Source organism: Dromaius novaehollandiae, chromosome 17, assembly GCF_036370855.1.
Source record: "Dromaius novaehollandiae isolate bDroNov1 chromosome 17, bDroNov1.hap1, whole genome shotgun sequence".
NCBI lineage: Eukaryota > Metazoa > Chordata > Aves > Casuariiformes > Dromaiidae > Dromaius > Dromaius novaehollandiae.
In genome coordinates this window covers 299,454-503,914 of record NC_088114.1, presented here as the reverse complement: position 1 = coordinate 503,914, position 204,461 = coordinate 299,454, and the positions used below count along the sequence as shown (strand labels likewise).

General features: G+C 44.7%; 3 protein-coding genes and 5 long non-coding RNA genes across 15 annotated transcripts; 6 read left to right on the top strand and 2 right to left on the bottom strand.

The window, feature by feature from the left end:
* The first annotated feature begins 670 nt into the window (after window positions 1–670).
* ZNRF3 (zinc and ring finger 3) lies at window positions 671–105,393 on the top strand. 2 transcript variants are annotated; one of them, XM_064521833.1, is made up of 10 exons: window positions 671–1,081; window positions 39,581–39,702; window positions 63,682–63,807; window positions 90,272–90,346; window positions 93,985–94,116; window positions 95,054–95,164; window positions 96,425–96,592; window positions 98,697–98,799; window positions 99,614–101,359; window positions 102,485–105,393. In XM_064521833.1, exons 2-10 carry the CDS (start codon window positions 39,685–39,687, stop codon window positions 102,526–102,528), a joined length of 2,523 nt encoding a protein of 840 aa, XP_064377903.1. In that variant the 5' UTR covers window positions 671–1,081; window positions 39,581–39,684; the 3' UTR covers window positions 102,529–105,393. The 2 variants fall into 2 exon arrangements, with proteins under 2 accessions (XP_064377903.1, XP_064377902.1); XM_064521832.1 differs by lacking the exon at window positions 39,581–39,702.
* Window positions 105,365–144,533, bottom strand: KREMEN1 (kringle containing transmembrane protein 1). Of its 2 annotated transcripts, XM_064521835.1 has the most exons (9): window positions 144,289–144,479; window positions 133,537–133,699; window positions 130,478–130,569; window positions 124,279–124,403; window positions 123,687–123,840; window positions 119,379–119,711; window positions 118,607–118,765; window positions 116,611–116,695; window positions 105,365–115,592 (listed from the first exon to the last, which is right to left on the bottom strand). In XM_064521835.1, the coding sequence occupies exons 1-9, from the start codon at window positions 144,365–144,367 to the stop codon at window positions 115,430–115,432; spliced, it is 1,353 nt and encodes a 450-aa protein (XP_064377905.1). In that variant the 5' UTR covers window positions 144,368–144,479; the 3' UTR covers window positions 105,365–115,429. The 2 variants fall into 2 exon arrangements, with proteins under 2 accessions (XP_064377905.1, XP_064377906.1); XM_064521836.1 differs by lacking the exon at window positions 133,537–133,699 and having other exon boundaries at window positions 144,289–144,533.
* LOC135330185 (uncharacterized) lies at window positions 120,911–136,057 on the top strand. Its single transcript, XR_010392000.1, has 6 exons — window positions 120,911–122,856; window positions 125,600–125,737; window positions 128,918–129,075; window positions 130,265–130,301; window positions 132,337–132,524; window positions 134,880–136,057. It is a non-coding gene; the product is annotated as an uncharacterized LOC135330185 (long non-coding RNA).
* Window positions 142,703–167,181, top strand: LOC112990123 (uncharacterized). Its single transcript, XR_010391999.1, has 10 exons — window positions 142,703–145,307; window positions 145,881–146,913; window positions 148,375–148,609; window positions 149,197–149,253; window positions 151,435–151,571; window positions 152,103–152,182; window positions 152,977–153,085; window positions 157,575–161,708; window positions 163,076–163,212; window positions 166,633–167,181. It is a non-coding gene; the product is annotated as an uncharacterized LOC112990123 (long non-coding RNA).
* SUSD2 (sushi domain containing 2) lies at window positions 146,910–173,511 on the bottom strand. Of its 3 annotated transcripts, none has more exons than XM_026111650.2 (15): window positions 173,377–173,511; window positions 170,814–171,018; window positions 169,249–169,400; window positions 168,572–168,739; window positions 168,149–168,323; window positions 167,175–167,376; window positions 165,843–165,928; window positions 164,971–165,239; window positions 162,439–162,582; window positions 159,707–159,862; window positions 159,206–159,454; window positions 157,839–158,111; window positions 156,661–156,843; window positions 151,452–151,542; window positions 146,910–148,217 (listed from the first exon to the last, which is right to left on the bottom strand). In XM_026111650.2, the coding sequence occupies exons 1-15, from the start codon at window positions 173,441–173,443 to the stop codon at window positions 148,106–148,108; spliced, it is 2,532 nt and encodes an 843-aa protein (XP_025967435.1). In that variant the 5' UTR covers window positions 173,444–173,511; the 3' UTR covers window positions 146,910–148,105. The 3 variants fall into 3 exon arrangements, with proteins under 3 accessions (XP_025967435.1, XP_025967436.1, XP_064377904.1); XM_026111651.2 differs by having other exon boundaries at window positions 159,707–159,856; XM_064521834.1 differs by lacking the exons at window positions 146,910–148,217; window positions 151,452–151,542 and adding an exon at window positions 154,110–154,918.
* LOC135330186 (uncharacterized) lies at window positions 171,261–178,781 on the top strand. Its single transcript, XR_010392001.1, has 2 exons — window positions 171,261–171,505; window positions 174,631–178,781. It is a non-coding gene; the product is annotated as an uncharacterized LOC135330186 (long non-coding RNA).
* Window positions 178,782–182,154: 3,373 nt separating this feature from the next.
* LOC135330184 (uncharacterized) lies at window positions 182,155–196,742 on the top strand. 3 transcript variants are annotated; one of them, XR_010391997.1, is made up of 7 exons: window positions 182,155–182,369; window positions 186,163–186,290; window positions 186,701–186,867; window positions 193,600–193,727; window positions 194,138–194,304; window positions 194,497–194,660; window positions 195,071–196,742. It is a non-coding gene; the product is annotated as an uncharacterized LOC135330184 (long non-coding RNA). The 3 variants fall into 3 exon arrangements; XR_010391998.1 differs by lacking the exon at window positions 182,155–182,369 and adding an exon at window positions 183,106–183,293; XR_010391996.1 differs by lacking the exon at window positions 182,155–182,369 and adding an exon at window positions 184,642–184,731 and having other exon boundaries at window positions 195,071–196,741.
* A 1,435-nt stretch (window positions 196,743–198,177) lies between these two features.
* On the top strand, window positions 198,178–203,849 carry LOC135330183 (uncharacterized). Of its 2 annotated transcripts, none has more exons than XR_010391994.1 (3): window positions 198,178–198,379; window positions 201,633–201,760; window positions 202,171–203,849. It is a non-coding gene; the product is annotated as an uncharacterized LOC135330183 (long non-coding RNA). The 2 variants fall into 2 exon arrangements; XR_010391995.1 differs by lacking the exon at window positions 198,178–198,379 and adding an exon at window positions 199,099–199,303.
* Window positions 203,850–204,461: the final 612 nt, after the last annotated feature.

Here is a 204,461-nt window from a genome sequence, read left to right as displayed (position 1 = left end):
GCGGGGCGTAGCGCGGTGGGGCGGGGCTAGGCCGGTGGTGGCCGTCACGTGGAGCACATGAAAGCGGAGTGGTAGGGTGGGGGGGGCTAACCCCATGGTGGCTGTCACGTGGAGCACATGAAAGGGGAGCGGCAGGGTGGGGCGGGGCGCAGCTGGGCGGGGCGGGGTAACCCCGCGGCGGCCGTCACGTGGTGCACATGAAAGGGGAGCGGCGGGGCGGGGCGGGGCTAACCCCGCGCGGCCGTCACGTGGTGCACATGAAAGGGGAGCGCGGGCCAGGGCGGGGCGTAGCGCGGAGAGGCGGGGCGGGGCTAACCCCGCGGCGGCCGTCACGTGGTGCACATGAAAGGGGAGCGCGGGCCAGGGCGGGGCGTAGCGCGGAGAGGCGGGGCGGGGCTAACCCCGCGGCGGCCGTCACGTGGTGCACATGAAAGGGGAGCGCGGGCCAGGGCGGGGCGTGGCGCGGAGAGGCGGGGCGGGGCTAACCCCGCGGCGGCCGTCACGTGGAGCACATGAAAGGGGAGCGCGGGCCAGGGCGGGGCGTGGCGCGGAGAGGCGGGGCGGGGCTAACCCCGCGGCGGCCGTCACGTGGAGCACATGAAAGGGGAGCGCGGGCCAGGGCGGGGCGTGGCGCGGAGAGGCGGGGCGGGGCTAACCCCGCGGCGGCCGTCACGTGGAGCACATGAAAGGGGAGCGGCGCGGCGGGGCGGGGCGGCGCCGCGGCGAGGGACGGGAGCGCGGGCGGCGGCTGCCATGGGGCTCTGAGGCGCGGCGGTGCCCGGCCCCGGAGCTGGAGCCGCTGGGGAGCGATGCGCGGCGGCGGCGGGGCGCCGCTCCCCCCCGCCGCGCGATGAGGGGCCGCGGGGCCGGCGCGGGGCCGGCCGTGCCGCCGCCGCTGGTGCTGCTGGGGCTGCTGCTGGCCGCGGCGCCGGGCGCGGCGCTGGGCAAGGAGACGGCGTTCGTGGAGGTGGTGCTCTTCGAGTCCAGCCCCAGCGGCGACTACACCACCTACACCACGGGGCTGCAGGGCCGCTTCTCCCGCGCGGGGGCCACGCTGAGCGCCGAGGGCGAGATCGTGCAGGTGAGCGCCGGCCGCAGCGCCCGCCAAGATGGCTCCGCGGCGCGGGCGCGGGCACCTGGCGGCACAAAGCGGCCCGCGCCGCCGCCCCACGTGCGCCCCGGGGGCGGGGGGGGGGTGGGGAGCGCCGCGCCGCCCCGCGCGCACAAAGGCCCCGCGCCGGCCCGCCCGGCCGCCCCTGGCCGCCCCTGGCCGCCTGACAGCCGCGCGTGCCCGCCGGGTCCCGCGGCTCCCGCGCCCCGGGGCCGCAGCCCGTGCGAGACCCGCCGGGAACGCGGCGGCTCCGGATCGCGCTTGGCCTCGCCCCGGCTTCCCGGGCCCCCCGCGCCAGCGGACCTGCCGCTCCCGCCCCGGCGGCTGGTCACAAGCGCCCTCACGGCGGAAAGCCCCGCGTTGCCGGTGCTGCCCTCCCGGCCGCGGAGAGGGCGTCCCGTTCGCCGGGCGCAGCCGCGCTCTGCTGCCGCAGCTCCCGAAGCGCTTATCTGGCTCCTTTGTAGTCACTCGTCATTGCGGACTTTCTTCCCCTTTGGCCAAGTAAAGAAAAACGATGTGAATGGTGCTTTAACAAGTCTGATTGTTAAGCAATTGCCAGTAGTAGTCCTTATTTCTCATTAACAGCTGTGGAGCTTGTTTGCTCGAGTTCTGTGTGTGGGTATATACATATATAATGTAGGTGTATTAAAAAAACAAGCAGTGAGGTAAAACTCTAAAAGCGGTTATATGACTGTCAGTAACTGTTTTTCTGCTCCTGTACACGCAAGAATGCTGCTGCCTTTCTCGTGCTTTTTGTTTTAAAAGTGTGTCCCAGGGAGAACTTCTTACAAAAGCTTCCGTGTAGGCAGAAGAGTTGTGAGGACAAGTTGCTGATAAGGGTTTTTATTTATTTCTCCAGAGAAAGGAGGGGTGGAGCAATTAATTTATATTTTTGATGTTTTTAAAAAAGAGGGTGTTAGTAGGGGCTGAAACAGGCATTGACATCTTATAACCTTTTGGTACGTTATCAAACTACGTGTAAGATTCAACACTATAAATCTTGGGGGAAAACAAGAGACTCTGAAGGTTCATTTTGTCAGGTGCTAGTGTTAAGAATAGAACAGAGGCCATTTGCTGATAATGTGCTTTTCTTGTGATTTTAAGTGAAAGTGGATGAAAAAATGAACTCTTTTTTTAAGACTCAGATTTGCTATGTGAGAACTTGAAGTAAATGTATTAGTTGAAGTTTTGTAGGCCTTTCACTTATAACATCAACCATCTGTGTCCTCAAAATAGGAAAGATTATAGTGAAAGCCAAATCATGTGGCAAACCTTTTGCAGGTTTATTTATCTCTCAGAACTGTTTTGCTTGTGAACTTGTGCATATGCTGGATAATATCCTCAGTTTATGCTTGAATGGGCTATTTTCTTTCCTAAGCCACGGAGCATTATATTTTTTTCAGAGTAAAATATGGCAGGCATCGCTCCAAAACAGCTAGATTGAATACTAGCAGTCACACCTTCACCATTGACACTTTAGATTACATATCGGATATCTTGTCTGAATGGTGCTTCCTTCATCTCCTCCTGAAAATGACTTTGTTAGAGCCTAAATTTATAAACACTTTCACAATGTCGTCTTGTCTCTATTTTTGACATAAGCCCTATGTTTATGAAAAAACTTCATATGAATCTGCCATTTGGGATCATTATTTCAAGCTCATGTTGAGATTTAGAAACGCATCATGTGGCTAATGATACTGAAAACCTGTTTAACGTTAGCTGGTAGTACATCAGTCAGGTGAGAAAGCTGCTCTTAGCCCCAGCCATCTTGTCAGTGTACACAGCTCCCTAGAAATTACAGTGCATTTTTCATTAAAGTGAAATATCAGAAATTCTTGAAAATTGGGTGCACATTAAAGAATGAATCAAAGTGTGGTTTTTTGAGGCTACGCGAAGACTTGCTTTTGTGTAATAGCATCAGTTACTCATTGGTCTTGAAAGTCTCTGGAAAAACTTAAATGATGCACTTTTAGCCTTTGATTGGTCATATGTTCACTCTTAAACTGGCTGTTGGTCAGATTCCTATCCAGTAGTGGTATGCTGTTATATCGTTTATCATGTTATTGTGACCAAGTCTTAGGGTTAGGTGCCTACCAGAGTAACTCTTCAGAAAGCTGAAACGTTCACGTGCCGCCTTTCATGTGGCCGCAGTATGTATTCAACAAGCTCAGCCTAGGTTGCTGTGTCAGCTGGTCCTTAAATCACTCGAAGGTCTAACTGCCACAGAACATCCCAGCATGCCTGTACACCGTGGTGTTTTGGGGGGCAATATCCTGGCATTAGTATGGTTGAGACTGTAAATTGAGAATTTCTGATTAAAGAGTCATTGTGAAAATAAGATTTTATGAAAAGCTCTAGAATGATAGTTTACTTTAAAACAAATTATGACCGTGAACAACTTGTGGTTGGGGCTTCTTGGGCCAAAGGCTCAGATATACTTCCGTGTCAGATTGTATACTCCATGACCGCAGACGTACGCTGCAACGATAATAAGCATCACTGAGTTGATCAGCAGTGGCTCTTTTGCTCGAAGGAGGGTTACCCGTCTTAATTCTGTCTGCATTTGGCAAAACTGTTTCAGTTGCTGTTTCTGCTGATAGCTAAGGTGCAGTGCACTAACAGCTGTTTCTTGTAAAATTGTGGTGATGATTCTGGTCAGGTGAAGTGTGGGGAAAAGAGGATTGAACTTAATGTTGATTCTGGTCAGGTGAAGTGTGGGGAAAAGAGGATTGAACTTAATGTTGATTCTGGTCAGGTGAAGTGTGGGGAAAAGAGGATTGAACTTAGTGTCTGTTTTAGATTGTAATAAAAAACTGGCATGTCAAAAACTTTAAAGGAGGGTATGCATCCATAGTTGTTAATTCTCCAAGTCTTTATTTTGCTAGCCCTGCCTTAGATACACTGCTGAATACAGTTGTATTGAGAGGTTGCTTATATATATATATATTTTTATATATATTTTATTTTTTATTTTTTTTAACAGCATGGAGAAAAGGTTTAGGAATGTCAGTGTTTTCATCATGTGATACAAGTTTGTTTTTTGATTGATCTCTTTCTGTTTGGAAGGTCCAGCAGGAGAATAATGTACTTTATGTAGCCATCAAACATGAGTGAAATACATAGGTTAAGTAATACTCTCTAGTTGCATTTATCTTTTTTGTGCTCAAAAGGTAGAGTTTGGGGAGAACAAATGTAACTCGGAGCTTTAAGCTGGAGGAGGAAAACAAAGTGGGGCACTTCTCAACTCCTTGCACTCCAGTTCCTTGCAGTAGTGCCACTGCCCATCTTCCTCTAGCAGGAGGTGGAGAGGCTTTGAATTGTACCGCAAAACTGTGTTCGTGTTCCTTCCCTCCGCTTCCCTCCCACCCCTTTTTCACTTGAATAACTTTGAACGTTCCCTCTGTTTTCTCAAAAAGCAGAAATGGTTAAATGCTATAAACGCCTCGCAGGTAGGCTTCATACTTGGAAGTATTAAGAGTTTTCAGCAGGGTTGAAATCAGTGACTTGAAATAACTGTGCATACATATGGATGTTCGGCAGTGATCAGAGGAGGCTGAGTCAAGGCAATGTTTGTCCTTTGAGAATAGAGAGGGGGGAAAAATTCAACAATCAACAAGATGGTGACTCAAAGCCACAAATAATTCCACTTCCTTAATCTGAATGGCCTTCAGGCACTCAAGTCAAGCAAGAAGAAACTTAACCTGCCTGTTCACCTAAAAACCCAAAAATCTTGAGTCACCATCTTGTTGGAAGTTTTCTTTGTTAGTTATCCTGTTAGAATATGAAGACACCTGTGACTGCTTTTATGTTAGTTCCTGTACCTTAACTGTAAAGCTCTGGCTTACAGTAATGGTCCTGAAGACATCAGGGTAGTATGTTCTTCTGGTAAAACTCAATTTCTAGTATCAGCTCTGGGGCCTCTGGTTTGCAGTGTCGTCTTGTCCGTGGAGCGGAGCGTCTGGCGCTGAGCGCCTTGGGCCGCGGCAGCTCGTTCACAGCAGAGGCAGGGCTGACATGCCAGGGATGCCAGGAGCGGCGCGGGGGAAAGGCGGCTTGGGATTTACTGTGTCTATCGTGGCATGAAGACAGGAGGAGACCTGGTATGTGTATGGTCTGTATTACATGGGAAGCCGGACTAGGTTACAGATGTTATCCGCTCTGATCTTGGTCTTCGGCGTTAGGAACAGATATTCTGATCTGGCAAACATTGCGAGGCAAGTGAGAAAGCTCATCTTCGAGATGTCCCTTTCCAGCCACTGAATCCAAACGTTGCCATACAGCAGAACCTCTCCTCTGGACCTGCTTCTGACAGGACTGGATGGAGTCCCATCCCTGTCTGGAAGGCATGCCTAATGTTAACGAGCTGACCTTAACCTGTTAAGAAGGCTGTCATGAATAGAAGGGACTTTAATTGCTGCTGTTGTGTGTGGGGGTTTTTTTTGGTTTTTTTTTTTTTTTTTTTTTTAAAAGACCTCTGGGCTTCCATGGTTCTTGAGTTCTTGTTTCCTTTTCTTTTTTAAGAAAGATAAGATAGTGACAGCTCCTTTTTGGTTATAGCAGTATCAGATGTATATTTGTTGCTATTCAGTCAGAGCAGTGAGTAATTTCTGTAGTTGTTGATTTTTATTGGCTTGTGGATCAGAAACCTTGTCTAATCTAAGCTTCTATTTTTCTTTTATTTTCTTGTTCCCATTGTACTGAGACTTGAGTGTCCAGCTGAAAGGAGCAAGACTCTGCCATGCTACAGCATTGCTACATGTGTAGAAGAGCAAAACATGTTAAAATGTTTGAGCATTTTATTTCTTTAAAACCTAAGTTCAGGTTTTGAGGCCTGAACTGGTGGCTTCTATGAGTTGGCAGGCCTCATCATCCTTCTTGGGTACTGGAGTGATTTGAGAGGCGAATGAAAGATTAGAATTGCAGGTTGGTCCTTCTAACAGCAAGGTGCTCCGCTAGTTACTGCTGCGTGCCGTGCCTGATGTGAGCTCGACGGGTGCTCATCCCTTGGGGTTGCCTGGCCGCTGGCAGGGCTGGGGTCCGAGACCCTGTTGCTACTCTCCAGTCCTGCCTACTGTGAGAGGAAGGCAGCGTCCATGTGAGCAGTGCTGGTGGTTACGGGTCCTGGGTCTGCTTCGGGAGACGGCCAAGATGATAGAGGAATTGTAATTGCATTTAAAATGAGGCTTTTTGAGGTAAAGATGTACACAGTTAAGGCACCTAGACAGCCTTTACAGTGAATAATGCAACAGCAGTTTGCTGTTAAGAAAGGTATTGTAGTGTGCCTGATTCCAGATTAGTCTGGCTGTTTCCCTCCCCCTGTTTTCTGAAGTTTCAGTCAGTCTGTCAAGTGCAGCGGTACATGGGGAGAGCTGGAGATAGCTCATCAAAGTATTTGTGCGTCGGTTGTTCGTCCTCCTGCACAGTTGTGTCCTCGCTGTGGGCTGCAGCTATGCTGCAGCTACAGCATTGCTGCTTAGTGTGCAAGAGATTGGCTTTTCTCATCAGCTTCTTAGTGTACTACTGTAATTAAGGTTTTCTAATTAATTCTTCAATATTGTGATATCCAAGATGTCTCTTAGAATGGTGGTGAAAAGACTTGATAGCTCCTTCTGCGATAGCTGGCTGCTGCTGGGTCATGCCTGCTTACAGGTATTGTGCTCTGCTTTGAGGATCCTCTACCTATGATATCCTACACTTATGACATCCTACTAAGCTGTACTGCAGCACTGTGAGAGGAAGTAAGAGGGGAACCCTGGAGATCATGGTGAAAAGAGATGCTTGGCTGCTTAAACCTTCTGTGGGCACGTCACTGTCCCTCCTTCCGTTGGACAGTTTGATGTTGCCTTTGAAATATTTTGTATGGTAATGGAGAAAAACACCTAGTGAAAACAGTTAAAACTCTGATAATTTTGTTTTATATTAAGGACTGATAAACCATATTTACCTAGTTAAAAACTTTGAACTTTTAAGCTTTAGACTAGTGTATGTTAAGCCTTGGGGAATAAGGGTACCAATGAAAACTGTTTCGAAGTAAGTCTAAGGTGGTAATAAATGTTTCTAGCCATTACTACAGGGAGAAGGCAGTCCTAAAAGATAAGGTACCAAATTCAGACATGAACTGCTGATTTTGGACGAAGCTCCAATGTGCATAGTATTTGCTGACAGTTGTGGCAATACTAGAATGCTTTTCACCAGAGCCTCGTCAGCCCTTGTGGGTGAGACGGTCCCTGGAGGAGAAGGTAGGAGGCACGGTATAAGAGAATGAGGTAGAAGGTATCCAAGTATGGAGGAAAAGTTGCACTGGAAGGAGGAAAAAACAGTAATGTGACCTGTTTACAGGAATTAGAATAAAATAGTTAAAGTAAATAGAAGTGGAAAGCTTATGGCACTGTGTCTTGTACTTGGCCTCTAACCAGTACAATTTCTGTTCTCTGCTAAATAAAGGTGGGGAAGAAAGTGGGAAAACAGTTTGAGGAAGTTCAGGTAAGTTTTTCAGCATAGTGTGAGTCTAGTTCAAGCGCCACACAGACATTTAACATCTGTACTGTTGTTAACATCTGTACTGTTGAAATCCTTGCCCTTGTTGGCAGGGTGCTGACCACTTCCTCTTTCAGGTACTCAAATTGCTTGTTTGGGAGATGGAATTAAGAAAAATCCCAGAGAGGAGAGAGACTCAAATTGTTAAACATGGAGCCGTTTGGAGAGCCTTTTTCATTTATATGTGTTTATGTTGAGACTGGATCTACGCGAGTATGATGGTTTAGATGTAATTACAGCCTGCTTGGTGGTATTACCAAGTGCTCGTGGCTGGCCGTGCCCCATGGGTAGAGCTGGCACACGCTCTTCTGTGCACGCCACTGGTGGACGTGATTACGGGCCAGGGCAACTTTGCTTTAATTGCTTTGTCTAGCGAAGGACTTCTGAAATGGCTCCAGGTGAAGCATGAAGTCATGATTTGGTGTGGCATAACTTGGTAAGAAAGAAATGCAGGCAGCTTTGCTGCAAGCAGATCTTATAGGAAAGTCTTGAGTAGTCGTATAAAACCATTGATTAGCATACGTAGTAATTTTCTTTCAGTTTATATCATCTTGTGGTGTAGTGTGCATTTAAAAATGCTCCTTTTTTATTACAGTCTTCTAGACTTTGTTTTGGAATTTCAAAGTGAGGCCCTCCTGGCCTGAAATAGCTTTCATAAACATAGTTTTTCAAAGTGTGAATACTTTTGAGAGGCCAGCATCTTATTGGTTAAGGAAAGGTAAAATTTGGCAGCAGTAAATCTGCATAACTGGGTAAAAAAAGTCTCCCAGAATATACAGCAAGCGGTACATATGTCTGCATCAATACACTTAGAGTACATTAGAAGTGCTTAATTTAGGAAGTGTTAAATATTAGCTCAAACTCTCTCTCCTTCTGGGCATCTGCACTTCTGTATTCACATGTGGTCAGACCAGAGTTTGTGGTGCCTACGTATGAAAACAGAATGTGTGTTGAATGCTTGGCCTCGTTTCTCATGTTGCCTGACTTGAAGGGAGAACCCCTCACAGTAGAGGAGACTGGCAAAGGAAAGGAATTTCTGTTTTAAAGACATGCTTTGAAATTGTTACAACAGTGGCAGAAGAATCCCATAAAAATCAAAAAAAATGAAATTTTTTGCATTTTTCTTGACTGCTTGACACTTGAACCTGAGGTGAACAGAGAAGTGTGGTCTTTTTAGATACCCAGCAGAGACTATCAAAAATTGCACTTCATTGCAGTTACCCCATTCATGGAGCTATACTTACGTTAGGATTGAGTATTAGTTCTCGAGGTTTCTGGTGGCTTAGGGTGTCATCTTCAGTGATGAATTGCTTTTATTCATTTTTATCTTCTCTTCATGCTGCTTTAAAAGACTTTTGTTATTGCACTTGGCTTTAAGATGAAAAGCCAGTTTACAAAGGTTGATTAGGTGTCTGTTATGATCCAGACACAAGTACACCCTTAAATATGTGGCTTAATATACGCAAACTCTCTAGACTTCCCAGACCCACGTTACTCTGTGCATTAATGTAAGATGGCCAACAGCTTCGGAAAACGGCAAGAATCCTTAAGCTTTTTGTTGGTGGGTTTTTTTTGTTTTTTTTTTTTTTTTCCCACTTAAGCTGTTTTATCACCTTGTATCACTTTCAGTAGTAAAGCAAGCTGAAGAATCAGTAAGGAGGTGACTGGCCTGACAAGGTACTAAGGGGCATGTTTTAGAGACTGCAGTTGTGGTTTGAGTACAGCTGTTTAATTAGTTGTACAGGCATGCACAAGTACGTGCCTCCTACTGTGAATTTATTGCATGTGCTTAGTAAGCAACTTTTAAATGCTTCTGATTGTGGTGTTTGAAAAATTACTTTTAATCCAGGAAAGACCCTAGTTTGTGCCAAGATCTGGTTTCCTAATTTGAGCCTTTTGATGCTGGTCTGCTTAAAAAAAAAAAAAAAGAAAAAAAAAAAAAAAAAGAAAAAAAGGTGGATCAAGTGTGGGGGGGAAATCCTTTTCCTCCTCTATTTCTCACCTCCTCTCCCCTTCCCCCCCCCCCCCCCTTCCTAAACATAGAGGAGACTCTCACCAAACTTTTCAGTGAATTCCCCTTTGGAACTGAGTTTCCAGCCTTAAACAATCCACTTTGACAGATTAAGAAAAGTGCAGAGTTGGGGACTGTCTGTTTATTTTGGAATTGTGGAAAGTATTCTGTTCTACTTTGTACCCTGATGCATCGATTCTCCTGGAACTTGGTCTTCTCTGTGAATGAGCATCTCCCAGGCTGAGATTCTCTTTTGCAAAGAGTGCCCTTGAAGACTTACAGATTTTTTTTTTGTGGTGTAGGCTTCGCTAAATGGTGGCAGTCACAGTTGAGCCCTGATAGGTTTTACTTAATAATATCATCTGTATCTCATAGCTAAAACATATACATACATATATACACACATTCATGCATGTGAACGCACATGCACAGCGTGCCAGTTGTGCACACTGTTATCTGTCCCGGCTGCGCTCCAGGTCTGCCTCTCCATGCTGATTTTGGAGATACGGATGACACATTTGGTGTAGCTTTTGCTGCCTCCCTCTAGGCAGACGGGTTTCTCGGAAGAGTCTCTGATGCCTGCGGCGTGTGCAGTAACAGGAAGGTCTGTTGGTTCCCACCGCGGTGTTTTACTTTACAGGGGTCCAACATGCTGTCTCCGACCTGTCCGGTATTAATTCAGGGGCCCTTTGGAGCAGGTACCGTCTTGCCCCCTTTGAGGGTAAGGGGGAGCTGGCCGGCGCTGGGTGCCAAGGTGTCCGGCTCCTCGTGCGCCGGGTGCTGAGCCGGCCAGCCTCCGGGACGGCGTGCCGCGAGGCTGGGAGCGGAGCAGGGAGCCTGTGGAGCAGCGGCTGGGCAGAGCTGCCGCGCGCAGGACTCGGGGGAGCCAAGGGCTGGAGACCTCCTGGTGCTTGGAGGCAAGGTGCCCCCGATCTGTCTCTGGCACGGTTTTGCCTGTTTGAAAGATAGCATCTCTTGCATCCCGAAACTGTCTGAGGAAAAGACATTACAAAGTAGGTAATGCAGAAAATTGTCAAGGTATGATCTTATTTGTCTTTCATTACTTGAGAAAGCTGCACTGCCATAGCTCCTCCTCCCTCGCTGCATTTGTAACTTTTGGTGCTAGTCTTTAAGTTTTGGTACTCAGAATTTGCAGAGACTTTTTCATTAGTAGAAATGCAGGGTGGTTGTGGCAGATTGGAATAAATTTCTCAGTGTGCATTTTGTGTATATGTAGTTGCCACTGGGAGCTGAATCTCCCCAAATAACAGAAGTCAAAGTGGTCTGGTCTCCTTTCTTCTCCCCCTCTTATCTTCAGTCAGCTAATGGGAAAATGCAGAAGGCTTCTGAAATCTTTCAGACAGCTTGAGTATTAAACATAGGCCACTGATGTGTAATAGCCAGGCAATATGCCTGTATAAGTGTGTGCCTGTGTGTGTGATGCATGCAGTATGATTAATTTAAAGTTATACCAAGACTAATCCAACAAAATATCTCCGTTTCTGAAGTCTCTTTCAGTATTTGCATTGGGGGCTTGGATACCAGTGTCCCAGGAACCTAGAGACATGCCAACGGTGAAAATAATATGGGAAGAAACTACTGTCCTTGTCAGTAAAAGATCTGAAGAGCTGTGGTAGTATCCTGAAAGAGTTAAGCTCTAATTAGCTCACTCATAAGATATTTAATATCCTTATTAAACTCAACTGCTGGTTCACTTTTTTCTCCTCCTTATGGTGAATAAAATTTCTCAAGGAGCGGAGCCTCTGCCTCTCAGATCAGAGGCTCACATGTTGAAGCTGGTAGTGCTAGAGGCTAGTTCCTATCTGTGTGACAGCATTTTTAATTTAACAGGACCGGCTTTGATGTTCTCAAATATTTATAGGCAGCTTCAGATCACTCCAGTATGTATTCTTTTTAACTGGAGCAGAAGTTCCTCCTCACACAACAAACTTTCTTTCCTTCTGTTTACTCTTGGGTCCATTTTGGATTTGCTGTCATCTGAGTGGTTTTATGTTGCAAAAATACTGTTTCTGTGGGGGAGGAACCACTTGATTTCCCTTCTAGTTTCTGCAGCGTAGGGTTAGTCTGGCTAATAAATCTTAGCTCCTTGTTTGAGCCTCACTGAAGATACCTATATTGTAGAAGAGAGATCTAGTGAAATGGAATTTAACCAAAATGTAGCTATGGTGAAAATGTCTGTTTTCTCTGGGAACTCGGCTACTCGTGTCCACGTGGGATCGGATCTGGATCGGTTTCGTTCGGCAGACTGTTACGGGCTCGGCAGCGGGCCCGCCCTCGGGAAAAGGCAGAAGGATCTCTCGGATGTCTTGGAGAAGGAGTTTCTCTCTTAAATCAGGCTATAATCATGGTTTGTAGTTTAAAGAGGAACTGAAAACTTGAGGTTAGGCTCTCAGCGGGAGCTGGTCAGAAATTATGGAAAAACATTTTAGTTGGAATTTGCCGATTTATTAAAATGAGCCGTTCCACTCGGATGGTCTGACTTACATGAAACTGATCAAACTCAGGCAAGAATTTTAAAGATAGCAGATGGGTCAGCTACCAGCTAAATCTTTTCTTCTTCCCAGTTTTTTTGCCCAAGCAGCTTGTCAGAGACTGTCTCTGACTTTGAGGCTGTCTAGCACCTGTGCAGCCAGGGGCTGGGCTGAGAGCCGGGACCCTCTTTCCTTTCAAAAACAGAAATGCGTGTTTCTTTCTTTGCCACTTTAACTCTGCTAGTTTTGGTATCCTGGAAAGGCCTGGTTGTGATGTGAATCTTTGCCTTGGTGGTGCCACATCAGGAAGTGTCTATGTCGTATGAAAGTGTTTCTTCAAATTAGCTTTGGTAAACTTCCAGTTTCCTCCTTTTCCTGACGTTTTTCTTTACTGCTTTATCCCCTCAGCTCTCTGTTTTGGATCTCATGTGGGCTACCTGGTCCCAGAGAAAATGTCATGGTCAACTGAGATGGCAAAACTGTGTGGCTTTTTTTTCCTAGAACTTTTCCATGTGGATGCCAGTAGTACAGGCTAACTTCTACATGCTGTTTTACTGAGCTTCGCTTTTGTTGTAAAGTTGTGCTTGTTTCACTTCAGGAGATACAGGAGGAGATAATCACATAACTAGCCTCTTCTCTTGTCTGGACTTCAGTTTCCCAAGTAGCAGACTTTTCATGTATTAACTTGGATGGCTTCACTTTGTAAAAATTCTGTCTTTGAGTGATGATAATGTCTTTTTTACTGTAGGCCATGCATTAAAACGTTTGTGGGCTTTGACATTCCTGCTAAAGGTGCACTGCTTTGCTGGTGCAGCCTATTCTAGTGCAGCAAGTGAAATCAGTTATGTCACTGCCTACATAACTAAGCAGTGCCAGGAAGCAACCGCAGGAGAAGAGCACTCGATCATCCATACTGCCTGTATGTCTATTTGATCCAAATAGCTGGCTCAACAACGAATCCTATGTTGTCACGTACATTCTTATGCTGTAAAATAATATTACTAGTAAGATTGGTTATCAAATTCTGTAGGGGGAAAAAAGGACCTGTAACTATTTAATGTAGCAATGAGAATTTCTAAATGAACGGAGCTTTATTAACATACAAAACTAAACAAATATCTTAACTTTGTTTTAGAAAAAGCAGTACTATGCCCACAGCATCTAAAAATCACTTTCAGCCAATTTGGAGAGAAGACATGTAGAAAGTAAAACAGCAGTGTCATATCTCCAGGAGGCCAATGCAGGTTGTAGGCATTCTGCTAATGCCAATGTGAAGTCCTTGCCTAAATTGTGTGGCTGCTGCACCACAGTGAGCACTTGCTTCTAGAGATGGTGGGTTTGATTGTGGCTTCATTTTTCCTCCACTTCCTTCTCCCAATAATTTTTAATGTAGATTGTTTTCCTTCTCCCCTCATACCCTACAACATCCTTGTGAGGTAGGGAAATTCTTGAAGTATGAAAATATTCAATACTTCTGTCTCTGGGAAGGATTTCCCCAAAGATCAAGAGCTTTCTTTTTTTGTTTGGTTTTTGGTAGGAGCTGTAATAGAAAGCTGGTCCTGCTGGTGTAAGGCTGAGCTTTACTAAACTTCCCTCTTTCCCTCCCCCTCCATTCCCCATCAGGATATGGTACTATTGCTAGTGCAAAAGAATTATAGAAATGTAAAGAAGCTGCAAGGGGTGTGAGATACATGTGTGGACTTTTTAACCAGCTCTGCAACATCTTCCTGAGAAAATAAAAAATACCCCAGGGTGGGTTTTCCCTGTTTGGAAGGGGGGGGAGGTGTTACAGTTCATGGAAAAATTTGCAAGTTACTTTGAGTCTAGACTCAGTAACTTAAAACATTTGGGATGTTTGTGCAGCCTAGATAAAAAGCATACTTGCATCTGCAAAACCACTCACTAAAACTGAAGAACCAGTTCTAAACTTCTGTCACTTAGGAATGAGCAGCACCAAACCTGTGGCTCAAACAAGAACTTCACTGCAGCTGTAACTTTCAGACATCTTAAGGTCAATAGAAAATGTGTTGTAATTTGAAAACTGGTATGCCTCTTCAAGCTGTGAGTAGAGTTTCTTTGAAATAAATTCCTCAAGGGGTTTTGAAGTATGGCTTTTCCTGTCCCTTCCCACTCCAAATTGTCCTGTACTAAAACTTGTGAAAACAGGGTAGACGGAAGGGAGAAGGGCATTTTGCCCCTTGTTGCCGCTCAGCATGAAAATTAATAGCAATCGGTATTCAATACAAAGGTCAAGCTGCAATTCAAAAAGGAAACTTTCTGATTTTTGGCTATGTAGAGCAATGTTTTCAATTTATGTGACTTCACTGTTACTGGTTTAAGATCAGTTTTCCAGACCTGCTAGCTGCCATGTTCACTTCTATGAACTTGACAACTGGCTCCACTTTGCAGCCTTCCGCATGGACTAACTATTGCACAAACTGTTGCAGTATGACCACTCAAATGAAGGGTGCTGAGCTGCTGTGCAAAGCTGCTGTCCATAAGCAGAGAAGTGAGAACATCGTATGCACTCTTACCCTTCCCCAGCTGTAAAGTAAAATGTCAGCTTGAAGCCATTGCATTGCTTTTTCTAGTGTTTATTTGGTTATTTGTGCTCTCCTATTTGGAAAGGGCTTTGGGAGTATAAAACCTGGTTTTGCGGTAGTAACTGGTTATGCTAACAACTCTTGCAAATGAGTGAACTCCTTTTTATAGAGCTTGCTTCCTCTACGTGTGGTCATCTGTCCCAGCAGCATCATTGTTAATGTTGTGTAGACTGAGACAGATGTCTCTTTGTACTTGCTTAAGTGCTTGCTGGTTCCTCCTCCTGCTGAACAGTCTTGCCTGAAGTCATCAAGACCAAAGGGAAAGCTACTGAAAAGGCCCAAATGCTGTTAGGGTTTCTGGCAGGTGATATTCCATGATACAAAAGAAGAGAGGAATGGGTGTTTGTGTGCAGAAAATCAAGTTTTCCTTGCTCCTTTCCTGCCCTTTTCAAAACTAGTTTGAAATAGTATCAAATATTCAGGTGTTGGATGGGCTTTTATAGACTCATGCAGTAGCAGGATGTTCTGGAGAGGACTGTGATTGACCATATAGTCTCAAGGTACAGCTTTTGTAGTACAGAGTTATGTTGGGGAAGAATCCTTACTGTGCTAGTGGAGAGCTTGATCCACTCGCCATACGCATTTAGTGAGGACTTCACGTTTGTCTGTTAATTGTTTCCCTGTTTTTTCCCTAATCTGTTTTTTTAGAGAAAATACTTTTTCAGTGGCATTTAGTGTTCTGGAGTGATTGATAAACATATATGGAAACAGTAGCTGTAGCCACTGTGGTCGAGTCTGCAGCTTTATAGTCTTCCTCCTCACCCCACCCTACTTGAGTTGCTGGACCCTTTAAGAGAACTAAACAACATGTACTGTGGCTGGCAAATGTTATTCTGCCTTATGTTTAGAGAAAGAATGGTCTCTGGAAAAGGTTCTGCTTTGGAGAGGGTTACTTCCATCTGATGAAGGCTACTGAATATGTTCTACTATTGGAGAAAAGTCTAGTTGGAAAGCATAATGTTTACATGTAGAAAACAAGTTTTTTGACAAATGTGTTGCTGGACTTTAGACTTCTTAAACACTAAACTTTTTTAGCTATGATTGTACCAACCTTGTGACTTTTTAGGTAGAAATGTTTTTTCTGACTCAATATATCTGGTCTGCTCTGCTTAGATTGTTTACTTAATATTTAGCATGATTCTGCATTTCTAGGGTTTTATTTTCACATAACATTATCTCCTTCCCTTTTTCTCCCTACCCTGTTGTTGTCACAGGTAGGCTATCAAACACTTGCTGCCTATATCTTCTAACTTGTTACCTTAGATTACAGACACAAAACTTTTTCTTTTTAACTGACAGAATTTACTTCCCTAATATTTTTCCCAGAAAAGCTGTGGGCCTGAAGCTGACTTAAAATAGGTCTTTTAATAATTAATTTTTCTATGTCTGTTTTAAGTAAGCCACAGGCTGCAGGTTCAGCTCTTCCCTTGGGATGTCCTGTGCCACCTCTGTGAGGGGACAACACTGGCCATTCTGGGATCTGGCTAGGATCTTGGACAGGCTTATGGCAGCGCTGAAACGCGTTGCTGTGGCTCCATGGGGACCCAGAGCTAGAGTATTTTGAGATGCTGCGGGACATGACTGATGGTGGGGATCCCAGCGTTCTCCAGCAACTTTAAGCAGGCTCTGCTGGTGCTGTTTCCATCTCTCACCGGATGCTGTTGTGCCAGCGCTTGTTACAAGGAAGCGGCAGACAGTAACATACATCTAGGTCAGTCCTACTGCAAAGAGAACTTTTGGAAATCAAATACAAATGACTTTCAACCCTAAACTAATTTCTGACTGGTGTCTCTGAACTTGAATTGTGATTGGTGAAGCTAGGAAAGCATTTGCTCCCTGTGTATGTGATATGACATGTGGCTGCTGATGAGGATGCTGATAGTGAATAACTTCTTAGATAAAGATCTTTGCTGGACTAGATTGCATTGCCCAGGAAGCTGGAGTGTATTTTTAGTAGTTTTACTATCCAAGTGATGCTGAATCTTGAAATCTAATCTTTAGAAACATATTTCAGATAAAATGGATACTGCAGTCCTCAAAACAGAATACACGCTAATACTGTATGTTTTGGAGATGAATGTCAAACATAGAAGGCAGATTTTGACCTAGATTAGGACTTGCAGTTCAGTTAGAAAAGGTTGAGAAGGTAATAGGAGTCTTGAATATCTGCCAAGGCAAGGTTGCGGATAGGGGACTTCACTCTTTAATAGCATTCTCACCAGAAAGAAAATGATAAAATTAAGCTCAAGAGAACAGAGAGCTTGAGCAAGCCTTAAGCAGTTGCTGGTCAAACTGTAAAAACTGAACAGCTGGAGGATACCCTTCAGCACTTTCTGCCTTCAGAAGCATGGTAGTTATGGCTCCTCTGCTTCAAGGAACAGCTCATGAACTGGGTGATAGAGGAATTTAATCTTTCTATCAATATGATAATGCAGTTTATCTATGCTAAACTACAGTGCTGCATTCCTGACCCCAGTAGTATTTCTTGGTTTGAGAGAGACTCTCCAAGTGAATTCATGGGTTTTTGCTGTTAGTAGTATATGGAATTAACACCACAAATTGTGCATCAGGGGAGGGGATGGTTTTGTTTACCTTGTCAAACTCAATTTAGAGATTGCTAAACAGAATATGATCAATTAAAGAAAAGCTTTTGAGAAACAAAAGTCATTTTTATATTTGCATAAATAATACTTTTTTTTAAAGTGCAGCCATTTTCAGTGTTTTTCCTGGTCAGTTTCTTTCTTAGGAAGACTTGCATGCAGTCATTTTGAAAGCAATTAAGAATGTGCCACTTGATCAGGACTTCATAGGTTCCTGGGCGGGGGGGCCTTAATGCCCATTTAGAAACTTTTCAGTGAAATGCTCTTGCAGTGCTGTGGGGTGGTGTTGGCAGTGAACTAGGTGAATTATTAGAAGGTGGAAAAAATGGATTAGAACAGAACATATGCTTTGCTTTGTAAGGGGGAAGCATATGCTGCAAATCTGAAGTGCTAGAAAGCGGAGCTTTTAAATCAGGCATGTTTTAGGAAGATATAGTGTGTTTTCTGACACTGGCTTGTTCCTGTCTCTTATTAGCTGGTAAGGAATTGCATCTCTGATGTTAAAGCTTTAGGATCATATTTCTATTCTTCTTGAGGTAGGTAGTGGGTGAATAAGCTTCATTCAGGCTGTTTAAAACTTGGCAGCTAATCCTGGCAGAGCAGCAGTGCTCCCCTGCTGTCCTCCAGAGATCCAGACTGCTTTCCCAGGCCACCTTCTCAGAGGTGGAAGTGGCCGGCACTGCCTGGGGCTGCTGAAGAGGGACTCTTCTGCTGATTATAGGTTGAGATGTGCTTCTGGGGGCGAAGGATGGTTACGTGAGCCCTGATGGATGAGGAGAGTATGATATTAAACGAGGATGTGTGTATGAAAGATAACAGGTCAAACCTAGATGTTTTTATTTCTTTCCAGAAGTCTTGCTCTTATTTTGTCCTTGCCTGTCAGACTCCAGTTATAAATAGACTATTTTGAATAATTTCAATTGTCTTGTACAAGAAAGGTTGCATCTATAACTTGTCTCTAGCAAAACTGTTTCTTTCCCATGCTTTTGATGTCTTGCCTTCTGATCCCTCCTGATTTCTGTGTAAACTCTCACTGCATTAGCATGGACACCCTCCAGCGCCTTTGACTTTTCGGAACTCTCGGGTGAAACTGATTTGTGAGCTAGAAAATTAAAAGGTCATGATGCTAACCTTCTGGCTCTTCTCTGAATATTGCCCTGTGCTTCTATAACACAGATTGCTATTCTGCCATGGCACTAGTTTGAGTGAGTTGAATAACTAAATGAGGGAGGATATTACAATGAAAATCAGCCATTACAAGGAATGAGGTAAAGGGGAAGAGGATGATCAGCTAGTGTCTGTGGGGTGAGCTCTGCCATAGCATGATTCCTAGCATTTCTTATCCTGTGTCTGACTTGGACATTGCTGAAGAACTGGAAACATGGTCTTCAGCCATGCAAATAAAGGTGTGGAAATTGGCACTGCTGTGCATTGAAAATAGGCTGAGAAATCATGGTATTTTTGAGATTAAATGGGTATCATTTCATGCTATTTAGCAAGAATGATAATACTAAATTTGGAATAATGGAGAATAGTTAAGAGGAACAAATGGGAAAATACAAATGTCCGTATCTGAGGTGAAAGTATTAAGATCAACGTTTTCTTCCAGGTTACATGTTGGAAAGGGATACGAGATTGACTCTGACATGGGAACTGCTGAATGTCAATAGACCATTGGATATGACGCCACATGGGGAAATGATTAGCTTTGTGGGGCTAGTACAAGAACTGTGCAGTGAGGTATCTTCTTTCAGCCATGCTTTTTGTTATACTCTGTGGTGTGTGTTTGTTATACTGTGTGGTGTGGGGTTTTTATTTAACCAGTAGAATTCCTTCAGGACTAGTCTTGGGATCAGTTCTTAATCTTGGAGTAAAACGGGCAGTGTACTTCCAATTTGCTGAGGGTGCAACTTTGTACTTGCCCCTCTGCACAGTTAATTGCACAGCTCCCTGATAAAAGGTTGCTATCTAATGTGCAAAATAACAGAGAATGTGAACAGGCAGAGAGCATAATTGTGATGGCCAAATAGCTCAGCAAATAGTGTTGTGTACCACTCTTCAGTGTGTGAGGTAGATATCTTAAGGCCCACGCTTGCCAAGGTGATAATGTGACTTGATGGGTCATTGGGCTGTATTCTATGAACTATATATACATGCATGGCTAGCAGTTTGAAGGGAACCAGGGGAAAACAGATCGCTGGGAAACTAAAGGGTGCTGAAGAATGAGCAGAAGGACTCTGGAATTTGATGGCTGGGTAGCATCTAAAGTGAGGTTTGTCTAGCTCTTCTAAAGCTCCTCTAGCTTTAATCTGGGAAAGCAGTCTTCCATCTTTCAGATTTCATACATGGGGAGAGACCAGCAAGAGATTGTAATGGTAGCGTGTTTGCTTGGGGTGGACTGAAGCATAGAGAAAAGCTAGAATAGAAGTTGAAGCAAGTTTTGGTAGTGTTAGTGGTGCTTTGAAGTATTTGGCAGTGCAATGCCAGGGCTGTTGGACCAGCTTTTTTTAAACTGCTAACAGGGTCCTGAATGAAGAGGGAGAACAAGGGTTTTTGAGGCAATGCTAAATGGTGAGAAGACAAATGCTCTCCCCTGTGGAATCCCAGAGCTGTAGACTAGTGCCATTAAGAAATAATGGTAGACTTTTAGGAGAAGGGGTGGGCATGGAGTGGGAAAAGTGCACGTAAAGTCCTGCCTTTCCTGCTTCTGGTAGTGGGGTGAACCTGTAGTTAACAAGGTGGACTTGGAACAGGTGAGGTTCAGAAGGGATGTGATCACAGAGCATGGATCAGAGAAGCAGTGACTTTGGATACAACACAAAGTGGAGGAGAGGGTTGCAAAGAAAGGAAAACTGAAAAACTGGAGGTTGTTCAGGATGAGAGAAGGGAGATGGGAAGCTTGTGATGGTGATGAGGATCTAGGGAGGAAGAAATCGGAATGAACTAAGCTCCTGCTGTAGCCTTCAGCTTTAGAGCTGTGCCTTGGTTTGCTCTTCAGAGCTACATTTGGGCCTCTGCAGGGCATGCTCAGGTAAGAGGAGACTGTTGCCACTCTTGAAAAACTAGCTAAACTTCAGTGAGGTGTTTCTGGAACGATTTCTCTACAGCGCAGCAAACGGTGGTGTGTCCTCAAAGCTATCTTAATTTTTCTTCTTGAGGGACTGTTGGAGTGTGAATAAGAGAGAAACAACAAGCTTGATACAACAGCAGTATGCAAACCTAAATCCTGTTACGTGAGAGAAGAACATATTTTTTTAAATAAAGTTTCTGCCCCATATATACTGAGTCCATTCTGTTTGTTTAGATTGTGGGAGTACTCCAACCTTAGGCTTCTTGTGATTACGATGTGAGATGAAAATAAACTTTATATTAATAAATGAAAACAAAACCCTTCCAAAAAATTTGGCTTACTGTCTGCACTGCTGTGGAAAACTGCAGAAGACAGAAACTTGGAGTACTCAGTCAGTCTCCTTTTAAAAATACACTTTAAAAGGGACTATACAAAAGTTCATGGCAGGGGTCTTTCTCAGACAGGCCTGTAGCAGAACTCTGTGCCCTAATTTAGATAGGATTCCGTAGTTTCCATGTCTGTTGTGCAGTAATACGTACAAAGTAGTAAGTGCTGCAGCACCTAGGGGAATGTTCTGATGGAATGGATGGTCAGGTGCCTGGCTTTGCAGAGGGTGAGTGAATACCAGGTGTCTGCCTCCCTTTGGAGGGTGTAGCACTGAAATAGCACATCAAACGTGTGTAGAAGTTCAGAGAGAGAATTTCTTTTTGAGGTAAGATGACAGTTTTTGATTCACCTGTGAAAGAGACTAAACAGCCAGTGTAAATGTAGTATTTCTTCAGTGTTGACAGCCTTCAATATACCTGTAGACACTTTTATACAAAAGGTTCTGTTTACTGAAAGAATCTAAGCTGTAAATCACTTACGTTCTTGATACAGAGCTGTGTTAGAGCAGGGAATAGTATGTTTGGGAAAGAGTGTCTAGGAATTGGATACCTTACACTCTTAATTTAAATCTGTGGCTCTCTAGAAAGTTTCAAATGTTTTACTTGAACAGTTGAGTAGAAAATGGGGGGGGGGGGGGGGAACCTCTAGTGCAGAGATGAATTCTGAGTTGTTGAACTTCATTTGCAAATGGAGAGAAGGAAATTTTGGGTTATTTTGAAATGTGATACTTCTAGCTTTGTGCAGTCAGGATGTGTCTGGTATAAGCTAGTTGCCTTCATTATACCTAGGCACAGAAGTGCGGTGAGACAATTAAGAGGAGGGAGAACTTCTTATGGGATCCTCTTTAAATGGCTTTAAGATAATATCTTATCTGTAGCCCTTTGACATGGACCAGATCTAAAAGGATGCTGAAGGGAAATGACAAGTTACTTTAAAATCTTGGCATTCTTGGCCCAACCCTATTGTGCATGTCATGCATGGAATAATTACTGATGGCTGAGTCATGGTTTTCCTTCATGATGATATTGTAGGTGATTTCTGTCGTGTTTCTGTATTTCACAGGTAAGTTGTATTCCAGATGGAGTGCAGACAGAGAAACCAGGGTGGGTGGTTCTTGTATCAAGAAACCTTACCTTTTTTGATTAGTGCTGCTTTGGAAATCAGTTCTGTGCTCTTCATAAAGGTTTACAGTCACACTGAGGAGTTCGACAAGGGGAATTAAAAATCAAATAAAGCAGATGAAAAAGCTAACCCTTTGGATACGTGTATCTCAAAGTTACAGCAGGAATTACTTTTTGCTATATTATTGCACAAAGAATGGGTCTCCTCCTACATAGACAGCTGTAGTGTTTTAGACTGTTAGCAGAACAGACTTCTTCCCATCCGGTGGTCTTGTAGACCATGTCATAGAATCCTATGCTGAAATTATGTCATCAACTTCCATTTTATTGCAAATCTCGTGATACGCAGCATTTGCCTGCCCCTTCTCCATGCCCAAACCATGTTTCTGAAATTGTAATATGAGATTTTCAGCTGCCACTTGGATGAAAGAAATTTCTGAAAAGAAATTTCTGGTGAAGACAGAGCTTCATTTTCCCCTCAATAAATATAAAACCATCTTTTAACTTTCAAAATATGATTAAATGGCTTTTGGGAGCCCGACTCATCCCCTTGCCTCAGTAACCCATGGCAAACTGTTTATCTTGAATGCTTTTTTTGCATCCATAAAAATCAGTCCATTCATAAATACTGCCCATGTAAACTTAATGCTGCTTCTAGGTAATGATGATATCTTGTTGTCTTATCAAGTATTTTGGATTCTGCCTTGTCTGCCAATTCAGAACTGATAAGGCTTGGAACATGAGGATTCTTCTTCAGCATGGTGCTGGGCATTACTGCGGGATGTCTGAATTCCCTGGGGCTTTTTCTTGTAGCTCTTGGTTGTAACATCATGTCTCAAACTGCAAGAAATGTGTTTTTGTGGTCCTGCTCCACTTGGTTATCTCTGGTTTATCTGCTGAGGAAACCTGCTGTAGGGGCTTGGCCAAAGTTGTCCAGGTGGTCTCTGGAAAAAATTTGAATTTTAAGGTCTTCTAGCTGTTGAGTTTATGCTTGTTCTTCAAATGCTGCCAGTGAGTGAATCTTGCAGCTTTTACGTACTTCAGGTTGTTAGAAACTGTAGCATTAAACATTTTAAGCTGGGATTCAAAAACCTGAATAATGTGGAATTGACTGTTACCTCCTTGTGTTCCAGTGCAAGTTGCTTTTTAAGATAAACTGCCTTTTGTAGAGGAAATCTAAGAAGGAGCTATTTAGACAGCCTTATGATTCAGATGAACTGAGGATGGTCTTCAGCTGATTTCATGTTTGTATAGAATTGTTTGATGTGTAAATTTCCAACTTACAGTTAAATAAGGAGGAGTTCTTATAGGCAGAAACTGCGGTAAATATGTAACTGACTTAATTCCTTTGTCCGTCTGTCTTGTGCACCAATATAGGTTTTTTAGAAAAATATTATAATGAAATTGATTTCATCACAGGAAGTGTTCAGAGGGTCAGAATTGTATGGGTTTTCTTCAGTTGTGACAATTTTTAACTTTGAAACATTTTTTTTCTTTATAATAAAATCCACATTGGTATGGATCTAGCACCTATCCTGTCATGCAGTCTCTTGCTTCTCAGTAGGCTGTATGCTAAATGTATGGACAATTTAAAAAAAAAACACAAAAAAATGATTATTTTTTAACTTTGACTACCATACTGATCACAAGTCCTAAACTGGCCAAAAGGTTATTTTGGCCAAGTTCCTCAAGAAAAATGTAAGATTCTCCTCTTTGGATTGTCTTTAGTTAAAAGAAGAAACAAGGTGTTGGTCTGTTTGTCAAATACCTCTGGTTTTGCAGGTGAATTTCTCATTTTTCTGAAGTTACCAATTGCAAAGTTATTGCAAAATTGTGACTCAGTTGCAAAGCAAAATGTTCTGAAATAAATTTTCTCACTCCTACCCCTATACTCCTCATGCAGGATGTATATTAGATATTGGAGATTAGAGACAGCTGTTTTTACAGGTCTTACAAGTTTGCAATTTTTAAGCAAATATCTTTGTCTCTTGCAGTCTATACCTTAGAGACAAATATAAAAATGAGGAGAATACAAAGTGGGAATTTTGGAATTGCTCAAACATGCTGATTTGGATTCTGGAGCTTAAACTGGTATGTTCACAGCTGAAGATTGAAGGCTGATGCATCTATAATAGGCTTGCCACTGTATTTCTCCATACCCGAGAATTTGGCGAGAGGCCCTCTCACTGGACAGTGGAAGCACGTTAGGATAGTCTCCTCATTTGCTTCCCCCCTACATAAGTCATCTGCTGAGCACCAAACCGATGGGGCTGTTACGCTTGCACCAAAGACTTGCATTTGTAAAGAGCAGAAGTATCTGCGGAGAAGGGCGGTTCTCATCCCAGACTGAAGCGTGCTGGGTCTGGCCTCTTTCTCCAGCTGGGCCCCTTCTCTTTGCTAATAGGGCTGTGCGATGGCTGTCTGGCATTCAGGTTGCCGTTTGGGGGCTTTGACAGCACCGTGGATGTGATTGTGACCTCCTTCCTCGCCTTCCTGATTAGATGAAGTTTAAAGGTACATCTGTAAAACCGTTGCTAGACTTATGTAGTATCATCACACTAGTTGGTTTTCATTTTTCTGGGTGAAGGGATAGTGTCTTCCCTAAAACATTATGGAATATGATGAATAAAACTGAAGATCAGTCTATACCAGTGCACTTTCTGACGACTAGCCAACAATGTGCTTGCTTGGGAAAGGTATTTAAGTCAGTATTCTGGAAATTTGAACTAGTTGCTGCATCCTGCCACAGTTCTACCTGTGTTTAATAACTTTGCATTGTCCCCTTCTCCATGGATCTGTCTAACACCTTTTGAAACCACTTGTACTTTTGTCTGCCACAATAACTACAGCAGTGAGTGCTAGGGTTTGATTATCCATTATGCAGAGAAGTATTGCCTAGGTTTGTCTTTCAAATGTATTAAAAATAAAAAGTGGCGATCTTTTAGGATGTGTAACCAACTTATACAAGTCTTGAATAATAATTTTTTTACTTGCACAACACTTTTTTGGAAAGGAGTAAAAGTGACAGGAGAAAAGAGAAATGGGAGAAAATCTGTTCAGAGTGAAAAATGTATATAGTACAGCATGAACCCTTCACCTGAAGGCCTTTGCATGTAAAACTTCTTGCCAAGGTCTAAGAAGCAACCGAGCAGACTTTCTTCCAACAGTCCAAAGACTTTCACCCAAAGAAGTCTCAAATAAATATTTAGGTCACCTTCACCACTTTTATTGCAAATGCAAGCAGTTTTGTCCTTAAAGCAGCTAACACAGAATCCAAATCCCTAGAACTAATGTGTGCTAACTGTTAGCACAAAAATTCAGTATAGTTGGGCTTATTAAATTGATGTAACTTCACCTAAGGTTAGCTGTGTCTCATTCTGGCTGTAACTGAATACGTTACTCACAACAGTCTGCATACTTATGCCAGCTTTATGTATTGAAAAGCTTACACAGGTCAAATCTCACTCAATTTTTCTGGTCAGAACAGAGACATAAAGAACAAATTCTGAGATGGAGAGAATTTTTAGAGTTGATCTCTGGGGAGCAGTCTTTTTGAGTGGGAGAGAGAAAGTACATAGCCACACAAATAGGTTAAGCATATTCTAATATTAAACCTATGGCCAGACCTGTGCTTAGCATTTCAGTTGGCTTAAACAGAAACATGTCTAAATGTGTGGTGAAATGGGGCTGGGGGGGAGGATGCAATTCATTTGAAGGGTAAACTTTTCAGTTCACAACCAGTGAATGCATATCTGGACGATAAAGCTGCACCTATGCAGAAATGGATGCTACTGGCAGAAAACCTGTAATTCCCTGTCTTTATATGGAAGAAGAGTGGGAGTGGTCCCACTCACAAACACCCTGCATGGGAGGAAAGGAGGAGCTGGAAAATGGCAGCATCAGATATTGTCGCTTATCTCTGTGCTGTTACACTGGGAATAAAAAGGAATAGTGGCTCTGCAAACAGAGAACAGGTTCTTAGATTTGATTATTGGGGTAAGTTGTCTGCTTTCTAGCTTTCCTGCCTTGTTCTTGCTTGCTCCCCCTGTACCTATAGCTTTAGAAAAGCAGCCTACCTCTTGCACTGCTTGGTTCCTCTGACTAGTTGCAAGTCGCTGAGTTTGAGTGCTGTGTGCCCTCAGCAAGCTCCTGGGGAAGCAGGAGAGATGGGGGTGTTGCGCTGTGTTCCCCAGCGAGTCTTGCTGCTTGTGCCTCTGGAGCATGGGGAGGAGAGCGATAACCTACCGGGAGGGGAATCAAAGGGCATCCTCTGAACTCGGCAGCGCACAAGGACCCCCACGAAGAACAGTGCTAGAACATCAGCCTCCCTACCGCAGTCACCCAGCTGCTGAAGTGTTACTGGAGAAACGATTCTGCACCTAGAGAAATGGGAAGGTGCAGCAAGTCGGCTGAATGTTTAAGGTTCTAATAGTTTCAGAAACAGAACCTGACACTGCTGCCCTTCAGCAAATGCAGGTCTGGGGCAAAGGCACTCTGCTATGCTTCATTCCTTAGCACACCCAAGGTGTGTGCATTTAACATGCACACACCCCTTGCTGTTTTATTGCTTATGCTTTCCACACGTACACCCCTGACTTCCCCAGTCATCACTGTCCTGCTGTCAAAGCTTTGGGACTATATTCCAAGGAGGTGAAGAGGAAAGGAATTTTTTTTAATATCACCAGGTAGAGGGCAGTATGGGAAGCAAATGGCATGTAATTATTTACTGTGGCAAATTCTACATTCTTATTATTAGAACTATTCATAACACATTCTGAATAGCTAGCATTCAGTCTGGAGGACCTTAAGCAATGAATGCTGTGCTCAGAGTCTTGTTCCGTGCCTCCCCTGGAAACTGCGCTGCCACCACAGTGCAGCAATGCACAGATGCAGTGATGCACCACTGGGCTTTGTGCTGTAGCACCTGCTTTTCTCTTGCCCTTCGCAGGAAGGGACCTACCTGGTTACGTACCTGCAGCACCATGCAGAGGAACCCCTTTGCCATACTGCAGATCTGGCAGAACACCTGACAAAGTAAGGGGAGTTAAAGTTATCCCAAGCAACCCCTAGCTTTAATTCCAAGTGTTGTAACAGAGATACCTAGCTGATAATTCAAGCAACTGCATAGGAGAGAAACAAACTGGTTTCAAAAGTAAAATGTCCAGACTCAAAATGCAGAGATATCTTGCCCTGTGGTGCAATCTGGTTGTAGGCTTTGACAGCTGATCCACCTGTGTTTTGAGAGTTTCGAATACAGGTGTGCGTTAGTAAAGAAGACACTGCTTTAGTTTGCTTGTAACATTATACAAAAACACAGCTCAAGCTCCTGTACAAAAAAGTGTAAAATAAAAGCATGACTTTAAAAAACAAAACAAAAAAACCCAAAACACAGAGTGGACAGCCTCAACATAAGCAAGATTCTTGTCTATAGGTAATACACAACCTCTGTTTAATAACTAGGCAAAAAGAAGTTTGGATCCCATAAATCCTAGTGGCTTTTACAAGAGTCTCTAACTGAAATACCTGAGTAAATATACTAATGTCAGACAAAAGCAAGTGGCCTGTTTGAGATCAAGGCTTACCCATCACCAGCTAACACACAGAAGAGTGCCTTTTTGGGGTCTGTGTTGATTGAAGGCTGGTTATCTGCGTTCGTATAGAGTTGGTTGCGAACCATTTTGGCCTGAAACAAAACTGAGAGCCAGGGGACCACAAGCAGCAGTGGTCTGCCCATCATTGGCTCTGAGTGGGGGGAAATGGCTGCAGAGCACAAACCTCAGGGGAACCCCAAGCAGCAGAGGGGTGCACTCGCACGTCCACAGAGCTGACAAAGAAGAAATACTCTATTGATCCCATTTTTCAGAGAGAAGAGCTTCATTTAGTATCTTTACTTCTCTGGTTGTCTCCCAGCATGAAGATGGCCAGGCCATTTTCGTATTTGCTGCGGAGTTACTTGAGTTCGTTTTTGTGATGCAGCTTCCTTTCCTGCCTCTCACTGCTGTGAGAGGACGTGGGAGGTCAAGGGGGTATTTAATTCTCAGGAGTTTGCATTGAAGTGCTGAATTTCTGGGATCCTTTCAGGGTCCAGCTTGAGATGGTATTGGGATATTTATGGCTGACTGTTTGCATTATTGGGAGAAGGGAGGGTCTTGGTAGCCGTTTAAGCTGAAGTCAGAAGCTTTACAGAAAGTATTCGTGTACATATCACAAACTTGTTTTAGATGTTGAAGTCCGTCTGTCCCCGTTTCCCCCCCCCCAAAAAAAAAAAAAGAAAAGAGAAGGAAAAAAGAATGAGGAGAGATGGGAAGGTGACTATAGGTATGCCACTTTTCAGATGGGTCATTAACTTTTGTAGCACAACAGACTTGACTTTTAGGCCCCCAGTGAAACTTTTCCCCCCTCTGCTCACATGCAGCCCCTGCTGGGGGTGTAGCGTGTTGGTTACTGAGGGGTTAAATCATCTCGCTTTGGAAGCAGCTGGGCAGTTTACACTCCTTGCTGGGCTGTACAAAAATACTTTTCCTTTGAAGTCCTGGGAGGAGCGGCTAAGCATAAAACCTGGAATGGGGCTGCAGCGGTTCGCAGTGGGCTTAGCTAGGGAGCGGGTGGCTGCCTGCAGCAGCAGCGCGAGACAGAGCGGGTCGGCGCTTCTGTCGTGCCAGCTGTTGCTGTCTTGGTGCAAAGTCTTTGTTTTTGAAATTCTTTAAATGCTAGTTAATTCTTGGCAAAATCTTGGCTTTGGACAGGTTGCAGGAATTGCAGATTAAAATATCCTTTCCCATGAAGACAGGCCAGAGTTGGGGCTCCTGGCGAAGGTGCTGGGCTGCCTCTGTCAGTGAGGTGCACGCGGCTGCAGTCCTGGTAGGAAGATTTGTCTCCGAGTGGTGGAAGGCGTCAAATGCTTGTGAGCAGCGTATGTTCCTAGAGCTTTCAGATGCCTCTCTTTCCAGTTTGGTAGAGCCTGCAAAATCCCCAGCCTGGCACCGTGTGCCTTGGAGACAGTGAACTCTCAGCTTAGCTGTGAGGTTGCACCAGCCTGGACCGCTCAAACCAAGCTGGGGAACATCACGTTGCTACCTGCAGGGTTACAGTGCTGTGCAAGGCAGGAAGCCCTTTCCTCTGCTGCGTACAGCATGCTGCACAGCTATGAATGAAATGGCTTTATATGGCTTCTTAAAAGTAGATCTCTTCATAGGTGAAACCTGATGCAGCCTGGGCTCCAGCGCACTTGCTGTGTCCTGCCCCTGCCAGCAGCAGAATTAGACTAATTGAAGCTGCTGTCTGGTTTTCTGGGGTAACAGTGTGCCTTCTAAGTAAGTTCTTGAAATTATTAGTATGCCTTTTGGGGGAAGGTCTGAATCTGAGATACGCCATTTTTCACTACCGTATGAAATTGCGGAAAAGAAATTCTTTATTTTAGCAATCAGTGCCATTAAAGGGACAATCGAAAGCAGTTTACCCGCCAGCTAGTGAGGAGGTGACGTTAAAACGCCTGGCTGTATCTGTCTGTCCTGTGCTGGAAAACCTTCTCTCTGCTTCTTACTTCAGGAAAGAACTTATTTTCCTTGGTTCTCAGCCAGAGCTCTGTCAAATCCTAATCTGCCTCAAAAACTGAGGGGAATTTGAATGGTGCTGTCTTTGGGTGGGGTCTCTTGGGAAAATGAGGAAAGCTGCTTTACATCTAATTCCTACCTGAACTTATTTAACTTGTCCCTGCCCTTCGCACAAGTGGGTCTGTAAGCTCCGCGTGGGCAGTGCCTACCACCATCTCCGGGTATGGTTCGTACCTGTCCCTGCTGGGCAGATGACGATAGCGCTGCATGTCAGATCATCAAATTCCTTCTTAAACTTCTTTTAACTCTCCGCAATAATCCTGTACCTTTATGTTTACTCATTTCAGGATCTGACACTTGGCTGCAAGTAGGATTTCCAGATTGATTTCCCACTGCTTAGCGCTTCACTGTTTTGCTTCCTACCTCTGTCTTTTTTCTGAACCCGCAAATGTCAAGAATTCAGTTGCTAAAATTGGCAGAATTTTCCTCTAGGTTTTATGCTGACTTATGAATTGTATGGAGGGTGCTGTCAAAATGTTTGCATATTAATACCTGAAATTCCTTGCTTTCATATTTAACGTTTTCAGTGCCAGGGAAAGTGTGTAGTAAGATAAGCCTAAGAATCTCAGAAAAGACCATCTGGCTTCATCCCAAAGCGGTCACTGAAAATATTCACATACAATCTACACTTGGCACATCTGTTTTCTAGAAAGGTGAGGAGTAGTGCCTTGGCAAAAGTAAACGTAAAGGGCCCCAAAGCAGCATTTTGGGGACTTCATTTTATTTTACATTTTCAAGATTCTGTGCCTGTCTTAGATCCTTGGTTGGAAAGGGGAGCTGCCTGGCTGCTCACGTGCAGTGGAGGTCTTTCTGCACGGCTTTGCAAGGAAAAGAATTTAAAAAACCCTCCAGTCCCTTTGCCCTGTAGGACGAGTTGTGATAGTTGACACACTTTGATGCTGGGGATGTTCCCCACCTCTATGTAAATAGAGAGAATTTGATGGGTTTCAGTATTATTATTAAATATCCTGAACCAAATGGAGTTTGGAGCAACAGGAATGTGGAAATCTGCGTTTCTGGGTTCTGTAGCTGGTATACAGTGACTTTGCTTTATGTAGCTGAGAGACTAACAATAAATTGTCACACTCAACTACTTCCTAACAGGAAGAAAAACGTAGTTTGTCCAAATGTCGTTATGGTAGTGTACGTGCATTGAGCGTGTGTGGGTTTTTGTCGGTCTCGATGGGGTCACAGGGCCGCACATGCTGTTTCAGTGTGTTAACAAAGCTGCTCTTGGGCAGGAATGGGTGCTACTGCATTGCCCAAAACTGTGCAGGCAAAGCAGATATTATCAGCGCTGGCCCTGGGGCATAAAATGGAAAGATCAAAGCGCATGGCAGCAGCACACAGAGGCTCTTCAAAGCCTGAGTAAGGCAGGATTGATAGAGAAAATGAGAAAGCTCTTGCTGATGTAATCATAGCCTGTGAGACAGGTTGTTGGTTTTGGTGTGTTTTTTAATTTTTTTTATTTTTTTTATTAGACAAAGACAGTCCTTGTTTGTTTAGATAGATGAAGCGTGTGCCATGGAGGTAGGGCGAGGATACCAGAGTATTTAGAAGACTTCTGTGGATATCAGGCAGCCCAAGCATTTGGAAATAACTGCAAACTTGCAGTTTTCCTTATTTTACTCTGCACAACTTCTGCATGTGGTATTCTCACACTTGTGGTGTCCATGTGGGATGAAGTAGGAAAATGGCAAAGGAAGGAATGCTTGTTTTGAGGCTTCCTTCCTTATTAAAATGGAAACTTTTTTGTTTGCTCTTGAGAACTCCAGTTAAGGATTTCTGGGATTTGTATGAAAAGAAGTTGAGCACAGGCAAGGTACGCTTAGAGGGGAAGGTGATAAGCCCGTTCATCTTCAGGAAGCACGGACTTGTTCAGGCACAAACTGAGTGGGAAAGAAACAGTGAATCGTTGTCATCCCCATCCCACTCCCCACCCCATATGTAGAAGGGAGGAAGGAGAGGTGCGACTTTTCTGGAACAGACGTGGGGATGGAAGGACTTTTTGGTCTTTTCATTTAGCAACTTCAGTTCTCTTTATATGCTGCAGCTGCAAAACTGCCACAGAACTGTTTCTGAACCTTTATTCTGATTATAATGGTGAAGGATAAAAAACAGCTTTTCAAAGGGGAACCTTGTGAAATTGCGAGGAAGAGCACAGTAATACAGCTTTCTCTCCCCAAATGTGTATCTCTGCGATGCATTGCGGATGACCGGAGCTAGCAGAGTCTGATCTCCAAAAGCTGTGTGACTATGTAGATGTGATACTAAGCCTGAATGAATAAGTATTAATAGAGAGGCAACATATATTAGTTAATGTAGTTGCATTGATTTTTTAACACGCTCGGAACTCGGGCAGAACAAACTCGTCTGCTTGGATCATGGTTAAAGTCTGCGTGCATCTGCTCCTGCTGCAGACTTAGGTCTGTCTGTGCGGCAGCCTGCCCCAGTCCCTGTGAGGGGGAGAGCTGCTCCCATCGGTCCCTGAGCCGGTAACTCTGGAGCTGAAAACTGACTGTTCACCGTCCTGCGTTGGTTCGCTTACTGGTTGGTTTAGAAGAGAGAGCTAATGGGATTGTCCCAGTCCCAAAATGTACTTCAGGATGCTAGAAACCGCAGTGGTTGTTTCTAGCTGTCAAAGTCTCCAGCTTTGCTTCCCCCATTGCCATGAGACTCTACAGTGTAGTTTAGTACCCAATATTATGATACTGTAAAATCTGAAAATCTGTCATGATAGAGAGGAGGCTGTGCGTATTGTTGGCTTTCATGCTTTGTTCCAAGGTTGAAGCTATATTTATAGTCTGCTAAATCAGTTTATTACCTCAATAAGAAGTGTTGGCTCAAAAAGGGCTGGATCTGCTTTATTGTAGAGTATCTGGGATGATACTGGGGTTCCTGTGTCTCCCCACTTTGCTGCTTGGCATCAAAACTTTTTCCCTCTCCCCCACCCCTTTGAACCTCTCTTCTGCCCTGCTCCCTCTACAGATGTGACTGGTTTGATCTTTGACACTAGTGGAATGAGCTTCAATACAATTGAAATATGCTGATTTTGGTTTCTAGTTACCAAACCTTGAGGCTTCAGGAAATTTGCACATCTTACAGAGCTCTGAGATGGGCTCTGACATGTACTTTTGTTACTGCTTTAGGCTTTTTCCCCTCCTGATATGGAGAGGCTAGAGAGAAATTCTGGGATGGCAATCCTAGCAGTTACCATGACTTTCTGGGAGCTTGCGCATCCACTTTAAAATATTTTCATTTTGGGGAATCCCACCAGATGTATGGGGTGTGGGCTGCTCCAGTCTGTTGTAGACAGTAGTTGATAAATCAGAGGTCTCTCCAGCCAGAGAAAAGATTCTGGCCATTAATGCAGCTTCCCCATACTTCTGCTTCTAGTGAGGAATAGAATGAAAAAGTGCTTTTATCTGATTTCCTGAATTTGTGCTGCCACTTTCATCAGCAGCATCCATGACCTTTTGATGCATGCAACCAAATGAATTGACACTGCTGTCATACCAAGTCAACCTAAAAATTCATCTGCTCTGTTGACTATCTCTGGCAAAAGCCAGTAGCAGATACCTGTGAAAGAATGTAAGATTAGAGCAAACACATGGTGAGAGTTCTGCAGTGTACGTGTCCAGCTTTATGGCTTAGGACTTCCTATTAGCATATACTAATATGAGTCTTACATGGCTTTTTCTTCCACAGGCTTTTCAGTCTGATACTTAGTTCACAGATTGCTTGTCTGGGTTTGAAAGAGCAAGAGGAAGATCTGTGCTGGTTTTGATGGCCTCGTGGGGTTTGTTGCATACTACGACACTCTACTTATCCTTATTTTTGGGAGAGCAAGAGTCAGAGTTGGTGCATCTCAAGGCAAGAGCAATGTGCTCTCCTCTGAGCTCTAGAACAGCAGTTTAAGTTGGCATATCTGGCAGGTGCCTAGCTAAATTGCTAACTAACGTGAATGGAAGGAAGAAGAGTAAATTTCCAGAATTTCATCTCATTCCTTAATTGTTCAGCTCAAGTCCTGCTGATCTTTTTTTGAGCTGTAGGAAAAAATGTTGCCAGGAAGTAATTGTTCTTTCTGTCTCTTTTTAATTCTGTGCAGCAGCTGCATCGTCTTTAGTTGCTATTAATGTTCAGAGCTCTTTGAACAAAGGAGCGTTGGGGTGATGTAACTTCCCTCTGTAAGATGTTCCCTGTGAAGCCATCTTTTGTCTTGATGGTCGTGTTGTAGCCATTGCTGTACTTGTGAATGAAAAGGAAGCTGATCAGATGATAGTGAGCAGATGAGTTTGACCTCGAACAGGTTTTACTCTGACTCCAGCTTGAGAGAACTTTATCTAAGAATTGAGCTGTACCACTGCCAAGTATAGTGCCTGATTTGTTTATTTCAATTAGGGCGGTTGTTTAAAGAAACTGGAAGAGGTTATTGATCAGAGAGAAAATGCAGTAATTTTTTTTTATTGAACAGTGATATTGAAGCTACAAATCAAGGAATTGCCTCCTCGTGCAAACAGAAGTTTTCTTAAACGTCTCTATTTTTATTTTCAGGATCACGAATTCTGTCCGGTTTCACTAGAGGCGATGCTCGCTCATTTATTGTCCTGTTTGTGATGGACCAGATTCAAGTGTGGTTAAGAAACACTGGGGAAGCTGATGTCCTTTGTGAGGCATTGCTGCTGACTTCCTTGTGCTGGAAGTAATAACTGAGTTGGATCATACAGCGTACAGGTGTCTACAGTGCACGATATAAACTGTTTGATTGTGCAGGGACTTAATCAAGTTGGTAACTCAGTGGTGGGATCTTGTTAGTGTGGTGAATGTGTTAAGTGGAGAGGCGAACACCAGGACTGGGCTGGCAGCGTTCGAAGGATGGTGGCAGTAAGATGCTGAGTCCTTAACGTCAGGAAAACTTTACTCACTGGAGGCTGAAATTACTCCTCCCGTCAGAAAGAGGCAGGTTTGACATCAGTAATACTTTGTTTTAGTACTGTAGTAACTGTGATGATTTGAAAGTCACTGAACGAAAGGCAGTGCTGTCTTGTGATGTTAGGTACTAATAAGAAACTAAAATACTTCATAGGATGTTTGAACTACGTGATCCATTTGAAGATTGATGGTAAATAGTTTTGTCGACTATTAATAAAGTGACAGAGGCTGTATGTGACATGACAGTCACCAGAGCATCCTAACCCTAGCTTTTCTCACACAGCTCTTTCTTTTTTTTTGGGGGGGGGGCTTTTCTTTGCATGGTTCCAATGTATTTTATCTTTCTATAGACATTTAACTAACCTATTTTCAAAATGTCTGATCAGGGACTCTTATTTGCATTTTTTTTAAATTGAGTGTCAACATTTATTTAAGTATTAAGGACAAAATTAGCAGTTCCCTAGCTACAGTACAAAGACGTATTTTTGAGCATGGTTGTTCTTTTCAGAATGGCTAATGCTTTTTGTTTGTCCTAAGTTTATGCACAGATTCCTATTGACCTTGTTTGTATTTTGGCATGTCTCAAATCTTCTGCAGACCCTGCTCTGTCTGTTTCTGTGGATGAATGTGCCATGTAAGGACCTTAGTTGAAGGAAATCTCCCCAACAAGTCACAACTGTATATACAGTGGGTTTTGCATCAGTGCTGATCCTTGTGGAAGGATCTTGGTTTAACTACAGTGCAAGCCAGAAGCGTGCACCAGTGGGAGCCAGGAGGCTTCTCAAAGTTGTGGCTGAGATTCCTTTCCTTCCTATGAATACAGTGTTTCTGAAAATGCTAATTTTGGTGGAAGCAGCACTGAAAGCTTCATGAGAATGTTGGAATTACCAGGAAAGGAGTAGATAGCAGAGCAGAAAACCTCCTAGGCACCACTTGTCTCCAAAAGCTTGAATGTTGTGTGCAGTTCTAGTCACTGTGGTGTAAAACTGGGGAGACTAGAGGAAGAAGACACTAGAGAAAGAACAGGAAGATAAGTTCAGCCTCACCGTGTAGTGGAATGACACCCACTGAAAAAGACTGAATTGTATCAGCTGGGAAAGGAGGCTGCTGGAGAATGTGCATGGCAGAGAGAATATGCCTGAAGTCTGGTGTGGAGACAGTGATTAAGGAACAATTATTGGCTATTCTTTGCAATATAGGAGCTATCAAAGTGTACTCAGTGAAATTCATGGAAGAGTTTTAAAGCTAACAAAAGAAAGCACATTTTTTACGTGGTAACTTGTAGAACTCTTGCCATAGGATATTGTAAAAACGAAAAGAATGAGAATCCTCCAAAAGGGATTAGGCAGAATTGTGGAACATAGATGCATTGCTTACTGTTAACTGTAATGGTCTGGGTGAAGGCTCAGCTCTGGAAGTCTTTTAATCCCTGATAGCCCTGCTTCGGAGGCTGTACCAGAGAAGGGTCGCTGTCTGTCTGTTCTGCTTCTCCTGTTCTCCTCTGAGCTGCTGCAGTTGGCCACTGTGGGAGACAGGATACTGCGCTGGTTGGATTTTTGGTCACACCCTGTATGGCTGTTTTTATGACTTGCCCAACATCACTTAGGAACTCTGTGGCAGGGGAAGCAATCCAATATCTTGGGAAGTGTTCAGCTGCTTTAACCGCAAGACTATATTTTCTTTTCTCATAGTATCTTACCTCATTCACTGCACACTGTCCAATTTCTGTAACGTGCGAGGGAGAAGCTCTGCAGGCAGCGCTCATTCGCCCCCCATTGCTGCGTTCTTGGAGTATAGTTTACACCACCGATTTCCCAATCGGTGAGGCATACCTCCACGGTGAGGTGTGCCAGCGGGAGACGCACAGCGCTAACCCTAGCCACTAAGCTCTGCTGGGCTCACTGTCAGGGGCTGCGTGCCAGTGCTACAGGAGCTGGTTTAAGAAAAGGGAGTGGGGAGAGGAAGGAGAGAGTGAATCTCAGGGAGAGATCAGGCCGTAGAAAGGAGGAATCCAGAAAAAGGTAGGGAAAGGATGGAGGAAAAACTGTCTTTTTATGCTGAAATACAGAAGCACAAGTATTTAAATTAAGACTGAATGGGCTACCTTAAATTTGGTACTTAAACTATGAAACACTTGATAGAGCAGCCTTAACATAAGTTTTAGATAAAATTACATAAGCTTTTTATTTTTTGTCCAAATAGTTTTCTCTGACATTGCTGTTCCAAATGTTGAAGTTTTAAAAGCTACTGGTAATTTTGCTGCTTTTTTTCCCCCCATGCCTAGAGATGCAGTAATATGATAAGCATGTTTATTAATAAAACGTTCAAAAAGCAGCTCAGGAAAGCTGTATTACTTTGTAAGCTGTATTTTAAGTTAAGTTGAATTTTGCTCTTAGATCAGGGGTTAACCTCTTTGTAATGAAGGGGAAATGCATCAGGTATTTCCAGACTTTCAGAAACTTCCATTATGGATAGTTTGACTTCAGGTGATATAAAATGAGTCCTTTAGGCAGCAGGTGTTCAGTTTCTATAAATGACTTTGAAAGATAGGAAAGAGAGAGGGGTCAGTAATTTCTTGAGTACAGAATAGCATTTTTCTTCAAGATGTCAAAGTATGGACCGTGAACAGTGGGCAAAACTGCACGCGAGCCTTGTGTGCTGGCGAGGGGTTTTGAATGGTGCCCTGGGCCGAGCTGTGGAGACCTGTTTTACATCTGACTTGGTTATTGGCTTGCTGTGCAAAATACAGCAAACTGAGGCTGAAAGACGGAGGAAGAATTTCAGTGTGCCAGATGGGGATATTGGCAGTGACTTTTCGTGATGTGCTACGTTAGAATTAAGGATGGCTTTTTATTTTAAAGTCATTCTTTCTCCCTACTACAGAGCATTCTTCAGCGGTGACTCAGCCGGGAGCTGATCCCCTCCAAAATGGTTGCCAGTTGCCACTGGGAACAATAGGACCGAAGCCGCAGGCTGCCACCAGGTGGCTGTTCTTAAGAAGGGCATTTATTTTTGTTTTCAGTGAGTTTGAATGTTTCTTTCCGTGTAAAGATATAGCATGTTTCAATATTCACTAAATCCGTGAAGTGGAAGACCTTGGAAACGGTGCACTTACTTGTGACTTTATTTGAAGCGGAGAATGTAGTGTACCAAATATTTTCTATTATGAAAGGACAATCACTAATCCTTAATCTGTTTTCAGGAACAACTCTTTGCACCAAATCTGTATGACCCCATACTGGCCACTACGTTTTTCTGAAGCACCGAATTGCTCTGTGGGCAGGGGCACGTTTTCCCTGTGTCGTGAACGAGGAACTAGAGCAGAAGGAGAAGGGCATGACTTCCATACAGTCCTAATGGGCGAAGGCTTAGTTGCAGCAGAAATCCAGCCACCGCCATCCCCTGTTAGGGTTAAATCCAGTCACTCGACCGTCGGTTCTCCCCGCGCGGAGCGTGGCAGCAGCGTGACAAAAGCGTGCGTGTTCCCGGGTGCACGCGATCTCGAGGGCAGCGTCTGGTGAAAGGAGAGGATGTGACGGAGCGGCCGGCCGCTTCCTGAAAGCTGCGTTGCTGGCGCCGGGGGCTCCCAAGCGGAGAGGCCTTGGGAGAGTCCGAGGTGCAGGGCTGGAGGGGCCGGCGGTGGGAGCTGGGGGTGCATCCGCTTCCTGCTGTGAAATAAGCTGGTCTGTCATGATAGAGGTGCCTGACCCTCCCTGAAGGAGATTCTGTTCCTTTCTGTGCGGCCTGTTCTAGAGTTTCTTCTCATTTAATTGCAGCAGAGCCTTTGGCTTAACCTGCGTTTCCATTTCATATAGATTGAAGGGACTGTGCTGGTATCGGCTGTGATACTGGATCTGACAGAGGAACTGTATTTAAAACTGATGCTTGGACTTTGCCCAGTGAATGTGGGTGCAAAGCAGGGGCAGGGCACGAAGGAGGCCTTTTTCTTGAGGATTTGATGATGTTGGTCGAAGAGCAGACACTCTTGAAATAGGAGGCTGTGCCCGTCTGGAGACCTGTGCTTCCAGAACTAGCTGGCTCCTCTCCCTCTGAAGTGCAGTTTTCCTTACACATTAAAATGATTTCAAATGGACAGAGGTAATAAATTAAAAACAAATCCAGTGAAGTGTATGGGACTGTCAAAACTGAAAATGAGGTCAAGTGATAGGTCTAGGGGAGGAGAGTTGAGGAGGATTTGGAGCACAGTGACGTGGGGAACTGGGATATGGAGAGGCACGTGACGGCTGCAGTTTGAAACAGAACTTCCGTAAACTTGAGGTGACCTGTGTGCTCCCCCCGTCTGTGCGTTATTCCAGGATGGCTTAAAGCCAATAAAATGTAAACACAAATCTGACCAAAAGGTAAAATTGGGAAAATGATTTAAGATTGAACTCTATTTTCAGATTCTTTAAAATGTCATAGATACGGTTCTTGAGCATTTTTTGTTTGCCTCAATATAAGCTAAAGTAAAACGTGGCGGGGGGAGGCACTTTGTGGTTTATGATAAAATACAGTACAAGAATATGATCGTTATCCTTAAGTCACCTACTTATAGGCCTAGAAAACTTAAGCTTCAGAGAAATGCATGCAAAGGTAAGAAACGTCGGGGAGGATGCATCCAAAACTTTAACCTTGTAGCAACATAATGAAGGAAAATGTGTGGTTAGGAATAAAACCCATAGTTGATTTCAATATTTTTCTTCCTCTTATTTCACAAGAGATATGTGTGACAGGATGTACAATAGACTGAGTCTGAACAGAGGGCTAGGGAGTTTCTTGTGGGAGTAGATTGGGGAAAGACTGGAAAGAGTACACAGAGTTCGTAGTTCTTAATCAAGACAGAGGAACAGATAAGATTCCTTAGAAATAATGCAGCGTAGGGTGGGCAAGTGGGAGAGAATGTGGAGGGGAGACTGGATATTGGAACATCTTCCCTGGGTAGTGGCTAGCCTGGGCAGACCCGAGAACCTGAACTCTTTTGGGCCTGTGGTTTGGGGACATACGACTTGTTCTGGGAATGGAGAAATCATTATTTCTATCACCAGAGCTGAAATGCATCTCTGAAGCACAGTCTCAAAGAGATGGCAATTTTTTTTTCAGAGAATAAGCCGTACTATGAATGTTCACAGAAAGAAGCAGAGCTGGTATAGAGTGTTTCAATTCCCAAAGAAGTTCTTCTCTGGGGTACTCGGTATATCGAAGACATGATAACAAATATCCAGGTAAGCACTGCAACTCCACAGATGTTTGGTCATCGTGTTGTGTGGGCCAGCTGGAGGTTGGTTCAGCTGCGAGTGCAGGCACAAACTCCCTGCTCTGTGCACTGCTCTTGCAGATCTAAAATTCTGAATTAAATGCCTGATACTTAGGTTTTTCAATATTTCCTTGGTTTTCCATCTCCTAAAACAGGCTCTCATGTACTGAATTTAAGACTGCTGACAAGGCTTGCTTGTTTTAGTTAACTTTTGCCAACACCTTAGCAATATGGAAAATCAGTATTCTGTATTAGGTTGTCTAGTGTGCGTTGCCGTAATAGAGGGCGTCGGTACTTCCATCGTATTCAAAAACTTAGGAGAGCATCTTCTGAGGCACAGACTGAAGGAAAGTTTATTACCTGTAGATTGTACGGTTTGTAGAATCTTGAAGGAGCCTTTATGCAAGTATTCAAAGATTCATTCACATGCTGACCTAAGACATAGAGTACATCTTTAGGCATATGAAATGCTATGTTTTGGACTTGAAAACCTTTTTTTCATGTTGGCTAACAGGAATGCAGGTCTAATGGGTCTTTTGCTTCCTCGGTGATGCTTCCAGACTGACTTTCGGTCAAGCTGGTGATCAAGAACTTTCTAAATATTAAAACATTCCTTCCCATCAACCTTTGTATTGCAAGCCAGGCTGTTTGTTCAGGCCGTGTAACTCTGTGCCTGTTGCATTTTTGCTCAAGCTACTATTGCATGCTAAAGTCAGCTGAAGCTCTGTGCTGCGCTCTGTCCAAAATGCATACTCTAGAAGTGTGTCTGTTAGTCCTTAGGAAGTGCCAGCTGCCTCTCGTGTGTGTGTGTTTTGGGGAGTTCTGTGCATGAGGTGGGAGGTAAATATAATGAAATTATTTCTGTTCTACCATTACCTGATAATTCAACAACTGTATTTTAAAATTCTGTAGGCTACTTAAATCACTTGCCTGGGGAAGTTGACAGGCGATTTATCTGGAACAGAGTGGCCGTTGTCTTCTGAGAATTACAAAAGTCAGAATTCTGGTTTGTGATATTTTGCATAATAGAACAATGTTGAATTCATATTTACTCTCTGATTTTACTTAATCTGTTAGACTTCACTGCTTGCATTTGCAACTTCTTTCCCTATACTTGAGGACTAGGAATTTATTTTTTACATTACAGTCTTATGTGCTCCTTTAATCCAAAGAGCTAAAGCTCTAAGAAATATACCAAAGATCAAAAGACTTGTGGTAAAATGACAGTTTTAAAATACTACGTCCCCATCTCTGTGGGATTGCTGCTGAGATCCCATTTGTGCTGTCTTCCTGACCCAGAATATTTCAGAGCAGGGTGTCATCTCTGCATTTCTGCAGCGTTCTCTCTTCCTTTTTGCTTCTAGTTGTTAACTATCTTGAATTATTATATACAAAATTGTATAAAGGAAAAATTAAAACTGCTGGGCTGTTCTGTGCCAGCATTCTATTAAGCTTAAAAGGGAAGGCTACCAGACCCCAGTGTAGTGACGAGCTCAGTAATACGGGCGTGGAGAAGGTCCAGCCTTCCGCTGGAGGCATGTGGCAGTGTGGAGCGTGCGCTGGCTCACAAGCACTGACCAGCTTCTCGAATAGGTTTCCACTGAACGGTATGCTGGCAGGGCTTGATAAAACCCAAGTCTGTGGTTGTTTGTAAGCTGACCTCTAACTCTTTTATGCAAATGGTGCAGGTAGGCTAGGAGTCTCTATTATTAGCTCTTGCTTTGTCCAGGAAAAATGATATATGCTTTGCGGGATAATATTTATAATATTTGCAAGCTGTTTTTATTGTGGGGCAGTCTCCCAAGCTCTGACTGTGAAGGTGTGTGTGTTTTCTGTGAGAAGTAACCACTGTGCATTATCTGCTGTATCTTTCCCATCTCTGTTCCACTTGCAATTGCTGAGCCAAAGTTTTAATTTTGAACTTAGTGCAAAGTCCATCTTTGGTTCTGCCTCCTGTCGTCTTCTGCAGCGGTTCAGCAGGATGCGTCTCGGTGAGTCTAAACAATAGTTCAAGTATCTGAAATGCAAAAGTGGGTGGAGAGAAGGATTAAAATATCACAGCCCTTCTCTCTTGTTCTTCTTTCCTACTGCAAAACGCAAAGCCACCTTTTTCATATTGCCAGCTAGGGCAGCTCCGGCGCTATCCTCCATCTCTGAATTTCACTGCAGCCCGGAGGAAGCTGCACCTCTGCGGCTCTCGCAGCTGCTGGACTTTGATGGGGACATGCCTGCTCTCTTTGCACTGGCCTCCCTTGGCAACCAGCCCTTTGAAGATGACCTCTTGCTGTTTGTCTGTTGTCTCTCTTGTGTTGGATTATAGATGAGAGGTTGACACGAGGAGGGGGATGGGATGGAGTGTTGTGGGTTTTTAACCTCATTTCTTTTGGTGTTCTTAGCTTTTTTTTTTTCTCTCTCTGTGGCTTTTACCTCTGTATATGTCTGTACATATGGAAAATGGTTTCTGGCAAAAATGCACAGTTTCTGCTTGGCATTTGTATATAAGACAGAGGAAGTTTGATTTAGTTTTGTGGTGAGGACATTGCATTCTTGTAACAACCTACTCCTGTTAGTTTCTCCCCCCCCCCCCCCCGATGATGATGATCTTAGTTATAGGGCTGCCTTCCTCTGTGTACATGTTCTGTGCCCCCCCTTCACCCCCCCGGCTCAGTGGGTGCACCTCTCGGAGACAGCACAGCACATCTCACCTGGTTAGCGAAGGTCGCGGTGGGAAACGGGCACATTGGAGCCCTGTGCCTCGGTTGTATTTTGCACAGATGTTGAATCCCTCTGGAAGTCCAAATGACCAGGCTTCATTAAATACTGACAGAATCTTTCCTGATAGGCTTTTAGGGAAGCTGAGTAGCTATGAGGTTAGAAATAACGTACTATCATGGACCAAACAAAGCATAGGAATAAATGGCTGATTTTCCGTACAGTAAAAGGTTGATAAGTGAGTTGGTCTAGTACAGGGCGTTGTGACTAATGGTGTTTACTTACTTATACAAATGTTACCTTCTCCCTTCTCACTTTTTTCCCTCAACGATCAAATTGCTCTAATTTACCTGTGTCAACACTAGATCTATCCGAGATGTCTTCAGTCTTGTTAAAGTTTGGGCATGGAGAGCAGGAGGGCAAGTGTCATCTGCTAGTTGAATGCTGATGAATAAAGACAGGAGTTGCACATGCTGGGGGGTATTTTGCTGTAACCGTGAGGAGGATACCTTGGATGTGCCTGTGAATGCGGCTAGAATGCCTCAGTGCAGTGTAGCCCCAACTTAAAACAGTAGGATACGGCAGGCATATATTTGATCTCTGCACGTAACTAGTTCATCCGTATCTGGAATGTTGCTTTTGAACTGGGCCTCCCAGTCTCCTCTTTGGAAAACAACCAACAAACCCAACCTCTTTCCTTTCTCTTCAGCTAGAAATAATAAGTGGAAAAATTAGACTAGTAAAAGTAACAAATTACTCCTTTGAGAAGGGCTGCCTTCAGGACACGGGTGCAGAGATAATTCTGTGCTCTCTCTCCTGCTTCTCCGATGGAAATCAGAACATTGGTGCATCTTTTCTGTACCTACTTGCTTCATATACTTTGTTTATCCTTATATTACATGCGCATAAGACATACATGAGACATTTAGACTGTAACTCTGTGCTTTATGTCCTAGGGACTGCTAATGTAGATGGTGTAGTCTAATTGATCTTGGCAGTTGTTGTATACCTACAGTTTTCCTCTGAAATTGAAATCCAGTGAATATTGTATTTTTTTCTGTTGCATTCAGTCAGCCCCTGCGGGAACTCTTTTCCCCCTCCTTGTGTGGACAAGTTTTGCCCTTACTGTAGCTGTATCTGTTGCGTCGGGACTAGTGGTTAGGTTTGTCTCTGTCGGGGCAGATGCTCTTGGGCGCTGGGCAGCAGGTAGTGGTAGCTGGTCTGGGGTGTCAGCAGGGTAGTAAGGGAGACTGTGATACTTGCGAGCCTTCCAAGGGTTTTGACCAGAATGTAGATCAATAAGCGGAAGGATTTTGCTCCTGGGTGGCCAGTTAGAATATGCAGGTGGATAACTAGGTATGATGCTGTTAGGGTATAACTAAATAATGAATTTTTGAATTTTGAAACTAGCCAGCATGCTTACTGCAGAAAGACAGGACTGCCTGAATAATCATGTCTAGCTTTAGCTTCTCTGGTCATATGGCCAGACTTGTAAAGGGAGAGAGAAGGAAAGGGACTACTGTGCTGATTGAAATAGTTATTGTGGTTCGTTATGGAGTAAGTGAGCTCCTACGCTCTGTTTTAGAGGAAGGTTATGGCCATATTCTGTTGTCTTAGACATCACCACGATCAATCTGGAGTTTATGTAGTAACCTTTTTTCTAGTGCATTTTTAGATGTAAAGTGATAGGCAGATTATTCCTCTGGAGCAGTTTCTTCACTGCTATAATGGAGACTTTGAAGCAGCTCTCCATGTATGAAGGACACTTAAACTGCTGCTATAAATCTAATGAAATGTTAGCAACAAGTGACACAGCATACCCTTATGTTCCAGTTACCTTTCTAGACCGAAAAGCCTCCCCTGAATCAAACCCTTAGCTTCTAAATAAATTCTGTGCATCTTTAGATCGAATCATCAAGTGTCTTTTCCACAAGTTCCTCCTTCCAGGCAATTAACATCCCTATTCCACGTATCTGGAGGCAGTCTGTTTCTTGGAGCTGACTTCAGTGTTTACTTCTGTTAGCACATACTAGCAGAAACAGCAGTTATGGAAGATGGGATTGATCGATAACACAAGATTTCGCCAGCAAACAGTGCAGCTCACAGATGGATGCAATAAATATGTATAAGAGATTTCTTCTTAGATTTGAGCCCCCCCAACTCCCCATTTCATCTTTCCCTGTTCCCCAGAAGTCTGGCTGGCAAAAACTGAAAACTACTGATTGAAATTTCACACAAATCGTTTTCCTTCATTTCCTAGTATAACTTGTCTATTTTAAGTGAACTGATTTTTTTTTTTTTTTTGTCTAGGCCTGTAATAGTTCTGCAAGTCGTGTTGGCTGATACTGTGCATGTTGTTGCATGACCTCTATTGAGGCTGCTTTGATTCTGTCTTTGAAACTTAATGCTTCCAAACTATTTTTAACTCTTTCTTTTCTTCACTTCCCTTCTCCATTAATCTAGCAAAGCTGCCCACAACTCTGAGCCCAAGCAAACCAGCTATGCTTGTTAACAGCTTACTGCAAAATGCACAGAGTAATACTCTCTTCTCTTTCCAGGGGTCATAGAGGCCTCTAGAAGAGCAAGTCATCCCTTAAACTCCACATAACATCAAGAACTTCATGGAAAGTCAGGGTCTAGGCCAGATTACATCTCAGAAAAATGAACTGTACTGAGTTTGGAAAATCAGTCACAAATCGCTTCATTGTTTGTATATAAAGAACAGTCACTATCTGTCTGGAGACTTAAGTTACCATGAAATTTTGGATTAGCATGTGATCTGTCAATCTACTTCCGAAGTTTTTTTTGCTGAAATATGGTCTCCAAATGGGTAGCTCAGAGATGGGCAAAATAAATTTGATTTTTGGAGGAACTGTTGCAGTAACTGTGCTTCTGAAAAATAAAATATTACCTTCTCGTGTGTGTGTGTGTGTGTGCACGTGCATGTGGCTTTTTAATTCCCTCCTAACACTCTTGGAATTTTTATCTCAGCCAAGTTCCTTCCTTTTCTAAGTGCATATCCTCTGTGCTTTTGGCAAGGAAAAGCAAATGCAGATTTATTTTCAAATTAAAAGCTTTAATCAACTGGTTGTTTTTGTTATTGAATGGTGACATTCATTCTTTCTGGGCCCCAAACACTCCTTGGGGTTGAACAAATAGACTCCTTTATGTTGTACAGTACTTGTTAGATCTCTTCCTACTTCCCTTTTCTGCTGGAAAACTTGCTTGCGAAGTATTTCTAATTCCATGTGAGGCTTTTAACTGAAGCCCAGGTGACCATGTGGCACTGACCCGATACTTGCAGTTTAAGCCCCCACTGAGTGCTATAGGACAAATCTAGCTGTTCAATGAGATGTAATCTAATGCTATTTTTCCCATCCAATTATGGCTGCATCTAATGTTCTGGCCAGGCCACTAGCATATTTTCGGTCCAGTCTTGTTCTGTATAGTGCCAGAACCCTTAGATTTTACTGTATAGCTGCTGGCAGCCCTCTTCTGTCAAAATAGTCTATGAATGTACCATTTTGCTCTTCATTTTCCCTCCAGTTTTCCCCTTCCTTAATGGCATTGTACCTATATCTTTTGCCAGCATCTTTCCACCTGTTAAAAGAGGAAAAAATGTAACTATAAACATGACTTTGTTTCTTCTTTGCTCTGTTGATATTGAGGTAGGAGAACCGAGGAGGATTTTTTCAGGATAACTGAAGCACTTAAGTTATTGAGAGAAGAAATCTGCCCTCAGATTAATCTTGAATATTCACGTTGCTCATGGACCTGTGCATTTGCTCATGGACCCGTGCATCTGAGACCCCGCGACGGGAGGAGAGGCCGGGGCTGGTTGCGAGCGGGCTGGGACCTTCCCTCGCAGAGGGCCGTCTGCAGTTGTTAGTGCTCACCGTGGTGCTGCAGCAGGTCGCTGAGCTGCGTGGCGCGGGCAGCACACCTGATCTGTGCCTGTGCAGTAAATCTGCTGCAGATATGCTGAATTTGTGTTGTACACGTTTGTTACTATGCATGTGCTGTGGCGTCTGCTGTGCTGCTCTGACTTGGGGCGGTCCCAGCAAGGAAAGGAGAGCAGGCGGCTGCTGCCGCTGGGTACATCTTTCAGCTGGCAGTTTGCTCCCTCTCCTGAGGGATTTGCAGCTGAGCTGTGGCACGGGGGAGTTGCTCACAGGCGCTTTGCATATTCTGAGAGCCGCAGGTTGGGTATCCCTGTGTTGGAGGAATACAGGAATGATGCTTCTCGCTTCAGGTGGTAAATGTGCTGCTGTTTGGCCAGTTACACCGCTCAGTGAGCGTGACTTGTGGGAGGACGCCCGTCTAGGTTGCATCAGATCACTTCCAAGGTCTGGCTCCCTAGTTAACGAACTCGCTCTGATTGCTCCTCAGAGTTTTCTACTACTGTTCGCAGGATCTGATGGAGTGTGTATAGTACTGGCCCATCAACACTGTACGGTTTTACTGGGCTTTTTGCATGGGGGATGTATTCAACTGTCCATCTCTGTTTTTACATTTAATTACAGCATAGCCTGGGTTTCTCATCCTCCCTCCAGGCATACTTCCTTGAGTGATGTGGACTGTGAGAGGATTTCGGGAGCGCCTGATGCTCTCACTGCAGAGAAGGTTCAGCGGAACCCGCTTGCGGGTTCTGTGCTGACCGCTGGGTCGAACCACATAGTGACAGCCGATAGCCAAGAAAAGCACACTGCTGGTCTGATCAGGTCCCGTAATGGTACATTTTGTGGCAGTCTGGTTTTTGGAAGGATGATGTTCTTCAAAACAAAACCCTCTGAAAACCAAAACAAACTGCGTTTTAATGGAGAAGTTTTGTAGTTGCACTGGAGGCTCAGTGTTCCTCTCTGCGTAGCTAAGTGCTATGTTCCAGTGGAGCACCAGGTGATGGGGAAACGCTTCAGGCTTTCACCTTTTTAGAAAAGCTGCTATGTTCCAGCTCCTGCCAGTATAAAAACCTCATGTCTTATCAGGCTGCGGAGACAACAGCAACTTTTTTCTTTTTTTTTCTTTAAACTGCTCTTCAGTTCTTGAAAATTTTTGTTTCCCTTTGTACAGTTCTGGATTGCCCTTCTTTAGTGACACTTTCTATTGATGCCTTTTTTTAATCACAGATACAAAGAAGCTGCAGCCTGAGCCTTTTCTTCCCAGTGGGGAGTTAGTGCTACTGAGTTGGAATCTTGCAGTCAAAGATCTTAAAGCATTTTTTTGGCAACAGGTTGCTCTGCTGTACAGAAGAGTAAACTGAGATGCAAAAGTAATGTTCTTCATTCCTCTGTATTCCTAAGTAGCAGAGGAAGCGATACAGTTTTGTGGTGCTGGAGTTGTATTAGTAGCTGCCTTATGTTCAAGATCAAAACCGATTCAGTGGCAAAAATCTCTCCCAGCTGAGATGAGTCAAAACTATTCTGAAGAATGAGTCCAGTCTTTTTTGTAGTTCTTAAGAAATAATTTTCCTTTTGAGAGGTAAGAAGTTAAATTGTGAACAAATTCAGAGGAAATTAAAAAAATGAGTGTTGGTAACGCTAACTTGACTGTTTTGCAGCATCGTGTGCCTCATAGTGAATATTTTAATATATAAGCTGTACTAGAATACATTACACAGTTACTCTGTTCACTGTACTCACTGGATTGTTTTAGCAAGCTTGCTTTTTAGCTCTAAAAAGGCTTACTTTGTGCCCTGATGAAAACCTCTCTAGATTGCCACTGTTTTCCTCTCTACCCAGTGCCCCTTTTTGGTCCTGTGCTCTGTGCCTTGTCACAGTTGAATTTCTTTGCCCATGATGGAAGTGGAGAAATTACTTGTTTTTAATAATGGCAGCAGGTAGCAAAGGGATCGGTTAGGTTCGACCTTGTCGCTGAAGTGGATGGAAGGGAGGAGCAGTTTTGCTAGTGAGCTCTAGTTCTGTCTTCCTTTAGGTGCTCGTCTTCAGTGACCTCAGCTCCGCTGGGTAAACTCAAAGTTCCTACATCCTTTCTGTATGCTGGCGTTGGCGGAGAGTATGTTTGAGACATGCAGACAAGTTTGGAGTTTTTTCAGTGGACTTAATTAATATGTGAGTAATTGTTCTGTGTCACAGAGCTGTCAAATCTGAAATTTCTGCTGGGATAAATCACAGGCTCTATTACACTGCCTTGCACCAAGACAGCCTAGAAATTGGCCCAATCCTGTATATGTGATGGGCTGAGCTCTCATCAGCCTTCTGTTTCTGACAGGAGTTTTCCACATTTCTGTTAACATTAGATATTGCTCACTTGGGGGTTTAGGGGGCAGTGGGTAAGATGTGGGAAAGACGAGGAATTTTTGGCAGCCTCTGTGGGGCAGCCAGGGTTTGCTGATTCTGTTTCCGCAAGCAAATCTAGTAAGAATAATTCCCCAACAATGAAAGCTGCAGACAAGGTTTGTATGATGTTTTTGTGTTTTGTTACACACAACTTTCAGGTGGGAAAATGACGGTGATAGAATTTTGCCTGAAAAATACATGAATGTGAAGATTTATTTACACTACAGAAGGATACAAATCTTGGGAGTAGTAGAATACAGAGAAAACAAAAATTTAAAGACCTAAAATTGCTGAGTGTGTGCATGCATGTGCATATATTTAAATTTTAACCACACTCACATGTCATTCATGACTCCCCCCACCCCCCTTTGTTAGATGCTGAGATTTGCTGGCTCTTCACTGTTACAGATTGATGAGTGGTAAGCCTTGCACTTCAGTCCCCCAAATGCAAATAGTTGCAGTAGCAACTATTCCATTAATTTTTAAAGCACCTTCATGCCTGCCTGAGCAAAACCTGTTTTAGACAGCTTCCATTCTTCATCATTAATAGGTTAATGACCTTTGCTTTAAAGAGTGCAGTGCTGTTTAAGACTGTTTCTGGAAGCTCTGCTTGTCGGCTTTTGTGGGGTTTCTCTCACCTAGCAGCCTCTTTCCTTTCCACACCGAGAATATTACGGCTTTTAGGGGAGCTTGACATTCCTGCGAAGGCTTCTTCCAGCCTGCAGTGCAGTGGGATTTTGCCTGCCTTCTGGATGGAGAACCCCTGTTTTGCCAGGGAGGGAGGTGCTACGTCCAAAGAGGGAGTAAAGTCTGTCTCTTGGCCTCCTCTCTCTTCCACTCTGCTCTAAAACATGAGGTGCTTTTCACATCAGGTTGGAGAAAGGTGTCTTCGCTTGCTGTTAGGAACACATACTAGTCTGGTGTTCACAGATGTGTTTTCTACCGGTGCCTTTTGTCGGCATGGAGATAGTGCATCATTTGTTCTGGCCTGTACAGTTACGTTAGAAATATGTCTCTCAACTTTATCCACTGGTGCTCCAGTGTTTCTGGAATGGGAAACCAATAACTTGCAGCAAGTTCATTGATCTCAATAAACCATTTCATATTAGAAGCATAACCAGATGCATGGTGTCCCACAGATTCTACATCTGAGGGCACTGAAAGTTTGAGATTAGAGCCAAGTACTATACAAAAATATTACGTAAAAACAAGCAATTTCAAGAAACCTGATTTGGATTTTTCTTTTCTTTCATAGGTGGAAGCAACTTCTTTAGAAGAAGTGGCTTCTTCAGAAAAGTCTTATTCTATGGGGATATGAACAAGGACAAAGTGAATTCATTGTCATAGCTTTATTTGCTTAGGCAATTGTTTTTCATATACTTAAAGAAAAGGCTGCTTGTTTTGGCAAGCCAGCATTCCAGAGTATGTGTATATTAGCCTTTATCGATATGTCTGGTTCTGTTAAGGTCAGACCTTGCTATTCAACAGGGGCTACCAGAAAATTTTTTGATGCCAGCAAATAACCGTTAAGAATTTTAAACACGCATCGTGTGCTTCAGACTATAAACACGGAAAATCAGAGCAGAGACATTAGCTTCTCCATTAGGTGTAGAGAGAAGCTGTCTTAGCTGTATTACGCACAATACAATCATTTGCTGTTGATGCTAAGAAAAGATTATCACCCCGGCAAAATCTAGAACAGAATCCTCCAGGGAAACTTGAAATCCTCGACTTTCGTTCCAGAGTTCTTGTATGTGTCCTGAGAGGTAAGCCTTGCAGATAAACTTTGAAAATCTGAGTATATGTCATTCTAGTTCATTGTTACAGCTTCTCAGTGTGAATGAATCAGCTCTTCTCCCTTCCCCCACCTGTAATACATGCAAACAGCTGTACAGGGTTAGAAAATGAGTTTGCAATTCAGTATGTGGTCTGAAAGTGGCTAGTACCAGCTGCTTTAGAAGAAGGTGCAGGCACCAAATAGTGGCAATTCTGTGTTCCAAGATTCTTTTCCTTCCTATTACAATTTGATCATTGAAGCTGAATTTAAAACTTTCTTACTCAGTCTCACTCTTGGCCCTCTCTCTTCTATAGTTTTTTATTTGCTCCTTTCCATTAACAATAAATGAGGATTGAAGCTATGAAGAGAATTGGAAACTTCCTCTACTGAATTTTCCTTCTATTGGCAGCTTCTCATTATTCAGTCCGGTAGTCCAACAGATCACCTTAATAGAAATAAAGTTTTCTGTACTGGAATGCTCATCCATAAAATGGTTGTATTTCTAACGTGTTATGTCTGCTAAATTGTTTTAGGTTCTAATATTAGCTTGCTGAAGTGTTTCTGCCACTTTTGAAAATGATTTTTTGCCTTGATTTGGAGGACAGAACTTAGAATCAAAGAGTGATAGAAAAGCCTGGGTTGGAAAGGATTTCTGGAGATCGTCTGATCCAGCCTTGCAGTGTGGCCTAACAAGTGCCAAAATAATCACATCCCTTGATCTGCTGGCTGTACTCTTGCTGATGCAACCTCATTATCTTGTAGCTGCTGATGCAGCCTCAACTGCTGAGCAGCATTCAGCTCTCTGTCCACCAGGACCCCCATGTCCTTATCAGCAGAGCTATGCTGCAGCCAGTTAGACCGCAACCTGTTCTGCTGCTCAGGATTTTTCTGTCCCACATTCAGGACTTTGCATTTATCTTCATTAAACCTCATGCAATTCTTGATGGCCCAGACTTCCAGCCTCTCAAGGTGCCTCTGTCTGGTGGCCCTTCCTTCCAGGGTATCTCTCTCTCCTCCCAGTTTGCTGTCACCTGCAGATGTCAGTGAGGGTGCGTTCAATCCTGCCATCTGGACTGATTATAAAGGTATTGAGTAGTGTGAGAGCTCGTATTGACCCCTCCAGAACTCCACTCGTGGCCAGCTGCCAGTTCGACTTTGAGCCATTAGCCACCATCCTTTGAGCTAACTGCTGACTTTGAGTCATTTTAACCAGTTTTCCACCCATCTTGTGGTCCATCTGTCCAGTCCATATCCTAGCAGCTTGTCAACAGGGATGTTGGAGGAGACCCATGTCACACTCTTTGCTAAAATCAAGATAGATGACATCCACAGCTGTCTTCTCATCCACAGAGCAAGTTGCTTCATCATAGAAGGCATTCAGGTTGGTCAAGAATAGTTCACCCTTGGTAAATCCAAACTGGCTTTTTCAGTCACCTTCTTGTCCTTTGTGCACCAGGAAATAGCTTCCATGAGGACCTGCTCCATAATTTTTTCCAGGGACTGAAATGAGGCAGACTGCTCTGTAGTTTTCTAGATCTTCTTTTTGTCCTTTTGTAGATGGATTTAGTATTTGCCTTTTTCCAGTCATCCGGAACCTTCCCCTGATCGCCGTGACCTTTGTGGGATGATAGCAGCTGGCTTTGCAATGATGTCAGCCGACTCTTAGCACCATTGGGTGCATCCTCTCAGGTCCAATAGACTGCCATGTGTCTGGTTTGTACAGAGGTTTCCTAACTCAGCCCTCTTGTACTACCAGTGGCTTGCTGTTTGCTTCAGTGTTGCTTTATGCCCAGCCCCATTCAGTGGCAGATCTACATCTTGTACCTCCTCTTGCTATTAATATACTTACTATTCTTGACATCTCTTGACAGTTTGAGCTCCAGCTGAGCTTTTGCCTTCCTAACTGCATCTCTGCATGCCTGAGCAATGTTTCTATATTTGTCTTTGGGAATCTGCCCCCTTTTCCATCTCTCCTTTCCATCCAATTTCTGGAGGTTCTAGCAACAAAATACTGGATTGTCCCTGAATCACACACTGTGTGTGTGCATTAAACCTCTAAAGGTGAACGAGGAAGTTCTTGATTACTAGAAAGCTGGTAAGAACTCTTCGCTGCGTTTTGAAGGAAAGAAGTACACTCAGTCAGACCACTTTTTGTGTATAATAAGACTTGCTTGGCAGAAGGAAAGTTTACTAGAGAAGTGGTCCCTGAAAAAGTGTACTAACAATTTTCCTCCTCCATGTAAATATTTAAGTCATTTGGTTGCCTTATTTCGCTTGAGCCATGGTGTACTCCAGGCTTTGGTTCAATTCCTTAGGAAAAGCCTCCATGGGGGATGGAGTTTGAGGTAGGGAATGAGACCTCGAGCTTGGAAGTGATAAGTGGAAGCCGAGGGGCTGGGTAACTAAAGGTCCCTGAAGTCTACCTTGAGTTACCTACACTGCTTCTGTTCACCTGTGCAAAGCTAAGGAAGGAGGCTCACTTCCCCTCAGTTACCAGATGCTGCTTCCGCATACACCTGGTATTTGGGCAAGTTTTGGGAAGAAATTTAATTTCCCTGGTGATAGGCCTTCAGTTATTTTTATTTTACTTTTTTACACTGAAAACCTCATAAATTTTATTTCAAAAGCCTGTCTGGTGAAGGAATGTGAATTCATGTGGAGGGAGTCAAATCCATGCCAAGTGCATTCCGGGGGGGAAAGCTATGGTGTTTCTGTTGTTTCGGGCCCCAGAGCAGTAAGGAATTCGAGTCTTCACAAAAAGACTCAACAGTTCTGCTGTGCTTTAGAGGCTTATGCAGTGTAATTTTTTGAATTTGTTTTTTTACTGCAACTATTTGAAACTACTGATCTTTTTTCCCCTCACAGAAAATAATTACTTGGTTTTATTGTTGCCTTGGTAGTTTGTCCTTCGTGTTGTGGTTAGTGTGTTAGAGCTCTGCAGCGGCGAGTGGTAAATACGGACTTGCTGTGCTGTTCTGAATTTAAGCTGGGATACCGGTCAGAGCCGATGTCTAAAGTGCACGTTTGTGATCCAGAAACACTCTGGACCCTCCCCGAGACTGGATTTTTGTCTGTATATCCTCATTCATCCTTACCCTTTTGTGTCCTGTGATCTCCGCAGGCTTTGAAGTGCAATGATTCCTTAGTCTGTGTCACATTGTGTTTTCCCTGCCAAGTTCCCCCGACTTTCCCTTACAAAAGGCAAAGCAAGGTGTCCGCAGTATGGAACCAGGGTGGTTCAGCCAAGATGATTTTGGGGCCATATGTGAGTGTAGGATGGGGAGGTGCTTTCTCAGCTTTTTGGAGAAAGTCAGCGTACCTTCACTTCGCTCGTCTTCCAAAAGAAAAGATGAAATCGGTATTTTCTCTTTCAAATTTATTTTGGTGTGTCAAGTAATGCCTCCAGCACGTATCTGCTGCAGAGGTTCAGAGAAGGTGCTGTCCTGTTTCTCTGTAGCAGGTTTCTGCCTCGAGAAGGAGGGTCTTGTCTGTGTTGCATTTCTGGTATGAGAGGCAGAGATGGGGGATTCTTTGACTCTTGTTTGTGGGGGGGTGGGGAGGGAGGAATTTTTAGTAATTTCTTCTAGCAAGATTGACCTTGGAACTGGCAGTAAAGTTGGCACTGGCAGAACTCCATTATCCAGCTGCCTGAAGTGACTTAACCAAGGGAAGGGGTTATTTGCAAGGTAGGAATCTGGGATGCTTTTAATCTTTTTAAAGTTTCTCCTGGGGTGTAGAAAGGCTCCTCTTTCTCTACTCAGCTCCTTCCTAACCTTTTCTTCAAGTAGTGCAGTGTTGCCTTTAAAACAGAATAAGCAAACAAATGGATTGCGTCTGTAGGTTGGTGAGGGTGAAAGTGAGCTTTGATATTCTAACGATGTTGGAGAGGATTGGGCAGAATTGCAGGGTTTCTATTTGAAAATTGCCCCAACCTGTAACTTTTGGCATATATTTCAGGGAATGCTTAAATATAACGTGTGTTTCTGTATGCAGCTACAGTTTAGGAATACAGTCATTACAGAGTAAATACCTAGTATCTTCAAATGCCATTTTTATGAGAGGCCAGAAGTGTGCCTATAGAGCATACAAGCCCTTGAGTGAGGTCTCAATTTCCTCTTTTCTTTGTGCACTAGTGGACTGGGCATGTCTTCTGTCCACGGGAGAACTTGCTACAGAATTGTATGTGCTGCATGGGCAAGGTGCAGTTAATGTTAGAGCTGCATGGTATTTTATTGTTGTTAAAACAAACAAAAAGACCACCTTCCATCAAGCTTGAAAAACTCCATTCAAACATTCAAATTCCACACTATTATTCCAGTGTTAGATGCTGCTTTTTGGAAGTTCATGCTGGAAGAAATCTTTAATGTTTCACCCTTGGTTTCATTTCTGTTTTAGGCTGGCCTAAGTCCTCACATTGCACTACCTTCTTCCTTTCTATCATTTTCTAGCCATGCAGTGAAGTCTGGTCAGACAGCTGATCTTATTGGTCTTTTTGTGCAAACATCTCTCCAAAATGGAGGGTAAGAAAACCACTCCTTTGTCAGAGAATCAGTGTTAGCTCGCTTGGAAACCAGAGATGAGAACATGGCAGGCGTTTTCATTGAATGTGTCCTGTTGTAAGCACCGTCCACCGTGGTGGGTGGTGCATTGTAGCATCTAGACACCTAGTCAGTAGAGGTAACACTAGTATTTTAAGCTTCTATTCTTAAACTAATTCAGACTGGCATTGCATATCTAGTTGTTATCCCTGTTTTGGAAAATTGCAGCACTTTCTTGATCTACTGAGACTAGAGCTCTTCTGCATTTTTTTGTGGTCTTAGCTGGTCTTGCAGTTGTACCACGGTCACCACTACAAAAACATACCTCAGTCTTCTGCTCCTGGCAGGTATTTGTGAGCCGTTCTTAAAGCCCTTTTTTGTTGCTTTTGCCATTTCTTGTCCTGCCTGGTAAATTTTCACTTTTTTTGAATAAATCAGTTCTGTGTGCTTGCGGGGATGGGAGTTACCCAGAGGATAGGAAATGCGTGCTAGAAGTAATGTCACCTACCCACAGCCCTTATCCCCCTACTGCACCAATCCCCAAACAAAACAAAAAGTGGTGTTCGTTCTGGTTACTGTTGCAAAATCATGAGCATCTCGTATAGGTAGGTTATGCAAATCTTTCTGTCAAATACATAGCTAAATGAAGAGAAAATACTTTAATTTTGTATTTTAAAATATTCTGGTATGTCAGAGGCAAGTGAGAACCTTAAAAGGGTGGAGATGCTTACCTTTGTGGGGTGTAACTCCCTGTATGTTGAAGTGGAAATGAAGTAGTTACATCTTCCGTCTCTAATCTTGGCACAACAGCAGTTGGGGAAGCGGAGTAATTTGAGAGGCTGGATAATTCAGATTCCAATTCTGCTGACAGTGCCCGAATTCAATTTCCTTTTCACATCTCTGGAGACATTTTTCACAGGGGAATATATTTCTTCATAATGGCTATGAAACTTTAGGTTGGACAGGCAATATCAAATGTGGTTTTGCTAGCCTATAATTTGGGGTTTTGTAGCAAATATTCCTTCATGGCCGTGAGGAAGTCATTCTTAGATATTTGGGAAAAGGATGCCTTCTTCCTTAAAGGAAGCAGGGTGATGTGTTGATACCCCGGCCTTTGTTTCATGAACTGCGGATGGTACTTAATACTTTTCTTAACATTAATCCTCTTCCACAGGATGTATGAAAGTCCTTATGGCAGTGTTATCAACAGAGGTTCCAGATCAATGCAGATAGGCACTTAAGTCCCTGTGACATATATGTACATCATTTCTTAGCTTCACAGAGCTACAATTACTGATTATATGCTGAATTACCAATAAAAATCAGCCATAGATTCTGTTGGTGCACAGTGCACACAGGCAGATATGACTACCTTTTACCATGCACAAAAGGTGAACAGGTATCTAGGAGACTTACTCAAACTGAGAGATTAAAAAAAAAAAAAAAACTCAAATGTGGGGTCAAACCCCCAAAACAACTGAAAAAAAGCCTATGTTTTGCATTTTTTCCCTTGTTATTTCTTGACACCTGATCAGTAGTAGAGGACTAAGCATGGGAGGAGATATTGGCAGCACTATCTGGAGGAAGACCAAAACTTAAAATGGGGAGAATAAATAGGTAATCTTACTGGAAGGGTTCTTGTTTAATTTGGTTGTTATTGATCTCATGTTGCTGTGACCCAGAGAGCGCACATTTAAACTTTGTATGTGCCTTGTTAATGTTTCCATACTGCCATATCTCAGGAAGCCTTTCAAGAGGGGAGCAGAGGTCATATCACTAAGGCTACACAGCTGCTCAGTGAAGGCATTAATAGCATGGGCTATCTTTTGGCTGTTTCTTGCCAAAGAGTGGAGGGGAAAGAGTGATGTTCTGCAGCTTGTGGGATTTACAGAAGTGAACGTACAATGAAGAATTCAACAAGAAGAAAGTTTGGGAACGTAGTGCTGTGTCTCAAAGGCATGTTACTAAAGTCTGTAAGACTCTCCAGATCCCGTTTTTCAGACCTGCCTTGTATTCCCCCACCGAGACTTCCATATTAAAGAAGGGAAGAATTGGGAACTGGTAGTGTTGTGCTTTCGCTTTAAGTGGATCTGAAATTAGGGAATCTGCATTTATAGTGTTGACATTCTCTGTCTGACTAACTACTGGAACTGTATGCAATGTACAGAAATGTCAGCTTGTTTTACCTGAGTGAGCGTAGGCCCGAAAGCAACATAACTGAATCTCCATGATGTGTATAAACATTACTATCCTGCTTCTGCACCCTAACCAATAAATGTGTTTGGTGGCACAGTGTACTATACGATCTTTGCATGGTGTGAATATACCCTTTTGCTCTTTTTCACTCTTTTGGCCCTCTGGGATCCTTACTTTAGTTGGGGGGGGGGGGGGGAAGCTGTGAATGGACTATTGGGGCTGGCTTTCCTGTTGGGCATTGGGGTCTCAATGTGAAGTGTGAATGAAATATGGTTGGCCGGGATGTGAAGCTGGAGACAGTTTTATGCAGATAAGAGATTTGTGGGTGGAAACTGCATTCTCAGGGCAATGAAACCATGAACATGATTCTAACAGTGCAGATCAGAAAGGTTGCTATATGGCTTGGTGTGTTCAGATAAAAGAAAGTTGCTGTAGATAAGGTGGGAATTGGTGGTTATATGAAGAGGTGTGCATTACATGCAGAAGCAAACAGAACAACAGATCTTTGGAAACGTAAAAATGTTATTAAAGAACTCATGTTTTTTGAGGTGGGGGAATCAAGTGTCTTCTCTTGTCAGGTGAGATGGGGATAGAATTTTTGAGGAAGGTGATCGGTTTGTCATTGGTAACTTACCTGCAAGGCGTGAGATCTGGACAAGGTTGATGGAGAAGCTGTTTTGAGTTGAGGTTTAAATAGTCTGCATTAAAAAATAGTTCATATAATTCCCATTGAAGTATGCTAACAGGTGAGAGCACCCAGAGAGAAGGTGTAAGGAGTGCCTGCACAGAAAATCACGAATAGCCCAGAGGAAGAGGAGACAAATGGTGCTGGAGAGTGAGAACAGAGATCATGGTCCAAGTTCTGGTCAGGACAAAATTAGAAAATTGGTAAATTGTACAATCTGTAGTTGACTTCATAATGCCACTTGATTAAAAGAGCTGACAGTCAATAGTTGAATGTGATTTCCCTAGGTGTCTTAATGATTGCATAGAGCTGATGACTAATGTGTCTGACTTATCTCTCAGCTGAGTATTGGTGTTTGTCCTGTAAATCTCCACATTCATTCACATTCAAATAGTCCAGCAACAGTTTGGCTTTACAATGCATATGATTTTAATTGAACAATACAATGTTGTTGTCAGTTGTCCCTTCCTGAAACATACTGACTTTGAGTATTGCTAACGTAATATAATTTGTTTCATTAATTACTCCGGTGAGATTCCAGTGTGTTGCAACAAAATCCTTGGAAACTTGTAGCCTGCAGACGTACCTAGTAAGTCCTCTGCATTTGCCAGCACAGAGCCTGAGGCACCCTATTACTGTTTTGCTTGCTGCTTACACTCGGTTTTGCGTTTAGGTTTGATGCTTCTCATGTGTAGGCTTATTTTGCCAATGTGTGGTGGTTTAGTAAATGTCAGTCTTCAGTCTTTTATGCTCTCCTAAGAGATGTAAGGTAGAAAACGTTTTGTGCCTGGGTTCTTGGGCTGTATGATGGAATTCCCTTGCTCTGGGCGATGATTGTCCCTAAGTAGCAGTGGTAGCAGGCAGCACTGCCATGTTGGGGTAGAATTCTTCCTTTCTGACACCTGCTTGTTTTCATTTGCTAGCCACAGCCCAGCTTTCCTCTAGGTAAGTAGCTCACAGTACAGCCTTGCCATGGCTTGTGAGTAAACGGGTGTGTTCTAGGTGGGCTCAATTCAGGGGTTTGAATGAGAGTTTGAAACTGTCTTCCCCTCGACATGAATGCAACTGTGTGAATGGTATGAGTCCTGTACTAAGGAGATGAGTTCCTCCTTCATTTTTTTCCTCTTCATTGACAAACTTGCCAGGACTTCCTTCCTTAGCTTCTTGCATCAGAACAGACTCCAGGAACTTTCTAGGAAACCTAGTTCTGAGGACAAGGTTCAAGGCGCAGGGACTGCGCTATTTGGAAAAGGAGTTTCAGAATGCAGCACAATGGTCAGGAAGTGCTGAACTGAAGTCACTTCTTGTTGGAAAAAGCGTGATATTTCCCAGGTCTCATGCAGTTCTTTGTTACATATTTTCTAGTCCAGCTTTTTACTCCATGTAATATTTGAAGTCTTGTGCAGCTTTTCAAAGACAGCTCAGTTATACGTATTGGCCTTAGTTTTACTGTATATTCCACAATTCAGTCTTTGGATTTCAGACTTAATGCCTGGTACCTTCTGTGCGATACACATGCCTCAGCCAATATTAGCCAGGATTGTCATGCATATTTTGTTTGAGGCAGCTGTAAGCACATGGTGCTCTCCCCATCCTGCTCAATGCATGCAGTTTTCTTGGAGTCGTCTTTCTTGTGATCTCGGAAAGTCAGATAAGAAGATTCTTCTCAAAGATTTTCTGCTAGTCTCTGGACAACATGTACCTGCTGAAGTACCTCTGCTGGAAGGGAGAACCTATTGGATAACTTTCTTCTGACTGGAAGGCAGGAGGCATGTAAAATAACACTTACAGGAATGGCTAATCTTTATAATACTGGAATCTGCATATCATATTTTTCATATGACAGGAGATACAGTGCTACGGTTTTATCTTGGAGAATCGAGAGAGAGTGAATGTGGGTAGTGGTTTGCCAGAAAGTGATGAGCGGCTTTCTAGGGGTCTCATTATTCCAGTTGGAGTGGGGCATGGTCGACATGAACCTAGAGTCAGTGATCCAGCTGCGTCAGCCTCAGCAGCTTCTGCTGGCTTACGGCCTGCTAGAATCAAGGATCAAATGATGTGACAGCCCCCATTTCAGCAGAGCTTTGCTGTTGGTGCATGATACAAACCTGACTTTCAGGAGTCTCAGGTTGGTACCTGACTGTGCCCCAGAGTGCTCCATATGCTTGCTGCTGTTCATCTTCCTCTCTGACTAGTCTCGTGTTTGTCTCTTCTGGTCATGCCTCTTATTATGTCAAGGTAGGGTGAAACAGAACTTATTCTGGACAGTTTCACCCTTTCCCTGGGATTGTAACCATGAAGCTCACCTGAGCCCTACCAACATTAGTTTACTGTTACTATTTTCAGAGTCTGCCAAGTTCTGTGCCCTGTCTTCCGCCTGAACTGCAGCAAAATATTCGTATCATGGTTTAAAAGCTTTCTTCTATTTAGTAAAAGTCTGAAGTCACGAGAAATTGTTAGCTATGACACCCAGAAAGTCTAGCAAGGCTTTCTGTTTAAGTGGATTCGTCAGTTCTTGATGCAGATACGGAGGCGGTTTGCATCATGAAGGCTCTACTGCTTTCAGGTCTGTTCCCCCCCCGTCCACTAAACTGTACGTAGGTCTTCTTCCAGGTCATCTAGCTTTTTGAAGAAGGCAGGGGGAGTGTTCAGAGATACAACTTTGATTTTGCTAAATGCCTGGGAGCCCTGTCCCACATGACATATGTGACCTGTGCATGAAGGTGAGATGCATGAGCTGGGATACACTGAGTGCGAATCGACTGACATTGCAAATTCCTGGCTGTCCAGAAAACTCTACTCAGAGGACTTCAGTGTTATGCACTGCACACGTTTTCCTCTCTTTGGAATTTAGTATAATTTGCCTCTGAATAGGAAGACTTCTTCTCAGGTGTTTGGGGCATGTTCGTGGAAACAAGGTGTTGGCCAATATAGTCATTCAGAATTGGACAAAATTACTAATTTCATCCTTAGGGTAAGGAAGTTCAGGCTTTGTAAGAGGAAGCGAAGAGGCTCTTAACTTCATCTGGTTTCTCCTGATTTCCTGGGGTATAACTGCAGAATGTGCTTTGTGGCTATGATCTAAAGGCCTGTGCACACTTGGAAGCTGTTACGGAATAACAATTCTAGAGGAAAGAAGCTGGTACATAAACGGAAAGAGTATTCTGTTCCTCTTGGCCTTCTTCCAACACGTTTTCTGGAGTAAAGTGGGTAGAGACTATTTTTTATATGGTTGGGAAAAAAAGACCAAGACTTTTAACCTTCATGACAGTGCATAGAAAGATTCTGAGCTGTTCGTATAGTGGTTTGTAACACTATGATGTCCTATCCTGGCAGACAAAAAAAGGACAAAAGGGTGGAAGTTTTCTTTTAGGCATCAGGACTTTTTCTGAGATGATAGAGTAAAATGTTCCTCCTCCCTTGTTCCTTTACTGTTTGTCTGATCTGTAACAGTAACCCACTTAAAATTTGTGCGGCTCTTTTTGAAGTTATTTTAAACCCTCAGCAGTGTATACAGATATTGTAACCTTGGATAAAAGCACCTCCCAGTCGTGGTTTCAGTTTTGCCCTTTCAGGCATGTGGAAAGTGCCCCAGTACATTTCAAGGATTTTAAACTAGCAACTTCTTAGATATGGGTTATGGTTTCACAGCTTGATTGATATAGTGTACGTCAAGGGACTGGTTCTCTGTGCCTTTAGATATTTAACACTGATTAATGCTTTCTGTTGACTTAAAAGAGTGCATAGACCCTTTACCACTCATTGGACAAAGTATTTGTTTACAGTCTAACTTTATAGATTTGGAGCAGTTAGCAAACTCCGTTTTTATTTGTACTGAAAAAGAAATCAAATGTACGTTTGGGGGGTTAATTGTATTGGAGTATGTGCACTGGCAGTTTTGGAGAGAGCCCTCTCTGTCTACCTGACTTCTTTCCCTGTTTTTGTGCGTATGAAAGGTTTATCTGTCAGGTGCTGAGTTTAAGGAGTGTTTTATCTTCTAGTGGTAGTTAAGATATCCCACACTTTTAAACATAGTAAGTTGAACTGCTGATCCATGTGATAATGCAGACAGCTCAGTAACACTTCCAATAGTGCATAGTAGTAAGTCATAATAAAAGATAGAGGTAAGGTGAATTAAGAGTTCAACAGAGGCTCCTGCTGCCTGCCTAGTACTGTGGTGGGGTTTTTTTCCTCTAAATGCAGATGAATTGGTGATGGATCCTGAAAAATGGGATGTAGGAAAACCTCTTGTTTGTATTGTGTCAAATCACCAGCATATTTCCTGTATTTAGCAGTAATAGCTGAAGTCTTTCAGAAAGTCAGGGGCCCCCCAAGACAATATAAATAGCTATCCTTGGACTGAATAGCTTGCAAAATGAAAGAAAAGGTACAACACAAAGAAGAAAAGGACAAGATGACAAAGTAGTGATGGAGAAGAGGTGGCAGGATTACTGTGTTACATGGTGCTACTTCGCATGGGTTACTGAGGGGTGTGTGTGTACATATGAGATGCATGTATGTGTGTGTGAAATTTTGTGCAGTATAGTCTTCTATTATAATCAAGTAGCAGAAAACAACGGTCATATTGCTGATACCAGTTTGCGGGGGGGTTTTACCTAGTTTGGCAAAGGTGAGATTTAAGGAAAGACATCAAGCTGGATAAAGTACAGTCTTTTCTCTTTTGCTATGAACCTTTTACTTGTGTGTGTGTTTGCATACATACATATACATACACACACATACAGGCACAGATATACATACGTTTATACATATGTAAACACATATGTGTTTGTGTGTGTGTGTATGTGTGTGTGTATATATATGTTACACCCTGGGCAACTCTTGGGTGAGAATCTCTGAAAAATCTTAGATTTTAGTTGAGGAAACAAGAGAACAAGCAGAGCATAGTAAATGGTGTAAGAAGTTAAATGTTTGATATCCTGCTTTATACAAGAATATATTATGCTAATGAGAGATAGCAAGCTTGGAACAGATGAAGGAGATTTGAAAAATCCATGCATAGGAAGTTCCTTGCAATAATAAAACTAGACACTAACTACATAGCATTGGAAGGAGGGAAGAGGAGGAAGAAACTGAATGTCTGAAAGTAGCACAAGTATGTATGGTTGCCCTGTGTAAGAAATATAAATATTTATAAGAAAACTAATGTCTCTTGCTTCATGCTACCTCTCACTCAGTCTCTAGCTTCTTCTGAACCCAAATAATATCTCACAGTAGTTAGGGCAGTTTCTTGTTCCTTACTTTGAACTAGATGACAAGGATATTCTAAGGGATGACAGGCAGTTAATATTGTGCAAGTATATAAAAAGATTGGTAATGCCTCTCAAACATTGCTTTTGGATCTTAGATACTTAAGTTTTTGTCAGTGACTCCACAAAAGGTTTTGTATTTCTATCAGTTTGCAAGGAAAGGCCCAAGTGTAATGTTATATTTAATTCCTTTATATCTGGTATGAGGACTTATAATCACATTTAATTGGGGGCCTTAAATGATTACTCATAAACAAGGTAACTGTGTTCACATAACACTGCAAGATTTAGAACTGAAAGCATGCTTCAGAAATGTACTGAGTTCTTAACATATGCAGCTTTATACTTCAGTTTTTCTGATGTTGCTTAGTTTAAAAACAAAAGTGTATTTGTTATAACCATTCAAAAGCAAGCTATGTGCATTTTGTGAATTCTACTGATCTGCTAAAGATTTCTTTCTGATTCTGTTTCAGATGCATCCACTTGGACTGTGTAATAGCAACGATGAAGAAGACCTATATGAATACGGCTGGGTAGGAGTGGTGAAGCTGGAACAGCCAGAGTTGGAACCTAAACCATGCCTCACAGTACTAGGAAAGGTAAGGGAGTAAGAGGGCTATATAGTTTGAATAATTTGGGGTAAATGCTGCATATAACTGTTTCTTGGAAAGATTAGTTCCTTTCAGAGAAATATCAGCAAGAAATAAAACAAGAGTAAAACCTTTTAACTCCATGAAATATTCCCCTTTTGCCTATTTTCACACTAGGTGCTTCAGGGAGAGCTAATACCATAAACTGATTGATAAAGATGGTGACAGGGAACTGAGTGCATACATTCTCTTTTCAGTTCTGTAGGAGCCTAACAAAGATTTTGGCAAATAAAGCTGTTTAACAGAAGCAGTAATTGAGCAGAAATAGGGTAGACGGCCAGTGTGATGCTGAACTTGATCAAAGGAAGCTTCTCATCAAAAGCAGTTAATATAAAAGCATTTTATTGTTCTTTTTTTAGGTACAATTGTCTCAGAAGACATCTATTAATTTTTTTTTTTTTTTTTTGAGGAAGAGTCTTCAGTCCTAGAAGAGATTTCTTTGCTGTGACTGCATGATAAATGTCACTGAATAACAAGTGAATCTTGTTGTACTGGACAAAGAAATACAAATTTCCATCTTGCTGGAGTCTGTGCAGAATAGGGCCCCTAGCATCTAAATTCCTTGCAAGATATGAGTTGAAGTCAGTAAAGATAGCATTACCTCTGCCAGGTATCTCAAAAGAGAAAGCAGAAAGTTGTCCTCTTCTGTTCTCTGCTTGGAATTTTGAGGACTGAGGTTATTATATGTTGACGTTTGAGGTCTGGAGTAGTTTGATATGCAGGAAAGGGCATAAGCCACAAGTAGCTGAGTAGGTGAAAAAATGCAGCTGGCCCAGTTCGCTCAGACTTTGGTAGGGTGCTGTTGGTGACTTCAGGTGAGCAGTGAAAATGTATTGCATCAGGCAGAAAATAAAATCCTAGACTGAAGTTTTGTAGGCAAAATTTGGCTTTGAGTACTTACAAACTGTATAAAACTTCTGGAAAAAGAGGTGTTTCTAGGGGATTGGGAAACCATCTGCTTATCTAAAATTTGTTGCAGGTTTAGCTTGGGATACCTGGTGACAAATATCTCTCTTAAGAAGTGACTGCCCTTCCTTTGCCAGTACAGAAACTACACTGTTTTTGTTTCACAGAAATACTAGCTGATGCTTCTTTGATCTTGGGAGGATAAAAATTGAGGATAAGGTTTGAGGATGGTAATTAGGGAAGATTGAGTACTGAAAGATGCATAGTAAACCATCAGTAATCTCCAGGAGTGGTGTTGAGTCTTGGAAGACCTTTTGAGGAAGGCATCTGTTCAGTCACAGCTGTCGGGCTCTTGAAAACCTTTGAGGAAGCAGAGATAAGAAATAGAGGAAGAAAAAGTGAAAAACAGGGATATCCTGCACAGATAATATCGTAAATATTTTCTGAAATATTTACTTGCCTGCTTGCTCCACAACTTTATACTCCATTTCCCCTGCTATACTCCCCATATCTCCACAGCCAAACTGACCTCCGGAGCGACTGCCCCTCACTATCTGCTGACCCTCGCTTCTCGGAGCTTGGCATGCTGAACAGCAGACACTGCCTTTGCTTTAGGAGCCCTGTAGCATCCACTTTGGAATGACAGATGCATAATGACTGTAGTGTGACTCCTGCATCCTCCACATAATGTGCCAGGGCAGTTTGGACACATCTCCTGTGTGTCAGTTTATGTGCAGTAGTAATTCAGCGGGTGAAAAAGGCTGGCAGGGTACTTACCAAGGCAAAAAATTTTTTCGGTAACCATGATGCAGCTCCCCGTCCTGTATTTCCCTGTCACCATCTACCCTTCTCTTCCTGAAATATCTTTGTTCCCTATTTTCTGCTTGCTGCTGCTGCAACTTCTCTCCATCTTTTCTCTCCAGCCCTTCTGCTCAGTCCTCCCTATGCTCAAGTTATGCCCTTATTTAGAAGGACTTCTCAGACTTCCTTTGCACATCGCTGCGTGCACAGACCAGCAGGAGCGTCAGCCATGAGCTTCCTGCAGCTCTGTCAAGCAAGTCAGCCCTGGGTATCTTAGCAGTGGGAACAAATTGCACTGTGATCGGCCGAGTCTTTGAAAAATTCAGTTTCCATGCAACTTGGTGCAAATGGCTACATGAGCAATCAGTTCAGCTGGTAAACTGTTTTGCCTGGCTGGTGCTACCTGCTGCATGTGTATATGGGTCGTCATCTGGTTGTCCCCAGGATTTGGTAGCTGTTTGACTTAAATTGGAAAACAAAATAGTGTATGTGTAGGGAAAGATCTTAAACAGGAGAGAGCAGGCATTTTGTTGAGGGAGGGGAAAAAGGAAAGAAACTTCTTATTCAATTTAAAAAAGAAGGGGAAAATCAAAGAACCTACTATTGTTGGGGTTTTTTTGTTCCTCATTTACTTTGATTTGTCCTGCCCCCAAAGTGGCTTTTCCTGCAGTATTGGATCTTACAGGCAGTTACTGCATTTGCCTTTGAGTACAGTGATGGTAAGCTCTTGGTATTCTGAAGTTCTGCACGTAGGCCTGCCCAACTGCAACATCTCTCGCAGAGATAATTTGGATATTACAAGACGCAGAACAGATGACACATCTGAAAATGTATTGGTATATGCACTGTTGCACTTCAGCTTTGCTGGCATTGCAGATATCCAGATATTATGTAAGTGAGATAGATGGCAAAGCTACCCCTCAATGCACGCACATCTCCATTAATGACTCAGGTGGGTAAAGGTAAGACTTCCTCAAATGCAAATACTCTTAGCTCCTTGAAAGATGTAGTAGTGTGCGTCGAACTGAGGATGTAGAGCTTTTCAGCTGAGAGGCCACAGAGATTCTGCTTTGTCCAGTGCAGTCTGTGCGATCAATACCTGCTGCTGAGAACAGATGCATCTCCCATCTGGAGTTCTCCGCCCCCGTTGTTTCTTACTGCTGGAATTAGGGTTGGGATCTTCTAGTATCTTTTCATTGGTCTTGATTCCATTAGAAGCCATTCTGTGAAATGAAAGCCTACGTGTGCAAAAAGTTATGTGACTGGATCAGTCTGATCTATTGATTTCATGATAGGAATAAAGTTGGTGCCATGAAGGTGGGAAAAGTTAAGGACTTGCTTTCTTTCGAAACTGTCATGGGCATAATTGAATGGTTAAATACCCCAACAATTTATAGCAAAGTGTCCCTTTCCAACTTAGAGCAAATATGGGCAGTTCTGTTTGATTAGAAACTTTTAATTGAGAAAGCTAGTTTGAACGGAGAGTTACCCTGGCTCAGCTGACAAAAACTCTCCGTCGCTCTTACGTGCATAAGGAATGGACATTCTTGTGAGTTTATGCCTGTCTTAATTGGATTTGTTTAAAAGTTCAGACTAACTCGAATCGGTTTTGCAATACAAACTGTAAAAGAATGCGAAGCTCCCGTTAGTTTAAGGGAGCTGGTTTAAACCCTTTTTGTTAAAACTTCGGAAGTCTTGAGTTGAACAACATGCTAGTAGAAGCAAAAAAGGCTATTCTGTTTTTGTGTCTGTGTGGTGGAATGCATGCGTATGTGAAGGAATAAATGACAAGTTTTTCTTCAAATTGCAATGGTAAAGGATAAAAACTGATGATGTGTTTAAGAGATTGTGGAAAGTTTGGAATGTGTTGGAGTAAGATGTAGAGAATATTTAAAAGCTGTTTGTAGTGCTGGATTCCATGAGGTACAAATTGGTACAAAGATATATGGTTTTTGTCTCGTTGTTTTTGTTTTTAGTAAAACCATGGTGTGTGTTTCCAGTAGCTTCATTCTAATTGTTTATCCAGCTGCCAAATAGGATCAGAAGATGTATAGAATTTAATGTGTCCATTTTCATACACTTTTTTGAATTGCTCAATCTTTTTAGTCAGATTTATGTGGCGTAATAGAAGTGAAAGCACAAGGGTTAAAAAAAAAAATGAAAAAATCTCCTATTAGGTGGCCCGTAAAAACTGGATGCCCGTTGGGAAAGGGGTGTGTGTGGCAGCCGTGATTTAACACCGCCTTTGATCAGCGGCAGCCCTGTTTGAGGCAATGCTGCCTGCGAGCGAAGCAAAGGCCTGGGCTTTACTGATCTCATGAGCTCCTGAATAGGGCTCGAAGGGGAATGACAGAGGAAGAAGAAAGCTTTGGAAATGAAAAGGAAACCCTGTGAACCCGACCGGCATTATTGGCTGGATTTGCCTGCCAGGGCGCCGCTCGGTTTCTGCCAGGCTAATTCTGCCCCGACTTCTCCCTCCCCGGCCCCGACCCTGCCTCCCCCCCTTCCCCCCCTTCCTTCTTTCAGAGGTTTTTTGTGTTTGAGGCATGGCGGCAGCAGCTTGGTTCTCAGGCTGGGAACCCACTGAGCCCGTTGCCATGGTCGCTGGGAAGCTCCTGGTGCCATGTGCTTCAAAGGGAACCTTTCCCCTGCGGGGCTGCTGCCTCCCCGGCGCCGCCCGCCCAGCGCAGCGCGGCCCTCGCTCCCCGCTGCCGCAGCATGGCCGCCCCGCGGGCCGGGACCGCCGCGCCCGGCCTGGCCTGGCCTGGCCTGGCCTGGCCTGGGCCGCTGCCACAGCGCTGGCGCGTCCGGCGCGTCCCCCGCCCCGCTGCGTCTGGAGCGATGACTGCTGCAAGGTGGTGAAATGTAACCCACTGCGGGCCTTGCTTTTTACTTTAATACAGATACCGGGAAGACATTGAAGATTTGCTTAAAACTGGAACTTCTCCCCTCTTCCACAGGCTGGAAAGCCCACAGGGAGGGATTTCGTTCCTTGCTTTTTTTCCAGGGACTGCTAAAGAGGAACTTTTTGGTATTAATAGGATGTGTGAAATTTGAGGACGTGCTTCTGGGTAGACCCTAACAAAGAGAGGATGTCCCTGCTACTACAGCTTCCTGTTTTCTTCAGATCAAAGGAATCTGTGAATATGAGGAAATTCCTGACGGCTCTTCCAGTATCCATTCACCTCTTTTCTCTGTTTTGAGAGTTTGTTAACAAAACATTTACACAGATATTGACTAGAAGAATCCCCTGTTTACCGCATCGTCACTATGACTATACTACTTAGGTTGGAGCCAAAATCATCATAACTTGAGGCTTCATTAAACAGTCTAGTTGTAATTCCTAATCGTTTGTCTAACAATTAGTTTAAATGTAAAGATTCTTGTAATCAAACGTGAAATCACAGGATTGTGTCGGTAGTTTAGTTCCCACAAAAAGAGTGGTCTGTTGTAAGACTCGAGGAACCAAGGCAGGAGGGCCTGTGGGGAGGTTTTTTGGACTTTGTGAACATACATAAACTCATTGGCTTCTATTTAACTTCCATAATACTTTTATCCAAGAATATTGAAAGCCACTGTGAGCCTGGTCACTACTGCACAAACTGTGGGAGCATAGGTGATTTTTATTGTCCAGTTTAAGGCCTTGTTCTGCATTTTTTGTTCCCTGTCCTAACAATTATATTTCTTAATGAAGCTTTTGGTGGCTATCTGTGGGGCAAGAGGGAGAGATACTCTGAAATGTATTTGCAAATCACACTTTTATGAGAATCATAAAAATGCTCTATAGATTGAGATCTGCTGATTGAATTAATATGTATGGGTGAACAGGTAATCAACTGATGCACTTGCTAATTTACTACCTGTGAAAATCTTTCTTAAAAAGTGTTTTCAAAACCAAATCCTTCTGTGGCAGTAATGATTAGTCACACAAAATAAAGTCTAAGAAGTGCAATCTGTTTGATTTCTTTCCACCCTGCTTTTCTGTTGCTTGCAAATAATGGTTTGAGAGTTTCCTGGTTGTGAGAGAGGCCCTTTTCAGATAAGGAAATACGGTTCTTGGATATGGTACAGTTTGTGCTCTATATAGAGTAACACTTTCCATGAGTTTTGAAAGTAGTTTTATGTGCAGTTACTACTTTTTCTGTATATGTCTCTTGATTGCCTGCAAGTCCATTGCAAAAAAATTGGACAGATTCTTTTTACAAGAACAGCTAGACTATTCTTGATTCCTTCTTACCAGCACTGAACTCGGTCTCTTAATTAAAAATAGCTTTGAATTATGTCTTGCTCATGCATAAAGAGCTGGTGGCATCTTTGCTTGGGAGAAAAAAAAAAGTGTTTTTGATCCTTTCAGTTTTGAGTTGCTGAAGAAAAGCAAATTAAACAAAATCAACTTATAGTTTGATATTCACACCCTAAATTAAGTATGTAGTTATGTGTACAAATTAGAATTGCAGTGACTGATAAGCATATCTTTTATTTATGTATAACATCAATAATTTGATGTACAGTGTGGATAGTTGCATGTACAAACGGATTTAGTTCAGTTGCAGAAATGTATATGAAATTTAGGCAAACGCTTTTCCATGCTGAACTTGCTCAGAAATTAGGACTGAACTATGCAGTAGATTAAGATCTAAAATTAATGAGACATGTCTAAAATCCTTGATCAGTGTTTCTAAAACATTGATTATTCAGACACTTTAGCTGGTACTGGCAGCTGTGTCATGACACCCAATGACGAGTCCCGTGCACGTGCAGTAGAAGATGCTGTCACTTCAGGAAAACTTCTTGCATCCCTTGAAGTAGCTGACATTCCATTTGTGGTACTTATTTCACAGTATGGGGACGTTGGCTGCCTTCTGTTTGTCAACCTATGTTTCTTATTTGTAAATGCTATCTAAAAAAGTGTTTGGAATTCATTTGGAAGCAGTAGTTTCAATATTTAAGCTAGATAATTGGTCTGGCTGAAAAGTAACTAATATATAGGTGATTTTAAGCTGGTTTTTTTCATTTGTTTCACTGTGTGTCTGCAAGATGATTTGTGTTGGCATAGCGTAGAGTCCAGTGGAGGTAGGAACCTGTAAGAGGAGGAGGAGGGTACAGGAACTGCTCTTTCTGATGGTAGTGCGGGCCTAAATGCATGTCAAACTACAGCCTAAGAAAAGCAGTTCAGCAGCAGAAACTTAACATGCAATATCTGATAGTTCAAAATAACAAATATTAACAAGCGAGCTGTTACGAACTAAAACAAAGGTTTCTTGAATGAGATTAGGTTTTTCTCTGGCTATTTGCTAGCTGGTAGACTTAAACTGCAAAAGTGCTAACGTGCTGTATTCTGACCAAAACACAAACTACATTGTTTATCAATCCCAATAGTTTTGGATGAAAAAAGAGTACATGTTTTGAGGGGAAAAACAGTATCCTGGCTTTCCTGTGTCACAGTAAAGCCTGTAAGCTGCTGAATCAGTCATGTTCTTTAAGAGACTCCATTAATTTTGTATTTTAGTTTTTTGTTTCTGTGGTCTGTTGTCTTAGCATTACCTAAAATTAGAGTTAACTGTAAAAAGGAGTAGTACATGTAATTATAACCCCTGCTGTGTGTGTGTTTTTCTTACCTGTATTTCTTCTAAAGAATATATTGAGAATTGGAAAGAGAATGACCGTTTTCCTGGCCAGCACTGAAGAAGAACATAAGCGCTCCAATGTACTGAATGTTTCTTGGTCTTCCCCATCTGATTGTTTTTTTATAACGTCCGGGACATCTGAAATGTTAACATCCACTTCAAACAACTGTAAAACATCTTTCAAAATTGGTATTTGAAGTGATAATGTTATTTGTGCAAATATTTTTGATGTCATTTCTCTTTTGACATTCTAGTTTCTTACTTCTCCAGTGTTAGCAGCGTGGCCAGACCTGTACAACATATAGAAATAATGATCTGTGGAGTTCTAACAAAACTGCATAGATGAGGTCAGAAGATGGGATAGTATATGGTTACTCAGGAAGAATCAGCATTTTCATAATGACAGAGGAAGAAATAGTCAGCCCTCATAATCTTCCTGATATGGACAAGTGTGTATTTTGGAACAAAAATAATGACATATGTGTAAAAATGAAATGCATTTGCCAAAAGCTCGATGAGTTTCTGCTTCCCATCTTGCCTCTTCCTCTGTCCCCCACAGACCACGTTCTAACACAAAGCCTATTTTAACACATCAAAAAGAGATTTGAATGAGAAAGAAAAAGGAAGAAATGTTATACCAGATGCTTTCAGCAGCGTTTGGCAGCAGAGAACATGCAGAAATGCGTGGAAGCAAGCATGGGGATGCAGTGTGAAACAGCAGTCTCATCACTGCAGCTGAAGCCTTGAGTTCATATGTATCTTTCTCATGTTTTTTTCTCTAAACCCTCTCATTCCATGATTGCTTTCTACCTTAATTTCAGCAGTCCCTTTGAGGAGAGGAGGTAAAAGATTTGAGAAGAGGTAAGAGGACTGACAAGCAAGCGAATTAAAATCTGGAAACAGGAAAAGTTAGTGTTGTGTATGGATCGTGTGATGAAAGAAGTAAAAAGAAAGAAAAGAGCTGGATCAAAGCCAAAGAGGGGAGCGCTTAAAGGAGTGGGCTCACGGGCTGGATCAGGTCACGCAGTTAGGAAGTAGCAGATTTGTCAGTTTTTAATTCATGGGTGGGGGGAAAGCAGGGCCTTTCCATTCCCAACTAGAGCCAGCGATCTGTTACTAGGTTATTTTACTAACTCCCTCTTTCTGTTCTCTGTGTTGCAGTAGCAACCCATGAAGAAAGGCTGTCTCCTATGTGTGTGCCCCCCCCACCCCCGCCCGGCACTCCTTAGGCTTGCCGTTGTTGGATTGATTGCTTTAAATGTCCACTTTTAGCATTGAGTCCTTCACAGTCCCTGCCACCATCTTTGCTCCTTTGCAACCAACTGTGGAACACAGCTGCTTCTCTGTTAATTTAAAGAAACAGCTGTTCTTGTACAACATGTGTTACTGGAGTCTTTGCTCAGTCAGAACTCCCAGTGAAATTAATGGAAACCCAGGCTGAGTAAAGACTGAGGAATGATTTTGTCAGATATGCCCCACTTTCTAATAATAATAATGATATGTAAATATTTTATGTCTCTGAAGTTTTCGAACCCTAATTGTTTCTGTGTGATTTGTGAGCCTCTTAAACACTGAGAGAGACTTTCTGGGCTAGCTAATTGACAGGCAGAATACACCCATGGAAGAAGAGGAGAAATGCACAATGCCAGACATGCTGGAAGAACTACAGAAATACAGTTTGAAGGAGAGAAGTGAGTGGGCAAGAAAGTGAGGTGGTTCTGGAATATAGATATGAGCAGACAAGGAGGTTGGACAGCAGAATGAGGTAGATGGATCAGGAGGTAAAGAAACAGGCAGCAGATACGGAACCAGGGAATGGAATTATTTAGGACTTTACAGATGAGTGACACGCCTAATTTCAGTGTGCTGAGAGACAGAAGGGCTTGAAAGAAATTGGAGAACTGGGGAATGTAACTAGAGCTGCATCAGAGGGATTCGGATGTTCAAAGGCATGCTCAAATGGAGAGATTTAATCAGGAGTGGTAGAAAACAAACAGTAGATTGTAGAGAAATTGCAGGCAAAGTGGGAATGTTTTGCAGTCATTTTCATGGGATTGAAAGGAAGGAAAGAAAAGCTTAATGTAACACAAGGCATGTTTCATATCTTACTCATCCAAGAATTTGTCAGAAGCTATTGCTTGCTCTAAACATTGTCTTCACAATGTCCAGGTGGATATTATATAGAAGTGCCTACTTGGCTGACATGATGATTTAATGTTTGTACTGAGTTCCAGGAATCAACTCCAAATGAGTCAAGTGTTCATTCTGCAAACTCACTGCTGAAATGTGTAGGAAGTGGGCTTTTTGACTGACACAGGGAGCCCTGAGCAAGCCATCTGCAATTCTGGCAGGTTATCTCTTGAAGATTAGAGCCTCATGTATTTGTGGTATGAACTCTCTAAACAGGTTAGGGGTGTGTGTGTGTATGTATGTGTGTATATATATATCTCAACACTTGCATAGCTATTGCCTTAGAAATGCTCATTATAGATATGAAACTCTCACCAAAACTATTAAAGATCTCAAAAGCATGTATATGTTCTAGCGCATTAACACCTGAATTGTGGGCCTATCAGTGTTTTGTTTAATTGGTAAACCTAGAGAGTATTTCACAGATACTTAATTTTTCAAAATGTTCCAAGAACTTCACCAGCTTTGGATGGGAAAAAGATGGACCCTAGCCCTGGGGATCCAAGTAGTGAGATGTGCTTGGCAGTGGGAACTATTGATGCTCTTTAATGCTTTTCAGGGAGAAAAAAATAAGCTATTTTGCTAGGGGCCCAGACTGCCTAGCTACATAGACTCGAGCCCATGAACAGTGGTGAAGCTCCCAGAGGGTCCCTTCGGCTGACTGTAAGGGACTAATGAGCTGGCCTGGCTGTTTATGGGCTGTGGTTAACCTCTTGCAAGTCAGGATTTCCTGTCGCCAGCAATGGGCTGTGACCGCCAGCACCACAGTGTTAATGATGAGGTAGGGGCTGATGAATGGCTGGACTCCAGACAGCAGCCTTCACTGGCAAGGAATCAAGTGGCTAGAGGGGGAAAAACACTGATGTCTACAAGAGAAATAATGCAAACTCCAGAACCTATAATTCCCATGTTTAAAAAAAGAAAGGGAGAAAGAAACTGGGGACAAATTCAAACCAAATGAAGCTTTTATCTCTGCATTCTGAATAGAAGATTGTTCTTCGGCAAAACTGGCTGCAAAAGCCAGGCCAGTTAAAACAATATGCAGGCAGCTTGCCTCCAAGTAACCAGAAATTGTTGGCTCAGTGTAGCCTGCTTTGAGGAGCCAACCTGCTGGGAGACGTTATCCAAGCAACAGGCTGAATGTAATTCCTCCTGCTGTGGAATGGCTCTTTGGCAAATGAAGACCCTAATTAGAGATGGAAGGGTTTCTATTTTGTTTTTCTTTAATCCTTACCCTGAGGCCATTGCAATACAGCCATGTCTCTGCTTGTGTGGAGAGAAGTTTCCAGTTTCCCTTTGTGACAAGAATCCCCCCTCTTTTTCTTTTCTTCTTTTTTTCTTTTTTTGAAAGAAGAAACAATCTAACAACATGGGCCCACCACAGTTTGGGACCTTGAAACTAATCTAATCCAAACCCAAGGACCACTGTTTGAAAGAATGGCCATGTCATCTTTTATAAGCCAACCCACGCAAAGTTGCTAGATAAATTAGAGTACTAGGGTGGGCCATGCGTGCTTTTACTGCTGCATTTATTATCCAGGCTGATTCTTCTAGTAGATAATTTGACAAATCTGAAAGAAAAATGAGAAGGCACAAGTCTGAAGCTTGCACTGAAGCACCAGTAGTATTATAGCGTATACCGAGGGAATTTTGCCAGCTTTGTTCATTTGGAAAGATTCAAATTGCTTACCGTGGGTTACATGCGTATTCTGTAGTGTTCGATACAGATGTTCTCCTACCTGACAGAGGGGACAGAAGCTCCAGGGGAATGTGCTGCAGCAGCTTAACTAATATGTGTCAAAACGAAAATACTTTTGCTGCTTGACAGCTCGCCTTGGCACATGTGAGGTCGGTCTGACCATGCTTTCACTGACTGCATGCAGATGCTTAAAAACTCTGCAAAGAGCATTGCCTTTTCTGTCACTATCGAGACTTGGATCTACACTATTTTTTACCTCAGATGACGATAGTGTTATCTCCAAATGTCCTTCCTCATTTACAGTAGATATCAACCTGTGAATGGAGGCAGGCTGGTTGAAGATGAGCCCAAGTAAGACAGGTGACACTAAGCAGAAGCAGCACCATGAATTTTCAGTCCCATCAGTGCCTTGCATTTGAAGATAGGTATATACCTAAAAGTGGCATTAATCAGCCTGTAGTTTTGGAGTAATTTTTTTGGTTCCTCACCTGCTAATTTTTCATACTTATGCATTCTTTCATTTCTTTTCAGCACTTTTGGTGGTTTGAGTTCATATTCGTATCTTGTCTTGCCTTCCAGATAGAGGATAGCACTGTGATATTAATGAGCACAAAGCTGTTCAGCCTTTAGGATAATTTTTAGTAATTGTAGATGTGTCGGTATATTTTGGATAGACTGCTGTAAATGCCTCAGACCTGTCCTATACTCTTTGCATCAATTTTTCACAGACTGAGTCTGTTCAAAGTCTTGCTTTGCACTCTGCCTAAAATACTTACCTATTTGCCTAAAGCTGTTTGGTGAAAAGAACTTTCTGCAATAAGGTGAAGCTTGTTTCTCAGGAGGGCTGATGGACTTCCTCATTGACTTGACTGTGACTGGTTGGAATTCCTGTAGGACTGAAAAATTTCAAAAGCTATACTTCTTTTTTTTTCCCCTTTTGATGTATATAAATACCAGGGTATAGATTTAAGGTAATACTCTATTATATATAGCATGTACTTATGTCTCTGGGGATAGGAGGAGAGAACACACATAATAGGCAAGTAAAATAGTAAATATAGTACAGGAAGGCAGTCCAACAGCTGTAGAGATGAATGAAATAAAAGAATCTAGCTTGTTTCCCCAAGCAGCAGTTAATAGGTGCTGTGTGCTTGATGAGTGTCTAGTGCTCTAGTATACAAACTCAAGTTAGTGGCAGAATTGCAGTCTGTTTTTTACTGGTTTTCTGAAGTCTGATTCTATTTCTGTTTCAGAAAGGAGCAGTATATGTCTTTGTAAGGCTAGTGTCTTCTTGTAGTACTAACGTGAGTGATTTCAATATGATAAGCATTTGTTACCTGGTTCCTTTTCTCCCTCCTTAATGAGGGATAGGATTAGGGTTACCCTTAGGGGTAAATAGCATGTTTGTGATACGTTACAGAGTTTGTTATCTCTAGAAGTGGCTCTGTTTTTATTGTTGGTACTTGAACTCATGTCTTTTTTTACCTGGTTAATGAACAAGCATGAATTGCCTGACGTGATATCAGTAAGGAGTTCCACAAATGAAAATAATAGCTATCAAGGGACAATTTTCTGTTATTTCTCATCTTCCAGGAAGGACTTCACTAAAAGGGTTTATCTTCATGAAATTCTGTCACCTTTTTCAGAAAACAGCAGTTAGCTTATCACCAGAAATCAGTTGTGTTGTAGATAAACCCCAAACTATCGGAATACATATGCTTCTGAGCAAGAGATCATCCATGCATGCCCAAAGAATTGCTTTGGTCCTAGTTAAAACCAGTGTTCAGACTCTGGTGTTTTTAAAATATTAACTCGTGCAGTTGCAGTCGACCCTGTTAGTTCCTTGGAGCTAGTTTAGAGTGGGAAGCAGCTGAAACTGGCGTATGTGCAATGGAGGCTTCTGCATCATGACACAGGAAGAGTTTCTTTTGGTTTGCTGGCTATTGTGATTAAAAAAAAGATAGCACTAATTCCTCATAGATTTGGAAAAAGAAAGAGCTATTATAATCATTTCATCCAGCTCCTGTATCAATCAGACCATAGAAAGTCTTTGATAAGCTAACTTATGTTTAACATTAAAATGCATTTGTTTTGCTTTATAAGCTGCAAGTGGACAGTCTGGTGCTTTACCAGTTATCTGTCCTGTCCTCTGGAGAAGCTGCTGTTCCCCAAATCTTTTTTTGTTAGCAAAATTTACCGGTATTGGACTTGATTGTTTTCTTTCAAGTAATGGAAAATATGTTAGCCTAAGTGTTGAGATGCCGTTTGCACATTTTGAAGATCTTTATTGTGTATATCAGTTTGTCAGCTTCTAAATTCACTTAGTGCACCATGTGTTTGCATCATTCTAGTTCTTTGTAAAAAACTAGTGGTGCTTATTCATGTGCCCTAGGAAAGCACAGCTGTATTCATCCAGCTCCTCCCTAGATCAAGTAAAGAGACAATCCTCCTTTTCCAGAGAAAAGACATTAAACTGATGGGTAAGTACTTGGTGGTCATGGTGGGGGTCCTAAGAGAAGCTTGGGTCTTCGTGTTTCCAGGGTATTGGAAAACCTGAAATCTTTGTGCATAGTGGAGAGGAAGAGGCTTGGAGAAATCAGTGTGTCGACTGTGGAGAGAAGTACACAATGAATCCCAAGGCCCTGGATTCCTTGTACTGTAGATGACTTCTTGTCCTCTGCTATCAAAAATTGACCTATAACTCCTCACAGGTTCACCTTTCATTTTCAAATGAAGCAAACTTCTATGCACACCGTATAGTTTATCACACTCCTCTTTTCAGCATAATGTGAGTTTTCTAGTGCTAGTGATGATTTTGTATCCAGCTGACATGCTTGGTGCATGCTATACTAAGCTTGGCTGATCGACATTTTCCTGCCATGTGCTTAAAAAAAAAAAAAAAAAAAAAGTGTCTCCATTGTTCTTAGACCCCATCTGTTTGCTTAAACACTTCAAACAGTTAATTTTGAGAATTTTCTGACAAGTTACATAACGTTGTATCCTACCTTCCTATTTTGTGTAACACTTTGTGGTCTCACTAGTAGCTTACATATTTTAGAAAGACCTCTGGGCCAAGGCAGCATGGGAAGACTGGAGACACTGAGTTCCCTGCATTCATATTAAGTTCCCCTGCTAGTGTAAAGACGATAATGATGAAATGCTGTTCTTCATCGGATCTACTAGAGGTCTGTCTGTAAAAGAGAGGGTTGTGGAAAGCAGTAACATCTGGATGTTAGATGCTGCTTCAAACATATTTAAGGAGAAAATACAGATCAGAAGATAGAAAAGAAATTGATAGCATTATCAAAAACTTCTGGAAGTGAAAATGAGAAATTGACTTACCTGTACTGTTGCACAAGGGAATTAGGGCATAGTTCTTTTACATGAGCTTGTCTTTGGGGACTGTTTCACTTGATTGTGGCTTGATCAGGAAATGACTTCTTGTGAGCTTGAGTTCTGACAACTCAAATCCACTTATTACTAAGTGTGCAAGGAGTCTGTGCCCATGTTTTTGATGGACCAGAACTCAACCCCTAGAGTGTTAGTTTTAAGGGAGTTAGAAATACGTCCAGATGCAAGGCATATGAAGACAGTTTTAGGAAGCTGATCATGAGCTAAGGTGACAGTATTAGCATTTTGCTAGTTGACTTCAAAATTTGCAGGAACCTCTGTCTCAATAGTTGAATCGAGATTGTTAGGTAGTGTAGCCTTGCAGCCAGAAAGTCTCCTCCTCCTCCTCCCCCTCCTTTTTTTTTTTTTTTTTTTTTTTCCTTAGTGAAATCTTCAAGGTAATTGCTAAATTATGATCTCCAACTTGACTTTTAGGTTGAAGATTGAGTCCAGGGTGAAAAAGCTGCATAGGTATAGCCAACGGGGGTATGAAGAAACCAAAAATCCTCAAAATCCAGGGAACGGTACTGGACTGTTGTGTATTTCTTCCCATAGCAAAAGAGGCGAGTATCTAGTGTCTTTACACTCCTAGGAAATGCTTTAGGTAGTTTTTGCTTTGCTTGTTTGTTTCTGAAACACAAAGAGATTGGGTTTTCTTTTTTCATTGTCTTGTGTATCTGAACAGGAAGAATTTGGGTATGTTCCAACTATAGTCATAGCTTAGGTGCTGTAGGAATAGCTTCTTACATTGCTGTAGGTTAATAGTTGCCTTAATTTATAACTCTACCAACATCTTCCCATGCTTCTGTTTCTTAATGATTTCTCTCAGCACTGCAGCATGCTTATATGTATGCTTTACTTAATTGCCCTAGTCCAAGTTTTCTATTTCTAGTTTATCTACTTTCTGTACGCCTTCAATGAAAAGATAAAATTAAGAATTATTTGGTTTGGCTGCAGTGGTATTTTATAATAGATTATTCTTTAGTAAATAATTGCCAAAATAAATGCATCTCGTGACCACTATATTTTGGAGGTAACTGTATATAGGAATTCTGAAGTCCTAAGAAAGCTTGAAGGGGTTTAAAATGTAGCAGCACTTGTGTTACACCATCAATTGTCATAAATGCATCTGACCGCTTCTTGCTGAGCACGCTAACCCCTTTGGTGTATGCCATCCAGTTCCAGACCTCGGCCCCCTCCTGTGCTGTCCTCCGGAGCTCCCCGTTCTCCCGGCGCTGTGCCCCCTCGCAGCGCACAGCCCGTTGCTCTGCGGAGCGGGCCGGGATAGCAGAGGGCAGGCTTTGGGGAGTGGAGTCCCGTGGCTCCAAAATCTATCACAGGAGACTTGCAGCCAGAAGGCTTCGCTGTATTCAGGATGAAATAGAAACAACATGAAAAAATACATTTATGTGCTCTAGGCTATGAACTAATCGAGCTGTTTCTACATAACCTGAGAAGCGAGTGATGCTCTCCTCCCTCCCCCCCCCCCCCGATTTTAACTATCTGAGAGCCACTCAGTACTGTGCAATACAGAAAACCTTGGTGTCTGTTGGTGTGATTATGTAGTAAGACAGGAATCAACACAAGGTGATCTTTTTCATAAAGTAGAAAATCTTAAGTGTCGCTCTTTTGAAGTTGGATGTTCCTAAGTGATGTCCGTAGTATTGTTTTCTTAGTTATGATTATACTTTTAGATTTAAGACTACTGCTTTGAATTTTCCAGTTCTACACTGCTGCATTGATAAAGCAATCGTCATAATGCCATGTAATGCAGTATCTATAGGATACACCTATAAAAGGAAAGTGCCGGAGGAGCAGAGCTGAGGATTCCAGTCAGGACGGGGTTTTATGGTAGTGTGATACTTCGGGGATTTGACTCTTGTGATACTGTCTGCCTTGGCTTCGAGAGTGAAATCTGTAGGTCCTTTTTCTGTATTTCAGAAAAGGTTTGAAATGGTGTCCTGCTTACGTTTCGCCTAACTCGGTGTTTCTGGAATTACTGGGAAATTGTACATTAACAGGGCGAAGACATCGGTTGGTTAATTTGTAACTTTTGCCATTAGCAGGGCAGGTGTTGTCCTTTCCCCCTTCCTTCTCCGTCCTGCAGAGCTGGCCTGCGGCCTGGCTTTCCGGCTCCGCTGCGGTTCAAGGGCCAAGGCCTTTTTGATGGTGAAGCCCGATGTCAGTATAGGAGAGATACAGGGGACGCCTGTACCGTTTAGGTGTTGTTAGTCTGTATTCTCTGCAGCTCTGAGAGAAAAGGCATTTAGCGGGTTGTCTGTTGTAGCAGAACAGTGCATTTGCCACAGTGCCGAGGGGTTCGTGCAGGGCGCTCGGCGGTGAGCAGAGTGCGGTGGGGTGTTGCGCTGGGATGTCTTTGGCTGTGCCTGACGCGCCATGTTTTTGCAAGTGCAGTTGTGAGTCTGGGGCTGGAAATGGGTTTTCTTCTGCTAATTAAATAAACATTGCATATTCTTTTCCCCAGCAGTAGCTGCTGCTGCTGAGTATGTTATGGATAGTCCGAGGTCAATACGGAACACACGTCCTTGTTTGCTTTAACAGATAGATTTCCAGATGTATTTTAAAATTGACCTCAGTAGTCATATCCACCTTGGCTTTGTAGCAGCCAGTCCAGTGCAGTTCTTAAATGCATCGACAGATTTTGCTGAGCTGTTTTATTTCCTCCCCCCTTAACGGGATGACTCAGTTATGAGGAGAAGCATGTAAGGTGTTCCAGCGAAGAGCACTTTTCTTTTTGCAGTAATAAGTATCGTGCTGTAAAGGTAGCTGTACTGTGCTGTAGAATCAGGGTGGAAAGAACTTTCTGAAATCCACGTGCATCTTGGTCCTGACGGGAGATGACACCTGGCTTGTAATAAGGAGAATCTTTATTGCAAGCAGAAGTCTGAATCGTGTCACAAAACTATTTTGGGTTTTATTGCCTACTTTTAAGTGATATCGTTTTTATCATATTGAAAATGTACAGTTGTCTGTGTGAGCCTTTTGCAGCATGCTTATGGCTGCCATCCATAGGATGGGGGTGTGGTTTGTACTCACTGCTCAGTTTAATAGGATTTTTTGAGTCATACCTCTCTTCTGAAGAAATTAAGGGCTTTCACAGCATCAGAGTCTCAATGCCACTTGGCTGATAGAAATTGCAAACTGGTGGTGGCAAAACCTGCTTGTCAGCCCTGGAGATTCATGTCCTATATCATGCATTTCATATAAGGACCACACTTTAGCCACCTAGATGATCTGTTTTTCACATGTAGACCTTCCTGGGTTTGTCCACACTTAACCAAAGACTCCTTAAAACTTAGAGCCTCTGCAGAAGTCAAACCCTGATAATAAAAGCTCATGAATGTTTACTTCAGTACCAAAGCTGCCCTCTGCTAATGGAACAAAATCAAATGAGGACAAGTCTGCACAAGGTGACTAGAAAAGCTGATATTCTGGAGCCTAGCACAGCATTTTCTGTATCTTAGCTCTGGTAATACTGACTACGTCTTCGTGGTCTCGCTTGTTGTTGATAGGGAGAAAACGTGCAAATCAGTTGCTTTGTGAGTGCTGAAGGCTATTGGAACAGATTTTGCTACTTTTTGCTACATCATTTCTTTTGATGAAATACTGCAAAAGAAAACCTGCTGCCTTTCCGGTTGTATCCCCTAGCAATCAAGATTGTCAAAAGCCTTGACCTGACTTTCCAAAGGAATAAAGTGAGATATTGGACCTTTTCATCAAAAATCATGTTCCTTTAAGTCACAGAGTATGCAAACTGCTTGCTATTGAGTGGTGATTGCATATTACCAACATGCTATGTGAGAGGCTTTTTGCCTATTTCAGAGGACCAAAGACGCTGACAGAAGAATTAGCTATAGAAAAGGGATTCCATCTCATGCAGTTTACATAATCCCACTCTTTTGGAAGATTAGTGACCCCTAACCCTGCAATGTGGAGAGTTCTGACGTGGCGTATTGGGTCTCATGTGCTGGGTTAAACAGAGAATATGCCTCAATTTCCATGGTTATTAATTCATAGAGAAATTGAAGGGGAAAAACCTCAAAAATGGACAAAAGGAGTGCAAATTTGAGGCTGGCTCAATTCTCAACTAAATAAGGATGCATAAACCAATCTTGATTGTTCTACTCAGCTGTCTCTGCACAGAGTTTGGGCAAACCATTTTCCAGTTTTTCTGCCTAAAACAGCAATAGCAGTGGTTTAAAAAAAAAAAAAATCTCAGTTATACCTGTTGCAGCTGTGCTGCTTCCCTCAGTTCTGACCAAAAGTAGTGTTTTGCTTTTGGGATCTCTAGGACTCTCTCCTGTCTCCTTGCTCTTCTGCCTCCTGCCTCATTCATTTTGGAGGACCAGCTAATAGTACGTGCTGACACCTGATGAAATGAAATTAGTTTGCTAAAAACAGTTCACTGGCATCTGTGCTGTTTGCCACCTAAACCATGGCCCAGTTCTCCCCCACCCCCATCTTCAACACTTTCTTAACTCAGAGGAAGATCAGTTCTGTCATGTACTATATACTGTATTTATAATTAACGTTTGTTGTTTACAGTGTACTGAGTTCCAGGAAGAAAATTTCTAGAGTAGGAAGGTCTGTAGAGGCTAATCTAGGAAAACAGATATGTGGTTCTCAATGTAAATAGCATTTGTGAGGACATAGTGTTAAAACAGCAGGATATATCTGCAGTTTCACATAGGCAGCCAATACTTTTAAAGCATATTTTTCTCCCTTCAGCCTGTCAATTGTGCCTAGAATGTTTATTAAAAAAATAGAGCACTTTGTTTATATATAGTAATCTGGCTTTACTAATAGCCATTTTCAACAAAGGGTTTAAGTTACTGTTTTATTTAAGTGGCAGACCTAAAAGTGCTTAATGAACTTTGCTTTCCTCACCTATGGTTCCAAGCCTCATTCCCTCTCTCGTTTGTAATTTGTTCATTCCCTGCAACCCATCAGATTAGAGTGTTCTGCGCTCGCATGTAAATACAGCTGTATATTGTGAGGGAATTCTGACTCTGGCAAAGGAAGTAAATGTAGTGAATAAAGGCTGATGAGGTTGGTATGATTTTTTTGCTTAAATGGGGACCTTGTTGAGCAGCTTTTCTTCTTATGTTGATTTCATGAGTGTTGCATAAGAACTGACATTTATTGGAATGAGGTCGTACTGGAAAGTAGAGCAGGGGATGCTTGCTTCTGAGATCAAGTGTTCATATCAGCAAGCATTTAGGGTCCTTGTGTCAGTAAGTGGCAGACTTTCTTGCTGCTCTGGCTGTTGCTGTCCTCCTACCTGTTTGGAATGAATGGGAGGAAAGGGTCCACCTGTTTAATAATCATCTGTCCACATGGGTGGAAAGTTTGTCTCGTTAAGCAAGTGGCTGCTTCCTTATTCCATTAGTCTGGCCCACAGGAAGGGAGTGCAGAGTTCTTCCAATCTTTCTGTAGTCTTCTGAGGTAATAACTAGAATTTCCCCAGGCCTGGAGATGTGAAGAGGTGCTTTCCTCATACTTCTGTCATGTGCTTTGTCTCTCGTGCTCTCTAGATTGCAAGGTCTAGTAAATTCTTCCACATTTTCATCTCAGGCTGTATTTAATGTTCATCTTATTGATAATGATTAACAGTAAGTTCATAACGAATGGGTTTCTGTGACCCAACACTCCTCAAGTAACTTTTCAGCTTTCTTGTGAACCGTGATAGGAGAATCTCTATGTAAATTGAAACACTACAGAAACATAGATGAAATCAATATAATGTATTTGCAATAAAAATAAAAGACCTATAAAAATGTGTAACAAATGCATTGTATCCTACTGTTTACATCTTTCTTTGAGTATGAAGTAGGCAAATGTTTTCTTCAGCAAAGGGATTCTGATAAAGTAGGAGGCTTACAATGCTTCAGGAATTGAGGAAGGACAGATTCAGAGGCGAGTCTCATATCTCTGATCAGTTTAGTTGCTTTAGAGGCACCTACATCCAACGCTGAATTAGGAAAGATATTCGAACATCTACCTGGTGTTTGAATAAATTGTAGCAAATGGCAGATCTCTTTTTAATGCTCATTTACAAAGAAGAATTCAAGGAGTCATTTGAAAAGATTCCTAAACTGTCTGAAACTCTAATAAGGGTTACAGTCAAGGTGCATATTCTCTATATTTTATGCTACAGATAAGTATAAATGTTTGCTGTTTATTTTAACAGCGTTCTTAGTTCACGAGCTTGATTGCCTTTGCTGCTGTCATCTTCTTCCATAGAGAACAGATGATATCCAAATGATAATCTCAAATTAAAAGTTTAAAGTTGAACCCAAACCCTATAGTTTTATAGTATTGCTGATACACAAGACAGGGGATTTTGACAGCTTGTTTTCTTTTTGGTTTTTAAGGGGAAAACACTACTAACCTGCATGATTGTTCCATGCCTGGCTTATGATTAATCGAAATAGTCTAGAAGCACCTTTAGCTGCTGTATGCTGCATCAAAGACACATAAAAAAAAGAAACTTTTGAAGATTTGAAAATGCTAATTTTAAATGGCACTAATATTAAAAATAGTCATCTACTTTTAACTCTGTTATCAAGAAGAAATACAAATATTTCCTTTTACAGAAGAAGAGAAATTCATATGCTGTTCTGAGATGAGTTGATTTTGCATTCACTTTCAGGGGAAAACATCACAGAACTTGGAAACAACACAGAAAAACATTAGTGGAAGTAGAATTTGAATCTGTATTTAAGTAACAAAAAAAAGGTTAGAATGGATATGTTGGAATACAGCCTACAGTATTTGCTGCTGTTATAGTTGCAATACATTGCAGCAAATGCTCATTGCACTTATAGACTAAGCTCTCTGTTTTCTATGCTGCTTCTGTTACTCCAGATTGCTAGGATAAATTTTAAATATTACTTTCCTCATCTGCTGTGGGGTTGTTGGTTTTTTTTCCCTTCTCCTCTGTCTGTATCATGACTCAATGATGTTATCATGCTGTAAATGGACCCCTTCCTGTTCCTTTGCCCTTCAGCAAGTCTAAAGATTTGTTCCTCCCCTCTAGCAAGATTACGCAGCGTAGACTACTTCTGCATGGCCCATCTGTTATCTGTATCCACTAAAAGTGCTGGTGTTGCTCTCTTCTCTTTGGCCTGTATGACTCTGGCTGTATTGCAGTTGTACTTACTGGGGCACTTTGAAACCTGTGGAAGGAATCTGTGAAAGTTATCAGTGCTCAGAAGATCCGAAAAACAAAATGGGAGGTTTTTTTGCGGCTTATGCAAGTGTCCAGACCTGTGAGGACCTACCCAGTGGATTGTAATTGAAACTGAGGAAGCTTGAAAGTGGGACTGAGGTAAGGAAAAGAAGACCTAATGTATCCATAGCTATCTCCAAGTTCACCCAATGAGCAATATGAGATTTCAAGCTGTAATTTGCCTTATGCAGTACCCTTATCTGGGCAGCAGGAATCAGGGAGCTGTGTCAGAGCTCACTTAGGAAAGGAGGGCCTCCCTGTGAGCAGCCATGAGCCTTCTTCATATCCCAGGGACTACCAGCTGTGGTCAGGATAAGAGATGCATACCAGAGGACTCCTCGTTGGAAGAGATGTTCCGCATTTGGAACTTTATTCCTAAAAATGAAAGTAGAAAATGAGACGACTTCTCTTTCATCTGTATGCACCCAGATTTTTGTCAGCTCTCCCTTGTTGACCATCTGTGCTCTACCAGAAATGGTTTGAGAGGTTTTTTGTTTGTTTTTAAGTAAGGCAGTTCCCAACCATAACACCTAGATATAGTGGAATAGGTTGCAAGTACAAGCCATAATTCGTGCAACATCGTTATATATAAACACAGAAAGGGGGAAATGCTGCAACAGTCAGTTGCCCCTGTAGAAAACGTAATTCCTTCCACAAAACTTACTGTGATTCCAGACAGTAAATTAGGGCTGTGCTTGTCAAGTAAGACAACAGATTACTTGTCTCTACCCTGTAGAGAGCTACTTATATCTAACCTGCTTGTTGTGGCTTGTTATTTTTATACTTAAGGACGAAAGAATTTGTAAATAGCCAATACAGGGCTTGCTAAAGATGTCATTTCCAGTCCTGCTGCTAGGAAAAAGGAGCACTTAAACCTCTGATCAGTCTTTTTGCACGATTAAGCCCTATATACCGCTGATGTATACAGAGCATATATAACCTCCCTACTGATCCAATCCGGATGTGGGAGCACTTTACATAAAGGGTAAAAGTTACGATGGTGACACTCGCTTTTAGCAGCCACGTAGAGCAAACAGGTCAGAGTCCGTTGTTCTGTAGTGTAGGCTTTCGAACTCTGCTTGCAAGCAGGGAAAGACTGGGACGTTGTAGGCTTTATCAACAAAGAATGATCATTTGAATTACTAAAAGTGCAGTTACAATTTTTTGCACTGTTCTTTGAGAAAGGAAAGAGGAAAAAATAATGGGGGGGTGTAGTGACAGTAGGTTTTTTTTAACCACTGAAGGGAAATAATCACAGCGAGTGATGGGCCAGCACCTTTACTGCTCTGTCAATTGCGTGGGAATTGAATTGAGGAAATGCCTTTGTTTGTTTGACATTAGATATTATGAAGGTAAAGAATGTATCTATATAACTTTTTTTTCCTCCCTCTCTTCCAACTTGGGTCTTTCTTTTTGATTTAGGTTTTGGCCACTTTGCTTAAAAAAATGCTTTTTAGGGACAGTCTTTAAAGGTTGAACAGCCTAAAATAATAAATCACGTAGCCCGGGATCATCTTAGGCGGGACTTGTATTGCTGCGTTCTTTTGCGCCGGCCTGGTTCCCGAGCGCTGCGTAGGGAGTTTTCAAACCCGGGCTGGCTTGGGCTGGCCCAGGAGCTCCTCCCGCGGGCGGGCGAGGCGGGGCGCAGCGGCCGCGGGGCTTCCCGATGCGGCGGGCGCCGGAGGCAGGCCGCGGGGCAGGCCTGGGCCCGGGCCGCCGGCCCGAGCAGCAGGGAGGGAGGCGAGGAGCGGGCGGAGAGTCCGCGCCCAGGCCCAGCCTGCTCGTAGGCGTCTGCCGCTCGCCCGGGGCTGTGGCTCAAGGCGGCGGCGCTGGGGAGGAGCCGGGCCGCGCTCGCTGCCCCCTGGAGCCGCCCCCGGGCCCGGCCGGGCCGCTTCGCAGCTTGGCGCTGGGCGGGGACGCGGCTGGCGGGGAGCGGGAAAGCGTGACGGGGAGCGTCGCCGGCGAGAGGCCGCGGGGCGCCCTAGCCCTGCGCCGTTCCTTGGGGCCTGGCAAAAGTTGCTGGGCGCAGCTGGCGGGAGCTGGCCTAGCTCAGCGCGTCCCGTCCGGCGGCGAGGGGGGAGCGGCCCGGCTGGCACGCCGCCCCCGCCCCGAGCCGCGGGAGCGCGGGGCTGTCCGCCCGCTGTCAGCGCAGCGGCTGCTCCGGGGCGTGCGCGGGCACCGTGCCCCCCGCGTTACTGCTGGGGTTGGGGTTGGGGTCGGGGTTGGGGCACCTCAGCGTGTCCGAGCCCGTCTTCATCCGGAGGCTGAGCGCGGTGACGTTTCTGCGGAGGCGCAGGTATCGGCACTTGGCCCAGAGGTGCAGCTCTCCGCAGAGCTGTGGGACGGGGCTGCGGTCGTAGTTTGTTGCGCTCATAAACGCAGTGCTTTATGCGGTTCAGAGGTACTTAACTTCCATTTTAGAATGACATTCACTGGTTTTAGAACATGAAGACACATGTCTGTTGCCTGTTTCACCTATTCATCTGCCAAAAGAGACCCTCCTCCCCCAAGGCCCCCATAAATGTACACAGCGCTGATACTGCGCTCATCCCGGTGGAGTGGAATTTGGTAATTTTACAGCAAAGGGAGCAGTGTGGTAATGATGAATGATACTATTTGTGTCTTTCAAAATGCTGGTACCAAAAAATACCATGCTACTAAAGATGACATATGGTCATTTTTTTTTCTTCTGAGTATTGGCTTGTCACTCAGTTGCTAGTGGGCATAAATAAAACTTACTATGACTAAATGATATGCGGGAGGAAAAATTCAGGCAGAACAGTAAGGGAAATCTTCCTGACAGGTGTGATACTATTGTTGAAGAGTCTTATGGAAAGTGTTTCAGGCTATTTTACTTGGAATTCTTTCCTGTTGTTTTATGCAGCTTAATTTTAAGTTCGATAAATGGGGAAAAAGAAAAAAAACTTCTTCAGTACAGTTTTTGAAGTCAATAGGTACTTTTCATCTCTAACCTATGATTCTGTAATACAGAGTAGGGGAATACAGATTGCGTTTTGTTGGTGGAAATGTAATGATGAACTGCTATGCTGTAAACTGCTCATTCACTGTGTTTGCAGAAGAAAGGCTTTTTTCTGAACCAAGCTACAAATTCTCTTCAAAGATATCTTCAGAGATCAAAAGTGCCTTGCTTGTCAACTGACCAGCCTGGAAGAACAATCTAAATGTCCTGAACAGTTCTGCAAGCACTGGGTGTCTGTAAAAAGTGCCTTCTAGGGAAACTTGGGTGAGCTTTCACCTCAGGGCCATGTCTCTGCAATGGAGAACGTGTACTAGATTCCTTTTAACTCTTCCTCCCCAGCAGCTATTAGTGATTAGCCAGGTGTGCTGACTTCAAAGGGGACGAATATTTGCTGGGCTGAGACAGAGACCCCGTTTGGGAGTTGGTTTCCCTCAGGTGCTGTCTGATATGCTTTATTAGATTTAAAATGAAAACAAAATCCAGGAATAGAGCAAAGAGAATGTCCTGTAGATGTTGGCCAGGGACAGGGCTGTTAGTTTGAACGTTCTTTTTACGAGAACAGAGTGGTATTTCATAATTCATCGCTTTTATGTTTCTCCCATGTCTCAATTTAAGTTCAGGGTCTGCTTGTCTCTGTGAAGAGCCACAGTGCTCTTGTTAGTCTGTGATGGTGATAACTGTCATTGCCTGGAGAAATAGCTGTTTGCATTCTGCATCCAACGGGACTGGTGACAGTTCTGAAAAGATACTGAGAATGTTTGCTTTATGGAGCCGCCGAGCGACGCTTCGGCAGATGTAGAGGCACGCTTGCGGAAACTGGTAACAATGCCGTGCCTTCGCCTAGGAGGTTAAAATATTGCATTCTGTATCCCAGAGGATTTTAGTGTGTTCTAATACCTCCTCTGTGCTGTTGGTGACTCCAGTTTTGAACTGTGTATATGTAGAAAAGCCTTACACTTAAATAGGTTTGATTTTATTTGCATAAAAAGAGTCGCACGCAAGACTTCTGACCTCTAATGGTCAGAAAGAGAAATATCCTCTGAGGACAAAAAAACAGGCACTTTACACAAGGATTACGGTGTTCTAGATTTTGTCCTGAGTGTGAGAGAGTATGACTCAGGAGACTTAAAAGGTGTAATGAACCTGGTCCACCTTTATTTCCTACAATAATGAGCTTGGCTCTCTACCCCAAATGACAGGAAAGGTGTTGTTTTATGGAGCTTTTAGTGTGATCTTCAAAGTAACATAGGGAAAAAGCATAATTAAGATATATTATATTTAAAATCTTTAGAGGGTCTAAATCTCATTTGAATTCCTTTAAAAGCTTAGTGAAGAAGTGTGTGTAGGAAGGAGCAGAGAGACTGTAGGAGCTATACTAAAATTTAACTGCATTCCATAGAGGTTCAGTAACTCCTGTATTTGTAATTATTCTGTGTGTTGCTGTTGTTGTTGTGTTTTTAACCACACACTGTGAAGTTTGGTGTCTGGAGACAAGGAGAAGGAGTCATTTTTGAGGTAAGAAGTGGACTTTTGGGGTGAAACTGAGGATGCTGTCTTTCCTGTTGCAGGCAAAACGAGCAGTGCAGCGAGGAGCCACAGCAGTCATCTTTGATGTTTCTGAAAACCCAGATGCCATTGATCAGGTATGGAGAAGGGCCTAGCCTTATTCAGCCTTTGGGCTTGCTGTTCTTCTTAGGGCTGCTGAGGTAAGACTTGAGAGCGTGCAGCATCTCGCAGCACACCTACCTGAAGACATACTGCTTCTGACCCTGGGTAACATGGCGCTGCGGTTTTCCTATTCCTCTTTTGGCAGGCAAGAAGCAAGGGAGGCATTGAGAATGTGAAAGAAAGAGGGAAGTTTGAGAGCTGTTTTTTTTAGCCTGCTGCTAGAACAGAGAATCCAGGATTAGGAGTGGGGTTTTGAGAAAGGATGGAGGCAGATTTTTGTGGCCCATTATCTAGTTAAGGAAGTTCTCTTTGCCCAGCTCTGTGTACAAAATACTGCCTGTTTGGACCTACCCAGCTTGTGACTGATAATACTCACTAGAAGCAGCCACTATGAAGTAACCACTATTTTTGAGGTTGCAAAATGGCTTCCAAACCTTGTTCTAAAGAAGATTCTTTGAAAAGTTCTAAACGTGTTTTTTCTCTCAGCTGATGATTTCTGGGCTACGTCTTTGGTAAACAAGTAGGGTGTGTTTAAGTTAAAGCTGAAACGAGCATCTGTTGGACAAATGAATGCAGACCCTGTGCAATGGATGCTTTGAGAACTGTGCTTTGCATCAAGGCTACAGCCTTGATCTGGCAAACGTTCTCAGGGATAACTTTTTCTCTTTTGTACACAGAAAATTTATCTGCATAAAGCTGGAATCTGTTCCTCCCCCCCCACCCCCAAAGTATTTTCTCTGTATTACGTTTTGCGGTTACTTTCAGTAGCTCTGCTCTGAACTTCTGAAGCTGAGTCAGTGATTCCTTCTCCCTTCCCTCTACTGGTAGCAGCTGTCCTTCCTTGATTCTTGATAGTAACCTGGGTGCAACTGTCCCCAAAATTAGAGAAACTGGTCTAGTGGACAGCTGAAAATGGGGGTACTGGTAAATGGGGAAGAGGCTAGTGGCTCAGTGTAGCAGCTGAAGACGTTGGCTCTGTTAGAGGACAGAGGAGCAGCTTATGCAAACATACACAAATGGGAGGTGAATGGCTACCTAGCTATCTAGCTTTCGTGCTCTTAAGTGTTAGGAGTTTGGCTCATTTCTTATGCTGCTCTGGACACTTGTTTCATGCATTTTAATTCTCAGCCAAAGTCTGCAGAATCCTTGATGTGAGGGGACAGTAATTAATTTGTCTTTAAAATAAGTATGATTTGGCACTCTGAGAAAGAGTTCAACTAGTAACGACCTCTCGGCAGTCATTCCTTCTAAGAAATGGTTAAAAAAAAAAAAGTTTACTTTTTGTGCTAGGGTGCTTGAAAGCATGTAAAACCTATTACTTAAAGCATTTTTTCAACATCAGAGTTTGTGCTGAATTGTCTTGTTGCTTAAATCTCTAAAGAAAAGTGAGATCAAGTTAGCTCTGCCTGCCAAATGGACTGAGAGATCTGCAAAGAGCTTTCCCTGAAAAAGGTACTGATTCCACTGCAGCTAATTTTAACATGATTTTTAAGAGATTCTGAGACAGTCTGTGCATTGTGAGGATTATACCATCTTCACACCCAAAACCTCCTTTGCTGACCATTTTCAGAATCCAAGACTGCAATGCTGACAAAAATTGAAAACATTTTTTTTAACCTCCATCTTGGAATAGAATTGTGGAAAGCAGTGGCAGATGGATAACAGTGGAGGAAAAAGTGACATGAGTTGATCTGAAGTATCCTTCATTCAAATGGAAGTATCCTAGCACAGTGAGGGGAGCTGCTGCTTTAGGAAGCTCTCCCAGGTCTGCTTGTAACCAATCAATGGAACAACTAAGGGAGAGTACTCTGAAAGGGAGGACTGGAAGATTGTAAAGATGATCCTGCCTGCCAGCCATTAAACAGAAATGTGAAGCAGGACTGACCAGGAAGTTTGTTCTTAGATAGTTTGGCAGCAATATTGCTGCCAAATGAAAGGGCTCTGAATGTTGAAGAATTAAGTGCAAGGCTTTATATGCAGATTTTTTTGTTTTGTTTTGTTTTCCCATTGATCTGAATATCTTTTGCTGTAGACTAGGAATGAAGCTTCATTTTTAGAAGCTGCTCTGTGAAGTCTGATTTGTCTCTTGGTTTTACTTTCACGTAGTTTGAAGAGGAGTAACAGTACCCAGAACATCATGTTTAGCAAAAGTCTAGCGGTGTGTAAAAGCTACTGGGGAAGCAAATGAATTATTTCCTAGACAAGAAGTCAAGAGAGAGAGTGAGTGTGTCTGGGAACCTAAGGATAGTGATTGGATTTGGCCTTAGCCAGCAGGCCTTGTAGATGCATAGGATCCCTGGGTTGGATTCTAGTATGCAAGCTAGCTTTTAGTCCTTCAGAGGCTCTCTCTCTCAAAACAATTTGATCTGTTTTTCAGAAGCCCAGTTAAATACTGGAAAGGTTCTGCTTTAAAGTCTCAATGAAATCTACCAGCATTATCTGGATGTATTAAGCAGAGTATTTTGTAAGCCGAGTGGTAGACCAACCAATTTGTAATTTCTACGCGTTTTAGCTATGCTTTAGCCATAGGTGCAGTATCTCTGCCATATGCTACTCTTGTTCAATCTGCTGAAACTCCTGTCATTTCATTCCTTTCCCCTGTACTATCTTCATTTGTTTGTCAGTGGATTGCTTATTTCGTATCAGTCAGTCTCTGTGTTAGGATTTCTCTTTTGGGTCAGAATAGGCTCTTTTGAATTTACTATGTGTGTGCCGTTTGGTAGCAGAACAGTTCTCTTGTCTTGCTCTTCCTCACTCTGGTACATAGTTCAGCAGATTGGTTGCCCAGAGAAGTTTTGTAGTCTCTATCTGGTTTTTAAGACCTGACTGGATAAAGCTCTGAGCAACCTGGTCTGATCTCAGGGCTGGCCGGGAGGGTCTTTGAGCAGGAGGCTGGACTCCAGAGGTCCCTTTCAACCTGAATTATTCTCGGATTCTATGGTTTGGCTTTTCGAGAGAGCTCAGCTGGACCTGGAAGGCTGCTCCAGGGCAAATTAAGCTATCTACTTTTATGCCTCAGTAGCTCTAGAAAGTGCTACAACCCAGATAACTGCTTGAATGAGTTTGTGGAATTAAGCACCAGAAATTATAGACCTGAATAAATGGGCAAGGTACAATGAACCTAAGAGGTAAGAATTCACACTCTTGACGTGAGATTGTTCAGAAAGCCTAAGAAATCTGTATATAAATAATATAACTTTAAAGTTGAAATAACAAAAGGTTCAGATAATTATGAAGTTACAGGGCCAATTTTTATTGGAATAGTGCAGATTTTTATTCTTCTCTTCATAATGAAGTTTAATTTATTACTGTATTAAAATATGCACTGGCACATAATGCACTTAAGTTAAAGCTGCTGTTCAGAAGTAACATATGCTTGTACTCACATTTTAGTTTTGGTTAGTAAAATAAATAAATAAATAAAAAATCAGGTTAATTCAAAAGTTAAATTCAGGCTTGAATGTGTGAACACTTAAGTGAAGGGCTGTGCTAGAAAAGAACAACTGGTGTTTGAATCACTTCCATCTTCATTCTCCTTTCCTTTTCTCTTCTTTCTCCAAAAGAGTTTTGTCCGGAAACGTGCCTTTGAGTAGGTTATTTCTTTGTATTCTAGCTGAACCAGGGCTCAGAAGACCCCCTGAAGAGACCGGTGGTGTACGTGAAAGGTGCTGATGCTGTTAAGCTAATGAACATAGTTAACAAGCAGAAAGTGGCACGAGCAAGGATTCAGCATCGCGCCCCACGGGTGAGACTTTAAGAAACTTTATCTAGGTATTACATGTATTATGCTGCTGCTTTTTGCTGCAGTGCTTATTAACTGCACTGATTGGGAAGATGTTGTTTGATGCATCCTGTGAGCACTAATAGATGCAAAATTCTATTCTACATTCTAAAGAGGATTAAGTAACTACATCAGGCAAGTAACTACATCCTCAGTGTGACCCCTGATGTCTTTCATAAGGTTCCCCCTTAATTTGTAAATGGCCAACTATTTTATATAATAATTTTCCTTTTTCTTTAATTAATTATTGCATGCTCCTGGGAGTTCAGATTTGTAAGACAGTCTTCCCAGTGTTGACTAATAATTCTTACATAGTATTTTAAATGTGAGTTAATTATTTGGTATCTGAAAACTGTGTTTATAATATAAAATAGTTTTCTTGAGATTTTTTTCTTGGGAACACTTCCTACATGTAGTTTACATGAGCAGAACAAACCTAAAGATCAGCCATTACCCAGTTTCCATTTCATTTTTGTTGTATTCTTATGGAATTCTTTTGTTAAGAAATACAAAGTATATGAGAAGTGGGCAATTTGAAGATTCACATTTTGATTTTTGCTTCTATATGTATGCAAGCAAACCAGTAACCCATGAAAATTTGTATTAGTGTGATTCACTTGGGGAAAAATGACTTTTTTGTATGATCAGTTTAGAGATGCTATAAAAATGACATCCCATGACTGGCAATCTCTCTATTTCACTCACTTGCAATAAAGTATGAATACCTGGTGTTGTCTCATAGAATCAGAGTGAACGAGCAAGACAGTGTGTACTTCGGCTCTTGCCATTGGCACTGTGTACATGTAAACTGACCGCTAAGAGAGTAGAGAAAAGAAAGGAACAAAAAATTTGAATGTGATCCAAGGAGAGGAAAAATAATATTTTTGTTTTAATTTTTAAGCAACCCACCGAGTACTTTGATATGGGAATTTTCCTGGCCTTTTTTGTGGTTGTGTCTCTTGTTTGCCTCATTCTTCTTGTCAAGATCAAACTGAAACAGCGACGTAGTCAGGTAGGACCAGTAACAATATAATCATTGAATGCTGAAAGTTTGCTGTCTCTAACTTTTTTTTCATAGAACTTGGTCACTACTTCTGAAATGCAGGGCATTGATTTACAGTAACCATCTGTGTGGAAAGGGGTTTATCCATGGATGCAGACAGAGCTTTTGAAAAGATTTGGAAATGTCTTTAAAGGAGATCTGCATTGACCTGTGATGTCTGTTCAGTTAATTCTTGAAATGAAAAGGATATGGAAGCAGTGGATTTAGAAATGTCTTTGGAAGGGAAGAGTGCTTCTGGTTGTTCAGAGGTTGATTATCAGTAGCACTGGCATACTTCAAAAGAAATCCACAGTCTTGTTGCTATATCGTAGAAGGAATATCAGGGTTACAAAGAAATTGCAACTCTTGTCGATAGAATGACATCCTTTGATTCTTAATGGGAGAAGGCTGCAAGGTAAAAAGTTTGGTTAGGAATAATTCTAGATGAGATATTTTCAGTTTTTCCCGTCAGATATAAAAGGGAAAGCCAATGGAAGCTAATGGACTTTGCAGCTTGTAGTTGTAGGCTGTCCAGTGTACATACATACATGCATATATAAAAGGAATGCAAAGCACTGTTAGATGCTTAGAGCTCTTCATTTGCACATCTTGCATAGTAATCCAAGATATTATGGGCCAACAGCATATAGTAGGAGTGTTGGAAAGGGAGATGATGCATTCTACAGTAAAACGAAAACAATTCACTGTCTTTCCAGACTTCCATTGTTGATGTTTATAAACTAAATTTTGAGGGGGGAAGGAACTGAAATGATACAGCTAATTTAGTAACATTTTATTTTAATTCCTGTCTGAAATACTGCCTCTACTAATATGGTGGTAATACTATAATGGGGCATTACAGTCAATATTGACAGATTAAAAAAAAGTTCCTCCACAAGTTCTATACAATGCCTTAAATAGTTGCTGCTTATCAGTTAAGCAGTTGTAGCGTCTTCCAATTGTGTGTACCTTTACACTGTTTCAATTCGATTTAGCTCATCATTCTCACTCATGTAGGTGGCATACATTCTTTTCATGAAGCTTCTGATCTAAATTCTAGTTAGCCTTCTCTCTGCTTAATTTATGAAATTGTACATCAGTCTGAACCTGATGTGATTTGGTGAGATGTGTTAATTTGATATGGGGTCATGTTTCTCTGCTCCTACAATCCTTTATGCCCCAGTGTTGCCTTCCTTTTTTCTCCTTTTTTTTTTTTTCCCCCTTTTGTAGAATTCTATGAACAGGCTTGCAGTGCAAGCATTGGAAAAAATGGAAACCAGGAAGTTTAAGTCCAAAAGTAAGGGACACCGGGAAGGTAGCTGTGGAGCACTGGACACATTGAGTAGCAGCTCTACCTCTGACTGTGCCATCTGCTTGGAGAAGTACATTGATGGGGAGGTAAAGGATAAATAGTTTCTTCAACGTGGCTGAGAGTATGGCTGAATTATTTTTAGCACTGTGGCAAACAGCTGACTGTTGGGTACATTGTGCGTTGAGGCTGAGGGCTGCCAGGCTGGTTGCATCGAGTAGCCCACTCGGAGACAGCCTCAACCGCATTCTGCAGCTCCCAAAGGAAATCTCAAGGGCTTTCCCATGCTGCAGAGCTAGAGTTGAGGGATCTCATTCTGCAAGTCGATACCTCCCTCACATTTGTTTTCTGAGGAGGTCCTTGTAAAAAAGTCAGGGCTTCCTAAACATTTAGAGATCTCATTATTTTTAACAAATGCTGTGCTATCCAAGGTGATGGTGCATGCAAACAGTCATGGACATAAGGGATACATTTTGTCCTTTGCTTCTCAGGCTCTGATTGTACCTTTTAAAGTGTCAGGTACACAGCAGTGCTGGGAGTGCTGGGAAACCAGAGGAGGAGGAGACTCGAAAAGGTCTTTTAGCTCCTCAGTTACCATCTCTGTGTTGATGTTGGTGATTGCTTTCTTTGGCACAATGCCACTGAGAGGAAGCAATGAAAGGTATGAAATAGAAAGTAGGCCCCCTAGAACAAAGGCAGTCAACATTTACAGCTTTAAACTTCCATATATAAAAATAATTTGAGGGCATATCCTTTTGAAGTGGTTCTTAAAAGATTCATTCTTTTTCAGGCAATAGAAAATATCAGTTGTGTCAGTATCTGAGGACTACAAGCTCTGAGCAGAGAGTTAATGAAGTTGGCTGCTGGGAAGTTATTTAGAGGAGCAAGAATGAGGGCAGACAAAAATTTCAGGACAGTGCAAAGCTGACTGGACAATAAACTTGTGCACAAACTTCAATGGGAAGTGATGCACATAGAGAAGAACGTGTGGTAGTTTCACATGTATAAGGTGATCCATTCTGAGCTGAGCATTATGACTCAGCAACAAGATCTTGAGGTTGTTGTAGGGACCTCTGTGAAAAAGTTCAATGCTTTGTAGCAGTCAAAAAGGCAAATCGAGTATTAGGAATGAGAAGGGAAAGTCTAGAGGACAGAACAGAAGACACAGTTATGCCACTTCATAAGTTCAGGGTGGTTGTTCTCATTGAATACTATGTGCACTGCTGATCCCCTCATTTCAGGAAAGATATGCTGGAAATGAAGGTGCTTCAGAAAAGGGCAGTCACAAAGTGATCAAAGATTTGGAATGGTTTCTTTGAAAGGAATGACTAAGCGGGCTAGGACTATTTAGTCCTGATCTGGAAAGAAAAATGATGTGGAGGAGAGGGCGTATGACAGAGAATCATGAATGGAGAGCATGAACAAGAATCAGATGTTCATTGTTTTCAGTACAAGATTGGGGGCAATTAAATGAAGCTGGCAGGACCCAATCTGAAACAAAATGTGGTGGTTCTCTTCCAGCAGGTAATGGTCCTTTGGAACTCCTTTGCCAAAGCATGTTACAGATGGCAACCCCCTAGTCAAGGGGAGACTTGAGCAGTGCTTGGAAGAAAGATTTGTTGAGAGTTTCTGAAAAGGCAGATACTCAGCAGACTCAGGAAATACCATAAACAGATAATAGCTGCAGGATGAGAGTGCTGGGCAAGGGATGAAGTATCATATATGCTGTCTTGTTCTTTCTTTTCCATGGCATTTGCCATGGCTGCTAGTTGGAGATAAGATACAGCATTATTGACTGTCTGCATTAAATGGTTGGTCGGTCGGTCTGTCTCTTTGTGTGTGTGTGTGTGTTTGTGTGTGTTTGTGGATTGTATTAAGGAAAACCTTGATGGTCTTCTCCAAAGTGTTAGGGCCGGGGTACATAGCAAAAAGTGTCCTAAAGACATGTAGTGTAGAATGGCTGTATGGAGTTCTAACATGTCTGCAGACCATTCTCTTAGTGACTACTGAATGACTTGTCATTGTGTTCCTGGCTGTATTGAAACAGATGACATTTCTTCCTCCTTAATCACTTTTTTTGAGACTAGGAATTGATCTGTTTAGTAGCTAGGTTGAAAAAACTAGGAATAAGCTGTGAGGATTCACTCCTTAGGAAGCAGCATTTTTTTCATGTCCCCCCTTTTGTTCCTGTAGGAGCTGCGTGTCATTCCTTGCACTCACCGATTTCACAAGAAATGCGTGGATCCGTGGCTACTACAGCATCATACCTGCCCTCACTGCCGCCATAACATTATAGGTAAGTGCTGACACCCACTTGTGAGCACAGATGCTCAGTTGTGTGGCCCATTTCGGACTTTGGACAGCTTACAAGATGAAACAGAAATTGTGCCAGTGTGTAAATCTCCATGGAGCCCATAGTCTTTGTTGTAATGCAAACCCCACCCCCTAGTTAGGGATGGTAAGCTCTTTAAAAATGACTGCACGCCCTGAAAAAATGGGTCACGTTTCTGATTTTTCCTTTGCTCTGGGCCCTGTGCCCTGCAGAGGGCAGCATTGGTCAGCCTCTGAATGACAGAAGGACAAATAAACTTAATAGACGTGTATTTTCTCTTCATAAGCATGAAGAAAAGGAAATGCATTGGTTTTGATCTCTTCTTTGTGTTTTAACTTGGAATGTGGTTTTCCTTACTTGCCTTCTCCTTCTTCCAATTCCTGTGGCTTGAAAATGTTTTCTGTTAATATACATTTATGTAAAGTAACATGTAAGGTGAAAACTTAAGCCATGATTCTGAGCCTTGCTCTTAACCTGCAAGATTGGAAATGCTGTGTAAGTAGCAGTCTTTGCATGTAGAAGAACAGTATCTGCAGTCACTTCACTGCTATTTCTTTCCTAGCAAATACATTTGTGTTTCAGAAGCTTTCCAGCAGAGGCATTTGACTGATTTCGTTTTGAGTTGTTTCTTTTTCTCTTTAACAAGCTGATGCTTTTTTTTCTTTAACTCTGTGCCCCAAATGTAACTAAATTTAGAACCAAGTATCTGTCATTCCTACATATTTTCCTTTTTCCTCCCTCCTATCCCCACTTCTCCATCCTTATTTCTCCCATTCAGAACAGAAGAAGGGAAGCGCAGGTCCAGTCTGCCTGGAACCCACCCACCCAGCACGCAGCCGGCAGCAGAGGGTGATTCTGCCTGTACATTACCCAGGCCGAGTGCACAGAGCAAACCAGATTACAGCATATCCCACCCGTACAAGCATGGACCCTCATGGAAACCCTATCACGGTACTTACAGTTGACCGGCACGGTGAACAGAGCCTCTACCCAGCCCAGTCCTCAGCCTATATCCGAAGTTATCAGCCAATTCGTTTGGACCATGCTTTAAATACACATCACTGTAGCCTGGAACATAGCGCTTACTCTCCAGCTCACACCTTCCGAAGACCTAAATTCAGTGGACGCAACTTTTCCAAAGCAGCGTGCTTTTCCCAGTATGAGACCATGTATCAGCACTACTACTTCCAAGGCCTTAGTTACCCTGAGCAAGATGGACAGCCTCCAGCTGGCGTTTCCTCAAAGGGTCCCTCCCGTGCCTTCCAGCCTGGTAGCAGCATGCTTTTCCCTCCTGTGGTACATGTAGTGCCCTCGTCCCGTTTGGAGAGTGGCAGTACCTCCAGCTTTAGCTGCTATCATGGTCATCGTTCAGTGTGCAGTGGATATTTGGCTGACTGCCCTGGGAGTGACAGCAGCAGCAGCAGTTCTGGTCAGTGCCACTGCTCCTCTAGTGATTCTATGGTTGACTGCACTGAGGTCAGCAACCAGGGGGTTTATGGGAGCTGCTCCACCTTCCGCAGCTCTTTGAGCAGTGACTATGACCCTTACATTTACCGCAGTAAGAGCCCTTGCCGAGCGGGTGAGGTCGGTGGTGCAAACAGGGGTGCAATTGTTCTCTTGGAGGGCCCCTGTCAGGACGAGCTTCCAGCTCATGGTCACAGCGTGGTGGGTGCTGACTGCCGGCCTGTGCCAGCTTCTTCCTCAGGGGACCAACTGTCTAATTGCAGCATGGATATGAACTATAGCAGTAATTCCTCGCTAGAGCACAGGGATCCAAATGGCACTACCTCAGAGGGAGGACCTGAGGCCACTCCTGGTGCTGCCTTGGATGTTAAAAGGAACTGGAAGAATCCAGAGTTAGCAGGGCCACTTATGGAGCAAGCATGCACCTGCTGCTTTGAACTCCAGCACTCTGCCCTGGAGCCTAGCAATGGGGCAGCTGACTGCAGTGCACTCTTCCTTAGCTCTCCGCTGTGGGGAGCATGTGGCCCGGGGATGGAGCCACAGTCAGGGAGCACGCAGGGCTTGTACAGTATTAACTCAGACCACTTGCATAGGACAGATGGGGTAAAATATGAGGGGTTGCCCTGCTGCTTCTATGAAGAGAAACAGGTAGCCTGTAGTAGCAACAGTGGCAGTGGAGGCGGTGGCTGCTATACAGAAGACTATGCAGTGAATGTGCAGTACACACTTCCTGATGAGCCCTTGCCAAGCTGCTGTAAGGGTGTATGTGATCTGGGTCAGCGCATTCCCATCATTCCTGAAGACAGAGACTGTGAGCTGATCCTACCTACAGAGTGCCAAGGGACCTACACAGGAGGCTGTAGTTCCTGGGATGGGACGCCTGAGCTAGATACTTATCTGCACTGCCAGGGTTTAGGAGAGGTACAGGACGAGAGGGAGGTGTGTTATGAGGCATCGTCTTTCCTGCGGCAGAACTTCTCTCAGGAGGAGGAAGCCAGAATGCTCTTTCCCAGTCTCACTTTGAACTCCCAGAAGCTGATGGTGACCACAACGGCCACAGGTAATACATGTGCTTTTTTTGATTACTCACTAACTTTCTGTTCTAGCATATCAAATGTGAGATCCTTGCCAGCTGCCCAGGTATGTGCACCCATAGAGGTTACTGCCATCCTTTACCTAAGAGCAGGTTACTGACTAATCCTCCACCCAAGAGTGTTTCTTTATTCTCTTGTTACCATTGCTCCTTTGGTTACAGCTAGATGGATAGATGATAGTTTACTGCCTAACCCTGTTCAGAGCTTTCATATTCATCCTTTCAGGGGGTGGAGAGGTGGCGGGGAAAGGTGTCTGCTAATACCAGGCCCCCATTAAAGTTCTCACAGCCAGGGACAGGGAAACAGTCCTTGCAGCTATGGTGAGTTTGAATGGAAAGTGCCAGAGGAGGCAAGGGCAGAGCGCTAGGAGGGAACTGACAAGCTGGAGGATAAAATTAGAATGAGAAACTTGAGACTGCTGTAGAAGAATATGTGGAAAGATCTCTGCCATGGGCTTACATAAGTGGAAAAAAAAGACAAAAACAAAAACACACAAAAGGAATGAAGTATTACTTATATGCCTTGCCAGGTTTTTATAAGGGTATTCATAGGAAACCTCAGATTTGAAGAGACCTCAGAAGGTCATCTAGTCCAACCTCCTGCTCAGAGCTGGGCTCTGGGGTCAGACCAGGTTACTCAAGGCTATATCTAGTCAGGTCTTGACAACCTCCAAGGATGTAGACTGCACGGCCTCTCTGGGCCTCGGTTCCAGGGCTCAACTGTCCTCATGGTGAAAAGATTTTCCATATATCCAGTCTGAACAACCCTTGTTCCAATGTGTGCCTGTTGCCTCTAATCCACCGTGCACCAGAGAGCATGGTTCCTTCTTGTCAGCCTCCATGCAGGTACTGGGAGGCTGCTGTGGGGTCCCCCCTGAAGCCTGCTCTTCTCCAGGCTGAACAAGCCCTGTTCCCTCAGTGTGTTCTTACAGGGCAAGCGCTCCAGCCCTCTGAGCATCTTGGTGGCTTTCTGCTGAACGTGCTCTGGTTGATCAGCATCTTTCACATACTAGGAGTCCCAAAACTGGATGCAGTATTCTAAATGCAATCTTCCTTAGTTGTAACCAGTAATGTTCTTCTTTTATCTTTCAGGTGCTGGATCTCATCCCTTGGAGAGAAGCCAGATCAGTGACTAGATCTGTCCAGACTGCCACAGGTGGAGAAGCGGAGCTTATCAGAGACTCCACATTCTCTTGGACTTCAAAATCTTTTAAGCTTTGACAAACACAAAAGTGGTAATGTGGAGAAGTCCCTCCCCCACTTTCTGTTCCTCTGCATCCACATCAGCCTGATTGTCTCCTTTCTCCCTCTTGCCTGAAACCTTCAGGCCTCCATTGGTGTGCAAAGCCCATGTGGGGCATGGTGTAGAGCATCTCTGAGCTCTAGTGCCGTATCTATATTAATGACAAAGTGTTATTTATATTTTCTTTTTAGAAGTGACCATGTTAGCTCTTGCTGAGAGGTAACATGGTGTATTAAATAAGCCAGGCTATGTGTAGATGCTGTTATCTCCTACTTAAAGGAGTCCAGCCTTTGATAAGCTCAGGGCTACACCTGCCTTAGAAACCAGATAGCACCTTGAAGTAAAGTAGTCCAGAGGGATACAGCTGCTGAACAGATGCTCAGATACTGACTATTCCTAGTAGCAAATCCTAGTAGCCAGCAAATTATATGAGAGATTTGGAGGGAGATGAAGCATTGGACTGTATCCTTCCTTCCCTGCCTCTACCAACCTCCTTTCATGCTGCTCTGATGATTTGGCTAGGAAGGGTCTCCTGCCATTATGATTAGTTTTAACAGAGTGGGGGTAGGGAAACTGGTAGCTCAGAATGTTCTCATTCCCACTTCCTGCTAAAGCATGGACCTCTCTGTACCTTCTGACTGGTGAAGAATGCTGGGGACCACTCAAGTGGATATTAGAAGGAAATGCTTAGAAAGGGTAATAGCTTTGTACGTAATGAATCTTGCCTTCCATAGGCAACTTTTCAGGCACTCATAGCCCTTGTTATCGTTATTCCCTGGTGAGAAATGCTGGCATATGCAGGAAAATGGAGCTCGCAGGGGGCCTATAGCTTACCTGGCTCTTTTTTGAAATAGGTCAGGTGGTAGACTGCACACATGCCTAATGAAACTAGTGCTTTTCACCTGTTGTGCATGTGGGAAAGTGAGGACTTGCTTTAGTCATTGTTTCCTTCTTTGCTGTGGTTGATGTAGCTTCCATAGATCGATCTGTTTTAAAGGTTTCTTGGGCCCAGCCAGTTGCGCTTCATTTGTGACTTGCGTACAGAGTGCTTTCTGTATCCCGTTAGTCTGGGCACATACTTCTTTTCTTGTTCTTGTACTAGTGGGGACGTTTGTTATCATGGGATAATGTACGTCGTCACTTCTGATAGCAATTGTTTCCTGTGGAAACAGCGGCTTCTGAGTAAGAGGCTACCATAGCATGGTTTAAATTGCCTGTCATGCTGCATGTGCCTGAGGACACAGTGTCATCCTGTCTGGTGTATTCACAGCAGGAATTCTCCTAAAGGGAAACTAATTAGTTAATACCCACAGTGTCAGTCTTATGAAAAGATTTTTCCAAAAAATTTTCCAAGAAAGTTCAGTACACTTTGAAGATATTTAAAAGATATTAAGAAGAGATGTATACTTCCCATTACATCTTCTACAAAAACAAAGTCCTTGATAGCACTGGACTAATTGTGAGACCCAGTTATCTTGTTTGCTTTATAGTCCCAAATGAAATACTTCAAAAGAATTAAACACCTAAGAAATAACAACAAAAAAAAGCTGTTTCCTTTTACTTTCAGTACTCAATAGCTAAGAGAAATATAAAACTATTCAAAGGAACCCACATTAGAACTTTCTAAATTAATTACCACCTCAGCTATTCTGAGAATTAATGCAAGATAATACCTGGGTATAAAATTAAAAGAAAAATTACAATAAACACATTTTCTGTGTATAAACCTAAAGAAAAGCTATTCATTCACTTAATGACTATAGTAAGTGGTATGTTTTGGGAGAATAAACCCTAAAGTGTGCGTCCTTTTTTAAATTTTTTAATTTTTTTATTATTTTTTTTTTTAGTCTTGCATTACTCCTCCCTCTCCTCAAAAGAAATGCATTGTAGAAGCTATGGTATATTACCTTGGTTATCCTATTTGGTATATTGTGAGGCACTGTCTAAGGCCACTAAGATGCATTGTGCTCTATAACTACACAGCATGTTGTGGTAAAATGCAGTTATAGAAAAGCTATTTGAATGTTCTGGCTTATGATGTTCCTGGACATGCTGGTCTCATTCACATGTCATGGAAATCTCTGCCAGTACAGTAATCTCTACAGGCCTTACTATAAAGATACCCTACACTTGGTTTCTATGTTTGGTTTTATATTCAGTGTTTAGTTAATTCTCTGCTACCTATATGTCCATACAGACTTATAGGCCAGCTGGCCTTGATAGATGTTTTTATAACAAAATGCCTTTCTACTACTTATATGAACAGTTGTCATTGTGTTTGGTTCATGAGGCACTATTTAAAATGTTCTTAATTAAAGTTATCTTATAGCACTTAAAATTGTTTTGTATAAAATTTGCTGTAAAATTTGTAATATGGTCAAAGGGCTCTTTCTCCTTCATTACCATTTTTTAAAATGTTTTAAAAGCTAGAAAACATCTTGTATATATTCTGTATATGTATAGCAGCACATTTCATTTATGGAAATATGTTCTCAGAATATTTATTTACTAATATATTTATCTTAAGCCATGTCCTATGTTGAGAGTGTGTGACATTATTGTAATAATCATTGAAAATCACTAACATGAGGCCCTGTAAATACATGATAATTGCACACAAAGATTTTACAGTACTTGCCGACCAAAAATGATTTAAGAAAAGTTGTAGTTACCTGCAGTTTTGTAAGAAAGTGTACAAATATCTGTATTAAAAAAAAAAAAAGCAAAAACACACAAAAATACAGTTTTATTGCATATACATGTGGAAGTTGTCCTTCTTGTTGGTGGGGAAAGGACACAGATAGCTGTGTTTCTCAACATACAGTCCTAGATGCACTGAAATGAGCTGTTATCAGCAATAATCATTTGTGTTAAAAAAAAAAAAATCTATGCATGTACACACACATACAGATCCTAGCAAAAATGATTGTGATAGAAAGTTTAGAAGCGCTTTTTTTGGAGCCAACCCATAATGTTCTGTCTTAGGACCATTCAATTTTCAGGCAACTGATTCCTTTAAAATTCACTTTTTACGACATCAACAGGCAATGGGATATCAGTCAATAAATATTAAAATACAAAGATCTATACATAATTAAGAAAACCCAACATTAGCTAGCTGTTCCACACTAACCTGTTCCTTACCTATTCATACCTCACTTCGAATATATCAGACTTAGGCAATTTTTGCCCCAGGGAGGCTCTGTCTTTAGAGCAAATGTGCCACATTTGGATACCAAGCAGATTTTTTCTTTTTTTCTTTTTTTTTTAACCTGGTATATTTTGCTTAGGGTAAAGCCATTACTTGAAAATTTTAGCTGCTTTCCTAATAGTCTCCAGTTATTTGAGGCTGCCTGTTGCTTCAGGGTCCGTGTTCTCACCTGGCGGATATTGCTGTTGAGGGGGAGGAAGTTAGATATTTTCATTGCAAGAAAACAAAAATTAAACTGGGAAGGCAAAGAAGATGTGGGGTAGAGAAGGAAAAGAAAAGCGTTGGGAAAGTAGTGCACCAAAGAGTATGCTGTGGAAAAAGTGGAATGAAGAGCTCTGCTAGGCAGAACAGGGAAGGAAAAGCGGTGATGTTGAGACTGAAGTGTGTCAGTCCATAACAAATAGGACAACGCTTGGGTCTTTGTATAGTATGCAAGCCACTTGAAGGGGTCTTTTAAGCCCCTGAGGTTTCACTCCAAGCACAGGATGAGTGGCACATACCTGTTGGCAGGCATCCTCATGTATGTTTGGAACCTGCATGTTGCCTGTAGCAGGGCAGCTGATTTCTGCTTCAATTTCAGCAAAGAATAATTTATTGTCCTTTACTAAAAGTGTTTCAAAACCTGAACCAGCATGATGCAGATGGACGTAACTGGGGGATTCATGTTGAGTAGTCAAGCTAGACCCCAGTCTGGAGGATGAAATCCCTGGTCCCACGGAAGTTAAAATCAGTATTGTGCTACTCTCTCTTTTTGTCAGCAGAGTTCATAATTTGACCAGAGATGTTCATGAAGGCTGGACAACAAAAGAGTGTGTCTTGGAGATATGTGGTAGCTAGTGGACTGCTACCTCTGTGTGAGTGTATAGGTATGTATGTACATATAAATAATATATGTATATATGTTACTGCTTAAATAGCTTGTCTCCACATGTTACTTACTTCCCATCCAGCAATACAGGAAAAAAAATAAATCCCTTGCAGTCTCCTCCTCCAGGTTTTTCCTTCTCCCATACATTTTTACCTGGTAATCCCCTGGATTTTTTTTTCCTCTCTTATCTAAGCCTGTTCAAGTGTACTGCAGTTCAGTCACCTCTCAGAATTCACCCAAGAAATCAGCCTTCCTTCGCTTCAACCACCTCCATCTTTGGGATGTCAGGCTGTTGTGCTAAAGTGTGTCATTTTTGAACAGGACTTTCCTGAATCACTTGGGAATCCACTTGGCATCCTCATCTCAGGTGCTATGGGGAAGCTTGGTCTGTATGAGAAGACAGTCACAGTAATGGAAGAGCAACTGGCAGGAGGGAGTTAACCAGCATTGGCAGGTAATGTATGCTTCCCAGTCATTGTACACTTCCTTTTTTGCTTGGAGAACAGGAATCTTGGCAATTGTTGATGTTTATAGTGAAATGCGTCTTATTTGCAAATAAGACACATTTTGCAAATTGCTCATTGAGTACTCTTTTAAAAATAATAATAACAACAACAACTCATGAAACTTGGGGTATATGTGTTTGGCTGCCATGCCTATGTTGACAGGTCAATTCTGAATCTCTTTCCTCTTCTATCCATCTGCCCCCCACAATTTATTATTGCTGAGTAGTGTTTTGTCTTCTCATGTCTTGCTGTGAAGAAAACCATGAGATTGATCGTGAAGAGGATTGTGCTTTTAGGAACATGACATGCCTTTACCCTTGCTGAGCTACAAAATCAGTGAACACCTACTGTGTCTCCAGGAGAAAGGTGGTTTTGGACTGTTGGCCGAACTATAGTTAGTTTGCCTGAACTTGAGTGCAGTGCTTATTTAAGGGGTGGGTGGTAGGTGGATGGGTTCTATTTCTTTTTTGCTGTGTTTTTTTTAAATGACTTTGTAAGCAGTTGCTGTCAAAAAACTGAGTATTTTGATATTCTGGGGAGTTTCCTTTCATTATTGAGGTTCAATGTTTAAGGAATAACTTGGTGGCAAAATTAAAGTCTTGTGGGCACCATAAACCCACATGGAACCTTCATGTTGTAAAACAAGAAGAGCAGGAGCAGAAGCTTCTTAATGAGATAATATGCTGTGTAATGGTGTTTTTGTATGCTCTTTTTTGCTGCAGCTATATCAGGTGCATCTGTCAAATCCTATTACTGCTGTTAGAAAACATTGGTTGTTACCTAAGTTTTGCACAGTTGCATCTACAGAACTTGGTGCTCAGCATTTAAGAGTTTTCTTTATGCCTACAGGCCCTGTTTAGTAGTGTCAAGGGAGGAGTGCCTTTTAAAAAGACAGCTGTGTTCATACTGTGTGGCGTCAGCCTGGCCCAAGTCTTTGTCTGGGGAGACAACAGAATACCTGAAATGAGATATTTTATCTGGAAGTAGCAGCTCTGTGCTTCTGGGCCTTAAACACTTCATAGAAAAGCGTCTCTTTCAGAATAAAAAAAAAAAAGTTTCCTCCATGGGGAATGAACCTGATGCTTAGGAAACAACAACAAAAAAGCAACAGCTCCCAGAATAGACAGAAGCATAAGAGGAGTCTTATAACCTGAATAGTAAGAAAAGAGAGCAAAGTGATCCCCCCTGTGTAAGAGGAAGCCAATACCTGTTTGCCACTATTGTTTCTAAAAGAAAATGAGAAAAAAGGAATTAGTCCTGACAAATGAAAAGCTGGAGGCAATTTCAGTATCTGACACTGGTATTCAGACATCTACGTAAATGCAGTTGAAGATTTCTGAGTGAAGCATTATTTTGGTCAGAAGGAAGAATTACTGAAAGGACAGATCAATTTCACAAGTGGAAACAGCTTTACCTCTAGCTAGTAAAATGAGTGTTACAGTTGTAGAGAAAACCTTGGAACAGTTGTTACAGCTAGTTCTGATAGATGATGAAGCTGCCTAAACACTAAGCTAAAAAAGCCAAGTAGTTTATAAACTGAACACTTTCAATTAGCCATTACCTTAGAAAATGCTTTTCAGAGCAATTTTTGTATATGTAATGATTCTCAGTGTTTTCAGCTCAAATTTTCTTTCTTAACCTCCACAGAAAATAATCCTGCTGTGATCTGCTGATGAACCTGCAGCAGTTTCTGCCTCCATCATGCAGTATTTTGCTACCCTTTAGTAATGGTAACTGAGCTCCTCCTGCAGAAATTCACAACATTTAATTTTTTGTAATTATTACTTACAGCTATTTGCTGAATGCAGGATGACCGCATATAGACATAGCACGTATTTCAGTGGTGAGTCATTTCAAGTTTGATTTGTTCTGTTTTCTTGTCAGTCTTATTTGGTTCATGCGATATCGTCTGGATTTACAGTAAATTGTCTTGAGACTGAAATTCAGAATGCCAGACTGCATCCCAAAACACAATTGCTCAGTAAAGTTGAGAAAGTATGAGTTGCATTAATTCGGGGGGGCGCTCATAGAAAAATGGCACAATCGGAAGGCAATTATATTTTTCCTTCTCAGAATCTCAAGGTAGCAGAATGATAAGCTTGCTCAAAAATATCTAAATTAATATTCAGATGAAACCATATCATGGGGATATATTGCATGGGAAGAAATACCATTGCTGCAAGTTATTAAGAACTAGTTGATCAAGTATTTGTCAGAAACTATTATTTTTGTAATTGACCTTGTCTTGAGGCAAAGCGGTGTGCTAGAAAATCTGTTGGGAGTCCTTTCCACTGCCTGAGAAGGTTTATTAAGCAGAAGATGAAACTGGAATAGCTAGTCATTCGCGTCCAGTGGCAGCCAAGTGTCTGCTGATGCGTTTCGCCTACAGTCATACAGGATTAAGATTCAGTACAGACATTGTTTCCGGGACTATCAGTAAAAACCTCCCATTTATATTATTGCCAAGGAAGCTTTGGAACACAGTGACTATAATTCTGCAAGACCGTTGGGTTGTCTGGATGAGCAATGTGATAAAGTCCCTTAGCTAGCTACAGAAACTAGCCCTAACTAAGATGTTGTTAATTCTTGATTGAAAAAGGTGATGAAGTGTTTGAAGTTATAAAGGTCTTGAGGGTAATGCATATGCACGTGAATTTGTGGAATCTGACAAGCAGCCTAATACCATGACAAGCTGGAAATGAGAATCGAGGGAAGAATGTGTACCTTGAGCAACTATTTCATCTCTATCTATTCTGCCACAAAACTGTGAGTTTGAGTGTTTAGTGTTCTTCTGTCACCTATATACCAATGAATTATCTTTAAATGTTTCTGTTGACAGTGTAAAGAACGTTTATTTTTCCCAAAATGTAAGCTAACAGCTTTTCTTCCTATGAGATGTTAGCAAGATACAAGCATATAAAATGCTGTATTAAATAGTGCATTTCCTATACATGTATAAATATATATATTACTGTAGATAACATCACACTTATATTTTTAAATAACACCATTTCTGTTCCCCCCCCCAACATTACAATATTAAGACAAAAGTACATACAAAATCATTTAGTCAACAAACTAAACTAGAATTTAGAATTAGGGAGGCCACTTTTCCAGCTGGCTCCTGTCACCTGGGGTCCAAATGTTCTGCAGACTACCGTGACTACCTGCTGCACAAAGTAAGGAGGCAGTTTCGCAACGTGGCTTTGGTGGCAGTGCCAGCTTAAGGGCTCACTGCCCCTGCTTGTGGCTCAGCACACCTCTCCTTCCTGTGGGCTGTTGTCCCCTTAGCTATGGTAGCTCACCTGTCTGTGCCACCACCTAATGAACATCAGAGAACTCATTTGTGTTAAAAGCAACTCAAGGAAGAAAAAGTGATGGCGATTCCTAACCTGGTCAGCTTATCGTACACCTCAAGCCAGCCGTACCAGCACAACAGGGTGAGGAAGAGCCCAGTGCAGGGGCTGCATGTGTGCGTGCGGGGAGGCGGCTCCTCCTGAGCATTGCCTTCTCAGAAGGGTTGCTTTTGAAAGTGTGGCCAATGTCACGTTTGCAGCCTGCCCAGCCTGTTGAGGGAGCTGCTAGGTAGGAGGCCAGAAGGCCGTTTAGTTAAAATTCCAGACAAAATCCTGTGCTGCAGTTATTTTTGATGTGTTGAAGCAAATGCCATAAGCACCAGCATGATCACATCTGCAGAGGTGCGCCCTCCAGCTGTGAGAGCTCGGCTGCCAGTGTCCTGGGAGTGCTAGATGTGCATTGTGCGGGATTGCAGCAGATGTGTATGTCAGGCTTTCCTTTTTCTCTCCTGAACCCTTACAGCAAGGATCACAATGTGCTGTGCTAATGGATACCATATATGTTGGTCGTACGCACTGGGATTGCAAGTGACCACACCACATTTTGAAAAAATCCACTTCAGATCTACATGCTGTTTATGACCTCAAGCCTGTAAGAAAGAAGTGCTATTTAGGGACTCTATCTATGCATTTCTATCTGTTCCTCTATTTCCTGGTATTAGACGTTTAACTGCTCAAGAACATTTGATAAGGCAAGAAAATGAAGTTTCTCTGTGATGTGCTCCTAACTTATCTGTTAAGGACCTAGCTTTACTCTCTGACTCTCTCCTCTTAGGTTAGCTGCTTTGTTCTCCACTGGTGGACCATATTAAGCATGGATAAGAAGCAAATTCCTTTGTTTTTCTACAGATCTGTGAAGAGGAATCTTTTCCTACACAGCGTGATGCGAACCCTGAGTATTAAAATGGGAATTTTAGAATTCTGGTTGATTCTGAAAAAAAGTCCAACCTATTGACATGTAAGAGAGAATCAATATATTTTACAAATCTTCTACCTCTCTTGATTTTTGGAGGTACTGTAATTATCTTTCCCCGTAATCTTTCCAGCAGGTTTGTGCAAGAATGTAATTGCTGGCTTAGAAAAGTCTTGTTCATACTAAGCACTTATTTCAAAATTGTTCAGCTGTCTCTGGCACTCATCTCTGGTACGTAAGTGGAGCTGGATTGAATTCAGTTCAGGTAAAAGACTAGGTCTACAATGGCAACTAAGGCACAATGTTGTATGGTTTAGCTCTTAGATGCCCTGTTGCTCTAGGAACTTGATAGCCCTAAGGTGGGGAGGGAAACAGCAAGCATCTGCACTTTGGTTTTTGGCATCTGTAATGAATAAAAACGCAGTAACAATTTTCTTACTTTTCTTAGTTATCTTTTGCAGATCCATTTAGTAGTTACTCTCCTCTGGTATACTGACCATTGCTTTATGTTTAAATTAGTGTTTATTCCTTTCCTGTTAGCTAGAATTCCTCTACTTTACGGGCCCTCACTGAATCCCCTCTGAGTTAGCTTCAGAAGCTGCTCCCTCAGTAAACTTTTTCAATCCATTTATTTGACTGTGCTGTTTTGTCAGTTTTTTCTAGCTATCGCTGGTCTGGACTTGCTGAGGCTGAAAGACTCACTGCTGATTCCCACTGGTCAGGTCAGGTGTTTGAGCATTGTAGGTGGACAGAGAGTCCACCAAAGAGAAAAAATAGTTAGTGCTGTTCGGTGAGCAAAGAGAAATTATTTCACAGACCAGTCCGCACTGATATTTTAGTTCTGTGACAATTAAGGGCATTATTCTTAAAACCGCAGTCCAGTTTTAGTTGTGCAGACAGGGAGACGCTTTTTCTCCTCACAGATAAGTATCAGGGCAACCGTGTTACCTTGTTCTCTGTGACGAGATCGTCCTGACGGGATCACAGCCTGGCATAGCGAGCTGTCGATAGCAGGCTGCCACCGTATAAACAATTGAGAAAGCTAAGAATACCTTGCTGGTACTAAAGACTTTTTGCTGAGAAGCATGTTTTCCATCTGCTTTTCTTTGAAGTCCCAGCACTGAAGAGGAAATCTGATGTGTTGGCTGCAGGCCTGAGTGTTTTGAAACAGAAAGAAACTATGATTTTGTGGAAATTTCACAGAGGAGCAGCAGCAGCCTGGCAGAGGGACTCTGGCGGAGACCTCCTAATCAATGCCAAAGCTGTTATCTCGTCAGCTGCGATGGGAGTCTGGTACGAAGAGCAGCCTTTGCAGCAAGCCCCTGAGACTGTAGAAGGACACACTGAATTTTGGATTGCAGTATCCCTGACAACAGACTGTTAGTGGGATGCTGCAGGGGTGGTAGTAGCTGTGTGAGAACACAATATTTCATTGGCTACTGTAAATAACAAGAGAAGTAAAGGCTGTTGCCAAATCTATTGCTCAGGGACTAGGAATCCTGCTCAAAAAATACTTTTTACTGGCTTTCTTAATATCATTCTAACATCTTACATTCCCTTTCCTATTCCTGTTTTTCACTGCTAATTGCATCTAGCAGAAGAGTTATTCCAGTTGGTAACATTCTGAATTAAACAGGAGAGTCTAGTGCTTGTTTGGATGTGGAAGACAAAAACATATTATCAAAAGCAGGGTGGGACAGCCTGCAGATCCTGTCTAAAATTATGTTCATCTTTTCTACATACCTTTCAAAAGCTGTGAAGGCAACTCCTGACAGACAGTTCTACCAATCAGCTTAATTACAAACAGGATAAAGAGTAATCTTGATTGCCATCAGCGAGCTTGCTGCGAAATTATACAGTCTTGCTCAGATTAAAGCACAGTTCTCAGTTTGTTTTGGATGAAGTTTAGTGTAATTGTCCTGGAGCCAATTTTTGGGCTCCTGTCTTTTATGTCATACCTGAGAATAATGAAGAATTGTTAAGACTCTGTAACAAAATAGCATAGGCTCACAGGGACAGCAAGCATCCACTGACGCATTTCCAAAGGTTCCAGAAGAAAAGCTATTGTGCAATACTGCTGAGTCTAAAAGCAGCTATGATAGTATTATCACATCCTCTGGATCAAAGAGCATAAGAGGGAACTTTTTTGCTCATTATACTATTGGTAATTCTATTCAAAACTGCCTTCCACCTAAAACAGCAGCTACCTCCCCCCCACCACACACCCACCTTTTCTTTTTCCTTTTGCATCTGATGCATTTATTGATTTTTTTACCAACTTGGCTGTTTCTTGTCCCTTGCAGTTATTTTCCTCTCTTACTGTCTGATTTGAGCTTTGCTCTGATTATTTGCATTACATATTTGTGCCACTCACCAGATGCACAGCCCAACTATTCCACCAATTCCTTGTGTGGTTCAGTGGGCTGGAATGAACGGACAAGGCAGCCCGAGCTAGCTGAGGCTAAATATGCCACTGTATTAAGTCTGGTTTACAAGGTCTGGGAAGTATGTGATGCACTTCAGACATGCTGGTAGGGCCGTAAGAGAAGCAGGTGTGTCTTTTTCTGACATGTTTCTATTTGCTCATCCAGCAAGTTGCAAAGCACTTCAGTTTTCCATCCTTTCTTGATAGCAGCTCACTGTATGTGTACAACTATGCACACTATGGTTCAGGGTCTGGGCAGTTCGAGTGGTCACACAGCTCTCATAGTTCACAGCCTTTCAAGACAGTATGCAACATAAACATGCTCGTGTAAGCATTCAGCAGTGTTTTGGTTTGTGGTATTTAACTCCTTTTCGAAAGACTCCTATTCATGTTGTGGTCTTCTGAGAAACCTACATGCTATTCTGACATTTGTGGGCTATAAACTAGTGATTTTAGCCTTATACTGCCTAGTTGTCTCATGTGGACAGTATTATGCTATGCCGTCATTCAATAATTATTGCAAACCTACAGTGCCCTCTTCTCTGTAAGGACTGTACTCTATAAGGACTGTAAGCTTTAACCTCAGTGTAAGAGTCTGTTATCGTCAGCCTCATTATCTAGAATTTCAGTGGGTTTACATTTTCCTTAAACAATTCTTTGAGAAACCCTACATTCACATCCAGATTGAATGGAGGATTTCAGACTGGAGTAAGATAGTTTCTGAAAGGATCAGAATATGGAAAGGATCAGACTCAGGAATATGAAGAAAATTATCATAACTAGCGAATCTGATGGCTGAGACATACTTGTTTAAAACTTTTCATTGCTCATGCAGACCTTGAGCTGGTGAGCATTACTCCATGGAAACTCACACTTGCAGCTGAAGCTCTGTAGAGCAGTTACCTCCTGACTTTGATTTGCTTGTGTGTGTGTGTGTGTATCTCTGCTTGTAGAAACAGAACAAGTAGAAATAGCAGAACACTGACACCGAGGCTGATATCTTCTCAGAGTCTTTGACTCCCATTTCACTGTGCAGTACCGTTTAGACACACTTACATTAAGGCCAGGTAACCTCTTGTTGCTCTGGTAGCTGAACCGATATCGATACCTACCTCTGTGTGTTCAACCTTGGGACTAAAATGGCCAGATATAACATAGCAATATAGGAAGACAAAAAGTCCTCAGTCTGTAAATACTCATTCAGTTACTTTTGGCAGGTGTGCAGGATTTTTTGAATTTTAAAAATTTTTACATGTATTTTAAGTGCATTGGTTTAAAGGCAGTAATTAACAGCATGACAGATTTGATGAGTACCAGATACTTCAGAATTACTGCAGCAGTTAATTCTGCTGTCACTAGTATACACAAGAGAACAACAGATAGGAAAAGTCATTCAAAGGCCTTTGGAAATGGAGTTTTTGGAAGACAAGTATGAGACTGGGAGGGAAAAAAAAAAGGATTATTCCCAAATCACCTGGATTTTAAGAAGATTAATCTTGAAAAATGAAAGACACTTCAGTTTTCCACTAGTGGGTTGTGATCGTCTTGTTGACTTCGAAGCTTTTTCTTGAAGATGGATATGGAGGTGGAAGGTTCATAAAAAATACTCCAGATCTCAGCAGCAGTAGCAACCTGGTGGGAATCTTCTATTTCAGTGGCAGATCGTATCTGATGGGATCTAGAAAACAAGTGTTATTTCACTAAAAGTATTAAGGTGCTTGGGAAGCTGCTATTATTAGTATGTCTGCATTACTGCTATTATGGTAATGCCTGCTGGTTCTACTAAATCTGTGACACCTTTTTTTCCTACCTGCTGCACAGTTATGAAGGTTTTAGGGGTATTTATAGGTTGTTTTTTAACCACTTGCAAAATCAGGCATACTGTTGCCAGAACAGTTGCTGCCTGGATGGAAGCAGCAAAATTAAGCTAGAAAGTCTGTATTTTCTGTTACCAATTACTATTAATATAAATTCATTTCCTCATATATTTAAGCTACTGGTGGTAAGTAAATACAACATTTAACATTTGTGATGTGTTCATAAGTCTCCCATGATTTCCTTCAATGAGTGTCCACCTAGAGGACACAAGAATAACCTGGTGTAGGTGTAGAAAAGGACTGTAATGAATAATCTTGTTTTAATAGGCTAAAAATATTATGCTGTTAAATGTCATGCCATAATACAGATTTTTTGAGTTCACGGAATCAATTTTGTGATTCCTTTTTGAACCACTTGCAATATTTCTATAAAAGAAAGCAAATATTAAATAGCTTATTGTTTTCTATCAGGTTTGGGGGGTTTTTTGGCAGGTGATCAATCTGGCATGAAGTTTTAATTTTTTTTTAACAAAATATTGACATCATTTGACCTTTTCCCATGAATGCTAAGTGGCTGATTACTTTTTTTCTCTTTGCTATATGACATTATTCAGTATGAGAATCCTTTTTATCCCTTGAAATACAGATCCTGTCAAAACAAGAACAGAGAGATATTCCAGCAGCAAATGCTATCCTAACAGACTGGAAAGTTAAAAATGTGCTTATTTTATATCTTCTTTGAGGGCACATATGTAGCATATAACTTGGTTTTGCATCTGGCCAATGTGACAGTATCAGCAGGCATGAAAAGGAAGTGTACCAGTGCTGGTACAGAGCTGAGATGTCAATTCCTCAGGGACAGTTTTGCTCCATACTCACTTCATGGTAATGTGGAGAAATATCTTTGCCAATATGGCTGTAACACTTAAGATGAGGAGTGCTGTGAGACCGTATATTGTCCACTCTGTTGAAAACAAAAGAGAGAAAGGGAGGTCTCCTAGCACATTAATTTATTTACAGTTTATAAAATAAGAACATTGCAAAAAAGAAACACATAGCCTTCTGACGCTTTATTCAAAACTGTAATTTGAGGATGTCTTAAACCTTTAGCAAATAACTGGCAGAAATTGTGTAAATCTCAGCCAGGACCATTTGTGCCATGCAGTACTACTCACTGTAAAATTCAAAGCTGGGAAAATGTAAAGCAAATATCAAGAAAACTATCTAACTAGGGTTTAAGAAAGGAATTCAAACTCACTCCTAGAAAATTTTAAAAGTAAACTAAATAACATACTTGAACATATGCTGGCAGTAGTAACTCTACATCTGCAAGAAGATGGCCCAGCTTTGTCAGTAATTATGTAAGTAATCACTAAGTATGGTGTATTTTCCTCCCTTTTTAGAGTCTACTGAGACTTGTGATCAGTGTTTGTGTTCTGATACTTCATTGCCTTTCACTGAAGGCTCTTGGGCATTGTACTTTGCATTCCAACTTAGTTCTCTTTTTTGTACCAGCACCTCAAACAAGACTCAGAGAAGAGCTGGAAACAGCGTAATATTTGAACTTTACAATAATGGGGGGAGGGGAGTAGCTGATTTCTAAATTATTAGATCACTTCTGCATTCAGATTTCCACCACCTGGCAATAAGAGGCTAGGGCATGTCAAGATGGGAAAAGGATGGGACTAGAACGTACTCTGACAAACTTAGCTCTCTGAACGGCCTTGCAAGGCCCTTTAATTATTAGCACGTCTGAGTAAAGGCTGTCACCTTCACAAGTCCTGAACCTCGAAGGAGAATAAGAGAGAGTAAATCGCCCCCTCATCCCCCTCAGCCTCTTCTTCAACGCAAAGATTGTTCATGATGATTTAACAGTGTTTTTATACTGCCTAAAATCCAAAGGTGGCATTTCATCTCACGTAGGTATGCCCACGCTAGCTAAACAGTAGGCAGCTTAAGTGTAGCTGTGGTAACTTGGGTTCCAGCCTGGGCCAAGTGCCAGATATCTGCTCAGTGTTCTGGGCATGTTCTGCTACTCGTGCTGAATGTAGGAATACCAGAGGTTATACTGTTACCAGCAAATAATTTTGCTAGTTTGGGTAAATGCAGCTGATGTCCGGTCACACCCTTGGCCTTTGGGTTTGGCACGCAGGACTACAGAACTGTTGGGAAGGTCTATACTGAGACTGAGGTCCAGCTCCAGCAGTACTGAGGAGAAGATACCAGGAATGTTTAAAGATAGGACAAACCAGCAGTGATATTTTTCAAGAGTGTATTTCCAGTCTCCAATTACTTGCAACTCAGTGTCCTGAATGATGTGATCGCCTGATGGTGATTTCTAGATACATTATAGTTCTCAGTGGCATTCTTTCCCCCCAGTTAATTTGCTTCACTGTCATCTAGCCGCCTTTGTATTACTACTGTAGCTTTTCTGGAGGAACTGGACTGCATACAGCATTCAAGCTATTTTAACACCCTGTAAAACTTGCTCTCTTTTCAGAAGCCTTCACCACCTCTACAGTATGTGCTGGTCACTGAAGCGAATAATGCTGGTTATGGTAAAGAGGCTGCTCTGACTTGCCATTTGATTTTACTACCCAAAGTGCCAAAAAAAAAAAAAAAGTAAAAACAACATATTCTGATGCGCTTTCTTTCTCAGACTCATCATCTTGACACTATTTTTAACTGATTTAGTGCGAGAAGTGAGTTTTGGAAAGTCATGACATAATTAGCTATAATTAGAAGAACTGAAAATTCATCTTCAGGCACCTATTCATAAGAGGACCAGTGGATCAGCTAATGTGAGGGAGCAGTAAGAGGGAACAATGACTCTAGATTTTTTTTTTCCTATTTCCACATTCCCTTGTAATATTACCAGGCATGGAGCTGCTAGGATGACTTGGGCTGGTTGTGATGACATAAAGTATCTTTGATGACCGGGCTGCATTGATGCTGAGATTTGCTTGTTCATTTATCTTCTCTGAAAGGGTCTGATTCATTGGAATCTTGTTTTGATGTACATTTTCCTTGACAGCTGCAAACACAACAGTGTGAGTATATTAACAACTTCTTAACAGATTAAATTGGACTATATTTTGTGTTTGTAAACCAGTCATGCTTTTCTCTGGTTTATTTTGAGAAGTCCAATAATCTAATCACATCTGCTGCCAGAAAAATCCTGTACTTCACCAAACTGGGGTTTTCAGAGGATTTTCATGGAAGCTAATTGTTTGTAATACCAGCAGGTGCAGCTGAAGAGCTAAAAAGTTTTCTCCTGATGACTTTCTGGCTGAATGGAACAGACTATTGGGAAGAGCTGAGATGAACCAAAGATGCAGATGGACTACTAGGGCTTTTCTGTTTCAGCTTTCCTATTTTCCAACTTATCCTGACAGGCAGGTATCGAATTGGATTTTGGAAAACGTAAAGTTTGCTTGTTTATAACATAGATGACCAGAGTATTCAAAATTGAGAGAAGTTTTGGCAGCATTTACCCACTGAACAGTGGCAATCAGACAGATGAAAAACCTGTCGACATCTGGTTTAAAATATTTGCTCTTTTTTTCTGTCACATCAGAAATCGCCTGTGTGGATTAAAGGGTTTAACGACACATTGAACGGTAGGAACAGCAAAGTTAGCCTCTTACCTCTGTATCTGATGGCAAAACCCTGGGCTTGATTGATTTGGTCTGAGAAAAAGTACAATATGACAAAATCCAAAGAGATGCTAAAGGAGTGGGGAGGCCGATTACTGCCATTAAAACGAGCTAGAACATGATAGGTGTAGCCATCCAACAATTCCACCATATCTGTAGCATCTTTGATTTCAAAAAGGGCAAAACTGAAGTGGATCTGAGATGCTCCCGGAACTTGTATGGTCCAGTAACAGACTCTGCCGGTACCATATGTGTCAGGAAAATCTGGGGAGTAGATCACAGCTGTAGCAGAAGTGTAATTCCCTCCACAGGCACCAATAAGGGCTGTGAAAACAGGGGAAGGAGAAAAATGAAAAAAAGAGAAACTGGTGCAAGTTATACATGCATTACGCACAACTTGTGCACTCTGTAAATTCTAAGACTCAAACGTGGCTTTAAGGCACAGACTCGCCACCCCAGGAGGACCCGCTGTCTCTCAGACTGATGTTATTTTCCTTCCATGACACTGGGAGCAGAGCTGTTATGCTGTGCTGTGTCTGGGATACACACATTTTGTCTCATCAGTCTGAGAACCAAGTATCCATCTGGAATTCTGCCTCCCTCTTTTGTCTTGAGATGTAACTGGGCCCTTTATCTCACTCAACCCCATCCCCGCAGCCCTTCAGGACTGGCATCAGTAGCTAAATCACTGCTTCACTGGCTTCTGCTCCATCCCTCTCAGGTGAGTAGGCAAGTGGAATAGTAACTGTAGCTCTCGCTGCCACATTATTTAAATTGCTTACCAACTTTACTGGACTAAAGAAAAAAGATTTTATCACAGAATCACAGAATATTTGAGGTTGGAAAGGACCTCCGGAGTTTGTCGGGTCCACCCCTCCCCCTCCCTTGAGCAGGCTGCCCAGGACCGTGTCCAGTCGGGTTTTGAACATCTCCAAGGAAGGAGACTCCACAGCCTCCCTGGGCAACCTCTTCAAGTGGCTGACCATTCTCACCTCAGAAAAGGTTTTTCTTATGTTTAAATGGAATTTCCTGTATTTCAGTTGCCCATATCTTCCTCTTCATTCACTGGATAGCACCAAAAAGAGTCTTTCTACATCTCTATACCCTCCCATCAGGCATTTATGCACACTGCTAAGATCCCCCTTCTCTTCTCAAGGCTAAATCATCCCAGCTTTCTTAGCTTCTCCTTGTATGACAGGTGCTCTAATCCCTTAATTATCCTTGTGGCCATTTACATATGTTTTAAGGATCCTGTGGTCTGATCTTGTTTTGAATATAAAAGATCATATCAGATCACAGCAATAACTGTGAAAGCTTTTCTCCAGACTTCATAACTGGCACTTTTCAAGTTACATAGTGAAGATAAGGTCAAACATTAATTGGACAAGTACACTCACAATGAATCTTTATATTCCTTGACAACTATCCAGATTCCTAGTGCAAACTTATTGATCAATGAATCCAGAGAAAAACTCTGCCAGCCGACTGTTTCTCTCTCTCTCTCTCTCTCTCTCTCTCTATATATATATATATATATATATAAAAATCATATATTGTATATAAGTATACATGCATATATATGTATTATTCTATATGGGTATATATATCCATCATATAATATAATTTATTTCACAGCAAAACTGTTCTGATTGGACGTATCAGTCTCCCATATCATGTGCTGAAGAACAGAAGACCCAAAGTAGAATTCTTTTCTTCCTGAAATGTTTGTAATGTCGGGGAGGACGAGGCGGGGGACAGTTCCACAACCCTTCCCCCACTTATTCCTGAGGAGTCACAATTGCAAGTATAGTGAGACTTATTATGCAGAATACATAAATGCTACATTGGCTTCTCTTCCTCCCCTTTACTTTCCTACTGAAGCTATCTGACTGCATTTTCTGCCTTTTAAAACTTCTAAAATCTAAATCACAGTGGACTACTAGTTTGATCTGTAGGTGTCTCATTGGCAGGAGAAAGGAAAATGTATGGAACATTTCTTACACCTGCTGTTACAAATTATATATGCTACCTTTCTCTGAAAACCCTTTAATGGAGGCCTGTGAGAACATTCAGCTCAAATTAAAATAACATAAGTGAAATTTTTTGGTTTTCACAGATCTCTGAGAAAGAACTTTAATAAACACAAACTAAAAGGAAGCTGTGGGAAAGAGAAGAAGAACAAAATGTCTGCCAGAAAATAATGTGAAAACATTTCTCTTTTTTATGGAGAAAGGCCTGATCATAGCAGCAAACCTTACGCTTCAATGTTGTGCTGCAGAAAACCCCACAGAGGAACTGAAAGAATCTGAAAGAACTGAATGAATGTGAAAGATCGCATAGAGGTGCTAAGCCCCCCAGGGGAATGTGTTTGGTGCTTACTCCATGCTAACAGAATGCTGAAATGATAGAATTCACATTTGGCATTGAGTTATATCAAGTTTGGTCTCCTATAGGTATTATTTCATTTGGCTGTGCTGTTTGAAATTACTGAACGGCAAGATGTTCCTTAAACCAGCAGTATTAACAAAGAATGGCAATGACCAGTGCTCCACTGATGCCTAACACAGTACAGCAGCTCTCCATGTGGAATGGGAATGCTTTCCCTCCATCAGTTCCTTCCAGACCTGAAAGAGTTCTGTGTTGTGGATCTGAATATTATAGCTTTAGGCGGTGTCAGTGGCTCACAAACACATATGTTAATAATATATGTGTAAAGAACTTAGTATAAGGACCCTGAATCCTCTTTGATGCCTGTCACCGCTCCTTTACTGTCCTCATCTCCTCCCCACGGTCCTATGTCACTGGGGCTCACAGGGCCCCATGCGAGGGGAAGAGAGAGAAGGGATGGGATATTATTGTGTCTGAAGAGGACTTTGGAGTGATAGTCACTGTAGACTGTTGTTGACTAAGTGACACCAGGCTTGGGGAGCGGGTCTATGAGTACTGGGATGATGCTGGAAGCTAAGGAAACCAACGGAGACGGACAGTGGGGTGTGTAGTAGTGAAAGAGCTCATGGATGATAGTGTTGGGGATATGAGATATTCTGTAGGTGAGAAACCAATGACCCTGCAGAAGAGCAGTGGGGTGAGTAGGTGTTGCTCACCAGCAAAGCAAAATAGGTGGCCATTACTGGGATGACTTCCCTTACCTGGCCACGCTTCTCTCCTTTGCTGCTTGCCAGAAAAGACAGTGAAGATGCTCAGGGTAATGTCTTGCTGAGCCCTCAGTCATGTTGGAGAAGGAAAGGCACAAGGAAGCCTTTACCCATCAGTGATTTGGGAGGCCACAAGCAGAAGAATCCTGCAGTATGAGGCTACATGCTATTGCAATATTAAAAGTAACATGCAACTGAAATGCTTCTTTTGATTCCTAGGGCAGAAGAAGTTGGAACTGAGTGAGCAAAGTGGCAAATTCCTGCCTCAACTGAAATACCTTTCTGTCTCGCTGCTTGGGAACCAGAGTTTTAGAGTAAGGTGATGGGAGGCTTGGGTGTGTGTTCAGAAGCTGGAACGTGATGCCTGTTTTAATTCCAGAAAGTTTATAACTTCACTTTAAAGGTAGCTTCTACATCAGAGGCAGTTACAAGCTGAGAATCAATGACATATCAGTACGCACTGTGGACTTACCTAGTACCCCAGCTATGCTGGGAGACTGTACTGCCGCCAGGCATTAGGGTACTCATACCCTCGACCTGTGGAGTTACCCAGCTGGCACTGGTACATATACTGAAAAGATGTGTAGAAGTGAAAAGTTCTTTGTCTAAGAAATTATGAAATCAGTGATGGTCCTGTTAGCAACCTAACTGTACTTTTACTGTACACCCTGCTGCTCTCAGCTCTACTGCATTGCTTTGTGTTGTGTAACTGGCTTTTGGCGATTCTCACCTGGCTTGCTTAAAAAAAAAAAAAAAATGTTTTCACACAATGAGGTTGAAATTTTAGTTAAGGTGCCTCACTTAATTGTATATCTATGCTCTGGTCAGATCAGTTCTGAAGGAGCCTTTCCATGACGTGCTGTTTGTGAGGGATAAGCTAGCACCATTTGTGGGAAAGTGAGATACGCTCTCTGGAGCATGAGTCAGTTGCCTGAGCAGACATCATTTTCTGGAAGAGCTATTTTGCACTATTAACGACTGCAAATTATATGCAGAAGTGGAATGCAGCTTTCTTTTATACTGTATTTAGGTGTCTTGCTGTTTTGTGTGCAACAGTTCTCATAGTCTTTAAAACCTTTCCCCTAATTTGTTGAACACTTGAGGCCTGTCCTTTGGGAAAAAGTCAGCCCATTTCAATACTTACTGTCAAAAAGAATGACTCTGCCATCCCCACCACAAGGCTGAGTATGGTCTCCAAAGCAAACACTGTTGCATTCCGTACTGGCTGCCTCCCCGTATCTCCAGTAGTCAGGATTATTTCCACAGAAACAGGCATAACCTGATTCCATGCCTGCAAACTTTGACAACAGAGATGCATAAGGGAGGGATAATATTTCAAAGAGCAACACAAGTAGGTTGTATGAGCAAGAAAGCTGGCAGCAGAGCGTGTGTTCTTTGGAGAAGTATGATTAGTTGGAGTCCCACCATGAACTGTGTATTCGAGCTGTTAGGATGCTACTTAAGGCTAGCGAGGGATGGAAGGCAGTTAGGGCACCCTATCACTCGTAGCTGCAGTAAGCAAACATACTGTCCTCTGGCAGACAAAATAGTATTAATTGCGGGGGGGGAGAGTTTGCCCAAATTGCTCCGGATGCAGAGAGGGGGCTCCCTGGAGCAGGACTGAGACATTAGACTTTCTGGACCTCGGGGCGGGGGCGGGGAGGGGATGTGACAGAGGATTCCAGGCATATTGTCATCTTTGAAAAGATTTCGTAAATGGATGTCAAAGAAATCACCTTGAATTGCTGACGTCGGCAGGAACTGATGCATGTTTGGATAGTAAGTTTATTGGAGGTCTCGCTGGTGCCAGTCAAGGGCGGTGGCTCTCCATGGTCCTTGTAACACCCTAGATTCCCCGGCACTGGCAAGGATAACAGAGAATAGTCATGCTAAAGGTGTGCCTAGAAACACCCAAGACAGACTACTTTATGTACTAGCTAGTTACTAAGCAGCCCTCCGTACGTTCTAGTATTGTTGTCGCAGTATGAGAAATGTTACTCTTTGCTAAATCCTTGTCATATTTTTCCAAACATGGCCAGGGATAGATGACAGGCAGTAAAATAGCATCACGTTATCTAACAATATACCTCCAATACTCTGTAACCAATTTCTGTATGCTGTAGTAATACAGACAATATAAATGCCTGATTCATCTCTCCTGACAGGGACAATTAAAAAAAAAAAAAACAGTAAGTACGTTCAGAGCTTTTTTAGGTGTGAGTGGTGGGGGTTTTTTGGGTTTTTTTTTTTTTTGGATGAAGAGAAGTGTGTTTTCTATCAATGTGACATTAAAGAAAATGATTTCTGTTACACCATCAGAACAGTGAAGTTCTTGAAAGTCTTCTAAAGAGGATAGTTGAGGGAGCGAACCTAAATTGTTTTAGGATGGAACTTGGTAATTTTTACGGGTGGGAGCATATATTTACGTAGGAGAATTCCATGAGATTGAGAACAAAAATTCTAATATGAATTCTAGGTATCATATTTTATGGCATATACAACGAGGTTTAAAAGGAGCTATATTGCTTGTTTTTTAAAAAACATTTATATTATATTAATCCAATGTTTCAAGGCTCCTCTGGTTACTGTAGGAGGTCAGAAAGAAATCTTTCCTCCCTCAATATATAATTTGTCTTCTGTTTTTGTTTTCTTTTGTTTTTGCACTTTCCATCATTACACTGGAATTTAGCCATAACGACCAGAAACAGGATGTGGGGTAGAATATACTGCTGTGCTAATGGCATAAAATTACCCTTTATGTATAATTGGCATGTCTGCTCGCATACTTTGGGATTTAAATCTATCACCAGCTCTGTGGTCAGGTGGGAATTTTCCCCAGGCCAAGCTGACAAGGATTATTATTGTCCACCTAACCTCCACACCTCTGCGTAAGTGCGTGATGCAGTCCTGGAACCATGTGAGAGTTTTACTTACTCATCTTTCATTTCGCTACCCAGTGCTCTGATGGTGCCACTGGACTTTCTTGCTAATGTCTTGTGGCACAGCACCACTTCATGTTTTTCACTTACTGATAGATTTGGGGGAAATGTTTTGCAGCCTCTGATGTCTGATGATAGCATGTGGATTAGACGTTTTGTGGCTCCTTTTGAACTAGTCATCTCTTGCCCAAGTGCCTGCTTCTGAGGAAGACTGGACATGATGAGCCATGTGGCCCTTTTCTCTGTCAGATAACCGGTGTGTTAGTAAACTGACTACTTTTGTATTACTGTACTTTCACATAAATATAATAGGACTGTAATGCTTCTTTTTGTAATGAGCAGGCTTGTACAGCAGTCAAGAAAGCATCTTACTGCATTCTGGAAGTCCCAGTTCTGGGATTTCTTATACACATCCTCCTGTAGCAGGAATTCAAATAACGACCTCAGTTCAGAAACTTTGATTTGTCTAATTCTAACAAAGATGGTCTCTTTCCTTTTCTTTTGGAGTACCACATACTGAGCAAGTAACTGATGCCAGCCTGGTGGTAAAATCTGAGTGATCTTGACACCTGGAACAGTAAGAGCTCTGTCTGAGGACCTGGTCCCAGACTTAGACTATGCTGACTGCGACAATGTCTTAATTTTGAGGAAGCGGGTTAGCATAGCTATGGTGACCAGCAAATATACTGGAGTGTATATGATTAAATTCATAAGGAGGATGATTATAATATTACAGAGAAAAATTAAGGAAATAATGTAGCAGGGAAGAAATTTCAAGTTTGGGTTTTTTGAATAATTAGATATGTTGCTTCAAATAGTCATAAAATAACTATGTTTTTGAAAGGCGATACAATTTCAGCTGGAATTGCTTGCATGGAGCTATGCTCTGATATGCCTTGCAGCAACATGCTTGTAAGTACTCAGATCTCAAGTTACTGTCTAATTTAACACACTGTTGGGGATTTTCATTCGGAGCCCCATCCCAGCTGAGTACAGCTGGGCACGTAATTCTCAGAGAGCTCAGTTTTCTGTACAGTGCATGACTGCATTGCCCAGCAAATGCTTCCTAGATACCAACCTAGCTCATTTTACCCAGGAGACTCGGGATTCCTAAAACCACATATTAAAGCTTTTTACAAAAAATTAGCTTTACTGGTGAGAACAATCAACTCTGTCTCCGGAGGACTAATTCCTTAATACATTCCACACTAAGAAACCAGACTCAGTCATTTCAAAATTTCTTACATTTTGTAGCTAAATAAAGCATACCATTTGGGTAACATCCTAAAGCTAATGAGTCTCTTCAGTGTCCCAGGGATGTTCTGACTTTCTCATAGCTAGCAAACAGAAATAGCATCATGGGATTTGGAATAAGTCACCGTTCATGGAGAAGCTTAAATCTAGCCCAACGCTAAACAGCAATTTTCAAGCAAATGCCCAGTTCTTTAAATTACTTTGATATAAAATCAACAAACTAGATGAGCCCATAAACATATGTTCAGCTAAAAGCACTTGAGTAGTCTCATATCAAACATATGATTAAATGCTCTTCTGAACTGGGACAGCACTTAATAAATTGAATCCTCCATAAGCAGGTACGATTCTGATAAGCTAGATTTATGACCAGCCTGGTCATAGACCTGAAGCATTGCTGAGTTGCCACTGGATGGTAATCAGAGTACTTAGTATAAACATGATAGTAGAGAGGAGCTCATTTGTATTCTGAACTGGGGAAGAAGGTCTAATTTGGTTAAACACTGCTTTCACATCAGATCTACAAGAATCAAAAATTATTACTGACAATATTTTTAGCGTATTAGAAAAATACATTCTTTGTTCATATTATGTTAAACTGAATCAGGACGTATGCACGGGGAGCTACTTACCATAAATCTAAAACAAGACAGTGTGCAAGTGTACATTTATGTGCACAGAGCAATTTCTGCAGAAAAGGCCCGTGGGTCCTGGTGGACAGGGCGCTGAACACGAGCCGGTAGCGTGCCTGGCCGCAAAGGCAGCCAACAGCATCCTGGGCTGTATTAAGAGGACTGCAGCCAGACACAGAGGGAAGTGTCTTTACTCCTGAGGTACCTTCCAACCTGAAGTAGCCTCTTATTCTGTGTATAAATAGATAAATATCTGGCTATATCTCTATAAAAAATATATACAATTTTGAAACTTGAAAGCAATGGAGAATGTATAGTATATCTAGATATATTGTATATGCTATACTCTCTCTCTCTCACACACACACACACACACACACACACACACACACACACAGAGGAAATATGCTTTTGGTAGTGAAATCATTTTGTCATAAGAGAGTCATATGGGCCATAGACATGGTGATGCAATCTAATGGGACAGTGAGCCTTAGTTTCATTTGCCTTTTGTGAGTGAAAACCAGTCTTTCCTTTGAATTTCAACCTAACCTCATCTGCAAAGAGACCATAAAAGCCAGGAAGAGCTGCAACATTGCAAATGAACTGTCTAAAGGATTCAGACACAGCCACGTTATGAATTCTCCCTATGAGATGCACACATTCTCTCAGGCCTCAGTGCTGGCTTTTTTCCTTTCATTTTGTTTACGTCCATTCCAGCCATCTTAGAAGACAAGCCATTAACAAGGGGAGAGGGAAGAAAAGACAGACCAAGCTCCTACTGGGATCACTACCATAGTCTTTTGTGCTTATGACCATCTATCCTCATTTAACACTGCTAAACTCTATACAGCATGTTTACAAATGCAGAATACCAGAATGCTTTTCTAAATGAAACATTTACCGTTAAGCATAAATATAGTGAACTTGAGCCATGATATAATTACTGTCTATGAAAACTTCTGAACTGTAGTGTCTTAATTATCATTACGGTGAGCCATTATACACAAATCTCTCTGGGCAATTAAGAAGCTTCATGTTGTCAGCCTTCTTCTGGAATTATGTGAGCATAGCTGGTTTAGAGCTAAATTATCCTTCAGATACATGTCTTTTCTAGTACTAAATATATAATGATGTGAAAGCAGCTTGTATGAGACAATTTTTTTCACTTCTCTAAAAATTTCAAATAGGCTTTCTTTACACAGTTACTTTCCTGTTCCATCATAAAACCCAGTTTTGTATTATGCACTTCACAAGTTTCATTTTGAGGGTCCCGTGATTTATCATCAGGCTTACTGAAAACAGAAAATCTGGTAAAGAAAAAAAGTTTTTGTGATTTACACAATTGCATAAGCCATGAGGTTTGTATTAAGACTTGGAGGGGCTTGCAATGTACAGTTTGTTCTAAATTGCTGCAATTCCTTTTTCTAGTATCCAGTTTCAGTGCAATGCTTGAAGCAGCTGCTACTGGTCAAAAGGACATTCGTAAATGTAAGTCTGGATTATCTGTGCAAATAAGTGTCCAAGTTTAAATCTTCTGTTCCCCACCACAGAGAAAATGAGCGAGACTGGTTTTGAAAGAATTCTTTGTGCAGAACAACTGGAGTGGAGAGACTTTGCCTTCCAACATTTTTACTGGTGCCAAATCCAGGGAATTTGTTAGCATGTGTGGACTTCAAAGAAAATGGAAAATCTTGAATTTTAGACCAAGGTAAATTTCTTAATTAGTAGGGTGATGTTTCCTGGAGTTGGACCTTTTATCTTAGAAAAGAAAGAGTAGGGTGCAATCTGAACAATAAGCATTGCCTAAGTATTACATTTGATGTTATTTAAATTAAACTCCTTAATCTGTATTTAGGTCTAGGTAAAAGTAATCTGACATACAATCACATTTACTTATTTGTTTGCCTGCCTCGCAGATGTGAATCACTTGCTCATATTCTTAAAAAAAAGAAAAATGTGGACAAAGTCTAAATCACATTGTACCCCTTCTGCTTTGTTTGACTTTGTTTTCTTAACCTTAAGTAAGAACTGTACTTCAATCCTTACTGTAAGTCCTTACTGTGTAAGTCCTTACTGTATAAGTAAGGACACCTGCTCTGGTTCTTGGGAGTATACACATGAATGAACCCTTAGTAATCTCAGAGTACTCATATACATGAAGCAATTAAAGGCATTAATGATTAGATAATAAAATGTTTAGTTATGGTTGTTTGTTGACATGCAAAACTGGAAAGTTGCTTAAATATTTAGGCATATTTTTTAAAAATGTGGTTGTTAGGATATTATCCTGGAGCATTCACGAATTAAAATTTTGGAACACATTGATAGGACTCATGAAAAAAGAAACGCACTTAGGATTAGATAGAAAATATAATACATTAAGAAAACTAAATAGTGGATACTGGAAGGAGAGAATTAGAAGATTTTTTTGTGGGAACTCATTGTCAGATGACATACATTTGGGTGAATAGCTTGCAAATTGTCTGTTTAAAAAAAAAAACCTCAAAATCCATTTTGTGCTTTAACAGCAATGCTAAGTATATGCACCTGCAAGTAACGGAAGTCTAGCCTGGAGCTCCCATATAGCTACCAAGGAGCCACATTTTTTTCCGTATCCTCTCCTACTGCCTTTATTTCTTTAAAACAATTTTGTATATGTTGTGTGTTATGCACATTAAGCTATCACCATCCATTTATAAGCTAATTTCAAATGATGGCTATATATGTATCTTTTTTAAAAAAAAGAATAGTTTCCCATTCAATTTTGTCCTCTTTAAATTTTAATAAACAAGTGACCTATCTCTACAGATTCAGAAAAGCAGCAGTATTTCAGAAGTTCTGAGTGATTCCCTATCTTGCATTTTATTGTGAGTAATATAATCCATTAATTCTGACAGGAGATGAAGAGGGTAGCACTGGAGGAGCAGATATATGGTAAGCTTGTTATTAACTTTAGAGAGCATTTAAAAATATTGCTTAGTCTGCAAGTGGAAATAATCTGGTTGGCCTTATCCTAGTTCCTGTTGGGAAAATCACTACCCGCTGTTGTATAATTGCCAATCTCTGTTCAACAGAGATGCACGCCTAAAATAATTATATGGTGCTCTTACTTCGGCATGATGGAATCTCACAATATTTCCAATATACTCCGTCCTCGTGCTCTGCAATGTAGCACCATGGGCTGACATCTCCATCAGGATTCCTGAGAGAAAAAAAACAGACAGAGTGAGCAAAAAGTCATCATATATTTTCAAAGATCACACAAAAGTAAATCTTACTAATCTTCAGTTTCAGCACTATTTTTGTTTTAATTTCTATTGAATATTTAACCAACTGGGCTTATATACCAAGAATAATGCAGAAGTGGACGGGAAGTTCACATAACTTTGGTAATTATAGTACACAGCAAGCACAAAAGGTTAGTAAAGTCTAAAACATAAACTTTTTCCCTTCTGAACTCCCTTTTTACCCCCTCTAACTCTGAAAGGTGCAGAGCTATTTTTGGATGGTATTGAGAGGGAGGAGGATTTTCAGCAGCATGTGCTGTGTACAGGCTCCTTAGACTCCTAAAACTGAGTCCTGCCTTGGTACAAATATATTGTCCAGCCTCCAGCTCTCTGTGTATAATGACAAAACCATATGTCTGATAAAGTTCTGGGGAAGACTGAGCTCTTTTCTTGCCCCTCAGTAAGGCTGAATCAATCTGTTTCAGTGATCTGATATGTGGGATGGGCGAGGTAATTCGTTATTTGTCCATGACTATTCATTGTTGTTGTGTAGCATCTTTTGCATATGCATGCCTAATTATTCATTAGGTTATTTATAGAGTTTTTTTTCTATGTACACCTTTAAAAACTATTTACATCTGAAAGAACAATTTGACAGAATAAATTGATATTTTTGGACAGTTAGGTGGAACTATGACCTTTTTCTGTAACTAGGGCCAGCAACAATCATTTTATTATGTATTTTGGCATGATCTGTATAAATGAGACTCCTCCCCTACAGTGACGTGTCAGTTTGGCTACATGTTGTCATTGGGGTATGTTAACAATGCTTTGTGGGAGGTCCGGTTTTAGAACTGCCAGGGATGTTTTTGGTCAAACCATGGAATGCTGGAGACAGCTGGTGAGTTGAGTTGATTAAAATGGCAAAGCTGCTGCTGATTAGGCTTTCAAACACACCGGTAAAAGTAGTGGAGGAGGAAAGCCCAGGACTAGTGTACTAAGAATTTAGGTATAATGTCAGAGGTTCCAGTAGCTAAAGAAGGTAGAAATATAAAATCAGCTGATGGACGACGTTCATCAGTAGTTATGGGGGGGAGCCTGTACTGGAAATAACACAATTTTCCTCACTTTCACAGTTACAGGAAATTTTCCTTTTACACCTGCGTGAGAGAAACCTGATGTCAGTAATTAAATCATGGTAATGGCATTCCACACATAAATGTCTTAAAATGCAAGGAAATTGCAGAGAAATGTGATTAACATCATTAGAAGTCTTTGCCTTAGACCTCAAAAGTGCACACAGTTAGAAAACAATTGAGTGTGTTTCAAAATCTCTGAAATCTTCAGTCTGCATAGTTCTGTCATGGCTGAAATGAGGTTTAGCAGAACATTATAAGGCATTTCCATCTTAACAAGTTGTTTTGCAGAAAACAAAGTATTCCAAGTAAGGGGCAGCTGTGGAGAGATAGCATCCTTCTGATTAATGTTGTGAAGTATAAAATTAGATTGAGACTCAATTTTAGGGACAATATTTGAATAAAGTAAAGTATCATGTCTTAAGCCTTGTGAGATGTGTTGCTACTGAGAAGGGGAGATCTTGTCCATCATCAAGCAGGAAATGATTGGCAGAGAAAGAGTTAAAACAGTGGTATTCTGACTCACAAGTCTTAGACACGCGCTGCATGCTAAAGATGTGCTGTGACACTCTTAAAACAGTGACTTTCAAAACTGTTTTTCAACAGAATGTGAACTTAAAAAGCATCCATCACTTAGGATCATCCTTCCATACACCTGCGAGACTTTGCCTGAGCCAGGTGATGTAACAGCAAGAGGGAAATGGTCAGCCTTGAAGAAGGAAGATAACCTAGCAGAACAAGGTTAAAAAACTGCATTTGAAGGAGACCCTAGAGCTTTTCTTGCCATGCCCCAGGTAAATGTTTTGATTCTTAATCCCTTGGTTTAAACAGCTCTGTCCTCATTACCCAGAGAGTAAGAAACACCACTGGAGTTCATATACAGCCTAAATGAGTAGATGATTATCACTGTTTAAAGAATGTTCTGTATCTATCATGTATCTATCAGGTTCTTCCCCACCTACCCCCACGGCAAGTGTAAGTGTGAGCAAAGTTGGGCAAAGGCGGAAATGCTTTTTGGGCATGCACAACATCAGAAAGTTAGATGTTGCAGGAATGTCAAGGCTGAAAGCTGAAGTGCCTGCAGAGTTTCAGTAGCTCTAAACGTAGGTGGCATTCGAACTGGGCTTTTCAGAGTTGCAGATTTTTCTTTGGCCTCTAAATTCTGCTAAACTCCTTGATTAGGCTTCTATTCCGAGTAACTGTCCACAGTTACGGAGGAAGTCCCTAAAAGTTAAGGAAATGAAAGTAGATACGCCATGGCTTGAACTGGCATTATAACCACTGACCCTTGAGCTTCTGAAATCTAACAATAACTCTAGGTCACTGAAGAGCTTGTATTCACTGAGAATTTTTAGTGTCTATATTACTTTCACAAACACAAAGCTCTGAAACACAGTGTATAACAGAACCAAGCCTCTGGGTGAGGCCGAAAACCATAATGGTCCAGATGCTTCTACAAACATTTACTAGTGCTTTTTGCATCTGACTTCAAGCAGGGTTTTTCTTTTCTTTTCACAACATTATACCCTTTTTATTTAAGCAATGTTCCGTTATGCCAGATTATACATTGGTTATATGATATCCACTTTGGATGAGATCTGGGTTGAGGGAAGTTACTCTACTAATAGTGCTTGTGTGTTGAACCGAAGATCCAGGGTACTGATTACAGCATAAAACAATGCCCGTCTGGTATCCATGTCTGTGACATTCTTCACTGTATTATGGGAAGTTCCCCAATTTTGTGTCAACTGTTTAAAGTAACACTGGGTATATAGGCAATGTTAGTAGCAATGAGACATTCCTTACCTGCAGTAGTTATGCTCTCCAAGCCCTCCCTCCCCATTGGGATATTTCAAAGTATTATAAGGATGCTCAAAGGTCTCATTCCAAAAAAGACAAGGTTTCCCTGCATACTGGGCGGTCTGGTTCTGAGTGCCACGATAGTCAGCCCCATTTGCTGTATAACATTCTGGGAAGAAATGGAAATGGAGAAAGAGAGAGAGAGAGAGAGAGAGAACGTATGTAGGTTTGGTGTTTGGTTGGCCTCCCCACTCTCCCACCCCCAAGAGTCTAGTTTCCTTTCACTTAAATGCTTTCCGCATCGCTTAGGCCATTAAAGTTGCTTTCTGTGATTTAGATGTTCTCTCAGAGTCAAACATCTCTTGAAGAGATTGCTGATTTCATTATTTTTACTAAACATTGTATAAGACAGTTATCAATTAGGTCTCAAGAGGGATTAATAAAATTAAAATACATTTACTGAATGAGCAAATTACATTTTGTACTGTTTTCTTTGTGTTTTACCAATTAGGCTGAATCTGTAAATTGCAAATTTTCCAAAAACAAGATTAGGTGATGTTATCATCCTGCCATTTATCAGCACATTACTGAATTCTCATGATCGTCTAACTAAATTTGTGATCCTCTGTACTTTATAAAGTGAAAGATTTTGTAGGCATGGATCTGGCAAACCTTGACATCATGACTTAGAAAAATACTTAGGTATGTAAGGGATTTTCTTCCTCTGGCTTGAATTGCTTTACAAAGGGATTACCTTATATAGAATATATAATCATGGTACTGTGATTTGCCATTACAGCATTTATTTTGTTCAAATTAAAGCTTACAAGTCAGTATTTTTCTGCCTTATTCATATATTTTCTCCCATTTATGTCTGCTTCCCTAACTTCCTAATATTCAGTAAATTGGAAATTAAAGCAAACCTTGTGATTTCTCTAGTCATGAAACACACTATCCTATTTCTCATGTTGCCTGGTTTTGCTGTCTATTATTAATGCCATTTTCTGATCAAATAAATATTCATATGCATGCATGATTTTACCATCTACTAAAAGTGCAAAACAATTTTTTGATTAAATGATGCACCTTATCTTCCAGAAATAGTAATTATAGTGTACCAAAAATAAACCCATCCTATTTATAATTAATACTTGGTAACATTTATCATCCATTCATCTATTTAAAAATAGTATTAAAATACAATATTCCACAACAGAATTAAACTTGCTGTGTTACACTGCTGTAAACATTTGTCCTAAGTAGCATTATTGGAGAAAGTCACAAGTGTCTCTCACTAACTTTGTAGGCTGGGCAACCGTCTGTTTTATCTGACAATATTCTCTCTGCAGAAATCATGTAATAGCTGCACAGATGCTGTTGTTCACTGCCCTGATGGAGAGGGAAACTGCCCTGCTGCTGTTCTGGGCCCTGAAGTGGACTGTGCTCGTCTGAACTGTTCCTCATCAGATGTGCCTTACAAAATAGGTCTAGAAAGACCTTTAAAAGGTGTGACTGCCTTGGGGGGGGGGGGGGGAGGAGGGGGCCTTAATCCTGATATTAACCAGTACACCTTTTTTGTATCTCAAAATACTGTGGAAGGAGGGAAGATTTATTATTAAAAACACATCTTTGAAATCAGTTTCATCTGGATCCACAAATATCAAAATTCTGCAATTATAGTGGTATGAATGTCTAGGCAGATTACAATTTCTTTTAAATGTAACTTTATTGCTGAATGTATGCAGAAAAGGTGTCTGCACAGCCATTAATGGACACTACCATCAACTGTGGACAGAAATCTAATTTAGCAGAAATAAGCTTCAAGTCAATGTTCCTCCTTACTCTAATTTACCTAAGAACTTTCTATTTATTGCAAAACAAAGGTTGATTAGGAGCGGTAACACATAGTGATACCTACTGAACAATTTTCAGAACAAAGAAATGACAATGCTTTCATTAACCTTATATTATCCTCAAAAGCACAAATAGTGGATGCCTGTGGTTTTCAGTAAGGGTGCAGATGGCATATGAGGACAAAAAACTTTAAAAATATGAGATGGGCATAGGCTGACCAGGCAGCAGCTCTAAAAGCAAAGGTTTAGAGTTTACCATGGATCACAAGTGTGAATGTGAATCAACAATATGGTTACATGCATACACACACACATGGATGCACATAAACAAGACAACTGAAACAATTACTTTTTCCACATATTTCAGCATGGCAATTTTAGATACCATGCTCCAAGAAAAATGCAGATGACGTCAAGAAAATTCATGAAGAAAGAAAAAAAAAAAACCAGAAACGACCAGTGCCTAAGAAATGTAATTTCTAGAGAAATCTTGGATGAACTGGAGTTGCAAAGTCTAGGGAAGAAATTGATGGAAGATTTGTTAAAACACAGTTGCTAGGAGAACTAAACTATTTTCCGTGTCCAATTCATATAGAATAACAAGTAACATACTAAAGCCAGGGACACTTGTGTTAGCCCTCAACATAAACTCTCATGACCTGGAGGTTGTCAAATTGTCATCACAGGAGATGCTTAATAAGAAATTGGGGGGGGGGGGGTAGAATTGGAAGGAGCATGCATAAAACTGATTCTGCCTTTGGGTGCAGGGATGGAATAGCTGACTCTTCAAGCGCTTTTCAGGCCTACTGTCTGTGATTCTCTATGTATTTGAGGTTCACAAGTGATGAATTGCTACGCGTTCATCTGAATATAATCCATATATTCAGTTCAACGTATTTTATTTCTCACTTATTCAGCCAAGTAGTCCTTATACTGAGGTGAAGCATACCAGTCTATTTCAGAAGACCTGTTTTCTTGGGTCACAGGGAGTGTCTTTTTGAGTGTAAAATAAAGAAACAACTTTTTACCAGTGGATTATACATTTTAATAGTTCGCTTGTGTAACACATAGGTTTTCCAAACTTCGGAGCTTGCCTTAGGTGTTAGCCAAAAGTTTGTAAAGCGACACGTTCATTTCAGCTTCAATTACAGAACAGTTTCATTTACATAACATTTTAACCTTTACCTATTACAGCCAGCACTGTACAAAGCAATTCTTCAACAATACTGTCCAAAGCAATTTTTCCTTTGCTTCTAGCAACATGGAGGCAAATATCTTCCATAGGGACCTGACATTTTCAGTGCAGAACCATGCAATCTCAAAACACTTTAGTCTGCCTAGCTATATCAACCATGCAGATGAGTGATGCACATTTCCTTGAAAATGTACATCTGTGTTTCCAGTATTCAGGCCACTACAGAATTTTACATAAACTCATGAAAAAGACCTTTTAAGTCACCACAGTGTTGTCATGTTCTTTAGTAAGCTTGCTTTGCAGTTAATACCAAAGCTCTTCTATGTCTTATCTGAAAAAATAAGCCCATGTATTTGGCAGAAAAGAGAGGAATACATGGTCAAACAGGATAAATTAAAAAAAAAATGTACAGTATAAAAAGCAGTTGTGAGGAGTGATATGCACAGCCAGAAAAGATGTCTACTTCTATTTAGTGCTATCACTTTTTTTCTTTTCACTTTTAAACTAGAAGCAATATTTACTAACATCCACTCAGAAATTTGAGGAATGCTACAATACCTGACTGTAATCTGGCACACACATTAAACTGAAGTTAACATCAGCCCAATTTAGACTCTGCTAAGACTGGCCCATGTTTTAACTTGCAGTAGCAGCTGCTTTGCATTTTGATCTTCAGCTTTTTTTTTTCTTACTTTTTGAATAGGTTTTCTTCAGACTTCATTGCAGTAGTAATTAATGTATGTCCTGTTACATGGGAAGAAGAGCCAGAACTGTCATCGTTCCTTTTAGCTATAATGTACTGTTCTCCAGACATAGGTAGCTGTAACACTGTCTCCTTTGTTTCTTTTGTATTGCCAGGAGATTTGAGAAAATGTGCCAGTTGACTCACAGTGAAGGTCCTTTGGCTTTGCTAGCATCCAGATGTGGAAGGGGGAGGGAGTAGGATATCATGTAAAGCCATTGATTACCCCAGCAATATTGAAGTTAAAACTATTTTTAAATTATGGGATCTAGTAGCTGTTATCAAATTATGTGAATACTTTATTTCTTAAAGGGAAGTTGCTAGGAAACTTATTTTTTTAATGAATAATCATAATTTTGCTGCAGCATAAAAGTGCAGACTTTTCAAGCAAATGTTGGCATTCAAAAAATCAAGACCTCAGTACTACTTTTTTTTTAACTTGAACAATCAGTTTGGGGCTCTACTAAACTGCGGTTGTATATATTATACTGTTTTCTATAAAATTCCTGGTAAAATTGATAGAGATCCCTCAGCATATTCAGTATCTTGGCAGTAAATAGTTGCTTTAATTTATCATGCATATTGATTTCTCTGTATTTTGCTGCATGACATCCAAGACACTACCTTAGCAATCTCTCCATGCCATTAATATTCAGGACGTGTTGAAGGTGAGAAGTGAACGTTCCATCTGCAGGCAGACCACTGCCTTTTCCACTTCAGACCCATAACTGCTCTTTCAAGACAAATGGTCTAAAAGATTCCAGAAAATGGTAGGTTGGAATCTCTGTCCTGTTTTCGTTCTGCACCACTGCTACAGTGATTCTGTGAAAAGATGTGCTTAAAATATCAGCCTGATTGCACAAAACTAAGCCAGGAGAGATCATCTGAATAGAACAGTCAGAAAAGGATGGACTGAACAGAATGGGTAAAATTCTTTGGCTTACTCCAGTTACCTGTTTTCTCCTTGGTAGATTATGATTGTGTAGGAGAAAGAAAGAAAACAAACTCAGAAAACCAACGACCTTCTCCTCTACTGTTCTATCACCCACTGGATCTAACTGCCTTATGTTGGCTGATCTCTCCACACTACCCTGAGTTATGAAACCTTTAGCTTGAAATCTAACTAATAGCAGAACAGTGACTCAAGGAAGTTAATATCAGTTATCTGAATTTCAGCAAACCTTATTCCTTGAAGTTTTGGAAGACTATGGCTTACTTTGACAGAACTTGTGCAATGTATCTTAGTCTTCTCTGGCTGGTGAAGACAGCAAGAAAAGAACATGTACTTTGTGGGAGTTACTGCTGACAGCTCCCTAGAAGGAAAGGTCATGGAGAAAACTATGTCCAGTCAAATTTTGAAGTCTCTAGGCTCCTCATATTTCCAAGATCTCAGTCAGCTGGGTTTCAGACACAGTCTGAAGTAGAGGTTTGTGTCAAACCAATTAATAAAATCAAAGGGTCTGTGATGATGTCACTCTGTTAACTGCCTAATGACCCTGCTGCTTCTACTGTTTCATGGGAATGTCTGCAAATAGAATTAATCAGAAATAAAACCACTACCGTGGTTTTATTCACAAAAAGCTGGAAAGACCAACAGGTCCTGTTCAGGATAATGTTTAGGAGCCTCAGTGTGAAAACACGAGCTGCAGTGTATTATCAGGGTTGTTTTGATTTCAATACATCAGATGCCACAGTTACCAAAAAAGCTTTTTTTTTTTTTTTTTTTTTTTAATTATTACTGAGACTAGATATGTATGTATTGGGTGGCAACTGCTAGTAAGAAAAAGCAGAGAAGTAAGCCTGGCGATGGCTGTCCACCATGAATGATCAGTGTGCTATACGGGTTCACAGTTGGTTTCATTAGAGCCAGATCGACGTTTGGAAGATCAAACGGCAGCTGTAATATAAATTTTTTCCATCTGCCTTGGTTTCTTCTTCAATGTAGGGACCTTACAATGATCATTTATGCCTTTGTTACTTTGGGACTGTATGGATGCCTGCGCTGCACATGGATGCCACTTCAGGATCATTTGGAAAATTAAGGTAGTGCAGAATAATAGCCACCCTGTATGAACCACTGATGATAAAACACTGAAAGTTCAGAGTTTGTACTGGCTGCCAAGGTTTTGCTAAGATGGAGTTCCAGTTATGGTATTAACCTGTAGTATCCTTAATGGTGAGAGACCCAGTTACCGGAGGAACTCTAATTTCATGATACACAACCCCAGATGGAAACAATGCAAACATTTGAATTTTATCTGCAGCCCTTTTTATACAATTAAAAACAAACAGATATCTACCTCTCAAACATTCTTCCCTTTCTGGCTGACAAGTACGAAATTTTACATATCTTTTGAGCATTCTTCAAAGCCCATCTTTTCTCAAAGACCTGTATTTAGTGACATTGCAAGTTGCAGCCCAAAGAGATGGAAGTTTCAGTGTGGTTTAAATGACATCTTAGAGTGCTCCGTTTGGGCTGTATACGTAGCCTTTGAGGGAGGTTATTAGACAATTCAGAATGAGACAGTCATTTAACTATTTCACCAAAACGATAAAGTTACTTAATTCATTTGTTTAAGTTTGGGACGCTACTTGGAGCTCTGGCTTGCTGCCAGAGAGACTAAAGTTGATAACGACTGGCCAGAAATTATCATACTAGCCACAGCCAGACAAGAAGCAAGGTTTTCTTTCCAGAATCTGAAGATTAAAGGCTAATGCAAGGTGAATGAAAGTGGCTGCCATTTATGCCTGAGGTTTCATTACAGTGATGTGATATCCAGAACATTAAATGCTCTGTAAGGCTAGAACAAGAGATAAAGGTTCCTATAATTTACCTGGCATAACTGTCTGCTCAGTCATCACTTGTTTTTTCTTGAGCTCTTTCAGAAGAGTCAGAGAAATGCTTGAGCAGAATATAAGAATATGGAACCGAAGGTGCCAGATCTGATAATGGCTAAGTATCACTTGCTTGATGCACATGCTTACACTGTGTTTTAAGAAAAGTTTCAAGTTATTTCCATTCCACCTAGACTGTTTTCAAAGCTCTTGCTCGACTTTGCAATTTGAGCACTCCTCCTTAAATGGAAGCACTGTATCTAGGTGCAGATGGCAACAGTTACAGGCACTAACCAGATGCTGCAGTCTCTAATTTGATTGAAAGGGTATAATTAGACAGCAGAAACACTTCAATGAGAGAGTAATGCACAGAGGGAAGGACAGAAACCACTTAACTGATGCCAAGATACCCTAGCAGCAAGAGGCAGGGGCCCACGGGTGGAAGAGGCAGAACACCAAATTACCTTCTTCAGATGAGAAATCTTTTGTTTCCCTATGGACATGCGAATAGGGATTTTATTATCGTAGGTTGCCACAGTTCTTTATGTGGGAACATTGATTAAAAACAGAAGAAGCTTCAGGAGATCAAAGAGGCAAATATGGCTTCTGTGGTCATTATTAAAAATATTTTTAGCAGTACACTGGTTTTCTTTGAAGATGCAGTTTTACTGATTGAACCAAACATTCATTCGCATATTTCCATCTGATTGGCCAGAAAAATCTCATTCCATATTATGTTATGATGTTATGATAAATGCTTTGGGGAAGTATATGCCTGTTTCAGATCTTCCCAACTGAAAATCAGTGTGGTATTTTTTACATTTCACTACTTTACTTCCAAATGCTACCAATGTAACAAAAGACCCTATCAAAACTATCGTGCTTGAGTGCCTACACTGTAATAGTAGAAAACTACAACAACTGATGTGACCTACAGAAAAAAAATCAGGAAAGAACGATCTCTGTTTAAAAATGTGATTTTCAAATTACTAAAAAAAATGCCTCCCCATTTGGTAATTCACCCAATAAAAACCTGATCTGATGATACGAGGCCGCCAGGTTAGCTGACGATTTCTCCTTTGCAGTATAGGGGCATTTTGGATATAGTTTAAAAAAAAAAAAAACCTCTCTCACTCTCTGTATACACAAACACACACATATACATAATCTTTTAAAATCCTCAAATACAATCATTTTCTTGGCTCAGCACCAGAGGCTTTTTAGCATTGGTCCAAAGCAGAGAGTAGACTCAGTGCATACACACCTGACACTTTTTCAGACCTCGACTTGCCTGTCCAGTGAAGATGAGCCTGGGGATGTACGGGCATGTGCCATTCTGTATTTTTGCTCCATGGCACATACGTCTCAGTTCATGAATTGTTATATATGTGAGTTTGCTATCCTTGGGTAAGTTTGATTACTTGCCTTTAATCAGTTTTTCATCCTTTTTGCTTTTTTTTTTTTTTTTTTAAGGCAAGAAACACTATCTGACTGGGCCAGACCAATTCTGGAACATGTTGGAAGCAGACAAATACGATATAAGCTGAAGAGACAGTTACTATTAATTTTAATGTTTAAAAATATGTATTTTGTAAATGCTGCCTTTTTATTCCTACAGTACAAACACACTGTATTAGCCACAGCTTTGCAGTTGCTGGCTGATCTTCAGACGCAAAATGATAAATACCTTTGACTTGTGATTCTTTATCTCTGCAAGTAAGAATGCATGATGTGGCCCCAGAGGAATTTCTGCTCCTTAATACAGCAGTTTATTTTCTTTGTGAAGTTTTAAAACTGTTGTTCCACTGTAAAGTATGGTAGACTGAATCCTTTTGGAAATTTTACCAGGATGGGCCATGGCCGCTGTGTGGATGGAAGGAGTGGTCAATCACACCACTACTGTGGTGGGATATGACAAAGAATGCAAACTGTGCAGCTGCCTGCACTGTAATTCCTGCCTCCCTCCCACTCCGTTAGCTCTGCCCTGCTTAAATTCATTCACGTAACTCTGGATTTTGAATTACACTCAGTGCAAGTACAAGCATGATATACTGAAGTGTCTGACTGACTATTTCATTTTCTATCCGTCTGGTTAGAAATGTTGCTTCAGGTATTTCCATGACAACTGCTCAAGGCATGTCGAGTCCAACTGCTTCACTGTATCAGCAAGACACAAGGAGAAAAGGGTGACAAGAGCAAAATGAGCTTTGTCAGAAAGGGCTGAAGTAGTGGCTTAAAGGAAAGATTCAGTCAGGAAGGAAAACAAGCACATGGCAATCCAGTACTACTGAATGGGAAGACAATAGAGAAAGGAAAAAGAGACTGTTTGGTAATCTTACACGTTCCTGATGGGCAAACTAAGTGAACTCTATAAATAGAGAAACCAGACGTGAGAAGGTACTACACTGAATATGTAAAAACACGTTTGTTCATTGAAACTATGATTAGAGAAAGCCATTTCAATTTCTCTGGCTTTGCAATATTAAACTTTCATCCTTTAATCTTGGGCAATCTATTCACCCATCTTTAATTTCATATTTGCTTGTGAAATGTGGTATGACTGCAGTTTGAATGCTGCAAAGTTCTGTGTTTGAATAGAAACTGTTAGCTACATCACGGACTGCATCTTTACTTTTCTGTGGCTGCCAGTGCATGCAGTTAGAAGCTGGCGAGAGGATGGAAGTGCAGGTGCATATAATAGACAGAAATCTTCTCAGCAGCCTATGAAACAAACATTCACACAGGGATAGCCTCCACTTGCTCTCATGCAGCCTCTTGTGAGGAACAGGGTAACATAAGGCCTGCATTCTGTCCTCAGTCCTGCTCAGGACATTTATAAGCAGTCACTCTCCAACTACCCTGCGAAGGGCACCTACCCTGTGCAACTAACAGGGCCTGATGGTACTATGAACGGACCCTTAGACAAGGTCTAGATTTGTCCCTCTCTGTGCAGCTCTCAGGCTCCCTAGATGCTTACCTGAAACTATTCTTACGTTTTACTAGCTTCAGATAACTGAAGTTCCTTCTGAGAGGTTGTAAAGTTTACCTTTTGAGAGCTCTCTCTGGCAAAATGACTTTTTTTCCCAAAGAAAATCTATGTTCTTCATCTCCAAATCTAATTAAGTGCATCTACAAAAACTAAAAGCTGACACTTCACTGCTTAATAGCTGTAAGCAAATTAAAAAGTGGTGCCAAAAAAAGTAAAGATTAACAAATTTCTATTCACGGTAAAGTAAGCAGGGCAAATTATGTGTTCATTTAATGAGTAAATATATCCCTTAATCTGTCACAAAGAATGATTTCAGGATTAGAATACGCAAAGTGTATCCAGGAGGACCAAGCATCTGATGGCTGCAGGAGTGCGACCATTCGGAACGGCCGCTACAGATGGTGAGAAGCAGGAGCAGCGCTCGGACGCCCGCCAGCCCGCCACGGACACGGACACGGACACGGACACGGACACAGCGCTCACCGGCAGAGAACTGTGGTACTTGAAATCGTCAGTAACTGAGGTGAGGACAAAAGCGTGCAGAGAAATTCTAAGTGAAAAATCACAGAAAAGCTCGCTCACAGGTAGCGAAGCTTCAGGCTCCCCGGCCTGGCTGAATGAGAACCGGGATGGCCAGAGCAGCCGGTGCTTGGCAGGGAGCCGGGACAGCACGCTGCAAGGGGCGAGACGGCCCCTCCTAAGCTCTGGCTCCGTGGTCCCGATCCTGCCCTGGTGCCGCTTGAATTTTTCATGTCCCAGTGGTTAAGTGCACCCGCTGCCCTCTCCCTGCAGATGCCCCCGTGTTGCAGACCCGGCTGCAGAACCGCTCCGACAGAGAAGCGCGCCGCTCCTCTTCCTCCTGCCTCGCGTTCCCGCACGGTTTCCGAACTCCGCGCTCAGCGAGCGCCAGGAGCTCCGCGAGCAGCCGCGCGCTACCAGCAGCGCGCAACCCCCGCGGGCCGCGTTGCGCGGGCAGCCGCGAGCCGCGCACTGACCCGGCGGGCGAGAGGGGCGTCGCCGCGGCCTCCCGGAGGCGCCGCCGGGCGGCAGAGCCCCGCGGGAGCGGTCCCGCCGCCCGGCCCTGACTGACGGGCGGCGCAGCCCCGCGCCGCGCCGCGCCCGCGCCGCGCCCGGCGCCACTCACCGGAGAGCAGAGGCTCGCGGCAGCAGCTCAGCGCCAGCCCCGCCACGGCCAGGGCGGCGGCGAGCGCGGGGGGCTCCATGGCGGGGCCGCCGCGCCGCGGCTCCGGGCAGGGGCGCTGGCGGCCGCCGCGAAGAGCGCCGAGTGCGGGAAGCGGAGGCCCTACAGCGGGTGCCGTAACCGCGCCCCGGCGAGGTGCCGAGCGGCAGATGAGGGATCCTATTACCAGCCATGTGACAGGAAAGGATAGAAGCCGACACCCCAACCTGCCGCAGCGCCGGGCCGCGGAACTGCTGCTCCTGCGTGTGACACGAGGGGCCCGGGCTCCGCGGGGCCCTGCCGGCGCGCGGGGCCGCCTCCCGCCGCCTTCCCGCACACCGTCTCCCGCCCGCGGCCGGGGCAGAGGCCGGGCAGGAGCCCGCCAGCGCCGCGGCGCACGCGAGGGCTCCGCTGGGGCCGGCCGCTGTCCCGCCGTCGGGCCCCTCCGCGGGCACGGGAGACGCGCTCGCCCGCCGCCGGGCCGGGTCGCGGGGGCCGCGTCTGCCGACAGACGGGGGGAGCGGACGCGGCACACCTTGCTTTGCTTCGAGGGAACGGAAGCAAACCAGCCGTGCAAAACCGCCGCAGACCTCGCGCTCGCCGCGTGCCGCTTCGCGCCCGGGCCGGGCCGGGCCGGGGGAGGGTTCGCCGCTCAGGACGGGAGCGGGGGGGAGGCCGAACCGCGTCGAACACGGCGGCTGGCCGGCGGAGCGCCCCGGGAGGGGCACAGCCGCGGGGACGCACACGCGCACAGGCACAAGGACAGCCGGGCACGGACACAAGGACAGCCGGGCACGGACACAAGGACAGCCGGGCACGGACAGAGACCCCGAGACACACGCAGACACACGCACATGCATAGAGACAGGCGCGCACACCCACCCACCCACAGGCCCCAGCTAACGGGCTGCGGATCACATTGGGGCGACACTGTCGAAGGACAGGTATCAGGATTACTGGCAGTACGGTGACTGCACACGCAGGTAGGCTTGGTCTTTTCGGCTACGTGCGAGCCGTGAAACTGGTTCTTTGTCAAGGTGGTGCCTCTTGCTAAGAACCCCACCAAACCACAACAGCAAAAACCACTTGCAGAACGTTACGCTTCCTTTGTCAGTGACAGGAACAGAACACACATTCTTGTCCTTTCAGCACGTTTATATCTTTGCTATATAGTGGAGCTGGAAATTCAAGCATCTACAAGTTTACAGGCTTTAACTATTATATCAATATATACGATGATATGTCTAGCTTTTAGCTTGCAAGAACCTTTCATTATACATAGCTGCAAAGTTGATTTTGAGCTGAAAAACGTGCTAAAATTTCTTTTGGCTATTGTAAGGTATATAGAATGCAGAAAAGGATAACATGTAAGCATCAGCTTTATATGTATATTTTAGTACCAGAGTTTATTGCATCACATTCTTCTTATTTTGAGCTAAATTCCTAGCAAATGGGGAAATTTTAAGCTAATGATATATTGGGGGGGGGGGGAAAAAGCAATGTTCTGTTATTTTGGTGTTAAGCTTTTTTTTTTTTTTTTTTTTTTTTTTTTTTAGGGTAAATGCTGAAGTATTGAGTTCCTCCTCAAACATACTATGTTTATGTATGTTCGGTTATTTGGTTCACACATTCTGGTAAAGCTGCTGGAGCCTGAATTGTGGTTGCACAAGAGCTCTGTGAGAAGAGATGATTTTGTGCCCACTAAGAGAGAGAGAGAGAGAGAGAGAGAGAGAGAGAGAGACATCAGCTAGGCAACTGGAGATTACTTTGCTGGGAGTGTTAGAAGACTGACCAGAAGGAGCAGTTGGGGCCGGGGGGGGGGGGGGGGGGGTGTCTGTTTTTGCCACTGCTTCGTTTATAATGCACTAAGCTGGATAATTCTGATTCTCAAATTAACATACAATTTTTTCAGGAGGAAGGCCAGAATCTAGTTTATTCCATATATTCCCATCCCAGTCTTTGGCACAGACAATTCACTATCTGTGCATGCAGCACTTCGACTTCCTTGTGGCACGTGCTGTCTAACAGCATATGAAACATTATTGCTTTGTGTTTTAGTAACCCACAGAATTCTCCCGTCCAAGGATTAGGCCCACACTGTGTTACTTATTCAGCTGATTTGGATCCCATTTGGTCTGGCACGCTGTTCCTTAGGGACCCTGGGACAGAGAAAGCTTGCAATCTTTAAACACTATATTGACCCCCAAGTTCACAAAATCAGCCTCTTATATCTCAGAAAAGCCCAGTCCAGTCTTCCAGCACTTCTAGGCAAAAATCATCTTGGTTCATTCAGCTGCCCATGTTCTCCACTCAGCCACTGCACACACAGCTGAGGGGTGTGTGTTTGTACACACTAGTTGCACCATTTTTTTTTTCTCACTGGAGCACAGTGGCAGTGAACAGTTTGTTGCCTCTGGTCATTCTCCAGTCTTCTTTCAAAGTTCCTATTTACAAGATTTTTATTTCTGTTCTATAAAATTGTTTGCATTTCAACTTACTGTATTTGAGATTACTCATTCTCATTTTGTAATTTTCTGCTCATAGTTTCTGGTCTCTGTTTAAAAACAACAATGACAACAACAACCGCAGGTAACGAATGCTTTAATACTTTTAATACATGGTCTGAGGCTCTTCTTTCAATTAATTGTGTTGCCATCATAAAGTCTGTACCGTTTCTCGCATTCAGTCCTCCTCTACATGTAGTATAAAATTTGTCCTTGCTTTTGTGAGAAAAATATGATTTTCCTGTAGTTTATGATTTAAAGACCTTAGAAAAACAGACCCTATGACCTCCAAAGGTTAATAATTCTGTCTTTACTAAAAAGAGCTGCACAACACAGAAATGTCTTTGCAAGCTCTCTGGGACATAGGCAAAGGTAAATGGTGATTTTTTTTTTCTTTTTAAAGAGATTCTATACAAGGTAGGAACTCAGAAATCAGCTAGATACATAAAAAAGCCTTGAAGCCTTTTAACTGAGAAGTATGCCTATTGCAGTTATTCAAGAAAAACATTGCAAGTAGACTTGTGCAAGCAACAGGTTTTCTGTGTTTTGAAGCTGGACCCTAACTGGGCAGTTGAATAAAAACAGATTTCAAAAAAATCTTTTCATATTCATCTGAAATGAAAGTTTCATTTTCTGAGTACTTTGGGGGTTTTTTCCGTTGTACCGCTTTTTTAAATTCGGTCAGTACTGAAACAAAAGTGTCATTTTCAATGAGTATTCCATGATTCACCAAAATATAAGAATGCAATGTTTAAGTATTTTAAATATCTCTTTTCCATCAAAAAAAAAAAACTGTAAATTCAACCTGACTTGCAGGTAGTTTTTAATCTGACTCTGCATCCTCTTTCTCATTTTCCTAAATTAACCTTACACGCCCCAGGGAAGAGGTCTTTCTTTGGACCATGGCTAGCATTAGAGACTAGGATTATTTTCATTTTATCTGTTTTCAAGTAAAAGCCTAAAAGAATAAAAGTGCATAAAAATTACAAACTCTGTTGTTTTTTCTCAAAACTGTGGTTCTACTGAGCAAGCTGTGACTAAGAAATTATCACACATAACTTTGATGCTTTCAGAGGCATTATCATTTGCTTGTGATACACAATAGGCTGAACCTGCCATGACATAATCCCATGAAATTAGTTAGTATTCCCTATGCAATTAAACACTCATTGTATAGAAAGCAGAAATTAACTGTTAGCATACTACATAAAACCATCGCTTGTGTTTGAAAAGTCTGTCCTTGGTTGATGTGTAAAAAGGCACATGCTTCAGACAGTTTAATCCTCCACGTTACTTTCTCTGTGTATCATTAAAAACTTCTCTGGAACTTCTGTTGCTTGTTTTGATGTAGCTGGAACCTCTGAAACACGCTTCTGATTGTGTTTGCATCTTGGGAGGAAAAGATAAAGAAAAATAATTAAAAACAGCTAGAGATGACTGCTAAAATAGTTATAATGTTGTTGTTTAAAGCAGGGTGAGAGGAATACAGGGTTAGGTGGAATAGGAACATAACAGATTTTAAAGTACCAGCTCTGTGTAATTTCAGTGCCTGTCTCCCCCAAGGCCCAGCATCCCTGCTCTGTCACACACTGCCGAAGACTTGAGATGCTCCAATCACCCAAAGAAGTGACCCAAGGATAAGTAGCAATCTTTCTGTATGAGCAACATTTAGTGAAATTACAGAATACTGATGACTCGCTGTTATCCCTGTGCAATTATCCATTTCTTTTTTCTAGTAGGATGGAGTACGTTACAGAAGCAAAAGGAGAAACCGGGCAAATGTATGTGGTGTAAGAGACCATTAAGGACATGCCAGTTGTTAATGTCTCAAACATTGTCACAAGTCAAATTTTTGCAAACAAGTTCTGCACGGCAGTGCCAAACCATAAGGAAGCGTGCAAAAAACCACGGCACGGAGCCGCCCCCGCCCGGGCGAAGCTGCCGGAACCCGGCAGCACCGGGCCGTTTGGCAACACACGGCGGCCGGCGGGGGGCGGGGGGCAGGGTGCGCCGGCGGGCGCACAGTCCCGCTTCCTGATTGGCCCTGACGTCGCAACGGCGGGGGCGGAGACCACCAGCGACCCCGGGAAGCCCCTAGACCATTTCTGGAAGGTTCCCGGAGGGTGGGCTGCGCGTCACCGTAATTTGCATGAGACGCGAGGAAGCACCTCCCGGGGGCGGGGCGAGAGCCTATAAAAACCACAGGCGCTGCGAGCACGTGCGCGCCGGGCGCTGGAGGATGTCGGGGGTTGTGGCTGGTGCTGTGGGAGCCGAGGGCGGTGACTGTACTTTTCACTTTCTTCTCTCTTTGTTTCTTCTTATAAACATTTCAATAGTACCTAAACTGCCTACCATTTACACTTTCCAGGTTCAGGTTGCCTCCAGGTTAATGTTGTTTCTAAGTTCATGTTAATGAATAAAGCAGGTAAGTGATGGTTTGGTGGGGTTTCACCTTAATTTAGCCCAAGGGAATCATGAAACCTGGATCTCCACGACCCTGGGTCATAACATCTGGTTTGAGAAAATGATAACAGTGTGTCTGGAGAGAAGGCTGCTTTTGGAGGAGAAAAAGGAAAGAACAAAAAAAAACTCAGCAGGGAACTCAGAACTCAATGGGAAATTGTGGAGCTTAATTGGTTTTTTTTTTTTTTTTTTTTGCTAAGAGGAGCATATAGCCAAAATACTGAGATATGTTTGCAACTACCTGGACAGTCTCACAACTAACTGAGAGGGAAGGCAAATTTACTGAGTATTTTGATTTCCTGGAATTTCTCTTGTAAGTCCTGTGACCTCTGCCCCCACAAATCTCTGCTCATAGAGCATATGATTGAGAGACTCAGTTTTCACTTTTAGCATAGAAGGGTGATTGTGGTAAGCTTGAAAGTGTAACCCCTACATTTTTTTCTGTTTATTAAAGCAGGAAAAAAATCTAAAAACATACAGCATTTAATGATTTTTCTGGGTCTTGACTTAAGGGTTTTTGTATATTTCTGTCAGCCTTTCTGCTTTTTAAGACACTTGATTTTACATAAGTATGGTCCTAGCTGTGAATGCTGAGAGCAGCTACTCATCTGGATGAGTTGGGTGCAGAGGCAGAAGTTATCAAAGTCCTATGGCTTATTCTTTCCCTTCTTACACAAAACATAGTAGTTGTCATATTTACACTGGATAAGATACAGAAGAGTATACAGTAGATGACAGACTTTCATGAGTCAATAATGGTCTAATTAGCCTTCTCTAGTGAAAATTTATCTGTGCAAAATTTGTTGTAGCTATACAAATGACTGCATTCTCTATTGTTAGCCAACAGTACAGCCCCACTGATGGCTATGGACTTCCACTAAATTCTCTCAAAATATTCATAAAGGACAAGCTTTTTGTAGCATATGAAAATAACATACAGATTGGCAAAATATGCAACAATTTTGAAGGGGTGATTGTTGAATTTTTTTTAATTGGCTTTTGATGCAGAATGAGGAGTTTACAGTGGTAGTTTGGTAAGCATACTCCTCAATGTGAGGAGTCTAGCCATCAATAGTAGTAGTAATAAAACAGTAAAACAGCTGTTTCATAGCAGTTGGTTAAGGCTCTGAATGTGATGATCAGGTGTGTGTAAAATCTAGCAAATAAGGGAGGTTCCCTTTGTCTATGCATTTTATATGTATGCAAAAAATATTAATTGCTGCAAATCTCTCTACTGTGTAGAGTCTTCTTTTTTAATACGGGGGGGGGGGAAATGTGGGTGTTCTTTGTAAAGTATAGAAAACAATGCTTAAATGATTTAAAAGGGAGGGGCAACATTTAGCACTCTCAAAGACACAGTTAATTGATGATTGAGCACAGACTCTGGTATTTTCAGTGGTGGATATGGCTGTCATAGTGGGTTATGTTGGAAAGCCTTGGAGCCAAAAATACTTTTAAAAGTTTCTTGTTAATATTGGCTAACAGAATGGATCGTGTACAAAATAGATAAAATCATATCACCCTTTTAAAGCAAATGACTAAAAACTCAGTCATTTATTAGCTACTAAACATTTTGTAGGGATTTCTTTTAAGTATAGAATAGTTTTTCTACTGAGTTAAGTTTCTGTCAGCTTTGGTAGAAAGGTTCAAAAATGTGCAGCAAACTGATATGATCCTTTAAATTCTGTTCACCTATTTGGCAGAAAAGGTATAAGCATTCTCAAGGCATATTCATGTATGCCTAAAGATGGGGAATAGGTTCAAATATGTATATTAAGTTACAGTGCCATGCAATACATTCTTTAGATATCTCCAATTTATCTATTGGTATTATCAGCATATCTGTTCTTAAACAACTCTTTTAGAGAGGTAACCTTACCACCTAACAAAGAAATTATGACCCCAAATCCTGTCCCCTCTTAATCAATCAATTGCATGTTTGTGTGTCCTGATAATACACTCCCAACATTGCTTTGTAGTTTTCCAGCAGGATATGAGAACTATTGAGACTTGATTTTTTTTTTTTTTGGTATTAAAAATAGTAGCAGGAAAATGTCATGCTGGATTTATTTTTTTTTGAGAAAAATAAGTGAAAAAGGCGTGACATCTGCTATTTCTTTAGCAGGTTCCTTTTTCTTTTCAGTTCAGTTGAGTTCTTACCTCTCCTTTCTACACAAAAAAATCAGACGTGCCAGGACTACAAGACCGACAGCTCCAAATACACAGCCAAGCACAATTACTTGCTTGACATCTGCAAAAAAAGAAAACCACAACAAAACAGTAAGACACTGATATTTTTATTCGTATCAATTTGTTTGAACGTAGTCGTGTGTGTTTTAATTTGTATATGTAGTACTAATATTTTACTATTCTCTGTATTTGAGGAACAAACTGGTAAAGAATAGGAAATCACATAATTCCTACATTTGAAGGTTAGACAGGTGTCTGTGAAAGCTGTTCTAACACAAAGATAGGAGATGGTTAGTGGTTTATATGCAGTGCCATGAATCCACAGTGTTAATTTAGAACTCTCTACCCAAATAACTGACAATTTTTCAATCAGTTTCCCAAACAGCTTGATTGCTTTAAAAATTGTCCTTATTTTTGCCTCAGGTGATTTTTCTGATGATTAGAGACACGCAAGTGTTAGTATTATAAAAAGAGTGTCTTGCATCAGCCCATGAACACACTGAAAGCATCAATTTAATTCTGCAGCTGAGTAATAAGGACATGTGAAAGACATAAAGAAATCGGATGTGAAACAGTTTTTGGAGCACAAATCTTCACTTCTGTTTTCTCATTCTACTAAAGGGTTGCAGACTAGCAGTTGGTCAGTTCTGTCACTTCCCTACCGTTGTAGGACAGTGAGAGCAGGATTCTGTATGGCTGTGGTGAGTAACAGAAGCTAAAGGTATCATGAAGGTAAATTTTGGATGGTACGTAAGAGGACTGGTAAAATTTTAGGACATGTAATATCTCGAGTGAACTGTCTGGCAGAACAAATGCTTCCTGAATTTTGTGTCACACTTAAGAAAGGAAAATACCAGCTGGAGTACCACCTCTGAAAAACTGAGAGTCCTAGTGTGAGGAACGTTTGTCCCACACTCAGTGCCAAAGGGCCAAACAGCAACGTAGTTCCTTGTCTCCGAGACACTGTGGTATTCTAAGGTGGAACTAGATTCAAGGCTCTGCCCTATTTGTGCAGCTGTTAATAGCACTATCTGCACGTATCGGGGAGCTTGTAGTCTGTTTGGAGATAGGTGAGCAGTGGTGCATCTGAGCTCTAACAGCGCTTTTTGCCTGCTTCTCCATTGCTTTGTCATGACTGCAGGAAGGACTGCCCAGGCTACAGCCTAGCACACAGTGATGGTAGAGTAATGTAATTTATACTTCTGTGACTCTAGAAGAGGTAACTTGCCTTATACTGGAGTTTGAGGGAAAAAAAGTGGGATAGATAAACTATTTCACAGACATTAATGCTTTGTCCAGTAACTTCTGTATCAGGCCCAATAACTTATATTTGACTCAAACACTGCCATACAGACAGGTACCCTGTCTCTGTCAAGCAATATGAACCCACCACTGGTCTTGATAGTTTGGTCCAGTGGTGAATTGTCTGCATTGTGAAAACTGCATTTCATTTCTAATCTCAAGTAATCTGTCTTCATTGTTACATGTTTTGCAGTCATTCTCCTGGAAACCATAGCTAAATAAAAATTTCACAGTAAATCCACCTGACACTTCTCATCTGAAAAAAACTAATGAGATTTCTGCCAGCTTTCCAAAAAAGAATGGTATGTACGTAGAACCTGACCCTGGAAAATGAGATGTTGAAGTGATGAGAGATGGGAAAAGAGACGAAAGCAGAGTGTGCTTAAAAATGCCAAATCACGGTCTATTGTGAACAGATTATAAAATCCTAGCAATATATAATTTTTAGTTGCATTTTACTGCTGATTCTCCTTGTTGCTTTTTCTGGATGGTTTCTTACTCTCCTGCTATGCGATGTTCTGTGAAGAGAGGTTGCTGTGGTAGTGGCAAGCCTTACAGCGGAATTGTAATTAGAAGCATAGCAAAATAATTATTAGCAGAGGATTTCCATGGAAACTTTAATTCAAGGAAACAAAACTCAAAAGCTACATTATGCAGGCCTAAAAGCGCAATGTATGTTTGAAATTTCAAATACAAAAATATAGCTTGCAAAATAGCTGGCGTTTAATTTTCTTTAATTGCTTCTACTTCCCTTGCTGTCCATTTTTCAAAATCCTCATGCCTTCACTTTAGCTTTTATAGATTTTGAAAAACAGAAGCATGCAGCAACTAAAAAATCTGTGTGATTTGCTATAAACACAAATGATCGAATTTGATGTGCTACAAAACTGCAGCAAGTGTAATGAACACTGAAAAGAAGTACCCCTGGAAGCTGAGAATAATAGAAGTCTGGGCCTTGTGTTCTTGATAAACATGAAAGAAGTCAGAGGTTTTGGGGGGTTTTTGTGTTTTAATAGTTCATCCTGGAAGTAAAAATGTGACCACTAATCACAGTGGCTAGGCCAGTGGTCACCCATTCAGGCGCCCAGAAATTTGGAAGGGCTATTCATCAATTTTGCCAGCATTTTTTTGGTGTTAAGAAGGCCCTCTGTCACAGAGCTTGATTAAAATGGATGTTGGTGAAACAGCATGTTGCTGTGCGCAGAGGAGAACAGTGAGAAAAACTGACCTCAGTAGCAACAGGTATATGAAGATGTGCTCTGTAGTTATGCTGAGTTCAAAATCAGTGTAAGGCAAACTGTCACTGGATTTCAACTCTCTGTTAGATTGCAGGCTGAAATGTGTTTAATGAAAAGCAAGTACTGGATATCCATGTTACAAAATTACTAGAACATTAAACTGAAGTGAGAGGAACTTTGGTCTGTTTTGCCAGTCTTCTCTAGAGAAACTTGGAGCTCTCAAAAAATCAACTTTCTCATGATGACCAATATCCAGAAGCAGATCTTCTGATGTCAAAGGAGGAATAAGGCTATACAGGAATGCCATTACCAGGTCACAGTAGTTGGAAGAACAGAGTGAAGAACCTTATATGCAATTTATATTTTACATTGTCTTGATTATGATATCCTGCTGCTTTGGGCAGCATTGTTACTCCAACTTCCTGAAAAAAAATACAAATTTTGGCTCAAATTACAAATGAACTACAGTCCCAAATTTCAAATAGTAAGGAAGATATTTGTTGCAATCAAATTAAAACTGTCTTTCACACCTTCTTCTTCTTTGCCATCTTTCAAGAAACTGCTGGAGAACATTCATTTTTTTGTTTGCTTATCCGTAAAGCTGTGGCACTTTGTCATTCTGAATGCAGTTGATTTCTGAGTATCTTCCAGTTCCTTCCCTCTGATCTTTCAGGGCTGGCTTTTTGCCCCCTTCTCTTGAGTGTAAATGTTAACATCCAGTTTGCTTATTGAGACTGACTGGCTCATATCCAGTATGCATGCGGCTGATGGCAGCAATGAAAAATGTTCTAAGTTTCCAGTTTGGCAACATGTTTTGCCACTGATCCTTTTCAAGCTCTGGTCTTACTTAGTGAAGATTTTATTCTTCTCAGACTTTTGATGAAAGATCTGTTATTACTGTGAACGAAGAAGGATGGTAAAATGTCTGCTAGAGCTTCCGAATCTCGCACTTTCAACAGTTAACTAAGGTACTCCATAAGTATCTTTGGCCTATCATGTTAAATAAAAAGGTATGAATGCCTCTAGCTTCACGCTTTCCAAAATGGCATCACTACTGAGATTGGCCTCTGAACGCAGTCAGTCGCATATTGATTACTACAACAATAATTGGTCAAAGATGACATTCCATAAACCATTCACTTATCTATTTAAAATTAAGCAACATTGTCTGCTTTGTACTTGTTCTCCGCAAATATTCAATAATTATTCTTTATGCTAAAGTCCAGCCTACTGCCCGAACTCTCTTGTGGTTCATCTCAGTATCACTGACCAAATGTGTGCAGCTGCGTGGCAAATAAGCAACTAGTTGGCAGAGGCCTGCAAAGGCTGATGAAGTGTGTCTGCTGGCCACATCGCTGATGTGTTCTGCATTTTCCATGTTTCTTTAGAAGGAGCTCAGAATGGAGAATTTGTTGATGGGACTTCCTTGCTGAGTATTTTCAGAACAATTAAGCCGGCATTAAAAGTACTTCAACGTGCCATGTGGCCTTGCCTCACCCTGGTGCTTTGAGGCATTGCCACCTCGTGGACATTTAGAGTATCTATGGGCTATGAGTAAAAGAGCTTTATTTTCTACACAAGTTGCCTGTTTGAAAATATTTTGCGGTTTCCTATAAGTCATAGTCAGTCTAAATGTTATTAAACACAAAAATTCCAGGATAATTAATAATCTAATAGTAGTGACACAAAAGGGGTAATAAATTCCTGGTTTTTTTATAATGATTAGTATCACATTCACAACAATTTTGCTGCTATAGATTAATACATTGTATGTTCAAATAGCATAGTATTTCAGAACAAAAGAATGCCGAGGTGTTCAGTAAGTGCAGGTTTATTAGGGGGAAGTGTGGGGAAAGGTAGAGGTACTGTGTGTGCTCCCTGCCCCCTGTTATCACAGACTGTTTAGTAACGAGTTTCTCTTGAATGACTCATTTTAGAGTGTGTGACTTCATAAGCCACCCCTCGGATGGCTCAGAGTGGACCTATGTTTGTCCCAGTTAGTTGCAAAGAAAGTTAAAACTAAATTAAAACTAAATTAGGCATGACAGAATGAAGAATGACAATAAATGGTTGGGGACTCTGCCATCATTTATTCTTGAGAAATAGCTCTAATTATGTGGATACTCAAGGATTAAATACTTTATAGTTATCTATCTGTATGTGTGTATACATATATTTAGAAAACTGATGAAAGAACATTCGGGTTCCAGGAGAAAAGCGCACAAAAACAATGCTATAAATAAGGATTGCTTTTCTGTCCTTTGTACCTGTGTAACAATTATTAGCCAAGTACTACATCTGCCAACTTTTCTACAAATGAGTTTGAAATTCATTTAAAATCATCCATTCAAGAAGCATGACTGCTAGTTCCTTTTGGTCAAACCAAGAGAAAGAGGTGCATTATGCCCAGAGTACTTTATTTTCTATTACAGATGACTGAAGTGGTGATGAGTTTAGCTTAAAAATCCTAGAAATATTAGAGTAGAAAAATTAAGTACTAGTCTTTTTAGGAGCTCAGGGGTCTCGCATCCAATGTTTTATCAAGTAAAAGATGCTGCTTTTTTCGAGGCCTCATGATACTGCCTTGTTTGTGATGGTGATTTATGATGACTATTTGTAACTCTTAAAAGGAAACAGACCTGTTCTCAGGATGCAGCTGGGTGTTTCCCCGGACCAGGCCCCTGTCGCTTGACAGATTCTTTCCTTTGACCCAGTGAGCTCATAGCCCTGATTGCAGATGAAATGGACAGCTGAGCCCAGCAGATAGTTTGTTCCTTCCTTTCTTCCGTTGGCTGGATGATCTAGCCAGCCACAAGAGATCACTAGTAAAAGAGAGATACTTGGTTAAAGACTTTTGGATTTGGATTAGGAAGTCCACATCACAATGATTCACATAACATTTTAGCAGCAACTCAGAACAGGACAAAGATTTTCAGGCTAACTGAAAGAGATTACTATCTCTTCCATCTAGTTTCTTTCAATAGCTTGTGATTTTGCAGAAAACTGAAGCAAGTTACATTTTTCAGCCACATTTCCAGATTAGCCCTATGGAAAATTATTGCAGGATTCAGCCATAAAACTGGAGAACATTATCTTTGTCAGGTATGTTCTATAACTTGGCTGGGAGGTATCCGGGTTGAAGATGGTGGTTGAGAATGTATGCTCGCTTTGGATCTAAATGTCTTGATCACCTAGCTCAAGATGTGACTTTAGACACTTTACTCCTGCTGAAGTTGACTGATAGAAATCCCAGACCCTCAGAGCCTGGCAGATGTGTCTTGTTTAGGTTCTCTTTAGTATTTCAGATTTCCTGAATCCTGAAATAGCTGTTGTGTGAAAGTGCTAAAGTCTTGGTCCTTTGTATATCAGACGCTCTGTGTATAAGGTAAGCTTGAAACCCAGAAGGTAGGTTGCTAAGTTTCCCCCAGCAATAAGAGCTAGCATCACATTATGAATAGACAAGGGAACTGTAGGTGAGATGGAGGAGCATCTGCAGTGCACTTTGGGACTGTCTGATATCTGTTCATGTCATTTGTTTTTTAATTCTGAGGAGAACAGACAAAGGCACAGAAAATGAAGCTGAGGTTTCTACACACAGCAGTGGTGGAAGAATTCAGATGATGCAAAGAAATGTATTCAGTGTTTGTCAAAGTATCCCGCCAGTGCAGAGCTGTCCTGGTACAATGATGATTCATCCTGGTAAGTTTACAGACACATGCAGTAGCAGTTGAGCAAAGCTTCCTTTAATAGTCTCAACTATTTAGATACCGTGCAGAAAGAAGTGTAGCAGTGGATGTTTTGTTTAATGTCATCTCACCTGACTTCAGACTTTCTACTAGCCGCTTGTGATTCTGATGAGATAGTTTTGTTGAATGTCCTACTTGAAGACTTCTGGTTGTCAGGACATCGAATCTGCAGAATGGGTCAGAGTCACAGAGCAAGACCATGTCTTTCACCAAGGGATCAGCAGAGTCTTCATAAGGAAAGAACACTGGCAGAAAAGAAGAGTTGTGCTTTTCCCCATAAAAGAAATTGTTCAATAAGAACTCTGTGTCGTAGGTAAAAAGGGAAGTTCCATTTTCAACAGCCCCTTGGGAGACAGAGAAAGAGACAGATTCATGTATAACTTTACCTACAGGCCTATACCATGTTCTGATTGTAATCCAGGTGCTTATTTATGTAAACATAGCTAGAGCTGGAAAAGACCTATGAAGCCCTACTTAGTATATCTTCTTCCCAGAGTTCAAGATCATTTTTCTTTTTACTAGTACCATCTTAACCCAGCGCTAAGGTCAGTGTTCGGTTACCTGGTGTTTGATAAGTTACCTAAAATCAGATCCAAATAATTGTGTAGCTATGATGTTATATAAAGATGGTTTTTAGAGGCCCGCTGGCAAAATGGTGATAAAAGATATCTCAGACAGAGCTAGCTAAACCAAACGTTCCAAGCAACACAAATCCAGATTCTATTTGTCCATAATTTATCATTTCTGGTATGGTCCTGCTCTTTGCTTTTACTGTGCTACAGGGGAAACTTGCTGAAGTAGGAGCAGTGAGACTTTTCAGTGTGATCTGAATCTTGGTGTATGACCACACTGTGCTTGATACAGCGAGTGACTGGTAGCCAGAGCGTATTTTGTATCATGTTTCTGGCTCATCTGCTCACCATACGGCAGGAAGAGTGCAGACAGTTTAACTCTGCAGGCTAGACATAGCCTATTCATTTTCATCAAATGAAAGCAGATACTCTTTTATCTTTTTAAAAAGGGACAATTATTAAGTTGTGATTTAATACTTGATTATTAAAATTGTCAGCATAGTACTTGATGGAAACATTGCTAATTTTCTGGAAGAAGATAGCTGACCCTGGATATTGCTGTACTTTTGTGACACTTCAGTGTCCTGTGTCCAGCTGGCCACAGTAGATGGAACTCTGAAAGTGTAAGCTGTCAAATATGGATGCTGTTGATGGAGTAAAGAGCAGGAGGCTACCTCTTGGCTCTGGCTTCATCTGTTTTGGTTAGATATTTCACCCACTTGTATAAAGAAGGTCACACTTCTCTTCCTCCCTTTTCTCCTCCCCGTACAGGGTGCTTAGCATAGATGTAATTTTCTAGTCTGTAAATCAGAAACCATTTTGAATTTGCAAAGAAAATGAAATTACAGGTTAGAGAAATCACTTACAGTCAGCTCCAAACTCAAACAGCTGCTGGGGATTGGCATCAACTGATAAGGTTGTTTTGTTCTTGAAGGTATACTCATCCTCTGTATTACCATTCATTACCCCAAAGAGACCCTGTGTGTGATCGATAAACTTTTCTGGGAGCAGGACTGTCAGTGTCAGAAATCCTCCACTTCCTCTTATTTCCACTCCAGCCCCAGAAGAGAACATCACTGTGATGTTCTGATCAACTGTAGAATGGAGAAAGAGACCTATAACAATGAGAGGGAGAGGAGAAAATAGCTCATCATCCATAGTAAACAGTTTGCTCTGTCACCAGTTTTACCCATTTTTCCTAAAGGATGTCCTCCCTCTCTGGGTACATTCTGAGAGGCTTTTAAAGGGAGGCTGCACCTTCACACCATCAATTTTGGGATGAGAAGAGGAGCACAACTCTGAAACTTTTGGGACTGGAGCAGTAGATTTGTAATCAGTATCTTTCAAGGCTGATACTTGTATCTAACCTTTTAAGTCCATCCAACTTTGCTCGGAGAAGTTGACCACCATTTGGTTCAACAGGACTTCCATATTCAGATCCTCTGAGTAGCGTACCTCAATCACATCAGAGTTGTTCTCCTGCATGGCCACTGCAGACAAGCTTGTCACTTGAGCCTCTGTTCCTTCCGAACAGAAAAAGCAACCCCCCCCCAAAATGCCCAACGTCATATAAAGTAAATATGGAAAGTAATCATACAAGGAAAAAGCAGATATTTGCTAAAAATAAATATGATTATTTGTATTTGAGGGAATTGTTAAGGATATAAATCACATACAAACCCGCAATTTAATTCTCCAACCAATATAATGTATTGAAAGAGTAATGTTAAATACTGAAAAAGTCTGGAAATACTAAATTCTTCAACCCAATGGCAGTGGTATGTTAGAAGAATGGTTTATCTCCTTGCGTGTTCATCTCTCTGAGTTTGGCCTAGGAAAACCCGTGATATCACAGAAGGCATGTCAAACAGAGGAAACGGAACAAAACAGCAGACAGGATTAGGGATGAACGAGAACTAAGCAGCTGATCTCAGAGTATAATACAGTACCAGTATGGTAAACTTGAGGCTGGACTGCTTAGTGACTCAGGTCACTTCTCCCACAGCCACAGCAAAATGTATCAGCCTAATATTTCCCTGATAATTAATCCCTGTGCTATTCAGCATGATATACTTGAATGCTGTTACCCACAGACGATTTTTAATCGGTCCTAACAATTTTACCGGAAGTACCAAATTCTTAAATGGCATCCCAGATGTCAGCTGGAATATTCTTTCCTGAAGCCAACCTGTTGTTTTATTCTCCGTGGGTACTAGATATGGGAAAAGCATAAATGAAACTCTGATATAAGGCTTTTCAGGTTGTAATGAGAAATGAGGTGCCATTCAGCTGTTCTATACTCATTCTTCCCTCATTGTAAAGTGTGGGTATATGATCGTCTCCATCTGACAGGCTGGTTTGCAGTCTGCCCAGTCAGATGATGAAGGCCACAGGTACTTCTGGGTTTTGTGCCCTAGGCTTTGTTTTACAAACAAGCCAAAAGAACAGGACGATCAGGTGCATTGAACAAAAATTATTCCCTCAGCCACCTTCATGTCAGACATTCAGCATTTTTCTGCTAGCTTGGGGTATTAAGAGAATTTTTTTCCGCACTCAAAAGATGTTCTCTCAGTTCCTTCTGGGACGTTTTTTTCCTCTGTTGACACATGCATACCTCTACACACAACACAGGAGGAATATAAAACAGGACATGCACTTACCTGCTTCCTCTTAATTACCAGCTACAGTATTATCAGAATGCATCAGCTGGGAGTTACGCTTGCTGACTGATTCCTAGAATTGACCTCATGTTTCCTTACAGATGGGGGTGGAGAGAAATGGGAGCTGTTTTCTCAAGTTCTTAAAGGTAACACACATCCTTAAGCTTTCATTATTCAAACCCAACAAAACTAACAAATAACCTTTGATCAGGAAGTTATTTTTTCCCTGGACATCTTGACTGCCTTTTGATTAGATTCAAAACGCTGATCTTTCATAAATGGCCAACTTGCCTGGGAAAAAAAAGACATTCTTTTTCTTAAAGCTTTGGCAATCTCAGTAATAAAAAGGACACTAGCGTGCTCTTTCCATCTTTGCGAAATAATGCTTTCTGTAACTAAAGTTCAGAAAAATGTTTCCATTTATTTTCTTATGCTGCTTAAAAAAAAAAGCTGTTCTTCCTTTCTTGCTTTTGTATACTGCTAAAAGCACTTCCAGACTTGCATACCCAAAGGCTTATCTTTCTTCCCATGCATGTATCTCAGCTGGCCTGAAAAGAGGTACCTGACCCTACAGCTTTTCATTTGAACTTCAGTACTTCTCACAGGCGCTCTTTCCTCCAGATCACGCAGGAATTACCTGCATCTTGCTACCTCTTTTTACATTATGCAACACAAAGGAGATTCTATTAATATCTAACCTCCACTACAGGTCAGTAACCGTTCTCTATCAAACTATTGTTTAATTCTGGAATTATGTTGTCTCGCATGTAATTCTTTCAGCTTGTCTTTGATGGATTTCCCCAAGCTGCATCGGCATCCTGTAATTATTACAGAACAATCTTGTAAAGATTTAAATTTATTCTTAACTAGTACTTTGTATTCCTGACTTCATTTTGGGTTCTGCAGTTTATCTGGGACTCATCTGTTTATTTACTATGGTAAATCTCCTTTCAGAGATTCGCAAAGTTTGAGTTATAATCAGTTTTCTTGACTACTGTTTTTCTGGGTTTTTACTTTCTGTCTTGAGTCAATAAATACAGAGTTAAACAGGTAATACTAGCCCTACTCTACATACATATGAGGAAATACTGTGCTTCACAACTGTGTTTTTAAATGTGGTGCAAGTAACCCAACTCATTCTTTTGTCGGTTACCTTACAGTGGAGTTTGAATATCTATACTGGCTGCCCAGAAAGCACCAATGTATATTGTAAATAAAAAGTTATGTTGTCACTGATAAGAACATCCATCTGAGATGTCCCTCTATCTGAGAATGGAGGAAGGACCGTGTTAAAGCCCAGAGAGATAGCAGCATAGCTTGGTAACTGGTTAAGGAGGGAAAAAAGGAAAAGAGAAGCTAGGAGGAGTGCTATAAAAAGTAAATCAAGCAGCCTCATATGGTGTTACCTGTTGTCACCACTTCTTCTCTTACCAACTTACCATTGGGAAAGTGTGCCTGCTGGGTCCTCCCTTGCACTCTTAGGGATGTTAGATCAGACTCTACAAATGTGTATTCCCCTTGGCCTTTGAAGGTGAAGTTCAGACCATCAAATGTGATGAAGTGAGGGTCCCCAAAAGCAGATGCTGTTTTAAACAGTGGAAAGAGAAATCAGAACACCTGAAAAACACAACTCATTACACTTTCTAGGTTCACCAGAAAAAAAAATCTCTCTGTGGTGATCCAAAGAATGGCACCTGGGGAAAGGAAAAAAATGTTGACCTGTTGTAAATGTGACATGAGGTATGAGCTTGACAGCACACCTTGAATAGCACCGTGGGAACAGTTAGAAATGTCATTCCAGTTACTCTTGCCTTCATCCACCAACATTTAGGACAAAAGTTTCAAAGGCTGTCATGTGCGGCAATGCTTACCTGGTAGGCTAGATGCCTGATTCCTATGTAATGCATGGGAAGACCTGGTCACGCAGGCAGGGCTGTTTCAAAAGTAGCTCACCAGGGAGCTTTCAAAAGCTGGAAGGAGTCAGAGGAACAGGATGGGACTTTGAAGTCTCATCTGGCCAGAACAGAGAGAGATGCCAGTGTTCCTCAGCCCTGAAACCTGTCTGGAATTCAGCAGATACCTTTGATCTTCCCATCCAGAAGAAGAGGGAAGAAGGTCATTCTCCTCCAGCCCCCAACCAAAAAAGCTGCGGAAATTGTGCCATCTTACCTGCGATGTGAACCGTAACGTGCTTAAAGAAATCCATATGACAGGTAGGTCTCTTAACTGCGCCTGGTGGTTAAGTATTTTGGGATGATTGCCTCTCTCAATCTTGCCTGAGAGAGAGCCCCTTCCATAAATCATACTCACTAGACCAGGGGAAAGAAGGTCGTTTTTTCCCTGCAGTAGTTAGTGCACTCGCTTGGGATTTGCAGGCTAAAATGCAAGTCCCTGTTATAATTATTCACATTGAACACTTCCAATATAAAATCCTGGTAATGAAGGCCTGCCCGTGAGCAGTAGGTTAAAGAAGTTTCTTCTCATCAGGCAGAGGAGGTACTTAAGCCCAGCACCTCACGTTCCAGGAGAGTTCTCTAAGTACTGAGGTAGGTCAATTTTTTTGAGGTGTTTTTCCACTGTGTCCATTTTAGGCATGCCCTGAGAAGTTTTTGGCATTAAGATCTTTGTAGAGGGATTGGTGGAGTTTTGAGAGTTACTCTTCTCAGAGGCTTAGGCTTGCAGAAGGTTAACGAGTATTCTGCTGACTGCCATTGTATAAGCAGTTTGGTGTATACTTCCCAGAAGACAGCCAAGTGTCTCTGGGGCTTAGAATTACATGATGGATTTTGTCATGTTTGAACAATGGATGTAACAGCCTAGCTACATTTGGGAATCTCATGAGACCATATGCTTCGCATCCCTCATCAACTGTCTTTGCTTAAGAAAGGCACATTTTAGCCTTTCTTTCATGTAGAGGAGCTGTCAGGACCCTGAGTACCCTGAGAGGCCTTAATTGCCCTGACTGGTCTCACCTGGGCCTTCTACCTATACGCTCAGCCCACTGACCCAGGGGATCTGTCTAAGCTCAGGCTTGGGCCTTCAGTCTCTGCCTGAGCTTTGTTGCAGGTGTACCAGCCTTGCTATTACACTTGGCTCCCAGCTCCTCAACCCTCAGGGAAAAGCTGGCCCTTGCTGCTTCCTGACGGGGATTTTCAATGGGGGCATCAGCAGAGACTATGATTATTCACTATTGCCAGTCCTGGGAGAGTCTCAGAGGAACCATCAAGCACCAAAAAAAGCTGTTAAAATGGGGGACATGCAAAGAAAAAAACCACCGAAATCAAGGATCAGTTCACCTTTACAAGAGAGGCAGGTAAGGGCAGCAAAGCTAAGGCACCAATCCTAGCTCATGTCATGTCATGTCATGTCATGTCAAGTCAAGCTCCATTCCTTAGTGCCCTCTCCAGTTTTCTCCTTTTTGCCTGAAATCAACCACTGCTTCCTTGCTGTTTCCTTCTTTGAGGGAGGACACAATCCTGCTGGAGGTACCTGCACCCTAGCAGTGCAGAAGGTGAGACGTGGTAGCAATAGAAGTATGGCAAGACTCAAGGACTGCTTCCTAAAAGCAAGGGGAAGGAGCAATAGAGGCACTAGCAAACGATAAGACTTCCATATTTGATGAATAGCATTTTTCAGCACGACAGCTTTTTCTAGCTATTACCAAGCTGTCATTAAACATCCCTAACTTCTTTCTGAAAAAGTGCCCACAGACAGTGAGAAGCCATGGAGATTACTAAACTTCAGCTATTTAGCTTCCAAGGGTTAATGAGATACTCAATAGTTGAAAATCTTGCAGGAGAATTAAAAAAAAAATACACAGGTTTTGCCACTGACAGATCAGCTGAAGCCTTCCATGGAAATTTTCCGGCAGACGTTGTACCCTCAGCATTGTCAGTTGAGAATACGCAACATACCAAAACCAAACCTGTATAAAATGGCTGTACTCCACAATGGAATTGTGAGGCCCTCACCAGCTCGAGGCGGGCGGTACGTCCTGCAGTCGCTCGAGGGCCGGTGTTTCATGTAGAACGCACAATTATCAGACCACAGGCAGCAGTAATAGAAGCTGATGACATCATAAAGCCAGTGGGAAAATCCAGGTATCCGGGGAGGCTTCAGGAAGGGTGGTGAACCCCAGTCATGGCCTCGATCAGGTGTGCTGCCTCCCGTGGAGTCCTGCGTGAGGATTTGGGTCCCCGTAGAGTCATAGCAACACTGCTGCCCAGCCGCGTAGTGGGGACTGATTGAGAAACACAGTGAGAAGAAAGTCACTGTTCAGCTCTGTGAAGTCCATTTGTGTTTGGAGTTCACCTATTGCTTTTTTATGGATGTAGCTAAATGTTTTGGTTAGCAAACTCTATATGATATCTGGAAATTACACTTCTTAGATTTTTTTTTTTCCCATTCTTGTAAGATAGACTATATGAGGGTGTGGGAGGGAGGGGGCTATAACCAAGGCAGTAAGAAGTTTTGTAGGCCTTATAACTACAGGAACATTGCATTGTTTAAAACTGTTCTAACAGGACGAGTGCAAAGACTAACTTGTTGAACTAAAGCAGACCAATACAAGAAAGGCTTAATTAGGCCAAATCGAATCTCTTTTAGGCATCAGTGCTTGTTTAGGTGTACTGAGTTTTAACACGGTGCAATTACTTGTTTAGTAAGTCTAAAGCCTTAATTTCATCTCAGCAATGAGGGCTAATAAGCAAATAAGAGGGAAACGATAGTTGCTATGCACCTGAGAGTTGAGAGTCTGGAGACCTCTGTGACCTCTCTGGTGATGTTATCATCTCAAGTGGAACAAATCATTAAAAAATGCTTTTTTTTAAAAAATTTTCTTTACCTGGCTTGAATGGCCCTCACACAATGCACAGCCCCGGGGTGATAAGTACACACGCTGCCCTTTTCAATGTCGCAGCCATAATCGGTCTGAAAAAGATCAATGCTCACACTTAATAGAGTTCTCATTTTGTCTTTTCTGTTTTTATGTCCTCTTTCCTCCGCTTTGTCTCTGAGGTATGTGGATAGTCTAAATTACCTGGTTGTGGCTTTGCTCTTTGCCTCATATTTTGACCCCTATGCTGTCAGCATGATTTTTCCATCAGTTTGATCTGGAAGAACATCTGAAATACCAAGACTGCAAATTCAGTAATGGTCCTTTTTACTGGATAGTTGTGTAGCATGGTATAGGAAAAATAGTGAATTTAATACTGAAGTGACTGGAGCAAGTAGAGACACGTTAGTCTAACCTCAGTATTTTGCAGACTATTACAGCAGACCTTGAAGAATAGATGGAGGTAAATGGGGAATTCAACTGTAAGCATAACACAGATCATGTCAAACTAAGCTTATTTTTTTATCTTATGTATTTAGACAGAGGCAGTAGATTTAATCTTTTCTCTTTATATGTTTTTGTGTGTATCATTTAAAATGCACATTGTGTTTGGAGCTTCATAACCGGGAAAGGATGGTAACAAAAAATATCTAACATGTTTATTTTCAATATGCATAAATACACTGTCATCATTCGGTATCATAAATAGGAGATAAAATCACACTGTCTCATCCTCAAGTGCATGTTGTAAGTCTGAAAATGTAAAATAAATGGCAATTGATTTCTTTGTGTGTATAAGTTCCTTCTTAACAGCTGAGCAGAGAAGGAAGGCAGAAGGAAGCAGAGGATCAGAAATAGTGGATTACAGACTATGGACCAAAACTCCAGAAAAAAATGGAAGGGCTTGCAGCAAATTATGGTACACCAGAAGGAAATGCAGTCTAGTTCTTTTGGCATGGGAACGTACTAGGATATTGACTACAGACACAGACTGCCAACTTGTAGGACATTGCCGAAATCATCCCTGCTCCCAGCTCCATAGGGCTTACTGTGCCCTCCCTGAGTGTTTTTTTATCCGTCTGTTGAATCACTGTCTTAATTCCCTGTTTGAAGATGGTTTCAGCTGGGTGTCCTACAGGCACTTTTTTATTCATACTGCCCTGATAAGCTCTATTTGCCTCTGCCATTTGACATGCTACTTATGCAAATTTAAATATATTTGTATTTCTGTATATTGAATTTTAGAGGGAACAGGGGTGTGTGGGGAGTGGGGAAGTACAAGAGTCCCTAAACTCCTACTTGGAACCATAATAAAACAGACTGTTCTATTTACTAACTTACATGGAACCTGCCAGTGTCAGCCCTCGCCTGTGCCAAGGTGCAAGGGCAATCTATAATTTCTTCAAGGAAGTTTGGAAGCTTCTCCTCCTTCCTGTCCCATTCTAGGCATTTAGCAGTTGCCCATGCAGTTGGGTCATTTCTGAAGTCTTCCCCAAGGTGCCAAGCCAATGCATGCTCTGAGCTCCAGACTGATGGAATGTTGCTGGGGGACCGGGGTGGGGGGGGTGTTAGGGAAAAAAAAAAGAAAAGAAGAGCAAAATGAAAAGTTTATCAGATGGCTGGGGAAGCATTATTTTTACAGTAATTCTGGGTCTTAACCACTAACTGTAATTATGAGGAATCTTACAACCTGAAATTTTTCTTTGACTACAAAGGTCACTGTTTTCTTTTTCCTGCAAAAAGTTATAGCACTCTGGAATTTTTCTAATTTAAAAGGTGACATGATGCATGCAGTAAGTATGCAATAATCTGAAATATATTTTAGCACTTGTACTTGATCATGATGCCATTTCAAAAACAACAAGCAGAATATTATGGAGATGCATATACAAGCTAAAATTTCCAGTAATGCAAAGAAAACAAATTGTTGCTGTTAACAAAAAATAAAATAAAATTTTGCAGAAACAAAGTGACACTAAGCCTAAGAGAGATTACTCTTACTAGAAAGAAGAAAATCAAGAAAACATACCTAGAGCAGACACAGCACTCTGGTATCTCCCATTAGATATCTTCAATACTGTGTTTGCAACTAATTTTTATCTTGTGCTCATTAGCATTGGTAATTGTGTGTTTTTCTTTAGATACGGTCTATGCCCAAAAATGTAAGTGGTGTAGTTTTTGAAGAGGATATGCTAGTTTTTTTCTTTACAGAATAGAGCTTGAGCCCCATTTTTAAACTTTGAAGGAGGTGGCAGCTTTAATATAGGAAGCAATAGTAAGGTATCTGTGATACATGAATGTCAGGAAGTACTTGCCTCTGCCCATCAGAATAGCTGCTGGGTGTAATTCTCAGAATTCCAAAGTCCCAAGTACTGTAATTTCCTTTAGCAGGTACAGGTGTGAAAGAAAATGTCCCAGTATTGGGTGTTTCTCTGGCCAAAGTATAAAGATATTTCCATTCGGCCAGCCAGTTGTCTGAGTAACTGTCACCTGTCACATAAAGGAAGAAAATGCTTTTGGATGCTGGAAAAGGAGTTACCTACACTATGGCAAGTGGCTGTCTCCAACTATACGGAAATGAAGAGGAAAAAGATATTCTAGACATGAGTTATTTATACTTGCATATCCTTTCGTCAGACTTCAATGAAAGTGGTAGTATCATGCTGCACAGAGCTCTGCACAAAAGTTAACACAAGATGATGGCTGCTTATGTGCAGATAGGCAGAGTGTCACTTTACCTATTTCCTCGTATCCCCAGACTTCTATATTGATATGGGTTGCTGGAAGCACCTGTTGTGTCCAGGTGAGAGTTAAGTTTCCGTCAGTGTTGGGGGTGCCATAATATTGCCATTTTGTCGCATTTACCAGCACAGATTTTTCTCCATCTGAAACTTTGCTGTGATGTACTGCATTACAGAAGAGAAAAAGAAGGATTAATGACATTTTTTGCTTTGCATGGCCCTAAAAAGGTGCCACTATAGCACAAGATTTAGCAGTATTTCCCCTGCGCATGCTTCCTAACAGCATGCATGATATAATAACAGTTATATCTCAGCTGAAGCTGAGAGAATGTGGAACCTTGACTAATGTGTGTAGTCCTTAGATTTCAACATTAGGATGCAGCAATTTTCTGATAGAAGTAGCTTCTAAAAGGGCACTGTTTTGGTCAATCTTACTTTCGACCATGAATTTTTATGACTTAATGCTATTGGTGCTAAATAGCTGCAGAACTAGACTGCTGTGAAAGCTCATCTCTCAAAACACGAATTACCATGAGGGGAGCAAGAATGACTTTTCTGAGGTCAAACAGCCCATTTAGGAAGAAGAGAAGTGATTAAAAGGGAAGGCTTACATAATGTGTCCATGGAGCAAGAATACGAAAACAAGAGGGATACTGTAAATTTAATTAAGTAACCTGATAACCAGGTTCCAGAGTACGGAAACGTCAGCCCACCATCTGTGGAAACTTCGAAGGGGACAAACCCAGTCTCATACAGTAACGGGGAGATGCAGTGGGCTTTTCCATCCTTAGCAACATAGCCACTGGTTTCAATTTCCTGCTTGAACCTGTTAATATTGAAAACATTTTTCAGTGTGCTACTGAGAGACAAAACATTCTGAACACCTCAGCTGTGTTTCATTAAGCAATCTTGTGTCAGGTGTAGATCATTGGAAGCCCCATGGTTGTTTTGCCTGGTAGCAGTGAATATAAACTTGAAAAGCTCATGTGTACTTTGTGGTTATATTACAGCAGTGTGATTCTGCTGCGCGCTGCACAAATACACAGCAAGCTGCAAGCCTTAGATTCACTATTTAATTACTGGGGGAAGGGCGTGTGATAAACTAGTAACGAACAACAGAAGGGAGAGCAGTAAGACAAGAGCGTTGTTAATGTTACAGGATTACAGGGTGGCTAACAATGACAGCAATACGTAAGTGTCACAGATAGATTTCTGATTTTTTTTTTATTTTTATTTTTTGCCTAGCAAAACCTATGAATGCAGTGAAGGTCATTTAACACCATTGTAGAATTTCTGTTGCAAAGATTAACCGAGAACTTATTACTTCTAATTTAACCACCTGCTTGTAATTAGGGTTCTTGCCCAGTATCCTGAAGTGTAATCCTACCTAGAACTCTCCTAGATAACAGATGTGTGGTGACTGTATTGCTACTCCATGTATCATAGGAAGTTTGAGGCCTGCCGCTAAGTAGTATCTTTGCTTGTCTGCACTGAAGTTTGTATTGGCTATGATAAAGCAACTGTGCAGGTAATTCACAGTATGCAGTTGTATTTTAAAGAATGAACTCCTGTGTTTTCCAAAGGTCTGTGGTAAAAAAGTTATCAGTTTTCCTGATGTGAGACTAAAATTATTTCAGGTGCTGCTATCCGGATGGTAAAAATTCAAAAATTTTACTTAGAGCCATTGGTGGAAAAAATGTTGGGACATTGGCACCAGAAAAATGCACTATATCTTGCATATCACGTGCATAAGGTTTATAGAATTACATATACTTAGGATCTAAGGCTTTGTCTTACAGGCCAAAAATAAGGTGTCCTACCTGGATTTCTTTCTCTTTGCTGGAGTTCTGTTTCAGTTTGAGAAATTAGTATTTCTTTTTCCAGAAAAGGCATGCTAAAAAAAATATTAACAATCCTGAACAAGCCCTGAAAGAAATCCCTTTTAGAAAAGCCACGGTTGTGATATGTTAAGGGAAGGACTAACAAGGCAATGATTGTATCATGGAATGACTCTAACTAAAATAAATGCTCCTGTGTACAAACACATACGCGATGTATTCGTGAGGGTTAACAGAGTCTTTGCATGTCTGAGGAGTCAGAAGAATTCTGACAACTTTATACGCTTTCATTCCTGTACAGACAAGTCTTATTTTGTGGTAATAACCTACTGTTGGAAATTCTCAGTGAGATTACAAAGGCTCATCTCTCTTTGATATAGGAATATTAAATCATGGCCCACCTGCATCTCAGCTCAGAAGAGGTATTAAAAGCTGTATTTTCAATCTCAAAGTCTTTGCCTCCCATCAGGGATCCTGAGTACGGAGAAATGTGAAGGCAAAATTCTTTATAATCAGGACAGCAAATCCTCAAGGACTGGCATGTCACTTGGCAAGAACAGGTACTGAGTAGCTCCCCGCATCGGTGTGAGCAAGAATCTGGAATTCCTTGTTAAAAAAGAAAGTAAGGGAAGAAAAAGACTTAGGAATGTTACTGATCTCCTCTAAATGGTTTCTGAAACAGAAAAACAATGTCTAAAGAACTATTGTAAATAAGTGAAGTATGATGTTTATATTAGATGGACATTAGATTGGGAATGTATTTAGATGACGGGTATAATCTCCTGTGTATTAAAGTGGCTCTGTTTTGAATAGAGAAATACATTTATTTACCTCCTAAATGATATATAATGCCAGCAGCTCCATGGGGTTTTTACACCTAGTACAAGGAGAATCATAAATCTCCAGAGTAGTCCTTTGGTGAGTATCATTAACCGTATTTATTAGTAACAGTAGCTCTTAGGCAGCAGACCAGAATGGGATCCCATCTCTGTCAAGACTGCACAGGAATCAATGAGAATGGAAGGCTAGAACTCTTCGGTGAATGGAAAGCTAACATTAATGACGGTGTCTTCCAACATCAGATTACGAAAAGGTACTAACATTTATTTCTGTTGTGTATTTTGTCTGAGTCTAAACTTAAAAATGTAGTGTTGAGGTATGCAGACAGAGAGTCCCTGGCCTGAGGTTTAGCTAGCTGAACAGAACGTGAAAAAATGCTGGACGTGGCATGAAAAATTGCTGAACGCAGCAGACAATACGGTGAGAAGCTGACAGAAGTTACAGATAGCGCTGTGAGGAATGGCTGGATTTCACAGATGATTAAGGGGGAGTTAAATGGGAGATGACCAAGCTTCACTCGTAATTGGAAGGGAGTATTGAGGACCTTTTGGGCACTGGAATCTTGCAAGGCCAACACCGCGGGGTAACCATATCAATAATACCACGTTAGGCTGAGATGACCTAGGTAACAGTAGCAGGAATACCAAATTTAGATCAGATGTGGCAAAACTGGGACCAATGAGGAAAAAGTAATTAGGGAAGGGTTGTTTATTTAGGAGGACACAAGGGAAGAGACAAGGAGAGGTCAAAGCTGGTGGGGAAGAACAAGTATAGAAAAATTAGAGAGAAGAAGAAGGTAAAAGAAGCTAGTCACACGTAAACAAACTGCTGGTCAATATGCTTGTCTGACTGAGTCCTGCACTTGGTCACCACAATCTTTTTTTAAATCCCATTCCTATCTTCTGTGTGATCGCAGTCTCTGTTCTGTGTGTGCATGTGTAATGCTGGACTAGTCAGCAAGTAGAAAGCGATCCGCACCGGAAAAGACCCAAGGTCTCAACTGTTGACTGTCTAGGGGATTTGGGATCTGGGCATGGATATCAGATGGATTTAAAGCTCATGCTAGTATGCAAGGGATCTGTGAATCTGGAGGGAGAGGGTGTATATGTGTTCTTGCTAGTGACTTTCCATCCTGATCAGCTGGAAAGGAGGAACAGAATTGGACTGTGTGCATGTTTATGCGAGAGCTGTCTGTGTTTATGTGGGTGCCAGCAAAGGCACTGTTCTGTGTTAGTCTGTGTCTGGCTGTGTTAATGCGATGTGTGTGGTGTGTGTACCTGCCTCTTTGGAACCAGGGCTCAGCCTCAGTACTAGCTGGGTCTACAAACAGGAACAACAGCAGCCACATCCATGGGACTGAGACAGGAGGAACTTCCTGAATCTGAGGGTTCACCAGATCTAGCTGTAGTCAATCAGACAGGAGAAATCTACTGGGCTCCAAAGCCAACTGGATTCAGTTACTCCTTTAAAGGTCATTAACAATGTATAAACGAGACTAGGAGAGGAAAAAGAATTTATGGTTTATGGTCACCCTCTGATGGGGCTAAAGAGCATTGCTTCCCGTTCCAGGCATGTCAGCTTCAGTCCAAAGGAGAAGAAAATACCTGAGTTTTGTTTTGTGTTTGGGGAGGGGGCGTGGAGGGTTGTTTGGTTTTCTTGGCAGAGTGGAGAGAGCAAGAAAAGGAAAAAGTAGTAAAATATTTCTCTCTGCTGGCCTAGCTCCTTCATGCTGGGATAATATGGGAGTGTGGGGCAGGAGGAACAGGAATGGTAGTGGGTCAGAAATAAAGGTCAGCCTTCATTTTCCGCCAGAGAACCTTTCTGTGATGGAGTTAGTAATGCCTGTTCAATATAGGGAACTAGAGAGTTGATCTAGGTCCTTACAAATAGTTACCACGTTCCACAGATTGTCTCTTTACTTACAGAAGAGATCCACTGCCCTACTGGAAATGGACAGGAGGAAGGGGTTGAAAATTGCAAAGTAGGGATAAGAGCTAGCTTGTGTGCCTTTCCTTTAGCTTGTACAAATGGTATTGGTAATTTACTACTGAAGTGTGCATTCTGAGGTTCAGAAGTGAAAAAGAGTTGTAGTTTAAAGCAGAAAAGTTGTTGAAAGTCACTCACCTGTATTCCAAAGGGCAGCAAGGGAGACGGGAATGAAGAAAGACACAGCTATGCCAATGAATTTCATGACTTGTCCAGATGATTCAAGATGGGTGATTGTAATCGACTTTGTGCCTGTCAGGGAAAAGCCTTTTATAGACACACGTGCCCAGAAATGATCAAGATTCTCAGTGTTCAAAGGTTTGTTGTAAGCTACTGAAGCAAAACAAACTGAAGGAGATGCTCCTTTTCAGAGTTCATCTCTGATCTAGAAAAAGTGTAAACAGGAAAAGATGAAAAAAACGCTGGTCAGTACAACTACTCTATATTACTTTAATAGTTACTTTTTCTGAAAAGCAAGGAAATGTATGTTGTTTTTGCAAGCATTTCTGCTCCAAAGGTCAGGACCATGGGGTCAGTGGCACAAGGTATATGTTTTAATGTTGTCGGAGAGAATGACAACTGCTATTGATAAGGGGAGCCATAAAGAGTAGATGCTGACAGTACAGATTTGTTCAGGAGATACTGAGACACTGAGAAAGCACATGTTTACTGCATAAGGTGTGCCAGGAGAGGGTTGTAAATGAGAGAAGTAAAAAAATGTTCTGAGGAAGCTGTAATTGAAAATGGCAGTATGCTTGTAGAGAAATTAACCATAGAAGCCTTTTGACAGAAGTACAAGAACATTCAAATAAATATTGCAGCGCTGGTGCTGTAGACGTTACTGTATAACTGTTTGTCCTGACAGTGGGAAAGGAGCTTTGGGAGCAATTCTTTCATTGACTCTGTGCAGTGGAGATTTTCACAGGATTAACTGAGGTTTGTTGCATGTGAATTGAAAGAAGGTCTACAGTGGGGTCAAAGCAGCCTACCATTAGCACGGTTTATGCTGAAATATGTAATTTTGATTGGAAAGTGTGGTTGCTGCTTGGTGCAGCAAGAGAGTTGCAGCTAAGTACAGGGGTGTTCTTTGTAGTCATAGTCACTTACACCTTGCACTTCGCTGGGAAGGTGGGAGCTAGAATAGCGTGCATCCATTACTGGAATACAAGATAAGTCAGAGCTAAAGTTAGGGAAAAATGACAAAACTTGGACTTCTGATTCACATTCCTTCTGATACAGGGAAGGCAGCTGTAGGCCATGTTGCACCTCTTCAAGTAAAGGTCACAAACGGCTAGGTCTGGGTTGGGTGAAAAGGAAACATAACAGCTACCTGTGGTGCTTTAGGGGCTTGGGTGCTCTCTGTCTCCACCTCCCCTTGTTTGTTGTTTGCAGAAGTGCTGCTCTGTATCGGACTCCTTAAAGAAGCTGGAGGCTCTGAACAGGCACCTTGCCACTTGGAAGTCCTTCACATACATGCGTCTTCCCTACTGGAAGGAAGGGCAACTGAGAACAGGAGCAAGTGCCTCATACTATGCTTCATTGCTGTAGCAAGCATCCTGCTTCCTGCGCCTGCACAGAGGATAGAGGTGCGTGCCCAAGAGGCAGTCTCCCTCCTGCCATGGGGCAGCAGCACAGAGGCTACAAGAATCGCAGCATACACCAGGATGTGAGCATGACTAGAGCTGCTTTAGCCCAAGAAAAAAATTCATCAACCATCTGATGAACTAGGAGAGAGCTCCTCAGGTTGCTCTGCTAAGTTGGAAACGACACTATCAGGGATCCTAACTCATCTCTGGATCTTCCTTGTGTTCACTCTGATTCCAGGTCACCAGTTTTGGGGTCTCCAGGGTTATGATGGGTTCTGTGGGTCTGTTTCAAGGTGTCTGTGACTTCTCTCATTATCCCTGTGGCTTCTTCAGTAACTCCGAGGCAGTTATAACATCTCTGGATTGTTCCTATGATCTCTGGAGCTTCTCTGGGGTCTCCAGAGCTACCCCGGGCTCTGTGGAGCAGCCTGCTCCCACACAGCAATGCCTTCACAGACATGGCAGCATCTGCACCAGCCCCAAGCAGAGACAGAGACTTCTAGGTCCATGACAGGTGGAAAAGACCTCATACTTGTGCTGGACCTGGTGGTGGCCGTGCCACTACACCCAGGTCCTGAGATGCAGCAGCACAATGGGTAGCAGTAACAGCCCTGCACAGCCACAGCAAAAAGGCAGACTTCCTGGCAACCGGTTCTGCAGATTTTCAGTCAAGGCAGGTTTAAGCCTTGCCTTATAGCGGCATGATGGGAAAGACAACTGCCGGAATGAGGGCTCCTTGGTCAGGACATGGCATCACAAAGGAGAGCAGGATATGGCGAGGATCAGTGACTATCTTAGACCCATCTGATAGAAAGGGACACTGCATTCTGAGGCCAGATAAGGTCAGCTGGGATCACATGCAATGGCTTACTATACAGAGAAAAACCTGAACATTTTTCATTCCTAGCAGGAAGGAGAACAGGGACAGACAAAGAGGGACTCTTTCCCTGGTGGCAGCTGCCTGAAGAAGAGGGGTGTGTGTGTGTGTGTGTGTGTGTGTGTGTGTCTCCTCTCTATGTGGGCTGTTTTGGAAGGGTTTTGCAGACTAAAAACTAGAACAGATCTTCACTTTAAGTATTGGGGTGCTTTGTGTCAGGGAGCAGCAAGGGCTGTTTTTAAAGGGAAGAGGAACTCAGAGCTGAGGGTGACTCCTAAACAAGCAATGCCCTTACCAAACAGGATGCAGTCCCACAGCATTTCAATACGGCAGGCAGAACAGGGCCCTGAAAACAAGATGAACCAGGTCCAGGATTGCTCAAGAAGTCCAGCCAGGAACAAAAGGAAATGGACCAGAGATAAGACTGGAGACAAGCTACAATGTACAGCTGAGGGGTCCATCCAGGAAACAAGCTACCTACAACATAGGTCTGAGATCCAGCCAGGAGGTAAGGCCAGAGGCAGAACTGGAGATAGCTACACCTGTAATATGGCTCAGGCAAGGTTTAAAGGCTCGGGCCTGAGCTTAATGGAACTCCTGGGCAGAAGTGTGGCTGTTTTTTCCTCTGCTGCACGTGTGACCTTTGTAATTTGGTTTGCAGCAGTGCCAGAGCAATCATGGCTCCCTGCAATATCCTGTGCCAAAAGTAAGAGCAAGAAAAGCTACATCGTGAGGTACGTTCTAGAATAAAGAACATCCGAGTATTGTTCTCCTTGCTGTCTCAGGTGTCCTGACTGGGCAGAACAAGTAGTAGAAGGTCATGCAAGCAGATCAAGCAAGGATGAGCAGCTACAGGCAGGAGAGGCAGTGGAGCTCTGGTGGTTGGGACATCAGACCACATCTACAGATCGAGATGTGGATTGTTTACATCATATCAAAGCACTTACAGCAGCGAAGGTTTGGGGCACAGTGGCAGACACCACGGGCTCTACTTACTGTTGCTGGTTCCTGCTTATGTCAAAGGTTGTGCATGTGGGGAGCGCCTCTGTTAGCCTTCTGGTCCCCTGACAGAGCCCTCCATTGGCCATTCATTGTCTCCCAGCCCATGCCCTTTGCTGGCCTTCCGCAGTACCTGTAAGAAGTCCCTCTGCAGGATGAAGCCTCGTAGTAGTTCGGCCATTAAAAGGGACTCAGGCAAATGTTTAAAACCATCCTGTGCTCACGGCTGCCCTCATGAAGACAGCAGAGGGGCCGTCTCAGAGGGAGAAGTGCCTTTAACATGGCTCCCTGCGCTGCTGCACCTCTGACTGAGGCACAAAGGACATTAGGACACACAGCAACTTTATTACCCACAAAGAAACCCCCACACATCACGGAGACACCTCCCCCCACCAGATCTGACAGGCCCACTGGCTCCAGTGCCTCCCAATGGGATGTCCCTCCAGGTCTGACTGCAGGAGGGATGGAGTCAGAAGGAAGAGGGATGGAGAGTTGGACAGAGGGATGGAGACAGGAAAGGAGGGACAGCGACTCAGACGGAGAGTGAGACAGAAGGATGGAGAGAGGGAAAGGGGGATGGAAAGCAGAAGAGAGGTGCAGAGTGGAAAAGAGGGATGAGGTCAGGAAAAGCAGGATGGAGAGGCAGACAGAAGGATGGAGAGAGGAAAAGAGGCATGTAGGGAAGAAAAGAGGTTGGTGGTTTGAGCAAGGCCACCTATGATGCACAGTTACACTGTTCTCCTGAAAAATCACTATGTGCCTGGCCACAAAACCAGTTTATTCCAGTGACACTGCTGAGCCCGAGAGCCCTTGCTGTGCAGATGGAGAAACTAATCATGCTAGTATGTCTGCAACCTTTTAGGTGTTTTCATTATAACAGGCTGTTTTCCGAGTGGAAAGGCACTTTTGGACTCTTGGTCACATGCACTGTGCGCGAGATCCAGCTCCGTCCCCGCTCCATTCTCTGCTACCACATCTGTGTGGCTCAGGAGGTGCTTCGCCCCATTCTGCGAGTGGCTTGTGCAGTGCTCGGGAGCCACTTCTCTGCCCTGCTCCTGCTCCGCTCGGGGCTGGTGCATGCACGATGCTCAGGAGCAGCATGACGGCCACCTGGGTGGGAGTTTGCCTTCGGCAGCAGCGGATGACGTCGGGACTGCCTGGCCCAGGGGCTTCAGTGAGGTGAGCACATCCCTTCAATGGCCGTGGGCATCAGGATGTCTTCTGCCTGCCGTGGCCACCACTGTGTGACATGGGGGTCCCCCAAAGATCTTTGGGATATGGAGTCCCTAAAATTAGCATCAACCCTGATGCATCCTCTGTGGTCCCCCATGGCTCCTTCTGCAACACAGCAGCTACATGCAGCACCCAAAGTACCGGCACCCATATGCATTCAGCTCTCCTCTGACATAGAACTCCCCTACCCTGACTCCCTGCCTGCAATCACCCCACTTCTCCCCGAAAACCTTCCTTGCAAAATCCTCCCCCCCCCGCCAACACACACCCTGAGGGCCCTGCAAAAACTCCTCCCCAAACCAGCCCCTAAACCATGTACAAATCCTGCCCCAAAGCCCCCCAAGAACCTCCAAACTCTGCCCCAACACTGTCATCAACTCCAGAAACTCCCCCCCAAGTCTGTCCCAAAACTTCAAACAACCACAGTACCACCCCCCAAATCCTAACAGCAGCAAGGAAGCCCTTCAATACCTTTTATTGTCAGTTAACACAGATGTCATTAGAATCAATTAGAAACAGTGAGGCTGAACTGGACAGCCCCACAATCTGCTTGGCATCATCATTCCTGGATGCTAATGTGGTTCCTCCTGGCCTCATGCTGCACTGGGATCCTCCTTGTCACCTGCAATGGGACTGCAGCAATCCCAAAGACCCAAAATATCACCAAGCCCTGTCCAAGGGCCCCCATACCTTGTCCTAAAGCTCCCACTAACCTGACCTGACCTGTTTTGTGTGAGTAGTTATTCACAGTACGTAACAGCAGCTTGATTTTATTAATAATAACAGATTAATTTATAAAAGATGTTCTAATAAAGATGGGGGTGATCTGTGTCTCCCCCTTGACTCAGTCCCGCTTTGGAGAAAAGGGAATTTACAGCACTTCCTGGTGAAGAGTATTGACAGGTGGGTGCACAGATGACAAACAGATCTTTCTTTCTCTTATTCTGAGCCACCTCTCACAAACCTTTGTACATGCATGATGTGGCTGATCTGGGATAACTGTGCTGAAGGAGAACATTACTGTAAAATGGCAGGCTAAAGAGTATCCTAAAAAAATAAAAGGCTTTGGAAAAGCCTAAGAGAACACCAATGGGCTCTGGGAAGCCCCAGTAATGCTAGAGAAAGCAGCATGGCTTTTAAGCACCTCCTCAGAGCAGGAGAAATGTCTTTCTCCAGCCTGCAGGGCAATGGATACTATTAATTTACCACCTTTAATTACCACAAGCGTTGTGAAAGCAGAAGGGAGCTGCCGTGCAGTGCAGCTTGAGTCATAATCGCGATGCTGGCATTGCGCCCACTTTTCTGTCAGGTCTGCCTTTATGCAAACTGGTGTCTTCCCTATGTCTACAGCTCGACCCGTGTTGTTGATTTAGTGCTTCCCAAGGGGCTATGCTGTGCTGTGAGCACGTTTGCCTGAAGATGATGCCCAGGGGAGGAGATTACGCATTGTGTCCGGGGCTGGGAGCTGGTCCCCAAGTCCCTTGTACTTTGGAGTCCCTGTGGTTCCCAAGGAACCCAGTGCTGTTCACAGAGCTGTGGGGAATTTCCCTTGCATTGCCTGGGCTCTTGGGGGTGTTTCTCATCATTGTGGGGGCACCCAGGGCTCCTGCAGGGCTATGTGAGGTCCCCAGACTGCTTCTGGATTTGCTTTCAGCACTCCCCAGTGTCCCTTGTGGGTCTGGGGCTAGGGCCTGTGTGCCTGGAGTGGGGAGATAGGGTTTCCATGGGGGCGGGGGGAGCCTGCAGGCACCATCCTGTCAGCTGCACTGAGCCCTGTGACATGCCTTATGGCCCCTCTGGTGTGCCCTAAGCCCCTTTATTTGTATTTTGCTTTGCCCCAGAGCCCTGCATTTGCCCTCTGATGCCCTCCAGAGCCCTCAATGCACATTTTGGGTTGCCCCCAAGGGCTCTGTGTGCCTTTTGTTGGGCCCTGTGGTTGTTTTGCAGCACACTGCAAAGTTCTCTGTTTAGCTTTCTCTCCTGTCCCAGAGTTTTCTGGGTGCTTCTTGGTGGTGCCCCCAGAGTCACTCTGTTTGCTCTGTCATTGCCTTTTTCTACTTCTGTTGTACCCAGAGCTCTCCATTTGTTCTCTTGTCCTCTGCATACTCCCCTTTCCCCTCTCTATACCCCAGGCCTCTCCCTTCAGCTTTCAGGAAGCTGCTCTCAGGAGTGGGGGTGCCTCTGCTGCCCTGGCAGCCCCAGTTGTCCCTGATGGGGCTGATGGCCATTCCCTCTCCCCAGTTCCTGATGGGCTGCAGCTGCAGGCCCTGGGGCTGGGATGAATGCCAGGTGGAGCTGGGTGGCAGGACAGGCCCCAGGTGGGGCTGATGGCAAGGGCGGGCACATGCCATCGGGGCTGGGGCTGGGGCTGCATTTGGGGGAAGCTCGTGCTGGGGCTGGTTCTGGACGATGGAGCTGCTGCCGAGCACTGCCCGCTAGGACTGGCACAGCAGCTGCCCTGCGGAGGAGGTGAGTGGGGCCGGGTGAGGCATGCTGCGGGTCCCGCGTGTGCCGGGGGTCCTGGTGGATGGGAGCGTCCCAGGCAACGCAGCGCAACCGGCGCCAGGGGAAACTGCACCGGGGCCAGGGATGGCGGTGCACCGGGGCGGTGGGAGCCGACGACGTGGTGGGGAAGAGGCGCGCACTAGGGCCATGGAGGCGGGGGAAAGAAGGGGGTGCCCTGGGGCTGTGCTGCGGTTTATTGCGCGGTCGGAGGAACGGGGGGGGGGGGGGCGCGCTGTGTCCTGTGTCCGCTCGGGACCGTGTCGGGGAGGGGGAGGAGGGATTCCAGGGGAAACCCCAGGGAGGATCGTGCGGGGGCGGCAGGGGCAGTGTTGGACCTGACCCGGGGCCAGTCGCGGCGGTGTCGGGGGTGCCCCAGGCCAGTGTTGGTTATCGCGTGGCCGCGCTCCGGGCCCTGCGGCGTCTTCCGGGGCACGGTGGGGGGAAAGGGAACGGGAGAGGACGGAACGCAACCTCCACAGCGTCAAACCTCATCGAGCGCTGCGGAGGGAATTGAGGGACGCTGTTCTGCGGGCAGTGGTAGTCTTCCGGCACCGGGGTTCCGGAAGGCGATACCGTCTTGCAGGGCATGCCGGGAGCGGTAGTCGTCCGGCACTGGGCTTCCGGGCGGCCATGTTTGTTCTGGGCGCGGCATGCTGGGAGCGGTAGTCTTCCGGCACTGGGCTTCCGGGCGGCCATGTTGCTTGGCATGGCATGCCGGGAGCAGTAGTCTTCCGGCACTGGGCTTCCGGGCCGCCCTTTTCGCGTGCACGGTATGCTGGGAGGTGTAGTCTTCTCAGGCGGGGCTACTGGGTGACCATGCTGCGCCTCTCGAGGTGGCCCCGCGGGGGGGGGCGGCGGCGGCAGGTCCCTGCCAGCGGGGTTCCCAGCGGGTGGCCGCGTGGCAGGCCAGGAGCTGTAGTGCCCGCTGGGTCTGTTCCTTACTGGACATGTGTCACTCACGCCTGAGTCCCCACAGGTCACGGGGGACAGTGGAATGCCCCTGTTTTTCCCCGGTACAGGGCAGGAAGTGTTTTCCATCTCCGATGGTGTTGCAAGACAACCTTGGAAGCTCAGAAAGAGTGTTCCTGCTGTTTAAACTAGGCAGATGAGGAGGAACCCCCCCCCCCCCCCATTTCCTGGGAGGAAATAATTCTTTAATCAAGGCCATGCTAGAAGTGCTAAAGCCTTAAAGAAATAGTAAATCAAAATGTTTTGTTTTCTATGTAGACGTTGCCGATTTAGCAAAGGAATTCGAGGTATCCCCGAACTGAACTGTCCTCATTATAATACAAGAAAATCACGCCCATAGGTCAGAAAGACCTGTGCCCGGGTGAAGACCCCTCCCCTGAGCATGCGTAGTTTTAAAATGGTGTGTAAGCAATATTAGAATTGTATGTAAATCACTAACCAACCGGTGTAAGAGGGAAAGTTGCAAACCTTGCAACTTGTATAAATGCTACTTGGAAAGCCGGGGCGGGGGGGGGAAGTTGCGCTTGATTTGTGGGGAAAACACCGAGCAGCCAGGCTTGCACAACTCTGAAATAAATAAGCAAATGTCTCTCCTGAGCGTGTCATTATTGGCTTAGTGCACAGCGGGCAACGAATCCGCTTTTCGGACAGCAGCGTGACCAGGCAGGGTTGTCCCCGGGGGCTGGGGCTGTCCCTCTTGGAAATGGGGAGGGCGGGAAGAGTAGGAGGGGTGCTGCGGGCTCCTGGGGGTCGTAGCTTTGCTCAGGATTGGGGCCGGTTAGGCAGCTGCTGGGAGGAGTGGCGGTGCTGGGAGGGCACGGTGCGGAGCTGTCCTGCTGTGCAGCGCAAGGGAAAGTCGACCAGCACCGTTGCTGTCCGAGGACCCTGGAACAGCCCGAGAGACCCTGGAACAGCCACCCCACGGACACCGTGTCACTGCCTCGCAAGGCCACTGCATGCAGGTACGTTTGACTACATCGGGCAGAAGAAATGTAAGCCGAAGGATCAGGGCAAATAGCTGCTTGTCTAGGTTTGTTACCTAGCGACGCACTGGCAAAGCTTTTTATGAACACCTGTACTCGATCGAGTGCGTATTCATTCTGTGAATATTAATTACTGCCAGACCGCGTACGTCACTGATGCTTTAAAGCAAGTCCGTGGCGCTGGGGTAGCACGTGTAGTGGAGGCTAAATGCAGTAATACCTCGTTTTGATGTTGTTCTCTTATACGAAAGCACTTGGAGCAGATTAAGACATTTCTCGTCCTATTTTGTTTATTGAGTGGGCCCTGATACTGGGGAGAAGCTGCCGTGAAGCAGACCTAGTAGTCAGCTTCCTTAGAGAAGGCGTCTTGTCCTGTATTTGAGGGCTTCCGGTACGTTTTGACAGACAGTAGTGAGTGACGGGTTTCCTTTGGAACCCCCGGGGAGCAGAAAGTTCTGCCGGGAAGGCAAAATGTTTCTTGCGGCTGGGTTGGAAGAAGCTGGCTGCTGATGCAAGGCAGTGACAATTCTGGGGAGTCGCGGGAAGTTTTGAAAAGACGGTCGTTCCCTTTTCTAGAAGGCTATGCACTTCGGTTCCTAATAGCTGTAGTAATGAAGCCAGGTAAGCGTTCGGGAGGAGCCCAAGCCACTTTTGTCTAGCGAGTATTTTGCAAGGGGGGCAGGAAAGCGCTGCGCCCTGCTCCTTGCTGCCCTCGCGTGTCTGAAAGGCGGCACTGCACGCGGGAGGGGGGGCGCGCTCACGGCTGCCCTCGCGTGTCGACAAGGCAGCACTGCAGCCGCCGGCGGCCACCGCTGCGTACGAAGACCGTTGCGGGCAGCCGGCGCACACGTGCGCGCTGCCGGTCGCCGCGTTGGCCGCTATTCTGCGCTCTCTCGGGGACGGGTAAGCGCAGGGGCCGCGCTCGTGCCCCCTGCCCGGTGCTCACGGACCGGGAGCGCTTTTCCCGAGAGGGCTTTTCCTTCTCGGTGCTTCCTGGGGGCGCGGGGACGGGCAGTGCCGTCTCGGAGCTGCTCCGCGGCGCTCTCTCCCCGGGGCAGCCCCAGCGCCTGCTCGCTGATCCCCGCCGCTCTCTCGGGCGCGGGCAGAGCAGCCTCGGGGCGCTCGCTGCTCGGCCTGAGCGCCGGGGTGGCGCGGCGGGCTGCGGTTGGCGCGCGGGAGCCGGCCGGCTGCAGCGCGGCGCTGCGACCACGCGAGGGTGGGGCCATTGCGGGTCTGGGCTGCCTCGCGCTCCGCTCCCCCGCCCCTCGCGCTCCCCCCGCCCCTCGCGCTCCGCTCCCCCCGCCCCTCGCGCTCCGCTCCCCCCGCCCCTCGCGCTCCGCTCCCCCCGCCCCTCGCGCTCCGCTCCCCCCGCCCCTCGCGCTCCGCTCCCCCCGCCCCTCGCGCTCCCCCCGCCCCTCGCGCTCCCCCCGCCCCTCGCGCTCCGCTCCCCCCGCCCCTCTCGCGCGGTCCTGGGCCGGCGCACGCGCGGTGCGGCGGCGCGAGCCCTGGGCGGCCGGCGCACGCGCGGTGCGGCGGCGCGAGCCCTGGGCGGCCGGCGCACGCGCGGTGCGGCGGCGCGAGCCCTGGGCGGCCGGCGCACGCGCGGTGCGGCGGCGCGAGCCCTGGGCGGCCGGCGCACGCGCGGTGCGGCGGCGCGAGCCCTGGGCGGCCGGCGCACGCGCGGTGCGGCGGCGCGAGCCCTGGGCGGCCGGCGCACGCGCGGTGCGGCGGCGCGAGCCCTGGGCGGCCGGCGCACGCGCGGTGCGGCGGCGCGAGCCCTGGGCGGCCGGCGCACGCGCGGTGCGGCGGCGCGAGCCCTGGGCGGCCGGCGCACGCGCGGTGCGGCGGCGCGAGCCCTGGGCGGCCGGCGCACGCGCGGTGCGGCGGCGCGAGCCCTGGGCGGCCGGCGCACGCGCGGTGCGGCGGCGCGAGCCCTGGGCGGCCGGCGCACGCGCGGTGCGGCGGCGCGAGCCCTGGGCGGCCGGCGCACGCGCGGTGCGGCGGCGCGAGCCCTGGGCGGCCGGCGCACGCGCGGTGCGGCGGCGCGAGCCCTGGGCGGCCGGCGCACGCGCGGTGCGGCGGCGCGAGCCCTGGGCGGCCGGCGCACGCGCGGTGCGGCGGCGCGAGCCCTGGGCGGCCGGCGCACGCGCGGTGCGGCGGCGCGAGCCCTGGGCGGCCGGCGCACGCGCGGTGCGGCGGCGCGAGCCCTGGGCGGCCGGCGCACGCGCGGTGCGGCGGCGGGCAAGATGGCGGCCGGCAGGGCGGGTGTTTTGGCTGGACGGCGGCGGGCGAGGGCAGAGGCAGGCTGGAGTCGAGCATGTGGGGGCCGCGGTGAGGCGAGGTGAGGCGAGCGTGTGCCTTCGGGTGGCCGCGGGTGTCGGGCTGTGTCCTGCCAGCCGGGGCCGTCGCTGCGTGGAGGCGGCGGGGCGGGGGGGGGGAGTCGGGCCGGGGGCCGCGCCGCGCCGGGTGTGCGCGGCGCCGGGTCTGCCGGAGCGCGGCTCTGACTCTCCCTTTTGCGTGTGTCGCCTGTAGGGCCCCGGTTCCTCCCCAGCGCGGGCCGGGGCGTGCGCTCGCCCCTGCGGACGCAGCCTGGAGGAGTGTGTGTGGGGTGTCTGCGCGGGGGTCTGGATGTCTCTAGCAGCGGCACGGCAGCCTGATGCCTCCTCTCGTCTGGGACGCGGGGTCCTTGGGGAGTTCCCTGCTGCCTCCTCTGGCGTTCTCTGCGAGCTCATAGATCCCTCCACCTCCTCTCCCCCCCCCCCCCCCCCCGCCCCGCTCCCCTGTCTGGTGGGGTGGGAGACCGGTGGCTGCTCCCGCCGAGCTGAGAGCCACGTAGGGCACCCCTGTGTGCTCACTACGCATCTGGGATGGCACCCCTGCCCTGAGGGCCCCGCAGAGTCCCACCCTTCCTGCAACCAGCCCCCCCAGAGCCATTAAACCACCCACAAATCCTGCCCCAACACCCCCACAGGCCCCAAAATGCCTCCGAGCCCTGCCGCAATGTTGTCACTGACTCCAGACCTTCCCCTGCACTCTGTGCAAGGCCCCAAACATTCCTCAAACTGCTGCCAGAGCCAGTGCCCGCAGCAGTGAGGCGTTCTAACAAAGATGGGGTGCGATGTGCGTCTCCGCCTCGACTCAGTCCCGCTTTAGAGAAACAGGAAGTTACAGCACTTCCTGGTGAAGAGTGTTGATGGGTGAATGTGCGGATGACAAAGAGACTTTTCTCTCTTTTCTTCTGAGCCGCCTCTCAGAAGCCTCTGTGTGTGCACGATGTGGCTGATCTGGGATAATCGTGCTGTGCGCAGTGCTTAAGGAGAACATTGCCCTAAAATGGAGGGCTAAGGAATAGCCTAAAAAACCTAAAAGGCTCGGGAAGAGCCAAAGAGAACACCGATGGGCTCTGGGAAGCCCCAGTGATGCTAGCGAAAACAGCGTGGCTTTTAGGCACCTCCTCAGAGCAGCAGCAATGTCTCGCTCCAGCCTATGGGACAATGGGGACTCTTAATTACCGCCTTGAATTACCACAAGTGTTGCAAAAGCAGAAGGGACTAGGGAGCATGCAGAGCAGGTTATGGACTATATGTCAAGTTTAAACAAGCAACAAGCCCCTCTGCAGACAGAAACAGGTTTAGCCCTAAGTAATAGACGAAGGTAGCTGTGAGTAACGTGAAGCGAAGCGGTGACGTCAGTCACCCCGAAAGCCTCGGAGAAGCGGTCTGAAAATCTGGTACCCTCGCGGCCTCGGCAGTCTTTTTGGTTTGTTTGGCAGGGTAGCCCACCGAAGGGGGACATCTCGAAGAGAAGCAGCAAGAGCTGGGGATCCGGTGGTTCATTTTGGTCGTCGCCTGTGAGGCCAGCATGCAAGAGTAAGAGGAAGCTAGGAGCAGTCTCAAAAAGGTAATAGGTCTGAAAGGGAGACAGGCAAATCGAGGGCTGTCGTTCCTCCACGTAGTTAAAGACCGAGAGAGTTGTCGGTTAAGCGCATGCATACGAGGGTTTGCGAACAGTAACAATAACACTGAAGCGGAATAAAAATAAGGTTTCGTGGAAGATGGCGTTAGGAAGGTATTAGGCGACGTGCCCGCCTGCCTAATAACCTAGCCCTAATTGCTGTGTGTAACGTTTCCAGACCGTTTACCCTGCAACGTATGGTGCAAAGTGCCGTATTAAGACCTTTCCCTTAAGGAAAAGAAGAAGAAAAAAAGAAAAAAAAGGGGGAAAAAGAAAACAGGGTAAAGAGAAAAAGATCATGCATAAACCTAAGCGTTTCACTGGAAGTAAAACGCGAGTTTATCGCTTCCTTACAGAGGTGGAACCAAGGACAGCAAATGCTGACGAGGAGAAGAGACGGACGAGCGTTTGCTTGCGGTTAATACCGAAGGGAGGGGATGAAACAAGGAAGCCAGAATGCAGCGGCCCCTCGATATCACCAGGAACTGCTACAGGAGGAGGCGTTCTGGCACGGGTAACTAGGGTAAGTATGGCTAATGACCGTTAGCAGTTATTTTGGCCTCCCCGAGGCAGCGCTGAGGACTAAGTAACCTGAGGGGCTCTGGCCTGGGTTGGGGCAGAAGTGCAGGCAGGCGGGATCAGGCATTTTCCTCTCAGCTCTCCGAGCTGAATCCTAGCCCTGAAGGAAAAAGCACTGGGGGGAGGCTACTCGGACACCTGCCATGTCGAGGGCAGGGGCAGGAGCTGACCCTTCCCCGACGGACGGACGGACGCTGGTGCGGCGGTGACTCTTTGGATATCGTAGGTAAGGGGAGGCACGCTGGTGCCGAGCTCCAGGGCGGTTTGCCTGAACACGATGCCTGAGGCAGGAGGTTACGCATTGTGTCCGGGGCTGGGAGCTGGTCCCCGAGTCCCATGTACTTGGGAGTGCCTGCGCTTGCCAGGGAGCCCGGTGCTGTTCCCAGAGCTGCGGGGAATTTCCCTTGCGTTGCCTGGACCCTCGGGGCTCTTGGGGGTGTTTCCCCTCATCGCGAGGGCTGCCAGAGCCCCTCCAGGGCTGCGTGAGGTCCCCGAACCGCTCCCGGATTTGCTTTTGGCACTCCGCAGTGTCGCTCGTGTGCCTGGGGCAGCCTGCAGGCGCCATCCTGTCAGCCGCGTTGAGCCCTGCGGCGTGCCTGGTGACCCCTCTGGTGTGCGCCAAGGCCCTTCCTCTGTATTTTGGTCTGCCCCAGAGCCCTGCACTTGCCTTCTGATGCCCTCAGGACCCCTCAGTTCACATTCTGGGTTGCCCCCGAGCCCTCTGCGTGCCTTTCGGTGCGCCCCGTGGCCCCGTGTGTGTTTTGCGGCACGCCGCAGAGGTCTCTGTTTAGCTTTTTCTCCTGTCCTGGAGTTTTCTGGGTGCTTCTGGGTGTGCCCCAGGGCCCTCCTTTTGGTGCCCCCCGAGTCACTCTGTTTGCTCTATCGTTGTTCTTTTTTTTTTTTTTCTTGACTTGTGTTGCACCCAGAGCTCTCGATTTGTTCTCTTGTGCTCCGCATACTCCCCTTTCCGCACTCTACACCCCAGGCAGGGCTCTCCCTTCAGCTCTCAGCAAGCTGCTGTCAGGAGAGTGGGGGTGCCTCTGCTGCCCTGGCAGCCCCAGCTGTCCCTGAAGGGGCTGATGGCCAGGCCCCCTGCCCAGTTCCTGCAGGCCCACAGCTGCGGGCCCTGGGGCTGGGATGAATGCCAGGGGGAGCTGGGTGGCAGGACAGGCCCCAGGTGGGGCTGATGGCAAGGGCAGGCCCACATTTGGGGGCTGGGGCTGCAGTTGGGGGGAGCTGGCGCTGGGGCAGGAGCTGGGCAGCGGAGCTGCCACGGAGCACGGCCCTTCGGGACCAGCCCGGCGGCCGCCCCGCGGAGGAGGTGAGCGAGGCCGGGGGAGGCGCGCTGCAGGCTGCGGGTCCCGCATGTGCCGGGGGTCCCGGCGGCTGGGAGCGTCCCGGGGCCACGGAGGCGGGGGGAGGAAGGGGGTGCGCCGGGGCTGTGGTGCGGTTTACTGCGCGGTCGGAGGAGCGCGGGGGGGGGGGGGGGGGTCTCCTGTGTCAGCTCGGGAGCGTGTCGGGGAGCGGGGGGAGGAGGGTCGTGGAGGGGCGGGGGCAGTGTCGGAGCTGAGGCGGGGCCGGTCGCGGGGGTGTCGGGGGAGCCCCGGGCCGGTGGTGGGGCTGGCGGGGCCGCGCTCGGGGCTCTGCGGCCGTTTCCGGGGGGACAGGGGGGAAGGGGAAGGGGGGCGGGACGGAAAGGAACGGAATGTGCCGAGGGTCAAAGGTGCCCCAGCGCTGCGGGTGGGGGGCGGGAGTTGGGGTGCGGGACTGCGGGGAGCCGTAGCTTTCGGCGCGGCATGCCGGGAGCAGTAGTCTTCCGGCACTGGGCTTCCGGTGGGGCCTGTTTGTTCTGAGCGCGGCATGCCGGGAGCAGTAGTCTTCCGGCACTGGGCTTCCGGGCGGCCATGTTGCTTGGCATGGCATGCCGGGAGCAGTAGTCTTCCGGCACTGGGCTTCCGGGCCGCCCTTTTCGCGTGCACGGTATGCTGGGAGGTGTAGTCTTCTCAGGCGGGGCTACTGGGTGACCATGCTGCGCCTCTCGAGGTGGCCCCGCGGGGGGGGCGGCGGCGGCAGGTCCCTGCCAGCGGGGTTCCCAGCAGGCGGCCGCGTGGCAGGCCAGGGGCTGTAGTGCCCGCTGGGTCTGTTCCTTACTGGACATGTGTCACTCACGCCTGAGTCCCCACAGGTCACGGGGGACAGTGGAATGCCCCTGTTTTTCCCCGGTACAGGGCAGGAAGTGTTTTCCATCTCCGATGGTGTTGCAAGACAACCTTGGAAGCTCAGAAAGAGTGTTCCTGCTGTTTAAACTAGGCAGATGAGGAGGAACACCCACCCCACCCCCCATTTCCTGGGAGGAAATAATTCTTTAATCAAGGCCATGCTAGAAGTGCTAAAGCCTTAAAGAAATAGTAAATCAAAATGTTTTGTTTTCTATGTAGACGTTGCCGATTTAGCAAAGGAATTCGAGGTATCCCCGAACTGAACTGTCCTCATTATAATACAAGAAAATCACGCCCATAGGTCAGAAAGACCTGTGCCCGGGTGAAGACCCCTCCCCTGAGCATGCGTAGTTTTAAAATGGTGTGTAAGCAATATTAGAATTGTATGTAAATCACTAACCAACCGGTGTAAGAGGGAAAGTTGCAAACCTTGCAACTTGTATAAATGCTACTTGGAAAGCCGGGGCGGGGGGGGGGGGAAGTTGCGCTTGATTTGTGGGGAAAACACCGAGCAGCCAGGCTTGCACAACTCTGAAATAAATAAGCAAATGTCTCTCCTGAGCGTGTCATTATTGGCTTAGTGCACAGCGGGCAACGAATCCGCTTTTCGGACAGCAGCGTGACCAGGCAGGGTTGTCCCCGGGGGCTGGGGCTGTCCCTCTTGGAAATGGGGAGGGCGGGAAGAGTAGGAGGGGTGCTGCGGGCTCCTGGGGGTCGTAGCTTTGCTCAGGATTGGGGCCGGTTAGGCAGCTGCTGGGAGGAGTGGCGGTGCTGGGAGGGCACGGTGCGGAGCTGTCCTGCTGTGCAGCGCAAGGGAAAGTCGACCAGCACCGTTGCTGTCCGAGGACCCTGGAACAGCCCGAGAGACCCTGGAACAGCCACCCCACGGACACCGTGTCACTGCCTCGCAAGGCCACTGCATGCAGGTACGTTTGACTACATCGGGCAGAAGAAATGTAAGCCGAAGGATCAGGGCAAATAGCTGCTTGTCTAGGTTTGTTACCTAGCGACGCACTGGCAAAGCTTTTTATGAACACCTGTACTCGATCGAGTGCGTATTCATTCTGTGAATATTAATTACTGCCAGACCGCGTACGTCACTGATGCTTTAAAGCAAGTCCGTGGCGCTGGGGTAGCACGTGTAGTGGAGGCTAAATGCAGTAATACCTCGTTTTGATGTTGTTCTCTTATACGAAAGCACTTGGAGCAGATTAAGACATTTCTCGTCCTATTTTGTTTATTGAGTGGGCCCTGATACTGGGGAGAAGCTGCCGTGAAGCAGACCTAGTAGTCAGCTTCCTTAGAGAAGGCGTCTTGTCCTGTATTTGAGGGCTTCCGGTACGTTTTGACAGACAGTAGTGAGTGACGGGTTTCCTTTGGAACCCCCGGGGAGCAGAAAGTTCTGCCGGGAAGGCAAAATGTTTCTTGCGGCTGGGTTGGAAGAAGCTGGCTGCTGATGCAAGGCAGTGACAATTCTGGGGAGTCGCGGGAAGTTTTGAAAAGACGGTCGTTCCCTTTTCTAGAAGGCTATGCACTTCGGTTCCTAATAGCTGTAGTAATGAAGCCAGGTAAGCGTTCGGGAGGAGCCCAAGCCACTTTTGTCTAGCGAGTATTTTGCAAGGGGGGCAGGAAAGCGCTGCGCCCTGCTCCTTGCTGCCCTCGCGTGTCTGAAAGGCGGCACTGCACGCGGGAGGGGGGGCGCGCTCACGGCTGCCCTCGCGTGTCGACAAGGCAGCACTGCAGCCGCCGGCGGCCACCGCTGCGTACGAAGACCGTTGCGGGCAGCCGGCGCACACGTGCGCGCTGCCGGTCGCCGCGTTGGCCGCTATTCTGCGCTCTCTCGGGGACGGGTAAGCGCAGGGGCCGCGCTCGTGCCCCCTGCCCGGTGCTCACGGACCGGGAGCGCTTTTCCCGAGAGGGCTTTTCCTTCTCGGTGCTTCCTGGGGGCGCGGGGACGGGCAGTGCCGTCTCGGAGCTGCTCCGCGGCGCTCTCTCCCCGGGGCAGCCCCAGCGCCTGCTCGCTGATGCCCGCCGCTCTCTCGGGCGCGGGCAGAGCAGCCTCGGGGCGCTCGCTGCTCGGCCTGAGCGCCGGGGTGGCGCGGCGGGCTGCGGTTGGCGCGCGGGAGCCGGCCGGCTGCAGCGCGGCGCTGCGACCACGCGAGGGTGGGGCCATTGCGGGTCTGGGCTGCCTCGCGCTCCGCTCCCCCGCCCCTCGCGCTCCCCCCGCCCCTCGCGCTCCGCTCCCCCCGCCCCTCGCGCTCCGCTCCCCCCGCCCCTCGCGCTCCGCTCCCCCCGCCCCTCGCGCTCCGCTCCCCCCGCCCCTCGCGCTCCGCTCCCCCCGCCCCTCGCGCTCCGCTCCCCCCGCCCCTCGCGCTCCGCTCCCCCCGCCCCTCGCGCTCCGCTCCCCCCGCCCCTCGCGCTCCGCTCCCCCCGCCCCTCGCGCTCCCCTCCCCCCGCCCCTCGCGCTCCCCTCCCCCCGCCCCTCGCGCTCCGCTCCCCCCGCCCCTCGCGCTCCGCTCCCCCCGCCCCTCGCGCTCCGCTCCCCCCGCCCCTCGCGCTCCGCTCCCCCCGCCCCTCTCGCGCGGTCCTGGGCCGGCGCACGCGCGGTGCGGCGGCGCGAGCCCTGGGCGGCCGGCGCACGCGCGGTGCGGCGGCGCGAGCCCTGGGCGGCCGGCGCACGCGCGGTGCGGCGGCGCGAGCCCTGGGCGGCCGGCGCACGCGCGGTGCGGCGGCGCGAGCCCTGGGCGGCCGGCGCACGCGCGGTGCGGCGGCGCGAGCCCTGGGCGGCCGGCGCACGCGCGGTGCGGCGGCGCGAGCCCTGGGCGGCCGGCGCACGCGCGGTGCGGCGGCGCGAGCCCTGGGCGGCCGGCGCACGCGCGGTGCGGCGGCGCGAGCCCTGGGCGGCCGGCGCACGCGCGGTGCGGCGGCGCGCAAGATGGCGGCGAGCAGGGCGGGTGTTTTGGCTGGACGGCGGCGGGCGAGGGCAGAGGCAGGCTGGAGTCGAGCATGTGGGGGCCGCGGTGAGGCGAGGTGAGGCGAGCGTGTGCCTTCGGGTGGCCGCGGGTGTCGGGCTGTGTCCTGCCAGCCGGGGCCGTCGCTGCGTGGAGGCGGCGGGGCGGGGGGGGGGAGTCGGGCCGGGGGCCGCGCCGCGCCGGGTGTGCGCGGCGCCGGGTCTGCCGGAGCGCGGCTCTGACTCTCCCTTTTGCGTGTGTCGCCTGTAGGGCCCCGGTTCCTCCCCAGCGCGGGCCGGGGCGTGCGCTCGCCCCTGCGGACGCAGCCTGGAGGAGTGTGTGGGGGGTGTCTGCGCGGGGGTCTGGATGTCTCTAGCAGCGGCACGGCAGCCTGATGCCTCCTCTCGTCTGGGACGCGGGGTCCTTGGGGAGTTCCCTGCTGCCTCCTCTGGCGTTCTCTGCGAGCTCATAGATCCCTCCACCTCCTCTCCTCCCCCCCCCCCGCCCCGCTCCCCTGTCTGGTGGGGTGGGAGACCGGTGGCTGCTCCCGCCGAGCTGAGAGCCACGTAGGGCACCCCTGTGTGCTCACTACGCATCTGGGATGGCACCCCTGCCCTGAGGGCCCCGCAGAGTCCCACCCTTCCTGCAACCAGCCCCCCCAGAGCCATTAAACCACCCACAAATCCTGCCCCAACACCCCCACAGGCCCCAAAATGCCTCCGAGCCCTGCCGCAATGTTGTCACTGACTCCAGACCTTCCCCTGCACTCTGTGCAAGGCCCCAAACATTCCTCAAACTGCTGCCAGACCCAGTGCCCGCAGCAGTGAGGCGTTCTAACAAAGATGGGGTGCGATGTGCGTCTCCGCCTCGACTCAGTCCCGCTTTAGAGAAACAGGAAGTTACAGCACTTCCTGGTGAAGAGTGTTGATGGGTGAATGTGCGGATGACAAAGAGACTTTTCTCTCTTTTCTTCTGAGCCGCCTCTCAGAAGCCTCTGTGTGTGCACGATGTGGCTGATCTGGGATAATCGTGCTGTGCGCAGTGCTTAAGGAGAACATTGCCCTAAAATGGAGGGCTAAGGAATAGCCTAAAAAACCTAAAAGGCTCGGGAAGAGCCAAAGAGAACACCGATGGGCTCTGGGAAGCCCCAGTGATGCTAGCGAAAACAGCGTGGCTTTTAGGCACCTCCTCAGAGCAGCAGCAATGTCTCGCTCCAGCCTATGGGACAATGGGGACTCTTAATTACCGCCTTGAATTACCACAAGTGTTGCAAAAGCAGAAGGGACTAGGGAGCATGCAGAGCAGGTTATGGACTATATGTCAAGTTTAAACAAGCAACAAGCCCCTCTGCAGACAGAAACAGGTTTAGCCCTAAGTAATAGACGAAGGTAGCTGTGAGTAACGTGAAGCGAAGCGGTGACGTCAGTCACCCCGAAAGCCTCGGAGAAGCGGTCTGAAAATCTGGTACCCTCGCGGCCTCGGCAGTCTTTTTGGTTTGTTTGGCAGGGTAGCCCACCGAAGGGGGACATCTCGAAGAGAAGCAGCAAGAGCTGGGGATCCGGTGGTTCATTTTGGTCGTCGCCTGTGAGGCCAGCATGCAAGAGTAAGAGGAAGCTAGGAGCAGTCTCAGAAAGGTAATAGGTCTGAAAGGGAGACAGGCAAATCGAGGGCTGTCATTCCTCCACGTAGTTAAAGACCGAGAGAGTTGTCGGTTAAGCGCATGCATACGAGGGTTTGCGAACAGTAACAATAACACTGAAGCGGAATAAAAATAAGGTTTCGTGGAAGATGGCGTTAGGAAGGTATTAGGCGACGTGCCCGCCTGCCTAATAACCTAGCCCTAATTGCTGTGTGTAACGTTTCCAGACCGTTTACCCTGCAACGTATGGTGCAAAGTGCCGTATTAAGACCTTTCCCTTAAGGAAAAGAAGAAGAAAAAAAGAAAAAAAAGGGGGGAAAAGAAAACAGGGTAAAGAGAAAAAGATCATGCATAAACCTAAGCGTTTCACTGGAAGTAAAACGCGAGTTTATCGCTTCCTTACAGAGGTGGAACCGAGGACAGCAAATGCTGACAAGGAGAAGAGACGGACGAGCGTTTGCTTGCGGTTAATACCGAAGGGAGGGGATGAAACAAGGAAGCCAGAATGCAGCGGCCCCTCGATATCACCAGGAACTGCTACAGGAGGAGGCGTTCTGGCACGGGTAACTAGGGTAAGTATGGCTAATGACCGTTAGCAGTTATTTCGGCCTCTCCGAGGCAGCGCTGAGGACTGAGTAACCCGTTCCTGCCCTGTGGCTGCTGTTCCCTGTATCTGCCTTAGCTTTGCTTTGGCTGTTTCTCTTTTGTTTTGTTATCGTACACGCAGCTACGGAAAGGAATAGATGTCATACTTACTTTTTTAGATTAATTGCCACGGCTGAAGTTGAAGAGACCAAGAAACGTAAGCTGCAAAGGGGCACATCTTGAAGAGAGGGGGCTAGACCTAGCGATGCAGTTGTTCGTTTTGGTCGTCGCCTGTGAGGCCAGCATGCAAGAGTAAGAGGAAGCTAGGAGCAGTCTCAAAAAGGTAATAGGTCTGAAAGGGAGACAGGCAAATCGAGGGCTGTCGTTCCTCCACGTAGTTAAAGACCGAGAGAGTTGTCGGTTAAGCGCATGCATACGAGGGTTTGCGAACAGTAACAATAACACTGAAGCGGAATAAAAATAAGGTTTCGTGGAAGATGGCGTTAGGAAGGTATTAGGCGAAGTGCCCGCCTGCCTAATAACCTAGCCCTAATTGCTGTGTGTAACGTTTCCAGACCGTTTACCCTGCAACGTATGGTGCAAAGTGCCGTATTAAGACCTTTCCCTTAAGGAAAAGAAGAAGAAAAAAAGAAAAAAAAGGGGGGAAAAGAAAACAGGGTAAAGAGAAAAAGATCATGCATAAACCTAAGCGTTTCACTGGAAGTAAAACGCGAGTTTATCGCTTCCTTACAGAGGTGGAACCAAGGACAGCAAATGCTGACGAGGAGAAGAGACGGACGAGCGTTTGCTTGCGGTTAATACCGAAGGGAGGGGATGAAACAAGGAAGCCAGAATGCAGCGGCCCCTCGATATCACCAGGAACTGCTACAGGAGGAGGCGTTCTGGCACGGGTAACTAGGGTAAGTATGGCTAATGACCGTTAGCAGTTATTTTGGCCTCCCCGAGGCAGCGCTGAGGACTAAGTAACCTGAGGGGCTCTGGCCTGGGTTGGGGCAGAAGTGCAGGCAGGCGGGATCAGGCATTTTCCTCTCAGCTCTCCGAGCTGAATCCTAGCCCTGAAGGAAAAAGCACTGGGGGGAGGCTACTCGGACACCTGCCATGTCGAGGGCAGGGGCAGGAGCTGACCCTTCCCCGACGGACGGACGTACGGACAGACGCTGGTGCGGCGGTGACTCTTTGGATATCGTAGGTAAGGGGAGGCACGCTGGTGCCGAGCTCCAGGGCGGTTTGCCTGAACACGATGCCTGAGGCAGGAGGTTACGCATTGTGTCCGGGGCTGGGAGCTGGTCCCCGAGTCCCATGTACTTGGGAGTGCCTGCGCTTGCCAGGGTGCCCGGTGCTGTTCCCAGAGCTGCGGGGAATTTCCCTTGCGTTGCCTGGACCCTCGGGGCTCTTGGGGGTGTTTCCCCTCATCGCGAGGGCTGCCAGAGCCCCTCCAGGGCTGCGTGAGGTCCCCGAACCGCTCCCGGATTTGCTTTTGGCACTCCGCAGTGTCGCTCGTGTGCCTGGGGCAGCCTGCAGGCGCCATCCTGTCAGCCGCGTTGAGCCCTGCGGCGTGCCTGGTGACCCCTCTGGTGTGCGCCAAGGCCCTTCCTCTGTATTTTGGTCTGCCCCAGAGCCCTGCACTTGCCCTCTGATGCCCTCAGGACCCCTCAGTTCACATTCTGGGTTGCCCCCGAGCCCTCTGCGTGCCTTTCGGTGCGCCCCGTGGCCCCGTGTGTGTTTTGCGGCACGCCGCAGAGGTCTCTGTTTAGCTTTTTCTCCTGTCCTGGAGTTTTCTGGGTGCTTCTGGGTGTGCCCCAGGGCCCTCCTTTTGGTGCCCCCCGAGTCACTCTGTTTGCTCTATCGTTGTTCTTTTTTTTTTTTTTTCTTGACTTGTGTTGCACCCAGAGCTCTCGATTTGTTCTCTTGTGCTCCGCATACTCCCCTTTCCGCACTCGACACCCCAGGCAGGGCTCTCCCTTCAGCTCTCAGCAAGCTGCTGTCAGGAGAGTGGGGGTGCCTCTGCTGCCCTGGCAGCCCCAGCTGTCCCTGAAGGGGCTGATGGCCAGGCCCCCTGCCCAGTTCCTGCAGGCCCACAGCTGCGGGCCCTGGGGCTGGGATGAATGCCAGGGGGAGCTGGGTGGCAGGACAGGCCCCAGGTGGGGCTGATGGCAAGGGCAGGCCCACATTTGGGGGCTGGGGCCGCAGCTGGGGGGAGCTGGCGCTGGGGCAGGAGCTGGGCAGCGGAGCTGCCACGGAGCACGGCCCTTCGGGCCCAGCCCGGCGGCCGCCCCGCGGAGGAGGTGAGCGAGGCCGGGGGAGGCGCGCTGCAGGCTGCGGGTCCCGCATGTGCCGGGGGTCCCGGCGGCTGGGAGCGTCCCGGGGCCACGGAGGCGGGGGGAGGAAGGGGGTGCGCCGGGGCTGTGGTGCGGTTTACTGCGCGGTCGGAGGAGCGCGGGGGGGGGGGGGTCTCCTGTGTCAGCTCGGGAGCGTGTCGGGGAGCGGGGGGAGGAGGGTCGTGGAGGGGCGGGGGCAGTGTCGGAGCTGAGGCGGGGCCGGTCGCGGGGGTGTCGGGGGAGCCCCGGGCCGGTGGTGGGGCTGGCGGGGCCGCGCTCGGGGCTCTGCGGCCGTTTCCGGGGGGACAGGGGGGAAGGGGAAGGGGGGCGGGACGGAAAGGAACGGAATGTGCCGAGGGTCAAAGGTGCCCCAGCGCTGCGGGTGGGGGGCGGGAGTTGGGGTGCGGGACTGCGGGGAGCCGTAGCTTTCGGCGCGGCATGCCGGGAGCAGTAGTCTTCCGGCACTGGGCTTCCGGGCGGCCATGTTGCTTGGCATGGCATGCCGGGAGCAGTAGTCTTCCGGCACTGGGCTTCCGGGCCGCCCTTTTCGCGTGCACGGTATGCTGGGAGGTGTAGTCTTCTCAGGCGGGGCTACTGGGTGACCATGCTGCGCCTCTCGAGGTGGCCCCGCGGGGGGGGCGGCGGCGGCAGGTCCCTGCCAGCGGGGTTCCCAGCAGGCGGCCGCGTGGCAGGCCAGGGGCTGTAGTGCCCGCTGGGTCTGTTCCTTACTGGACATGTGTCACTCACGCCTGAGTCCCCACAGGTCACGGGGGACAGTGGAATGCCCCTGTTTTTCCCCGGTACAGGGCAGGAAGTGTTTTCCATCTCCGATGGTGTTGCAAGACAACCTTGGAAGCTCAGAAAGAGTGTTCCTGCTGTTTAAACTAGGCAGATGAGGAGGAACACCCACCCCCCCCCCATTTCCTGGGAGGAAATAATTCTTTAATCAAGGCCATGCTAGAAGTGCTAAAGCCTTAAAGAAATAGTAAATCAAAATGTTTTGTTTTCTATGTAGACGTTGCCGATTTAGCAAAGGAATTCGAGGTATCCCCGAACTGAACTGTCCTCATTATAATACAAGAAAATCACGCCCATAGGTCAGAAAGACCTGTGCCCGGGTGAAGACCCCTCCCCTGAGCATGCGTAGTTTTAAAATGGTGTGTAAGCAATATTAGAATTGTATGTAAATCACTAACCAACCGGTGTAAGAGGGAAAGTTGCAAACCTTGCAACTTGTATAAATGCTACTTGGAAAGCCGGGGCGGGGGGGGGGGGGAAGTTGCGCTTGATTTGTGGGGAAAACACCGAGCAGCCAGGCTTGCACAACTCTGAAATAAATAAGCAAATGTCTCTCCTGAGCGTGTCATTATTGGCTTAGTGCACAGCGGGCAACGAATCCGCTTTTCGGACAGCAGCGTGACCAGGCAGGGTTGTCCCCGGGGGCTGGGGCTGTCCCTCTTGGAAATGGGGAGGGCGGGAAGAGTAGGAGGGGTGCTGCGGGCTCCTGGGGGTCGTAGCTTTGCTCAGGATTGGGGCCGGTTAGGCAGCTGCTGGGAGGAGTGGCGGTGCTGGGAGGGCACGGTGCGGAGCTGTCCTGCTGTGCAGCGCAAGGGAAAGTCGACCAGCACCGTTGCTGTCCGAGGACCCTGGAACAGCCCGAGAGACCCTGGAACAGCCACCCCACGGACACCGTGTCACTGCCTCGCAAGGCCACTGCATGCAGGTACGTTTGACTACATCGGGCAGAAGAAATGTAAGCCGAAGGATCAGGGCAAATAGCTGCTTGTCTAGGTTTGTTACCTAGCGACGCACTGGCAAAGCTTTTTATGAACACCTGTACTCGATCGAGTGCGTATTCATTCTGTGAATATTAATTACTGCCAGACCGCGTACGTCACTGATGCTTTAAAGCAAGTCCGTGGCGCTGGGGTAGCACGTGTAGTGGAGGCTAAATGCAGTAATACCTCGTTTTGATGTTGTTCTCTTATACGAAAGCACTTGGAGCAGATTAAGACATTTCTCGTCCTATTTTGTTTATTGAGTGGGCCCTGATACTGGGGAGAAGCTGCCGTGAAGCAGACCTAGTAGTCAGCTTCCTTAGAGAAGGCGTCTTGTCCTGTATTTGAGGGCTTCCGGTACGTTTTGACAGACAGTAGTGAGTGACGGGTTTCCTTTGGAACCCCCGGGGAGCAGAAAGTTCTGCCGGGAAGGCAAAATGTTTCTTGCGGCTGGGTTGGAAGAAGCTGGCTGCTGATGCAAGGCAGTGACAATTCTGGGGAGTCGCGGGAAGTTTTGAAAAGACGGTCGTTCCCTTTTCTAGAAGGCTATGCACTTCGGTTCCTAATAGCTGTAGTAATGAAGCCAGGTAAGCGTTCGGGAGGAGCCCAAGCCACTTTTGTCTAGCGAGTATTTTGCAAGGGGGGCAGGAAAGCGCTGCGCCCTGCTCCTTGCTGCCCTCGCGTGTCTGAAAGGCGGCACTGCACGCGGGAGGGGGGGCGCGCTCACGGCTGCCCTCGCGTGTCGACAAGGCAGCACTGCAGCCGCCGGCGGCCACCGCTGCGTACGAAGACCGTTGCGGGCAGCCGGCGCACACGTGCGCGCTGCCGGTCGCCGCGTTGGCCGCTATTCTGCGCTCTCTCGGGGACGGGTAAGCGCAGGGGCCGCGCTCGTGCCCCCTGCCCGGTGCTCACGGACCGGGAGCGCTTTTCCCGAGAGGGCTTTTCCTTCTCGGTGCTTCCTGGGGGCGCGGGGACGGGCAGTGCCGTCTCGGAGCTGCTCCGCGGCGCTCTCTCCCCGGGGCAGCCCCAGCGCCTGCTCGCTGATGCCCGCCGCTCTCTCGGGCGCGGGCAGAGCAGCCTCGGGGCGCTCGCTGCTCGGCCTGAGCGCCGGGGTGGCGCGGCGGGCTGCGGTTGGCGCGCGGGAGCCGGCCGGCTGCAGCGCGGCGCTGCGACCACGCGAGGGTGGGGCCATTGCGGGTCTGGGCTGCCTCGCGCTCCGCTCCCCCCGCCCCTCGCGCTCCGCTCCCCCCGCCCCTCGCGCTCCGCTCCCCCCGCCCCTCGCGCTCCGCTCCCCCCGCCCCTCGCGCTCCGCTCCCCCCGCCCCTCTCGCGCGGTCCTGGGCCGGCGCACGCGCGGTGCGGCGGCGCGAGCCCTGGGCGGCCGGCGCACGCGCGGTGCGGCGGCGCGAGCCCTGGGCGGCCGGCGCACGCGCGGTGCGGCGGCGCGAGCCCTGGGCGGCCGGCGCACGCGCGGTGCGGCGGCGCGAGCCCTGGGCGGCCGGCGCACGCGCGGTGCGGCGGCGCGAGCCCTGGGCGGCCGGCGCACGCGCGGTGCGGCGGCGCGAGCCCTGGGCGGCCGGCGCACGCGCGGTGCGGCGGCGCGAGCCCTGGGCGGCCGGCGCACGCGCGGTGCGGCGGCGCGAGCCCTGGGCGGCCGGCGCACGCGCGGTGCGGCGGCGCGCAAGATGGCGGCGAGCAGGGCGGGTGTTTTGGCTGGACGGCGGCGGGCGAGGGCAGAGGCAGGCTGGAGTCGAGCATGTGGGGGCCGCGGTGAGGCGAGCGTGTGCCTTCGGGTGGCCGCGGGTGTCGGGCTGTGTCCTGCCAGCCGGGGCCGTCGCTGCGTGGAGGCGGCGGGGCGGGGGGGGGGAGTCGGGCCGGGGGCCGCGCCGCGCCGGGTGTGCGCGGCGCCGGGTCTGCCGGAGCGCGGCTCTGACTCTCCCTTTTGCGTGTGTCGCCTGTAGGGCCCCGGTTCCTCCCCAGCGCGGGCCGGGGCGTGCGCTCGCCCCTGCGGACGCAGCCTGGAGGAGTGTGTGGGGGGTGTCTGCGCGGGGGTCTGGATGTCTCTAGCAGCGGCACGGCAGCCTGATGCCTCCTCTCGTCTGGGACGCGGGGTCCTTGGGGAGTTCCCTGCTGCCTCCTCTGGCGTTCTCTGCGAGCTCATAGATCCCTCCACCTCCTCTCCTCCCCCCCCCCCCCGCCCCGCTCCCCTGTCTGGTGGGGTGGGAGACCGGTGGCTGCTCCCGCCGAGCTGAGAGCCACGTAGGGCACCCCTGTGTGCTCACTACGCATCTGGGATGGCACCCCTGCCCTGAGGGCCCCGCAGAGTCCCACCCTTCCTGCAACCAGCCCCCCCAGAGCCATTAAACCACCCACAAATCCTGCCCCAACACCCCCACAGGCCCCAAAATGCCTCCGAGCCCTGCCGCAATGTTGTCACTGACTCCAGACCTTCCCCTGCACTCTGTGCAAGGCCCCAAACATTCCTCAAACTGCTGCCAGACCCAGTGCCTGCAGCAGTGAGGCGTTCTAACAAAGATGGGGTGCGATGTGCGTCTCCGCCTCGACTCAGTCCCGCTTTAGAGAAACAGGAAGTTACAGCACTTCCTGGTGAAGAGTGTTGATGGGTGAATGTGCGGATGACAAAGAGACTTTTCTCTCTTTTCTTCTGAGCCGCCTCTCAGAAGCCTCTGTGTGTGCACGATGTGGCTGATCTGGGATAATCGTGCTGTGCGCAGTGCTTAAGGAGAACATTGCCCTAAAATGGAGGGCTAAGGAATAGCCTAAAAAACCTAAAAGGCTCGGGAAGAGCCAAAGAGAACACCGATGGGCTCTGGGAAGCCCCAGTGATGCTAGCGAAAACAGCGTGGCTTTTAGGCACCTCCTCAGAGCAGCAGCAATGTCTCGCTCCAGCCTATGGGACAATGGGGACTCTTAATTACCGCCTTGAATTACCACAAGTGTTGCAAAAGCAGAAGGGACTAGGGAGCATGCAGAGCAGGTTATGGACTATATGTCAAGTTTAAACAAGCAACAAGCCCCTCTGCAGACAGAAACAGGTTTAGCCCTAAGTAATAGACGAAGGTAGCTGTGAGTAACGTGAAGCGAAGCGGTGACGTCAGTCACCCCGAAAGCCTCGGAGAAGCGGTCTGAAAATCTGGTACCCTCGCGGCCTCGGCAGTCTTTTTGGTTTGTTTGGCAGGGTAGCCCACCGAAGGGGGACATCTCGAAGAGAAGCAGCAAGAGCTGGGGGTCCGGTGGTTCATTTTGGTCGTCGCCTGTGAGGCCAGCATGCAAGAGTAAGAGGAAGCTAGGAGCAGTCTCAAAAAGGTAATAGGTCTGAAAGGGAGACAGGCAAATCGAGGGCTGTCATTCCTCCACGTAGTTAAAGACCGAGAGAGTTGTCGGTTAAGCGCATGCATACGAGGGTTTGCGAACAGTAACAATAACACTGAAGCGGAATAAAAATAAGGTTTCGTGGAAGATGGCGTTAGGAAGGTATTAGGCGACGTGCCCGCCTGCCTAATAACCTAGCCCTAATTGCTGTGTGTAACGTTTCCAGACCGTTTACCCTGCAACGTATGGTGCAAAGTGCCGTATTAAGACCTTTCCCTTAAGGAAAAGAAGAAGAAAAAAAGAAAAAAAAGGGGGAAAAAGAAAACAGGGTAAAGAGAAAAAGATCATGCATAAACCTAAGCGTTTCACTGGAAGTAAAACGCGAGTTTATCGCTTCCTTACAGAGGTGGAACCAAGGACAGCAAATGCTGACGAGGAGAAGAGACGGACGAGCGTTTGCTTGCGGTTAATACCGAAGGGAGGGGATGAAACAAGGAAGCCAGAATGCAGCGGCCCCTCGATATCACCAGGAACTGCTACAGGAGGAGGCGTTCTGGCACGGGTAACTAGGGTAAGTATGGCTAATGACCGTTAGCAGTTATTTTGGCCTCCCCGAGGCAGCGCTGAGGACTAAGTAACCTGAGGGGCTCTGGCCTGGGTTGGGGCAGAAGTGCAGGCAGGCGGGATCAGGCATTTTCCTCTCAGCTCTCCGAGCTGAATCCTAGCCCTGAAGGAAAAAGCACTGGGGGGAGGCTACTCGGACACCTGCCATGTCGAGGGCAGGGGCAGGAGCTGACCCTTCCCCGACGGACGGACGTACGGACAGACGCTGGTGCGGCGGTGACTCTTTGGATATCGTAGGTAAGGGGAGGCACGCTGGTGCCGAGCTCCAGGGCGGTTTGCCTGAACACGATGCCTGAGGCAGGAGGTTACGCATTGTGTCCGGGGCTGGGAGCTGGTCCCCGAGTCCCATGTACTTGGGAGTGCCTGCGCTTGCCAGGGTGCCCGGTGCTGTTCCCAGAGCTGCGGGGAATTTCCCTTGCGTTGCCTGGACCCTCGGGGCTCTTGGGGGTGTTTCCCCTCATCGCGAGGGCTGCCAGAGCCCCTCCAGGGCTGCGTGAGGTCCCCGAACCGCTCCCGGATTTGCTTTTGGCACTCCGCAGTGTCGCTCGTGTGCCTGGGGCAGCCTGCAGGCGCCATCCTGTCAGCCGCGTTGAGCCCTGCGGCGTGCCTGGTGACCCCTCTGGTGTGCGCCAAGGCCCTTCCTCTGTATTTTGGTCTGCCCCAGAGCCCTGCACTTGCCCTCTGATGCCCTCAGGACCCCTCAGTTCACATTCTGGGTTGCCCCCGAGCCCTCTGCGTGCCTTTCGGTGCGCCCCGTGGCCCCGTGTGTGTTTTGCGGCACGCCGCAGAGGTCTCTGTTTAGCTTTTTCTCCTGTCCTGGAGTTTTCTGGGTGCTTCTGGGTGTGCCCCAGGGCCCTCCTTTTGGTGCCCCCCGAGTCACTCTGTTTGCTCTATCGTTCTTTTTTTTTTTTTTTCTTGACTTGTGTTGCACCCAGAGCTCTCGATTTGTTCTCTTGTGCTCCGCATACTCCCCTTTCCGCACTCGACACCCCAGGCAGGGCTCTCCCTTCAGCTCTCAGCAAGCTGCTGTCAGGAGAGTGGGGGTGCCTCTGCTGCCCTGGCAGCCCCAGCTGTCCCTGAAGGGGCTGATGGCCAGGCCCCCTGCCCAGTTCCTGCAGGCCCACAGCTGCGGGCCCTGGGGCTGGGATGAATGCCAGGGGGAGCTGGGTGGCAGGACAGGCCCCAGGTGGGGCTGATGGCAAGGGCAGGCCCACATTTGGGGGCTGGGGCCGCAGCTGGGGGGAGCTGGCGCTGGGGCAGGAGCTGGGCAGCGGAGCTGCCACGGAGCACGGCCCTTCGGGCCCAGCCCGGCGGCCGCCCCGCGGAGGAGGTGAGCGAGGCCGGGGGAGGCGCGCTGCAGGCTGCGGGTCCCGCATGTGCCGGGGGTCCCGGCGGCTGGGAGCGTCCCGGGGCCACGGAGGCGGGGGGAGGAAGGGGGTGCGCCGGGGCTGTGGTGCGGTTTACTGCGCGGTCGGAGGAGCGCGGGGGGGGGGGGGGTCTCCTGTGTCAGCTCGGGAGCGTGTCGGGGAGCGGGGGGAGGAGGGTCGTGGAGGGGCGGGGGCAGTGTCGGAGCTGAGGCGGGGCCGGTCGCGGGGGTGTCGGGGGAGCCCCGGGCCGGTGGTGGGGCTGGCGGGGCCGCGCTCGGGGCTCTGCGGCCGTTTCCGGGGGGACAGGGGGGAAGGGGAAGCGGGGCGGGACGGAAAGGAACGGAATGTGCCGAGGGTCAAAGGTGCCCCAGCGCTGCGGGTGGGGGGCGGGAGTTGGGGTGCGGGACTGCGGGGAGCCGTAGCTTTCGGCGCGGCATGCCGGGAGCAGTAGTCTTCCGGCACTGGGCTTCCGGGCGGCCATGTTGCTTGGCATGGCATGCCGGGAGCAGTAGTCTTCCGGCACTGGGCTTCCGGGCCGCCCTTTTCGCGTGCACGGTATGCTGGGAGGTGTAGTCTTCTCAGGCGGGGCTACTGGGTGACCATGCTGCGCCTCTCGAGGTGGCCCCGCGGGGGGGGCGGCGGCGGCAGGTCCCTGCCAGCGGGGTTCCCAGCAGGCGGCCGCGTGGCAGGCCAGGGGCTGTAGT

What these genes read in the sequence shown, in the direction of transcription:
- ZNRF3 (XM_064521832.1), top strand. Translation starts at nt 683, where the DNA reads ATGAAAGGGGAGCGGCGCGGCGGGGCGGGGCGGCGCCGCGGCGAGGGA. An exon ending in TTCAGCATCGCGCCCCACGG is followed by an intron (nt 94,117 to 95,053) that starts GTGAGACTTTAA and finishes TTAATTTTTAAG; the next exon opens with CAACCCACCGAGTACTTTGA. An exon ending in GGTGACCACAACGGCCACAG is followed by an intron (nt 101,360 to 102,484) that starts GTAATACATGTG and finishes TTTATCTTTCAG; the next exon opens with GTGCTGGATCTCATCCCTTG.
- KREMEN1 (XM_064521835.1), bottom strand. Translation starts at nt 144,367, where the DNA reads ATGGAGCCCCCCGCGCTCGCCGCCGCCCTGGCCGTGGCGGGGCTGGCG. An exon ending in TGAGATTCCATCATGCCGAA is followed by an intron (nt 124,404 to 130,477) that starts GTAAGAGCACCA and finishes TATCCTTGCCAG; the next exon opens with TGCCGGGGAATCTAGGGTGT. An exon ending in TTTCTCCACATTACCATGAA is followed by an intron (nt 115,593 to 116,610) that starts GTGAGTATGGAG and finishes CTTGTTTTCTAG; the next exon opens with ATCCCATCAGATACGATCTG.
- SUSD2 (XM_026111650.2), bottom strand. Translation starts at nt 173,443, where the DNA reads ATGAAATTCATTGGCATAGCTGTGTCTTTCTTCATTCCCGTCTCCCTT. An exon ending in CTCTGGAACCTGGTTATCAG is followed by an intron (nt 168,740 to 169,248) that starts GTTACTTAATTA and finishes TCTGTAATGCAG; the next exon opens with TACATCACAGCAAAGTTTCA. An exon ending in CTGACACTGGCAGGTTCCAT is followed by an intron (nt 165,929 to 167,174) that starts GTAAGTTAGTAA and finishes GATCTTTTTCAG; the next exon opens with ACCGATTATGGCTGCGACAT.